Source organism: Phascolarctos cinereus, unplaced genomic scaffold (assembly GCF_003287225.1).
Source record: "Phascolarctos cinereus isolate Bilbo 61053 unplaced genomic scaffold, phaCin_HiC Scaffold_5;HRSCAF=322, whole genome shotgun sequence".
In the NCBI taxonomy this organism is placed as follows: domain Eukaryota; kingdom Metazoa; phylum Chordata; class Mammalia; order Diprotodontia; family Phascolarctidae; genus Phascolarctos; species Phascolarctos cinereus.
The window spans coordinates 3,087,984-3,375,213 of record NW_027555958.1 but is presented as its reverse complement, the minus strand read 5'-3'; the positions used below and the strand labels follow the sequence as shown (position 1 = coordinate 3,375,213).

The following is a 287,230-nucleotide window of genomic DNA, read 5'->3' as shown; positions in this document are numbered from 1 at the left end:
TTTGTGGGGTGAGTCCACTCCCCGGTACCAACCACAGCAGTATCAGCCGCCTCTCCTCCAAGTTTCCCTTAGACAACCACCCTTGGAGGTGGGTGCCATCGTGAGCTCCCTTGGGCCTATGGGCACATCCTCGATGCGTCCTCAAGGATGGAAATTCCAACGCCGATGACCAAGGACTAATAGCCCTGCTCCTGTTTCTACAGCCCTTCACAAGTTACAAGCATGTTTCTGAAAGTGACCCTGCAAGGTGGGGAGTCAGAGGGTCTAAGAGTCCCTGGTGGCCTCCTCTAATGTGTCCTCAAGCCACTCTCCATTGTCCCCCAAAAATGTATCCAAGCTCCATTTGAGGCCCTGGAGCAGAGAAGCTCCTTGGTGAGGGACACCCGTGGCCCCCACAGGCCTCCTATCCCACTTTGGGACGTCTTTCCCAACATCAAGCCTAGATTGGATCTTTGAAACATCTACCTACTGTTCTCGGTCCACCCTCCAAAGCAAAGTGGAACAAGTGTGAGCCTTGTCCTATATGCAGCCCTTCCAGTGCCAGTTCTTTGAGCTGATTCTCACGTGGCATGAAGTCGGGGCCTTTCATCACTCTGGTTGCTCTGCTCCAGATGGTCCCCAATTCATCAATGCCCCTCCCAACATGTGGTGCCCAGTGCTGAACAGCTCCAGCTGCCATCTGACCAGGGCAGCATCCATGAGGACTCGCCTCCTATGAGTTCAGCCCAAGATCACTGTACATTCACTTTCTTCAGCTCACAACTCACGCTGTTTATTCATGTTGTGTCTGTGGTCCACTGAAACCTGCTAATCCTTTTTAGACAAACTGTTGTCTATCTAGACCTCCATCCATGTGCTTGTAAAGTTAACTCCTTAAACCATGTGTGACTTTACATTTGTCCCTAATAAATGGCATCTCATTAAATTTGGCTCAGTATTGTAGTTCTTGGATCATGACTCTGTCTTCCAGCATGTTCACCATCCCTCCTACTCTGGCATCCTGTGACAGTTTGATCAGGATACCACCCAGGCCTTTATCCATGCCTTTATACCTGCACTTAACAGCAAAGAGTTATGAAGAAACCCCTAGGGCCCTCCGCTGAAGACCACTGACGAGCTAGTACAGATCCACCATGCTCAGTCTTTGGGCCAGTCCTACACCAGCCCAGCCAGCTGCGTTCTGGCATAGCCCACATCCATCCATCTTTCCATTAAAAATAACTTGGGAAACTTCCTCAGATTCATTGCCCCAGCCCAGGCAAACTACCGTTACAACCTCCCCTTGCTCCATGGACTATGCTTCTGCTCCTTTTGTACATGAGGAAGCTCATGTTAAAGGAACTGCTCACAGTCCCTTTGCCAGTAAGGCTCAAAACTGGGATAGCTGGGATGGGAGCCCAGCCTAAGCCAGGGCTCTACCAGGCTTCATGCCTGGAGATTATGGTGATGGAATCTTCCAACAATGGATGATGGTGATAGCGTCCCATGTCCAACTCTGTCCTCTACTCTTGTCAACATGGCTGATTATTTGGAGAGATCTAGATGGGGCGGGGGGGGGGGGGAAGAGACAACCCTCCCTGAAATACTTAGGAAACCCTGAGAAAGCTATGTCCTTCCCATTCTCCAAAGTAGGGCTCTGAAGAAGGGTGGTGAGGAGCAGAGCTCACAGGCCTTGAGCAGCTTCCTCAGACAGTTTGGAATAGCAGATCTGCTGCCCAGGGGGAATGTCCAGCTGCACGGGTCCATCATGAGGTGGGCCTGGTGAGGGTGCCAGTAACTCCAGGAGGAATAGAAAGCACACAAGGATGGGCAGCTTGCCCCACCATGGGCCACACCAAACCGGACCCTTGGAAAGAGGGTGACGGGAAAGGAGCTCAGTAATTAAATTACTCAAATGGAGTAATTAGGCCCATTATTATCTGATTTTATAGTCTGGAGGAAGCCACAATCTGCTCTACACACTGAATGTGGGGTTTTCCTACTGAGCACAAAAGGGTATTAATGATTTTCATTTTCTAATTAAATGTGTGTTTTTGCCTGGGCGACGTAGGAGGGCTAGGGAACAGACTTTCCATAAGTGGGACTCAAGGAGGCGAGATTTGCAACCTGGGTGTAGAGCAGGATGGGATGTATCACAGTTGGGAGTCAGAGGAGGGGAGTGAGTGGGATGTGAATACACACGGGACGTGATCCCCTGAGTCCCAGGAGGAATGAGCCAGAGTGATCAGAGCCCTTTCCAGGGTTGCCTCTTCCATGGCCTTAAAGAAATGAGTGAGAGCTAAGGAGGACACCTGCTCGCCTTGGCAAGGAAGGTAAGACGTCTAAGCGCATGTGGAAAGGAAGTCAGCTGAGTTGCATGCAGAGAAGAGGCAGGCCAACCCCCAAACGTGTGAAGCCAAGGGGTGCCATGTAGAAGGGTCAGACAGTGCCACACATAGGCCTCAGGAGAAGCTGTCTCATTGTGGGGGGGTGGTTACCGGAGAAGTCACACATAGGCACGCCATCCCCAAACCCATCACCTGTATATGTCAGCGAGGTTTGGGTGTTCTGGGAGATCTGAACAAAACTAATTCCCCAGTGCTTTTAAGTTTTAAATTTATAAATGTGACATTTATTTTTAATTTTATTTCAAATTGAAAGGAACTTAAAAGGCCCTCTAGTTCTGTATCCCACCCAATGCAGGAACCTCCTCTACAAAATCCCTGACAAGTCGTCCTATAGCTTTTGCTTGAACACTGCCGGTGACGAGGAACTCACCACCTACAAAGCAAGCTGGTCCATTCCTGGCCAGCTCCTGGGCATAGAGAATCTTTCTTGGGATCCTCAAAGCAAAGAGCTGGGGCTAGAAGGGGTAAACAAGTCCGTGCGCTCCTTTCAGAGATGAGGATACTGAGGCCGGTAGCAATGTCAGAGGCAGGAGCTGAATCCCGACCCTTTTCATTCTTCTTGCCTCCCTCTGGTCTCTCGTAGGCCCAGAGCTGCCTCCCTGTATCTCCCTCTGGTCTCCCTCCCTCCACATGTCGGACCTTCCAGTATGGAAGAAGGGACAGGGAAACGGTGGAGTTTGGGGAGTGGAGCAGGCTAAGTGGTGAGGTTACCTGGAGGAAGGATGGCCTGGTGAAGAGAGGCCACCCAGGAGCAGGGGAGCCCGATGCCTTTCTGCCCCTCCAGCCCTGGCTGTGATGCTGAGGGTACGAGTTTGCCTTCACTGGGCACAGTGACACTGCATCCCTGGAAGATTCAGAAGGCAGCATGGCCCACAGGTGAAAGAAGGTCCATCAGTGACCACAGGCACAACTACGCACCTACTGTGTGTCAGGTGCTGTGCTGGCAGCTGCTGCCTCAACAGTTCACATTCTACCTGATGCAGGTGAGGTTGGGGAGAAAGACTTTGTCATTGCCTGGACCTAGAGCACACCAAGCAAGAATCAGAGACCTGCCACAAAATCAGCCACGTGGAATGACCACTGTTTGTCACGGATGGAGGAGGGTCAGAGGACGCAGTGGAATGAGACCCAGCTTTGGGTCAGAGGAACAGCGTTAGGATCCTACCTCTTCCATTGACTTTGTTGGACATTGGCCACGTCCTGGAACCTCTCATGCCTCAGTTTCCCAATTATAAGAAAACACCTGTTGGCTTCTGGACTCGAGTTCCAGGCCCCACAGACCCAGACTCGGTGCTTCTCTCCTGGGGCTCCTCAAAGGCGTCCTCACAGACACCAGCCAAAGAACTCGTCTAAAGCCCATTCAAAGCCAGGTCCCTGGAGATTCTGTCCCTCCTCCTCCTGGGCTGCCAGGGAGCACGGGGTGGCTGGAACCCAACCTGCTACCTTCCTTTTCCACTCCACCTAGACCCTTGTATTGGGTGAGGGAAGGGGCCCGAATTCAGTGATGGACTCTGGCTGCAAATGAGGACAGCGCTTCCAGGCCGCAGCTGGCTAAGGGGTCCTCTGGGCCCCGGAGGAATCCTCCAAAAGTCACTCCAGCTTTGTTCCCTAAGTGAAATCGACCCTCAGGGATGCAGAAGGGCTGGAATTCCAGGGACTACTCAAGCCCCTCTCTTGTATTGTTATTATTGTTGCCCCAGACCACGCCCTTCTTAGTCCACGAGGCCCAGGAGCTGCCGTGGCCTCTCACTGTCTAGTCCACAGCAAGCTGCTAGCTTCAATTTAAAATGCGGCTACATTTCAGTGAAATTACTCGTCTGTGGCCTGGTGGGAGCAGATGGTCCATTTACAATCTCACGAATGATGCCAAGCCCCATCTTTTGGTTTGATTTAGGAAAAACAAAAAGAGAAAAGGAACGAAAGCTTGGAAGAACATGGTCTCTGGAGTCTGTCTGTCTGTCTGACCTTGGTGGACACCTTCCTTGAGCCCTCTCTGCATCCAGGAGTGAGGGGCCAGACAGCACAGGGACCTGGGTTCAATCCGGATTTCCCAGCTGTTCTTAAAGACCTTGGAAGGGGGTGATTGAGAACTGATCTCCCATTGTCCGGCCTGAGGAAGAGGAGGCCAAAAGATCCAGCCAAAGCAGCCTGGCCTGGCCAATGCCCAGAGCATTTCTGTCAGGCTCTGGAGAGACCTACATGCATCATCTCTTGCTCCTCTACGGACGTGGTCAGCCACTCTACAGACTCCAGTCCAGCTCTGGGATCTATCAGAGAGTCACAGGGGCAGGAAGGACACAGCAATTCCACAGTTCAGATCTCTGGCAGTTTTCTTGACTTTTCAGTCAGCACTTGCAGGAGGTCAGACCACATTGGAAGCACCATCCATCCTTTAGGATGGACGTTGACCAGATGGAGACCATCCAGAGACGGATGGCCAGGGGGGCTTTTGTGAAGTGAAGGTCAGTGGGAAGAACTGACGATGCTTAACATGGAGAAGAAAAGATTCGGGGAGAGCAGGATGGATGTGTTCAAGTCTCCTTGAAAGGCAGCCACATGGAAGATGGATTGGACTTATTTTACATGGCCCCAGAAGACAGAGGGTCTGGGGTGGAGATGAAAGGGATTACAAAGAAGCCCATCCTGGCTCAAAGTCAGAAACACTTTCTAACGCTTAGTTGTCCGACACTAGAATGGGCTGGCTGGATGGGGTCCCCCCCCTCCCTGGAGGTCTTCAGTCAGAGATCATTTGTGGGGAATTCTGTAGTGGGGATTCCCTCGTGTATGGGCTTGAAGACTCAGATGGATGGCCACTGAGGTCTCCCCCAATTCTTCACATTGTGATTCTGGGACCTTTCCCCAGCATCCACCCAGGCACTCCTGAACCATCCTTTCATGAGAGCAGATATCCCTGGCAGTGAAGTCTGGGTAGAGGTGGGGCACCTGGGAATTGGTAGTTTGAAAAGTGGACTTTCCCTTTCCTGATGCTTTTAACAGTGCTATCTTCATAAAAACCACTGGGGACAAGGTTTTCCCTCTGGCCTCTCTCTACCAATATGGAGTCAGATACTTGGCTTCCTACAAATGCAGACACTTCTCCAAGATTCAACTCTCCTGGAAGTCTAGAGGATTCCCCACAACAAGCCAGAGATTTCTCCCTGGAAATGCCGGATGGGGGGCGGCTGTGTCCAGAGCCTCTGGGCACCCTGGTGATCTGGCTTTGTGTCCCAGGCGGGCACCAGCCTCGAAAGGCCCCTCTCCCTGGTGCCACATTGTGGGGTCTGTAGTGAGTCTTTCTCCAGCACCTGTAAATCATGCTGACTTTCTCTAGCTTATGATGTTAGAGGATAAATGCAACCACATTGCCTTCTACATTTTAAGGGAGAAGGAAAAAAAGTGGAAACATCAGGCAGGAAAGCTCTGAAGCTTCCCCGAAGCACAAAGGAAGAAGAAGGCTGCGCCTTTGCTCACATCTGGACGGGAGCCTCTGCCAATCGGACCGTTCTCTGTGCCTCCTCACCCCCAACAAACACGCTGGCCTCCCCCCAGCCTCCCTCACCCCTCAGCTCAGCAGGCTCCAGGCAATCAGTTGGCCCATTCCCTCAAGCAAGGCTAGACAAAGCGCGAGTCAGCAACTTCATCAGAGTCTGTGCAGACAAACTCCCCGTGTCCACACAGCAAGTCACCAAGCAGTTTGGATAGAGGAGGAAACCTGTCCCCTACCCCCTACATGCACATGCATGCACAGGCACATAGATGCACATGCACACACACTCATGCACTGTATGCACATATGATGCACGCACACACACCCCGGCACCACACACATGCATGTACACACACACCTACATGCATGTCTACATATACATTCACACGCACACACACATCCCCGTATATTCCAGAAAAGCAGTGGAGCCACCTCATCGCGGGGTGGGGGTGGTTCTTGTATGGAGGCCATTGCCTGGGTCAGCTGCTCCCCATCTGGGCTGACAGTCTTAGGGAACTTTTCTGCAGCTATTCCCCAGGAAGCCCCTTTGCACTGAGAAGAGGAGGAGGAGTGAAAAGAAGAAAACAGAGAAGAAGAGAAGGAAGAGGAGGGTCTGCTTGTCTGCTCTGACTTGCTCCGGCGGATCCATCTTGTCCCTGTCTCCGATGTTCCCCTTTGGCCCCCACCCAAGCTAGGCAATAATGACCACCGTTCTCCAGAGCAGGGAGCAGCACTGATGAGATCGGACCTGACAAGATGAGGCCTGGGATTGATTTTTTGCTTCGTGTTTCCAAAAAGAAAGGGTTCTCATTTCTGTCTTGAATTACTGTGGCGCTCTGGCTAGATGAGCTCAGATGCTCGATAGAAACCCTCCTAGATGGGCCGCCCAGCCCATGAGAGCTCCCCAGGGCCCCACACGCTTCCTTCTCCCCTGCCCCCAGCTGGAGATCTCGCCATTCTGTGCGGAGAGCCTCAAATAGAATTCTGGGTCCTTCCACCTTAGCAGAGCGCTGCTGACAATGGGGGGACGTAGGGAAGAAGAGGCACCACATCGTGGGGGTCAAGTGCTGGATCTGGCATCAGGAAGACCCAGAGTCCGACTGTGCCCCTGACGCTTAGTAGTGGGGTGACCCTAGGCAAGTCACTGAACCCAGCTGAGACTCAGTTTCCTCATCTGTAAACAGATGGGGTTGGATGGGAGGCCCCTAAAACTCTTCTCAGCACTAAACCCATGATCCTATAAAGACCAAATAGAACAGGAATGTTATCTGCCATCTGGCAGCCAGAAGTGTTGGCCCGGGTGTCCTTCTAACAGAGGCTGCAGCTGCAGAGCCCCTCTCTCATTCAGTGAACCCAGTCCCAATAAAGAGCAGCAGGTCTTCTACACAGAATAATACCTCCCTGTGGTGCTGGTGGAGTTGTAAGTTCTCAAAAGCTATGTCCCTGGAACTCGGGCAGGTCTCCAAGAAAGAATGGGGTCAGGTCCAAAAACAGTCAGCAACAACTAAAAAGATGTCAGAGAGGTTATGGGAAGATAGGCATGCTGGTGCATTGTTGGTGGAGCTGAAAATCCATGCTGACACTCTGGAAAGCAATTTGGAAGTCTGCAAAAAAAGTGACAAAGCCCTCTATACCCCTTGACCAAGATCCCACAACTCAGTTCATTGATAAGAAAGTCCCCATTCAGTCCATTTTCTGTCGTGTCTGACTCTTCATGATCACATTTGGGGTTTTCTTGGCAGAGATACTGGAGTGGTTTGCCATTTTCTACTCCAGTTCATTTTGCAGATGAGGAAACTGAGGCAACCAGGGTTAAGTGGCTTGCCCAGGGTTGCACAGCTTGTGGGTATCTGAGGCTGGATTTGAAATCATGAGTCTTCCTGACCCCAGGTTCATCACTCTATCTCTGCACTACCTAGCTGCCCTGAAAGTCCTCATATCCACCAAAATGTTGATTGCAGCCCTTTTTGTGGCCACAAAGAACTGGAAACAAAGTACATGCTCATAGACTGGGGAATGGCCAAAGAATTGTGGTATGTGAATATAGTGGAACATTTCTGTGCTATAAGAAATGACCATGATGAAAGGATATGAACAGGCAGTTTTCAGATGAAGAAATTAAAGCCATCTATAGTCATATGAAAAAATGCTCTAAATCACTCTTGATTAGAGAAATGCAAATTAAAATAACTCTGAGGTACCACATCACACCTATCAGATTGGCTAACACGACAAAACAGGAAAATGATAAATGTCAGAGAAGATGTGGGAAAATCGGAACACTAATGCATTGTTGGTAGAGTTGTGAAATGATCCAACCATTTTGGAGAACAATTTGGAACTATATCCAAAGGGCTGTAAAAATGTGCATACCCTTTGAACCAGCAATACCACTTCTAGGTCTGTATCCCAAAGAGATCACGCAAATGGGAAAAGGACCCACAAGTACAAAACTATTCATAGCAGCTCTTTTTGTGGTCACAAAAAATTGGAAATTGAGAGGATGCCCATCAATTGAGGAATGGCTGAACAAGTTGTGGTATATGAATGTGATGGAATACTATCGTGCTATTAGAAAAGATGAACAGGCTGACTTCAGAAAAACCTGGAAAGACTTGTATGGTCTGATGCTAAGTGAAGTGAGCAGAACCAGGAGAATGTTGTACACAGTAACAGCAACATTGTGCAATGACTAATATTGATAAACTTAACCCTTCCCAGCAATACAAGTATCTAAGACATCTCCAGATGCCCCGTGATGAAAAATGCCTAATCCACAAAGAAGAAAGAACTATGGAGTTTGAATGCAGATCAAAGCAGACTATTTGCTATTTTTTTCTTCTGTTTTGTTTTATTTCCTCTTTCTTGTGGTTCCTCTTATTGGTTCTAATTCTTCCTTACAACATGACTAATGTGAAAATATGTTTAATAGGAATATATATGTAGAGCCTATTTCAGATTGCACACGACTTTGGGGAGGGAGGTAGGGAGAAAAATTTGAAACTCAAAAGCTTACGGAAGTGATTGCTGATAAAGCAAAATAAATTAAGAAAAAATAAGAAAAAGAAGTCATGATAAAAAAGAAGAAAAAAAGAGGCTTTGACCCCTCATTAGTGGAAGGACATGACCTCTCATAAGTAAAATCATGGGGTTTTTAAGTATGCACAAAATAGGTATTCTTGGAGAGATGGAGGAGGAAGCCAGAGAGGCAGGGCCCCCCAGGGGGCTTCCCCACACCTTTGGCAAGAAAGGATTCTGTGCCTTTGACACAGCTGTACTGAAGAAAGACTACAAAGGTGACTCTGAAAGAGGCCACAGGGTGACAGGGCCCCCCAATTCCACCAAGCCCTGAGATGCGGCCTATACAGGGCTATAGAATCCATGCTTCTTGAGGGCAGGAATGACTTCACTCTTGACACTGGCACATAGTAGTGTTTCAGTGATCAGCACATAGTAAGTGCTTAAAGTGCTCACTGAATTGTGAACTGAATTCTCTGGCTCTTCTCTGAGTCTGCTCACTAATACTGAGAGTAACTGGATAAGGAATCCAGAACTCCAGGTTCTAGTCCTGAACTTGCTAGTGCTCAGCTGTGTGACCTTGAGCAAATCACTTCTGTCTGGGTTTCTGAAAAGTGAAGGGATTAGACAGGCTGATCTCTCAAGCTCATGCCCACTCCAATATTCTGCCAGGCATCAAATGTCCAAAACAGGAAGCATCAAATGAGACACTGAAAAACAGCAAAAGAAAAAGACTGACCCTAAAGAATGGAAAAAAGGACTGTTGGCCCAATCATGACATCTCCCAGCACCTCTCTTTTGAACCAAAGGAAATCTGACTTTGGAAAAACCTTTTCAAAAAATAGTAGAAATTTTCTTGTGGGGGAAGACCTGGAGAATTCTCCTTGTGTTCTCTTCTTGCCTTTTGGGCTGTGTTTTATATTCCTGCTCTTTTACATTCCGGTCTTTAGACCAACTAAGGAAAAGGAGCAGCCATGATTAGAGGGAAGAGTTTGGTCACTCACTCACTCACTCATCTGTTCCACAGATATGCAGCTGAGCATCTACCAATCTGGTCAACAAGGTAGAGTGCGTGCCCTAAGCCCTAGAGAAGGTGAAACCAGGCACAGTCCCTACCCTTGGGAACTTAAAATCTGGTAAACGGTATTGTGTAGACAAATGATGATGACACCTAGGAGGGAGGGAGAGAAAGAAAGAAAGAAAGAAAGAAAGAAAGAAAGAAAGAAAGAAAGAAAGAAAGAAAGAAAGAAAGAAGAAAGAAAGAAAGAAAGAAAGAAAGAAAGAAAGAAAGAAGAAAGAAAGAGGGGGAGGGAGGGAGGGAGGGAAGAAAGAAAGAAAGAAAGAAAGAAAGAAAGAAAGAAAGAAAGAAAGAAAGAAAGAAAGAAAGAAAGAAAGAAGAAAGAAAGAAAGAAAGAAAGAAAGAAAGAAAGAAAGAAAGAAAGAAAGGGAAAAGGCCAGAAAAGTCTGTGAATGAAGCACTTTAAAAATCCTCTGAGGAAAGGAGGCAGCTCAGAAGAGGACCCAGACAAGGAGGGAAGTGCTCCTGTGTGAAACTTTATTCATACACTAAGCTGTGCACAATGGAGATCCAGGATTTCATCGATCAGTCTCTTTTTTCTCTTCTTTGATCATGGAAATGTTCATGCCTGTTGGTGCTTTTAGGTTTACTTTTTAAAAGAAGATGGAAATAAGTAAGGATGGGACAAAGGGAGGAAGCTCGGGCCTGAATGGAGGTGAGGTTGAGGTGCCCTGAAGGCCCAGAGGAGGATGCTGGGACAGAAAGTCAGGCACAAGGCAATAAACAAGTATTGATGAGGTGCCTACTATGTGCCAGGTGCCGAGTTTAGTGCTGGGAATACAAATACAAGCAGGAAGAAAGACTCATCTGCCCTTGAGGAGTTTCCAATCTAATGAGGAAGCCAGCACGTACAAGGGGGCTGGAAGTCTGGGGGGATGGGGGGTGACAAAGGCAGTAGAGTCTGGAGCTCGGCCAGGAGGGGACAGAAGCAGCCTCTGACTTAGGGCTGGAAGGATGGCTGGGAGGGTGGGAGGGAGGATATTACAAGCATAATTATTGTGACGGCTGATATTCACTTGGCCCTTTAAGGTGTAACACAGTGACTTGTCCTCCATTATTACATAGAGTCAAAAGGGCTCTTAGAGGTCAACTAATCAGCCCTCTAAGTTTACAGTAGAGGAAACTGAGGCCAAGGAGGTCAGGCAACTTAGACAGGGTCTCAGGCTATTAAGTGGCAGAGCTGGGGAGTAAACCCAGGTCTCCTGATGCAAAGCCAGTGTCATTTCCGCTAATCACACTGTCTCCCACTTGCATACGCAGGTACTGCTAGCATTCCCATTTTGGAGACTGAGGCAGGATGAGTGATTTGCCCATTGTCATACAGGTGGTATCTGAAGCAAGATTTGAACCCGGGTCTTCCAGCTCTCCAGCCGCTGTGGTACGCTGGGCATAAGTACCTGTCTGACCAAAGACATGGAGGCAGGAAATCAGTGGTGTGTGTTCCCGAGATGGTAAGTAGGTCAGTGTTGTCAAAGTATGGAGGAGGAGAGTGAGATGAGCTTGAAATGAGCCAAGGAAGACAGAGCAGGGTCAGGTTCTGCCTCGGGGGAGAGCTGGGGCTTCCTTCCACAGACAGCCGGGAGCCATTGAGAGCTTCGGAGCCGGAGCTCTGTGTGAGCTCAGGGGTGCTGGGGAAAGCGCGCCGTGCCCGGTGCCCAAGGACTGAGTTTGAGTGTCCCTCAGCACCCGTTCCCTGGGCTATACGAAGCAAGCCTTCACTTCCTTGGGTCTTGGTTCCCTCGGTCGGGAGCGGATGTCCTGCATGCCTCCTGCCAGCCCCAAGCCTGGGATCTCCACATGCTGTCATCCTGTGGGTTGCTCTGTTACTGTTCATCTGGACGGTGTCAAAAAACACATCGCTCCTCTGTGGGCCTCAGTCTCCTCACCGGCAAATGCAGAGTCAGGATTTGAACTCGGGTTCTAGGATTCCAAAGTCAGTATTTGCACCTTCTGCATGTGACAGCGGATCCCTTGCTCTCACAGCTGCTGCCCTTTCCGGGCCCACAGCTGCAGATCAACCCTTGAGCATTGTCAAGACACAGCAAAGACATCTGTTGGGAGCCTCCACCTCCCAGGCCCGGGCACATCTGCTCCCCACCAGCACCGCAGATGCCCATCAGCGGTATCCTCTAGTGACTGAAGCCAAGAACTTTTAAAGAGGTTCTCACAAGGAGCCAAAAGCGTGCAGAGAATGAAACTCAGGGAGAAGAAAAGACGTTGACAGAAGAGTGTCTTGGGAGCAGATGCTCCTCTGTCACGGAAGGAGCCAATTCCAAGGTTGTCTTCTGTAATGGTTCATCTGGGAGGTACCCCACCAAGCAGAGCAGCAGAGGGGCCACGGCAAACAGGGCTGAGCTTGAGCTCGCCACTCTCTGGGGCCTCTGTCAAGGCTCCTCCTCACAGCCTCATGGCGGCTCGTGGCCTCATGGGGTTTGTGGCCTCGTGGCAGTTCGTGGTCTATGGTGGTGGCCTCATGGTAGTTCATGGCTTCATGGAGGTCCCTGCTGAAGTAGAGAGGCTGGGTTATGAGTAGAGCCTCTGGACCAGCCAACGAGAGTTGGCTCTACCCAGCACAAGGTCAGCTAGAGAGGAGTGAATCTTCTAGGGACAATTCCCCAAAGGCAGTGGTCTGCATTGCCAGGGGCTGCCATCTTAGATTCAGAGCTAGAAGGGAGCCTAGGAGTCACTGGGGGCCAAAGAGGAAGCTGAGGCCACTTAGGACCACACTTAGAGCTGGGAGGGACCTCGGGGCCCATCTAGTCCAAGCCCCTCATTTTGTACAGGAAGAAAGTGAAGCCTGGCAAAGGCGAGTGATGTTCGAAGGTGGTCAAGGTTTCCAGAGGTATGATTTGCACCCAGACCCTCTGACTCAGAGCCAGGGCTCCTTCTGCTGTACCACACTGCCTCCTGATGGAAGGCCTAGACCCTCAGACTCACAGTTCCTTGGAGTATTTCATGGTGACCACATTCCATAAGCTTTAGTTGGGGACCCTGCGACAAATCATGCATGTCTTGCTGTAGTGGGAGGGCCTGAGTTCAAATACTATCTTTGCTACTTACTTGGGAAAGTCACTCCCCACTATTCCTAGGGCTCAGTTGTTTCATCTGTTCAATGAGAGGGTTGGACTCAAAGACCTGAAAAGTCCCTTCCAGCTCAAAGACCATGATCTATGATTCTTTCTATGAATCATGTAATTGGTTGTGGTAAGTTGGAACCTTCCCAGAGCCTTTGTCTAACTTCTGTGTGACACGGGGCAGCATCCTGTGGGGCCCCAAAGGCCCTTGGTTATCTAATACACTGACCCTTGCTCTTCTCTTCAGGGCCCGGCAAGGGGGACAGGCACTCCAGATGGCCCTGAGGATCAAGAGATTTGGAGCTGCAAGTTGCCTTGGAGATCATGTCCTCCAACCCCCTCACTTGCAGATAAGGAAAGCACAGAAGCAGCTGGGGCAGGGTCAGTGTGCTTTATCGTAGCAGAAATAAAGGATACTCCTATAAATAAATACTGAGTCTGCTGGCAGAACTTGCTGTACCTCTCAGTCAAGGTGGTTGGCAGATGGGCTGCTGGGATGTTGGTGCTCTGGGATTATCTCTAAGCCTCACAATCCTGCTAAAGGCAGGCAAATGGACTCCTTGTGCTGGCAATGAGGCGCTGCTCTGAAAAAGTTGCCTTAAGAAAGAAGAAAGGAATTAAGTTTCACATGGCCTGATTAGATAAGTGCAGCCCAGATTGCATATCTGTAATCAAAAATCAAAAAGGGTCTGGGGCAGACTTCAGTGTTCCTGAAGGGAAAGATTAAAGCTGTGTGGGTAACCTCTCCTTGTGAGGCAGAAGGGAAATGGAAAAGAAGAGGGGAGAAAAGTGAATTTCTTTGTCTAACTTATCATCTACTGGTTTTGTCAGGAAGCAAGGTGATGGTGCATTCCATTCAAAGATGAGATAGATGTGGTGGGAAAACTCTCAAACCCTTGGTGGGCGCTCTCTCTCTCTCTCTCTCTCTCTCTCTCTCTCTCTCTCTCTCTCTCTCTCTCTTTCTCTCTCTCTCTCCATTGCCCTGAGGTCTTACAGAGAAAGACTTCTTTCCTATTTCTGCTGAACTTATATCAACTACTTCCCTATCATGTCTTCTCAGTAAGGGCTGATTTCTCTTTTTTGATTTTATTTACACAAAACTAGATTATGAAGTGTTAATAGGCAGCTTGGGATGCCTCTTTTCTCGGTTGTGTAAAGTGTGAACACATGCCTGACTCTGACTAGGGCCTACTAGCCACTGTCACATTCATTACTAGCTATTATTATCACCTTCTTGCCATATCCCCTACACATGGACTGTTTTCCCTCCACGTCTCTACCTCTAAAGAATGTGCAGTGTGAAGAGTCAGCTCAAACACCCTCCACTACAGGAGGCCTTTCTTGGTGTCCCCAACTGCTCATGCTCCCCTGTAAAGTCACCTTCCATATATTGTGTATGTATTGTGTATATAACTAGTTATTGACATATGATCTCCCCCCATTAGAATGTAAGCTCCTTGACAGCAGACAATTATTTTGCTTTGTGTCCCCAGAACTCACCATAGTTCCTGGCACTTAGTAGGCTTGGAATATGTTCATTAATTAATTGATTAATTAGATCAGACATTTGAACAAAAAAACTTGTTGAGTTAGTCCTTCAGTGTAGATATCTCAGGTGGGTGCTTTGGGTGGATAATGGGTGGTTCTGGGCAGTTGTTAACAACACAGATGATCTTAGATCCAGAGCCAGAAGAAACATCAGAGGCTGTCTAGTTCAATCACTCTGTTTTATAGATGAGGAAGCTGAGGCCCAAGGGGGCAAGGTGATCGCTCAAAGTCTAGTGAACATTTTAGGAGGCACTTTTGGGGAAGGACAAGTAAACCATCTCATGTGCATCAATTCCTGTGTTTGCCCAGAATTGATGATGAGAAAAGCAGGCTGGCTCACATTTGGGCAACCATGGCGCCCTTCCAACGATCCTCCTTTTGGACAACCATGGCACCCTTCCAACAATCCTCCTTTGGGGCAACCATGGAGCCTTTCAATGATCCTTCTTGTTCGCTACCAAAATCCACCCTTTGCCGCTAGTGTTCTCCTAGTGACAACATAGGACTACAGATCATTGGAAAGCCTGGATCCTAGAAAACTGCCCACTCCTCTCTGTCCACCTCCATCCCCTCCTCTTGGAATACAAGAAGATTCCAGTATGTTCTCCTCATTCTAGTATTAATGGGAGAAGGTCCTGTTGGAAAAAAAAAAGCCCTGTGTGTTTATGACAGAGGGTGTTGAGAGTGAAGCACATGTAGAAAAGTGTGAGAGTCAGAGTCTCAGCATTGGTTTAGGGGTAGGGATGGGGAAAGGGGGAGGTTCCTAGTATGAACAAGGGAGAATGAAAAATGAATGAGTGGCATGCAAGGGGATAAGTGGAGAGAGGGATTGGGGAACGTGAGCAGGGACATAAGCAAGATAACTTGAAGGTATGTTTGGGGTCTTTAGGGCTTAGAAACATGGTTTGAGATCAAGGCTAGGCAGAGAATGACACACCACTGTTGCTTTGCACACTGAGATCAAGTGATTACTGGATCCTAAGGGATGATTCCCAAGGACTCATTCTCCCATTTGAGGGCTGAAGTGACCAAGCCATAGCAGACATAGAGCTCTGATTGGCACAGCCCTGAGATCGCACTGGTACATATGTGGGGAAAGGGTGCACCTGGGGTAAGGCCAATGGACCCAAAGTCTACCCAAGAGTGTAATTAGTTGTGGTCAGGTATAAGTGAGACTTCATTATCTGACTCTCATTCACATTTTATTTTTGTTCCGATTGGAGAGTCACCAGTTGTAGTGGGTGGAGCTCTGGGTTTGGCAGAAAGAAGGCCTGGGTTCAAATCCCATCTCTGAAACCAGCTGAGTGACCACGGGCCTCAGTTTCCTCATCAGTACAAGGAAAGTGTTGGTTGGATGCCCTCTGAATCCCCTTCCCATTCACAATTCCTGAACCTAGGCGCTATTAAGAATGCCCTGATGTGTGATCTTTGATGATTTTGAAAATTATCTGAGAGTTCATGTTTATCTTCTACATGTCCTTAGGACTATGACCTGTCATAGTGGGGCTCAGCACATGTCTGTCCAGTGAATGAATAAATAAGATTGACATGACCTATGATGCTAAGATGAAGGAAAGAACCAAGCCATCTGGCACTAGTTCTGTGGAGCCAGAGAGCCAAGACAAGAGAGAATCAACATGGAAGCTGCAGAAGGTTTGGGGTGCATGTGTTAATGTCACATTCTATGTCACTTTTCTGATAACAACCCTAGTACACGCATGGGTCCATTTTGTAAATGAGGTGACTGATGTTGGCAGAGAGGAAAAGTGATTGGCCTGTAGGCATTTAGATCCCATAAGTGGCAGAGCTGGAATTGGGACCCAGGTTTTCCTGATGCCAGCATCATCCCTTCCCCATTATCATCAGGGAGGTGGCATTTAGGGTTAGTGGACAGGATGCTGCCAGGGTTTAAATCCCCCTGTGATGCTTCCTGGCCATGTGATGATGAGTGACTCAGCCTGTCAGAACCTCCCATTCCTTATAACAAAATCAGGGTGGTGAGTTCTGTGATAGCCATCTCAAGTGGCGGGTGGGGACTCAAATTTTAAAATTAAGAACTTTACTGATTCTTTTGTTTCTACATCAGCTACATTCCCCAATACCCCTCCCAAAGTGCCACCCCTCACTACAAATAAAAGGTGGAGAGTTCAACAAAACCACCCAACACCTCAACAGAAATCTCTAGTTATGTGCCATGTTCCACACCCATAGGTATCCACCTGTGCACAAGGGTGAGGGAGGTGGCTTCTTGTATCTGTTTCTTTGGGTCCGAGCTTGGTCACTGTAATTTCAGAACATTCCATTTCAGTGATGTTTCCATTGGTGATGTTGATGTTGCTGACTTCCCTTTGCGACCATCCATGTGTTTTCCATACTTTTCTCAATTTTTCATATCCACTGTTTCTCACAGCCCGTGACATTCATGGACCCAAATTGTTTAGCCATTCCCCAAGTAATAAGCATCTACTGTTTCCAAGTTTTTGCTACTGCAAAAAAAAAAAATTCTATGACAAATATTTTGGTGTCTATGGGGTGGGGGGGGTGTCTTTCTTTTTGCCAGTAGGAGCTGAATAAATGTTTCTGAATTGTTGATTGACTTACCCTGACTGAAATGATCAAAACCCGGGCAAAGGTTTGTCTCCGGTGTACTTAGCAGGGACTCAGAAGTCCTTAGTGAGGACACACATGAGCCAATGCCCCAGCGAGACCAAGCCTACTCACAACAAACCATCCCAGAACATCCAGGCTCTGCCAAGAGCCAGAGAGCCCAGAACCAAAAGCAGTGGCAGTCCACGGGTGGGCAGGTGCTATTGGGAGGGGAAGCTCTCTCTCCCTTCCCTTTCCTAGTCTGATGAATGTTAACAGGTGCAAATGTGGGTCAGCACAATCTCTGCTCCCACCAACTATCTCCACTATCAGCCCAGTAGTTACCTTTATTAAAATGCCTCCCCCTGAAAGGAGACACTGAGAACAACACAAATTAATGTACATTTCCAAATGCAGTGAATTTCCAACAAATTAAGTTATTCCCTATATTCACCACTTTTCCTTTTAGAGTTTTTTTTTGAACCAGATGAAAATAGCCTCAGTTGCATAAATATCTCCTTCTTTGAGCACAAGAATGATGAGGAAACTTACTATTGTTTGTAAAGTGAGCCATTTGGTGAGCTACTCCCTGATCAGTCAGTCAGTCAATAAGCAGGTATGGGCTTACTATGGGCTAGTCCTGTTCCCTCAGAATTAAAACTCTTCTGTCTCCCCTCAGTCCCAAGTTGCCCACCAATAGCTCTGGAGTTCTTGTAGCACACTCAAGAAATGTGTATTCCTTTTCGAGAGTTTTGTTTGGAACCACCTGACAATGAATTCCTGCTGATAAAAACAACTCCATCTCCAATGGCCAGTAGTCAATAAGGTTGGATCCCAATATCAATCTCCATTCTGCCCTAAAATACTGAGCTCTATTTACTGACGTCAATTTTTAAAAATAGGAATGCATCTTCTCTTTCATGCTAACTCAAAGGCTAACTGGATTTGATCTATGAAATTCTCTTTGAATGTCTTTGGAGACACACCCCAGTCCATCAACAAACATGTTTTGAGCATAATGCAAGTAGAAACTTGGTGATACCAAGAGCCACACTGGCATGGGCTCCCCATTCCTGAAGGCTGGATCCACATCTTGGGGACCTCTAAAGAAGCTTCTTGCTCTGGTATGAATTGGAATTGAAGACCTCAGGGATCCCTTCCAGCTCTGAGGTTCTACTATCCTATGATCTTTTGATGTTGAAATAAAAATTACATCCTAATGCACAATATCATTCTGATGTCCATGACGCAAGCAAGGAGTTGACCTGAAAGGAAAGAGCACTCCTGGTGATAGAAGAAGCACCACTGAGTTTGGAATCAGAGACTGGTGGTAGTGTGACCTTACACAAGTCATTTAAGCTCCTGTAGTCTCCTGTAAGGTCAGTTTTTTCATCTGCTATATGGGAATGCTCACACACAGCTCACATTTGACTACTTTCTAAGCCATAGCACTTAGAGCTTCAGGGTCTTTGGAGAGCATCACGCCTTTGACTGAGGAGGGACCTACAGTCCAGAAAGAGAAGGCCCCACTGCAGATCAGCAAGCCAGGGTCAGAATCCTCCCCTTGATGGAAGGCTCTTCCCCTCACACCATGGCAGCCTGCGCACTTGGTCTGTGGTGATGCTGAATGCCAGCTCCTTTGGAGAAGCCACGCCATAGCCCTGTGGATGGTCCCTAGCCTGCCCTGCCCAGCTGGCCTCCAGGGAACCAGATGGGACTGGCTCCTAATGAACCCCTAGGCTACAGAACACTCTCCCCTGAGTGAGGGACTGAGGGAGGGTCCAGATGAAGGAAGGTTCTTCACAGTATGGGTGCCCAGCCTCTCCCAAATCGACTGCCTTCCAGGAAGGAGACATCAGGAAGCATTCCTGGTTGGGGTCAGCAGAGGGGTCTGAGGAGCCCTCGTGCTGAAGTCCAGCTTGATGTGGCTCATCCAGGTGCTCCAGACCCTGTGAGCCTCTGGCCCCTCCGAGCCAGGGTCCCTCCAGACCTCACCCAGCCCCCCTCCAGGGAGGCGCCTGAGGCCAGTAAATGACACAGGCTGGTTGAGAGACCATCTTGCTGCCTCATCATCCCTTCCTCTTGCCAGCAGATGCCCGAGATCCTTAGAGTCTGCTCTGAGGGAAATGGATAATGAAAATGACATCTACTCCAACTCTCCAGATCTTATCCAGAAGTCAAGCCAATGTAAAGTAATCACAGAAATTAATTGCCATAAGGAGACAAAAGAGCGAGCATTTGACTCACTTGTCAGATCAGGAGAGATGGCTTCCAAAGGCAGCTGCGGGCTAGAATGCAAACTTGTACAGAAAATCTTACCAAGGAGGGTGATGGACAGTTATGTGCAGAATGATCTCATAAAACAGAGAAGCGGGGGAGGGTAGGATTAGACGAGTAAACTTGTCAGGATACTCAACTAAGCATAGGCACCCCAAGGGCACCCAAGGAGGAAAAGGAAGCGAGGACCCAAACAGAAGAAAAGTGGAAAAGATAGGCAAAAATTGTGGCAACGATCCGTTTTCTCCATCAAGGACAGTGAACTCACCACACTTGGGTCCTAACGTCACAGTCCCTCAGATGATTACGGAGGAAGTAGAAAGGTCCCTAAAAGAAACAAGATGGAAAAGCCGTCAGAAGGACCCAGTATAGAGAGAGGGGTTCCTGCTGGAGGCAATATAAAGGTGAAGGAATCTAGGCGTCCAAAGGGAAGGAAGACATCAAAGCCTTGGGGAAAATCTTACAATTGAATGACTCCAAAATCCATAAGATATTGGAGAAAATGTCAGTTAACTATTGACCTACTATCTAATCTCCCATCTACACAAAGTCTTTACGTGAGAGTCATCTGTATACCTGTCCAGCGCCCTTTGATGATGGTGGGAGGATGGGGCCAGCCAACGTTTGACAGCGATCCTCACCCATGCACTGCGTCTTTGCCATCTCCCAACTTACTTTGAGAGCCGGTGGACCAAAGATCCCATTGGGCTTGCTGTTTGCCAACAACGGATGCAGCAGAACAAATGCCATTTTCCTGGTACATGTGCAATGAGGTATCTCTCGCTGACATGTTAAGATTGTCCAAGATTCCTTGGAAGACATGACGCCTGGCACTACCTGCTGTTCGGCGCCCCTTCCTGCCTCCAGGCCCAGTGCTATAGCCACTGTTCCACTGAGTTGCCTCCAACAAGGGGGAAGCCTCTCCCTCCTGGAGCAGCCCATTCTGTTTCTGGATTCCTCCAGTTTTCTCATTGCCCTGCCTCCGATCCCAGGAGAAAATCTTCTGGGAAATAAAAAAGAGGTGGGGGCCTCTGGGTAAGGAACATTGAATACCCTGTCAGATCCAGTGATGTGTCACTGGGCTTTTCTAGACCACTTTTTATTCTCCCTTTTTGTTCCTTGTTACAAAGGATGACACAGCACAGGAAAAGGGAGAGAGAGATTTGAAAATGCACTCAAAGTAGAAATAAAAGCCGTCAATGAAACCTGAAAAGAGAAAGGCACAAGAAATACTGGTATTATCACAATTTTCCATGACATCTCTCCTTCACCACCTGCCCCTATACAATGTCATGGAAAGAGGAACATTGAGCAGGAGGCTTGGCGTGATGCGTGATGGCATCACAGAAGCAGAGTTTGAAAGAGCCTCTGAGGTCACTTAACTGACGAATGAGGAAAGTGAAGAGGAAATGTGACCCAACCCTCTCATCTGGAGGCCCAAAGACATGGAATGCCTTACCCAAGCTCTCATGGATTATGAGCAATGAGGTCAGACTTTCATCACAGGCCTTCTAACCTCCCATGCTCTGTCCATTACACTCTCTACCATACCAACACAAGAGAAGACCAGAATTCTAATCCTGCCCCTGATACTTCTAGCTGGGCGATCCTGGCCAAGTCACTTAGCCTCTACTGCCTCAGTTTCTTCATATGTACAATGAGGATAAAAATAGCACCTGTTTCCCAGAGTTTTCATGAGGATCAAACGAGATACCATTTGTAAAGTGTTTTGCAAACCTTAATGGCTATAGAGATGCTAGATATCATTAGTATTATGGTTAAGTGATTTGCTCCCCCTTACACAACAAATCTTTGGGACAATGCCAAGCTGTCTAACTCCAGTCTGGAGCCTCTTTGCTCAGCTCTAGAATCAGAACAATTGAATGTTAGAACTCAAAGGGACTCGGAATCGTTGGATTATGAACTTTTAGAACAGGAGGGACCGGGGAGGTCATTTGGTTCAACTTCCTTACTTGACAAAGGAGGAAAGAGGGAATGTGACTTGGCCAAGGCCACACGACCAACTTCTGGTAGATCCCAGAATCTCCTGGCTGCCAGCACAGAGCCCTCCCATGCGCTTCCCCCAGATTTGGGGGTTCTTGACCTCTTCAGCGTGGTCTGGACCCCTTGGGTAGGGAGCATGGTGAAGTCTATGCACCTCCTCCCAGAATCAGGTTTGTCAGTGCATGAAATTAAGCACACAGGATTCCAAAAGAAAGCTATTACCTGTAAATGCAGTTATAAGAATATACAACAAGAGTAACAAAATGTCAGCCTGCCAGATCCCAGGTCCAGGACACCTGCCCCCCTTGACATGCAGATTTTTGTTCTCTGAGGATGGTGTGAGAGGGAAGCTGCTGGAGGATGGAGGTAGGTGTCCGAGGGTGGGAGGAGATGCTAAGACCACCTGGGGCTGCACCTCGGAGCCCTCAAAAAGCAAGGTGGCCAGCTGGTCCTTGAGGCCTTGGGCTGCAGTGGGAAGGGCCCTGAGCAGAAGACCCAGGCTCAAGTCCAGCTTCCTCATCATGGCCCATTTATGGGACTGGCCCCTGGTCCCTTAATTCTCTCAAACTCAGTTGCCTTCTCTGCCAAAGGAGGGAGCTCGTCCATGTGCTCTTTACCACCCCTGGCTGTGCTTCTATTGTAGACTGTCAGGGCCTGCTGAGACTGGAGGTGAAGACATCCCTCCTGGGGGGAAAGCCACCCACAGCTGTGATTCTGGGCTTGCAGGGATCCCTCTGCTCATGTCTGAGGGCCAGGCGTATGAATGGCCTGATTTCACAAGAAAAGAACTGAAGTTCAAGGCTCTGGGCTTCAAGCTCAAAGAGGCAGCCGTTCCTTCCCCTTCTAATGGGGAAAGGGCAGCATCTCTGCTGAGGACCCCAACTGATACCAAGGAGGGTCAGCAAATCTGTGCCCTGCCCAACAGTGACCTGGAAACAGATTGGCATCGGCAGGGGCTGCAGGTCCGGCCAGAAAAGTACCATCATTTCTCCTTAAGACCAACCCAACATGGCTTCCATGCTGCAGACACATTGCCTCCATGTGGGATCAGAGACGCAGAGCTGTCATGACCCCCAGGGCCATCACATGCAGCCTCCTTCCTGTCTCCTCCACATTGTTCCCACATGGCCACACGTTTCCTCCATGGGTGCCCTTCCATGAGTGGTGGCCTGGCCAAGTGGGCTGCCACCATGTGTCTCTCCACATATATCCCCTGGCTATGTTCACTCTCCCTATTGATGCAATATATTTGTGGGAGAGGATTGCCATGTTGGGGGGTGGAGGGCATTGGTATTTTTCTTACTATGCTTATGCATTAAGTACTTTTATTTTGAACCTATGGGGTCTTCTGGTCACCTATTAAAAGTAAGTAAGTACATTGGCAGAAGCTTGTAAGCTATGGTTTTGAGGGGCTGTGACCCACAAAGTGCCTTATATGCAGCATAATTCTTCTGAGGGGCCAATGTGTCAGAGGTAGGGGTACCCTAGATGCTACACAGAGACAAAGAAACCAAGGCTTAGAGGCCTGATCACAACACCCCATTAGTAATTATCACAGTTGGAATTCTAAATTAGGTTCTCCTCCCTCTGGGTCCAGGCCACTTTGTATCATGTCTCTTTTCATTATTATTGCAGCTGTTAGAGACAGGGACAGTGGAAACTTTGAACGTGGAAAGTGATGGCAACTTTGCCTCTTGGTTCATGAGTGAAGGTTGGCTAAAGCAGCCTGGGATTGCAAAGAAGCAAAGAAGCAAAAGGAAACTCCCTAACAATTAGAATTGCCCAGAAGCACAGGGGCCTACCACAGGACTTCAAGCACAGCTTAGATGGCCATTTACAAGGCAGATTACAATGGGTATTCCTTTGGAGTATGATTTGGACCAGATGGCCCTCAGCTCTAGAATTGTGATGACTCTGAGGCTGGACCAATGCCCCCCACCCCAGCTTGGTGACAGCGTTTGTCATTTATTCCTATACTCAAACCCTGGCTAAAAACACCTTACAATTCATAATCTCCCAAATAGCTACAGCAGAGAAGGCAGGTGATGTTTGACAGCAAGGCGGACTTGTTCAAGGGCAAGGCCGTCAAGAGGGTGGTTAACATGGGCAAAGAATGGCTGAGTCTCTAGGAAAAACATCAGAGCTGCCCCAGGAAAGAGCAACTGTAACAGCAAGCGCAGGTGCACTAGTGCACACACACACACACACACACACACACACACACACACACACACACATGCACACACACATACACACACACACCCCTCAATAATGAGGAAGAAAAAAGCAAACCCTGCCTGGTTTCCCTCCTCCCCATCTCCTCCTCCCCTCCTCCCCTCCTCCCCTGCCACCTCCACCCCTCCCCCACCAACCCAAACCATTCAAAAGATTAAGGAACAGAACAGGAACCGGGAATGAGCTCATGTGAAGAATGTCTAAGGGGACTGTGTGTGCCTTTTACATCCTGCTCTCCAAGGAAGGACAGAATGTTCCAGGTGTCTGGAAAAGCAGACGAGGAGAATCAGAAAAGCTAGGACATTCAGTCAGGCTTGGTGTGGATGGAGTGAGGCTGCAGCAGCCAGAAATCCCTGGACACAGGGGGAAGCATGGACCCCCACCACAGCCCTACCAGACAAGTGGGGAGCCCTAAAATCCTCTGGGAGTCCATAATCTGCTTGGCTTATTGCCCAGGGTGCGCTGGGGCCTGCTTCCACCTCCCGATGCCTCTCACTGCCTGGCTGGTTGTGGGGAGCAGGGAACGTAAGCCCACTCCTGGGCTCCTAAGTGTGCTTCTAAGCCAGGCATTCGTGGGTGGGGAGGGAAGCACTTTCTGTAAAGGAGCAGGGCCTTTCAAAGACCTTTCAAAACCGTTTGTGGGTTAACCATCATTTTTAATCAATCACCCTGGGCCAGCAGATGCATTGGAGCATTTATTAATCACCTACTGTTGTGCCGGGCACTGTGCTGGGTACCAGCGGGATCCTTCGAAAAGCCAGTCTTCTAGACTATCTTGTTTGGTGATCCCTTCAGCTCCTCTGGTTCCAGTGACCACTTCCATGCTGATCATTCTCAGATCCCCACTCCCAGCCTAACCGCTCTGCTGACCTCCAGGCTCATATCTCCATACGCCTCCATCTTCAATTCAATGTGTCCTTTCCCAGAGAAATCCTCCCCTCTTTGTGACTTCCCTGTTACCGTTGAGGGCACCGTCATCCTCCCAGGCATCCAGGCTCATACCGAGGGGTGTGTCATCCTCAGCTCCTCACCTGTACCCCCTATATCTTGCCAGCACCCATCCGTTCTGTCTTTGCAATATCTCTCACAGATGTCCCCTCTCCCCTCCAACACCATGCACCCCTCCCCCGACTAGGGGCAGGCCCTCATCACCTCCCACCTGGACTATTGGAGGGTCAGTCTCTCCCAATTGCAGTCCAGCCTTGACTCGGCTTTCAAAGGGACCTTCCTCAAGTACTGGTCTGACCAGGCTCCTCTCCCACTCAATAAACCCCAGGGGTTCCCATCACCTCCAGGACTAAACAGGAAGTCTTTGGTTCAATGTTCAAGGCCCCTTATAAGCTGGCCCATCCCAACCTTTCCAGCCTTCTCACACCATATTCCTCCTTGCTCCCCTTCCCCCCAGATCCAACACTTTTCTTTGCTCAGGGCCCTCCCTCCCCCAACTCCAGGCATTTTCAGGGCCTGTCCCTCAGTGCCTGGAATGCTCCTCATCTCTGGCCCCTGGTTTTCCTTCCTTCAGGTCCCAGCTAAAATCCCACCTTCTCCAGGAAGCCTTTCCTGATTCCCCTCAATTCTAATGCCTTCCCTCTTCCCTCCCTCCCTCCATTTATACCATATGCAACTTGTTTGCATGTTGTCCACACACACACACACACACACACACACACACACATGCACAAACACACATGCATGCACACACTTGGAATCTCCCAGAGAGCAGAGACTGCCTTGTCCCTTTCTTCATATACCCAGCCCTTAGCACAGTGCCTTGCACACAGTAGGAGCTTAATAAATGTTCATCATTGCCTGCCTGGGGGCAGTGGGAAGGTGACTACCTGGAGGTGCCCCGTAAGGCTCCTAACCTTAGGTCAGAAGTCGCATGGTCAGTGTCTTCGAGGACATCAGGGAAAGGAAGCATTTCCCCGTGCTCCCGAGGAATGGAGGGGCTGAGGTGGCCTTTGAACCCAGGGCCTCTCGTGCTTAGTTAAGATGCCCTCAGAGGTTTCTTCAGCTCCATGATTCTACAACAGACAAGTCACGTCCCAGCAAAGGGCATTTTTAAAGCACCCACTGTGTGTCAGAAACACTGCCAAGAAAACAACCCACAGCTGGGTGCTGAGTTACTTTCCACCTCCAGCTCATTTCCCTCACAATCACTTGAGGTCTGTGAAACATCTCAAAGCAGTAAACATCAGAGCTGTCTGTGTGGGCACTTTCCCTCTGTCTCCCTGCTTCCTCTCTGGGGCTTTGTCACTTCCATCAGGATGGCTAATTCAGAGCCAAACGTGCTTTTAAAGAAGCAGCTAGGTGGCACAATGGATAGAGTGCTGGACTTGGAATCAAGAAGACTCATCTTCCTGAGTCCAAATCCAGCCTCAGACACCATGACTCCACCCTGTTTGCCTCAGTTTCCTCATCTGTAAAAAAGGAAATGGCAACCCCTCCAATATCTTTGCCAAGGAAGCTGTAAATGCGGTCACCAAGAGTCACACATGATTAAAAATGAGGGGAAATGTTGGGTTTTTTTTTTAATTCAGCCAAGATCACCCTTATCACAAACCCAGAACAATTGGACTTGTTCTTTCCATGAGAATACACGTTCTTGGAAGGGCGGGAGGGGTACTGCTCTGTGAGACTGGCCAGCCTGCTACCCCCCATTGGTAGGATTAGGAGGACTGGAACGCCCTGTGGGGGCATTGATCTGGGGTCCAGCCTTAGTGACCTAATGCACTCACCTCGAGATATTTATAGCTTTGCTCCACGCCATGGCCCGGTGAGAGGCCCATGGGGCCGACAGCCGCATCCTGCTCCCCACCCTGTCCTCCCTTCCCAAGCCCCCCTCCCCTTTGGCTCCGGCAGACACCAGAAGATCAATCCTCAGCGACCTCATCCTTCCCCTGTTAAAATATAGATGATGACTTTTTACGCCTTCTAAGAACTCTCCAGTGGCCTGCTGTTCGTTGGAGACTCGCCTGCATCGGCAGAGCAGCAGTCCAGGGCAGATCGAGGATGGCTGTGGGGTTCTGTACAGGCTTTCAGAGGACCCTGCCCCCTCACCCACCCTCTTTGTCTCTGAACTCTTGTCCTCACAGGCTTCAGAGCTGGAAGTGGCTGCAGAAGCCTACTGGTCCCACTCTCGTATTTCACAGAAGAGGGACTTGGTCAAGGTCACACATTAGTAAGGAAGAAGTTTAGTTTAATGTCTGAAGGGAGGGAGCAGGCCTGTTGTTATTTCACTAACATAGGGGAGTCCCAAGTAAGGGAACTCTGTGCAGTGTAGACTAGTGCCTTCTCGGCAAACTCTAGTGTTGGGCACTCTCCAGGGACCTCCGAGGTTCACCGGCCCAGCTAGCATTGGTCAGCGATGGAACCTGGCTCTGAGGCTAACCACCACACCCCAGCTGCCGTCCTCACGTCCCAGAGGAAGGGACTTGTCCAAGGCCACAGAGTCTTAGAGTCCCAGGTTTACGGCTGTAGTCTAGTCCAGGTGAGGACACTACGTCCTGAAGGGCCGGAGTGACATAGCCAAAGCTGCGCAGGAACAGAGTCGCGATTCAAACAGACCCCAGCCCCGGCGTTCCACGGTCCAGCCTCTGCCTGGAGCAGCTGCCCTCCCCGAAAGGGTTTCTGTCGCCTTCCAGAAACAGCATGAATCTCACTGCGAGAGAGACCGTTAGCAATCCTGGGTTGTTCTAGCTTCTGGCCAAGCTCTGAGTCTATTTCATTCCTCTTCATTTACACATAATATCCAAAGGGCTCTCAGAAGACAGAACGCGTTCCTTGTCCAGAAGGACATTTTGGGGGTGGGGGGAGCCAAGCTGAAACAGCTGCTATATTTAACAAAAAATACATCCCGTTGCCATGGCAACCCGGCTCCTAAAATTAGAAACGGTGTATACCATGCAGTCCCAGCTACGAAAAGAGCCACCTCGAGCGCTTTAATAAACTCTCTGAAAATGGGACTGGTCTTTTTTCCTCTCCTCTCCTGCGGAATATTATCAAACAAATTACTCAGCCAGAGAAAATCTCTTCCCAATTTAGCCCGCCGTGCCATCGCTCGAGGCCTGCGAGCTGATCCTTCCGCCGACGGCGCCCCGGGCCCCAGAGAGACCTTGGGCGTTTGCCCCCTGGCACCTCCTCTCTCTCCTCCGGGACCCTCTGGTGTTCCGGGAAGAGTCAGACCGGAAGGCCGTGTCTTGTCCTTCCCAAATCGAATGACCAAGACCACAGGGAGGGTGGTCGCCTTCCATTCGACCAATCATCAAGCATCTATTAAGTGCCAGCTGTTTGCCAGGCACCTGCAATGTGCAGAGGACACAAAGATGGAAGTCTGTGCCCTCAAGAAGGATCCGTTCTAGTGGGGAGACACCTCGTTGTGATAGTCACTAGCAACCAGGACAGTCAGGAAAGGCCTCAGAGAGGAGGAAGGGCTTGAGGCAGCCTAGGGATTCTAAATGGCCAAGGTGAAGAGGGGAAGCATTCTGAGTAGGAGGCCAAACCCCTGTGAAGGCCCGGAGAGCGGAGATGGCATGCTGAAGGCAGAGCAGCAAATAGGCCCGTCTGGCTGAAGTGCGGGAGGGGAAGCCAGTGCAGGACCTATCTTCCCAGCTTTAACAGACCCAGGTCACTCATGTTTTTGGAAGAGACATCAACGTTTCAGTTTCCTCTTAGGCCCTGCTTGGTTATTATTATTTATATATTTTTCATATATTTTAATATATATTTATAATATTTTATTATTCATACATTATTATTCACATCCTATTTCTTGGAAGACAGAGAAGATGAGGGACAGGGAAGGGGGACATCAGCTGTGGGGTCAGAGGCTTGATCCACAGAAGGCCTCCTTTAGATGCTCTGGCGTGGAGGGGGGTAAGGAAGTTCCCAGTTGTATTGGACACAAAAGTCTCCCCTCAGAATCTTATCTTTGGGCTGCAAACAGATTACTGGTTAGCCCTGCCGCGGCTTGGACAGCTGGATCAGATGCACGGTGGGGACGTGAATGAGATCAGAGGAGAAGCACCAGCCCCAGAAGGTTGCCGGGAAGGAGAATTGCTTGTGGCTCAGCTGCGAAGGCCACGTAGATGAGCTGGGGGACCAGAAGTCCACAGCCACCGTCAGTTCTGGGGAGGACACCAGTCTCTGTCCCATAACAGCTAGCGTGTATATGATGGTCTAAGGTTTGCAGAGCACTTTCAACCTGAAATACATTTACACATTAAACTACCCCTGCCCCACCCCAGAACTTGTTGTTAAACATTTACCAGCATGCCTCTGAGTCTGCAACATCATCAACCCCCCCCCTTCCAGAATGCTTTCCTGGTTGCTGACTCGTCTCCTTCACCTACCTACATCAGTTCCCCCAAACTGCATAATTTGCCCTTCTTTCCTCTTTGGCTCCCACAGACACGCTCTATGACTGGAAACAGATCTTGGCTTCAGGAGTATTCCCACACAAAAAGGAACTTTGGTTCAAGGCTCATAGCTTGCTGGTCAACTGCCTGTCCTACCATGGGGCAGAAAGGAAGCAATTAAGGCAGCTAAGTGGCGCAGTATATAGCACACCGGCCCTGGAGTCAGGAGGATCTGAGTTCAAATCAACCTCAGACACTTGACACTTACTAGCTGTGTGACCCTGGGCAGGTCACTTAACCTTGATTGCCTCACAAAACAAACAAACAAAAACAGAAGTAATTGTCAAGGGTAGAATCTGGCTGATCTCACGGGCTTGGGGTGGGGGAGACATCTGACAGGGCCATCCTCTGTTGACATCCCCTGTGATAGTCCTGTCAGTCTCCTGATCAAGGGGAGAGGAGAGTTCAGAGCTCTCCCCGCATTCCAGAAGGGAAGGAGCAGGCATGTCAGTCACTGCCTTCGGGCTGGCGTCCCCCGGTCCACCCGGCCACACTTCTGTAAGCGTCCTGGTGAGGTGCGCAGGACAGAGGGAGAAGTAGACAAGGTCCAGCAAGTTCACTGAAGCTCCCTCGATGGTCCGGGCTCATCCCCATCCACTGACCGCAGAGCTGTTGTACGTGGCCCTGACCGCTGTGCCCCAGGGAAAGCCATCAGTCAGGAGCCGGGGGCCTGGTATATTTGTTGACTTTCTCATTTCCTACTTCAGATCCACCACAATCGGCACTATTCTTTGCCATCTTCAGACTCTGAGACTCGAACAGAAGTCTGACCATTCCGTGCCACTCATTCATGTCCTTCAGAAGTCCACTGGGGACTCCATTCAAGTTCCCAGAGGCTTCCTTCCCATTCTCCCGACATCACAAGGAGCCCCCCATCCACCAGTCATCCTTCCCCCTGCCATGTGAAAAGCTCATCCCCTATTTCCCATGCACGATTCACTGGTGACATCCTCCCCACCTGCTGGTTATGGGATGGTGCAGCCTGCTCACACCCACCCTGTGCCTTCCCTTTGCCCCTCTATGTGAGGCTCATCTTCAGCTTTTCAGAGGCAGTGGTACCCCAGGTCTCATGGCTACGTATCTAAGCCAGTAAAATGTTCTATGGAAAGACAGGCCTTTGATGTTATGGGAAACTTAGGGTTCATAAAAGAGCTTTGAAGCTTCTATTTTCATCCTCTTTTTTCTGCTCTGGGTTCAACTCTGTCAGGCTAGCCCGTCTGTCCCAAGTACTCATAGTATTGAACAAGCTCCAGAGGGCATGGTGCCCTCTACTCGGGAAATGGGCATTTGTCATCCACTTGTCTTTACTGTGTGGATGAGAATGTTAAGGGAAGACTAGCAGCACCTCTGATGTGAGGGCTTGCTGAGCCAACTTCAGGACCACTCATCTCCCTTTAGCTCTCACCTGTGTCTCCAAGAAGCTGGAGCATGCTCAGAGGTCACACCCTGGTAAAACCGTCTCAGCAGACAGGCTAAACCAGGATGAGGGTAGCTGACACTGGTGAGTGAGGGGCTGTGGAGACTTCTCCTGCAGAAATGGCTGAATGAGAACAATTTGTGCCAACAGCCACAAAGACAGCAGAAGCCCACTCTGTAGAGCGCTTAAGAGCTCAGTCAGACATCGAAGATGCCTGGTTGTCCGCTGCATCACAGGCCATCACTGTCATCCTGACTTCTGTCCTGCCACTGACTTCAATGACTCTGGAAGAGAGAGTGAGGCTGATGGCTCTGTGCAGCTCGGCCTCCCTTAAATCCCATTCACGAGGAAGTCGAGAGTCACCTTGTGATGTCATCGGTCCCCTTAGAACACAAAGGACAAACAAGGGTGCGGGTGGACGAGCCGAATTCCTTGTAATGGTTCTAGATCTCTCCCAGGAGGCTCTCCAGTGTCTTGGAGTATTTGGTTAAATAGAACAAAATGCCACCTCACAGACTTCTTTTTTACAACAGGGTGTGTCACATCCACATGTGAATAAAATTCAGGATTCCTTGGAAGATGTAACAACAGAAATAATCCTGTTCAATGACATCAATAATAAGAATAATAATAATAAACCAACAGATAAGGCATAAAACAGGGAGGTGTCTGCTTGATGGAGGGAGCGCCTCTCCCAGAAGTACCTCCAAGTCATTGCCCTTCCATGTAGCTGAAACAGCCTTCTTTCTTCTGGTTTCATTCATAGCCAAAATGGTGAGATGGCTGTGACTCAGTTCCTCTAGCAATGCTCCCACTCCTTGGTCATCGGACAAGGGTTTACTTCTAGAATACTAAAGTCACTTCAAAATGTGTTGAACGGAATGGAACAGGATTTCCCTGGGGTTTTTTGCATGGTCCGTTGTCTAGCCTGATGCTGCCTGGGAGCCAGGAGACAGAGGGAATCCAAGAGGGCCAAGATCTGAGCTATCACGATACTCCGTCGCCTTCCATCCCTAACTGACCTTCACCCCCCATAACAGGGGAGTGCAAGGGTGGAGGTGTGTGTTGAAGGTCTGAGGTAGATAGTGGCACCTTCACCCAAACTCCTCCCAGGACCTCAGGCAAGCTCTTCCCCACTCTGACTTTCAGTCTCATCTTTTAAATGAAGTGGCTCCAATTGGTGCTCAGTTGCAACAGTCTTTGAATCTAAGTGGCAGAGCCCTAGTTCTCTGACCCCGGTGCAGGTCTGCCATCACACAAGACTACCAGACACAACCCTCTCCCACTCAAAAGGAGAGACAACCATAGTGCTTGATTAGGACCACCTTGTGGGGACTTGAGTGTATGAGCAACAGGGTCATTCCGAGCATGGGACTATAGGCCCTGGGGCAGAGATTTTATCTGTTCTGTATTTTGTTTCAGGCTGTACAGATCCGTGAGGTCTGGGGATCCCTTCACCATACTGGAAGATCTGGAAGGGCAAGTGGGAGGTGGTTTAGGAGGTGGCTGGAAGACGATGGCTCTACCTCAGGATGCCTGAATCACTTCTTTTCAATTTTGTTATGTTCAATAAATTAGGTAATTTTAATATGCTTAGGCTTTGAATCTGTGAATATAGAGGTTTGTGAAGAAAGAAAAGAGCCCGGGGTTGGGGCTCTTGAGCTGTATACAAACTATTGATTTTATACTTCAATATTTTGAGCAACGTTCCATTTTTATCCTCTAAATTAATTCTGGACTTGGCCAGCAGGGTTGAACCAAACCACTGAGCACCCTCTGGTGGCTAGTGGAGATACCAATAATCTTTTAAGATTATCCCAAACATTCACCAAAGAGGAAGTAAGGTGGCTACTGGGCTGGAGTGCCACCTGGTGGGCAATTCAGATATTGCACTCCATCCTTGGATAATTTATACAGTGGGCATGCTGCCTTCTTGCAGGCTTAAGGCAGGTAGCACATACCCATTTAATGATTAGCATACCCATGAAGTCAGAGGGTAAACAGACAGAAAAACGAAGTGTTAACGCAACTCAGTGCCTCAGTGTCTTCATCTGTCAAATGAAGGAGGACTTTGGATTCGATCGTCTCTCATAATAATTATAGCCCACGCTGCTATAGAACGTAAAGGTTTGCAAATTGCTTTGCATAATAACTTTGTTTGATCCTTACAATGACTGTATCAGGTACTATGAATATCCACATCTTATAGATGTGGAAACATGCTGACTTTGAGAGGTGGATCATTTCTGCAGGATCACGCAGCTAATAAGTGTCTGAGGCAGGATCCAGTCCTTCCTGACTCCAAGGCTGGCACTTCCTCTTTTAAGCCATGTAATTCCCCCAGAGTCCTTCCATCTCTGTGACTTATGACCTTCCTACGTAAACTGCTTCCAGCCATCTCCTAGCCAAGTGCTAAATTCAGTTCTTTGGGGATGCCAGGTGGGGGTGGGGGAGACAGAAGCCCCAGGCACCCACAGATGCCAGAAAGGAATTTTAAAAGTGATGTGTCTAAATGACATCTCAGTATCACAGACTATACAAGGAAAGGGACATCAGTGGTAAGAGAAATCAGCTTTCCCCTGCAGCTTCCTAGCTAGCCCAAAGAGGTTGACAATCTTAGTCTTAAGCAAGCTTTGACTCCAAGGTCCAGGATAACCCAGCAGCACTGGGGCCCTGTACCCTGCCTGCTCACTTGTCAGTGGTGACCTTGGTTTTCCCATACAAAAGTATTAATGTATTATCAATTCTTAATAATTATATTAATTAATTATCAACAATTATATAATTATTCATATAAAGTATTCATCTGAGAGGTGGGGAGGCTCTGGCCCCCAGAAAGGATGCCTCCCCATGGATGTGGAAGACGCCCACCACCACAGGCTGAATGAATCCGGTCAGGACCTGGGCCTGGGGGCTGCGTCTCTTCTAGCCATGTCAGGAAGGAAAGAAAAGGTTCTTGGGACCAAGGCCAGTGCGTCTCTTTCCCCGGGCTCCTCTCAGAAATGCTGCTGCCCCAGCTTTCATCCCACAGCCCCCTTGCTTCACACTGGATTGTACCAGCGGGCTCTTAGTCAATCATGGCCAGGAACACGAGCCTCCTTCTGTGCGTCTCCTCCCTTCTGGAGCCTCTGTCTTAGGTCCTCGGGTAAAGTCAGGAGCCGTTTCTCTGATTCCAAATCCAGTGAGCCAGCCTCTCCTCTCTGAAGGAGGAAGGAGAGCCCCCGAGGGGAGGTTTCTTCTCTGTCCTCTGGTCTTTTGGGTGCCTTGCCTGGGGTGGGGGGGCTGGGGGGTCCTAGAGGGGAGGGCTCTCCCAGATCCCACCTCATGTGCTGCAAACCCGATCCTACACACCATATGCGCTGTTAAGCGTGGGTGCTTGAGAAGGGTGACTTCAGGCTGGCTTGGCAGCCTTGACTCAGAATAACGTTCCTTGGCTTCCTACTAATCCTGGCACTTATGTCTCCTTGAGGTGTGCAGTGACTTCAGTTGATTCACACAACTACTTTGAGAGGAAGGAATTGTTCTCTCCATTTTGCAGATGGGGAAACCAAGGCTCGGGCTATCTTTTGTGTCCCTGGTGCCAAGCTCGATGCCTGGAATGTGACAGGCATTTAATAGGTGCTTGCAGAGGGATGGCTTGATTTGCCTATGGTCACAGAATTAGTAAGCATATGGTTCAAAATCCAGTCATGGTTCACCAGTGTTCACCAGCCAGCACATGCTGACTCTGAGACTGCCCGTTCCCCAAAGACAAGGTTTGGGGCATCCTTTTGGCAGAAGACCCCCAAGGGGGACAAGGTGCTGGTGGCTCTGGTTCAGGGACAGCTCAGGGGGAGTAAAAAATCCCACATCTCCAAGTGAGACAGAAGCCAAGAGATGTCCTGCCTGACAGCAAGATGTTCTTGTGCCTGTCTATGATTCTGTCAGTGAGGCTTTCTGGGCCTCAGCTTCCTCATCTGTGAAATGGCCTCTGAGGTCCCTCCCAATCCTTGGTCTCTGACCCTCCTCCAAACACTGGGAGGCCATGACTGGGCCTCCCTCCTCCCTGTTCCATGGCCACAGTCCCTTCCACTGATCCTGTGCTTTCTGAGAGATGCCTCTGCCCTCCTTGGTTACCCTCCCCTGTCTAGATCTCACATGGCAGTAGCCTTCCCAAAAGGTAGCACCAGAACTGGACAAAAACTCCAATACGGCCTGACCTATGGAGAGAAGATTCTCACCTCCCTAGTTCTGACCAAAGTTAGGCCATAGAATCACAGAATGTCCGAGGCCTGACAGACCCAAAGGAGGCGGAGGGGGTTGGTGCCCAGTCCCAGCGGCTCGTCAGCTCTGACACTGAGCCAGGACTCTGAGCCTGCTTCTGATGGCAAGCTCAATCCTGTTTTCACTGACCGACCCCTAGCCTAAGATTGCCTTAGCTTCTGGTTCTTTCATGATTCTCCAGCGCCTAGAGCCCACTCTGGTATCCACCAAAATCCCAATGTCTTTCCCACATGAGTCACCGTAGCACCTCTACCTCCCTCATCTGTCTGGTATTTGGTGTTCGAGCTTTCCAACCTAAGGCATAGCTTGCATTTTGCCCCATTCATTCCACCTCGTTCAGTCCAGCTGCCACAGGCCCTGTGGATAGTAGGTACCCAATGAGGACACAAGTTCGGGGGTGTGGGAGGCACCCCTTGGTCTCCTCCACTTTCCCCACCCCCACTATGGCCAATGCTAAAATTCCACAGAGCAAAGCCCCCCCCCAACCCTGAGAAAATGCACATTCTCTGGAACAGCAGGGAGGAGGGGCTGGGCACTTGAAGCCCCCACTTCTGTTCTATCCCAAGGGGAGGAAAGGAGCCATTCACTGGTTTTGTGTGAAGGTCAGAAGAGCAATCAACAAACTATGCTTGTAGCACCACATGCCTGGAAGGAGAGGAGGTCTCTGCCAGGGGCTGGAGGCGGGGCCGGGGTGGGGGCCAGCACAAATTCCTTCTTCTTTACAGCTTGAGAGGCCCTAATGAGCAGCCATGAAGGAAGCAGGGCCCCCGCCTCTAAGGAGTCTGCGGTCACCTGGAAGACATTCGGTCACCTCTAGAACCAGAAATCTCCCCAGTTGAGTCAGCCCATTGGGTTTGGAGCCGGAGGCTATGGCTCAGATGGTGGCTCTGCTCCATCTGGCTTTGGGCAAGTCCTTCTGCAGCCTCAGTTTCCTCACCTGTAAAATGAGGATGTCCGACAACATGGCTTCCAGGGTCACACCTAGATCCAGTGAAGCCCCAGAGTCTGTCTTAGAAATTCCCAGGGTTCAGGACTTTGACCCAGTTCCTTCCTCTCCCTCCTTCTCAAGATCACTGTCAACACAATCGATCAGGAGGCAGACAATCTCAGCCTCAGCCTGGACCCCTATGTCTACACTCACAGCCTGCCAACATCAGTAAAGCCATTGATGCAGCTTCACCAAGCCCCACGGGAACATCTCAAACCTCTGCAGTAATGTCATTCAGCCAAATTCTGGAGGTGTGGATCATTGATCTACTGGTGGCATTAGCAACCCCTGGAGCAACCTTCCACCTAAAAGTGGTATTTTTGTGGCACTGAGTAGTGGGACTGCCTTCATGCCATGGGGTAAAGCCATCCTTGACTTATGGCCAAGAATCAAAATGAGACTGGGTGGGATCCAAAACATTCTGGGGCTGGAGAAATGGCCTGAGGCCAGATCCCATCTCTAGCACTTACTACCTCTGTGACCTGGGGAAAGTCACTTCCCCTTTCTAGGCCTCAGTTTCTTCATATGTAAAATGGGGGGGTGGACTAGAGGAGCTCTGGTGTCTTTCACACCCCAAGATCTGTGCTCCTGTTAAGTTTCCCAGATAGAGAAGAACCAGAGGACTTCAGACAGAGATTCTCTTCTCCCTTCACAGCACCTACACAGCACACATACAATCTAGAACCATAGGTCACAAGGTCTTTCCTACTTTGCCCCCCCCAGTCAAGATTCACCTTCCCACTCCATCTTTAATCTGACAGCTAGAATGAATGAGTCAAATGCACTCAAGAGGAGCTGGTTGTCATGGTTCTGACTCAAGGGGGACTCCTGGGTGCCACGGTGCCTTTAGATGCTGAAGGTAAGAGACCACCCCCCACCCCCTCGTGACCAAGGGGGCCTCTCCCCAGGCCTTCACACCCCCATCACACCTCAAAGTCAGTCCCTGTGGAAGGCGACAGACACTCTCCAGCCAACGTTGCATTCACCATCACTATTTCTTCCACCCAGAAAATGACTGGCTGCATGAAAAGGCATTTGGCAGAGTCTGGCTTCTCTGGCTGCTGGCTCCCTCACTCCTCTCTCCACCATCTGGCCCCTCCATGTCGCCTTTCCCCCATTCATTCTCCATCTCTGTCATTTGGCAGGTTTGCTCCTTGCCAGAGGGTCTCCTCTGAGTGCTGATTATTGTCCCATTTGGTGCCTCACCTCTGATCTTTCCTAATGACCCTCCTTTGGGGTTGGGATCAGCAACCCAGCATGTTCCAGCAAGCTGGCCTGCTTTCTTTCTTGAGAAAGCACAGACTTCCCTTCTTTCTAACACCTCCAACTGTCCTCTTTATCTCTGTTGTTTCTCTTTAGCCGTCCCTAGGATGGTCACCCGGACCTGGGCACAAGTCAAGACTTGTTGCTGTGGGCTAGACCACTCGCCTGCACTTTGAGTCTTCTGGGGTGGCAGGGCACCTTCTCTGGAGGAAAGGTTTCCCTTCTACCAGTGCCTGGTCAGACTCTGACCCATTGTATTATCTGTCAGCTTTTACTGGCTCCATTTTCTTTCATTTTCTCCTGGAAATCACCCAACCTAGAGGAAAGTGCTTTGCAAAAGTCTTTTTTTTTTGGCTAAATCTTTTTATCCAAAGAAAATAAAACCTATGTCAGAGGAGTCAAGGAAAAGATGTCTCTGAGATACACTCACCTAAAGGTCAGAGAAGACCCGGAATAAAGCAATGAGTTAGTCGGCAGAATGTCCACAGCTGGTGGAAGATGCCAGCACCTCTGGCCTGGAACAAAGGGGTCCCGACTGGTCAATTCAGGGATGAGCTAGTAGATTCCAAGGCAGATTTCTCCAGGCCCGGGTGGCCATGGACTTCTTGGAGTTCTGACATCATGCAATCCAAACCCAGGAGCTTGAAGCCTCTGGAAGTGGCTCAGGACGTGAGTCCAGGCAACATCTGATGGGCCCTACCTTCTCCTTCTCTTAGATTAGCTACCCACACACCCCGAATTGACCACTGTGCTCTTGCCATGAAGACCAAAGTTCTGGGGTCCTGTCCCTTTCTTAACTTTATCTTGTTCTCTACAGAGGTGTCAGGGAGACAAGTCTCCAGAAAACTGGCTGAGGTCATAAGATTGTAGATTTAGAACTGGAAGAGACTTTACGCCTCATCTGGTTCATCATTTTGCAGATGAAGAGACTGAGGCCCAGAAGTCACAGAGGGAGTAAATGAAGGAGCGGGGATTCAAACTCGGTTCTCTCCTTTAAATCCATTTCCCACTGCACGTCCAAATACAACAAAGAACATATGAGTGCGCCTACTGAAACTGCTATGTGGAGGAGGCGCCAGGACCCAGGGCTTACACTCACCCTTTGTCCATCACAGGGAAGGAAATTGCCCATGTTGGTCTGGCCCTAGACCTCTCTCTCCGTGAGCTCAAGAAGGAATCAACTCCAAGGCTCTTTGTGGGGAAGCCATCCTTCCCAACCATAGCACTGATACCCCCTAGAACTGTGGGTCTGAGAATCTGCACCCCACACAATGGTCAGCACCCACTCCAAAGACCCGCCACCGGTGACTCAAACATTCTACTCTCACTTTGGTGTCGCGTCTGACTCAGCCACCGCCAACACTGACTGCCCAGAACTGCCCCGAGGTGGCTCAGATGGCCTTCACCACCACTAATAATAGCTACTGTTATTATTATTAATTTCCTCAGATTCTTCTACCCTCTAAAAGAGTCTCTCTTCCATGTCAGAGCAGAAACCATCAACAATGGACTCATGTAATTGTTCCCACCTTTCTGTACCTCCGAGGAAATGCAGTCCAGTCCAACTCAACCCTACCAGCATTTATTTCATGCTTATTAGTACCAAGCCCTGTGTGTAGAGCCAGGGATACAAAGAAAAGCAGTGTCTGCCTTCAAAGAGCATACATTCACTGCATAAGGCATCGAGGGAGATACAATACAAAAACAGCCAAGTCTATAACATGAGAATCTGAGGATAAAGGAGAGAGAAGGGAGATCAGAAAAAGGTAAACCACAAGTAAAATCCAAGCAAAGCCTTGAAGGAAAACCAAGGATTCAAATAAGAAGCAGTGAATTCCAGGCATGGAGTCAGCCTGGGCAAAGGCACAGAGGTGGGAAATGAAAGGCGTTCTGACTCAGCTGCCCAGGCTGACTTTGGTCCATGGGGGATAGAGAATACACGTTCATCTAGTCATGGGGAGTTTTGACTAGCTCTTCATCTGCCACAGCATCACCTCATCCACTGGGACATAAACAAAGGGTGTGACTGGACTAAGCCTAGGGCCCTGTTGAGATGCCTTAGGGGCCCCTGCTGCTCCGCATCTCTGTGGCACTGACCAGTGTTGTCCAGAGGCTTGATCTTGAATCTGCCCCCATCCTGGGCCTGTGATTTCATTAGGGGGTAGTAGTTCATTCTATTCTCCAGTGTCTTCACTATACCAGCACCCCGCATTCCTGCCACCATTGAGGCTGCCCATCTGTCCTTCAAGACTCTCTTCTCCCTTCATAGCGCCTACACAGCACACATACAATCTAGAACCACAGGTCACAAGGTCTTTCCTACTTTGTCCCCCCCCCAGTCAAGATTCACCTTCCCACTCCATCTTTAATCTGACAACTAGAATGAATGAGTCAAATGCACTCAAGTACTTTCTCCAGAGACCACCTGTATCTTGTCTCCCTCCAATGGTCATAGACAAATGGCCCCGATGCACCTGGCTCTAAACTCTAAGCTCCCTTTTGAGCATCCTGTTTCCTATCAGAGGGACAAGGGCCTCCAACACTCTGCTCACCTGCGGAACCGAGCTACAATTCCATTCAATCTATGCATGACAAGGAGATTTAAGATGACAGACAGCTGCTGAGTTCCATGAACAATGAAGACTTTTCTAGCCTGAGCTGCTAGCCCCACCCACTTCCCTGGATTCTCTATTCAGTCGTTCATTCATTCATTTGTTCATCCACTACATTCATTTACTCATTCATTCATTCATTCATTCACTCACTCATTCATTCAACATGGAGCTATCAGAGAACCAGGCTCTGGGCTGGGTGATCCTTGGGGACTCTGTGGGTGCCATGAGGGACATGAGAAGTTCCAGAATCCAAGCAAGTTAGGGAGATTAAAATGATTTTGCTTGTGCAATAAAAATAGCAGCCGCATCTCCTTTGAGAGAAGGAGGCTGCTCTTGCACAGATCTCTCTTCCAAGGTAAAAGTGAATGTTTTTCTGTTTCATTTTTAACTTCTCCCCGAAGTCTGTGGTTACCAGCCTAATTGGCACAGCCTGGTATCGCTTTGTCTTTCATCTTCAGCTTGAGGTCTGATGTCTGCACAAGTTGGTTGTTCCTGAAACCCACACTCACAAGCTTCTCTAAAAGAAATTCCAGGCTGCCGACAGCAGCTCAGCCCAGGTGTGTGTGTCTGTGTGTCTGTGTGGCCCATAACATCATGCATCCACTTTAAGCACCTCCAAAGCATGGAGTCGGAGGACCTGGATTCAAATGCTGCCTCTGATGACTACTCCCTGGGTGACCTTAGGCAAATGGCTTCCCCTGCCTGTGCCTCAGTCTCCTCAGATTGGACAAGTTGCCTCTGAGGTCCCTTTCAGTGGTAAAACCATGATACTATGATCTGTCCAAGATCGCAGAGAGGGAGAGCATTTAACCACCGTAACTCTGCTTGCTTCTTCATTCTTCCTCAAGTTCTTCCAGTGGAAGGGAAGAGAATTTTTGACTATTGAGCCTTACTACAGCTGCTCCCCCTTCCAACTAGGAAGCCGTGCAGAAGCATCGTTGCGATGAGTGTCACATCTTTGGATGATGCATTGATGAAGCGCATAAGGGTCTCTCTGGGCTTTTCCGAGTGGACAAGCCAACAGGGCTGAGGTCCTCCAGCTCAAGGCCACCTCCCACCCCATTTTGGCCAATGTCCAAGGGTCATTAATGATGCTTCTCTGCTCAGTGCTCTGGCATGACTCCTAAGGACTGCTAAGCAGGATGCAGGCACTTCTTTATGGCATTCCCAGCCCCCCACAATTGGATGCTACCTAACCTTTCTGCCTCATCTCATGCTTGACCCTACCCCAGGATGACTAACCCTGCCCCATCCACCTGCACCTCACACCTCTGTCTGTCTCCGTCCCTCTCCTTTGGCCTCCACAAGTCATCAGGGACTCTCCCCTCCTCAGGATTCACACGGCACTGTGCTTCCACTTCATCTGATCTGCTTCTTCTTCATTTTGTACTAGAATAATGGACTGAGAGGCCTGAGGATGACCCCGATTCCAGTACTGCTCACCACACATACAGGCTGTGTGACCCCGGGCAGTCCCCCAGGGTCGTGTGACCTCATGGAACCATAAATCCTAGAGCTGGAAGAGACCCCAGAGGTCATCGCATCCAGGGCTCAGCAAACTGCTGCCCAAGGGACAAATACAGCCCACTGCAGGTTGCTGATCCCTCATCTAATCCAATTACTTCATTGATGAGGAGATGAGGAAACTGAGGCCCAGAGAGGTTAAATGACTTTCCCCAGATAAAATCACCCAAGTAGTATCAGAGGTGGGATTTTAACCCAGGTCCTCCAACTCTATGGGCGACATTCTCTCTAAAATAACCCCTTTCTGGCCTCTCCATTGCTTCCCTCTGCATTGGTAGAGGGAGCTCCCTCACTTGGAGTGTCCTATGCAGAGGCAATTCTAGGTCTGGTCCAGAAATAATAATCACCATTATTCATGCACATGTGCTGTATTCCTCCTACTAGAACCACAAGGACCAGGTATTGACTCACTCACTGGACCCCTAAATGGTATTGGTCACCAAGCATTGGCTACAATTCTCTGCACATGGTAAAGACTTGGTGGATATTGGCTTAATTGAATTGGCGATCAAGGCTCACATACTCATAAACTGAGGCCTGGAAGAGGCTTTAATAGCAAAGAGTAGAACTCCCTCACTGGAGAGTTGGAGGATGTGTTTTTGCTGGTTGGAAAGATGAGGCTCATGCCTTCCTCCACTGGGAGTGAGGGGGCTGCTCTCGTCAGAGCTGCTGGCCAATTCCAACTGACTGCACTGGATTGAAATTGGCTACCTTTTTACCTAGGGAAGACAACAGAATCTCAAGCTAGAAATTACGCCCTTATTGAATGATGGCCAAATTTCCAAACTTCTTAGATACGTAAGATTATAGTAATCATATGATATTCAAATATATACTGATATGTTATATATTAGTGTATAAGAATATAATACTCATATATTTATATGTAAATATCTGTATAAATATAAATAAATATAATACTTAAACATCTAACAATATAAGTAAATAACTGGAAGGGACACTGCAGAGATAGATTTAGCAAGACTCAGTGACTGCCTAAACATGGGGGATGGGCAAAAAGAAGAGTCAAGGAGAACATGGCAGCGAGAACTTCGATGGCAAGAGGGATGATGGCACCCCAAAAGAAAGAGAGGAATTTGGGGAAGGCGTGGCTTGGGGGAAATGCCACGAGTCTGTTTGGGATATGCTGAGCTTGAGAGTTTATGAGATACTCACATGTCAGTGTCCAGTGCAGTTGAAACGTGGAACTGGACTCTAGGAAAGATGCCAGGACTGTACTTAGAGATCTGCTAAGCATCCGCTTACGGATCACCGTGGAAGCCATGGAACTTGGTAACGGCATCCGGAAAGCTGGAGTCATGAGAGGAGGGAGCGTCCTTGAGGGATGCTCGCACAGAATGAGTTAGAGGAGACGCTGAACCCACGAAGGACAAAGGAATAAGACAGACAGGAAAGGAACCGGCAGAGCAAGGTCAGAGAAGTCGAGAGAGAAGAGACCAGCCAGAAAGACAGAGCAGGGGGCAGCGAGGTGGTGCAGTGGACAGAGCACTGGCCCTGAAGTCAGGAGGATCTGAGTTCAAATCGGGCCTCAGACGCTTGACATCAGCTGTGTGACCTCAGGCAAGTCACTTAACCCCAACTGTCTCACTAACAAACAATAAAAAAAAAAACAGGAAGACAGAGTAGAATCCAAAGTGACAGGAAAGCCGAGTAGAACGGGGAATGAGAAAGGGCTGATAAAGAGACTGCTGGTCCCTTTGGAGAGAGCAGCTTCTGCTGGTGGGTTTGGAAACCAAACTGCAAGGTGCTCAGAGGCAGTAGGAGGTGAGGAAGGAAAAGAAGTGAATGCAAATGACCCACCTACGAGGTTTACATCTAAGGGGAGGACAGTGGAAGGGGAGAAGGAAATGGCAAACCTTCCCCGGGTTTTTGCCCAGAAAAGCCCTAATGGGGTCACCGGGAGTCAGACGCAGCTGACATGACTGAGCCAGAACCACCAGAGGAGTGCAGGGAACAGACCCAATCACATTTGGAGGCAGTTGAGGAGGAGCCAGGGGATCGGGAGAGTTGGAAGATGAGAGTAAGGAAGGGAATTATGAAGGGGCTGCCTCCTAGAAGCACCAGCAGGGAATGGGCTCATAATCACAAGTAAAGGGCTTGTTACCAAGGAACAGGCCCTGCCCCCCCCCCAACAGAGGCCAAGCAACAGAGGATGCCACAGAGAATGCAGAGGAAGGCGGCTGAAGAGGGAGTGGTGGCCAAGAGGCTGCTGGACTGTTTTCTCGATCCAGTCTAAGGCAAATGAGGAAGTAAGCCTAGGACCTGGGCATCGCTGCTGCAGGCCTCTAGGGCACAGCAGTAATGCTAACCTGGACTTTTTCTCAGTCGCTTTAGAAACCCCCTTTGAGACTTGGTAAAAATCAATCTCCAAGCATCTTTAACCGAGTCACCCCCAGCCCAGGTTCCTCCTGGATGTACTAGGTCGGGCTCCTCTGCTCTTCCTAACTTCATCTTCTTAAAGGCCTTTTCCACTTCCTCACAGACAGGTGATGGAGTCCAAACGAGCCACTTCCATTTTCACCGATGGCAAGGATCTGTCGCCATGAATGCCTACACAGTCTGCCTTGTTCAGCTTCTGTTGGTCACCTCCCAGCAGTCTCACCTCTAACTGCTCCACAGACTAAAACCCAACTCGTGGCTTCTGCCTTCTTTGCCTTTCCTCCTGGCTCCTTGCTTGTTTGAGGAAATATGCTCTAATTAAGGCGATTCCTTTAAATGTCACCAGATGGCTTGATTTTTGTGAAAACCTCCAGTCATTCAGAAACCTGAGGCGATCTTGGACCAAGCTCCTCTTACCCTCCATCTTCCTCACTGCTTTGTGAGACAACTCCTCTTTCAGTCTTCCCCCTTCCTGCAATATTAAGCACTGTGTGTGGGTTTGTACTGGAGACTGGCATTGCCCATGGTTGCCATGACTCTTTGCTTGGCGAGGAGACAGAGAGTTTTCTGGTGAAAGAGGTTTCTGGAACCTTTTGGCCTCCTTGTGGGGAGGGTTAAACTTCCCTAAGAAACGGTTATGATCAGAATCAATGTCTTTGCTTCTTTCCATTTCCCATTGTTCAAAGTTATCAGTGTGTTTTCATTAAGCCATGTTGGGGGCTATAGGTGGTTCCTTCTTCTGACCTTTATCATTTCTTCCAGCTCAGCGTTGATCTTCTTATCTTCACTTTAACTCTTCAGGGAGCTGACCACACACAGACAACTGATTCCAAAATGACTCCAGTTGCTAGCTAATTGTTTCCTTTCTAATGAGGTATACTCAATTTCATTTGTGTGTGTGTGTGTGTGTGTGTGTGTGATGTTGTTCAGTACCTCCAATAAGTGTTTTATAGAACTGGATAAAATCATAGACAAAACTTAAATGAAAAGGAAATGGCCCAATAACAATAGACTTGCTCTTTCAGAGTTTAAAACATAAAAACAATGTTCATCAAAATTTATTAATATTGGCCCAAGAAAGAACAAGAAAAGAGAAACTAGGCCAGTGAAATAGAATAGGAATTCCAGAAATAGACCCATATATATGAAACATAAATTTTTTAAAAACTGACAGACAATAAAAAAACAGGGACATGATTCATTATTTAATACATGTTGTTGGGGAAACTGGCTAGCAAGCAATATGGTGAAAATTGAATTTAGATACTCACCTCACATCACATAACATAATGAATTCCAGCTGGGTCATAGAACAAAACACAAGAAACAAACTGTAAGAAAGTTCGAAGAAAGGGGAACAAAATATGATCTAAATTCTCCAAGACAGATAAAATTATGACGATTAAACACATGGAAGAATTTTAGGGGTATGCAGCGTATGAATTTGATTACATAAAAATTAGAAAGTACTGCAGGGAAAATACATTATCAAGATAAAAAGAAAATAATTGAATGGAAAAAATCTTTGGAGAAAATATGGAAGAAAAACATGACATCTAATATTTTTAAGGAATTGATATAAACACCTAAGGCAAACCTTAGCCACCACTGACTAGAGAGTCAAAGGCTCTGGACTATTAACCACAGAGAATACACTTATTGTCGAAACAAAAACAATACTTGGAAAATTGTTTAATCTCACTGAAGGTATGCAGAATTGAAATGATGACAACCTTGAGGTACCACTTCATGCCCATCAAACTAAGAAAATAAGGAAAATCTGGAAAACTCTTTGTTGGCTGGGTGATGGAGAAACAAATGTGTTCATACATTGCCAGGAGAATTGCAAATTGATAGAATGTTTGCAGGGCAATCTGGTAATGCTCTATGACAGTGACAAAAAAGTGTGCCCTTTGGCCCAATACACTTATTGGGCATATGTCTTGAGAGTGTTATCCTACCAAAAAAAATGTATCTATACATTCAACATTCCTCATGATTGCAAAGAGCTGGGGAAAAGATAAAGGCCAAAGAATTGGTCAATGGATGAATAAACTACTCTAAATGGATGTAGTAACAGACCACAGTGTCATGGAAATAACAAATCGGAGAAATAAAATGGAACGTCCTACAAAGTAACATGAAGTGAAGATGGCAAACCATTGGGAGAGGCAGACCCTAGATAGACCCACTGCCTAGGACGACAGTGAAGGCACAAACAGCAAGCTGAAGGGAGCAAGTGGAAACAGAAGGGATAAACAGAGGGAGTAGCTAGGAAGCTGTTCTGGACATATTGCATGTGGAGATTTGTCTTCGAGTGTAAACAGTTGTAAATGCATGCTTAATTGGCTTCAGTGTCATTTAAAGTGAAGTGAATAATCAATTCTTTTTTAAAAATGTAAGAGAATTAATTCAGGCAGTTCCCAGTCTCTGAAAGGGTTGTGTTCCCAAAAGTGTGTCTGAAAGTGAGTTGTATGGAACTCTGAGCAGTTGTGCTTTAAAGACATTATAAGCCAGTTTCAAGGCATCCCACGAAGCTCAACAAGTAGGTGTTGCATCCCTACTATGTGCAAGGTGCTAAAAGCCTAATTAACCCATGACATGGCCAAACCAGGGTCTGCAGAGTGCCCAAATACTTTCTAAGAGCAGAACCAGGGGGGACGGGAAGAGAAAGAGAGAGAAGAGGAGAGGAAGAAGAGAGATGAAGAGAACAGACGTAGAGTCGTGTGCGATCATGAGAATAGAGGGAAGCAGCCAAAAGGTTGTTTCACATAAAATCATATAGGAGTGCGTGTGTGTCACATCGAAATGATATTTTTCCAACAACAAAAGTCACTGAGAAGAGTCCCAGATTTGGAATCAGAAGAGTGGAGGCAGAATCCTCACTCTGACACCCAAGGGTGTGGGATCAGTGTGACCTTGAGTGAGTCATTCCACTTTTTGGAAGCTCAGTTTCTTCCCCTGTAAAATGAGGGGTTGGACCCCCCCTCAGGGCCCTTTCATCTTTAAGTTTCTGTCCATGTGGCCTTGTGACTCAGGAGGTGATCATTCTGGTCTGCTCTGCCCTGGCCAGATGCCATCTAGAATGTTGTGGTCACTCCTGGTCCATACTTTAGAAAGCACTTTGACCAGGCATGGGTTGGTGATGGTCCTAGAGGCCTTGGTCTAGGAACTGGACATGCTTGACTTGGAGGAGAGAGGACGAGGCGGAATGGAAGAGATTGTAAAGCTGCCATTTGGAAGAGGGCTTTGGTGGTGTTCTGATTGGGCAGAAGCAGGAGAAATGTGGGACGTTTGAGAAAAGCCACCATAGATGTGAGAAGATGTATGGGGACAACAGCCCCTCCTAACAATGGGAGCATAGAGGGGTAGCGATGGTCAGAGAACAAAGGTAAGGAATGCAGGCTTATTGGACCAGGCAGAGAGGGGAGGGAGGTGACACAATTGTGAGGACATTGGGAGATGGATATTCAAGGATAGGAAGGGGGGAAGATGCCAGAGGCATGGAAAAAGTCTCGAATCTTGCTAATACTGTAAAAGGTGGTCAATAGGCTGACACGCCTATACTCCCATGTCTGCAAAATATGTTTGTTTTGTTTTTAAACAGATTATTTTTCAATTAACAAGCATTTATTTTCTTTCTCTCCACCCCTCCCCCCAAATGAAAAAGGAAAGAAGAAAAACAAAACTCTTGTAAAAATATGCACAGGAAAGCAAACCAAATTCCCATCCTGGCCAGGTCCAAAAACACAAATTCAGCATATTCAGCCTGACCCCTCTGGCAGTGATCATTTTTACATTTCAGTTAAAGGTTTGCAAAGTGTTTTCACATGTCATCTCACAAAAAGGTAAAGTTGGTGACTTGTCCAAGATCATATAGCTAGTATGTGTCTCAGGCCACACTTGAACTCAGATCTTCCTGACTCCAGGTCTGGCCATGCAATTGCCTCATAATCCGTACATGGGACCCATACATGAATGAAAGCCCTCCTCCATGACAGTGTGACCAGGGAATAGGCAGGCTTCTCTGCCATTTTACAATTGACTGAAAAACAGAACAGGATTCCATTGGGCCTCTTGTCTGTTGATCTATGACAAAGCATTTGATTTGGTAGAATCAAGTGCTGGATTACAGTCTCTTTCTAACAAGGGGTCTCCTATCCATATGTCAAGATCACTCATGATTCCTTGGGAGAGGCGACGGCAGGAAAATCCTGTCAAACGCCCTCTGATAATTAACATCAGACCAGGCATCAAACGGGGAGATGGGAACTTGATGAAAGTCCACCATGATGGATGAGATGCAGCAAAGGGTCCAACAAGGAAGGACCATTTCACCATCGACAGTGTTCATCACATGCCATCAGATACCCTGCTTGAGGGCAGGGATTGTCTTTTTCTGCGGGGGGGGCGAGGGCGGGTTGAGGCAATTGGGGTTAAGTGACTTGCCCAGAGTCACATAGCTAGTAAGTGTTGTGTGTCTGAGGCTGGATTTGAACTCAGGTCCTCCTGACTCCAGGGCTGGTGCTCTATCTACTACACCATCTAGCTGCCCCAGGGACTGTCTTTTGCCTTTTTGTTTCTCCGGCACTTATCACAGGTGCCTGGCACATAGTAGGTGCTTAATAAATGGTTGCTTTATTGATACCAAGGTCCTCCAGATTCTCCTGTCTGAAGTTCGCATTCTGCTGGTTGGCAAGTCCCAGAGCACTACAGAGCCTCCAGCATCACTCGAAGCTGTTGGTACCATCCATCCACACAAGAAAGACCAAGTGGATAAAGGACACCTGTGGCCCACAATTCAGCCTACACCTGCAGGGACGCCCTCCAGACCTGGTCCAGGAGTGTGTGTAGCTGGGGCAGAGGGTACAGATGCACAGTAAGCTGGGCCCAGAGTTGGACAAGAAGGGGAGTGTGGCTGGACGGCCTTGGGGAACGTGAAACACTTCCCAGGAACTCAAAGACCCATCTTTCCCATGTCAAGTTCTGCTAGTTTGATGGTATGGTAGGAAAACATGGAAGACTGCTGCCTTGAAGAACCAAAGATGGGCATCCCTGGAGGGCAGTGGGTTGGTGCTTGGTGCGTGTGAGGAGGCTGCCCGAAGAACGGAATAAACAGCACTATTGAGGATCTGTGGGCACAAGAGGAGACGAGCCGGTCACTGCTGAGGGTGAGGAGGGTCGCGGCTCCCTGGCAATGTTCTGAGAAGGAAAGGAAGGCCTCCTGCACTTTGGGTGGACTTCTGGTGGCTGCCTTCTGGGAGGGCATGGAGGAGCAGGTGGGGAGGGGCTGTGACACGCAGCCTGAGGCCCCAGATCTAGAACAATGAGAACCGCAGGAGAAAGAGGCCAGCGGCCACAATAATCTCACCGACAGGGCTTGCTTACCAGGACAGGCCTCCACCCACAAAGTGCCTTCCTCAGGCACTAGACTGAGTAGTGCCCTCCTGCTTCGCCCCTCGGTGCCTCCGTGCCTCTGCTCACCCCTCGACCCTCCTTTCCCAGACGTCTGAACCAGGCCCACTGACCAGGAAGAAGCACTCCCAGACTTTCCTCCCAAAATGTCCTTTCCTTTGAAGGTGCTGTCACCTACGATAATTCCCCAGGCCAGCTAGGGATCTGGCCAAGATTTGAACTCAGGCCCTCAGGCGAGGCCAAAAGATAGGAGACCCGGCTTCCTCTGCTAGTCTGCCCATCTGAAGGTTGGATGGGGGGAAGGGGGGAGGAAGAGGAGGAGCCATCACCAGAGAAGCTTCCTTTGTTCCACCCCTCCTGTGTCCTTCATCCACAGATCCAGAGCAGAGGCTGAGCCTGGGGTCTGGAGGTGCTGACAATTGACCCTGCAGGAGGAATGTATTCCAATACCAGCTAACCAGGAGCTTTGTCCCCAGGGTCCTCTGAGGATCCCCCAGAGACCAGGGGCCTTTGGGCTCTCTGGGGGCCCAGAGCCCTGTGCAGTTGCCCAGCCCAGGGCCCTCCCACCCCCCTCCATCCTCATCCCTTCCCTAGGCCGCCTCGTGTGTGAGTCAGACTTCCCAGCCGAGACTGCCTCAAATTTCCATCTGCTCTAATAGGCTCATCGGCTGGGGGTAGGCAGATTCGGGGGGGGAAGAAAAGAAACAGCCCTTGGAGATGACACTTTCTTGGCAAGCCCTGAGTGAAGCCAGGAGCGAGGCCTCTCAGGAGAAGCCTTGTGCTGACAGAGTGTCTGCCTTTCCATTCATGAGTGGCTGAAGGTGGGGATCCCCCCTCTCCCAGGCAGGGAGGCCTGCAGGGCAGGGACCACGCTCCACCCTGGAGATCGTCTGGCTGCCCTTCCCTGGGCCAGAATGCCAGCTTCCACCCAGGGCTTGGGAAGTGGACGTGCAGGTCTCCATTCTTCATGGGTGGCTGGTCATAGAGGGTCTAGTGGTGCTTCTAAAAGAAGTAGACATCTGTGCACAGGGGGAGCTCGGCCATTAGGATGGAAAGATTGCACTCACCCATCTCACCCCAAGGAGATCCGTACAGAGGGATCATTGTGCTTGAAGGAGCGACATCGGTGCCCGAACCCATTCCCAATGCAGTTAGGGCTGAGCCTGGCACAAAGTAGGCATCTGTGGGAAGTTAGAGAAAGGGAGGAGGCAGTGATGACTTGGGGACACTGAGCAGCACCTGAAAGGCTCTCCAGGGCAAGCAATCGGGAAATGAAGGCCCAGAGAAATGAAGGGACAGGGCTGGAGGAGATGTCAGAGGTCATGTGGCCCACCCCTCTCCTTTTACATTGGGGTACAGGGTGGGGGAGGGGTCACATAGGCTGTAAGAGCCATAGATGGCATTCAAACCCAGGCCCAGTAAGTGCCAGAGACAGGATTGAAACCCAGGCCCTCTGAGTCCATAACCAATGTTCCTTCCCAGCGTCATGGGGCTTTTCCAAGGTAGCCCCCCCCCAGAAGTTTGGAGGATGGTGAGGCCCCCCCCCCCACATAAACAGGTCAGTCTGGAGCGGCAGCAGAACCAGCGAGAAGCAAGGGTTCTGTCTTAGCTATGTTGAATTTAAGACATAGTGGGGGTCACTGAGGCAGAGCTGTCCGCCAGGCCCAGGTGCTGAGCGACAGGAGCTCAGCTTTAATTTCCTGGTTGATTCTACCTAAAGAAAAAGGTATACCATGGTTGTGATGGCTATCCCACGCTCCTGGGACATCAAAGCCCCTTACGGCCGGGTGTTCTGGGGAAGCCACACCTGGAGCACACCTGTACCAGGTGAGCGGCTGATCAGCAATTTTCTGGGGCAGCTCTTCCCTGCACTGGAGAGGGATGAGGGTTTTCTGTGCTGGGGAAGAGACTTTCTCAGGGGCCCCAGATGGCGCAGGGCACCCTCTCACCCTGGCTGCAGCAGCAACTAATAATACAGCACCTACTATGTGCCAGGCACTGTGTCACACACATTATAAGTATTATCTCATTTGATCCCCACAACAACACCAGGAGGTGTTGCTCAGGGTGTTTTCAGTCATGTCCAACTTTCCATGACCCCATTTGGGGTTTTCTTGGCAAAGACACTGGAGTGGGTGCCATTTCCTTCTCCAGCTCATTTTATAGATGAGGAAACTGAGGCAAGCAGGGTGAAGTGACTTGTCCAGGGTCACACAGCTAGTCAGTGTCTGAGGCTGGATTTGAACTCAGGTCTTCCAGACTCCAGCCCCAGTGCCCTATCCACTTGCAGCACCACATAGTTGCCATGGGCACCAGGATTTCAGCCTCTGAATTACTAAAGGCACTGCCCAGGACCAAGAAAGAGCTTGGCTCCCTGGAAGGAGAAGCGCCATAGAGACCATCAAGTCCAACGCCATCATAGAAGAGGAGCAGGCCAGAGTGGACCAGTGAATTCTCCAAGGTCACATAGATGATTGTAGAACCTGGATCTGAACCCAGGTTCTCAGATCTCCCAGCTAGGCTACTTTCCCTTCTTCAATCCTACCCCACCTTCCTTTCCCACTTCTTCCCTCAAACTCCAGCTCTGCATACACAGCAGAAAGAATTGGGCCATTTCACTGAGCCAGGATTCGAATCTCAGCCTTCTTCTCAATGCCCACTTCCTGCCCCCCCAATACCCCTTTGCCTCCATCCCGCTAATCCTTCAGCTCTCCTGGGGATCTGCTCATCTTGTTTTCCTACCAAAGGGAACAGACATTTCCAGCTTCTCTCCAACTTTGCTTTCTCAGAAATAAGCACATAAGCTTTTATTAGATGCTTTACAAAGAAAATACATTTAGGAAGCTTCCAAATCTGCTTTCTCACTCTGGTGCAAAATGGTGGCCACAGATACCGAGAACTTCAACTCTGACGGGAGCTTCCGATGCAGCCAGTCCAAGCCCTGTCTAGCCTGGAATGCCATATTTGGGCTGGTAAATCGGCTAGTAGAAATGGCTGCCTCAACTCCTCTGAGTGCTTGAAGAAGACCCGGCCTGCCTGGCCCCAGAGAGCTTGTCCATAGCTGAGGGTCATCCCTCTTGATTTGAATCTGCCCCCTTTCCTCTGCCTGGGGGCTCCAGCCCTCCTCTGTCCTTTGAAGTCCAACCTGACCTGGAGACTAAAGCCCTAGGGCAGGGCCAGAGGGCCTTTGGCCCTGGGTGCCCCTACCTTTGGGGGTTCCCCTCTGCCTTACAGTCCATCAGCTCCATTCCTCTGCTCTACTGCCCATCTGCCTGTCCTACGCACCATTCTACCTGCCCTGAAAAAGTGACTGGCCCAGAGGAAGACAGTGCCATCCCCACTGATGATAAAAGGATGGTAAGATGGGGACCCTGGGGTCACAGGGGCCAGAGCCAAACCTCTACCTACAATATGAGCAGCAACTTGTATGTCCAGATGACGATAACAAACCCCAAGCCAAAGGGCAAGGGAGATGTGGAGCTGCTAGCTCTCTCTGGCCAGCTGATTAACTCAGTGAGGAAATTTGGCATCGCCCCATCCGCCAAACATAAGCACAGAGCCAGTTCCTCTAGAGCTCCGGAGCTCTGCCAGCCAGCATATAAATCACCCAGTGACAAAATCAACAAGAAGAGAAGGGGAAATGACCCCGCAGAGTGTGAGGGAGACCCTTTTTCCTGGAAAGCATAGCCGCTGACATCAGAAGCTGTAAAGGCCAAGATTTGGTGGCTCATCTATGCCCATGGCCATTGGACAGTGGAGGTCCTGGAGAGGTAACTACAAGATGGAGAGGTCCTCAAACCCATCAGGGCCAGAGGAGCAGCAGGAGACAGAGGCATGATGGGTCTGCCCTCATCTTGATCAGACCTGCTTCCCCAGCACCCAGTCATAGGGTGCCCAAGGGAATTTCTGGGAGGGAGCCTAAGTCAGAGAGGGATTTGAGAGTGATTTCCAGAACCTGGATCTGTTCTAACCCCAGTTCAGGGTTCAAGGCTGGAGTTAAAATGTTTACTGTTGTTATGCCACATTTGTATAGAGTTTTCTCCTTCCAAAGGGCTTTAATATTTATTATGACCTCTCTTTCCCTGCTCACACCTATTATCTTGTGTATGTTTGGCTTTTAAAGCCCCCTTCTCCCTTTCCAGTCCTCTTTTACCTTCCCACCTACTCTTTGAACCAGTGACTCTGGCTTCCTGGCTGTTTCCTGAACAAGACCCTCCATCTCCGGACTCCAGACATTTGCCCAACTGTGTCCTCTGCCTGGGATGCCCTTCCTCCTCATCTCTGCCTCTTCCTTAAGGCCTCAGTTAAAATCGCATCTTCTACAGGAAACCTTTCCTGATCTCCTTAAATCTATTGCCTTCCTTCTTGGTTATTTCCAATTTCTCCTGTCTCTCTCTCGTTACATGGCATGTTGTCTCCCCCCTTAGACTGAGACCTTCTTGAGGGCAGGCACTGGTTTTTGGTTTTTTGTTGTTGTTGGGAGGGTTGGGGGGTTGCTTTTCTTTGTGTCCTCAACACTAAGCCTTGGCACATAGTAGGTACTTAGGCAATATCTGGTGTGACATCACTTCACGTCTCTGGCTCGTTTCCCCTCTCAATGACATCCAGGCCCCTTTTCAGTGGAAAGGTCTTGTGGCAAACAACAGCAAGTAGAGCTCCCCGGCTAAAGGAAGCTTGGTTTCTTTTCATCATCTGATAAACACTGTTATGAAGCGAATACTGCAAATAGGCTCCATGGTCCAATGGAGACAAGGGTGGACTTGGAGTTCTAGGACCTGGGTTAAATCTTGCGTTTTCCTCTTAGTATCTATGTGACCCTGGGCAAGTCACTTCCACTCTCTGCACCTCAGTTTCCTCATCTGTAAAATAAGAGGGGTGGGCTACGAGCCCTAGAGCTCTAGGCCTTCTCGTGCTACTTTTCTGGATTGTTCTAGAGATCAGGATTTTTCGACAGTGTAGGTGTAACTCAAACATCACAAAAAGCTTCAGGAGGGCTGCTTATTTTTGGAGGGCGTTGGGGAGCCTCCAGATTTCCCTTCGGAGCTTCATGAGCTCCTGGAGCCAGGCTTCCTCCAACCCGGAAGCCAGAGCTCCCTGCCCAGGCATGGCCAAAGCCAGCTGGAAGCCCAGGCTCCCCAGAGTGCAGAGATGTGGCTGGCTCGGGGGGCCTGAGGAACGGGCCCTGGAGCTGCCCTCCAGACCCTGACCGTGTGGCCAAGTCTACGGGTGATCAACCATGGGCTGTGCTCAGCTCTGCAGATACAAAGGCAGGAGCCCCTGAAACCAATGTTTCCTTTTAGGGTGCCAGTGCCCCCCATAACCCAGAACCCTCCTTTGGCTCTCTCCCCTTCCTCCCAACACTGCTGGAGAGAAAGGGTCTGAGGAAGAGCTGGCAGGTTCTGACACCTGTCCTTCAGACTCCAGCTGATGTTCCATAGCATGGGGGAGGGGGGAGGGAAAGGGGGCCCAGAGTCTTCCTTAGAGCCAGAAGACCAAGCCTCAAATCCTGGCTTCACACCCTGCAAGCTTGCATACCCTGGGACTCAGTTTCCTCATCTGTAAAATGAGGAGGTCAGACTATATAATTCAATCACTCAGTAAGCATTGATTAATTGCTGTATACCAGGTATTGTGTCAGACCACGGTTAGGCCAGCAACCACAGTAAAAGAGACCCTACCTTCAGGGAGCTTCTATTCTCTCACTGACCACTCTGGCCTTTGGTGAGTGGGAGACCCTTGGAGAGCCTCCTTAGTGCTGCTGCAGGAGCTTGGTGAACTCCTTCATTTTGCCAAGGGTCCAGAAAAGGGGAGGGATTTGCCCATGTTCCCACAAGTCACAAGTGGCAGAGCAGGGATTTGAATCCAGAGCCTCTGACACAGTTCAAGGCATGGCTTTTGTATCAGATAAGGCCAGAAGGGACGCTAGTATTTTGCAGCAGATTCAGTCTAAGAATTCAGCAGAAGAAAACGTTGGCAGGCTCGATCAATGGGCATCATCTAACAAGGTGAAGTCAACATGGTTTCATAGCAAATCCGACCCTTGGGTTCAGGGCATCCAGTGCCGAGGCACAGGGAAGCCACCATTTCCACAGACAAGAAGACACTACCACCACAAAAACTTTGTGGAGTAAATGAATGCCATCCCCCATTCAACAGGAGAAGAGGAGAGCAACACACCTGGCCTCCTAAGAAGCCTCCTTGCTATTTCTCAGAGGGAGCGCCAGCCCCTCCCTCCACTCTTTTCACGGGACTCCCCCCCGTGCCTGGACATCTCCCCCCTCATCTCCTCCACTTCTTGGCTTCCTCCTAAACTCAGCTGCAATCCCGCCGTCTTTCTGCAGGAAGTCTGTCCGGGCTCCTACTGCCATCACTGCCGGTGCCCTCTCTCTGCTGCTACCCTCCTCTTCTCTGTGGGATACATGGATGTTTGTCCTCCTTGAGGGCATGGACTGGGTTCCAGCCTGTCTTTGTATTCCCAGCCTTTGGCACATAATAAGAGCTTGGTAAATGTTTGTTGACTGACTGTTCTTTCTGCTTCCTCAGCCTGCATCCCATTATGTGGAATGGAAGGCACTTGGATGAAGGCAGAGCCAGGCAGAGCTTCTGTCCCATAGCTGGGCTCTCCCCCCGGATCTGAGCTGGAAGGTGCATCCACTGCATGCCCTCCTGGAGAGCTGATCAGATGAACTTGCTTTGTGAGCTGGGAAGCCATGACATGTGGGAAGCCTAGCATCTGTTCCTGAAAGTAACCAAAGCCATCTCTTTGGGTTTTTTCTAAGAAACCTCTTCCTTAGAGGCTGCTGGCCCTGCTAATGAAGCTCATCTTTTATCCAACGCCCAAAGCACCTTCTTGGGGCAGGCTCCACCCCAAAGCCCTAAACGTGACAAACCTCCTGCAGCCTGTCAGCCTCCCCAAGACACTTCCACCCACTGACTTCCTTCTGCTCTCAGCATCTACTCACTCTGGGATCGCGTTATGGCCACATAAACCAACACAGAGCCGCTATTATCCTGTAATTGTTGCATAAAAAATAGCTACAGAGAGGAAGGATGTGTGTGTGGGAAACAGTAGCTTTCCAAAGTTGAAAACACAATCCTTGTTAATTTCTAAGAAATACATGAAGGTAAGAGCAGCTCCCATGGAGGGTGGCTGGCAGCAAGATAACCGAGCAGCTTTTAGACCTCAGGGTCAATGGGCACCAGTTAAAATCGGAAAGCTGCCCCCATCATCGCTGTCCGCTCCCAGCAGCCAGCAAGTTTGATAACAGCGGGAGGGACTGATGTGGTTTTTTTGTATTTGTTATTTTTAAAGGCACTGTGGTGGATGAGTTTCAGCTCTGGCTAATTTAAAAGGCCTGAGCAAAGGGGCTAAGAAATAAGATTTTTAATCAAAGCATTACCTAATCCCAAACCATAAGAAACATGCTTTTCCTGCAAGCAAGCATTCAGTGACCACTTATTAAGTGTTTGTATATAAGGATGTATACATGTAACATAGGTAATATTTTATTTAGTATACACAATATATGTAATGTGTATATATGTGTGTGTGTATACATATGCATTGCATGTATGTATCTACATACATGCATAATGACTGTATATATATGGCATTGTCCTAGGCCCTGGGCACAAAATTTAAAAATGAAACATACCTTTCCCTCGAAGAGCTTATATCTTTCAGGGCAAATCTGAATGTTAGGTGTGCCCAAATACCAGACCCATCAAGTAGCCTCCCTACCCACACTTGAAGATGTGCCAGGAGTGGGCACATGCCTGCCTCCCTCCAGCTAGCCCAGCCCACTTGTTGACCACTATCCTCCTTAGGATATCTTCCTGACCTCAGGATTGGCCAATTTGCACCTTTCCCCATTGCTCCTGGCTTTGCCCTCTGGGGCCAAGGACAAGGCTAATCCCCCTCCAGAGGACACCCCTTCACACACTTGAAGTCACTCTCATTGCCCTGCTACCCCAGCTCAGGCTTCTCCTCCCTAGGCTGAAGATGCCCAGCTCCTCCAACCAATGAAAGTGTCCAGAAAGAAGAGGAAGGAGCCCAGCAGAAAGCCTTGGAAGACGTTACAGGTGGGGTTGGTTGGGAAGAGCCATGATCGGGGGAGTCAGAGGCCATGGCTGCTGGTCCCAGCTGGGTCACTACCTGGGTATGGCTTTCTGTAAAATGGCCCCTGACTACTTCCCATAGTGGCTGTGTGATCAAAGAGAATAAGGTGGAATAAAGGCGCTTTTAACCTTTTTACATCCCCTAGGACGCCGCTGCCGCTGCCTCCACCGCTCTGCTGAGGGCTGCCGCCCAGGAGCCGCTGGTGGTCCCTTGGGCTCCTCCGGGCTTTGTCCTGACTTTGCTTCCCTCCTCTTCTTTTCACAGCATTCAAAGGAAGTTTTAAAAGTGGAGTCTCTCGTTGGCTCCACACTCTGCCCCTTTCCCCAGCTCCTTCAGATTTTGCTGAGGCTCACAGAAGTCTAATTTTATCTCTGCCAGCGGGCTTGCGGGCCTCCTTCTGCTATCTGTGCTGAGCACCGGAGCTTGGTCCTCCATCGGTTGTGCAGGGAGGGCCCCAGGAGCGAACAGAAGCTCGATTTTGGAGAGCCATCAGTCACAGCCCAGAAATAGTATACCATCTCCTTACCAGGCGGAGGCTGTGAGTTCCCATGAACCTGCTTGGAATGTGTCAGAGGTGGTGGTGCCAACCAGGGCAACATATAGGAGACCGAGGCCCTTTGGAGACATGGGTCTGGAAGGGAGGATGGTGCTCCTGGCGGAAGGTCTTGGCAGAGGTAGGAGAGATGGAAATCACACCAAAGGGATGAGCCTTAGAGGGGCATATGGTCACCTTGTACTCTATGAGGAACACGCAGGAGAAACGTGAGAGGTGAGGCTGAGACGAAGGGCTCTGCAGTGAGTGCAGCAGCAGGAGGGAGAGAGAAGAAAACGCTTGTCATGGTCACTCTGGGAAATGAGATAGGGCCTCCAGAAGAGCAGCAATGAGGAATGAATGAGAAACAGATGCAGGAATGAATGAGCTAACAGACAAAAGACAAACCAGTCACTAAACATATACTATTTACCTGACACTGGGGATGCAAACACAAGCAGACCAGATGGCTCCTGCCCACAAAAAGCGCACATTCTACCTGGCGAAGGCAACCGTAGATGCACGTGATTGGAGGTGAGAGCACAGGCACAGTTCTGAGAAAGATGAGAAAACACTCACCTGCCAGAGCCCAGCACCCCCCAGGAAGAGGTCACGTTTGGAGGGGAGGGGAGTTCCCACAAACTTGTGTTGAAATCAACATTCTCAATCACGGGATTTTCTACAGCAATACCAGGGATAGGAGGAGGGCCAGGTGGAGTTCAGCGCAGCTGTGAGGCTGGACCCAAAGATCAGCCTTCCTGAATCCACATGTGCCATTTCTGCTAAATGTCTTGGTCTGTCAGGGCAGTAACTGTGGTGTTTCTGTCAACGTTTAGCAACCAGCATCCTGAGAAAAAAGAAAAGACAAGCGTGCCCACAGCATACCTTTAAATTTAAACTACATTATTAACATTTTCTCCACCACTTCCTTAGGTCGAGACAATGGACAAAACCATAAATCAAGCCCTGATTTCTGTCATTTGACTTCTGAGGTCTAAGTACTCACATGGAAAATTTAACAAGGAGCTCTCAAGAGACAGCCAGCACACCCCTGGGGGCACCTGACGTACATACTCTCAGGGATCCCACGCTGTTTCCTAGCGATCACTGCTTCCCTCTCTAAGGGCGCAGCAGACCTCAGTTTCATGACATGCCCTATACTCTCACAAAGCACCCATGGCAAGGTAATTGGTCTAAAGTTCCCAGAAACCTTTCGATTCCTTAGGGATTTCTCATTTATCTCATTTGACATCACAGAGATCTCCAGCACCTCCATATTATGTCAACTACTCACTTGACCATCTTTGTCAGAAAGTACCAAGTGCCAAAGGGTGCTAAGAGTTTTGTGTCAGGCTGGACACTGGGAAGGACCTCTATCCTCTGCTGCTCATGATCTGAACCAATGACACAGGTGTGGGTCACCAGGGCAGGAATCTCGAGGGAATCTGTCTGGAGGTGCCTACCTGTGGGGTGTGACAATGGGAGAGGGCAGCAGAAAAGACCCCTAGCCCAAAACTACATCCCCGACCCCCCATCAGAGCCATTGACCTGCAAGGACTCCCTGTAAGGGGGAGATACTATCAGGTGGGCAATTTTATCCAGGCTGAGGCTGGAGCTCATTGCACACCAACTTCTCAGTGGTGTCATGCGCACCTGAGCCTTGGGGCAGCTGGACAATACTGCTGCAGGGACACACTTCAGGCCACCCACTTGGAGTGGCCTTCTAGGGATGAGGTCTTCAAGGAAAGGCTAGATGGCCCCTTGTTGGGGGATTGTAGAAGAAACTCTTATTTTGCTGTGTGTTGGACCCAATGGCCTGAGAGGTCATGATGATTCTATGAAAACACCTGAGAACCCATATACTAGAATGAATGGCCCCTCCTCCTCTCCTTTCCTCTCCCCTTTTCCCTCTCTCCAGCCCTCCCTCTTTCCCAGTCTCTCTGTCTCTGTCTGTGTCTCTGTCTCTCTCTGTTTTGCTGTCTTTCTCGAATCAGCCTAGAACAACAAATAGCTGCATTGCCCCTCTTTCCTTATATACAGGGCTGGGGTGCCAGTCGAACTCAGACCTGGTCCAGCAAGTAGATTCCCACACAAGCTATCTCTCACCCCTGGGACTCAACCCCATTGCCTCCCCAACAACGCTCATCATGGCGCCCATGGTCCTAACCATTAGACATTTATTTCTTTGTGCTGAGATGGATTTGCCAAAGGCTCCTCGGGGATGGACATGGTTTGATTTCTGCATTGTACCTTGTAAGTATTTAATAAATAATATTTCTGAAATGAATTGCATTAGCATCCACATGCACACACACTTTCTGAAAGTCTTTTCAGCAAAACATCGATACCTTCAGACTCGGTGGTGCAATCGGTGACTTCATAGAACTGGCACTGTTTTTGACAGACAGCGCCTTGGAGCCCATCAAGTCATGGATCTGATGATTCTCGGAGAGCTACAGAGCTATTAGGGACCATGAGAGGGTGTGTGGTTTAATAGATTGAGGGCTGGACTTGGAATCAGTAAGACCTAGGTTCGAATCCCACTCCTGATGGCTGACTACAATATTTCTATGGGTCCTCTCTAAATCAGGGATGGCTCACAATCTGAGTCAGTAGAGGGAGTTTTCCATGCTAGGATTTTCCCATGCAGCCACTGAATGGTGGCTGAAGGGAGATGGGAGATCATCTGTGAATTACAGAGTGTTAACAGCTGTAAGTGACCATCAATACCATCTAGCCATAGAAATAGAGAAAACTTGGCTGTAATTTGGCAACCCTGATCTTTAAAACATGGCACTGAGGCCCAGAGAGAAAGTGTCTGACTCAAGGCCGCCCATCCACCACTGGAGCATTCTAGACCTACGTCCCCCTGGCCTAAAACCCTCTCCCACTTCTCTGACGTATCCTGGCAGGTTAGTACCACCTCAAAACTCCAGTGAAGCTGCTGCAGTGGGTGTGCCAAAGAGACTGAAGAGACACAGCCCTTCATCTCTCTCCCACCACTCATTTAAAGTGGTGTCTCAGCAATAGATGCCTCTCTCCAGGGCTCGCCTGTGAGATTCTGCCTTTTCAGGGGCTCTACCCCAATTACCTTAAGTCAAATTCAAACAAGATGATCTGAAGGAAATGAATCTCATCCTCACCCTCATTTGTTTTGCTAGCATCCCAGCTTTCACCTGCATTGAGCTTTCTGATCTCCCTTCTGTCTGCCTTTGGGGGAGCTGATGCCAATGGCTTGGGTGAGTCACCAATGGCCAGCCGGCCAGTCTTCCTTGTGGTACAGAACATTCTTGGGAGATGCCATCTCCCCAGCCTGGCTGAGAACATCCCACTGGCATTGCCCTGCTGTCCAAAACCAGACAGCAGGAGGTGGGGGGAGTGGGAGGCTGCAACCTCCCTCCCACCCAAGACATAGCATTATCCCACGTGCAGAGCCCCCTCCCCCATCTGAACCTTGTCACAGGAGGAAAGCCGCTTGGCATCCTCACCTCTGCTCAGCACATCTCTGTGCTCTTCGTATGTGTGTCTGCTTGGACAGAAGAATTCGTGACAGGAAGTATAGGAAGTCAGGGTAACCTGGACAAGAGCTACCTTGCATGGTGTGCATGGGGCTGCAATCCATATCACCGAGTGGAGTAAACTCACAGATGAAATCATAGATTCATCAAAGGATCCATTCATTTGAGTATTCAGCAAACCAGGTCCCGAGGTCACCTGGCCCAAAGACCTTTGAGGTAAAGATAAAGTCTCTCAAAGGCTGGACTCCAGGATGGCCCAGAGCCCTTAGGGAGAATATTCATGGAATGCATCACACCAGGTCGGGGGAGGCCATTGGAGTTCAGTGACTGTCAGGCACTGATGAGAGAAAGAGGGTCAGAGGCTCCATGGAAAAGACCCCTTTGGAGGTGGGAGAGCAAGAGACTGGTTCCATTGAGAGCTCTTTTCACCTCTTCCCCAGGAAAAATCTGTCCCTGGGATCAAGGACAGGAAGAAATGTCAAGGACAAAATATCAGATTACTCAGAAATGCCAAGGCGAAGGCTCATTTTTCATGTGGGGAAGGGTATTTTAAGAACCGTAGCTAAAGCATCCCCAAGACCAAGGGGACCTGGAAAGAGGATTCTCTCTGCCCAGGCACTCTCACCCATCTGTCGGGGTGAATGCTCCATCCTATAGCCATGGGTTCAGGGTGCAGGCAAGCCAAGCTCCCCCTGCTGTTCTGGCTACGAGTGACCACCAGTTCCACCGGCCCAGAGCTGTCCCCAAACGACAAGAAGGGGTCTGTTTTTGAAAACGGCAGAGGAATGTAGATAAAGCAAACATACCTCACATAAACAAGTCAGCATCTTGTCTGGAAAGGTTTTCACCAGCAGCAAAACATCCCTGACCACACAGCACCCCAGGGACCTTGTGTTAACCCTTTCCTGAGTGTTTCCAGTTGCTCTTCTCCCCGCATCTTCACTGAGAAATTCTTGTGTGCATAGTTTGCAAGAGTGTCCTCAAATATGAAGAAGACAGGAGGTAAAGCTAAGAGCTGAAATGCCCAGTCCTTGCCTTCCCAGGTCCCTCAGCTAAGGTCACCTTGCACCTACTTTGTATGGAACATACCTCAGATGTACTGACGTACCTACACCGTATCTCCCCATTTGACTTTAAGCTCATCGAAGGCAGGGGCTGTTTTGCCCCTTTTTGTATGCCCAGGATGCAGCACAGTGCCTGGCACATCGTAGACACTTAATGAAATGCTCGTTGGTTGACTGGGTCATTGATTGCTTAGCAGCCATGAGACTCATCCAAGAAAACGCTAAGACGCAGAACTGCCTGACGTCAGAAGCCTGTTTATCAGATTATTACTGTTCTGCCCTCCTCATGAGCCACTCTGACTCAGCCTCCCAGGTCCCCCTCTAGAAGGATTTCCAGTTAGGATGTGGGCCTCAGGAAAGACTGCCCTGGGTTAGTTAATTAATTAATTAGCCTTCTCTGCCCCAGTGTCCCCCACACTGCCCTGTAGCAACAGCGTGGACAGAACATTTGACTCAGAACCAATACAAGACCCAAGCTCTCTGAGCTTCCATCTCCTCCACTAGAAAAGCAGAGAGATAAAGCAGACGTTGGCCAAGGTTCGTTCCAATTCCGCTTTAAATCTGTAACCTGGTGATGTTGTGATTCACCAGATCTTGTCAAAGAGGTCATGGCTGCTGGTTCAGAACATTCTGAGCCTTGGAAAAGCTTCAGAAATGGGAACTCCTGGGGGGGCCTCTAGGAGGCTCAGTGGATAGAGAGAGCACTGGCCCTGAAGTCAGGAGGACCTAAGTTCAAATCTGGCCTCAGACCGAACACTTACTAGATGTGACACCCTGGGCAAGTCACTTAGCCTCAACTGCCAAAAAAAAAAAAAAAAAAGAAAAGAAATGGGAACTCCCTGGCAGATGATGATTCTCTGTGACCTCGGTCTTTGCCCTTTCAGGAGGTCAATAACAGGACCCACTGGAGGGCCCCTGGAATTCTGTTTCCCCATATGACGTACCCATCTCCACGAGCAACCCCGAGGTCTGGGCCCAGCAAGGGCATCCCAGCGAACGCCAGGAGGGCTCAGTCCCCCTGTTTCTAGATTCCTGTTGCATCGGACCCTAGAGGTAATAGCGAGCCTTTGGGACGTTTAGAGGAGCAAAGGGCTGGCCACCCCAAAGCTGCAGAGTGGAGTGGGGCTGCTGAGTACCCAGGGGAGTCTCAGCCAAGAGTCACTGCAGATGTGCAGCAGAAATAGCACTTCCATGTGAGCCCAGCTCAGGGGACTGCTGAAGTGCTGATCTCCACCCCAACCCCAGATGGATTCCTTGGCCATGGAGCTGGCCAGGCTCTGCTGGTCCTGGCCCTGCTGTCCTCAAGGACCAGAAGCCAATCCTCTCCTCCTCCCCCACTTTGAGAGCATCAGGGAAAGGGGAAGAGTGCATGGAATGGGATGAAAGCACCCCCGCAAACCCAGCAGAGCCCAGACGTCCTCCCCAGCACTCACTGCTGCCACGAGAAAAAGGCCGCCTTGCCTCGGCTGTTTTCATTGGACTGGACAGACTGCAGGAGATCATCAGGCCCATCTCCCCACCTCCAGGCAGGGCCATTCCAGGCAGATGGGAATCTCTCCCAGGCCCTGCCTCTCCTGATCCTGCTCAGGGCCCTGGAGCCCAATGGCCAGATGTCCTTGCCCCCACCCACACTCCTAGGAGAGTTCATTCCACCAACAGGCTCCTTTTCAAATGCCTGTGGGATCTGAGAAATACTCTGGTCTTTATGAGAAGTACTCCAGAGACCACTGAGGGCCAGGCCTTCTGGACATGGTTCCGTATTTTAAGAATGAAAGAAATACTTTCTAGGGTCCAGAGTGAGAAAAGAAATAATCCCACTGTCCTGGTCAGTTTGCATCTGAAGAGCTGGGCTCAGGCAGAGCACGACATTTTAGGGAAAATGTTGATGTGCTGAATCCCCAGGCAGTGTGGCATGGTGGAAAGGGTCAGGAAAGCCTGGATTCAAGCCCTTCCTCAGGCACTTGCTAGCTGTGTGACTCTGTGCCAGGTACTAACCTCTGTGTGCCTCGGTTTCCTGATCTGTTCAATGAGAGAGCTGTGCTGGAGTCCATTCGAACTCTGAATCCATTATCCCGAGACCCAACACTTGCTGCCTATCTGACAGTGGGCAGGTCACAGGGCCTCAGTTTACTCATCTGTAAGATAAGGGTGTTGGACTCAATGCATTGAAGGTCACTCCCAGTTCTGCGAAGAAGGTAACCAGGAGGTACCAGGAGCCAAGACCGCAGCAGACAAGAAATTCCCCAAGGGGCCCGGCTGGTTAGCCTGGAGAGGGGAAGACTCAGGAGGAAGAAGGCGGCTGCCTCCAAGCATTGGCGTGGACTCCCAGACATGATCCAGAAGCGCAGACCTGGGAGTGTAGGGAGGAGAAATGGGTCACAAAGATGGAGGCAGATGTCAATGGTGTAAGGGAATGCTTGCTGCCACTTCACGCGGTCTCTGAGTGACTGCAGAGATCTCCCAGGTCAGTAGAAACCCTTTCCTTAGGCATTTAAATCTTCCTTTGTCCTTCCAGATGTCTCCCACATTCCCTCCTCCCACACAGTGCTCATCTCCCATCTCCATGTCTTTGCACTATAACTATCCTGCAGGCCTGGAGTCCTCCCATCCCCACTCCCCTCCCCTCTACCCTCGGAATCCCTGGTCACCTTTAAAACTCACCTCTTTTGGATGCTCTCTGCTTACTACCCCAGAGTAAGGCCAGGTGCATCTCACCTTCAGCGCTCCAGGGGCAGCCCCGAGGGGCTGGGATGGCCACTCCTCAGCTCCCCCCACCCTCGAATGACTAGCATCCCAGCTCCACGGAGCCAGTAGCATTTCCGAAGGAGTATTTATTTCAAAGACACAAAGAATGAAAGTGCCAGCATCTTTCCAGACACTCTATTTCCCCCAATACCACCTTGGTTTCTGGGGCAAGAGGGCTAAGACTGCACCGTTTGGGGCTCGCATTCAGAAGTGGCCTCATCTCGGCTCTGTCGGTCCCTGATCCTTGGGGCATCGATGATGGGCTCCCTGCCTGTGGGGTGATGGAGGGTTTGGACCTGGACAGTGGCCGCACAACTCCCTCTGCTGATGCTGAGCGCCGTCTTTGTGCAACTTCTAGCCTCAGAGAACTGCCCAGAGCCCGAGAAAGGGTCACACAGCTGCAAAGAGTCGAGGGAAGGACTCAAATCTGGGCCTCCGTAGCTTGGAGGCCAGCTGTCTACCCTCAGACTACACTTCCTCTCTACCCGGCACTTCCTAAATGTTCACCGATGGATCGGCAGGTGGCACATAGCTAATCTGTGCCTTTGACTCACAGAACGCCAAATCTTAGAGCTGGGAGGAGCCTCAGAGGCCTTCTCCTCCAAGCCATACCTGAATGGGAATCCCCCTGCAGTAGTGGACAAAATCCAGCCTTTTCTTGAATCCCCCCAAGGATGGGGAGCTCATTATCTTCTGAGGGAACCCATGCCACTTTGGGGTCATTTTTCATCTGCCTCCTCGACCACATTGCTCCTGGTTCTGCCACCTAGGCCCAGGAGAACAAGTGTACCCTCTCCCCTATTTGAAGATGCTAGTGTGTCCCCCCGCCAGCCTTCTCTGCTCCAGGGCAAACGTCCGCAGTTCCTTGGATAAGTCTTCCAATGACATGGACCTGGCTCTTTGCCCTCTCTGGACTCTTTCTAGCTTGTCACCATCCTTCCAAAAACATGGCGCCCATCCCTGAGCACAGTCCTTCCGACACAATGGGAGAGCGACAGAGGGATGAGCTGGGGAAGGCTGCGGCCATCTGACTGCTCCACCCCCGTTCACCTGATGGGATAAAACACAAGCCTCTGCTTTGTCTGCTGAGAAACGGGACTAAGGATCATACCACCGTGACTGCCTCAGTGGACCAAGAATGTACTGAGGGCTTGCTCTAGGCCCAGCACTATGCTAAAGGCTGTGTGGAGTCCAGCCAATCCCTGCCCTCAAGGAATCTTCATCCAACCAAGGAAGTAACATGGAAGCAAAGAGGTCATCCAAGAAGCCTGCAGAGGAGGTGGAAGGAGGGGAAGGCCCTGGCAGCCTGGGGACCAGGAAAGGCCTCCTGCAGAAGGGCAGATTTCAGCCAAGTAGAGAAGGAGTGAAGGGGGGAGGAAAAGCATGGCAGGCAGGGCGTACAGCCAGCGTGAAGGCACGCAGACGGGAGATGAAGAATCCTGTGTGAGGAGGAGCCCGTAGCCCTGGAAGGCTGGACCCTCTGTGAATGAAAGAATGAGGAAGGTTGTCCAGAGCCAGGGGATGCTGGGGAAGGGCTCTGCGGCACCAGAACACCTGAACGGCCTCTGACTCGCCGGCCCAGAGTGCTTGGCTTGGGCAGCCTGACCTTCTCCTCCTTCTGCTCCTCTCCTTTTCCTTCTGCCAAAGCCCTTGGCATCCCAGGAGAACTGCATACCCAGGGAGCCTCACCCCAAGATGAAAGGAGCCATATTTTTGAGCCACCCACCGAGATGGCAGAGGCTGCTGTTTGTATCAGGTCCGATCCCTGATGGTCCCAGAGGATGGCATTGGCAGCCCGGTTTTGGGCAGGAGGAAGGGAACTTAGGCTCAGAGGAGGTTAGTTTTTTCAGTAATTACAGCAGCTCAGGGTCCGAGGAAAATAACGGAGCTGTTCTTCTGCCTCTGTCATGGCTCCCTGGAAGCCAACCTCACTCTGGAAGACAGAAAAACAGGGACCAGAGAACCACAATGGAGCGGATCTCAAGGTCTCTGGGCATTCACCGGCCTCCTCTCTACGGGGCTTCTCCCAACCTTCTCCCAGGACCCCGAGACAAGGAGCAAGTAGATCCTTGGAAACTAACTCAGATCCTGCCCCAGGTGTGAGCCCCATCTCTGGCCCAGCTGGCGCAGACGCCATCGTCCCTGGGGAAGGGGATGCAGAGGACACGTGCCCTTGGAACAGCAGCAAAGATCTGATGGAAAGTCGAACCAACCTGGTGCCAAGTGGAGCCAAGTGGAACTGGCATCTGAGATGCTTGGAACCAGAATCAAGGAACTTTTGATGTTTGGAAAAATTGTGAAATGGCTTTAGAACATGGGAAGCCCAAGCAAGCTTTTGACTGGCTGCCAGTGACGTCGTGAGCCGATCAGTAATACCCAGGAAATGGCTGCACCTGCCCTTCCGCCTTCAAAAATCAAAATAAAGAGGCGACCCCTGGGTCCTACTGATCGAGCAGAAAATCGTAATGAGTGCTTAGCTAAAATTACTTTGTATAGAGTTTCCCTCAAGCCTCCTGCTTCCATGGTCTGAAACAGACCCAGGGAAATGTATTTTGGAGCTGCCGCGACTGTCTTGGGGCTGGCAAAGCACCCCTCGATGGCCACATTATAGGGGCCTTTCCAACCTTGCTCAGCCCCCCAGGGCAGCGGAGCTCTAAGATCGGCAGCTGAGACAAAGGCCAGGTCCCACTGCTGCTCTGCGCATTTACATGTGGAATTATAGGCCTGTCTGTTTCGCTCAGAGCTGTGATTTCAGCGGTATAGTTCATAAGTCTGGGAAATCAGAAGAGAAGAAAACTTTTGTCTACTGTGCGGTAGCATAGGCAGAGAAAGGGATCTGTCTAGCTCTCCCTGTCTCTGTCTCTATCTCTGTCTCTCTCCATATATGTGTGTAGAGATAGATGGATAGATAGATTGATAGATATACACACATACATATTTTACTCAGATTTATAATATATGTCATACATATATACATACATATATGCACATATTAGATTTGTGTGTGTGTGTATACATATATATATATATATATATATATATATATATATATATATAGAGAGAGAGACTGGGAGAGAGAGAAGATAAATGGGCCTGGTGGAACCTTGGACTGACAAGAGCTAGAAGCCTGGCACTCTGAGTGACCGAGCCCCTTGTGCGCAGGAGCCACCCGCCAGCGATAGTTGTCATGACGGCCACGTTTGGAGTCAGTCAAAGGGCCGCACTAGAGGACCTAGAGGGCCACATGTGGCCTTGAGGCTGCAGGTTCCCTGCCCCTGGATTAAACCGGTGAGCACAGGAGCGTTCCAGAGCTGGATGAGAATAGGCTCAAGTCTAAGGACACAAAGCCTGACAATGTGTTACTGTTGGTTAGTTGTTTCAGTCATGTCCGACTTTGTGACCCCATTTGAGGTTTTTCTTAGCAGAGACACTGGAGGGGTTTGCCACTGCCTTCTCCAGCTGTTTTAATAGAGGAGGAAACTGAGGCAAACAGGGTGAAGTGACTTGCCCAGGGTCACGCAGCTAGGAAGTGTCTGAGGCTGGATTAGAACTCAGGTCTTCCTGACTCCAGACCTGGAGCGCTATCCACTGTGCCACCCAACTGCCCCCGAGAATTGATGCCCTGTACAGCTTTTCCAGCCCTCTCATACCCTACTCCCCTCCACACGCTCCCTGCTGCAGGTTCACCGGCCTCCTTGACTTTCCTTACCCAGGACACCCCACCCGTCCCCTCAGTACCTTTTCACCTCCCTTCCCCTGTGCCCCTAAAGCTCTGCTTCTTGGATTCCCCAGCTTCCCACAACGCTCAGCTCTAATCTCCTCCTCTACAGGAGGCCTTTCCATCCCAACCCCTCCCCAGCCACTGCTTACCTCCAAATCTCCCGCGTCTGCTGTGCGTGAACACAGTTATGTGTGAGGGCTCCTTCACGAATTGTGAGCACCTTGGTGCCAGGACGGTTTCCGCCATGCTTTGTGACCCCAGCTCTGTGCTGAGCATGTAGGAGGTGCTTAATAAATGCTTATTGCATGACAGTCTGACTGTCTTTCATTACCACCTCCTTTCCTGGTCCCGCCTCCTTTCTCCCTTTATACAGTATGGTTGGGATCATTTCCTTGCTCACACCCACCATGCACTGCCACAGGTCTCTGGCCTCCTTCATCGTCTGTAAGGGAAGAACCAAAGCCACAAGGAGGTGCTGGTGCTGAGTGACTTGTGGTCTGCCATGCCATCCCGCTTCCAGCTCAGTGGGCCATCTCCTCCTTCTAGGACGTGACCTCTGCAGCTCTGCCGAAGCAACAGCCGGTCTCCATCTGGAGCTAGGAAGGGAGGGCGGCAGCCAGACCCACTGGTCATGGCGATTGAAGCTGAGGCAGCTCAGTCCAAGGGAAAACCTCAAGCTGACCACAGTCACTGCTGTCCAGGACAGACGGCTTCCTTGGGGCTGACCGACAGCCCACTAGTTCTGTGTCAGAGCTTTTAGCCAGACTCGTGTGTGGAGAGGTCAGCCCCATCACCACCATCCTTCATTGCATTCGAGGCCTCGGGGTCTGATGCATGGGGGCTCTCTCTCCACTGATGCAGACAGCAACTGTGCTCTAGGCCCCTGCGGGAAGGGCCAGGAAAATTGATTCCTTCCAGCCATGCCTGGGGAAACGAGCCACTTTGAGCTGGCCAGTGGTCATCCCCAGGCCTCCGGGTGAGCGTTAAGCATCACCAGCCTAGCTGTGCCCCCTGCAGCTTGTGTTCTGCTGGCCTGGCCCAGCTTTGGAGACAGGGGGTCATAGGTCATAGGAGCAGGGTGGGGAGGGTGAGGAGCTAGTATTTACATTTCACTTTAAGGTCTGCAAAGCACTTTACAAATATTATCTCAATCCATCCTCAAAACAGCCCTGAAAGGAACTGCCATCATCCCTGTTTCACAGGGGAAGGAACTGAGGTTCAGTGACTTGCCCGGGGTCACACATCTGGTCAAAGTCTGAGGTGGGCTTCAGCCACACGATTCTCCTGCTCTTAGCTTCCTGCTCTCTGTCGGACCAAGGCCTCCTCCCTGCTTCTGCAGCCCACCTCCGGGTCTCTTACACCTCACTTCCCTGCACGTGCTCTCCTCCACAGACCAGAGAGACTTTGCAACATTCTGCCTCTCCCCTCTCTCAGCCTTTGCTCAGGCTGTACCTCCTGCCTGGAGTGCACTCCCCATTCAGCTCCACTTCTCAGCATCCCCAGCTTCCTTCTGGGCCTTCCCTGATCCCTCCTCCCCAACACTGCCTTGCAGCATTCATTATGTGTGTGCACATATACGTGTATATATGCATTCAGTTATCCCTCAGCACCCCCTTGATCTGGAAAATCCACATAAAATTTTGGCTCTCCCTTCATACCAGAGAAGTCTGAACTTTTCTTTTCTTTTATGGCATGTTTACAGTACCTTCTAGTAAAATTTGGGTTAAGTAATTGGTCATAGGCTTGGTCCCCCTGTGGCTTCTGCAAAACTCCCTCAAAATTCCCATTTAATTTCTTAAGCTGACGCCAGATACATTGAAACCGCAATAGGGAAAGTTGCCATGTGAAAGGGATGACTGTATATACATCCATGAAATTATATTTATATGTGTGTGTACATATAGTACATATAACATACTCATATCTGACAATTAAACCCGTTTCTTAAGCACCACCCATGTGCTTTTACAAAGGCAAAGACAGCTCCTCTCCTCTAGGAGCTTAAAAATCCCTGAGGGAGACCACAGGTGCTTGAACAGGTGTAGACAGGATTTGGGCAGGAGCTGTTTCCCCTCCCCTTCCCCCGCCCCCAAACAGGAGAGAGCAAGCTTGCAGGGGGAAGGGCTTATTTTTGCCTTTTCTTTGCATCTCCAGGACAATGAGTCTGCTGCACAGTAAAAGTGCTTAGTAAATGGTTTTTTTATTTATTGATTAAGTCTGTCTCAAGGGAATGGGGGACCAGTTTTCAAAACCTCAAAGTTTAGGTGATGAAGAATCAGGGGCTTCCTGAAGGCTAAACCCAAGGCATCTCATCATCCCCTTCCCCACTCCTTCTGGACACTCTCAGGCTACCTTTGGGAAGTTGAGGCAGGCCTCTATCCAGCTTTCCTAAGAGCTGTGTTCACTCCTCTCACCTTCCCTCTTCATACAATGCCTGGCACATAGTAGGCACTCCATAGTGCTTATTTCCTCCCTGGTCAGAGGAGGCAGCAGTAATGTTTGTCTTTCCCAGCCTCCCATCAGGGCCAATGCCCTTCTTTGCCACACCTAGTTCCAGGTGGGTCACCAGGACCAAAGCAGGGGCAGGTCCTAAAATGAGCACACACACTCCCAAGCCTCCTAAAATGTACACCTCCCTTAGGGTGCCCCTTTCAGTCTGGATGGCCCAAGTATCACTGCTCGCCTCCTGTTTTCCTGAGCAGGTCTGGGCAGGGCAGCGAGGTCCAAGCTAATTCCGGTCAATGGGCATGATGAAAGAGCAGGGAGTAACAGCAGAAATGGAATGTCTGCAGATCAGTGGTGAGTGTCTCTAAAGCAGAGGGATGCAGGAAGGCAGCCCGTCTCCATGGAAACCAAACACTGCAAAACAAGCCAGTACCAGGCACATTTATTCCGTGAAGTGCTGAGCTCATACCAGCACGGGGCTGGGTTTTTCCACTTTCCTTTATAGTTGAGAAGCCCTCATTTAAAGGCATGGATAAAAGCACGCACATTGAGGCCGAGCCCTCCTGGAAGCAAACTCATGGACTCTCAGAATCCCATGTACCTCGTGGCCAGCTCCCTAGGCTCTGAGCTCACAGGCCCTGGGTTCAAACCTGGGGGAGTCCACTCCCCTTCACTCCCCCCAGACCACCCCTCTTCGACCTGTCTTGCCCACACAGAGTCTCTGCTGGGAAACTTCATGGTCTACAACTCATTCAACCAGAATTATTAATTATAGCCCATGGTTGTCTCCCCGATGTGAGTTAAAGGGTTCTCATCTCCCATGCAAGCACTCAGGGTAACAGTGCAAGTCAGGTAGACAGCCTTTGTCTCAGACTCAGAGCAGCACATCCTGCTCCAGTTCTCTTCTGCCCCGGCCCCCAACCTGAGGGCCTGGAGAGTTTTTCAGACTCCGTGGTTTGGCTCCCCACCCCCAAGTTAACTGAACATGGACTTTCTCGACAGGCCTCCATGTCAGGAAGACCCTCTTACTGATCGCTGCCCACACACACACACACACATGCTGGCCCCTAGCCTGCAGCTGATTGCACAGTCCGCCATTAGTCCATGAGCTCCTTGAGGGCAGAGCTTGGCACACAGCAAGCACTTAATAAATGCCTGTTGACTAATGACCCTAAGGATCTGGACTGTCCCTATAAGGAGATGACCTTGCGTAACTAGAAAGACCACTGCCTAACGTCCATGGAGCCACAGAATCAGCCCCAGTCTTGCATCCTCAGGGCGGCTAGACGGCGCTGTCGTGCCTGCAGTCAGAAGGACTCATCCTCAAGAGTCCAAATCTGGCCTCAGCCACTCCCTAGCTGCAGGACCCTGGGTAAGTCACTTCACCCTGTTTGCCTCAGTTTCCTCACCTGTTAAATGAGGTCACAAAGAGTCAGATGAGACTGAAACAATTCAACAACAACAACTCGTATCCTCGACTGCCCTTCCCAGCCCTCTCCCCTCACGTGCGTCCCATCTTAGCTCAGGAACTCATCATCTCTCACCTAAACCATTCCAGTGACCTCCTGCCTAGTCCCCCTGCCCCAGGTCTCCACCCTCCAATCCACCCACATCGCAGGCAAAGCATAGACCTGATGGTGCGACTTCCCTGCTCAACCAGCTCATGACTGACTTGCCTCTATGGCCAGCTCTCAGCTGCTCTGAAGCCCCTCACAGCCTAGCCCCCATCCATCTTTCGAGCCTTGTTGGACATTCGTTCTCTTCCCTGCATTTTGAGATAGAACCAAAGTAGCTCTCCCATGCTAGAATGCAAGTTCCTCAAGGTAACCCCATTTGGGGGGTTTTTCTTGGCAGAGATATTGGAGGGATTGTCATTTCCTTCTCCATCTCATTTTACAGATGAGGAAACTGAGGCTAACTGGGTGAAGTGACTTGCCCAGGGTCACACAACTAGTAAGTGTCTGAGGCCAGATTTGAACTTATGATGATGAGTCTTCCTGACCAGCACCCTATTATCCACTTTACCACCTAGCTGCCCTAGCACATAGTAGGAACTTTTAAATGCTCACTGATTATTGCCTTTTGTCATTTTGAATCTCTGTCAGTAAAATAAATTCCCCTTCTCCTGCCAGGGCAGTTTTGTATCCCTCCATTTCTGGAAGCTTTTGTGAAAAGTCTTTATGAATGAATTTCCCTTTGGGCCAAGGAACATGGTACATTAGGAGAAAGGACAGCATGCTTTCTACCTGTGTGACCTTGGGTAAACCCCTTCCCTTCCCTGGGCCTCACCTTCTTCATCTTCAAAGTGAGGGCATAGGACTCTGGGCATCTGAAGTCCCAGCATCACCCAGACGCTGCTGATTTTTAGTGCTGAATAGCCAAAAGCTTGCTTCTCTTTGGCCCTGGACTGCATCCAATGAGTTTTCTGCAGCTTAGCACTCTCCTCCCCAGGTTTTCCTTGGGGGAATATTAAGACAGGCCAGCATTTCCGGGCACGAACCTGCTGATGGCAGGAGAGTTCCCCAAGTACTGCAGAGGGCATCACCACAATGAAGGCGGTCAATTACCACCCTGCTGCCGCAGCTCCATTCACCAAGCGGCCCCCTCCATGTCCATTGATGCTTCTGCAATGAATCTGCAGAAGAAACCCACGCCTTCCTGCTCTCTTCTTCCATGCGGGACAGGGACAGGGTGCTAGAGAATGCTGAACAGGCCAGAGGGAAGTACAGCACAAGCCAGAACCTGTCTAGTCTGGATCACTCAGCAGCTGGGACCATTGAGGACAGACTGAGCGGCTTACAGGAGCTTAGATTTAGAGCTGGGAGGAATCTTGGAAGTCAGGCCATCCAAGCCCCTTATGTTACAGATGACCTACCCAAGGTCTCACAGGCAGTTTGTGGCTGAGCTGGGAATCAGTCCCATGTCTTCTAACTCCAAATCCCATGCCCTTTCCCCTAAACCACACTGACCCAGCCTTCCCTGCTCTGGGCTGGGCTAGGGTTAGCCCAGTCTTGACCAGCAAGCCAGTATCACCAGGTCTAGCGAAAGCCCATTGCTCATATCAGAGCCACAGCCAAAAAGACAGATCAACCTCAGGGAAGGTACAGAATGAGGACCAGAGAATCAAATGGGGCAAAAAAGATCTTGGGACCCTTGGCCCCAGGCTGGGGTAAAAGAGCCCAACACCCTTGTTTTATGATGAGGAAACTAAGGCAGGCAGCTAGAGTGTTGGGCTAGGAGTCAGGAAGGCCTGATCTAGAACTTGGAAGCCTTGAAAACCCAACAGAAACACCAGCTGTTTTTGGCATTGCCCACATCACCTTGGGCAAGCCACTTCTCTCCAGAGCTCAGTTTTTCTCCTTTGTAAAAATGACCCAGTTGGACAAAGCAACCTCAAATCCTCCACTTCTTCTTAGAGAGACACCTTGAATCAAAAGGTCTCATGACTCCTTGGTCACCAGTGCCTTTACCCATGGGCTTCCACTCCTTAGTGTTCAGCAAAAAAATAAAAAAAAACCCAAGAAGATCTGAATATGCAAAGGAGAGGTGTGTCTAAGACTTTATGCTCCCAAGAGCATAAAGAGCTAACTTACCTTGAGGTGGAAAGGAGGGATCAGTCACTTCAGCAAGGAGTGTGGGAGGAGAGGCTGCTTTCAAGAAGAGGAGGTCCTGCTTTACAAGGGTCATTGATTCAGAATGGGAAGATGTTTGAACCCAAGACCTCTGACTCCTAACCCAGCATTGTCTATATTATCTCTCTTTGAAGGTCTTGTCCCATTTCATTCCCATTTTTCCTAGGATGATCAGGAAAAGCTAAAGTTAAAAAAAAAATATTGAGACATGACATGACTGATTCCCACTCCCCAGTATGAAAGGGTCTCTCTTTCTCTTCATTCTTTCTTGTCCTCCTTTCCTCCTTCCTCTTGCCCACTTTCCCTTTCCCTTTATCCCCTGCCAGGCACCTCTGCGCCCCATTTGGTCCCACCATGGGATTGTACACGCTGCCTAGCTTAAGCGAAGTCCACAAAGATTCCCTGGATCCTAGAATCATGGAACCCAAAGGGATCACAGAGAAACAGCATGAGGTTACTGAACGGTGCTCACCCTATGAACTGAGAGCACCTATGGGTCACTTAAGTGCAGACATCTTAGAGGCAGCTGGAGATGTGGGCTTGAAGTGCCAGGAGAAGTCAGGACAGGAGATAGGGCTCTCTGACTCATCTACCTGGAGGCAGTAGATGAGATCCCAGGGTCCCTGATCTACAGGGAAAGGGGCTGCTCAGGAGTGACTCATATGGATGAGGACAGATTCAGAGGGAATAACAGAGCTTTGCTGGTGCCTGTTCAAATGGGGTCTGGAGTCGATTGCTAAATTTTCAGTGATGATCATTTACTCTTTGAAAATTATCAAATCCCACAAATCAGGGCTTGGTCATTGTTTTGCTAATTTCCAGACTTCAGAAAGTGATGAAAATACTAATAATGCAGATAAAACCCAAAAGTGCATTTTTTTTGAGAGCTTGTTGTTAAACATTTACCAACACAACCCTAGAGAATATTGATGTTAAGGAAAATGAAGGGGATCCAACAAAGGGGACAGAGAAGGAATAGTTAGAGAGGTAAGAAGAAGACTATTACTATTACTACTACTGCTGCTGCTGCTGCTGCTGCTGCTACTACTACTACTACTACTGCTACTACTACTGCTGCTGCTGCTGCTGCTGCTACTACTACTACTACTACTGCTACTACTACTACTGCTGCTACTACTACTACTGCTGCTGCTGCTGCTGCTACTACTACTACTACTACTGCTACTACTACTGCTGCTGCTGCTGCTGCTGCTACTACTACTACTACTACTGCTACTACTACTACTGCTGCTACTACTACTACTGCTGCTGCTGCTGCTGCTGCTGCTGCTACTACTACTACTACTGCTACTACTACTGCTGCTGCTGCTGCTGCTGCTACTACTACTACTACTACTGCTACTACTACTACTGCTACTACTACTACTACTACTGCTACTACTACTACTGCTACTACTACTGCTGCTGCTGCTGCTGCTGCTGCTGCTACTACTACTACTACTACTGCTACTACTACTGCTGCTGCTGCTGCTGCTGCTACTACTACTACTACTACTGCTACTACTACTACTGCTACTACTACTGCTGCTGCTGCTGCTGCTGCTGCTGCTGCTGCTGCTACTACTACTACTACTGCTGCTACTACTACTACTGCTGCTACTACTACTACTGCTGCTGCTGCTGCTGCTGCTACTACTACTACTACTACTACTGCTACTACTACTACTGCTGCTACTACTACTACTGCTGCTGCTGCTGCTGCTGCTACCATCACTACTATTACTACTACCACTACTGCTACTATCAACAGCAACAAGAAACATTTCCATCTGCTTTTTGGTTTACAAAGCATTTGGATGTATTATCTCATTTGAACCTCATAATAGTCACATGAGAGAAAAGATATTATTAGCCCCAATTCACAAATAAGGAAACTGAGTCAGAGAAAGACTATGACTTGTTATACATTAAGTGATGGGATAATATTTGAACCCAGGTCTGTCAACTCCAAAATCCAGGTCTCTTTTGAAACACCAGAATGTGCTGCCCCAGAAGTCAAGGGAGGAGAGAGTGTCCAACAGAAGGAAGTGGTCAGTGGCATCCCCCAAACTGCAAGAAGCCAAAGAGCATGAGACTGGAAGAAATCCATTGGGTCAGCGATAAGGAGGCCACTTAGGCAGGAGGACCTGTGAAAGGAAGGTTCAGGAGAATTATGGGGGCAGGAGACGAGTAGCAAGAGCTGCAGAGAAAGTAACTGATGAGAACGTGCAGTCCTGGGGGATTTGAATACAGCTAAGGCAGAAGAGAGAAGGCAGGAGGACTGAGGAAAGACTCTTTTTTTGTAATGGGGAGATCTAAGCATGTTTGTCCTCAGACGGGGAAGAGTCAGGCCAGAGGAAGAGCTAGATGCTAGGTAGGAGAGGAAGGTCCTGGAATGAGTGTGAAGAGGTGGGCTCAAGGGTGTGGGCAGAGATTAGCTTTAGTAAAAGGTGGGATACCTCTTCATCTGGGCCAGGAGAGAGAGGACAGTGATGATGTGAGGCTGGAGGAAGAGAAAAGGGAGAGCACTGATGGCCCAGCTCTCTCCCTGGCGCGGGGATACCTGGGCCGGGATGCTCTGACACCTCACTCCCTCCCTTTTCTAGATGCCTCTGGGAGCACCTCCAGTAAATCTGATCCACCCCTCCAAGCCACCCTGAGGAGGGAAGAGGATGAAGAGACAATCCGAGGGTGGCACACTTCCCTGGGACTCCTGGACCCCAGAGGAAGTGCTGACATTCCAAGGACACCACGGAGAGAGAGGGGCAAGATCATGAATCACCAAGATCTTCCACGGAGCTCCTGTGGGCCCTAGAAGGCCTCTTGTGGGAGGAAGGCTTGGACCAGCCAAGGGGTAGTTTGGGGCTGGGAACACACTTTGCACTTCTCTGCAAAAGGACCAGTTGTTTGGAGATCTAGAACCATGATGATCAGGCAATATGAGGAAGGTGGGGGAGGCAGGGGGTTAGCTCCAGTGAAGGCAGCTCCATTTGGAGACCTTCTCCCCTTAATGCTCTGCAGCCCAAGGGTGGAAGTAGAGAAGTCACCTTAGAGAAGGGGAGTGGGGGTCAGCGGGCCTTCAAGGGCAGAGCAACTCAGCCATGAGATCAAACAGGGAAAGACAGGCATAGTTAGAGGAACACTGAGGAGTAGGTAGGTCAGGCGTGTGGTTGAGGTTAAGCATGGAGACATGTGAAGCCAGAGCTGCCTGCACAGGCTGAAAGAGCGCTCTGGGTCCATCCACCGAAGGGCAGAGAAGAGAGAAAGCGGGAGGGAGAAGCAGAAGAGATGGACAGAGGGGACACAGCCCAAGGGGCAGGGAAGGTGCTCAATGCATACTTCCAATAGGGACACCAGGTGCATTTCTGCAAGATCGAGTAAGACCATGTAGATCTGTGGCTAAAGTGAGTGGAGAGAGGGGACTTTGGAGCTGAAGGAGCTAAGGAATTGGGCAGGGTGTAGAGGCAAGGATTCCAGAAGAAGAAGATCCCCATTCAAATCCTGCCTCTGACACCAGCTTGGAGACAAGGAGCAAGTTCATTACCTTCTAAGCCTCAGTTTCTTCATCTGCACAGGGGATGACAATACCTCAGCGTGGGTCCTTCCAGGGTTGCGGGGAGGCTCACATGAGAGGACATAAGTCAAAGTGGTCTAGAAGTATCAGTCATTGGCATCCTTATTGTTAAGAGGAGCCACCGTGAATATGAACGCTCCTGACCATGACGGCAGGAGATGGGTAAAAGGCTGGAGTTTGAATTCTCTCACAGAGTAGGAAGCAAAGTTCATGGCCAGTGTCACAGACCTCGCTTCCTCTTTGTGCTCGGGGATCCAGAGTCACCTCTCTTCTTTTGACCACTGAGCTGGACTCTAATCCAGAGGGTTTCTAGGAACCCAATGTCCCACTAATTCATCCTTCAAATCCTCATCTAAAAACCCAGAATATCTCTACCAACACTGCCTCTCACCCTCAAGGAGTTGCTGGAATTTACGAACAGAAATCACTTTCATGCAACAGAGGCTGAATCCGAATTCTCTTGTCATCACAGACTCACCCTCTGATGACCTGACCAGTGACTCTGGCACGAGCACCACACAGTCATCATGTATGTGAGCATTAGGAGAAGGAGGCGTCGAGATGCCCTACATGTCCCCCGGCTGCCTTCCCAAGAGGGAACCTCGGCAGAAAGCTTCCTGCACACCTGTAGAGTGCTGCCTTTCCGGGTGCTCCCAAAGAGTGCGCTTGGGTCAGCACTTCGTTCTGTTCTAAAGCCCTCCCAACCCAGAAGCAGCTACGAGGAGGCCAGGTGTACGTGCAAAGCAATAGGAAGTCTGTTCCTTCCCCCCAATTTCCCCAGCAGCTCCTGCCTCTGCCCGGTGAAGTGATGGCACAAGCTAGCTGTGATGCCTGTCAGCGTTCTCCTCATTTCTGTGGCTTCCCAAGGCCTCCCTGGTGACCGCATCCAAAGGCGAGTTTAATTAGAACTGGGAACTGTCCACATTTGTCATCTAAGGATGCCTTGGACTTTGACTTCCAGAGGGCCGGCCCTCTGGTACAAGCTTATCCAAGGAAAGAGGAGAGAGTTGGGGAGGGGTGGATCACCTCTGACCTTGTGACAAGCGTGTGGGAATTCTGAAGCGGCTGTTGAAAAAGAAGCTGGTGGTAGGACGTGTGGGGAGAGGGCCTGCCTGAGGTCAGGGCATCATGAAGCAGGAACCAAATGACCAGAAAGGGACAAAAAACTGGGAGGGGGGGGAGGCAGTGGAACCATCGCCGTCCCAATCCTTTAGGGCACAATGCATCCTAAGTCCTCCTACAGTGCAGGTAGCACCTGGCACACAAAATCTTCTCCAGGAACACCCCTCCCACCAGGAAACAGATACAGACACACAGGGTAAGCGTGCCAGGATCCAGACTCCCCAGAGGTGCCCCATTCGGCCCCTCCCATGTCTCACGGGCTCTCCTTCCTGACAACTCAGTCGGCTTAGCAGTGCTAGGACTTTCTAAGCTCCACGCAGAGCAGGCTGGTGTCCTCCTCTGGCTTCCTGCTCCTAGGACATTCGTCCTGCCTTCCTGACCCGTGCAGACCCTGGCTACGCCATCGGACAGCCTGAAGTCCAGAGTTTCCAGCACTACTCAGTGGGGAGGGCAGCACAGTCTCTGGGGATCATCTCATTGCTCTGGATCCCTTCAGACAGGACCCAGAGAATAGGACTGGAAAAATAAAGATCCAGGAATCCCGGAATCCTGGGGCCAGTCGGGGCCAATCTCCTCCCCAAGCGCATTGTTTCGCTTTCTGCCCTTCTCACCCTCAACTCAAGCTACGCTGGTTTTCTCTTCCCAAACTCACTCCAGTCTCCTCAAGTCCTGGGCTGAGCCTGCAGGGCGAACACACCCAGTGCCCACAGCCTGAGAGGAGATGGCTCGGAAGGCCCTGATCCCCTTCCGCCAGCCCTTCATCCATCCTCTCCTGGCATTTTTATACGTTAGTCAGACCAGAACCCACCTGGCAGGGACCGAAGGGTCTCGTAGGGGGCCCCGGGCGTGCTGAGCTCACACTGCCCAGAGCCAAGCAGCTGGCCAGCCCAAGAGCTGGGACCTGCAGGTTGCTGAGGCAGCCAGAACTGGAGGGCTCTCTCAAACCGATTGGCTCGGCACTCGGAGCAGCCGCTCGGTGCCCGGCCCTGCCTCGGCCGTCAGCTGATGCTTCTGAGCAGACCCTTCGTGGGCGCCAGGCTGCTGGCCTCATCAGGTCAGATCACAAAGAGCGGGGCTCCAGGCCCCCTGCTGATGCTGGGGCAGCAGCAGGGACTGTTTATCCAAGCTCGGCCGCCTCCAACTATTGTTTTAACGGAGCCTCGTTTCCAACTAATTTCCTCTTTTCCTGCTGATGCCACCAAAACAAAAAGGCTTTTCCGAAAGCCACTGAGCCCAGGAATGGCAGACATCTGTCCTGGAGCTCCAAGTGATCATTAGAGCGTCGATGGCCCACAGGAAAGCGCCATTCGGATTTCCACAGAGTGGCGGGCTCTGCTGACAATGTCACTGCCAGCGCGTCCATCCTCAAGGGCCACACCCCGTCCCGAGTCTGTTGAGCAGGAAGCCAAAGCGGTGAGAGGGCCCCCGCTGGCTGGCTGGCTGGCCGGGGCACAGCTCAGCCGAGGATTTTATCGGTGCCCCTGGGCCAGCGGTCAGAAGTTAAGAAACACTTAGGAAGTACCCAGGGCATACTGCTGGGTGGGGAGTATAAGGGGGTAGACACAGAGCTGTCCTCAGGGCCAGTGAGATCTGGGTGCAAGTCCTACCGATGACACATCCGCACTGGGCCACCTGGATTTCTCTCTCAGTGCCCTCAGACAGCTTTCTAAGACTATCGGTCACCGAAGAGTTACTGACCTGCATCCGGAGAGGAAGTGTCTTCATCGACATTTACCTGTACCAGTGAAATGACAGGTCTGGGACAAAAAGAAGAGGAAGAGAGAAGGCAGGGAAGGAGGGAGTGGGAGAGGGAGAGAGGGAGGGAGAGAGGGAGAGAGGGAGGGGAATCCAGATTCCCAAGTTACATCTTTAATACAGGCACTGAATTTGGATTTAGAATAAAATAAGAGCTGGATTTGAATCCTAGCTCCGCCCATAACCAGCTCTGTGCCTTTGGGCACCTCTGCTAACCTCTCTGGGACTCAGTTTCCTGTTCTGTAAGTTGATGGAGCAAGACTAGCTGCTCACTATCGTCCCCTCTAGCAATAAAACTCTGTGGTTCTCAGACAGTTATCTAAAGACTTAATGTGAAGTGATAACTTGACATGAAATCAAAAGGAAAAATAATCTTAAATCAGAATAAATGTGTCCATTAGCACCTCCACTCTGTCAGAATGGAGATTAAAAGAGAGAGAGAGAGATTTTGGCGCCCCTGGGTATACTTTCTACCCTTAGAGAGATTCCTAGGTGTCTGAAAGCAAACTGTCATGTTTGGCAGCGAGCATGATCCCCCAATTAACATTTTTATGCCAGAGAAACCAAAGACTTCTAAATTGAGCTATTATCTGATCAGATCTCTTCCTCCCCTTCCTCCCTCCCCACTCCCCTCTCTTTTTCTCTCCCTCTCACACACGTGTACATACACACACACACACACACACACACACACACATTCACACCAACTATTAGCTCTGGGATAGAACAATCCTTTAGCACTTTAGCACAGAAACCAACAGTCCGCTCTAAAGAGAAGTGGGAAGATTTAGACAAATGCAGCGCTCTCCCAACAAGCCATCCACCCACGTGTTTTTACAGACAGCTCGATACTTTGTAGAAATCTTTATAGCTGTGGAGTTCATAGTCCAGCTGGACAAGGAGCCCAGGGCTAGTCGCTGGTAGTCTCCCTGGAGGGTGACCACTGCATTTACTCAGCTCTTTATGGTTAAGAGGCCCTTCCACCATCTTTCTCCTCTCTCTCCACCTCTCTCCTCCCTTTTGTGGCTAAGGGAGAAGACCTCAAGAAGACGGTCTGAAGACCGCCTACACTTCTTTGCCTCTCAATCATTCTCTTCTAAGCTCTCTGCAGCCTGGCTTCTAGATAACAGCTGCCTCCAAAGGCACTGGCGGTCTCTTAACTGCCCTTTCCTCAGCCCTCCCCCCCTCAGCCTCGCTGCAGCCTTGGACGCTGTTGGCCACCCTCTCCCCCTCAATAGTCCCTTCTCTCTCAGTTTTTAGAACACAGCTCTCTCCTGGCTCTCCTCCCACCTGTCTGACCTCTCCTCTTCCAGACTTGCCAGCCAGCTGCTGGTGTCCCCCAAGGATGTGCCTGGGCCCTTTTCTCCCTCTACACTGTTTAACTTGGTGAGTTCATTGGCTCCCATGGATTCAGTTACCACCTCTACACAGATGGTTCTCAGACAGATTTAGGCAACCCTAACATGTCCCTTGACCTCCAAGCTCCTATCTCTAATGGCCTTTGGGCATCTCAAGCGCCTCATGGACATCCTAGGCACGCACTCCCACGGTCTCCTTTATATCTCTCACTTGTACAGTTTATTTGGACCCTTGAAATGGGAGCTCCTTGAGGGCAAGGCTGTCTTTTGCCTGTCTTTGTATTTCCAATGCTTAGCGCTACACGTGGCACATAAATGCCTCTTGACTAGACTCACAACAACCGTGGGGCAAGTATAAATTACAGCCCCATTTTGCACATAGAGCTGGGAGAAGATCCCAGGTCCTCTGAGGACAAGTGCCAGCCGTTCCCCTTCCCCTCGAGCTACCTTGACCCCACCTCAGCCCCTACTGGCACCTCCCTGGGGTCTTCAGAAAAGGCTGGACGACCCTTGTCTGGGACGTTGTGGTGTTGCGAGGGTTCTTGTTCATAGACCAGTTGGACTTGGTGCCTCTGAGGTCTTGCTGGCTCTCCCTCGGCATCTTTACTCCACCCGGGGAGCCCAACCAAAGCTGCTTATCAGAAAGTCATGTGGTGCAGCTTGGAGGACTGGGAACTGGAGAACCTTGAATCATAGCCTAGCCCTGTTCGAATCCATTCTTTCCACTTGACCACATGCACCCACTTGATGTCTCCAGGCCTCAGTTTCCTCTTCTGTAAATCATGGAGATGAGGCTTAGAGGGCGGTTAAAATCTTTTCTAGCCCTAGGCCTATAATTCTGTGATACTCCTCAGATGCAGCCTCCAGAAGTGAATCCTAGATTCCAATGGGGCCCCATGAGGACTGGGCACAGCAGGACTGCCCGCCTTTCCTGGGGGGCCATAGGGAGCCTATCACTGCAGCTTGAGATCCCAGTCATTATTTGAGGGCCACATCCCCCACTGGATCATATGAAGCTTGGGGGCCACTGAGACCTTGAGATTTCTTCACTGTCAGCTACTATCTAGTCATAAATGCCTTGTCCTGTGTGGGGCCAGTTGAGTGACATTTGGAACCTAAGCACAAGACTTGACATTTGTCTCTGTTAAGCTTCATCTTAACCAAGTCATTCCAACGATTGAACCAAAGGTGAGGAAAACTTTGGGGACCCCCCAGCCTAAGGGAGTCCAAGAGGGCCTCAGTATGAGGTAGATGCAGATATACCCGTGTGTGCACATGTGCGTGTGTGTGCTTATGCACATATGCATGTGCAACATGCCTGTTAGCCTGTGTGTTTGTGCACATGTGCATGCACGTGTGTTAGCCTGTGTATGTGCACATGGACAGTTACCACTAGAATCTTAGAGGGGGCACAGCGATATCAGGTGAGTAGGAAGAGCATGGAAAGGTCATCAGAGGATATGGGTTCTCATCCCAGCTCTGTACATCCTAGCTGTGTGACCTTGAATAAATCACTTAACCTCTAGGAGACCATATACAAAATGGGTGTGTATTATCAGCCCTACATCCTCACCAGGTCAGTGTGTTTGTGCATCTCCTACACATACATATCTATATATATGTCTGTGTGTGTGTGTGTGTGTGTGTGTGTGTGTGTGTGTGTGTATATATATATATATATATATATATATATATATATGAGATATATTCATATTCAAATGAGGGAGTCACATTTATGACAGTGGGGGGATAGTGATGACAATGGCAGCCACGTGATGACAATGGCAGCCACGTGCTGCCCCCCACAGTCTTCCTGGAACTATGTGGGGCAATGAGGAAGCAATCAGGCCCACCTGGGGTTCTCCCCTTCATCACCTATTTCTGTGCTTGGAAGGTGTCAAGGCTGACCTCTAGGTTCCTTCCCCGTCCCCTGGCCAGGGGCTGCATTTGCACCAAAAGCACCACCAGCCGGGGCTGCCAGGCCACCCAAGGTCCCACTTCAAGCCGGCCATCTTGGTATGCTGTGCTGCTGCCATCTGTATGGAAAACAAGCCCAGCCACGGATCAAGTGACCATGCGCTCTTGACAGACTGTCCCTTTGGGTTTGCTTTCCGGGGTGCTCTGATACTCAGCCGTCACCATGAGAACATGCCAAGCCATTGGTGCCCAGAGAGAGCCAGATCAGGAGGAGAATTCTTCTGGACAGGATGGGGGCAGGGTGAAGGATGCTTAGAAGAGGGACTAGAGAAGGGCTGGTGACAGATTCAGGGTGGTTTGGCCCCAGGTCACCTTTTTCCTGGGATGATGAAGCCTTTTACAAAGTGGAAATCATAGTCACAAAGTCACAAAATCTGAGCATAGGAAGGGACATGAGAGCAGGGTGGTCTTGTGCAAAGAGCAGCAAATGGAAGGTCAGGAGAGCTGGGAGTAGGGATCCCCTTCTCCACTGGGGAGAGGGGAGGCCGGCCATTGATACCGCCTGGCTCACAAGAAGGCCTGAAAGTGGGGGGTGGGGGGAGAAGGCCTGGGATGTCACTGGGGAGGAGCTCCCAGGGAAACTTCCTTCTTGGGTCAGGCAGGCAGCTGCTCTATGATTTAGGGTTCTCTAGGACAAGAACCCCCTTTTACAACAACAACAGCTTCTCCCCCTCAGGGCAGGGGACATTCAGGAAGCTCTCCAGGCCTGAGCAGAGAAGTCCATCTCTCTGTGGCTGCCAGGTGGAAGGAGAGGCACTGGCAAGGACCATGGCCCTAGAGACCCACTGCCATCTCCATGCCTTCGCACATGTCCTGCCCAGCCCCCCTCATTTTACAGACAAGAGAATGTAGTAAGGGTTACGTTCTTAGTATGGGGCAGTGTCAGCGTTTGAACTCAGATCCTGTACCTCTGAGTTCAGCACTCACTTCACTCCAATTTGTCTTTCATTCCCCACAGGAGCAGGAGCTTGGTACAGCAGATGGAGGGCAGGCCTTTGACCCAGGAAGGTGTGAGTTCAAATGCTCCCATTGACACCCGGGGCTGGGGGACTCTAAGCAAGTCTGTTTGGGCTCTGGGAAGCCCCTCCTTTCCCCCCTGCCCACCACGGCCCCACCCGGCCTCCAAAGCTCTGCTTCGGGGTCTGTTTTCAGCTCAGCTCCCCATCACTTCACCGCCTCCCCTGTGGTCCCGCTCTCTTCTGACCAGGCTTGCTGGTGGGAGGGGCTCTCCAAAGGTTCTTCAGGCAGTCCGGGTTGTCACTGAACCAGTGCATTGGATGTGAAATGAATGGATCCTGGAATCCCTTTCATGGTTGTTTTCATCTCCTATCCGTTCCCGTCTCCAGCATCTTCAACAAACATTTTAGGCAGCCAAGGAGCTGGGGGAAGCCGGAGCTTTTGCAGATTCCATCATCAGCAACCTTTAAAAACAAAAAAACAAAAACCCCCCACCTATTTCCTGCTCAGCCCTGCACTGCCTGCAAGCCCTGTCATTACACAGATGAGACAGACCGGCCAGTTTCCTGTTCTTGGATGACGTTCTAGCCCAGTCCCCGATCCTAGGGTCCTGGATCTAGAGCTCGGCACCCGCTAGACCAACTCCCTCATTTTACAGATGAGGAAACTGAGGCACAGAGCAGTGAAGGGACTTGCCCAAAGCGAGACCTGCAGTGTTAGAGGCAGGATTAGAACCCAGGTCAGCACTCTGACTCCAGACCCTTTTCATCTTGGCAGCCACATTTATTCATTCAACACCGGGGAGGTGAAGAGAAGTTTCCTAAGTGGGGCAGGGGGAGATGGTGGACAAAGAATTCTGTAGTCAGGAGCAGAACCTGAAGAGGCTGGCCTGGACAATGCCTTAAAATGGAGATGAGCTAACTAATCAGAGGAAGGGACTGTGAGGCGCTGGGATCTTCCGGACTGAGAAAACGGGAGTCACAAAACCGAATTCGACCTGAGGTCTGAGGGGGATGGTGCTTTCTGACCAGGGCAAGCAGGGGAGGCTTCCAGTATCTCGAAACGTGATAGCCAGCCGTCCCCTCCATTAAAGATTGATGACTGATCAATACCGACACGGCTCCTGTTAAGGCCGCGCCAGTCTGATGCCCCGTGGCTGCCCTCAGCATCCCAGTGACTCAGTCCCTGACTTCTCTTCCTTGACCCCCCTACCCATTCCTTCCCCTCCCTCACGTCTGCCCCTCTGGGTCAGCCCCGCCCCTCCCATGCCCCAGCCCTCATCTCGCCCCAGGCCTCTCCCCAAAAATCACCTTTGCCTATTTCGTATTTAATTTCGTTTCTCTCCAATAGAACCTAAGTACCTTGAGGGCAGGGGCTGTGGGGGCGGCGCCTAGCACAAGGTAGGTACTTAGCGAGTGTTGTTTTGTGCCCAGTCCCATCTCGGGCCTGAAGGAGGGTGAAGGGCAGCCTCTTGCCCTTGAGATAATCTTTGTTAAAACATCGCCCTCCCACGTGGCAGCCAGCGCCAGCCTCCGCGAGCAGCAGAGCCGCAGTGCGCCATCGATTTCCCCTGAACCTCGGCTCCCGCGCCTGCGGCTCGGATTCCTCCAGAGACACCCATTGGGGCTGCGGTTACATGATGTAAGCCTTCGTGAGCAACATGACCGCCTCGATCCTGGTGGGAGCTCTGACAGCCTGACTCCTGGGGCCCCCCAAAAGGAGCTGGGCTCATGACCTCGCCAGGCGCCTCACCCCAAGACGTCCTTTCATTTTCTCGCTGGTGTCGTTCTGTTTAGCGAACTCCATTTGTGCTTGCTTGAGATCGTGGCATGACCGCTACACCCTGGGAATCTTGTAACTGGGCAATGTCTTTCAGAGTCTAGATGGCCACTTGTTAGGGCCATTATGGGGGGGAGTGGGAGGGGCGGCTATTCAGGCGTGGGCTGGACTCACTGGCCTCTGAGATCTCTTCCTACCCTGGGACGCCGAGGTCTGGGAAGACTTATCTGTTTCCCCCCAGAGAACCAGCCTCTGCAAGAACACACCACAGGCCTCTCTCTGTTCCTTTGGTAAATCGGGGCTATTATTTCATCTTATAGAGAGACAGATAACAATTATTCTCTTCTGGGGTGGGGGAGAAAATCTCCCCACCTGCCCAAACTCACACTCCTGGCACAGTGCTGGGCACGGAGCAGGCACTCAAGAAAAACAGTTCATTGGATTCAGCTGAAGCCAATTAAGTCGAGGCTCTTGGCCAGTCCAAGCAAAAACTAGCCAAGTCCACCATGGCAGCCTAGAGCCGCCATGACCTCCAGCATTTCAGCGTGGTGTTCTGCCGGACTGCGAGCCCCAGAGTGGTGGGGTCTTCTGAGCAAAAGCAGGGCAGACGTTCAGGAAAGTCCCAGTGCCCCTGCCCGATGGCTTCCCCAGACCAGCTGAAACACGCCCAAACCTCTCCACCACGGACAGGAGAATGGGTTTGTTTTTTCTCTCATTACTCCTTTCCCTCCACCAAGCTTGACAGGCACATCCGTCATCTCCGCTTCTCCCAGCTGCCGAGGCCGAGTGGGCAGGGAGCCCTTAGCTTGCCAGCTAAGATTACAAGAGGCAGGGGGCACAAGGAGGAAAGAAAACCGATGGGGGGAAAGGCAGGAAGATGGTGTTAAGGGGTGAAGGGAAGGATGAAATGACATCATGGAGAATATCTACAAACAGGCAAGTAGAGGCAATGTTGTTCAGTGAAATCAGAGTCAAAAGACCCGGGTTCAAATCCTACAGCCAAGATGGCAAGGTGGTTGGTAAACAATCCAGACAAAGACAGTTGAAAGAGCTAGGGCTATTGAGCCTGAAAAAGAACATCAGAGGAAGCCTGGCAGCTTCTCCAAGCATTTGAAGGCCAGCCTCTGGAGGAGGAGCAGCCTTGGTCTGCTTGGCCCTCGAGGGCAGAGCCAGGAGGAAGGTGGGAAGCTTCCCAGTAGATTTGACCTCTTGACAATTCAAGCTACCTCAAGGAGGATGCTGGCTTGGATGGGGGAGGGGGCGAGAAGGACAGGATCCCCTCCCCCTCCCTGGGGGTCTCTAGAAGCAAAGAAAGATGACCACTGCCAGATCCATTGTAGATGGCTACCCTTTCATGGGTAGGCTGGACTCAATGTCCTCAAAGGCCCCTCCTGGCTCAAGATCACCAATTCTGCATGATCTGACCAGTCAGCCTCCTGACTGGGGACCCTGTCCCCAGGCCACTGTGTTTGGCCAGGACATACTTGAGAGGCCAAACTATTTTTTGCTTGAGGCCCAGAATGAGTTTTTCAAAATAATCATGTCAAAAACAACTAAACTCCCAGGGTAAATGGAGCCTCAGCATGAAGTCCCAAAGCCAGCCAGTAGCCAAGGGAGAATGCTAGAGGTAGTCAGCCAGAAAGAGCTCTGAATTTCAGGCTGCAGATAAGGTATTTGGGCTCTGAGCTGAATCTCTTCAAAGGCCAGCCATCCGGGTGTTTGGTTTCCATGACTTAGAGCTGATGGCCAGATAGGAGGAATTCCACAGTCGAGAAGTTGTGGCTTCATTGATTCCATCACTGATTCAATCTTGGTTGCTGGGAACACCAGGCCCATTTGGGGCTCAGTGATGCGGGCTGACTTGTCTGCCGGTCACTTGTAGGAGGATGTGCCCCTCTGGCCTCGAGCTGGTGGTTTTCCTGGTTTCTCATCTATGTAACGTGGGAACTATGGCACCCACTTGCCCCTCACCCCCCATAATGCCTGACATCTACTCCATAGAGACCCAGATGTTGGCAGGGGCCTCAGAGGATGCTAGATCACCCAGTCCAGTACCTGGAGAAGAGCCTTTCTGCAGCACCCGACAAGCACTCACTCAGCCTTTGTCTAAGGGATGCCCCTGCCCCAGATGGGGGCACTTCCTGCCAAAGCAGCCCGTTAGACTTTGAAATAGCTCTAATGGTTGGGAAGTCTTCCAGCATACTGACCCCAAATGTCCTTTCCTGTAACTTCAGTAAACATCTATCAAGCTCTCACTGAGCATAAGGCACTGGGCATACGAAGAGGGGACACAGAAGTCCCTGTGCCCAAAGAGCTTGTGTTCCTCTATGTAGATCCATCATGGGCACAAACATACGTGATGCAGGGGAGCGCTTCTGGGTTTGGCCCAAGGTGAACGTGCACACTTCCCCTTGTCTTCTCCCCTGTATGCATCCTATCAGTTAGGGCAGGAGAAAGGAAGCATGCCAGGGAAGCAGTGTGAGAAAGCCTGAGGAAGGAGGCCCACTATGACCCATCAAATGACCCCTAAGGCCTAGAACTTGGGACCCCAGGGTAAGGCAGGGTGGGGCCAGGAGGATGTCCCTCCATTGCTCCAAGTCCTGGGCTCTGAAGCCAAGCTAACCCTTCATGCACTCAAAGGCTGTGATGGGTCCCTCAGGGTTCTCTTCTCCCCCCTCCGCCGGCCCCCCAGTCCTTTCATCGGACACGGGGATGCATCACGCCCTGAGTCTTGACTGTCCTGGCTGCCCTCCAATGTCCTTCCTAAACTGTAACACAGTTACAGTTAACAGATGAGCTCTGACCAAGACGCGGTACTGGGGTCTTATCACCTCTCTAGTCCTGGACGCTAGGACTTGGCGTGTGCGATTCAAGCACGCATCGGTCCTCGCCAGGACCAGACCTCACTGTTGAGTCAGACCAAGCATGCTCAGGCCATGGAATGCCTAGATCTCTCTCATGTGAAATGTTGGCCACTCACATGTCCTCCATCTTGTGCCGGTGAAGTTGACTTTCTGAACTTGGATGTAATGTTTAATTTTATTCATCCCCATTAAATATCCATTTTGTTAGCATAAACCCCACATTTCAGCCAATAGAAATCCTTCTGGACCCTGACTTTGTCATCCACTGTATGGACTGTCCCTCCAGGTTTTGGCAATCTTTCCATGTGGACAGCCTTTCATTTATGTATTCAACCATGACATTGATAAAAGTGTGGAACAGAACAGGGTCAAGGACAAAGTTCTATGATGTGCCACTGAGGACATCCCACAAGGTCGGCACTGACATACCCCCTACCCCTCTTTGGGTCTGGTCTGTCAATCTCTAAAAAACTATATGACTCTACTCTTATTGGATTCTTCCCCCTCCATCTGGTCCACGGAGATCTCTTGAGAGACACTGTCAAGAGACTTGACAAAATAGAGTGATACTACATTTGGGGCATTTCCTTATGTACTAGTTTAGTAATCCTGAAAAAAAAAAAAAAGGAAAATATCATTAGTCTTTCATGACTCAACGACAAATAAGACAGAACTCGTCAGCCGGCCCTCCCCACACTGAAGTTGAGCTTGTACCACAAAAAAGCAGCACCTCCATGTGGGCTCTTTGGAAATGCCTTCCTTCTGTTAATTATTTCCTATTTCTCCTGCATACAGCTCACTTGCACGTATGTGTTTGGCATCTCCCCCCGTCAGATTGTGAGGCTGTTAAGAGAAGGAACTATCTTTGCCTCTTTTTATATCTCCAGTGCTCGGCAGGCATTAGTGCATCATAGACAGTTAATAGATGTTAATTGATTGATAAGAAAATGATATTTGGATTGTGGAGTAAAAAGAGTGCATCAAAAGTCCTAGGGGTGTAAAGAGAAACCTCTTATTGATTCAGAAATTGTTGAACAAGTCAGCCCAAAGCATATAACATTTATGTTGTTTTATTGAATGTGGAAAAACCTTTGACTCAATTCCTCACTCATGGCTAGTTTACACACTGCAAATATACAAAAAAAGGTTCCCTACTTAGCCTACACCACCACATAATGACATCCAAAACAACTGATGTAAAGCAGGACACTTTTCAGGGAAACTGCATGAGCCCCTTATAGTCCTGCCTTAACTCTATTTGCGCCTCTTAAATAAAATTAAGGCCAGCTTCCAGGCTGAAAAGGAGTCACCCCAAAACACTTTGTGCGTGCATTTCCTTAAGCCCCACAAAAACAAAGAAAACACCCGAGCACATGAAACAGCTGCTTTATCTCACAGAATGTCTTTAATGATCTCAAAATGTCGTATGGGCTCAAAGAAGTCTGAAATCATTGACATGAGCACAAAGGACGGTAAAGAACAAAGGCTTTGAGCTTGAATTTGGAAATGAAATTGAACCGAAGGGCAGAGATGATGTGAATTAAGACCTTGGGCTCTCCAAGAAGGGCAAATTAAAGATATCAAAGAGAAGGCTGTGGTGACCAAATTAAGAGGCTTAGCGACGTGCTGAAATCAAAGCCACCTGTGAGGGATGTAGTCGAAACGTTTGCTCCCTCAGTGATGCCTTAAAATAGGCTGTAAGGGATTGGGAAAGGACCTCAACCAAACCTACAAGATCTTAACCGTGCTCCGGGCCCATTCCCCTAAGCCAAGTGTGGCATGGTGCATCCAGTCACCCCCAAAGGAGGAAGATCTTTGATGAGCATTACCGGAACTCCCTGTGGATGGGGATCAGGACCAGGCAAACAAGTCAAAAACCTACCCAAATATCTGCCTCACCAACAAACAAATAGCAAAGGTTGTGGTGGTAGGAACATAATAAATGTGTCTAAGGTATCCCAAAGTGATTGGTTAACCCCAGACGGAGTCTGTGAAACAGCAAGGAGCCAAGAGTAGAATCAAAAGCCCCCACCCCCCATGGGTGACATCTGGATGAACTCAGATAATAATATGTGGGTAAAGAAACATGAGACAAATGTCTGAGCCGTGAAATTTGTTTGTGGTCAGGAAACCTGGGTTGGAATCCTGACTCTAACTGTGTGACCTGAGGCAAAGCCCTTATTAATGCCTCTGGGCCTCAGTTTTCTCATCGGTAAAATGGCACAATAATACCCACAGTGCCACACTCTGGAGCGGGTCATGAAGAACCCTCTGTATCAATTCTGATTGTCCCTGGTGCCTCTGAAATCGCAACCAATAGACACTGAGCTGCTGCGGGCAGCCGGGGAGAGCGGTCCTGCCTGACACTCGATCCAACTCGTTCTCAGTTCAGGCTCTGGGGGAGGAGGAAGCCCAGCAGCCAGCATGGGCTCACCGTCCCTGGAGGTCTTCAGGCCAAAGCTGGATCGTCACATGTTGGGAAGGTGGCAGAAAGCCAGGTTCTTATTCAGGTTTGGGTTGAGCCAGACCCCCCTGAAGCTCATTCCAGCTCTGAGGTTCTGCGATTTTGCAATCCGGAGACTCTAGGAATAATTCCTTCTCTTTGGAACCCATCCACCTGAATGGGATGGACTGTGGTGCTCAAGGCTGAAGGAAAGTGAGGCGAGGGTGATCTCCACATGCATGCAGGGGACTGTGACCTGGAGTCACCCTTACTGTGATGCTGGGAAGCTGCTCCCAGCATTGCTGGGAGGTCTCAGGGTCCAGATCTGCCCTTGACCCTGAAAGGTCGATTGTCCTGGAGCAGAATGTGCAGGAGAGCTTGGAGGAACCTTACGAAGTTGTGATCAGTCATGTATACTCCTGAGCAAGGGGCATTTCAGCAGGAATAGGCAATGAATTGAAGATTGCCTGCAGTAAGACATGGTCTGCAGGCTTCCAACATTCCAAGAACTCAATGACCAGAGAAACGGAGAAAAATGCCACGCTCAGGAATGAAACAAGCCTCTGGAATGGTGAGGACCCGACACCAGTTCACGCTCATCTTACTTCTTTCCCTACAGGGTCTCAGAGGACAACCTCCAGGACATGGTGGCACCTTTAAAAATCATCAAATTGTAGTCCTCAGAAAGGATCTGGTCCAGCTTCCCTCCGATGAAGTGCCTGCCTGGAATCAGGTTATGTGAGTGCCAGAACCTGAATTAGAATTGAGGTACAGAATGTCCTAGGTCATCCAGCACTCTGCCCAATGAACCACACTGTCTCCTCTGGATCCACCATCTTTGACCCATGTTTCTGGAAAGCTCTGGGGGTCCCACCAGTAACTACACCTCATGGTCTGAACAATAGGCATTTTCATCCACTTGGTTTGCCCTGTGTGGATGGTTAGCCCAAACTCATTACAGAATTCAAAGAAGCCCCCCACCACCACCAATGCTTTGGGTGGACAACCTGGTGGAGAATTTATGGGAAAACGTAGAAAGAACAGAGCAGGATGGGCCAATGTGGATGAATTGCAATCTGCACTGTTGGAGAGACAACTCACATCAGTGAAATTCATTTTTGTGGTTTAGTTTCATAGGGCCCTTTCCCTCCAACAACCTTGAGATGTCAGGACTATAGACATCATCATCCCCATCTCAGAGATGGGGAAACTGAGCCTTGTAAAGGTGAAGTAGCTTGCCCAAGGTCACTGTGGCCAAACTTGGATTCCAACCTGGGTCCTATGATTCTAAATCCAGGTCCTATAGAAGAGAGGTTGGCTTTGTCCTGCTCAGCCTGAAGGGGGCTGCAAAGAGGCAGCTTTGGGTTTGATGTAAGGAGAAACTTCCCACCAGACTGCCACAGAGCTGGGGGTGAGGAGAGAGGCTTCCTCCTCCTGGAAGATCTCCAAGGAGAGATGACTCCTTTTGGGGCGGGCTGGAGATGGGGTTCAACTAGATGGCCTCCGAGGTCCCTTCCAGCTCAGAGAGTCTAGGGCTGACGAGAGATCTCCCCACAAAACTGCTGTTGTGTCAGATGAAGAGAGGGCCTCCAAAAGTGTCAAGAGAATTATAAGGCATCACACACATACACACACACACACACACAAACCCTCCCGCTCCCCTGGAGGAGAATGAGCTTGAAGGAGACATGGAAAACCTCCTCAGGGAGTGAACAGCCCCCTGTGAGAAAGCACAGAGGGCCCACAGATGCCAAGTGGATTCAAGTGGTGACTGAGAATCCAAACATCCCCTCGGGTCTCTAGACACTGAAACGGGCCAGGTAGAAGCCAACGTTCTAAGCAGAATCTCTTCTCAGATTAAGGGATATTCTGTTGGCAGCGGAAAAGCCTTCAAAAAGCCTCCTTTCCAAAGGGCATCAATAGCAGTGTTTTCCCAGGCCCAACAGATTAACAGGATGGGGCTCAGCCCACTATCATCCCTCTGGAAAACAAACAAAACAATTGTCTCATCTGGTATTTCTTCACTGCTGAGAAAAACCAAGGTGGTTAAGAATGAGAAGGAAGGAACACGCAGACTCTAGCCCTGGCTCAGTCACCAGGAGGTAGGAAGTGAGGGTGGGGGAAAGGAATTCCCCAGGTAGCCAGGGCCCCATCGATGGTCCCCTGATAGTCGTGAAATTTCAAGATTCTTTAGCGCTGACAGGAAAGGAAAGGCTTGGCCGGACAACCAAACGAAGCAAAGAACCTTGCTTGCCTTCACTGCTCGCTGGAGAACTGGGCCTACCTGAAGTGGTATTCACAGTGGGGGTACATGAAAGGGGATCTTTGGCAGTTGCTAACTGACTCAATGGGCCTGCATGCAGTGCAAGGACAAAGGGCTGGAGGACACCCATTTTTCAGCCAGCCAGCTTTTCTTAATTACCTCCTTTGGGACAGGACGCAGAGGGTCTGACTCTGAAGTGGCCCTCTGGGGTCCATTGCAAGCTCCTCTGCCCTAGTCCAGTCTCTTGGTAATGGCCCAGAAGAGTCCAGACCAAGCCGAGGAAAACTAGATCTCTTCCAGTGGCTCCTTCTTCGTCCCAAGCCTTCGTGGGGATCCATTTCCTTCCACGGGGGGCCAAAAGGAATCATGCTTCATTTCACAACCCATCCGGCCTCCCCCCATCTTCCCAGACCTTCTTACCACCTACCCTTCCTCCCACCTTTCAGCTTCCCCAGAAAAAAACACCTCCCTGGTCACTGTTCCCCTAAACATCTTGTGTTCCCCTACCAGAATATAAGCTTCAGGAGTGATGGGACTATCTCAGATTTGGTCAGATTTTCTATCTCCAGCGTCTGGCACCAAGTAAATACTTAAGAAATTCTTTTTGATTCATGCAAGTCACTGCCTGGCTGGATCCCAAAGATTCCTCCCAGGGCTGTCCTAGCTCTAGAGTTGTTGGCAGACTCTGGTGTGGACTTCAGTCACTGGGCCTCTGACCTTGCAAATCTCTCAAGGGCATTCTGTCCTCAGTATTTCTTTACCTAACAATGGGGAAGCTAGACCCAACAGGAGGGATATAGGTGTCAACAGTCTTGGAGTCCCCTAGTGGCCCAGGGTGTCCCCCACCAGGAGCCTTGCAACGTTCTGTCCTCATTCAAATGCAGCCAGGCTTTCCTGATTAGTTTGCTTTTCTACACACACCCAGACTGGACCCAGCCACCAGCCAAAGGTCTTTTATTCACCATGCAAACGAGCAATGACAAAGGCCATAGAATGCTCACTCAGGTTCCGAATTGGAACCCAGGGCCTCTCCACGCACTTTCAGAAGCAGGCCCACCAAACCTCCACATTTGCACTCCCAGGATGGGGCCGTGATTGGCCAGTCCACTGAACCCACCTCCCAGAGCCCACTTGAGCTTCCTGAGAGATCACATACGTACAGCACATTGAGAGCCTCAAGAGCTTTATCAATGTCAGTTATTTTAATTTAGTGACCTGTGGGATCATGGGACTTGACTCAGTCTGCCTTGGAGACTGTCCAGCCCTATCAGGAGTGCCCACGGGCCCGTCCAGGCCCTCTCGGCCTGGAGGAGGCCCTGCCCTGAGCTTGCCGGGAAAGAGCAGGGCTTGTTCAAACAGAAGTCTGGTGACTGCTTGACTCTCCATTCTACTTTGTCAGGGATCCGGGCTTTTCTGCCTGGAAGTGGAAAGGTGATGAGGAAAGCCCTGACCTGACCTTTCATTGTGACCCTCTGGCTCCTGAACATGCTTCCAGACTTCAAGACACTCACACTCAGGAGTCAGTATTCACCTCACACCCACTTTGTCTACACTCGCAGGAGCCCATGTTGTCTCCCTTTGAAGAGCAGAATCTTCCCAAGGACAGGAGCCCTGGGAACTCCTCTGTTCTCTGCCTGACTCAGTTTCCTCATCTGTAAAAAAGGAGAATAACAACAACAGCCCCTCCCTCTAGGACAAACTGATCGTTTTGTTAGTGGGCTTTAAGACACACTATCAGTGCTCACGTCCATTATTATTTTGGCTTTGTTTTCACTTTGTTCCCCCGGTCTCTAGCACACAGTAGGTGCTTGGTAAGACAACATGGTGTGCACCCTGGAGGACCTTCCATTGAGTAACAGTAAAGGAGGGTGCGACGTGGGGGGTACGATGTCAGAAGATGAGACAAGGGATGGGATGAGGGTGAAGGAGAGGGCTCAGCACGGGACGCTCTACCACAGGGCCCCCAGAGCTCTGGGAGCCCCTGGGCGTGAGTACCCCTACCTGGGCTAGGGGAAAAGGTCCCTCTCCCTGTCCACATGCCTCTGCACCTGTAATGGAGAATTTTTTGGGGCAAATTTCTCCAGGCCCTTGCTAAGAGTCACGTGATTTGGTCCAAGTGATAGATGACAAATGTGGACCCCAAGAGGGGGCTTCCCCTGGTGGTCTCAGCAGTGGCTCGTGGGGGTGTGGAGGCGTCTGGGGCCCTGGGCAGGGCTGGGCTGGCTGTTGCAGAGTGAGCTCTGACATCCTATGAAACCGAGACTGCGTAGCACCCGTCCCCAGGACCAGCCCCACTGGTCCAGAGCCTCAGCACCAGGCCGGGCCCAGGGGGTGGAATTCTTCAGCCCTGCTGTTCACAGAGAGAGCTGATTAACCCCTGAGGTGTCCCTTACAATCTGCCCAGGAGACGTGTGGGAAGCACAGGTCAGCCCCTTCCTCCAGAGGCTCCGGAGGCTCCCCCTGACTCTAGGACCCAGGAGAGCCCCGCACCCCCTCCCCACCTGGCTTTTCTACCCTCTCCCAATCTGGCTCCCACCCACCTTGCCAGGCTCCTTCTCTCTTCCCCCTCCTGGCCTCACCAGCTTGCTCTGCCACAAGCTTCCTGTCTCCATCCTTCTGTGTGGCCGCTGCCCCCGTGCCCGGGATGCCCTCACTCCTCCCCTCCGCCTTCTGCTGGCTCCCTCCCACCAAGCTCAGCTCTGGGGCCTCAGCTTCTCCCTCCCCATCATTGCTGTTTGGAGTCTGGATTAGAGCACTGACCTCTGCTACCGTCTTCTCTTCACCCGCTGTTTCTTCCATAGAGGGTAGGGGGCGTTTCACTTTGGGGTTGCCCTGGCCTGCACCTCACCCGGTGTCTGGCCTTGGTCGAGCGAATTCTTGTAGAATTCCCTCGGATTACAGATGGAGAGAGAGCCTGCTGTTGGGGCCCCCATTATGGGGTCTCCACGCCAGGCTCAGGGTCACTTCATCAGGGCTCTGCCTCTGGCGTCACAGCAGGAATCCTCCCCCTTGGACCAGGGCTGCCAATCCCTGCCTCAAACCCCAGCCCAGAAGGCTGTAGGCCATTCTCCAGGCCTCTGAGGGCAGAGTGAGGAGCCAGGAGCTTCAGAGAGGCCCAGTTTGGACTCCGGCCCTCCCGGGCAGAGCAGGGCCAGAGCAGGGGGTGAGCTCCCCTTCCTTTGAGGTCCTCAGGCCCTGGCAGGGTGAGGCAGTGTCCGTAGGGACAATTACCTGTCAGTGGGCGTGGACTCACTGGTGGCCTCTGCGCCCACTCTGGGATGCCAGGCCACACTCCCTGTGACCCCAAATGGCCAGAGCCCAGCAGGGAAGCAGGAGGATTTGGGCCAAAATCTCCTTCAGGGCAGAGCTCCCGGGCAGCTTTTCCCAGGTGGAGTCAAAGCCTTCGCTGCCAAAGGTGCCAGAGCCCGGAGGACTGAGGACCCGGCAACACCGGCGTGCCACCCTGGGCAGGTCTCATTGGCCGTTCCGAGCCGTGGTTTCCTCATTTGTAAAGCGGGGACCAGCCTGGCACCCACATGGGAAGCTCCTTGGAGCCAGTGCATGCAGAGACTTGGTAACCTCAAAGTTATTGCTCCTGTGAGTAAGCATTGGCTACAAAGGCCTCAGGCTGGGGAAGGAGCCCTAGCTCTACAGTCACAGGACCCGGGTTCAAATCCTGTTTCTGATATGAACTCCCATGCAGTCTGGACCATGACCCTTCTTTCCCTCATCAGGGACATCTGGGGTTTGGACTCAGGACCTCTGAGGTCCTAGAAGGTTCTAGATGAAGAGAATGCAGATGGTGAGACCTAGAAGAAACCATGGAGCACAGCATCTGAAAAGGGGGTTCCTGCCCCTACCCGGTTCAAGGAGCCTTCCCTGGCAGCAGAGGGAAAAGACAAATGGTTCAGAAAACCTTGGTTAAAAATAAACAGCTCAGCGCGCCCACAACCCGCCTTGCGCACAGGCACACTCACTTCTACATAAACACACTCACACATGAGCACACACACATGCAAAGATGCACACACACTCACACACATACACTCACACACAATATACACGCACACACAAATGCACACATTTGCTGACTCACACGCACATGCACACACTCACGTGTACACTCACATGTGTGTATGCACTCAAACACACATACATACATGCAATACAAATACACTCACATTCATACACAAAAACATGCACACACATACACATATGCAAATGTTCTCACACACATTCACACCCTCACATATATATGCACACACACTTGTGTGTGCACATACTCACATATATGCATATGCATACACATGTGTGCATGCGCGCCCAAACGCGCGCGCACACACACGGCTTCCATCGAAGGAGCCAGGTGTGTTTTCTCATCTCTTCTCCAAGCTTGGGCTTGGTCATTATCAGGACACAACTTTCAGTCTGGTTTTAGGGTAGATCCCAGAATTGGAGCGAGAGGAGCCCCAGAGGGGCAGCGAGGTGGCGCAGTGGATGGAGCACCAGCCCTGAAGTCAGGAGGACCTGAGTTCAAATCCGACCTCAGACCAAACACTTGACACTTACTAGCTGTGTGACCCTGGGCAAGTCACTTAACCCCAACTGCCATAAAAAAAAAAAAGAGGAGCCCCAGAGCGCGGATTGGAGCCTCTGGCCCAGGAGAGGCCTGGCAGCTGTTTCTCAGGGCCACCGGCACGACCCGATGATCTTCAGTGACCAGCCCCTCTGTCCACAGGCTGCGTGGGCTCAGGACCGATTTTTCTCCAGCTGTCTCTGGCTAACTTTCTTCCTCTTAAGTCCAGTCGCCTCAGCAAACACAGCTAGGAGGAAGATCACACCTCTGTTTGTATCGGGAGACAGAATGTTCTCCTTCCCTGCTCGACCTTTTTCAGATTTCTGGGGCTTGTTTTTGACCCCTTGAGGTTCCCTGGGTTTGGGCCAAAAGCAGTAAGCCCAGGCGGGGCCCTCGCAGGGGGTGGAGGAGGGAAGCGGGAGGTTCCGCTCTTGGCTAAATTTAGATTCTCTTGGGCCGGTTCATCTGCGCTAAGAACGATCAAGTGCAGAGGCAGGGCACTGTCTCAGGTCCCCTCTCGCAGCCCAGCCCCCCCCCCCCGGATGACAGCCTTCCTCCAAGGGTGGGTTCTGGGCAGTGAGGCCGATATGCTCTCCCCAAAGTGCCGGAGAAACCACACCAAGCCAGCAGAGACAGGCGTGAATGCAAGGTGACGCAGTGGGACAGCTGCCCCAGCCCAGGAGGGGGCTCCAAGATCAGCCACATGCCATCGCCATCGGGGGAGGCTGGGACACAGAAGGAAATGCACTGGGCCGGCCTGCTTCAGGCCTGGCGCCCTCGGGACAATCGTCTTCTACTTCTGGGCCTCAGCTCCCCATTCTGTAAAAGGAAAGGGATGGGCCAGATGAGCTCGAGGTCCTCTGGCTCTAGCACATGGTAAACCTTTCTATGATAGATTCAGAGACTCCAGAGGCCTTTTTTTACTCAGTCCACCAAAGGCTTATTAAGCCCTACTGTGTGCCACCGTATGCTAGGTTCCTGGAAGGCCGAGACAAAAGTGGTTTCCATCTGTGTGGGCTGAGGAGGCCAGGCCTGGGAGGACAAGCTTTGGATCCAGGAAGCCAGCTAAGCAAATTGGGAAACTGAGGCCAAGCTGGGGACTGGTCATGGCAAGAGGGCTTCCCTGCAGGGTGGACTGGACTTTTCCCAGTCTTCATCTTCCTCTGCCTCCCTCCAACTGCTGACCCTGTCAATGACCCTCTTGTCCTGTTTCTGACCTTGCCGACCTCAATACCCTGGAGGGGCTCTTTGTCCGGGCCATGCCCACGGCTGTGGGCGTGTCTCAAGGCTCTGGCCTGGGCCTCCACTCTTCTCCCTCCCTGTTACACCTGGGGTCTGTTCTCATCTCTGCAGGCCATCCTCCACTCAGCCATCAAAAGGACCTTCCTAAAGTGTAGGTTGGACCAGGTTGCCCCTCCTCAGTAAAGCCTGGCAGCTCTCAGTCACCTCCAGAAAGTGCTGGCCTTCAAAGCCCTTCCTCACCCTCCCGCTCCCTCCACTCCAGGCTTCTTACATCTCCCCTGTGCTCTTGGATCCACCCCGGCCTCCTGGCTGCTCCCTCCCTCCCTGGGCTGGGTCCTGTGCTGGAAATGCTCTCCCTCTTCTGCTGTGACCGGGGGGCTCTCTGGCTTCCTTTAAGTCCCAGCTAAAATCCTCCCTTCTCCAGGAAGCCTTCCCTGACCCTCCTAATTCCAGGGTCTTCCCTCTGGTCACGATTTCCTATTTATCCCAAATACAGATTGCTTTGAATATGTCAGTTTGCATGTCGTCTCTCCAATTAGACTGTGAGCTCCTTGAGGGCAGAGGCCATCTTTTGCCTCTTTCTCATATTCCTAGAGTTTAGCACAGAGTATGGCACATAGGTGATTAATAAACGTTGTTCGTTGATTGACTGCTCCAGAATAGAAAAGAACAAAAGGGCCAAAGAAGGAGCTGGCATGAGGGGCACATGGCCTACAGGGAGAGGAAAGGAGATGGCCCTCAGGCCCTGCCCCCTTGCTGCCCCTCAGGCAGGGGCTCAGCCAAAGCTCCCACAGGGGCTGAGTCAGGCAGGTTTGAGCACAGCCCAACTACCGACCAAAGGGTAAGGGTCCTCCCCACCCTGGGCCAGTCCAGCACAAAACAGCCATACAATCCTCCAGTTTCCTAGACGCAGGTAGCCAGCACCTCCCACATGGATGACGCCATTGTAGGGAGTCTAGACACATGCCAAATCCTCCTTACACAAGCATTTACGGAATATATACAAATGAACCTAAGGTGATTAAGGAAGATCCTAGTGGGGGTGGGGATGGGGGAAAGGGTGAGGAAAGGTCTCCTCCAGCAGGCAGCTCTTGAGCTGTGTCCTGAAGGAAACCAGGAATTCCAAGAGGCAGAGATGAGGAGGAAGGGAACTGTGGCATGGGGGGCAGCCAGTGCAAAGACACAGAGATGGGAGATGGAGGGTCAGCTTGAGGAATAGGAAAGGCCAGTCAGCTTGAACCAAGGAGTGCATGGAGTGGGATCCATGATGCACGTATAAGAAGACACAAAGGGCCAGTAGGGGCTTGGCTGGGAAGGGCCTTAAATTCCAGAGATCTTATGTCTAAGCCTCGTGGGACAAGAGGGTCTCGACAGTTTTCTGATCTGGCCAGACTTGGGCTTTTGAATTTATTGAGGAGGAGGAGATGGCCCGCTCTGACCTTGGGTGGCCACACGTGGAGGATGGATTGGAGTGAGGAGAGAAGCATCAACTCCCCTCCTTGGTGTTGCAAGCCCTGCATGGCCTGGCCTCGCCAGTCTCGCCAGCCTAACTTCACAGGGCTCCTTCCCCTTCACTCACTGAGGTTCCAGTCAAACTATACTATTATTGGCTGTTTGCAGAATGCAGTCTGCCGGCCCTTGCCGCCAAAGCTTTGCACAAGCTGTACCTTGTGCAAAGATCTAGAATGTGATCCCCTCACCCCACCCTGCCCTTTCCAGTTTTTGGAATCTTAGTTGCCTAAAGGCTTATCTCAGGTGCCATTTCATTTAAGTAAAAAAAAAAAAAAGCTTTTATTGACTCCTCCCCCACCAGCCTCAATTGCTGGTCACCATTTTCAAATCGGCTTGTCTTGATGAATCTGTATAAACTCTGTGTCCCCCTGCCCTGCCCTCCCCAGCGCAGTGTAACTCCCCACGCCAGGTGCACGGCAAATATTTGTTGAATAAATTGTGCTGGCTTCTTTGTCTGGCCCCCTCAGTCCTTCATCTGCGATCCAAGGCTCCCCAGAACTCTAGGAACAGGCAAGACTGACTCACCTCACCCTTCTCTTGCTGTTTTCCCCGTGCAGAAATCAACAGAACCCTAGACATCATTTGACCCACCAACCACATACTGAGCTCAGAAGGGAACAGATGGAAAACTCTAGGATGTACAAGGAAGCCAGGGCTCTTCTCCTGACTCCACAAATGAGCTGCGTGACCTTTCTCGGGGCCTCAGTTTCCGTCTGTGTGAAACGTGGGCTCTCTGGCATTCCTTCTAGATATAAAGATGCCCTGATTTTAAGCCCGGCTCTTCAAGCTCCCCCTCCTCCTCCCGTCTTGGTAGCACTTGCCCTGAGATGACCTCAGCCCAATATCTGCTGCCATAGAAACAAGTACCATAGAAAAAGCCACCAGAGGAGAAGGATGAGCACAGGAGAGATAGAAGTCGGCTCCCCAGAGGAGAGTGTGCCAGCCGCCGCCCCCCCCCCACCATGAAGCCCTCCTCTCCCGGAGCGATCAGTAGATGGTCCTTGCGTGCACCCCTACCAATGACTAATGACTAGGTCACCACTGAGCTTGACTTTCCCCATGGCCCCCCAGCTAAGGCTGCACCTGTCAACGGCCAATGGCAGTCCTCTGCATTAGCCCCAGCAGCTGGTTCTGGGTCTGGGGGCCCAGAGAAGAGGCATTGACATGGATGCAAATCTTTCTAACCCCCCTGTGTGGTCCTACAGGCATTATCCCCCTTTGTCAGATGGGGAAACTGAGGCTCAGAGAAGCAGACTTTTCACAGTTAACCCTGCCTCTAAACAAAGAATGTATTTATTAGGATTTACTCTGGGCCAGGCATGAACCATTACCTGTGTTCACAGAACTCCCATCCTTTCAGGAGAGACACATACATACACACACTAGAAAAGACAAAATCTATACAGTCATTTCGGCGACAGGGGGCCATCAACAACCAATCAGCAAGCATTTATGAAGCCCCTCCCACGTAGCAGGTGCTATGCTGGAGGCAGCATGGTGCATTGAGAAGACGTTTGTACTTGGAGTCCAGTGACCTGGGTTCAAATCCCCCCTCGGGCTGGACTGCTCATGGAATCCCTAGCTACCTTCAAGGCTCAGTTCAAGCATCACCATCTGCAGGAGGCTTTGCTGGTCCCCTTCCCCCCAGGCACTAATACCTTCTCCACTACAGTTACCTCGTACTTTTGTATCCCCAGAGTGTGACAGAGTGCCTGGCACACAGTAGGTGCTTAATAAATGCTTGTTGACTGACCTGCTTTCCATTTGTTTTCTTCATACCCACCTACATGCATGTTGTTAGAATGTCATTTCCTTAACGACAAGCACCATCTCCTTTTGGCCTTTCTATCCCCAGGACCTAGCCCAATGCCTGGCATACAGTAGGTGTTTAATAAATATTGTCCACAGATTCATGAATTACCACTGGGAATCACCTGTGGCACCTTGGCTAAAACATCACCTATCTGGGTCTTGGTTCCCTCGTCTATAAAGTAAGAGTACTGGATTAGATCAGGGCTTCTTCACCTGGGCCATAGGTGGATTTTGAAGGTCTGCTGGATTTGTATGGTGGAAAACATACATCTTTATTTTCATTAGCTTCTAACTAAAATTTAGCATTTCCTTCAATTATTTAAAAAGATGATTCTGAGAAGTGGTGAAGGGTCCTCCACCGGCTTCCCCAGAAAGCCAGCCTGAGGGGTCCAGTACACACACACACACACACACACACACACACACACACACACACACACACACACACTTCTCGCTGCATTTCCAGTACCCAGCTGGTGTGGGCTTGGTGGTCCTTCTCTTCCCTTGCTCCCCCTGTGATTTTCCACACCTCCCACCCACCTGACCCATCTCTTTCTGGGAACCATCATCACAAACCTCCCAAGGACCAAACACAAAAGCTAAAGAACTCTGGGTTCAAAGACTCACAATTGGATTTCTCAGTGATTCAAACCTCAGGCTTCTATTAAAAAAGCATTGAGTACCAGTCCAGGAGAGATCTTCCTTTCATTAAAATTTCTCTTGACCTCGCTTCCGTCAGTAAAATGATTTGTTATAAATCAATTCCTCTGAAAGAAAAAGCGGAAGGCAGGCCTTTGGAGAAAGCTCTCATCATCCTTCTCCTTTAAAAACGCAAACAGCACAAAAGATTCAGACACAGAATAGCAAGCTGGGCCAGGTGACAGAAGAACAAGCCAGGGAAGACAATGGACTCTTCCCTAGAGAAAGAGAAGAGACAAAAGCTGGGGGCACGAGAGTCTAAAGCCCTGGCCCAGGACAGGGCACTCACTACCTGTGTGGCCACTACCTTGGGCAGCTCCTGGAGGCTCCATCTCATCCGTAGCATCATCATCTTAATCACAGTCATAGTATTTATAAAGCACCTACTATGTACCAGGCCCAGTAGCTAAGCACTTTACAAATATTACCTCACTGGATCCTCACAACCACCCTGTAAGGTAGGTGCTATTATTATCCCTGTTTTACAGATGGAGAAACTGAGGCAAACCGCGGTTAAGTAACTTGTCCAGGGTTACACAGCTAGGAAGCGTCTGAGGCTGGATTTGAACTCAGATCTTCCTAACTCCAAGTCCAGCATTCTGGGCACTGTAGACTCTACTAGCTGCCACCAGGTGGGTGTTGGGTTCAATGGCCTTTGAGGTCCCTTCTAGCTCAAGATCAGGAATCCAAAGACTTTTTAGGTGATACTCAAGAGCAGGCAGCGCCATGCATGTTGCACTGAATTGAACTGCTGGGTTGAGAATTGCCTTGGAAGATATGAGTGCCATTCCTGCTTTGGCACGGACTTCCTGCAAGATCTTTGACATTCCCCCTCAAGCCTCGGTTTCCCCAGCTCTAAGATTTAACAGGCGATCCAGGACAAAGGACCAACAAGGCTAACTTCAGAGAATTCCAGGATTTTGGAGTTGGAGAGGATATTCAAGGCATCTGGTCCAACCCATGTCCCCTGGACAACCTTTCTGATGAGCAGTCAGCTCCCGTCGGAGACCTCCAAGGCGGGGGGAGCTCCCCACCTCCTGACGCAGTCTGCTCCACCCAGGATAGCACCGAGCGGCAGCAGCTGTCCCCTTAAATCGAGTCTAAATCTGCCTTCTCGTCGAGAAGGGTTGTGTTCCCATTTCCAGATATAACCATGTTCCCTAAACCAGGCATGGAAAAATTCTCTACTAGGTCAAATGGATCAACACTGAGACCTGGTGCATGCTACATATGAGCAAGAAGGAAAAAACCGCCATCCCTGACCAAAGAAGGGGTGGGGGAGAGGCTTTCCCTAAAGCCAGTCTTTAGAACTCCAAATGTTTATGTTGCCGATTCCCATAGGAAAAGCATGGTCCCAAAATCATGGCCCTAGGCTTCCCAATGGGACATTGGCTGATGAGGAAGTGCCGCCCACCAGAGCCAATCCAACGTTATCAAACGTCTGCTATACGCAAGACGAGGCCAGGTGTGGAAAATACCAGGACAAAATGAAAACCATCCACTTCTGTGTTGCCTAAATATTGCTACTGACACAACCATGAGCCCCCATCGGTGTGGTTCAGTGAAAAGAACATCAGACTGGGAGTCAGAGAATCTGATTGCTCATTATGACCAGCGGCACCTTGGGAGAGTCACTCTACATCTGTGGGCTTCTGTTTCCTCTTCCATAAGATGAGGGTGTTGGACTAGATCAATCTGAAGTCCTTCCGGCTCTGGAGCCAAGATCCTACACCACAGAAATACTCAGTTCAGAGACATTGGACCTCAGGCTCACATACATCAAGCCAAGAAGAGAATCTCATTGTACAGAAGAAATCTGGGCCATGACACCCCACCCCTCCCCTGCCACCAGAAAAGCCTAGAGAATGAAACGCTGGCAGTGGGAAAATGGCATTCCACTGATAAAACACACCTCAGGACTACAATGGACTTGGTCCAATGACCAAAATCAGTCAGTAAGTCAATGAACATTTATTAATCATGCATTTCCATGCAGATGATTCTCAGATCCACCCTTCCTGCCCTAACCTCTCCACTGACCCCAATCTTGCATCTCCAACCTTTCAGCCACCTTGAACGAGACGTCCAAACTCAACGTGTTTCAGATAGAACTCATTCTCCTTCCCCCTCAGCCTCCCCCTCCTACCTTCCCTATTCCTGCAGAGGACAACACCCTCCTCTCAGTCCCGCAGGCTCCCGACCTAGAAGTCAGCCTGGACTCCTCACTGTCTCTCGCTTCCCGCATCCAAACTATTGCCAGGGCCTGACATTTCACCTTTTGCAACGTCTCTTGGATATACCCTCTTCTCTCTTCTGACACCGTCCCTACCTTGGTGCAGGTGATGGGGCAGACCCTCCTCACTTCACACCTGAATAGTGGCTGCCTGGAGTCTCTCCCCACTCCGACCCATCCACCAAGCAGCCACTAGAGTGATTTTCCTAAAGCTGGGGTCTGATTACGTCTGCGAGCGCCCACAAGCGCACCCGCATGCACACACTCAGTAAACTCTAGTGCTTCCTTCTCCCCTCCAGGATCAAACAGAACCCTCCATTCGGACTTCCAAGCCTTCGCGACCCAGCCCCCTTCTTACCCTGCCAATCTCCTCACACTTTACTCTCTACCACGCATGCTTGGATCCAGCGACCTGGCCCCTGGCTGTGCCACGGAGGAGACTCTCCGTCTCTTGGCTCTGGGCGTTTTCTCTGTCTGTCCTCCACGCATAGAATGCACCTGCTCTTCCACTCTGACCACCAAGCTCCCTGGCTTCCTTCAAGTCCCAACTAAAAATTTTGCCTCCTCCAAGCCTTCCCCCAGCCCTCCTAGTTCCAGGGCCTTCCCGCGGTCCCTCATCTCCCATTCATCCCGCGTATACCTTGCTTTGTAAGTGTTGGCTTGCACGGGGCGTCCTGCCCTTTTTGTATCCCAGGCATGTAGCACAGTGCCTGGCACATAGTAGGTGTTTGTGGATTGATTGAGTATCTATTATGCACCAGGCACTTTACTGAGCATCGAGATATAAAGAAGGACAAAGAAACCGGCGCTGCCCTCAAGGAGCTCCCAGTCTAACTGGGACAGCACATACAGCAATGAGGTTCGGACGAGGCACAGGCAGGATAAATCAGGATCCGGTCAGAGGGAAAGCGCCGAGATCGAGGGCCAGGAAAAGAGACCTGTCACTCACCGGCTCACAGGAGGAGCTCTGCAGGATCCCAGAAGGGAATCTGTGTGGTATTCAGAACTGTAACCCAAGGACCTAAAAACCCTTCCAGTGCCTGGCACAGAGGACGCATGTCAATAATCCAATTCAACGACATTTATTAAGCACCTACTGTGTGCCAGGCCCGTGTTAGCTGCTGGGCATACCAAGACAAAAAAGAAACATGCCCTGCCCTCAAGAAGCTTACATTCTCATGGGGAGGAGACCACAGGCATGAAGATAACTGCAAACAACTGAGTTAATGCTGAAAAATGGCCTGAAGACCACTAATTCTTAAGACTCTCCGCCCCCTTTCTTCCCATTATGCCCTAGTCACCACAGAGGTGGAAGAGACTCACATAGGCCTGGGGCCATTTCCTGTTTTTCATTTGTTTGCCAAAAAGGTAAATTTAAGTTTGACATAAGGCGGAAAGGCCTTGATTTCCCTTCTACTGCAGGAAACGACATGGACGATTATACTACGTTCCACCATACGTTCAAAATGGATGTGAGAATCAGTATTAAATATTTTAAAAATCAAATATTAAAGATCTTACTGAAAAAATTAAAAGAGAAGTCATGTCTATACCTCTCACAAGAGGCAATTAAAAAAGGTAAAATAGGCAACTTTAATTTCATGAAATTGAACAACTTCGGCACAAACAAAATTAGTGTGTCTAGAATAAGAATGAAAGTGTTTTGTTAAGGGAGGAGAAACGTTGTATCAGATTTCTTAGATAAGGATTTGGTGTTCAAGGTAGACAACTAATATGGTAAACTGCTAAATACTTAAGACCAAAAGTCATTCCCCCAAAAATAATGTGATTAAATGATATGAGCAAATAGTTCCCAGGAGAACTGCAAACTATAAACAACAGTATGAAAGAATGCTGTGAATCACTAACAGTAAGATTGCCTGTGGTCCTGACTTAGCCGATTGTTGAACACACTTCTGTCTGTGTTTCCGTGTTTCACAAAATGTTGTATGATCTTAATGTTTGCCCAGGAGATGCCTTGTTGGACCAGAGCCTTTCAGAGGGCATTTTGATTCACTGGAACAAATGTTTGTTTGGTTGTTTTTATTGTCTACAGTCAGCCCAGTGAGACTTTGTATCCTCTGCAATTAAGCAACTGAGGGACTACTTCTGTAGAAAATCATCCATGGAAGTATGCCCGTGCCCTTTTCAGATTTTCATTAAGGTACCTTCTATGAAGGAACAGAACATTCTCATAAAAATTCTGGAGAATACATGCATATACACATACATACACAATATGTATATATATATATATATATACACATACACATACACACTATACGTAGATAGATAGTGTGTGTGTGTGCGCGTGTGTGTGTGTGTATCTGCTCATGCCTTTTTCAATCATCTTTTTTGGAAGGGAAATGACACCATATACAATCTTTGTCCCTTCTTTGGGAATCTTCCTCTCTTTGAGATAATTTGAAAACCAGAATTGGGCACCTTTGAATTGTGTCACCTCCAGCATTTATTTTCCTGTCAGGTTCAGTTGTTATACCCGAGAAATGAGCGAGTTGATGACCCAAGCTAATTTTAAATTGTGGACTTTATTAGCGCGGCTGCCAGGGATATTCACATCCAAATCAAGCAGCCCCCATCAGGGGTTGAGCTAGGGTTTATATAGGGAGTATACAGGACAGGGAGGGGGATGGATCTTTGAAGTCTGGCAAGAGGAAGAGGTTTTTTTGGGGGGGGCTGGTCAAGGACACCCTTCTCCCTCTGTGTAGATATGATAATGCTCTGCAAACTTTCTCACAATGGAGGCTTCCAGAGATATGATCTGAGGGCTGTGGCCTGAGCAGCCAGATAAGGGTCTTGCTAAGGAATTTGGAGGTTTCCAGAGACATGATCTGAGGGCTGGAGCCTGAGCAGCCAGATAAGGGTCTTGCTAAGGAATTTGGAGTTTTCCATGGCCTAAAGGGTTCTACTACCCAAATAGTAAAATAATGTTCTGCATTACACAGTGACTCTTCCCAATGTCATCTTGCCCAGGCTAATTGCTACTCCTTAATAGGATGCCAGAAACTGAGGTCCACAGTGGTGGTCTCGCTTGTTACCTGAAGAATCATGGGATATCAGGTCTGGAAGAGACCTCAGTGACCAGCTGGTCAACCCATATCTGAACAAGTGTTCTCGTCCTGCTACAGCCCAACAAGGATGGTCAGCCATTGTCTGCTTGGAGATCTCCAGTGATTGGGAGCTCACTTTTGGACAAGTCTTATTGTCAGGAAGCCTTTCCTGACTTTGAAACTAAATCTGCCTCTTTGGGACTTCTACCCCATGGCTCCTGGATCCTCCTTCTGTGCCTGAGCAGTTCACATGACAGCCCTTTAAACACTTGAAGGCAATTCCCAGGATGCCCCTGGATTTTCTCTTCCCAGACTATGATCTCTTGATCCTTAAAACTATTCTCATTGAGAGACAGTGTGACATCATGGCAAGAGAACTGACCTTTGATTGACAAAAGGCACAAATTCATATCCCTCAGCATCTCAGGCTGGCCGTGTGACCTTGGCAAATGACTTTTCTCTGAGTCTCACCTCTCTCATCTATGAGCATCCGGGCTCCCTGCCTCACAGGGTGAGTTTGAGGATTCCATTCAATTCAACAAGGCTTTTAAAGCCCTTCATTAATGAGAGCTGCCCCGAGGGCTGGCTTGGTGGGTGGGCGTTTTGGTGATCGCTGTGACCCACATCACAACTGACATTGACTAAGTGGCTCGAGGTCCCTTTTGGGAGAGTAAGAGGAAGGTCACCCTTTGGGATGACTGTCACCAGTATGATTATCCCCATTTGTTTGTTAAGACCAGACCAGCGAGTTTATAGATATAGAGAACTCCCAGTAAGGAAACCCTCTCTACTGGCGCAGGTAGTCCCTCCCCCCCCATAGCTTCCAGGCTTAGTGAGCCACCTGGGGAACTGAAAAGGGAAATGACGTGAGTCTCACAGCCCACAGTGCCTCCAAGGTGCAACCCGAACCCAGGTCTTCCACGCTGCTTCTCATCCCCACCTAATAGATTAGAAGACTGAGGCTAAATGACCTGGCAAGCTGTGGAAGCAGGGCACTCATGGACAATGCACTTGGAATAGCAGCATCCCCTGGACAGACCCAGGCAGGCTCTTCCTGATCTTCAAGACTTCTTATCCAGCCCATTCCCCCACCCCACCCCAAACTATGCACAATTGCCCCCCTTTGATTTTAAGGAAGTACAAGGAGAAGGTAAGCTCCCTGAGGGCAGGGACCATCCTGCTTTTGTACTGTACTTAGCAGCACTTAGCTCCATGCCTGGCACTGGGGAAGCACTTACTGCATTTTCTCATTTGGGCATGCACAGGGCCCCACTGGGGAATGTTCAGAGGGCACTTTCCTCCATGGCCTTTCCTCCTCACTGCTTCCTACCCTAAAAGAAGCAAGCTGAGGCCCCACGAGGACACCCATGATGTCTTCTTCACCGGGGATGGGGGGGTGGCCTGGCCTGACTGAATCCTATCACCCGGGGAAGGCCCCACGGTCCCTGTGGGAGACACAGAATAAGCCTTTATTAAGCACCTACTATGTGCCAGGACTCTACTAAGCGCTTTAGAAATATCTCATACCACGCTAGCCAATGCCTGGAGGCTTGAGAGAAGACTACAAGCAGATGCCAGCCCTGGTGGGGCTCCCAAAGAGCAGGCCTCTTGGGAAGCTCGAAGGGTTCCCAGCCGCTCCAAGGCAGTGACGCCATCACTTCAAGGAGATGACGCAGGCCCAGATATTGGGGGCACAATCGGGCTAGGCTTCATGGCAGCTTCGGGGAGGGACAAGAGCCCTCACAATGGGCCCAGAGGGCACTGCCAGTTCTTGGCCCTCTCCAGGCAGCTGCTGACACAGGGTTTTCATAGTCTGGGGGGTCCCACTTAGCAGCTTCGTGGCCCTGGCCCAGCGCCCTGGGAGGCCTCTTTCTCCTTCCCCAAACTGAAAGCATTGAGGGCATCTCAAAGGGACATTTGTTTTATTCCTTAGTTGAATTTCCCTGGTCTCAGCCAGATCCTCCAAGATTCTCCTGAAGCACTTTCCCACGTTCCTTTTGCTCTCTGGGGGTTTTCAAGTCCTCCCTTCCCCAGGTCTAGGGGAATGCGGTCCTTGACTGAAATGCATCATCCACTAGCCTCCATTTTTTCAGCCTTAGAAAAGATAATATTGTCTGCAAAGGGAATAATGACCTAGGGAAGTGCTGGGCCTGGGGGGAGGGGGCACTGCCCCTCTGGCGCCTTGGCCCAGCTAGATCTCCACCGACTCAAGGCACCTCCAGGGAGTCACTGAACAAATATTCCCCTTTACTGTTCTCATAATGGAATTCTCAAATGTGGATTAGAAACAACTCCAGCAGTCTAGTAAATGTCAGAGACAGGATTTGAACCCAAGCCTTCCTGGCTCTGTGTTACTAGTAACACCAATCGTCATCCCAACTTACACCAGTATGGGCTTTAACAAACATCTGCAAAGTATTTTAAAGGCATCATCTTATTGGACTCTGGCAACAGTCCTTAGGGTTCCAGCTGGAATGAATCTCAGAAGCCATTAAGGCTACCTCCCCCATTTTACAGATGAAGAAACTGAGGCCCAGGAAATTAAGGGACTTGGATCATAGGACCCTAGCTCTGGAGCTGGAAGAGGCCTTGGAGGCCACCTAGGCTAAATATCTCACTTCACAGATAAGGAAACTGAGGCACAAAGAGGGGAGTGACTTGTGCAAGGTCATCTAGGTATTAAGTAGCAGAGTCAGGATTTGAATCTAGGTCCTCTGACTGGCATCCATGCTCAACTTATTAGCCCTGTTTTACAAATGAGGAAGCTGAGACTCAGAAAGAGGGGAAGAATTGGCTGAGGTCCCACTGCTAGGAAGCATCGGGCCAGGCTCTACCCACTGGGCCACCCTCCCTAAGGAAGGCTCAGAATCCAGAGGAGCTAGGCTGGCCTCACTGAAAGACAGATGGTCTTCCCTCAGAAGAGGAGCTACCTGCCCAGGATCCCCACTTGTCCACTGCGCACTTCAGAGATGTCTGGGGCATTAAAGCTCACATTCCTGCCCCTGGACATGTCCCTGCCAGGTAGCCTGGCTTCATCTCCCTCAGGCAGACCCTCCTCTCTTCTGACCCTGTCACAGGGCTCAAGAGCTGGAGGAAGCATTTCAGAGCTTCTGGAGTGAGTGCCATGGGGCTGGGGGGGGGTGGAGGTGGAGACCAAGAGGAGTTCTGTCTTTCCTGCTCCCTGACCCTGACATTGGCCTGAGCCCCTGCACCGCCCAGATCACTTTAGATGAGCTCTGAGTCATCTGCAGCAGGTGGTGCAGAGGAGCCAGGGGCCAGGGCAGTGCTCAGTGTCTGTCAATCCTCTTCTCTAAGCCTCAGAAGACTTTTGTGGGATAAGATAGGATGGGATGGGATGGGATAGGATGGGATGGGGTGGGGTGGGGTGGGATGGGGTGGGGTGGGGTGGGATGGGGTGGGGTGGGATGGGGTGGGATGGGGTGGGGTGGGATGGGATGGGGGGGTGGGGTGGGGTGGGATGGGATGGGGTGGGGTGTGCTGTTTACAAGGTTCCAGCATTTAGAGGCAATGTGGTTAGAGAGCTGGCCTTAGAGCCAAGAAGACCTGGGGTTAAGCCCTGCCTTTGACCCAGCCTGGCTGTGTGACTCAGGACAAGTCACCGGACCCTCGGGGCCCTAGGCTAACAAGTCACAGAGAAGATGCTGACCTGCATTGGTAAGTGTTTCTTCACTTGCACTGCTCTACGTGAATGGAATCACCCAGGTCCAGACCTTCATTCTCTCCCTCACCCCAATCCAAGGTGAAGTAATGGGAAGAAGGGTGGCCTCTGGATTCTCAATGGAAGGCTTGTCCAAGCCTGAAGTGACCAAGTCAGCTGTCATTTCAACAGCTCCATGTGGGCATATGCAGGCTTACAGCTGAAGCTGGGGTTCTCAAGCCTGCCTCTTATTATTTTGAGTGGCTTAAGACATAAAAACAATACTTTCACACATTCCTATAGTTCTTTAAGGTTTGCAAAGCACTTTACATTAATTATCTCATCTGACTTACACAACTATGTGTTGACACCCCCACTTTACAGAGAAGGAAATTGAGGCTCAGACCCCTGTGCCCAGGGTCACGCAGCTAGTAAGTATCTGAGGCAAGAATGAAAAGCAGTTCTTCCTGACTCCAAAGCCAATGCTCTTTACACTCAGCTAGGCTGCCTCTGTATCCTGTAGTGGACTTGAGATTTTAATGTGAGCAGAGGAGGGAAGGGAGAATGCTTAAAGTAAACTTTCTGTGATGTTTGCTTTCTTTATCACTAGGCTTTACCATAAGGCAGCTTCTCCTCTGGGTTCAGGTAAGTTAATGGCAGTAATCTTAACAGTCCTTTCTCTGACACATTGTCAGTTGCCTCATCATCTCTTCTGCTGAGCAAACAGAGCCCTTCACTCCTCTGAAGCTGTTTCAACTTGGGCAGACTTCAGTCAGGCTGCTGTATCAGCACTTGGCCTCCTGCTTATTACAATTTGCTATACCTTGAGAGCACTTCTCCATGGAAAGGTAAGTTTCAGTGAAGGTAGAAGTGATGGGGCAGGGGAGCCAGAGGTTTGGAAGCCCTGTGAGGTCACCTGCTCAGTGCTCTTGCCTTCGGAGAGACCCATCCCCAACAGAAATGAAGGCATTTTCCCCTAGAAGGTCTTGCTGCCAGGGAAGGAGCCTCCTTAGCTCAAGAGCTAGCAATTCTTGTCTGAGGTCACACAGGCAGGATTAGAACCTTGATCCTCTGCCTCCAAGTCTAGTACCCTTCTCTACACATTGGACTTGGGGGCCTCAAAGGTTCAGTCTAATTCTGAGCTTCTGCCAGTCTGTGAAACCTGCCTCCCCTCAGTTCCCCCTGGTTCTGATGGGGATGGGATCTGAATCCCTAAAAGGAAAAGATCATGTCTTTGGGATCTGGACCCCCTAAAAGGAAAAGCCCCTGGACTTCTCCATGTGGCCCAGGTCCCTGGTGCTCTCCTGGGGCACCCAGCCCTTCTGGGTCCTTCTCTGTTACCTCCCAGTCACCCCAGACTACTTGGCCACTCCTAGATTCTACCCATAGTCTTACTGTATATAAGGTCCATCTTGCCCCCTATTAAATCACTCAGATTCCTCAAGAGCCTTCTAGTGGCAAAACAATAAACCTGGTCTCTGACTGAGTCTGCTGACTGAGTCTCATTAGGCTTGAGTCTAATTCACTCAAGGCAGGACCCGTGTCTTTCACCCTGTATTTCAGGGTTCCCAGCACCTCTCTACCTCAACAGTTCTACCCTCCAGAGCTGAGCAGAACCTGGCTCATGGGCAGCCCAGCTGAAGGTACTCACTCCCCTTAAATGAGCTGGCATGGAGTGAAGTCAGCAGGACCAGGAAAATAGCATTCACAACAACTATGACAATATAAAAAGAAAAACTAATAGCAATCCCAAGCTTGGCCCCAAGGGAGAATTAGGAGAAGGCACCTCTTGACCTTCTTTACAGAGGTGGGGGGCTATGGATGTAGAGTACTATATATAATGTCAGTTAGTTTTGCTAAAAATAATACAACACGTTTCTTTTATCTATTTTTATTTAAGTTTTTTTAGGGTTAAATTTTTATTATATACTTATTTTTAGTTTTCAACATTCACTTTTACAAGATTTTGAGTTCTAAATTCCCCCCCCACCTCCAAGATGGCATCTAACCCAACAGAAGCTGTACATGTAGAATCATATTAAACATATTTCCACATTAGTCATGTTGTAAAGAAGAATCAGAACCAAAGGGAAAACCCCAAGAAAGAAAAAGAGAGACAGAGCACACAGTCTGCTTCCGTCTGCATTCAGACTCTGCAGTCCTTTCTCTGGATATGGATAGCATTCTCCATCTTTAGTCTCAGAATTATCTTAGATCCTTGCCTTGCTGAGAAGAGCTAAGTCTCACAAAGTCGGTCATTGCACAACGTGGCTGTGACTGTGTGCAGGGTTCTCCTGGTTCTGCTCACTTCACTCAGCATCAGTTCATGTCAGTCTTTCCAGGTTTTTTTGAAGTCTGCCTGCTCATCATTTCTTATGGATCAAAAGTATTCCATTCCATTCATATACTACAACTTGTTCAGCCATTCCCCAGTGGATGGACATTATCTCCATTTCTGATTCTTGGCCACAACAGGAAGAGCCGCTGTAAGTATTTTTGTACACGTGGGTCCTTTTCCCTTTTTTATCATCTCTTTGGGACACAGCCCTAGAAGGGGTATTGCTGGGTCATAGGGTATGCACAGTATTATAGCCCTTAGGGCATAGTGCATTGAATGTTTTTGTCAGTGATCTGCTGCTTACAAAATACAAAGATGATAAAGCTGGAAGGGAGAAATATTGGACTGCAGGACAGCTTCATGGAGCAAAAAGATCTTGAAAGGCTGGAGCATTTGTCTCACAAATAGCCACTGCTGCATCTTTAATCACCACCTCTATACACCTCGCGTCCAGCCCTGTGCTTACTGTGAGCTGACGCTCAGTCCTCTCCCTGTATCTCTACCTGACCCTGGATAGCTCCACCTGGACACCATTTCCTCCACCTCCGTCCCACCCCAGGTGCCTCAAGCCCAACGTGTCAAAATGAAACTGTCCATCTTCCCGCTAAAAGCAGCTCTATTCAGCTCTTCCTACCCACCCCCCAAAGCTTGAAGGCTCAGAATCACAGTCCCCCCTTCCAGTATTAGACAAACAACAATCCCTCCACAATTAGCCTTTTCTGGCAAACCTCCTGAGGCGGGGAACCATGACTTCCTGAGGCAGCCCCTCCCAGTCTGGGACAGCTCTCATCTCCACCTACACTTGCCCCCACTCAGCTAGCCAGACATCGTTACAAATTGCAGGGCCCCCAAAAGGTGCTTTGTCAGTGCTACAAGATAATCGTTGGTGCCACAGATCTAAAGAAGGGCACATGTTCCGGTGGTATTCAAAGAGAAAAACAAACCGAAGGGCAGAGTCTGCCTTCATCCCTAACACATTCTACAGATGTTTATTAAAGGGATGAGTAGCAGACATATAGAAAAGGAAGCAGTGACTGCAAAGAAACCGCCTGGCTTCCCCAATGAATGAAAAAGCACTTATTAAGCTCTCACCACGTGACAAGAACTGGGCTACACTGTGGGGATAAAAGCAGAAAAAGCCAGATGGGTCCCTGCTCCGATGAGAGGAGGCGCCATATCAAAGAAAGTTCAGCTGGAGGATAGATAGAAGTCCAATGGGTGTTAGCACAGGCTCCACCACAGCCCTGGGTTCTTAGGTGGCATCGGTCTATCAAATGCCAGCTCCGAGGAACTGGAGGACACAGGGTGAGGTAGGACAGATGGTGTGGCCTGGGGATCCTCCATCTCCCCCAAAGAACAGGGTCAGTGATTCCCTTCTCATTCCAGGCATGTGCAGTGGAGCAATCCACATGGGCTCTGGGGCAGCCCAATCCACATGGGTCACTGGGGCAGGGGCAAGAGGAGGGGGAGTCTCCTCCAGGGCCAGCCCCCTCCATTCCCTCTATCCCACGGCCTCCACTAGAATGCGGACACCAAAGCTAACGGCTCTATTTCAAAGGACACAAATTTCCCTCCTGATGGTCCTTTGTCATTTACTTTTTTCCTCTTAAAACTGTAGAGCTTTTGTGTATGTGTGTGATTTCGTAAAGCACATGATGTAAGCCACAGTGAGGGCCTCAGGTCTTGGCTTTTAGCAGGTGCTCAATCAGACGCGGTGCTTGCCAGCATCCCAACTTGTGATTGCCGTCCACGGATAGATCACGCTAAATGAAGGCCATTTTTTTACAGTGTCAGCAGATGCAGTAGAGCAAGAAAATGCCTTCTGCCATGTCCCCCATCCCATCCCTGCCTCCCCTCTCCTCGCCATAGATCTTGTATGTGCATAGTTGTCTGTATGTTGTCTTCCCTCCTTAGAGTATGAGCTCCTGGAGGGCAAGGACTCGCTTTGCTTTTCTTTGTGTTCTCAGCCTCTGGCACATAGTAAGCACATAGTGAATGTTTACTGGCCAACTTACTGAACCAGCAATAGTTTACCTAAAACATTAGACAAAATGGAGCGATTAGGACTCCAATAAAGTGTGGATACGGATTGAGAACTGAGTGAATGGCCAAACCCCTCCCCACCTCTTGGCCAAAAGAAAAAAAAAGGTTTTTAATGACTTGATGTCAACTTAAAAGGAGGTCTCCAAGGGTGTAGATCTCCATTGGATCCATTGGGTCCCCAGTGGATCTCCAGGGATCTGTGGCCAGCCCAGGCTAGCTAACATTATCAGTGATTTGGCTAAAACAATCATGGCGTGCTGGTCAGATTTGCAGATAACACAAAGTACGCTGTTGGAGGTAGGGTGTGGGGTGGGCAGGAATAGGCGACATACTGGATAACGGAGTCAGGATCTAAACAGACTTTAATAGGCCGGAATATAGGACTGGATAAAACTTAGTACGGAGAAATGTGAAGTTTTCTAGTTGGGCTCAAAAACTCAACTTCACAAGGACGTGATGGAGAGGGTGGTATACAGGGGGCACCTTATCCAAAAAAGATTTAGAAGTGTCAGTGAGCGACAAGTTCAATAGGAATCAATAGTGTGATCATTCGATCCCATTCAATAAGCATTTATTAAGGGCCTACTATGTGCCAGGCTCCAGAGATCCAGAGATGAAAAGGAAACAGCCTTTGTCTCTAAAGAGTTTATATTCTACTGAAAGGAAGTGAGATGGACAATTATCAGTCAATATGAAATAAATACAAGGCGATTTGGGGGTGGGATGTCACAACTGACAGCAGAGGGGAGGGATGTTTGAGGGGAGCCTTGGAGGGAGCTGGGGACTCCCAAAGCATAGCATTCTGGCCATTGGCCACAGCCTGGCAAAGACCTGGAGGTGGGGCTTGGAATATGTCAGATGAGGACCAGCAGAAAGGCCAGATTGGCCAGATTGGTGAGCATTTGAAGGCAAGCGATGGTGCAGCGTGCCTGGGAAGGTGCCTTGGACCAGACAGAGGAGGCCTTTCCAAGTCCCTCTGGCCACTCGCTCCTTCCCCGCTCAGAATGCCTTCTGTCTCCTTGCTGGAGAACCGCTGGCTACCAGTTGGTGACATGTTGGAGTGTAAGCTCCTGGAGGGCAAGGCCTGGTTTGGAGAGTTCTAGAACAGGAGGGGGCCTCAGCAGCCAGGGGGTCCAATCATCTTCCTCTGGCTTCATATCCATCCCCCTTCTGGACATGGCACGGTGCCACTTCTCTGGGATTGGAGACACCTCTAGTGCCCTGTGCCAGCCACCTCTGTCCTCTTCTCTCTCTCTCTCAAGAACCTTCCTTGTTCAAAGAGGTCCAGGGAACATTCCTGGTTCTGATCATCCCCAAAGGAATGCTGTGAGAATCAAGGCTTTGGGGAAGGGGGCCAGAGACATGGAAGATTGCTTTGGGGCTTTATTGTTTTAAAAAAAAGAGGCAGTATCTTGTGAAGTAAAGATGGACCAGAGAGGTCTGGTCCGGAGGAAAGAGCTTTGACTTTGGGATCAGAGGAGCTGGGTGCAAATCCTGGTTCTGGCACATTAGCTGTGTGAGCTTGGCTAAGTCCTTTCACTTGTCTGATCCTCTCGTGTTCTTCGTCTATAAACAAGAGCATTGGATCTTGATGGTCCCTGTCAATTCTAAGGTTCTGGGACCCTACACATAGTAGGTCTTACGGTCCAAAGCTCAACTTCAGACTGAGGGGCTCCCTCCTCTAGGGTGCCCTCTCTTTCCAGGGGTCACCACTGCCACTGAGTCACTGGTCCCAAGCGCCATCTCTGACAGGCAACTCCTTCCACTTGACTCTGAACTGGGGAAAACAGACCTGGCCTCTTCCTCCTTTTCCGAGAGGAAGAGAACCTTCCAACGCGACTGAAAGCAAGCCCTGCACCCCACCTCAGGCATCTCACAGTATTCCTTTGGTTCAGCAGACACTTTTCCCCAAAGGTCGGCTTCACCCTGTCCAGAGCAACAGGCTCTGAATTAATGAGTTCAGTTCAGTCATAAAGTATCTATAGAGACTGCCTTATCTCATGCATTTTCCCTGGAACAGAGCATGCCCCAGGATCTGATGCAGCCATCCCCCCAACTTCGTAGTGGGTATGCTTCCCGACCATCCCCTCCTCACCCCACCTGCACCATGCCTCAGCTTCCTGACAGGAATGCTCTCTAGAAAGAAATCATTCAATCGGTCAGGAAGGAAGCACCTACTGTGTGCCAGGCACACAGAGTCCCGACCCCCCGAGGAACTTGTATTCCACCATTAAGACAAAGAAGGTGACAGGCTCCCATCTCCTCAGACCACATGGGCAATAAGGTCCAATTTCCATTCCAATTTGGGTAGGTATCTCTGAAAGGAGATGCTGGCTGACTCCCTCTCATCACATGCTCCCTACCTTTGGCTGCCACTCTTTCTCACTTTGGAACCAGCCTCTCCAGCTGCCCCATCAAACCCAATGACTTCCTGTTAGAGGAGGCCTGAAGACATGGCAGATGTAGAGACAAGCACCCACGTACAGGCCGGGCCTCTCTGGAGCCTTTGGAGGGAGGTCAATGTGTCCGGTTCCATGGCTCCCAGCAGACCCTCAGCACCGCCATGCAAAGGAGGGGCCCCAAAGGGCTTGGCCTTGGATAAGGGAGAAGAGGAAGATGCTGGTGATGCTGGTCTGCCAGCCGCTGCTCTCCCCAGGGACACTGACTCAGGCCTGAGACCCGTCCCTGCCAGAAGCCTAGCGGCAGCTGTGCACACACTCCTGGAGTCTCAGGGCCAGGAGAGGAGCCTCACAGGCCCAAGGCCATTCTGTCCCCAGCCGAGAGCCTCTCTCCACTGCCCCAAGTGGACACATTGCCTCTGGGCCTTGGAGGAAGAGAGGCTGTCACAGGGTCAGGGAAGGGTGAGGAATGAGTGCGGAAGGAGAGCTGGCTTCCAGGCACTCGGAGGGAAAGTGAGAACAGCAGAGCCCAGAGAGAGCCCCCCAGGAGCCCTCCAGGCTCAGCTCAGGCTCCCTTCCTTCAAGAGGCCTTTCCTGACTCCCCCAGCCTCCCCAATCACTGCGTGTTTATTTTGGATATGTCTACGCTGACTTACCTGTGAACACGTCATCTTCTCTAACAGAATGGAAGCTCCTTGAGGGCAGGGACTGCTTTACAGAATCAGAGAAGGAACCTCAGAGACTTAGGGCTGAGAAGTCAAGAGCTGGGAGGGCCTCAGGGGCCTAGTCAAACCCCAACCGCCTCCCACCAGAATGTGTCTGGCAGCCTCTGCCTGAAGACCTCCGGGGAAGGAGACAAAGCCTCTTGGAGCCTGCCTCTCCATCTGAAAATCAAGAAAATCGTGCCCACCTTACAGTTTGCTGCACCACTCAGACAAGCCAAGCCAGCGTAGACCAAGGGCTGAGACGTTGGTACTGGCGTGGCCCCTCCTCCCCACTCCTCCTGCCTTACACACAGTAGGCTCTTCCTAAACATATGAGAATTGAATGGCAGGGGCACTGGTGAGCACTCAGGGGCTAGGGGCTGTTTCCTCCAGCTCCACCAAGGTGGTCTCCAAGGACCTGAAACAAGTCCACCCTGTGAGGAAAGAGTGATTCTGGCATTGTCTCAGACAGCCAGAGGAGGGAATGCTCCAGGGATCGCTGTCATTTTACAGATGAGGACACTCATGCTCAATCCAGAAATTCGTCTCCTCTGGTCGACTATGTGTCCAGCCCCTCATGTCCTGCAAGGCCATCCTTGGGGACCGTTTGTCCATCCATCACTGGCTTATTTCTTTAGCACCGGCTAAATGCCAGGCACAGTGCAAAATACAAATGAAAAGGAGATGATCTCTGCCCTTAGGAGGCTCCCATTCTAATGAGGCCAAGAGAGGTTAAGTGGCCTGCCCACAAACACACAGGGAGCAAGAGCAGGATTCGAACCCAGGTCCTCTAGTCCCAGGCTTACTGCACCAGTGCTGGCTGGACAGCATCAGCAGTGAGACTGGAATCCAGGCCCAGTGTTCTACCCACTGCCTTCCCCTGCTTTTCACATGTGCTTGTGGACCAGCTGTGGATCGTCCAGGCTGAGGGAGAGCAGCAGACTGGTACTAGGGCCGGAGCCTCTCCCAAGCTTCCACTCTCAGCCAAGTGTCAGCAAACGGCAGGGACAGCCTCCCAAGGTCATTGGAACCAAAGTGAGCTCTGGACAAGCCCAGCACTTTGGAGCCTGAGCTCAGGGCACCAGGTGTGGGCACAGAGGCACTGTATCTATTCAATGATGGGAAAGAGAAGAATCAGGCTCCTTCTTGATCTCTCTCTGTCTCTCTGTCTCTGTCTCTGTCTCTTTGTCTCTGCCTGTCTCTGTCTCTCTTTTTCTCTTTCTGTCTCTCTCTGTGTCTGTCTCTGTCTGTCTCTCTCTTTTTCTCTGTCTCTCTGTATCTGTTGCTCTTTGTTTCTGTCTCTCTGTCTCTATATCTCTTTGTTTCTGTCTCTTTCTCCCTCCTTTCTCTCTCTCTGTCTCTGTCTTTCTGTCTCTGTTCCTCTTTCTGTTTCTCTCTCTCTCTCTCTCTCTCTCTCTCTCTCTCTCTCTCTCTCTCTCTCTCTCTCTCTCTTCTCTCTCTCTGTCTCTGTCTCTCTGTATCTGTTTCTCTTTGTTTCTGTCTCTGTCTGTATCTCTTTGTTTCTGTCTCTTTCTCCCTCCTTTCTCTCTCTGTCTCTGTCTCTCTGTCTCTGTCCCTCTTTCTCTTTCTCTCTCTCTTTCTCTCTCTCTCTGTCTCTCTCTCTCTGTCTCTGTCCCTCTTTCTCTTTCTCTCTCTCTCTGTCTCTCTCTCTTTCTCTCTGCTCTTTCTCTCTCTGTCTCTCTCTCTGTCTCTCTGTCTCTCTGTCTCTCTCTCTCCTCTCTGTCTCTCTCTGTCTCTCTGTCTCTCTCTGTCTCTCTCTGTCTCTCTCTGTCTCTCTCTCTGTCTCTCTCTCTGTCTCTCTGTCTCTCTCTGTCTCTCTCTCTCTCTTCTCTCTCTCTCTCTCTCTCTCTCTCTCTCTCTCTCTTTCTCTCTCTGTCTTTTTCTGTCTCTCCCCCCCCAACCATCGTGTAAGGGGAGCAGTGACATATCTCCTCCATTGATCATAAAGTCTTTGAGGACAGAATTCATTGAACTCCTTGTTTCATGATTGTCTCTGAGTCCATAGCACCCAGCACAATGCCTTGTAAATATTAGGTGCTTAATAAGCACGTGTTTATTAAATGTTGGCATTAACATCTTAGGATATGGGTTTGAAGGCCGTTCCTGCTATGAGCAGCAGTATGTATGTGACCCTGGTCCAGTCCCTTCACCTTCCTGGGCATCAGTTTCCTCATCTGTTGAATGGGGGCGGATGAGATCTCAGGGCCCTTCAGGCGGCAGCTCGTTGGCTCCATCGGCTGGGGCTGGAATCTCTCGGAGAAGTCAGAATGAGGTGATCAGAGAAATCAGAAGCCCCCAGAAGTAGCCTTGGGCACACAGTAGGTGCTCGGTAAGCCTCCAGTCTGGCTCCTGGTGCCCTCCCCTGCCCCCAAACCTCCTTGTCTCATTTTCTCTGTGTTACGGCTGCACTTTGCTCCGTACACGTGGTCTCCCAGACAGCAAGTAAGCTCCCTGAGGCCAGGTGCTGAGTCCTTTCTGTTCTTGGATCCCCAGCACTTGGCACGGTGGCTGCCATTCAGTAAGTGCTTAATAAATGCTTGTGGATTGACTGATGTGTGTTGCTTCCCCATTAGAATGGGAGCCTCCTAAGGGCAGAGATCATCTCCTTTTCATTTGTATTTTGCACTGTGCCTGGCATTTAGCCGGTGCTAAAGAAATAAGCCAGTGATGGATGGACAAACGGTCCCCAAGGATGGCCTTGCAGGACATGAGGGGCTGGACACATAGTCGACCAGAGGAGACGAATTTCTGGATTGAGCATGAGTCCCATGAGGATACTACTCATCCAAGAAATGGGTACAAGTTTGTCCTCCAAAATACTCTGGTGCTGAAAAGCTCTGCCAGGCACAGGGTGGCTTCTCTCGGGTGCTAGAAGAAGGGGGTAGATGTCTGAAAGCCTCGGGCAACTGCTTGGTCTTAGTGGCACACCCTGCCCCTGCCATTTGGCATGGCAGAAATGGCCTCAGTCTCTTCTGGACGCCACCATCTCCAGGTCACGCCCAGAGGAGCAGGTTTGCTCTCTGCTGTTCTGCCAGGGATGGCGGGAGGCCCTCAGAGCAAATTCGGGAAAGGACAAAGCTAACTCAATTGTTTGAATCTCATTAAGTCCCACAAGGCGCCATTGTAATTCGATTGGCATTTGCTCTGGAGAGCCAGAGTAGAGCAGCTCTGCCCCCTGAGCTCCAGGCAGTCCAGGACAGGCCCCAGAGCTCATCTCAGCTGGACAGGCCAGACACCCAGAGCTGGCAGAGACCTCAGAGACAGCCAGTCCAACCCACACAGGAACAGAGTCCCCTTGACAGCATCCCCGAGTGGGTCCTCTGGCCTCTGCTTAAGGAGTCTAGTAACAGGCAGCTCACTACCTCCCCAAACAGCCTGGTTACCCTTTGGAACAGTTTTCCTGTGGCACAGTGGTAAGAATACCAGACTTGGAATAAGGAAAACCTGGATTCAAATCTCTCCTCAGATGCCTACTCCTGTAATCCTGGACAACTCACTCGCTACCTGGGTGGCACTTTAATCTCCCTGGGTCTCAGTTTCCCCAGCTATAAAATGAGGGGTTCTACTAACAGACTTTTGAGGCCCTTCCAGTTCTCTTGTTAACCCACAGCTGTGTGATCCTTCCTTCCAGTGCAACAGGGTGGGCCTGGAGACAGGGGACCTGGGTTTGAATCATAGCTTGGCCCCTAAAGATCTGTTGAGAGCCTGGACATGTGACTTCATCTTTGTGTATTTCAAAAATAATAAACTTGTCATAATAAAAAACTTGTCATAAAAGAGCATATGCAAGACCTTGGCAGCAGGGCCCACTGCCTTTGTGCCCACAGTGCAAGGGAGGCAGTGCCAGCACCTGCGAGACTCAGTTTCCCCACTTATGGATTGTGCTCTCCTCTCACCAAGCCTCTTCCACTCCCTGACTTAGCCAAGCCTAAGCATCGTTTGGATTTTCTCCAGCCACCTGGGATTATGAGGCACTTCTCTCCTTGCCTTACTGACCAGTCCCGCCGCTTCCCCTGTGCCCAGGTGGTCAGCGTAAGCCGTGAATGTCTATCACCAAGCTTCAACGAGTGCCTCTTGTTTACAGCAGGAACAGGAAAGAAGTTCAAAGGAGGGCCCCTTGCACCAGAGCTCAGAGGGCACCTAGAGTCCCGAGGAGGCATTAGTCAGTCTGGGCGGCTCTCTCTAATGGAAGGTTAGGAAAATGCTCCACCTTGGCAGAGTGGGATACATTACATCAGCCCCATTCTGTACCAAGCTGACGATTTACTCCATCCTCAAATACTGTAATTCCGTGTTCCTCAGAGGCTGCTAAATAAATGTCCTTTAGTTTTGCTAAGTATCAGATAGCTTACCCAGACCCTAGAGAGTGGCTACCACAGAGCTTACTTTTATCATTCAAGCTAGAATGGCCTCTCAGCCATGAAATGAGCAATTTTGGTCTCTATGTAACATTACAAAAACCCTCACCACTCCCTACTCCACCCCCCACCCTCAGAAAACCATAGCTCTTAAAAGGCAGGTGGGCTGGCAGGCAGGCAGGCATCCAGCTTTCTTGAGCTCTCTTGCCTTCCATTTTCTTACAGCCCTTTGTCTGAAGGGCTGCTTTGTCCTAAAGTTAATCCATCCTTAACTTCTCCACCTTCATCTGTAGGGTCTCAAGTCCCTCCTGACTTCTGAGATTGCCGCTGCTGTGCTCCCCTTTCTCTCTCTCATCTTCAGGCTCCTATGTCTACTGACTGCCTCCCCATTGCCTACAAACACACCATGCCTCCTTTATCCTTGTGTCAGCTCGGCTCACTATCACCTGATAGCTCTCCTCCCTTTCATGGCTAAGTGCCTTGAGAAGGCCATCTACACTCAGTGCCTCCACTTCCTTCTCTCATGCTCTTAACTCTCTACAATCTTCTTCTGACCTCATTATTCAACCAAAACTGCTCTTTCCAAAGTTACCAGAGCATCTCTTAATTGCCAACTCTCCTGTCCTTTTCTCAGTCTTCATCCTCCTCCACCATCCTCTGCCATGTCAAGTGCTCTCTCCTTTGGAATTCACTCTCCTCTCTAAGCCTTCATGACACTTCTCCCATTTATCTGATCACTCCTTCTTAGACTCTTTTGCTGAGTCTTCACCCAGGTCATGCCCACTAATTGTGGATATCTCCACGGGTCTGTCCTGCACCCTCCTCTCTCTTCTCACTTAGTGTTCTCGTCAGCTCTCCAGGGTTCAATTAATATCTGCATACAGATGATTCCCAGATCTATTTAACCAGCCCTAGTCTCTCTCTTGAGAGTCCAGACTTACATCACTGTCTTTGGAAGATCTCAAACTGGAAGACCAGTGGGCACCTCAAACTCAACATGTCTAAAATAGAACTCATTATCTTTCTCTCTAAACCCTTCTTTGAAACATCCCTATAAATATAGCACTTGGGAGCCCTAGCAATTCAGATATTTGTGAGTTCTCTCCATCTCTCTCTCTCTCTCTCTCTCTCTCTCTCTCTCTCTCTCTCTCTTCTCTCTCTTCTCTCTCTCTCCTCTCTCTCTCTCTCCTCTCTACCCCCCTTCTCTCTACCCCCTTCTCTCTCTCTTCTCTCTCTCTCTGTGTTTTTCTCTCTCTCTCTGTCTCTCTCTCTGTCTCTGTCCCTCTTTCTCTCTCTCTCTTTCTCTCTGTCTGTCTCTCTGTCTGTCTCTCTGTCTCTCTCTCTCTTTCTCTCTCTCTCTCTCTCCCTCTCTCTCCCTCTTTCTCTCTCTGTTTGTCTCTGTCCCTCTCTGTCCCTTTCTGTCTTTCTCTTTTTTCTCTCTTTCTTTCTCTCTCTCTCCCCTCCTTCTCTTCTCTTCCTCTTTCCCTCACTTCCTTTCCTCCCTCTCTGAACACTGTGCTGGTCACTGCTTCTAGGGCTGAGGTGATAAAGGCCTGAACTTAACATCTTCTATCATCTTTCCCTCAGAAGAAGACAAGCTTCCCAAACCAAAATACTCTTGCCTGTTTCTGCACAGCTTAGGGTGATATGTATTTATTGTGCACAAAGTGAAACATGTTGTGGTTTGAATAATGATGTCTTTTAAAAGACTTTTAAATGTGGGGAATTGTGGTGGCAGAAAGAGGAGAGAAAGGCTATAGAATCTTGAAGTTGGAATCATAGAACCCAGGAGTTCCCAAGTTAGGTTTTCTTGATCAAGACAATCCCTAAAACACTAACTCTTTCTACCCACGGGCATCCTATCTCTACTTGATGACCTCTAAAGATGGGAAACTCTCTACTTCCAGAAGCAGCCCATTGTAGCTCAGGGCAGTTCTAAGTGCTGATCTGTTTCTCCAACACCTATTCATTGCTTCTGGTTTTCTCCACAAGAGCCATTTAGCCCAAGCTGAATCTCTCTTCCACCTCCCAGTTCTCACACACACACACACACACACACACACATACCCTGCCCCTGCCCACCCAGGCTTCCTTTTCTCCAGGCTAAACACTTCCTGTTTCTTCAACTAAAATGATCTGATTTGAAGCCCCCTCACCCCTGTGATGGCTCTTCTATGATCATATGCCAGCTTATTTATCCATGTCCTTACCCAAATTTGTTGCCTAGGACTGAACAAGTCTAACCAAGGGGTCTGATGAAAGAAGAGCACCATGAGCTGGGATCTCCTTGTGCTGAACAGTTCCTCTCTCCCCTGGGAGCCCAAGATTCCCATGAGCTTTTCTGGCTGCCTCGAATTTGCATTCCCTCTCAGCTCCAAGGGAAGAAGCTGCTGGGTACCCATTCTCCAGGCCTTCCTGGCATAGATGATTCTTTTAATCAAAAGGCAGGACTTCATATTTACCCTCATTACATTTCACCCAGTTAGATTCAGTCCAGGGCTCTAGCCTGCCAAAGTATTTGTAGTTCCTGATTTTCCCATCCATTCCCCACCCCCAACTTTGTGTCATCTGAAAGTTTGATGAGCGTGCCATCTGCACCTTCATCCAAGTCGTGGCAAAACCTTGCACCATCCTACAGATGGGGACAAGGTCAAGGAAAGATGTCCAGACAGTGGAAGTGCCCCAGGGCAGGAGCATGATCTGTTTCCTGAACTCCTAATCTTGTTCATTTACTCAATTATTCATTCACCGAACATGGATTCAGCACCTCCTATAAACTGGCACTCTGCTACAGGATGAGGCACAGACCAAGACCATCCTTGCCCTCAGGGAGCATACATTCAACTGTGTAAACCAAAGTCACCACTCTACTGCACAGTATCCCCTTTTCTTCCTAATTGACATCAGTCATATGTAGCCCATAGTGCCTCAGGGGGACTTTATCCCAAACCCCACCTGCACTGCCCATGCAGGTCTGCAGAGACAGGCTGACCAGTCCCTCCCATGTGCATAGATGCCCAGACCTGGCAGGAGCCCCAGAGGTCATATGGTCCCAGCTACCTCTGAACCTTCCAACCGTGGTCCCGAGGACATCCCCAGGTGACCTCCCAATCTTGGTCCAATGCCTCCAAGGCAGTCCACTCTGCTCCAACTCTCGGCCTGTGTTTCCTTCCCTCCAGCTGATCACCGCTCCCTTCTTCCCTTCCACACATTGTTCCCTCTCAGCCATCAGAGGCCATGCAAAAAACCAAGTCTGACCCTTCTTCCAAATGACCTTCTGGCTTAATAGTCCCCTTAAGCCCTCTCTTCTCCAGGTTCAGCTGGCCTGTTTTATTCAATGGCAAGTACGAGAGCACACGTCTAAGTCCCCTCCCAAGCCTGGTCCTCTCTCCAGTGCTGGACAGAGCCAACAGGGAGTCATCCACAAGAAGGTGAGGACAGCCGAGGCACTCCAGATGAGTCCCAGGTCACCCTGGGCCTTCTCTCCGCATTGCAGGCCCATTCCTCCATGCCTCCTGTGCCCTGGCACAGGCAGGGAGAATGTCCTCAGGAGCCCAGCCACAGCCTTCACTGCCATGCCACAGTGCAAAGTGCAGCAATAAGTGAAGCCTCACCACCATACCCCCCCGGGGAGGAGCTGGTGTCCATCATCTCCTGGGTTCAGAGTGCAGCAGTATCTTAGCCAAGTGCCTGGGGGCACAGGTAAAGGGATAGTGCACCCCCACCCCATGTATGTGAGCAGGAACTGAACTCTTGGCATATCTTCACGGTCAGGAAGGATAGAGTTCACTGGCCACCTAGCTCCTGAAAGAAAAACACACCGACCCTCAGGGACCCCTGCTCGAGGCGGCAAGCAGGGAACAGGTCTATGCCCATTTAACAGATGAGAAAGATGGCAAGATGAGGATCTTGACTCTTCCAAGAACTTGCCAGCCCCAGTCAGGCAGGGCCAGACGCTGATGACAAATGCCTCCTGTCTCTGGAGACATTGTGGAGAGGGACATCCCATCTATGACTTCATGAAACAGTCGGGTGAAAATTAGCAAGGTAATGGCCATGACATATTTAGAGCTCCTGAGAAAAAGGTGCCAGAACGCTCTCACCATTATCAAATAAAAAGCTGCCTCTCCCCTTTTCTTTCGGCATGCAGACGATGGTTTATATGCTTCTAAATAATTATTTTATTGCTCTGTGGGGGTGCATTGTTGGGACCCAATGTTGCTTCCAGAGCTGTCTTCTCTTTGAATCTATCCTGAGATGAGGGAGTGGGGAGGGAGGCTGGCAGCGGGGCCACTGACCATGCAGTAAAGCCTCAGGCCATGATGACGAAGGACCCACAGTAGAGTATTGGGCTTGGAAAAGAGTCATGAGAGGGATGCCTGTCCTTCATTTTTCATAGGTTATTCTGGAGAGACCTAACTCAGTAGCACTGAGGACATTGTGACTTCCTCCAAGGTGGTGGTGAGAGCACGGAGGACTGCCCAGGCAAAGGCATAGTGGTGGGAGATTGAAGCTTGTAAAATAGAGCCAAGCACAAGGCCAATTTGTCTGGAATATAGCACACATGGGAGGAACCAAGGTGGTGAAGGGAGTGAGAGGGCGAACGAGAGCTGGCATTTTAGGCTGGAGGCACCAGGGAGCTGTGGAAGCTGCTTGAGGTAGGGAAGGGCAGGGCCAGATCTGTTCTCCAAAGGGATTCTTCACCATCTTTCCAGCACCATTCTTGGAACGCGAGGATGTGGGATGAACATGGAGATTTTAAGGCAGCACGGGTTGTGCTGAGCACAGACTCACCACAAGGGGCAGTCGACATTTCCAGGTGCAAAGGAGGTAAGAATCCCCGAGTAAGAATGTGGAGAGTGCAAGAGGAAATCCAGGGCCAGACAGGGAGGCCAGGCCTCAGGAGGCTGAGAGGACAATGAAGGGAAAGCCATGAGGACACTGCAGAGACCAAGGAAGGCTCTGAACCTATGTCCACTGAGGCCAGAATGGCACCTTCCTCACTGTGCCACATTGCAGCTAGATCTCTGATCCCATTTTACAGAGAAGGAAACAGAGGCCCAGAGAGGAGACCCCTTCAAGATGGACCTCAGGCCCAGGCCCTGGGCCTTCAGCCCCCAAGCTCTCCCCACCCACGTTTGATTCTGATTGATGTTCATGATTGCTCCTGAATGTTTTGTCCAGTTAGGCCCATCCCCACTGACATCCTCCTGGTGATTGCTCACTGGGCAGAGGTGGGCCTGGGGCCTGGGGGTAGCAGGAGCTGGAAAGGCTTGGGATGAGGGTGATGGACACTAGCTCCTCCCCAGGGGGCTACGGTAGTGGGGCTTCACTTAAAAACTGCTATCAGAAGGACTGAGATCTGCTTTGGGGAAGGGACCACCCACTTCACTGAAATCAGAGCTTGTTTTTGCGGGGGGGAAGGCAATTGAGTTAAGTGACTTGCCCAGGTTCACACAGCTAGTAAGTGTCAAGTGTCTGAAGCCAGATTTGAGAGCCTGACTCCAAAGCTGATGCTTGAAATCAGAGCTTTTTGAAATATCAAGCTCCACCCCAAAGGTATCAATGGTCTTTGGGGTCAGAAGCAGCATGGCTTGTAGATAGGACTCTGAATGTAGAATCCCAAAGACCTGAGTTTGAATCCTGACTTAGTTACTTGCTAGCTATGGGACCCAGGGAAAGTCTCCTCCTCTGTAAAATGGAAGTAATCATATTTGCAACGGCTGTCTCCCAAGGTCACCATGAGACCCAAATGGACCAATGTCTGTCAAGCACTTTGCAAGCCCCTTTAAGCATTACATTGTTATTGGTGCATTCCTCCAAGCCAAGGCCTTGCACACAGTAGGTGCTCAGTTAACTGACTTGGCTTGAAAATGACCTTGAGATTCCCAGAATCCTCAGGCTTGATATCCTCTTATAGTATGTGGGGTCCAGAGAAGTTGGTGGAAAGGGCCAGTCACGGAGGTCAGAGAGCCAGGGTATGGCAGCCCTGGAGAGGCAAAGGAGTCCATGCCATTTCTCTGGAAAGAGGAACACAACCAACCTTCAGTTATTAGTCACCTTCTGTACACAAGCCTTTGCACTGGGTCCTGAGGAAAGGGGGATTCCAAATGATTCCATCCCTGCCCTCCAGGAGTTTATGCTCTTCTGGATCTTGGCACCAAAGAGCCAGGGCCTCCTGAGAGTTACTCCCACCCGTTGCCTTCACTTCCGTGTTACTTGTCTCCCAGTGGTATATGTTGGAAAGAAGGCACCTCCCCCTGAAATTTGGCCTCACATCCTATATTACTCATGCATGCAGAAAGGGCTTGGACTAACCCACAGAAAGCAACACTCTCCATGGCTGGGTCCAAGATCCATCGCCAGGGAGAAGAAAAAGCTTGCTACTTCAAAGCAAGACTGGAAAGCAATGGGCCCTATAGTGGGGTGGTATGACCAGAGAGGTCAAGGATCTTCATGGCGCTGGAGCTGGAAGGACCATTAGAGACTATTGACAAATGAAGAAACAGGCTGAGAGAGAAGTCAAGCGTCCAAGGCCATACATGCCATCAGTGGCAAGGTCAGGATTTGAACCCAGGTCCTCTGAAGCTAAATTCAACACTTGCCACTTTGCCTTGATGCCCAGCATATTCACTTTACGATTGGGGAAACTGAGGCCCAGAGAGATTAGCTGATTCACCCAAAGCCACATAGGTGGTAAATGACTGAAGTAGGATTTGAAACCCAGCCTCCAGATTCACTATCTCCATGACAGGAACTGTATTTTTTTCTCTCTTCCCATCATGCCTAGTACAAGCGCCTAAATTTCAATGATCGCCTGCTGACTCAGTACCCCAAGTATTTACAGGCTCTTCTTCAGCCACTTGCTAGCAGGGGCTCAGCTGCCTAGTATTCGGGGTCTTACTCAGATCGTCCCAGAGCCTTTGGTTCCTCAGCACCACCTCAGGACGCCCCACCAGCGCCCCCTCCCCGTGGTCTGGCCTCTGACGGGGCAGGGACAGGCTGCGTCGCTGACCGACAGAGGAGGGCTGGAGAGGAGCGAGTCCAAAGTCAAACGCCCGGGCGAGTGCCTCTGAGGGCAGATTCACTTGGGTTGCCCTCCAAATGCAAGTCTCCTTCTTTGGGCCCATTTGCCTCAGCCTGCAAGCAGGTGTTCATTATGCAGAAATGTAATTCTGCAGGCTGAGGCTTTCCTGCTTCTGAGAGCTCCCTTTGGACAAGTTGCCATGGTGTACTATTCTCTCCTCGAGCTCCAGATCCCAACGTGGCCTGATTGCCAGAGAAAGTCCTAATTAAAGAGGGAGGGGCTGGCAAGGCAGGCAGTCTTCAGGCTGCTTGCGTGCAGCCTGTGAGAAGGGGGAGGGGCTGCTGAATCAGGCAGGATGGAGCAGAGAAAGGACGCGACGGACGGTCAACGCGCTCACTATAAGAAAGAGCGCAGTGTAAGAAATAGGCTCGGATCTCCTTCTGAAGACTGGGTTTCTGCTCTGCCATCCAGTGGGAGGAAAAAAAAGGCAGAATGGAAAATGTGTGACTAACCCGGGATTCATGTCAGGGAGCTCTCCTGGAGCTGCAAGATGGCGACTCCAGTGACCAGATGTGAGGAAAATTGGTGGGGCCTTCCAGAAGTCTGCTTCTCAGCTGGCAGACTTTCGGCTGCCCTGGGAGAAGTGTTTGACTTTCTTCAGTTCTTAAGTAAATGGAATGAGAGAGAGCGGGGAGAGGAAAGGAGAGGAGAGGAGAGAGAGAGAGAGAGAGAGAGAGAGAGAGAGAGAGAGAGAGAGAGAGAGAGAGAGAGAGAGAGAGAGAGAGAGAGAGAAGGTAAAGAGAGAAGAGAAAAGAGAGAGGAGGAGAAGAGAGGTACATAGATACATATATAAATACATAGGGAGAGAGAAAGAAAGAGCAACAGACAGGGACAGAGACACAGACACAGACACAGAAAGATCCCAACAGGCTTTACAGCCTTTCAGGTGCACCTGAATTTCAACAACTCTGAAGGCCAGACAGGCCGGGCCAGAGCTTCCTGGTGAGCTCCCAATGGAGGGGAGTTGCCCCCACAATGCTGGAGGAATCTGTGATTTTGCTAAGGAGAAAACAAGCAGTTAGAGAGTGTGAACAAGGTACGGATGATGAGATTCCTTCTCTGCAAATATTGCTGCTTCCAATAGATTGGACGCTCCCTGAGGACAGGGGCTGTCTCATTTTTGTATTTTATATTCCAGGGACTGATGAAATATCTGGTCATAATAAGTATTATTAAATAAATAAACATTTAATTAAATAATTAAATAAATGTTTGTTGATTGACTAATTTAAAATAACAACTCAATTTTTTTTTAAATAAATGGACCAAGATTTATATCTTGGCTTGTCTATTGGTACTTCCAGTGCTCTGTATATAGTAGGCACTTAAAACATGCCATTTCACTCATTCATTCTTTGTTGCCCCCACAGGTGTTCAAAAGCAATTGCCCCCAGTAATTCACACAAAGAAATCCAAGGGGATGAAGCTCACTGTCCAAATGATGACATGTGGTGGGATGGAAAGGAGGACCCCTGTTTGCCCATCAATATTTTTTTCCTAGGGGGTTTTATTTTTTATTTTTTTTCCTTAACAGTCTTTTTTCCTCAATTACATGTAAAGAGTTTTCAATATTCATTTTTGTAAAATTTTAGTTCCAAATTTTTCTCCCTCTTGCCTTCCCCTCCTTCTTCCCCAAGACAGGAAGCAATCTGATATAAGTTATACATGTGCAATCATGTTAAACATATTTCCACATTAGTCATGTTGTGAAGGAAGAATCAGAACAAAAGGGAACACCATGAGAAAGAAAAAGCAAAAAAAAACAAGCGAAGACAGTCTGCTTCAGTCTGCATTCAGACTCCATAGTTCTTTCTCTGGATGTGGATAGCATTTTCCATCATGAGACTTTGGGAGATGTCTTAGATCCTTGCACTGATGAGAAGGGTTAAGTCTATCAATATTAATCATTGTACAACATGGCTGTTACTGTGTACAACATTCTCCTGGTTCTGCTCACTTCACTCAACATCAGACCATACAAGTTTTCCCAGGTTTTTCTGAAGTCCGCCTGCTTCTCATTTCTTATAGCACAATAGTATTCCATTCCATTCATATACCACAGCTTGTTCAGCCATTCCCCAATGGATGGGCATCCCTTCAATGTCCAATTCTTGGCCACCACAAAGAGTAGCTATGAATATTTTTGTATGTGTGGGTCATTTTCCTTTTTATGATATCTTTTGCCCATCAGTATTTAGAGCTTGAAGAGACTGTGGACAGATAATGAGCTAGTCCCAAATCAAAGAGGAGGAGGAGTGGGGGAGGAAGAGGAGGAAAAGGAAGAGGAGGGGGGTGAGGAGAGCAAGCTGGACGGAATTTAGGGAGCTGTGCAGTGCTATCATTGATGCCAATCTGCTCCTGGACACAACCACCGCCCTTTTTTTGCACTATTTATCACCCATTGACCTTATACAGCTGTGAATGGTGGAATATTACAGTCTCAGAAGAATCTGAATTGTGAATGACCCAAAGGGTCCTGGAGAAAGAGTTGGTATATGCCAGGGGAACCATATTTCCAATGATGTCATCCTACTTGTGGCCTTGAATGTTACAAGAATTGGTGTAAAAGATATCAAAGGAATATATGGTCAGAAAAGGAGGGGGACAGGCCATGGAGTGAGAGGGATGGGTTCCAGATGGAGAGCCCACAGAATGCTCAAAGTCCCAGAGGACCCCTCTCTACTGGGAAGATCCTCTCTGGATCTAGAGAATGAAATGGAGAGGGCTGTCCCAGGGGGAGGAATCCCACATGGGCTGAAAAGGGCACACTATGGCCCCTTTTCAGTGGTTGTCTTGGGGAGAGTCAATGAGAACTCAGACTCTGCTCCTGTCTCTTGGAACATTTGGAGATTCCCCCCAAAGTCTGAAGCATACCTTCGTGAGGTACCTTAGAGAAGGCAAAACTACTTCCCTTGAAATCAGATGGGTTATGCAGAGATGGCCGAGGGCCATTCTGATCATCGAGCAGGAGATTAGGTGAGTAATGCAATCTGGAGGCAAAGAGGTATCTTCTGAGAACAAAGGAGAAACAGTGTGGCTTAGTGGAGAAAGCATTGGGCTTGGAGTCTGTAAGACCTGGGTTCAAATCTCATCTCTGATGTGTTACCTCGTGCATCCCTAGACAGTTTACTTCATCTTTCTCTGCCTCAGCCACCACACTGGCTTGGACTTAATGAGAGGCGGGGTGTTGCAGGAGAAAGACTGCTTGACTTAGCACCAGAGAGACAGGCAAAGTCTTGGGCTAGGCCATGGGCTCAAGGAGAGGTGGGCTTTCACATGGGCCCTGTCATGGGCTCCATGACTCAGTCTACCCACAAAATGAAAGGGAACCATTAGTTCCAGCTCCATCATCAACCACTGAAGAGCAACATGTAGCCCTCCTTTGGCTATGCTTGTAAACTATTTTTCCCTCCTCACCCACAATTTTACAAACAAAGAAACTGAGGCCTAGAGTCTCTGGTCACATGGCAGGCTATTGGCTGAGATCGATTGGGGACTAGACCCAAGCACCGAGAGGCCCTGGCCATGCACTTCCCTCTGCCTCTTACTGCCCTTGCTCCCCAAGGTCCTGAAACCCTAGGTTTCCCCTCGATTTTTCAAACAGATTTGTGGACAAGATGCAGCATTTCCAGCAAGTCACTCAGAGTTTCCCTATCTCAAAGGAGAGAGAATTTTCTGTGTATCTTTAAATAATAACAGTAACAACAACAGCAAATGTAGCACTTCAAAGTTTATACATTATCTCATTGTATCCTCACCCAGCCCTCTAGCTTCCAACTTGCCACCCAAAAGTCATGCTCCTCTGCTGACTCCTGAGCTCCCTGCCTTTGTGGCGATTGAGCAAGCATCCCAGATCTCATCTCCTCAGCCTCCCTGGCATTCCCCTTCACATTTCTCCTTCTGCCTTTCCAATTGCTCCTCAGTCCTTCACTGGCTCTTCCTCAGTCTGTCCTGGTCCATCCCCCAGCCACAACTGTCCCCAACCCTCCATCTCTTCTCATGCTACAATCTTTCCCTTGGACATCTCCTGCTCTCTGAGGTCCAATGTTCAGCTTCAGGCAGGTAATGCTAGCTCTGATTTCTCTTGAGCTGCATTTCTGCATCATCAGTTAGCTATTGGAAATTCCCCACTGGATGTCCTGTAAGCACTGGAAGTTAATACATCCAGAGCAAACTCCATTCTCTCTCTCCCAAACCCTCCTGTCCTCTATGCTCCCTATGTCTGCAGAGGCACTGCATCCTTCCAGGGCCCCTGCTAGGCCATCTTGAGCAATCCTTGACTCTCCCTTCCTTGGAGACTCAATCCCATCAGTTGCCAGGTCTTGCCTAGTTACCTCTACAGCCTCTCTAGCACCTGCCTTTTCACTGTTCACACAGCGACTCTCCTAGCTCAGAAATGTACAGCTTCTTGCCTAGACTATGTAAAAGGCTTCTAATTGGTTTTCAAACCTCGTCTTCTTCAGATGTGGCCCCTGGGAAAGGGACAAGGGTGAGAACCCTTATTTTTTGGAGGGGAAAATGGACATGTAAAGGGATTGACCCCTGGCCAGTGGCCACCCCATAGGTCTGATGATGGGCTGCCATGCCCTACATATAGGGCATTCTACTTCTCTTTATAGGAAGAGGCTGTGCTCATCCAGAGGGTGGCTGATCTTCAAGGATGCCCTTTCTTGCCTGTCCGCAAAGAATGATAAGATTAGAGCACGTGGAGAAAACCCAGAGTCCCACCCAATTGTCATGAAGGAGTGTTCTTTCTAATCACATTTGCAATTTTACAAATTGCCTTTGCTTGGAGATTGCCTTCAGAACTAGAAATCTTAAGAGAAAATCCAGATTCAGTCAAGGCTAAGGCTTGGCAGACTCCTACTAGGAAAAGAGCCTGACCCACCACTGCCCCCCAGCCTGTGCTTATATCACGAGTGGGGAGGGGAGCTTCTTGGAGACAGCCCCAAAAGCTCAGTGCCCTTAGAGAGGTCCTCATCTAATAGCCTTCATTTTCAGAGGGGTTAAAAGAGGCCCCAGAGAGAGAAAGAGACCTGCCCAAGGTCCAGGCAGTGTCGTCTTATGACCAGAGCTTTTCCTCTGGTTTCTTTTCCTCTGAGCACAAGGAAACTTTGTGTTCATAAGTTAAAAGGCAAAATAAAATTAAAACAATTTAGTGAAACACAAAAGAACACGTCTGGAAGAAATTGATGAACATGCTCAGTTGAAAGGTTGGTCCTCCTTTGCAAAATAAGGGTGTTGGACTATATGATCTCTGCGGTACCACACAGCTCTATGTCCCACGAGCCCAGGAAATCTTGGAGAGCTGCTGAGCCATGTGGGGACTGGGATGACAGCAGGGGGAAATGAGCGAGGAGCTTGCACTCTGCCCCAGAAGCCCCAGAAGCCTGGGCTTCTCTTTCCAAAGAGCCTTGTAACCCAGGAATGGCTGGTCTTATTCCTGCTCAGCCTCATCAGGTCCAAGAGCTTCTAGGAATAAATTTGTTTTCCTTGTTCTCTTTAGGGTGTAGTCCTAGTAGTGACACCACTGATTCCAGGATATGAACAGTTCGGTGATTTTTTAAAGCATGTTTCCAAATTGCTTTACAGAATTGATGGGCCAACACACAGGTCCACCAATGATGCATTAGTGTGCCTGTTTTCACCCAGCCCCACCAACATTTGCCATTTTCCTCTTTGGTCATCTTTGCCAATGTGATGAGCGTGAGGTTGAATCCCAGAGTTGTTTTAATTGACATTTATCTAATTATTAGTGATTTGGAGCATTTTTTTTCATATAGCTATCAATAACTTGGATTTCCTCCTTTGAAGACTATCTGTTCATATGCTTTGATTATTTACCTATTGGGGAATGGCTTAGTCTTACAAATCTGAATCCATTTCTCATAGAGCTTGGATCTGAGCTTTTTCAGAGAAACTCGCTACAAGGATTTATCCCCCGTTACCTATTGCCATTCCGACTTAGCTGCATCTGTTTAGTTTGTGCAAATCTCTTTTTTAAATACATACTCAAGCTTCTCCATTTATTCTTCTGTGTCCCTGGCTGTCCTTTGGCTAGGAGTTCTTCCCCTTTCCATAGATGTGAAAGGTAATTTCTCTATTATTCTTCACCTCTGTTTATGGCATCATCTTTTATGTTTAGGTCCTTTAACCATTTGGAGTTTATCTTGTTATGTGGTAGGAGATGTTAGTCTACAAATAATTTCTGCTGGACTGCTGTCCAGTTTTTGCAGAAATTTTTGTCAGGGAGCCTTTACTCCAGCAACTGGGGTCTTTGGGTTTGTTGAACACTTGGCTATCATGTTCTTTTACTTCTGTATGCTGTGTGCCCAACCTATTCCATTGATCAATCTCTCTATTCTTTAACCAGTAGCAAATCATTTTAATGACTAGTTTATGGCATAGTTTCTGATACTATAAGGCTCTTTCCCCTCCTATTTTCTTTCATTATTTCTTTCTTTTTGTCTGTTTGTTTGTTTGTTTTTGGCTAAGCAATGGGATTAGTGACTTGCCCAGGGTTCCACAGCTAGTGAATGTTATGTGTCAGAGGCCAGATTTGAACTCAGGTCCTCCTGACTTCAAGGCCAGTGCTCTATCCACTGCACCAACTAGCTGCCCCTTCTTTCATTATTTCCCCTGAGATTCTTGACCTTTTATTCCTCCAGAAGAATGTCATTTTTTTTGTTGTTGTTTTTATAAAATAATCCTTTGGTATAGTATTGAATAAGTAAGTTAATTTAGGTAGTATTATCATTTTTATCATATTGACTCAACCTACCCATGAGTAATTAGCATTTCTTTATTTAGTTATGCCTATCTTTATTTCTGTTGAGTATTTTGTAGTTGAATTCATGTTGTTTTTGGCTATATCTTGACAGACCTATAGGTCTTTTAATAGAATTTAAATTAGTGAGTTCCCAGGACATTGAAGTGTATTCATCTCCAAGTTTTTGGACACGTTTCTTACTGTTTAATGTGTGTGGTGGCATATCCAAGATTGTGTTGCAATATTCTCTTTCCAATGGGCATTTTCTATAATTCTGAAACAATTCTGCTGCTCAGTATATTCATATATTTATCAGAGCATCTTTCTTTCAGTAGGGGCAAGACTCATGCCCAGTGGAAGTAAATAATTCTCAAAATATTTTTGGACTGAATTTCTTCAGATGAAGACACCCAGCTTTTATAAGCTGACTTAAGATTGGTTTTGGTATATCCTTGAATGAAAAAAACGGCTTCCATCAGCATAAATTACCTTATTCTAGTCTTTGCCTTGTCTTGCCCATGACAAGGACTTTTTCTTCATAGCAATGGTTAGTAGTTGTTGTTGTAGTTGTTACTGGATTTCTCACTATTTTTCCAACTTCAGGAAATCTATGTCACATTGCAGAGCAATCCCTAACAACCCCTCTAGTGGCCAGGTCCCTTCAAAGGCATTCATTCATTTTCTGAGGATCAATTTGGCTATTTTGCTGTAATCATTTAGCTGTTCTTGGCATCATGTTTTTCAACCAGACTTTCTTTTTTTACTTCAGTGACACTGATCTAGTTCCACTGTGAGCTCAAATGATCTTTGAAATGCTTGACTTCCTCACACCAACAGCCCCTGCAATATTCCTAAAGGTTGCTGAGGTGTGCTCTTTAAGAGTGACACCTTTGGCTTATTTCCTTGGTGGAATATTGTTCTCAAAAACAACAGAATTTGAAACACAGCAAAAGAGATCAATCTGTCTAAGGCCCCAAATGCATCACTCAACTAACAGAATTAACTAAAGGGAGCAGGAGAATCTGACTTCATCTGAATTCATCTGGTTCAGGGCAAATGTTGAGTCAGCCTACTGCCAACAGAAGCCCAATAACGCTATCACCAAATAAAACCATATCAAAGTTATTTTTTGTCTCAAGCAATCTTAACCCCCACTGTATCAGTGTCTTTCATGGAGGCTCAAAATTGGAAGAGACGTCAACGGCCCACCAGTCTAGTCCATGCCTTAGCAGGGACCTCCGTCGCATTGTGCTGGACAAGTTTGCTTCTCCTTTTGAAGACCTCCCATTGTACTTTGCTTGCCACTGTTAGGAAGTCTTCCCCGGAATTCTGTTTACTGCCTCCACAACCTTACAGACTGTTCCCCATGCCTGCAATGCCCCTACTTCTTCATCTCCATCTCTTTGAATCCCTCACTTCATTGAAAGCTCAACTCCTCTGCTGACTCCTACAGGAAACCTTTCCTGATTCTCCCAGGTGCTAATCTCTCTCCTAGTTCAAATTAGCATGTACAACCATATCCATTTAGCTGGGTTTTTTTCCTCTCCCGTCTCCCCCAATATAAGCTCCTTTTTCATTTTGCCTTTGTATTCTTAGCCCTTAGCACAATTCCTAGTGCATAGGGGCTTACTGAATGCTGTTGGATTGGACTGGCCTGGGACCAGATCTAGAGATGCCTCTTCACTGCTTTTGCTTCAGCCCCCAGGGACCCACACAGAACTAACCACACTTAGACTGCCCTTCAAATACTTGCAGACAGCCATCATCTTCCCAAATCTTCTCCAGGACAAGTGTGTCCAGTTCCATCCACCAACCTGGCTGCCCTCCTCTGTAGACTTTCAGTTTGTCAAAGTCTGAGCACAGTCCTCCAGATGAGATCTGACCAGGGCTCAGGGAAGGCAGTGGGACTTTCACCTCCCCATTCCTGGAAGCTCTGCCCTTCTTCATAAGCCCCCAAGTGCCATAGTGTTCTCTTTCTGCCAGATCACACTCTTGGCTCACATGGAGCTTGCAGTCCACAAACCCTTCCCCTACCCCAGATCTTTCTTAGGCCACCTAATGCCTAGATGTCTTCTGGGGTCCCTTCCAGTTCTGAGGCATCAGAGTCATGAGTGCTGCCAGGACTGAGAATCAGAAGCCTGCATTCCAGTCCAGCTCTTGTGTTAAATGGGTGGGGGAGACCTTGGGCAAATCACTGAACATCCCTCCCCCTGATTCCTCCTCTGTCAGATAGGGATAACAGCTCCTCACGGGACTGAAAGGATGGAAATCTGGTGCAAAGGGAGGAATGGGAGCTTGGAGCCAGAGAACTCCAACACTTACTCCTTGTGGGACCAAACTGCTCCCTGGGCCCCTCTGGAAAATGGGGGTAAGGGAGAGTCATCTCTAAGGTATGGAAAGGCTGGTGGGAGCCTGCCTGTAGAAGCCCTTCACGGCCAGGTTAAGGAATTCCTACTTTTCTGAGAATCCAATTCAATCCAACCAGCACTGGTTAAAGGCTGGACACCAGTGATCCGCAGAGGAACACGAGCCCCTAGGACAAGTCTTCCCTGCTCGTCTGCCCCCATTGAGAGGTTTGCTCACTCCCCAGCTTTGGCCAGAGCCCTTTTCAGCATCTTCTGTCTCCATCACATCCAGAAACTAGAAAAGCATCTGCTCTTCAGCAGCATTTATTGGATGAATGCCGCCAGCCTAGATTTTGGTCATTCTGACGTACGAGTTTGCTGTGGTCCACAGGACAGGACACCAAAGGAATAGTGACAAAGGGCCCAGCTTCACTGGTGACTGACTCCCACTCAAACCCACTTTTTCATCTATCTGGCCAATCGAGAGGAAGGTGAGGCAATCCCTACCCAAGCACTGTGCCCAAAACAGCCCATTCCACCACAGCAAAAAGTAATAAGCCTCCTACTAGTTGGAAGAGACCTTAATGACCATCTACTTCTTCTTTGCCAGTGGGGAAACTGAGGCACAGAGGAAGGTGACCCATCAAGGTCACTCAGTTCTCATGATCGCCAGGCCTGAGCCCTCTGCCACCCCAGGGTGCATCCAGTCAAGTCTTTCATCTGTGTCCTCCTTAGGCAGGAGCCCTGGGTTCGAGTGCTACGTCACCCTTTATGACATCTCACCTCAGGACAGAAGACAGACAAAAAGCAGGATTCCCATCCTTCCAGGCTGCGGGTGCTTTTCCCAGAGGGCACAGTCTCCAACTGCTCTGACACCAGCCCCTCCCTCCTCAAGCACAGAGATGCCACCTCTTTGGTGAGGGCTTTCTGGCTCTCCCACCCCCGTACTCTTGCTTGAAGCCACTCTCCATAGAGACTTCTCTACATACGTGTCAGTGTCCAGTAGAATGGCAGCTCCTTGAGGGCAGGGGACTGGTCCCCCTCCTCAAGCCCATTAAATACCCAGCATCTAGAATGGGGTGGGGAAGCTGCGGCCTCAAGCCACATGTGGCCCTCCAGATCCTCAACTGTGGCCTTTTGACTGAATCCAAACTTCACGGAACAATTTGGAGTTTGGATTCAGTCAAAGGGCTGCACAGGCTTGAGGACCTAGAGGGCCACATGTGGCCTCGAGGCTGCAGGCTCCCCACCTCGACCTAGACCAAGAATCTGTATGTAGCAGGAGCTTAATAAATGAAACTGAAGCAAATTTGACCCACCGATTGTCCAGAGCTGCCTCTGGCCTCTGTCTCAGGGCTAAGGACCAGGACCAGCTCTTCACACACCCTCTCCATCACCGCCCAAGGGCCAGTTCTTTGGGCAGCAGACGGCTGTCTCCCTGGGCCATGCCTGCTTTCTGCCCCCACTCAGCCACCAGGCCAGGCCCCAGGCGCACCAAGGGGATTCACGGCCCCCCAGATGCCCAGGCCCGGTCCAGGTCAGCTTAGTAGCATTAGCAGGAGGGGTCTGCAGGAATGTGGTATGAGCACCACCTGCTGGGAGCCGGGGAACACTTCCCCTTTCAACAGGAGGGATCTGGTAAACTGGGCCCCTCAGTGCGCAGCTTTCTTGTGGCAAGCATCCCTGAAGTTCAGTGCAGCCTGCCCAAGCCCACCTGTTACGTGGAGCAAAAGAAGCTGTCAAAAGCAGTGCACATTCCCTGCAGGGAACTTGGGGGGGGGGGCGGTCCTTGGACCAGGGTTTGTCTGGGCTCCAAGCCTTTTCTGTTACTTAGAGCCGTGTGGCCTAGCCTCCCTGGGGCTCTGTTTCTCATCCTGTAAAGCAGGGGCTGGACAAAACTTCCAATCTGAGATTAGCTCTGGCCCTGTGATTTTCTAGTTCCCAAGGTGGGGCGTGCTTATTTAACAAACAAGCAGAAGGCAAGGTTTCGATCCTTGGAATTCTAGGCTCCCAGGAGGGCAGGACTCAAGAGAAGACCTCTCAGCAGGGGTTGGGAGGGGTGCCACCCACTTCCCATTTAGCCACAGGGATTGGGAACAGTATCATGGATGAACCGCCCTCACCCAGGACCATCTGCCTTTCTAGCCCTTTCCATCAGTCCCAATCCCAACTCCACCACCAGTTTGTGTAACCTTGGCCGAAAGCCGGGAGGGTGAGAAAAAGGGAAGGGCCTTGCCCAGTGTCACACACGTCATGTCAGAGGCCCCTCATCTGTAAATTGAAGAGTATGGTACCTACCTCCCAGAGCTGTGAGACACCCCTTACATGAGCATTATTATGAAGTCGCTTCCCCCTACCACAAAGGGGCTGCCCTGGATGGTCTCTGAGGTCCCTCCCAGGCTGCTACAAAGGGTCTGGCTGTGGTGCCTGGTCCCATGATTACTGGCTCCCTGGAGCAGGAAGGAGCTCTGGCAATCAATCCCTCACCTCATTCCCACCAGCCCCTCATAGGACAGACAAGGAGGTGGAAGCACAGAGACATGGCCTGCACCAGAAAGCCAGCTGCCTTAGTGATTGCGCAGGACTCTTTTCTGGACACGGTCTCTCTTCCAAACACTAATACAATGTGGATTGGACAGTCTTGTTCCACACAAAGTGGAACATGGTGATAAGCCACATGGAAGTCTCAAAAGAGGGGTGAGACCAGATTGGAAAGGGAAGCTTCAATACCAGGCTAGAAATTCTGGACATTGTGCAGTAGGGGATTGGAGCTCCCCAAAGAATTTTTAGCAGGAAAGTGACGTGATTGAGCCTGTGAGCTAGTGCTGAATTTGGCAGGAGTGGGTGGGACACATTTGTAACCAGAGCATGTGTGCCCAGCCAGGAGTGATCACAGGCTTTTTGGGACTTTGTCCCCGGGTCTCTGTAGATTATGACATCACAGGGCATCCTGTGGGAGGATCACAGATGTAACAGGGAGTTTTGGATTGATTGGGTATGAATTGATGGAGAAATGCTACAGACCTAGAACTGTCTCCTGGGCTGACTCCTCCTCCGGGGCTGGCAGACCTTGAGGCACACCCCTCCTGGAGGGCAGAAGAGGTCTTTTGTCTTTCTTTACATCCTCATATTTAGCACAGCGCCCAGCATAGGGTAGTAGGTGCTCAATAAATGTTAACTGATTGATTAGAGACAAAGTGATTTTCATGCTTTGTGGTCCTTATGAGACTCAGCCCCTTCTGTGTTGGGCTGTAAAAGTCAACGGGTTCAGTGCAAGAGACAATGGAATTCCAGCCACCTTCAGTGTTTATCTGAGTGGCAAGAGGCTAACCCCCTTCTGCGGTTCCCCCAGATTAAGACAATGAGGGATGAGCTGGCCTTGAAAGCATCCCTAGCACTCACGAAGAGCCGTGCAGGATTGGGGGAAGAGAGGGATGAGCCAATGGAATGAACTGGGTAGTGAGAAGGTTTGCTATTTATTGGGATTTTATCTTTCATTTTTAAGTTGTGTCCCCTTGAGGTCACTACGATGTCATACTGTGTCACTTGGGTCATCTGGGATTCTGAGAGAAATTGGGAGCTGGTCAACAGGAGAACACTGACCCAAATAGGCTCCACATGGTGCTGGTGGCCTTCAGGGCTGCTACATGTTAGAGAAGGGAAGGTGCAGGGAGCAGAGTGGGAGCCATTCCAATCATTAGCAGGGGTACAACAGCGGCAGAGAAGCCACAGCAGCTGGGTTCTAATTGTGGCGCCACTATTCACTACTCCCTGGGACCCTAAACAACTCACCCTTGCTGGGCCTCAGTTTCACCATGTTGCATAGGACTCAGCAGCCAGCTCCAAAACTATGATTCTGTAGGATGAGCCTGAGCTAAGACGGTGGTAGTGGGGGGCGGGGAGAGATGGATGCAGACAAGGATACTACAGAAACAGGACTGGCAAGACTAGGTAGATGAGGAAAAGGGACAGAGCGTCCTGCATGAGGGGAGGGCAGAGAGTGACTTCATACCGCTGTGCTCCGGGGGCTCCGTCCACACCACAGCCAAATCTATAAGCACTGCTGCCTCTCCTGTGAGCCAGGCAGGAAGCTCTTCTTCAAAGGAAACCTCCCCAGACCCACCAAGTAGCCTCTTCCCAGAATTGAGCTGCGAGGCATTGTTCGTGCCCTAGGGCCAACGCCAAGGCTGGGTCGACTTCCTAGCCCGGCTCCCAGCCCTGGTTTCCAGGAAGGGCACATTCTTTCTGGTTTATGGTTTTGTTTGGTGTGTGCCGGGTGCCAGAACACCCCAAGGCTGCCTCTGTACCCGCTGTATCTTTGCAAAACCATCACTCGAGGGCCCTCTAAGCCCTAAGGCAAGGAAAAGAACTCTTCCAGCTCTGCTCTGGTCAAGCCCGTGGGATGAGCTGAGCTGAGCTGAGCTGGGCTGAGCCCCTCACCTTAACACCCAAAGCCTGTTCTTGGCATCCGCCTGGGGCACAGAGTGGACTTAGTGGCCAGCCCTCAGAGAAGCCACAAATTTGCCACCCATGAAGACTTGTCCACAGACTGAAGCCCCGACTGCCTTCCCAGAAGCCTTGGTTGACCTGCCCTTTGGGCAATCTCTAACATTCTGCTCTTTTTTCTTTTGTGGTTCCAGAGACCAACTGTCTGCTTACTGCAGTTTTTCACTGGGATAACTGTATTCAATATAATTGGTAATCTTCTCTATTTTATGTATTTAAAAACATGATTCTAAGAAGGGGCTTCACCACCCTGCCAGAGGGATCTAGGACGCAAGAAAGGTGAGGACCGTAGTCTAGGGCATCCACTCCTGCAGAATGATGGCTCAGAAACTGTTATTCAACACGTGATTACTCCTCACGAATGGGGGGGGTAGCCGCTCCCCATCTGAGGTGCCATCGGCCCCACCCAATGGCAAGTCTTCCCTGGAAAGCTTCTGAAGGTGCGAGGGCCTGAGGGGGGGGCCTGGGAAGTGGACATGGTGTAGGGGTGCACAAACTTCAGGATTAGATGGAGAAGAGGAAGCCAAAATGGCATCCATAGGAAGGTGCCCACTTCCAGCCCTGCACCCTTGTTTGAGGCTGGAGACAGGGAGGAGCAGAGCAAGCTGCACTGAGGGCGGAGGCCAGAGTGGGGGAGATGCGCAACCTGGCAGTCGGCAGTTACCCCGAGGATGGGCCAAAAATGCACTGGGGCTCCCTCAACTCACTTCACACAGAGCCTCCCAGAACAACAGGAGAAGGGACGAGGTGCTCTGTCCTGCTGGGAGCAGCCAAGGGGCTGGCTGGGTTGGGGCACCAGAACAGTATCTCTGAATGCCCGGGGCAGGGGTCACGGGCCAGGCTACAACTCGGGTACTGCTCCAATCCCTCATGACCCATTCATGAGCTGACAGTCACTGAGCCCCAAACAGAGCAGCTCACGTGGGAGCTGGGCTTTCTTCTGCTTCCTTTATCGTGGATCAAGAAACCCTGTAAGATCAAACCACAGTGGGGGCTGACTCCATCACCCCACCCTCGAGTGTGGGCCCAACCTAAATAAAACATGGGGGGCGCAGAGGGGCCGGGGCTCAGACCAGGAGCCCATTGGATGAATCCATCCAGACCCCTGACCTAGACTGAGGAGCCCAAGACCTAGAGACATAGACTCAAAAACCTTGGAGGGAAAACACTTTTTTGGAAGTTCCATTTTCCATTATTTCCCATTCAAATGCTTTAACACTTTCGAAGACAGCCTTGCTCCTGGGCTTCAAACCCCCGGCTCTGAAGTGGGTGCCTTCCTTCCCCTCCTCCGCACTTCAGTTCCCTTTGGGGCTTTCTTCCTTAGAGTGTTAGCTCTGTGAGGGCAGGAACTAGCTTTCCTTCTGCTTGTATTGTGCCCCTAGGGCTTAGCACAGTGCCTGGAAGACACTAAGGACTTGATAAAATGCTCCCGCCCTCCCTCCCTCTATTCAGCTCACACACACCTGCAATTCTCACCAGGCCAGGGCCTGCCGAGGTCATCAGCATTGGTGCTGGTGCCACTGGCCTGGGAGACCTTGGGCAAGTCACACTGATTTCCTTGTGCCTCAGTCTCCACCTCTGTAAAATGAGGGGAGGTAGACTGCATGGCCCCTGTCAACTGGGGAGTGCAGCAGATAGAGGGCTGGGCCCGGAGTCAGAAAGACCCAGGTTTGAATCCTGCCTCTGACACTGACTAGCTCCGGGCCCTCACCAAGTCACTTGACTGCTCTTAGCCTCAGTTTCCTCATCTGTAACAGCACCTATCTCACAGGGTCACTGTGAGGTCAGACGAGATGACACAAGTGCTTAGCCCATACATCATCATCATCATTTTTACATCTGTGATTTAATCCCTCTCTAAAACACAAGGCAGCCCTTCAAAGACAAGCAAGCAATCAAGTCCCCCCCTTTTCTCCTCTCGGGTCCTTCAGGTTTCCTGAGCCAGTATGCTCTCCAGGCCCCTCCCCAGCCTGGCATCCACTCCTCAAATGAGGGACCCCCAGAACTGAGCTCTGGCCTCCAGATAGGGGCTGACCAGGGCCAGATACTCAGAATAATCCCCTCAGCTTCGGGCCCGCGGCCAGTGTTAGGTCTCCAAAGCTCCCTTCGGAGCAGCGAGCAGGCCTGTCAGATGTGGGCACACAGCAGGAAGCGATCGGCTTTTCCTACTTCCAAACTGCGTCAGAGGCCCTCTCCCCCCGGAGGATGAAGCGCATGTGGCCTGAGAGACACATGTTTGTCCAGGGAATAATGAGTACCTCTCCTCCAGCTGAGCCAGGAGGCTTCAGATGGTCCTACCAAGACCCCGGGGCTTAACTGTGGATATTAAGCCTGGAGAAGAAAAAAAAATGACATGGGAATGAGTCTGTCTGCCTGTGACAGGAAGAGGGATTCACATTGTCCCGTGTGGTGAGAGGGCGGAACCAGGAACCACGGGGAGGCCGAGAAGAGGAAAAGCCAGGCTTGGTGTCAGCAACAAGCCTTGCTCACAGTGACAGCCAGCCGCTGGAGGCCCCTCCTTGGGAGGCCATGGAAAGCTCTTTGTCCACGGCCCTTGTCACCTGTGGGAGAGATGCTTGCACAAACGTCGGTTGGGCTGGAGCGTCCTTCGAGTCAGCCCCCTCGTTGGCTCCAAGTCTGACTGTGGCAGAGGGGACGTGCTGGGAGGTAGCCAAAGACAAGAATTCAGACCGCGCTCCACTCTCGGGGAATTCTGTCATGTGGTGAGCAGGTGGCCGGGTTCGCAGCTCAGTTGTTACCTGTCCTGACCAGAGGTCACAGAAGGTCACAGTGGGAAGGGGTTTTCAAGGGCATTGAGAAGGAAGGAAGCTCAGGGAGGGTGAGCGATTTGTCCCAGGTCCCAGTGTGTTCTATGGCTGTGGCCTTTGTTGTTGAAGAGAAAACAGCCAGGTTACCACCACCTTAGAGAAGAACTCCTCCTTTACATAAAAGGCTTCCGATACCTGCTTGGGGTGACTGTTATGCTCCCAATGAAGGCTCCACCAAGGCTCTTGGCTAACCCTTGAGAAAACATCAAAAACGCCTACTTCATCTAGCTTTGGGAAACAGACTGTGGTAGTCTTTCGGAGGTGGCGGCAAAATGAGCCTGGATGTCCAATGAACTAATCGTTAACTAACCATTCTGCAGCCACATCTTCCCATCGAGCACCTGGGAGGACCACGCTCAGAGGTTACCTCTGAAAGGCCCTTTGGAGGGTGACAAGTCGCCGCCTGGCCTGGCGGCTGGGCGATCACCACTCCATATGGCACCTTCTGGGATGGTCCCAAACCACTGGAGCTAATGGGACTCAGAGACCTCTTACACTCCCTGGGGGCAAACCCTCTGGACACTGGACCCTTTCCCACCCAACAGTGCCTGTTACACACTAGTCCCTTAACACATGTTCGTCAATTAGCGCCCCACTCATTTTCTGGATGTTCCCAAGGCCCAGGCTCATACCCTTCTCCGTCCCACTTTACCCTCCCTCCCAAACCTTAGTGTGCACATACCTGTGATATCAGAACATGTCAGATGGAAGGGAGCTCAGAGGGAGTAGACTGAAAAGGATGCCCTGTCCAACATACCTGATGGGAGTCATGCAGATGGCTCTGGTCACGAGACCCCCTTGGGCAGCTCATTCCACTCCGGGTTAAGGAGATTCTCTGGACATCAAACCTAAATTACTTTCTTTGGGACCTCCCCTGTGTTGTCCTGGCCCTGCCCTCCAAGGGCAAGCACAAAGACTCTAACCCCTATCCCAGGCAGGGTCTTTTCCTGCTAGAGGCCATCTGAGGATAAAGACTGGCTGTAAAAGGGGCGGGAGAAGCCACCAGGATAACAGAGTCGAATGGCATTAGTGCTTCTGATTGAAGTGCTGATGGGGAGGACTTTCTTTTCAGTCCTTGTGTTCTTGACTGGATGCCTCTCCAATGAGCTCTCGGAGCAGTGCATGTTGGAGAGAAGCCATCCACCAGGATGGGGAAGGGTCCTGCGGGGCAGTGAGGGAGCTCAGGATGTGCAGCCTGCAGCTGGGCAGACCTGGTTGTCTCCAAGCATCTGAAGGGAAATGAGACTTGGACCGTCTGGCCCCAGAGGGCAGAGGCAGGCATGACTGCGGAGGGTGGGAGTCACAAAGAAGCCAACTCTGACTTGATCTGAGAAAACTACAAACAAGGCTCTAAGAACACTACCAGAGTGGGCCGAGCTCTCTTCCTAGGGCCCCTTGAGCACTGGCTGGATGGCCGCTGGCCAAGGACGTCAGGAAGGCGGCTGCTTCTCAGGCACAAACTGAACCAGGCTCTACAAGGCTGTCTTTGGTCTCACACAGCTTGTGCTCTATGCAGGATCTTGCAGTGATGTCTGGAGGCTGCTCCGGTCAAGGCTGCCAAGCCTCCATGAAGAGACTGAGGGAAGTTCACCTGTCACTGCCCATTTCCACTTTCTGAGTCCCAATGTGCTCTGCTCTCCTCATTAAAATAAGCATTACCACCCCACCAGTGACACGAGCATGGAAACATTCATGCCAATGGGGCGCTCTCAGCTGTTCCAAACCACTTCTGTTCAGGTTAAAAACTCGAGCTGAGAGCCACTGGATCTAGCCAGACCAAGTGCCTCAGAGCAAAGCTGTTAGCGGGTCATGACTAATTAACGTTGGGAGGCTCCAACGCCTGCCATCCCACTGCACCCTGCACCAGTGATGGCCTGCGCATTCATCTGAGAGGAAGCCTCTCCCTCCCCGACACAGAGCAGGGGCATTCTCCTTTGGCCAAGGGTCACATGCAACACATTTCTCAATTCTGCTTCTTCGTCTTCTGATGGGATTAGAGTCACACGTTTAATATCATGCTAGCAGGAAGCTTCAAAAGCCACAGAGAGCACAAGGAAGAAGAAATCCAAGCTGACGCTTCTTTGTTTTAGAACCAAAGCTGCGATTCCTTCAACAGAAGACAGAACCTGGGTGAGGCAAAATAGGAGGGCCAAATGTAATCACACCAGCCTGTGCTACGGCCAGCGTCCATCTATCTACCGAGTCCAAGATGGAGTTCTTCTTCTGCCCCCTTCACAAATGTCACAGCCCAAGATAATTTCAGGAAGGCCCTAGACTGAATTGACCTGGAGCTCAGAACCACAGCCTCCCTCCTGAAGAGGATTCCTTAAAAGGGCTCTATGGGGAAATCAGACAGGAACCCAGAGGACCAGCTGCTGCCCTTCATTGGGAAGGTCAAACACGTGGGGTCAGGTTTCTATGCCTTGGATCAACAAGAGTCAACCACCAAAGTACCGAGTGAGAGTATGGATTACCAACAGCGTACCCTAAGGTGACAAAATTTAAATAAGTGTAAATTGAGGCCCCTCCAGCTTTACTGAGACCAGAAGATCTTTCTTCAAATAAACGACTCACCTGGACATGCAGGGTGTTAACATTTGCTATTTGCCCCCTAAAGCTGTAACAGTCAGTGCATGGGGATGAAGAACTGTATTCCCAACTGATCTAAACTCCCTCTCCGTGAGAACAGCAGCCTTACTCAAGAGGTGTCAGGTCCCAAAATGAGGTGCCCCAATCCTCCAACCCTCACCACACTAACTAGCTATCTTCAAAGAAACCAACATCACAGGAGTTAATTAAGTCTCCTTCAGGCCACCAGATTTTTACCAAGGGATTTGTACCATCTTCTATATTGTAAGGGAAAACATTTCTTTTCCAAGCTTGTCAGGGATCTTGAAGGAAGCAGCCTGACATACCTCTGGGAAGGACAGAGGGGCAAAGGATGCCCTTCCATACTCATATTCTCGTGGTCTTTACCAAACACCACACTGTACCAACCCCCCTCAACCCATTCATGCAACCATTTCAGGGTCCCTAGAGCATGACACATAAGGACAACACACCCTGGTCCTAGATTACTATGAGGGAAGTGAGGAGTGGGGCATTAACACCTTTTCTTATGAAAAAAAAAATCCACTATTTAAGATGGGTACGGGGGCCTCATGTCTTCCACACCTTTCCATGGAAAACAGCAGACACGGCACTTCTGGGACCCTCAGCCACCAGCCTGCGCTGACCAAGCAGATGAAGACTATTTCACTGAGCAGAAATCTAGCCCTGTTCTATTTTTAAATGTGATTTTTACACTGTCTTCATTCCACAGAGCTGGTTTTGTAAAGTTATGGAATCACAAACTCTAAGAATTCTATGCAATGCATAAAATTGTTTCAAGGTTGGAGAGAAAATCTGAATTTTTATCAAGATGGATTCACTGAGTTAATTCCTTTTTCTGTCCTAGTATATGCAGAGTTGAGATCCTCTCCAACAGGACATGTGGGAAACAGGAATTGGCCACTATTGGTACCTTCATCCCTACTGTGCTCCCCTGGCTCCAGAATGGAAGGTCTGTTCAACCTTCACAGCCCATCACACTTTTCACAGAGAAGCTGTCTTGTAGAATCTCATGAGAAGGCCCAGTTCTATGAAATGAATTTGTCGCCATGTCCTGGCCACTGGGGCGAATGTTAGCTACGCTCTGCTGACATGGATACTGCAGGTCCTGTTGAACAAGAAATCCCATAGAGCAGACACCAGGGCTACGTCTGTACTTTAAATATGGCCTTGGGAGGCAGCATTTACAAGTAGCCTCCTCAAACTGTGTGATGTTTGACACTCCCATGTCATCCCAGGTGGAACTACTCAGGCTGGGGCCAGATTATTTTGAAGACAGCACTTGCTCCCTAAATCTAAAAGGAGGGTTTTCTGAATGGCCAAAGGAAGAATGCTTGGGAACAACCGAGCCTGTCACCCTGTTCAGGAGGGGAGGCAGGAAGGAGTCTGTAGTCTTGTGTTCAGGCTGTGGCAGGGGCCATGTTCCTGAGAGGAAGCAGAAGGAAGCCTGTGATTTCGTCGGGTAAGGAAGACTCAGCCAGGAGACTTGTCCTACAGGTAAAGGGTCTATCTGGCCTTCAGCTTCTCATCTTTGCACTGCTTTGGGCCCTGAGAGGCAGTGACCTCCCAAGGTCACACAGCTGGTGCATGTCAGAGAGGACTGAAATCCATATCATCTGTGCCATCCGGACTTCTGCCACTGATATTTGTAGAGATTTACAACATTTGGGAAAGTATTTGTTTTAAATGTTACATTTTTGGTCTTAAGATAAAATAGTTTTATTGAATTGAATTATCTTCATTCTGTGCCAGAGACAGAGAGAGAGGGAGAAAAGAATTAAGGGATCCGGGGAAAGCCTAGCTAGAAAGCAGTTTATCTGAAAGAGATCTGAGGGAGCCAGAGGATCACCAGTTCCGCTGCAGTCCACACTGTCACTAGGCAGCCGAGACACAAATGCACGCTTGGGCTGAGGAGAGAAGATGATGGAGAAATAAGGAAGGCATGGTCCACGCAGGAAGGACTGTGGCCAGTCCCGGGCACAGCATTCTGGAAAGTGTTCAGAGGAAAGCAGCCAGGGTGGGGAAGGGACTCAAGTTTAGGCTACTGAAGGGAGGGGGGTTGTTCCACTGGGAGAAGACTCTGGGGGAAGGAGAATGGATTTACATCTGACACCAGAAAAATATTTGCCTTATTCTACATGGCCCCCACAAGGAGAACAAAGCAAAATGGAGGCAACGCTAGATTTGGTGTAAGAAGCATTTCCCAGGGGCAGCTAGGTGGTGCAGTGGATAGAGTCAGGAGGACCTGAGTTTAAATCCGGCCTCAGACCAAACACTTGACACTTACTGGCTGTGTGACCGTGGGCAAGTCACTTAACCCCAATTGCCTACACATGAAAAAAAAAATTAAGAAGCATTTCCCGGTACTCAAAGCTTCCCAAAATGGAGTGGACCCAACCTCTCTGGAGGTCTTCCTGAGCTGAGGATCCTTGGGTGCAGACGGCTACAGGTCCTTTCCACCTCTGATGGGCCGTGATTCTTCTCCAGCATTTCAACAGGAAGGAAAAACATTAAAGGATCTTTCCTGTCTCTGCCCAACAACCGTGTAAAAGAAAATACTGGAAAATGAAACAGTACAATTCCAAATTCACATTCTTTCTCTCAGTAGCCTCCAGCACAAAGGCTTGGATGCAAATCCCCATGAAAAACCAATGTTTACAGTGGCTGGCGGTCATTCAGACCTGAAACCACATGCAAAGGGGTCAGGGTGGGGGGGACAGGGGATCTCACCAGTCACCCCGCCTGCATGGTCGTCATTTCCCAGACTGCAGAGTGGTCAGGGTTTAGGAAGACCGAGGACCCTGTAGAGGAGGTGGCAGCCCTCACGAGGCACACCCTGAAGATAATTAAAAAGATTTTTCTTTCTTTCTCCTCTGCTCATAATGGGTTTGTGTGGGGGACGTCAGAGCCCTAACGGAGGTGGTTGGCACCAAAGGCCCTGCGTGACTGGCCCGATGCCCGGCAGCACTTTCATTTAATTATTAAAGCGCTCAGTTCCCTGTCGGAAATACAAAATTACAACCACTTAAATATGGTCTGTGTCTCAACAATGGCCAGGAAGCTGCATTTTCACTTCTTGTAAGCTAACATGGAAATGGATTCTGCATCCTTCGCAGGCCCATTGTTCTCAAATTTGCTTCAGCGTCACCCTCTGGATCCTCCACCAGCTTAGCGCCAGCTCTGCCCACATTTCGGCTGACATTACAGAGCAGGAAGGAGAGGCCAGGCCGACTGAGACCACAAACAGGGGTCTTGTCTGGTGGGACTCAAAGTTACTAATTACAACTTTTTCCCTGCATTTTACTTCCTCGACACTGAGCTGGTAATGGCCCATCAGAGGGAGAATTAGGGAGAACGAATGATGATGGCTTTCAGGCAAGCCTCCACCACAATGCCCATTAAGACAAATGCACTGCTGGGCCAATCTGCGGTCACTTTCCTTCCCTCCTTCAGTCTGTCCTCTTTGGGCTTTAGTTTAATACAGCAGTCAGACTGTAGGAGTGAGAGGCAGGACACACCCATCCATGAGGGGAATAAGAACACGCGCGTGCGTGCACACACACACACACGCACACACACACACACACACGCTCTTCAGGGAATTCCACAGAAAAGCTTTTATTTCTTGGAAGTCAGAGGAAGCAAAATACAGACCCTACAGAGGCCAGAGCCCAAGGCAATGGAATAAAGGTATTTCTAGTCCTACCGACCAGTTTGGGGAACTTCTGGCTTTAAACGATACTGCTAGGGATCCGAGGACAAAGCTCGCCTCCTTGGCCCTGCTGATGGGGGGTGCCACAAGCAGACCGTTCTCGGTGACACCATTCCCTTCTTCTATCCCATAACTGGAGGCTCCTTTCTGAGGTGACTGGCTCTTGCACTGTCAGGGCCTGTAACTGCTCCAAGAGAGAAAAGCTTCATTTCAGCCAGATCCACTTGTCTCCCATGTCTGCATTGTAGCCTGTATTACATTTGTGACCTTTCAGCTGAAAAGAAAAAACAAAATCAGTCCCAAGGACTATTTCACAAAGGAACACGACTACTGTCTCATGACGGATTCAGCTACCCCCAGCATGTCTACACACTCTGGAGACCCGGATGACCTACGCTCAGAAATCCCTCTAGTCAAACTCTGATGTCACAGAGTTCCAAGGAAGCACCTTCTCCTGAGGCCCCTTGGGCCCAATTTTCTACAGCCCTATATGTGTCCTGAGGGAAGAAGAGCATCCCAAGGAAATAATCCATGTTGGAGGGATAGACCAATATCAATGCACTGTCGTTATGGAAATAATTCTGCAACAATGAGAGAAATATCAACAAACCTTCTGACCTAGTGATCCCACAAATGGGTCAGAAAAAGACAGCAGTCACACTGAGGCCAGAATGTTCACAACAGCACTTTCTGTGACACCAAAAATGCTGGAGACAAAGAGGATGTCCGTCAATGAGGGAATGACGGGTCAAAGCACCAAACATAACGAGGAATTTCAGAGAAGCCTAGTTAGATGTGACTGAGCTACCGTGGAGTGAAGTAAACAGAACCCAAAGCACTTACAGTGATGTAAATGAAGAGAGCAGGAAAGTAAAACCTAATCCTGGTGCAACTATAATGACCACTCCTGGCTTGGGAGAAAGGTTTAGCAAATACAGCTCCTTCTTCCTTGGAGAGGTGGGGGGCTCTGGCGCAGAATGGTGTGTACACTGTCAGGGATGACGGAGGCTTTGGTTAAAGGTCACTGCTTCACCTTGCTACAAGAGAAGGCACCTAAGGGGGAGTGGCCCAAGGGGCTCTATCTGGAATGCAAGGAACACACTAACAAACAGCATTGGATGAGAACCCAAGCCTCACGCCATTTTGTCCTGGGAACCAAAGGCTCAGTGGCTGCTGTTTCTCTGCCAAGCACTGAGATACGTGGGAACACGGAGAGCAGTTGTCATGAATCACCAGAAAGGGAAGAAGCCGCTTCTACAAGCCCTCGGCGCCCTCTATCTTGGCACCCTAGCAACTTCAAGTCCCCAGACGGGCTTCTCTTCAGAAAAGGGGGACAGCCACAAATGAAAGCCTGTCTGCACCAAGTCACGTGAAATAGTCAGAAGTATAGGTTGTCGGAGCTGACGGGGCCTGAGTGACCTTAGTCTATCCTACTTGACTTATGAATGGAGGAACTGAGGCCAAAGGCCCAGAGAAGGGAGAGACCCAAAGCAAGGCAGTTAGATAGGGGATAAACCAGAACTCATAACTAAACCTACCAGTTAACGACAAATTCAATTTCTCTCCACAAGTGTTCACTGATACTCTACTATGTCTCAGCATGGTCCCAGTCTGCCTGGTGCAAACAGAAAAAAGCAGCATACCTGCCCTCACACAGCTTACAGCTTTACTGGAGGAGATAAGATGCAGGCAGCAGAAATGGTGAAATCTGAACCCCTGTCAAAGAGGTACCAATAACCAGGCGAAAAAGAGGGAGGTGAACACGGGCAGGGAAGGCTTCCCACAAGGGAGGACCCAGAAAGGGTCAAAGTACGGATTCAGGGAGGCTGCCTAAATGAGAAAGGCACGGAGACAGTCAATTCATGGCCCACCCATGGGCCAGGGGAGCCAAAGCTCTCCTTTGTGGAGTCATGAGTGGGAGGCTCAGGGAAGCCCCGTGGCCCACCGTCTCTGGGCAGCCGCTGTCTCCCCTGGCCTCCCCTGGCCTCCCAGGGGGCGAGTCCTTGTGCTCACATACGTCTCTTTCAATTTCACGTGACTCACTTGACTTGTCTTCTCTTCTGCGTCACCGCTACCCTGCCTGCCACCAGAGCAAGGGAAGGCATAACCTGGTACTCTTCTCATTTTTCTTAGCAGGCCCCTCTCCATCTTGAGCACTTTGTGCTGTAAGATGCTGCTCGCACCTAATTACTGCCAGCAGCCTTGTCACGCAGGGAGTCGCCCCTTCTGTTCCCCCGTCAGCACCCCAGTGCAGGACCTCGCCGCTCCGCCCCAATATTGGGTGGCGAGTCTCACCTGGTATCTCCGCCCACACTCGGAGGCTGGTGTTCTTAAAACTCCACATGTTCGCTCTCCCATCTGAAGAGTCTTTGTGTGGCTCCCTGTTGCCTGAATGATTTCGTTTGGCCTTCCCAGGCCCCCACAGTCCCACCCCGACCTGCCTGGGCTGAATGGCCTTCCCAGCCCCCACAGTCCCACCCCGACCTGCCTGGGCTGAATCACCTTCCACCTCCTTTTACCCGAACCCTGCCGTCAGCCGGTGTGGACACCTTGCTCATCCATGAGCTCTCCTGCCTCTGTCCACTCCCCTCAACTGGAAGGTGCTTTCTTTCCTGTCCTTGATTAGTAAAATACTAACCTGCCTTTCCCGACAACATCGGCCAGAAGTCATCCCTCCCTCCTCTCTGCACTTCTTCCACACTTGGCTGGCACTGCCCATAGGGCTGGCATCCTCACCACACCCACACCCTGTACTACAGATAGTCACGTCCAACTCTTCTCTCCTTGAGGGCAGAGACCAGACCTCCTGGGGGCAGCTTTGCAGACTGTTTGAAGATTTCCTCCATGTCACCAAAACAAAACAAAGCCAGTTTTTATCAGCCCTCTCATCTTTGCAGGACTCAAAAGTCAACAAGGTCAAGGTTCTACGCCAGCCAAAGCTTTGTCGAAGTACTTAGCTGCCCTTTCCTCTTCACAGTAAATGGGCCGCTGCATTCTCCTCCAGATCAGACTGCGACAGAGAGGCACCAGCTCTCATGTCCCAAAGACCCAGGGGGAGAGGAATCCCAAAGGGTTAATGCCCATGGATGCGGGGGAGACATCGCAAATGAGTGGAAACTGAAGGTCAGTCACTTAGAAGGCTCCTCCATCTCCCATTTAACAAGACTGATTAGCAAGGATTCACTGGCCATTGTTGGCAATGACCAACGAAAAGGGGCTGAGCTGTTAGTCACAGAACCTGAGTTCAAATCTCAGTGACACCACTTACTCCCTAGGTAACCGTGGGCAGCTGAGGTAGCCTCTGGGGAGACAGTGGTTGGACCAGACTAGAGTAGTTGAGGACCCCCCCAGCTTTCTATCTATGGTCCTGCCCCTGAGGATGAAAGGAGATGCCACCATGAGGCAGAGCATTAAGGCGACAGGACCCTATGGCTACCAGCTCTCAGGGGCCGAGGGGGAAACATGATTACCTTAGTCACTAATAAGCAGCGACACACAGGCACATGACTGCTCTTCCCCTGAGGCGCCACATGTGCAGCTCAATCGTCCTTCCTCATCCCATGCCTGGCCAGCCCTGCCACGATCCTCGATTCTGGATCCCTGTCGCCGGTGCGGCCTGCCCATACGCGCTGAGGAAGCCACCCAGCTGCGTACAAGGGCCCCACAGAACACACAGAGCTGGCAATGCTGGCACGGCTTCTGGCCAAGCTGTTCCCAGCCTGTCTTCTAACCTTTGAGGCACAGGACCAAGCTCGGGGCGGTCCTTACAGAAGGATCTCACCTCCCTCAGACACCACCCAACACCCAAACTCCAAGAGAAGACTTCGGCCTCCATTTTCTTTTGATTAATTTCTTTTGATTTATCAACAATCACTTCCAGAAGCTTTTGAGTTTTAAATTTTTCTCCCCCTCCCTTCCTGCCTCCCTCCCCGACACAGTGCGCAATCTGATATAGGCTCTACACATACATTCCTATTAAACAAGTTTCCACATTAGTGATGTTGTAAGGAAGAATTAGAACCAATAGGAGTAACCACCAGAAAGAGGAAACAAAACAAAACAGAAGAAGAAAAAACCCAGCAAATAGTCTGCTCCCATCTGCATTCAAACTCCATGGTTCTTTCTTTGGATGTGGATAGCATTTTCCATCATGAGTCCTCTGGGATTGTCTTAGATCTTTGAACTGCTGAGAAAGGCTAAATCTATCAACGTTAGTCATCGCACAATGTTGCTGTTACTGTGTACAACGTTCTCCTGGTTCTGCTCACTTCACTCAGCATCACACCATATGAGTCTTTCCAGGTTTTTCTGAAGTCTGCCTGCTCATCATTTCTTATAGCACAATAGTATTCCATCACATTCATATACCACAACTTGCTCAGCCATTCCCCAACTGATGGGCATCCTCTCCATTTCCAATTCTTTGCTACCACAGAAAGAGCTGCTATGAATATTTTTGTACATGTGGGTCCTTTTCCCATTTGTTTGATCTCTTTGGGATACAGCCCTAGAAGTGCTATTACTGGATCAAAGGGTATGCACATTTTTGTAGCCCTTTGGGCATGGTTCCGTGGCCGCCATTTTCTTAAGGTTTTGGGTTAAGCACAGAAGAAACGCTTCCATCTTGCTCTGTTCCTCTTCTCACTGCAAACATTCATTCGAGAGATAATCTAGCAATTGTCCTTTTAACTTGTATTCCAGTTAGAATCAACAGCTATTAAGTGCTTACTGTATGCCAGGCAATATACAAAGCGATGGAGAAACAAAGAAAAAACAAAAAAATGATCCTTGGTCTCAAGGGCCTCACAATGGGAGACAATAGGTGCATAATTCAAAGCTGGGAAAACAGAGTTAGCAGAGAGACTTTTTATTTGCTCCAATTCCTGGCATCAGAGCCACACTGAGATGACGCCCTTAGGGCGAAGATTCTAGAAGTGCGTGCGTCAGGTCATGCATTTACAGAATCCCAAGCACAGCCTTCCTCTCTGGTGAAGACAAGAGTGGTCATTGTACACAGCCTGCTTCATTACCTCAAAATTCTAATTAACAACTAATTTCCTTAAAGTCTTTCCATCTTCTGGGCCACCTCATCCACAACCCTAGCTACTGCAGCTGCTGACTAAAGCACTAGACTTCATTCATAATTCAGGATGTTTTCATGTGCTCTTTTCCAATCTAAGAAGTAAAAATGAACTCAAGCGAAAGCACAGTTTAACCACAGCTGCATGTGGCCTATGAGAAACCACTGAAAATGGAACACTTGGGCGGCTCCATCACTTCCCTCCTGGGGCTGATATTCCCTCCACCAACGCAGACTGCCGTCCCTCCATGCCTTCTCGGGCTGGGTAACTTCTGTCCATCAGGGGCCCAGAGGCCCCTCCCACAAAGCGCACGAGCCACACGGGCCATCTGCGCGCTGGCTCTCTGGCCTCCTGTGTGTGTTTCCTGGATCATCCCATGAGCAAGTCTCCTTTATGGCATGCTGTGGTCGCCAACCTGTGCTGACCACACAGGTGCCACATGACCCGGGGGCTGTCATTCCTCTTCACAAAATCGGGCTCCGGGATCTGCAGCCCTGTAGCATCACTGAGAAGATCTCAGCGTTCAGGGGACAGGTGTTTGCAGCAGCGAGGACTATGAAAGCTCAGTGCCATTTCCCAAATGCAATCCTGGCGTATTTCTTTCTTCTACGTTTATTACCTATTATTACTTGTTGTCTATTACTATTCTGTGTTTATCATGTTTATTATCCACCTCCAGAATGTCTCCAAAAGTCACCTAATTGAATGGGCTGCCCCAGCAGGGTCAAAGCAACGTACGTTTTTCATCCACTTTGTTTATCCATGGTGGATGACCCAGGGCGCACCGCTACAAAGTTTTTAGCTCTAAGGTACGCCACGGCTAGACACAATCAGTACGACAGCATCAGCTCACAGGCTCCTTTGGAGAATCTCAATGTTAGCAGGAAACGCTCTAATTTGGATCTCATGGGAGTCATTTTTATATGACATCTCTGATTTGCTTACAGCTCCCTGGATCAAATCAATCACCTGCTTTCTTTCCGGAAAGGTCACAATACCTTAACTGGACAAGTCCTGCCAGTTGGCTGAAGCCTGGTTCAGGAAGAGTGAAGATGCTAAGGTAAGGAATTAGGGTACAGACCCCAGAGCTGAAAGGCCAGTGGTGGAAAGCAGTGCCTGAAGTAGGATCAGGGATAAAAGACAGGGTGCAGGAAATCAACGGCAAGACGGGCAATGGGGTGGGAAGGAGGTCAAGGCCTCAAGACGCCAAAGGCTGTTTTCATGTTCGTCGGTCTGCAGCCTGCCCTGCACCCACCTCCAAGTCTGCCCCCCGCCATCCCCTGCCACCAGATACTGTCACTTTTACAGTTCCTGCAGCCCCATCATCTCAGGGATTCTGTTGTACAGGTGGGAGGTGACTCTGACAAGGTGACATTTGGCTCCTCTAGGCCCTCGAGTGTGACCCTTTGATTGAGTCCCCTTCATAAAAGGGTTTGTTCTGTAAAATTTGGACTCAGTCAAAGGGCCGCACCTGAGGACCTAGAGGGCCACATGAGGCCTCGAGGTCACAGGCTCCCCACATCCCTGCTTTAAACCAATAAACCAGAAAAATGATGGGATCTAATATTCTACATGCATCTTAGTAAGTTCACAAGCACAAACCTGTGGACCTGGACAGGAAACAGTCTGGAAAAGCCTGCCTATTCCTTCTTCACGTTTCCATCCAGGACATGACTTAAGGAACTTGGACAGATCATTCTCATAAAGACTTTATGTCAGCGTAAAGGCAGCACGAGGTCAGTAGCTGCATCTGCCTCCTCACCTGCTGCCCTTCTGCTAAGGAAGTACCATCTGTGGTCACTGTCTGACGCTTTGAGCATCCACCAATTAGTGCTGTCAAAATTCAATTGCTGAGGCCTTGCATGTATGAGTCTGGTCAGGTCCAGGGGCTATTCCCAAATGCATGTAGGTCTAGGATGCTGTGTGACCCCAGAACATCGTGTACTCTGTGTTCAGTTCTGGGAGCCACACCAAACAAAGCTTTCAGGACAGCGAGGGACCTCACCTTCTGCTCTGGGAGAGGAAGAGATGACAGCTGTCTTCAAGTACCTGAAGACATATCATGTGACTCATTCTGCTCAGCCCCAAAGGGCGAACAAGGGGCGATGGGTAGACCGAGGTTCAATGTAAAGCTCTAACTTTCTGAGTGTAAGCAAGATGCCAAAGGAGAACGGGCCGTTTTGGAAAGGACTGGGCTCTCCTTTATTGGAGAATTTCAAGCACACGCTGGATGACCACCTGCTGGGGATACTGCGATGTGTTTACCCCAGAGATGTCAAACAAACACTGAGCTGCTGACCCAGATTAAAAAGGAACTGGGAAATACTTGATAAATAACAATGCGAAGGGATACAAATAATACCACTCTGTCATTTTCTGAGTCAACACGCAGCCCCCAGGGATCCTCCGGCACAGTGTAATGGCCTCACTTTTATCCTTGCCGGACACTACTTCCAACTCAGGGCCTGCGACTTTTAGGGTAAATCCAGCACCTGAACTTTGCATAACTGACAGTAGTGACAAAGTGAAGTCAGCGCGGATGAAGTCCCTTTGCTCATGACTCTGGGGACCCCAAAACAAATGAGGAGCTCCAACGCTACTCCTGACTGGGGGCTACAAAGGTGCAGCAGGCGCAGCTTCCCCCACATGTGGCTCCCCTTCCAGGTTCCTTCGACAGGCGCTGGTTCAGAAGCCAAGCTGCAGCCTGGCCCCGAGCTCCCTGGCCTGGCAGGCCCTGTAGCCACCCCAACCCCGAGGCTGGGCTGCAAAGAGATCCTTTGTATCTCCACTACAAAGCTAGAAAAAGGTTCTCCGGCCTCCTTACAGCCAGCAGTCTGTTTGCAGCTTCATTACGCTGGATTGGCTTTACGAAGGTTTTTAATTTAAAGGTATCATTTAGTACTTCAGCTAAACACTGGAGCAGCCAGGCGTATCCATGAACAGCAGCACCTCCTGAGGAGGAAGGGGCCAAGCGACAGCTGGGCTGTTTGTTTCCATCTCGGCAAAACAAAATTTCAGCCACAAACCAGAGGATAAAAAACCAGGAGAGCAAACCTGCTGTGTCCAGCCAGCGTCTATTAATTGTGTCCCCAATGTGCTCTCTTTGGCATTCTCAAGACAACATGGAATTGGCCCTCTGATATTCAGAGAGAGTCTCAGATGATCAGGATAATCAGTTATTAGCACATCAGACCCACCGAGGCCCGTAGGGAAGCGTTTCATTTCTAGCGCTTCAGGCTGGGAGGAGGCAGAGAGGGCTTTGTCTTTCATATGATTACTACAAGTCTGCATCTCCTCATTTAAAAGAGAACTTCATACCTTCCAGACCCGATTCACATTCATCACCTTGGACAGCATCACTGCAGAGCTCTGGTAAAGAGATCAGCATTATTTGGATGAACTTTTAAGGGTCCTTCCCAAACAGAGCAGAATTTCAGTCATTCAGACGGCCTGACATTTCTAGCACAGGGGCAAGGCTCTTCTGGTTTGGGTTACATGTCATCAGATCAAGTTTGTGAAAGTGTTTATACACGTTCAAAGGGAAGATGGGCCCCATCAAAGAACTTCCTTGTTTGTAGGAAGACTGCCCCCCCCCAACACACACACTTCAGAACAGACGAGGCTGCAGCGCCATGAATTTCTCTAACGCCTACTGCATCCAGGGTAAATAAGCCTCATGTTCCAAGGCATAACCTGGATAAAAGCACCTGAAAAAGCCAAAGGATGACGGGAACTTTTAGAGTAGTCATTTGCCTTGAACCTTTTATCTGAATTAAGCTAAAAACAAACAGAGCTTTGCTCAACCTGGCAAAGACAAGCTCAGTGGATTCTAAGCATTTGCTCAGCTGTTTCCTGCTGCTCTACGCTCCTCCCAAAGCCTTCGTTATAAAGAGAACACCAGTTACTGAGTAAGAAACTTTCTACTCAACAGCGGATCATATACTACTTTCCAACAGACTGTGCCACAACTGCCTAAGGTAAGGGGGGGGGGGAAGATATAAGATTCTGAGTCCACTAAGGGTGTGGCAGATGAAGAGGAAGGGACGAAAACAAGCATTTATCGAGCATCTACTACATGTGGACAGCCAGAGGGCGCCATAGTGTGCTGAACGTCTGGCACGGAGTCTGGAAAACTCGTCTTCCTGAGTTTGCTCTCACCAGTCAGCCACCTTGACAAAACTCTTGACTAATGGTCTCTGCCCTGCATCTTCTGGTGCTCTGAGGCCAAACTCTCCTGTTACCCCAATTCTCCTTTGATTCCCCACTTTAGTGTGCCAGTCCCCTCTGGTGAATGTGGCATCTTTTGGGGTGTTATTTGCAGACCTGATTGACTTTGGCCTCTCTGGCATCGTGACTCTACACGTGGACTTCGGGTAATCAGAATGATTATGTACTCTGCAGCCAAAGGTGGGGAAGCTCTACACAGTCAGTTAAACCAAGATCTGGAGCTGACTGTGGATCAGATCATGGGCTTCTTATTGCTAAATACAGGCCTCAATTGAAGCAAGCAGGGAAAACTATCAGATCAGGTAAGTATGACCTAAATAACATCGCTTATGAATACAAAGTGGAAGTGATGAATAAATTCAAGGCATCAGATCTGGTAGACAGAGGGCCTGAAGAACTAGGGACAGAGGTTTGCAACACTGTACAGGAGGCAGCAACAAGAAACATCCCAAATAAAAAGAAGTGGATGAAAGCAAAATGGCGGTCTGATGAGGCTTTTAGAAATAGCTGAGGAAAGAAGGAAAGGGAAAGGGAAAGGAGAAAGGAAAGATATACCCAACTAAATGCAGAATTCCAGAGAACAGGAAGAAAAGATACGGCTTTCTTAAATGAGCAATGCAAAAAAGCAGAAGAAAAGAAAAGAATGGGAAAGACAAGAGATCTATTCAAGAAAATTAGAGATATCAAAGGAATGTTTCATGTGAAAACGGGCATGATAAAAGACGAAAATGGTAGGCCCTTAACAGAAGAAGAAGAAATTAAGAAGAGGTGGCAAGAACACACAAAGAACTATTTAAGAAAGAACATGATGTTGCCGATAACCATGATGGTGTGGTTACTGATCTAGGGGAAGATATGCCAGAGAATGAAGTCTGGTGGGCCTCAGAAAGCATTGCTAACAATAGGGCTGGTGGAGGGGATGGAATTCCAGCTGAGCTGTTTAAAACCCTAAAAGATGATGTTGTTACAGTGCTACACTCAATATACTTGGAAAACTCAACAGTGACCACTGGATTGGAAAAGATCCGCTTAACGTCCCCAATCCTAAAGAAGGGTAATGCCAAGGAATATTCAAATCACTAAACAACTCTACTCATTTCACACACCAGCAAGGTTATACTTAAGATTCTGCAAGGTAGGCTTCAGCAGTAGGTGAACCAAGAACTACCAGAAGGGCAGTCTGGTTTTCAAAGAGGCAGAGGAACTAGAGAACAAATTGCCAACATTGGCTGGAGTTCCAGAAAAACATCTGCTTCTGCTTCATCGACTATGTGGGCCACACGGAAATGTGGCGAGTCTTCAAAGAGACAGGAGGACCAGATCATCTTGTCTCCTGAGGAACCTGTACTCTGGTCAACAGCCAACAGCAGAACCAAACGTGGAACCGACTGGCTCAGGATTGGAAAAGGACTACGACAAAGCTGCGTGCTGTCACTTTATTTAATTTAGATGCAGAGCACGTCATGTGAAATGCCAGGCTGGACAAATCAAAAGCCAGACTTGAGGCTGCTAGGAGAAACAGCGATACTCTCAGACATGCAAATGGTATCACTTTGATGGCAGAAAGGGAAGAGGAATTAAGAAGACTCTTGATGAAGGTGAAAGAGGAGAAGTAAAAGCTGTCTTGAAGCTTAACATTAAAAAACCTAAGATGCCAGCAATTAGTCCCATCACTGCCTGGCAAAGAGAGGAGGAAGAAATGGAAGCAGGGTCCGATTTTAGATTCTCGGGCTCCAAGATCACTGCAGATGGTGACAGCAGCATGAAATTAAAAGACGCTTGCTCCTTGGAATAAAAACTATGGCAAATCTGGACAGTATGCAAAAAAACAGAGACATCAATCATTCTGCCAACAAAGGTCAAAGCTATGGTTTTTACTGTAGCCATGCATGGCTCTGAGAGTTGGACTACGAGGAAAGCTGAGTGCCAGAGAATCAATGCTTCTGAACTGTGGTGATGGAGAAAATTTTTGAGTCTAACAGTCTCTTAGACAGCAAGAAGATCAAATCAGTCAATACTTAAAGAAATTAATTCAGACTATTCACTGGCAAGTTAAATACTGAAGCTGAAATCTAAATGCTTTGGCTACATCATAAGACAGGATTCATTGGGGAAAACCCTGATGTTGGGAAAGATTGAAGGCAAAAGGAGATGCCAGAGGAGGACCCCAAACAGATGCCCACACCTGCCACGCCACTGGTCACCAGCCTTTGCTGGACGGACTCTGAGAAGACCACGATGTTAGCTGGAGTTCTAACATGGCAGCTTCTGTGGTCACTTATGGGAATGAGAGAGCTTTCCCACCTTTTCTCTGGTCCTTACAGTGTCAGGCTTAGATGTTGTGAGAGTGTTCTTGGTCTCTCAAGATTTCCACGGGTCCCCACGCCCCACCCCTCCACTGCTGCTCAGTGTTCTATGAAACAGTAATGCTCACAATCTTCCACAAGACAGTCAAACAAGTCTATGCTCTAGTCGCCACCAAACCTCTACAATTGTCAAGGAGATCAAACCTTTGCTAGCTAGAGAGATTTCTAGTTTCCTCTGGCCTCCTCACTGTAGGAGCTGGTTTACATTGATTAAAACCCCCTTGAGTCTGCATTTTGAGTGGGAACAAGGAAGATCTGGGTTGAAGTCCTGTTTCAGGCACTCTAGTTGTCTAAATACAGACAAGTTATTTAATCCCTTGGGGCCCAGACAACATATTCCCAACAAGTTACCAACCTGCACTGGTGTTCCCTACCCCCGAAACCCATAAACTTGGGAAAAGTCTGTTTTTTTGTCTACTTCCAATTTTTCAGAACTAACAGCTTGTTTAAATATGTCGGAGTGAAGTTACATGCCACATCTACTTCACATTTTTCATTCTGTCTTACAATTTGTTATTGATTTTGGTCTTTGCTTTAGATAAGTTGGTGGTCTGATTATACATCAACAACTGCTTTGGAAATGTTTCCCGAATCAGCAGTCAGACATTTCCTATCTAAAATTGTCTGGGTTGCTATTCAGTGCTCACAAAATCCAGCACCCCCTAACTCTCTTCTGAATTCATAGACTTATCTCAAGAAGCTCACATTCTACTAGAATTTAACACTTTTTCTAGGACAGTCTTCCTGATATTGAGACTTCTCTGCAGTCTATAAGCCTTTGTCCTCTTTCATGTCCTAATTCTAGCCGTATCGTCCAAATACTATTCCAAGTCTTCCCCTCCCTATGAACAATTTGTATTGAAGCTACAGAATATTAAAGTATATTGCTGGTTTAACTGGAAGGAATTATGAGTTCTTTGTGGGATTTCATTTGTGGTTCCTTCATCTTCTGCAATAGATATCGTTGTTCCACACACTACAATCATCTTTACGAGGCTTTTTTGTTTGTCACCAGCACATAAGATGACCGGCACCCCTTGAAGGGCATCCCTTACTTCTTCTTGCCTTTGGATGATGAATGAGGCAACTCTGCCATCTCCTCCACGTGCCTTCCAGAAAGGACCTGGGAGGCCTCTCCTCCCTTGCCAGAGAAAGTGCCGTCCTGCTGCTCTCCCACGCTTGCGTTCTCAGCATCGTACATACGCACCGTAACACCTTCCATCACCCCACAGCCCTCTGCTCCACTCACACAGAGGCCCTCTTTATCTTTCACTCTGATTATATAACAGCTGTCTAAATGGTTTCTCTGCCTCAACCTTTCCCCACTCTTGTTCATCCTACAAACTACCACAAGTTAATTTTCCTTCAGCATAGATCTGGCTATCAGACGCTCTACTCAACTCCTACTGAGGCTCCCTATTGCCTCTGGAACCCAACACCTCCAGGCCCTATCCTTCCTTGCTCAGTGGACATTACTCTCCCTGGCATACTTGCCATCCAATCAAAGTGACCTTCTGTCAGTTCCTCACACACAACACTCCCCCTCCTCCAGCCTCGGTGCCTCTGCAGCGGGCATTCTTCATGCCTGCCATGATCATCTTCTTACCCTAACTCAGAAAGCCCCTGCCTTCTTTAAGATATAGTTTGAGCACCAATTTCTACATGGAAACTTTGCTGGTACCCTCCTCCCAACGACACACATCCACATACTTGCTGACTCCTACAAGGAAAATTAATGATGTGCTGCATCACTTAGTACCCAATATTCTCATGATCCATCCTTTTTCTCATTTTGACAGACCTCCCTTCTGAAGGGCATGATAGAGTAAGGCAATGACTCTCAGCTTGGGCTGGGACCCTCACCTCTGTTCATCCCCTAAACACAGAAGCCAGCTTGAGCCAGGCCCTCCCCAGGGGGTAGTTCCTGTGTCCCTGATTTTCCTAATCAAAGTTAGGGGTCAGCAGAGAGAACTTGACTGAGATGGCTTATGCTTCTCTAGCCAAGACCACTAGAGGCAGCCAGGTCTCCTAAAGCAACCAGCGTCCCTGAAAAGGAACGAAGGGTCTAATCAGCCACAAGTGAAGGCTGGCCGACTTTCCCTAGCTTCAGATTAACCCTTCCACCTGAGGATTAGTCCTGGTCGATGAAGTGATACGGAGAACCCACCTCCTCATGTCTGACAGTTGGGACTGCCTTGGCCAAGGAGGTCCAAGTGACGTATATCAGGCTGATGAGAAGAGAGACAGGCCCTCCCTCGGGGTATTCTGGCACAGATGACAGCGGGCCTGTTCACAAGCTGTCATGCCCCTCAGAGAACGGCCTCAATTTACCCATTTGTTCACTTCCCGACACCTCTGAGAACCTGAGCTCCTTGTCCAGCACGTGGTGGGCAGTAAAAGCTCGTGGACCGATGGCTAAGTGATCCTCGCCATCCTCACTGCTTCTTTGACTCTCACTTCCCCTAAATTTCTACCACTATAAAAGCCAACCCTCTCTTAACCTTAAAACGTGACCTTCAGGAGAGATTTTAAAATAAGAATTTACCTGGAGATTTGACATGAATGGTGTGGAATAAAACCAAGTTAACTTCAAAGAGCCTTTTCTTATACACCAAAATGAAACATCTAAAACTCTACACTTCACACCCCACTATGAATATATCTTTACTTGGCTGTCCTACTCAGTGTCATAAATGTTAGAAGATGAAAACAATCCTACAAGCTAGGAAAAAAGACAGAAAAATACTATTTGGTTCACAGGTCTAACCCTGACATTTGTTCAAATGGCTGCAATTTTCCCCAATTCGTTCCAACCCATCAGAGTAGTTCCCAAGTGGCAAGTACTTCAGAGTGCTGAGTGTAAAGCTACAGGACAGCCGGTCAGGAGTGCCCAAGGGAATCAGAAAAGAAATGCAGAAACACTTCAGTGGTTAAGTTAACCTCTGCTTTTTATCCCAAATGTTTGTTTCTTAAGAATGCTGAGCCATTTAGGATTTTTATTTTATCTAAGGAAAAGAGAAAGAGCTTCCGACACAAAGACTTAGTGGTAAATTTCCGTTCCTGATCCTCCCTCCAAGCCTGCAGAAGAATGAAAAACAAGCCAAGCCCCAACCTTTTTCCACCCCTGTCTCACCTTGCAGAAAACGGTAAAATGATTTCACTGCAATCATAATGAAATGGAACATAATATTTAACACGAACATTTGTATTTTACTATACATTAAAAGCCAGCTACCTAACAATGAATTCTTTTGGATGGTCAGAAAAAGCAGTCACATTGCCTTGTTTTTTAATCCAGAAGAAAAGGACTCTTCTCACCTCAAGTCATTTTTTCCATGGTTTTAGGTAAGTTATATTCCAGCACTTTTCTTGTTTGTTCCTAGTCTGTCTTTATTAAGATGCTTTTTGTAAGCCAAGAACAGACAGTACTATGCATTAAAGCTGTCAAACAGCTCCGTTAAAAAAAACGGGAAGGGAGACCTTGATACTGGAAATGAAAACAACTTGAGATAGTAAAGAAATAAAAATTGCAGGCAAGAGAAAACAGGAGATGCTGTTACCATAGCAACTGTCTTGGACACAATCAGCTACATGATGGAAACACCACAGCTTAATAGCATTTTGCCTCCTTATATTTGGAAAAGACTGACTCTCTAAAGTGGAAACCAATTTACGGCTTAATTAAGGGAAGGGCAGCACTATCATAGAAGTAGCCACATCCAGCTTGTGCAAAAGGGCTTTCAAACAGCAGTCGCTTCCACACACACAAGGTCTGGGATGAGCCTCGTGCACAGGACCCCGGCCAAGTGGACAAACGGCGACCTTCAAATAAAGGCGCGTGGGCTTGGCCTCTAGACGTACGCCCCAGTGAAAGTATCATGGGAACAAACGTTCTGCTCCCCGACACTTCCGCTTCACCCTGGGCTCTAAGAGGCATCTGCAAACAAGCAGCATGACTCCTGCCAGGCTAATAATAAGACTGAACAAGAACACGAAAATGGTACTGAATCAACAAAGTCCTCTATTCCACAGGAAACTTCAGAGCTTTCCACAGCATCGGTTCCAAGCTCAGGCTGTGCTGATACCATGTATCGGGAAAAAACTGAAAACCATCAGTGAATCGCCTCAGGGCGTAAGCGCAGGCTGACACACGTTCTGGGTGCGTGTCCCTCGTATCAGACATTGCACTGGGCTCTGGGCACACAAAGGCAGAAAGGACCAGTCCCTGCTCTCACGACCACAAGGTAACCGGGGGCGGGAGCTGGCGCCGCCCGCCGAGGGGATCGGCAGAGGCAGCAGCTGCACTCTGAAGGCAGTCAGGGATCCCGGGGAGCAGAGCTGAGGGAAGAGCGCAGTTATGGACACGAGTCAAGAGATGGCGTGTGCCACATGAAGGACGGCAAGAAAGCCAACCTCACCCAAGGTCCCACAGCCAGTAAGTATCTGAGGCCAGACTGGATGAAGATGAGTCTTCCTGACTCAGGCCCTGCGGCGCCCCCAGTGGCCCTAACTGATCTCCCAGTCTCAAGCATCTCAGCTTTCAGGTCCATTTTCTAGCTCTGCTCTTGTCACGCCCTCATGCGCAACGTGGGAAGCCCTGAGCTAGACAAGAGAAACTGAAGATGTCTGGGGGGGCCCCGGAGCATTTGGCCATGGCCCCAGGGCTTTACACTTTCAACACATTCCCTTTCCTGCAGGTTCAACATTCTTGGACAAAGTGAAGCAAGGATGGCAACACCACAGTTAAGAAAAATGCTCGGGGGCTTTCAGTGGGCTCAGCAGACAGAGGAGCTATGGTCAAGCCTGGGCTGCCTCAGAAGTGGCACAGGGCCCGTGCACTCGGCCTTTGTCCCGGGGGTCCCTTTGAGGAAGGACTCCTTGGTCTGGCACTCCCAGCCCCTCTGATGGGCCACAACTGTGCTCTCCAGGCCCGACCAAACCAAACGGCTCCCAGGCCGAGGAGCCACTTCCTCCGGCAGCTGTTTCCCAGAATCCCTCACTCCCTTCAAAGCTCAGCATCTGTGTGTGCGTGCTGCTCTCCAAGGGGAAGGCAAGCCTCCCCCAGTGTCCAAGTACCTGGCACACACCGTAAACACTGGTGATGCCTCTGGATCGCTGACTGACGAGAGCATCTACAGGAAGGCGATGAGGCTGTTTCCCCAGCAGGACCAAAGGACAGCGCCAGACTAGCGGGGAGCATAAGGGAGCTGCCTTCAAGGCTCAGATATCAGAGGAAGAGGCAATCAAGGCCGCAAGGAGGAAACACCAGAATAACTACAGTGATTCATGGAGGGTTCCCACAAAGGCTGTCACCTGGGGAGGTTCCAGAGGGGACTCCTGAGCACCGTCCAGTGCCAGACATCTTCTCTAGCTTGAGATTCTTCAGCATTACCGTGTAAGGAGACACCACTGAGAATGCCATAATTCCACGTTCAAAGCAGCCGTACAAGGGGGACTGGATAGGGACACCGAGGCTGTAGCGGGCAGACCCGTCCGGTTCAGAGATCTGAGTCTCTTCCTCTTGGGCCAAGCAGAACCAGCCTCACTCTTCTTATGTGGGCCGGGCTGTCAGCAACATGAGGACAACTCTCACGGAAGCTCCTCCAGGCCCTCGGAGATGGTCAAGGTCCTTCCAAAACTGTGGCTCTCAGCGCTCCATCGGGGGTCTCGCTTCCCTTCTCCTGAATACCTCCCTCTCTCAAGGCCGTCCAGGATAAGAGCAGCTCTCTTGCATGCCCACAGCACACAGTTACTCAGACTGAACTCTGTGTCGGCTCGGGTCTTCTGTTCCATTTTTATATCCTGTACCTGGAATCCTCTGGGCCCATGACTTCATAACTCTGGGTCTAAAGCAAATGACCAATGTTTCTTTGCTTTGTTCTCCGCCAAAGCTCCACTCCTTGCCATGAGGAATAGGAAGGCTTTGTTACAATCGGGTTTAAGTCACCGAATTCTCAATTTCTGGCTTGGTGACTATTTTAGAACCAGAAAAACTACTTAAGAAACAGAGCTTCAGGTAGTACATAGGAAGGGGAAGCGCACACACACACACACACCCCTGCTTTGCCTCTCCCTAGTTTAGGTATTAAAACCCATAATGGTTTTATATCTATCCCTAGAGAGAGACACACACACAGCAGAGAAAGAAAACTATAGACCGATACCCTAAGTGAACCCTGCTATGTAAATTTTAAATAAAACACTGGTAAATAGGATAAGACAACATATTAGAAAGATCATGCACCATGACAAGGCTAGGTTTACCCCAGCAAGGCAGAGCTGGTTTAATATGAGAAAAATGATAAATGTAAATCATGTTAATAGCATAAATAACAAACACACAGGATTATATCAATAAGTGCTAAAAAGGTTTCTGATAAAACCCAACACTTAGTTCTTTTAAAGAAAGGCTAAAAAGCATAGAAATGACTAGATCTTTCCTTAGCACGATAAAGAACAGCCCTTTGAAATGAAGGAAGAACATGATAGGTAATGGGGAGACAAGTCTAATAAGACCAAGGGCAGAGCGAGGACACTGTTATCACCACTACGTACGAAGACACTCCTGAAAAAGTGATCTGTACACATCAAGAGAATAAGCACAGCCAAAGGAGAAACAAAATCACTGCTTTTTGCAAATGGTGTAACCTTGACTTAGAAAATCTTAAAGACACAACTAAAAATTAACTAAACAATCAGTTCATTCAGTAAAGTTGCAGGACATTTTCATACCCATGAAAATCATCAAAACAACTCATTATCAATAAAACACAGCAGGGAGAGAAAGAGAAACTCTACTCAAAATAACTACACAATGTATAAAATATTTAGGACTCTATCTACCAAGACATATCAAGGAGCTATATGAATTCATCTATAAAATACTCTTTGCAGAAATACAGAAAACAATAAAATAACTGAAGAAATATTAGTTGCTCATAGGTAGTCTGAGTTGATAGAATAAAAATTACAATACTACCTAAGTTAATTTACTTTTTCAGCACCATATGAAATGACTGGGATTTTTTAAAAATAAAGCTAGAAAAAAATGAAATTCATATGGAATAAAGAAAGGTGAAGAATCACAAAGGAAGTAGTAAGAAAAAAAGTGGGAAAGAAAGGAGCTAGCAACAAAAGATCTCAAACTGTCGATCATCCCAACAACTGACTCTGGCTGAAAAAAGAGAGAAGAGACTGGGTACACAACCTACCAAAACAAAGGAAAGTATCAGCATGAAACCCTCAGTGTAGTGTGACCCTCGTTACTAAGGTAGCGACTCATTCACTAGTGGACAAAAACCACAGGAAAAACTGGAAAGCTGTCTGGCAGAAATGAGACCTAGACAAACATTTCACACTGCATACCAAGAAAGACTCTAAGTGGATACAACACCTTGGATGTAAAAGGTGAAATCAGAAGGAAACTGGAAGAGCCTGGAAGAAAAGACTTTTCAGTCACGAGTAGGGGAAGAGTTTATTACCAAACAACAGATAGGCAAGGTCACATAAGATAATAGACAACTTCGATTATATAAAATTAAAACATGCACAAAACAAAGCTAATGAAATTAAAATCAGAAGGGAAGAGTTAGCTGAGAAAAAATCTTTGCAGCAATTTTCTCTGGTAAAGGTTATTATATCCAAGAAACATAAGGAATTGATTCAGATGCATGACTAAAAGCCATTCTCTAGTAGATGAACAGTCAAAGTCTAGAACAGGAAGTTCTCAAAGGAAGAAATCCAAGTTATCAAATTGGTTTTTTTCTTTTTCTTTTCTTTTTAATTTATAGAATAAGGAAGCATTTCATAACACAGTATGATAAAAAAAGATGATTGTACATGAAACTGCAAATCTACTTGCTTTTCCTTTCAAATATACAACAAAATCATCATGTAATTTTTTTCTTCCTTCACCTCCCCACTGCCCGAGAGGTGGCTGCCATTAGACATAGATACAGAAACAGACACACACACATGTGTGTGTGTGTGTGTGTGTGTATGTATTTATAATTATATTTATACTTCTATTTATCAGTTCTTTCTCCGGATGCAAATACTAGTCCTTTATAGTTAATTTGAGCATTTATAATATTCAAAATAACTTTTTTACTCAAAGTCATTCTTTTCTTTTTCTTTTTTTAATATGAATTTATTTATTTTTAGTTTTCAATATTCACTTGCACAAGTTTTTGAGTTCCAAATTTCTCACCCCTCCCCCCACCCCAAGATGGCATGCATTCTGAATACCCCTTCCCCGGTCTGCCTTCTCTTCTATCTTTCCCCCCTCCCTTCTCTTATCCCCTTCCCCTTCTATTTTCCTGTAGAGCAGGATAGACTTCTGTACCCCATTTCCCGTATTTCTTATTTCCCAGTAGTATGTGAAAACATTTTTTTCTACATATGTTTTTACAACTTTAGGTTTCAAATTTTCTCTCTTTCTCCCTCCCCACCCACCCTCATTGAAAAGGCAAGCAACTCAATATAGGTAGTACATGTGCAGTTATGCAAAACACTTCCTTAGTAGACATGTTGTGAAAAACTAACTCTATTTCCCTTAATCCTATCCTGACCTCCCATTTATTCTATTCTTTCTTTTGACCCTGTCCCTCCTCAGAAGTATTTGCTTCTGATTACCCTCTTTCCCAATCTGCCCTCCTCTCTATCACCCCCCTGCTCTCTTGTCCCCTTCTCCCCCTATTTTCCTGTAGGGTAAGACAGATTTCCATACCCAATTGAATGTGTATGTTATTCTCTCCTTAAGCCAAATCCTATGAGAATAAGATTCCCTCATTCCCTCTCACCTTCCCCTGTTTCCCCTCCACTGTGAGAAACTTTTTTTTTTTTTTTTTGTGAGATAATTTACCCCATTCTACCTCTCCCTTTCTTCTCTGAGTATCATCCTCTCTCATCCCTTAATTTTATTCTCCAGATATGACCCCTTAATCTTCAACTCACCCTGTGCCCTCTATCTATCTTATTATACATACATACATTTTTTTCCTTCAACTACCCTAATACTGACAAAGGTCTCATGAGTTACAAATATCATCTTTCCATGCAGGAATGTAAACAGTTCAATCTTAATAAGTCTCTTATGATTTCTCTTTCCTGTTTACCTCTTCATGTTCCACTGAGTCCTGTATTTGAAAGTCAAATTTTCTGTTTAGCTCTGGTCTTTTCATCAGGAATGCTTGAAAGTCCTCTATTTCACTGAATGACCATTTTTTCCCCTGAAGGATTATACTCAGTTTTGCTGGGTAGGTGATTCTTGGTTGTAATCCTATCTCCTTTGCCCTCCAGAATATTATATTCCATGCCCTGGTCCTTTAATGTAGAAGCTGCTAAATCTTGTGTTATCCTGATTGTGTTTCCACAGTACTTGAACTGTTTTCTTCTGGCAGCTTGTAATATTTTCTCCTTGACCTGGGAATTCTGGAATTTGGCTACAATATTCCTAGGAGTTTTCCTTTGGGGATCTCTTTCAGGAGGAGATCTGTGGATTCTTTCAATTTCTATTTTGCCCTCTGGTTCTAATATCAGGGCAGTTTTCCTTGATAATTTCTTGAAAGATGATGTCTAGGCTCTTTTTTTGATCATGGCTTTCAGATAGTCCAATAATTTTTAAATTCTCTCTCCTGGATCTATTTTCCAGGTCAGTTGTTTTTCCAATGAGATATTTCACATTGTTTTCTAATTTTTCATTCTTTTGGATTTGTTGTGATTTCTCATAAAGTCACTCTCTTCCAATTGCTCTATTCTACTTTTTAAGGAAGTATTTTCTTCAGTAATCTTTTGGACTTCCTTTTCCATTTGGCCAATTTTTCTTTTTAGGGCATTTTTCTCCTCATTGGCTTTTTGGACCTCTTTTGCCATTTGGGTTAGGCTGTTTTTTAAGGTGTTATTTTCTTCAGTATTTTTTGGGTCTCCTTTAGCAAGCTGTTGACTTGTTTTTCATGATTTTCTTGCATCACTCTCATTTCTCTTCCAGTTTTTCCTCTACTTCCCTTACTTGCTTCTCAAAATCCCTTTTGAGCTCTTCCAAGGCCTGGGACTGATTCATATTTTTCTTGGAGGCTTTGGATGTAGGAGCTTTGACTTTGTTGTCTTCTTCTGGTTGTATATTTTGATCTTCTTTTTCACCAAAGTAAGATAATATAGTCTGACTCTTTTTTGCACTGCTTGCTCATGATCCCAGCCAATTACTTGAGTTTTAAACTCTTTGTTAAGGTAAGAGTCTGCTTCCAATGTGGAGAGTGTACTGTCCCAAGCTTCAGGGGTTTGTGTAGCTGTTTTCAGAGATACTTGTAGGGACCTGTAAATTTTCAGTTCTTCCAAGGTGGTATGATAAGGGGCGAGTGTTTACTCCTTTCCTGGCCTGTGACCACAAATATTCCTTTCTGTCCTGTAACTGTGAGGAGGGGTTCCTCTCCACAGCCACTACAAGCTCCACCACACCAGCGCTCCTCCTCACCCCAGCACCACCGCCCAGAACTGTGACCCAGATCCACACACGGGCAAAGCAAGAGATTCCTGCCTCAGCACTGGCAAAGATATCCCTGCAGTCCCTCTCTGATCAGCCACTGGATTCTCCCTCAGTCTGTGGGCCAGAAGCTCGGGAAGCAGCTGCCCCCCCCCGGGCCAGGCTCTTGGGGAATGGAGCTGAGACCCCACCTTCCTCTCTGACCACCGACAGAAACAGATGTTTCCCACTGACCTTCTAAGCTGTCTTTGGCATTCGTGGATTGAGGAGTCTGGAAACCTCCACAGCTGCCCGATTCAGTCCTCTGAGGCCTGCTCCAGGTTTGCTGCGGCCTGCACGCCCACACCGCGCTGCGCTGCGCTCCCAGCCCGGCACGATACACCTTTCTGATCAATCATCCAGGTTGTACTGGGCTGTAAATTTGTTTCACTCTGTGTCTTTTTGTGGGTTCTGCTGCTTCAGAATTTGTTTAGAGCCATTTTTTATGAGTATTTGGAGAGGTTTGGGGGAGAGCTCAAGCAAGTCACTGCCTTCACTCCACCATCTTGGCTCCACCCCCTCCAGAAAAGGGCAAATTAAAGCAACTCTGAGGCTCCATGTCACACTCATCAGATTAGCAAAGATAACAAAAGAGGAAAAAGATGAGCATTGGAGGGGCTCTGGGAAATCAGGTACTTCAAGGCATTGTTGGTGGAGCCATAAGCTGGCCCAGCCATTCTAGAAAGCAATCTGGAACGATTTCTAAAGAGTCACTTAATTGTCCACACCCTTTGGGATTCAATGATCCTAGGCCCATATGCCAAAGAAATAAGAGCAAAGGGCTAAAGTCTACAACACTATTTATAGCAGCTCATTTTGCAACGGCAAAGAATTATGGGGGTGCCACCCACCTACTGGCTTAGATACATTACAGTACAGGAAGGTTAAAGGAATATTGCTGCGCCACAATGATAAGAGAAAACTGGCAAGACCTCTATGAACTGATGCAGCCTGAATTGAATACAACTACACAGTGACCAAATGATGAGGAAAAACAACTTTGAAAGCCTCTAGAACTCTGACTGATGAAATGATAAAACCATGATCCCACCAGACCAAAGAGGGAGAGCAGCACCAGAACTGGCAGACTCAGAATGCAGAACGAGGTGGACATTTCTGGACACGGCCGGGGGGCAAATTCAGTTGACTGGCTTGCATATATCTAATAGGAGGTTTGCTTTTTTCTTCTGTTATTATTCAGTGGGGGTGAGGTGGAAGGGAGAGAGAATGAATGCTTGTAAAAAATTTTTTGAAATACTTTGACACGGTAAGCTGCCTGGCATAGTAGATACAGCTGGTCTGTGGACCCAGAATGCTCTGGGTTCAAATTCCCCTTCGCATAAAACACTGAATGTGTGAACCCGGGTGAGCTCCCCAAACTCCAGGCGCTCCTGCTCACTCGAGGAACAGAAGTCACAGAGAATGTGGCCCTTTCACTCCTAGAGGAAATCTACTCACGCCGAGTATTCTGGTGCCTTCGGAGGCATCTCAGGTCCCACCCTTTTCTCTATCCCAAACCTTTACTGGATATGTGGGAGAGGGGCAAGAAGAACAGGGAAGGGGAGCCCAGGAGGGCAAAAGGAGGGAAGAGGTCTAGGCTCAGAGCTGGAGGGGACTCAAGGAGGCCAAGGGCCTGACCCAAGGTCACGGAGCAATTATGGGCAGAGCTAGGATGTCCAAGGCCAAACTCAGCCTACTCTGCACCAGGTCCCACTGCCTCCCCCATGTCACTTCCCCCCCACCTGAATTGCCACTGGAATCCCTGATCTGTGTGGTCTCCAGCCGTTAGACTGGGAGCTCCTTGAGGTCAGGGGCTGTATCCCCAGAGCCTGGCACACAGTAAGCACTTAATAAATGCCTTTCCATTCACTTGCAGAAATGAAAGACTGTTGAGAAGGGCAGCGCTGTGCCCGGCCTGAGTCTGCAAAGTGAGTTCAGACTGACCTCAAGTTTCTTGGATGACAAGTGGTTCACCGCCTCTTCTCCTCTCTCCTAGAAAGACTTTGCTCTATTGCAGAGAGAGCCGGGTGGCACAGTGGAACAGCGTGCTGGGCCTGGAGTCAAGAAGCCTTGAGTTCAAATCCAGACTCAGACACTTACTAGCCGTGTGACCCTGGTCACTTATTTATCTCAGATTTATTCAATTGTAAAATAGGGACAATACTAGCACATACCTCGCAGGGATGCTGCAAGGACCTGATGAGATACTAAAGTGCTCAGCACAATGCCTGGCATACAGTAGGTGCTTAATAAGCATTTGTTTCACTCTGCAGAATATCCCAGTAGAGCTGAAAGACAGAGCTCGCTGTATTTTGTGGTAAGGAATCAGCTGGTGAGAAAGACCTTTGTTCAAGTGATTCCCTTCACCCAGCTCTTCTTGGGGGAGGGGGTGGCACTTACCCCTGGGGCCACTGGGGGGAGGGTGGATACCCCCCTGCACATTTCTAAATTTTATTTTTCATTTCAGTTTATTATTAACTGAACAGAGGTACTATGGGAATCTATTCAGCCTTGCCTCTATGAAAAGATCGTTCTCTTCAGAGGAGGTGTTGAAGAGATTGGATTCCCAGTGGTTTCTGTTCTAGAAGCTGATTTTGTCTTTTTTGTCTGCTTTTAATGGTCACACTAAATAAAAAGCCATACACTGCTATCGTGCAGTTTCAGAGCTCACAATTTCCCAGGTTTCTCCAAGAAAAGACAGTAAATAACAAAATCCAAATCTCACAGGATCATCAGCATTACTGAAGAAGGCAGCACTGTGGCCCTTCAAGCACAAAGCACAATTTCCAGATTTGAGAGAAACTCTAAGAATGCCCCAGTGCCCTGGAGGACCTTCCTTTTCATTTGACAAGACTGTTCCAACAAGTGGCAACATAGCCCTGTTATTTCTGAGCCATTCTGCCCAGACAGTGTAAAAGAATGCATCACCTCCGAAACGTGGGCAGGCCAAATCTGCCCCCGAATCCCCAAGGCCAAGTTATGCCGGGGAAGTATCCCTACTCTGGACAAGACTACTTCTAGCTACCTTCCCTGCACTCCCTGAGTGGATTAGAGCGCGTGAAGAATTACTGTTATTATCTACTCAAAGGAAAAAGTTAGAAAATGAGTAACAAGATGAAAACAATCCTGAAGAGTCCATTCAATAAGCCTTTGCTACATGGCTCTGGGTTCTGGGAAGCCAAAGACAGAGAGGACACCGAGGAAGAGGAAGCAGAAAGGACACTGCCCATGGGAAGAGTGCAAGGGAAAGGGCCAGGAAAAACCCAAGGAGAAGCTTCTGCCTAGGAGCAGGTCAAGTGAGGCTTCCTCCAAACTGGGCCAGGACAGAGGAAGGAGCTCCAAGAGAAGAGAACAGGGGTGGGGGGAAAGTCCGTGAGAACGAGGAGGTTCTTCCCCAAAGGCAGAGAGAAGAGACAGAATACTCAGAGGCACCAAGGGCAGTGGGACATGAAGACCAAGGGATAAGCCTAGACAGGAAGTCTACATGCAGAGCATCAGCCGGCTAGCAATGGGCTCTGCGGGGAGCAGGGAGACAAGGAGATCAAGAGGGAGTCCCACGGAGGAAGGATCAGCGAGGAGAGAGAATGGTCACCTGGGAGGTGGGGATTAGAACTGTAGGGAGGATTCAGAAGATTAAGAGGACAGGCACAGAACCCGACAGCTGGGAGATGGGCCGCATGTGGGGAGCAGCAAGAAACCTAGATGACCAAAAGGTTGCTGGGCCGGGGACGCTGGGAGGACAGAAGTGTCAGGAGACAGGGTGCGACCAGAAGAGGACTTCTGGTCCTTGACGCATTGCAGAAGAGTGCTGGGCAGGGACACGGACATGGGGCCTGAGCTCCAAGGGAGAGGAGGGCTGGAAACAGAAATCTGTCAACACAACTGACCCTTCTAACAACAAAACAACAAAAGGCACATGATCAAACAGATGCAGATAAAGCTTTTGACAAAACAGGACTATTTCTGTTTTTAAAAAACCCCCAACAAACCAAACCTAACTCTAAACCCTAGAAAACACAGGAGGAAGGGAACCCTTTCTTCCCTCACACAGAACGCGTCTAAGCTCAAACCAAGTGCCAGCATTCTGTGTCCCGGGCAGAGGCCTTTCCAATGAGCCAAGGGGTGAAGCTACGATGTCCATTATCACTATTACTGTTCCACAGAGTGCAAAATGCTAGCAGCACCAATAAGATGAGAAAAAGAAATTGTGAGAATAAGCACAGACAAAGAAAAAACTGATGGCTTTTTGCAAACGATATGAAGTTTCCTTAGAGAACCCTAGAAGAGTCAACTAACTTCAGCAAAGTTGCTAAATGTAAACTAAATGCACATAAATAATATCTGTCTACTAGCCACAAAACTCAGCAGGAAAACATAGAAAGAGATATTCCATTTAAAATAACTACAGAGTGTACAAACTAACCTGGGGAATTACCTACGAAGACATAACTCAGCGACTATATGAATACAGCTATAAAACGTCTATGTGAAGACCTGACTAACTGGAGAAACATTGATTGCTCACAGGTAGGTCAAGTCATATAACAATACGACCAAAATTAATTTAACTGCAGCCCAATCCAACTGCCAAAGGACTGCTTTACAGAAGTGGAGGAACAAAAGGTCAAGAATCTCTGGGGGGAAAAAGGTAAGAAAGAAGAGGGCCTCCAGCTACCAGGTCTCCAACTGTACTATAAGGCAGGAGTCATCAGACAGCCTGGGGCTAGTCAGAAAGCCACGAAGTGGATCAGTGAAATCGAGGGGGTACATGCACAAGCAAATGAAGCTACCAGGCTGGGGTATGCCCACGGCCGCAGAAGGACCTGAAGGCAGACCCTGGGACGCAGAAGCCAGGGAGGACTCGGGGCTCAGTGCCCTCTTGGGTCCTTCCTAGAGAGTTTCAGGAATGAGTGGCCACGTGAAGGAAGGGAGGAGGATGTGCTGCCTGGGCCCGCCGTGTGGCCATTAAAGAGAGGTCGAGGAGGAGCGCTGGGCAAGGGAGAGGGGTCAATGAAGCGCCATGTTGTTTCTGGGCAGAGGCAAAGATCATTTTAAAGCCTCCCTTGATCTAAAAGGAAAAAACTTTAGCCTGGGCAGCTCTAAGTGTTCCTTCATCAGATCTGTTACACAATTTAAATGTTTTATCTACCAATACCTTGTTGTAATTCTTAGGCAATGAGGCCAAGTCTTTTAATCACACAAAATTTAGAGTCCCAGGGACTTTCATATCATAAGGCCTCTCAAATCCCTAGGGGGAAGGAGAACTTTGCTCATTCTTTAGTATGGAATCCGATTTCTCCTGCAGATTCAGGATGAAGCTTTCTTCTAAACGTAAGGCCCTGGAGCCTCTGGGAAGGCCTCTCTCTGCGGTCAGTGTCATGCCAACCTATCCCAGGACAAGGCCTCTGAGACAGAGCAGCCAGGCCAAGAGACCAGAGCACTCCAGAATGGAAGGCAAAGGGCATGGTAAGGACCCACTAAGTAGGATAATGAACTGTAGATACTTTTAACGGAAGAGACGTTAGCTGTTAATGGAATTCAATCTCCTCTCTTCAAGGTGGAGAAACCTGTCTAAGGCCACTTGGCAAACTCTGCAAGCCCTGAGTAAGATCCCAAGGGCTCTGACTCCTGATTACGCTCTCCTGCTCTTGTGCACACCCCACCCCTCAGACTCGTGACTTGGGAGACAGCTTCCAACCCTGTGCATGTGATCGCAGAAAACAGGCTGTGCGAGGCAGTTATTATTCCAATGACGCTGGCCCAGGCTCTTTCCCTCCTACTCGCCAGGTCAGTACTTCTTGTAACTGTGAAAAATCAGGGTCTGGAATTCTCAGGCTCTCCCTCCAACCCAAGGGTCAGCTATCCAAGCCAGGCAGGTGACCACAGGCTCCTCAAGGCCTTCTCGCCCACCTGCAGCCTGGACCTCGGCGGTCATCGCGTCCAGCTCCCCCCCCCACAAACACAAAGAATCCCATCCACCGCACTCCTGATCGAACAGTCATTGCATGCCACTTGAAGGTTTCCAGGAAGCAGCTGAAGTCCCAGCCTTCCCAGGCAATCCATCCCACCTTCAAGCCATTTTCCTTGTGAAAAGTTGTTTTCTTCTTAAATCAATTTATCGTGTGCTTGCCTGTACCCGGTCCTGCTTGTGGAGCATGCTCCACTGCTCTGGAGCATCTCAGGACCCCTCCGCCATGCCCTGCTTCCCCGGCACTTAGCTCTCCCAGCACAGGGCTACTGAGCGGGATGAGGCCACTCCCCCCTCCTCCTGAGACTGAAAGCTACCCTGCTTTCCTCACGCCTTCTGTCCTTGAGGCCCCCCACTGCCGGCAGCTTTGGCCCGTCTGTGTGGGACCCCGGGCTGTGCTGGCCATTGTCTCCTGGATGTCTGGCAGCCTCATCGATACTCCCCCTGCACACAGCACTGCAGGTATCCCGTTACTGCTCTCGAGGTACAGACAGGGACAACACAAGCCTTTGGTGCCGTCGGGCCAGGCTCCTTCAGCTCCTCTTGAACCAACGGCCGTCAGAGTCCCCACCCTGCTCAGACTTTTCCCCAACTTGTACTAGAGATGCTGAGCCTCCAGAATGTGGGGTCCTCTGCTCCCACCATTTCAATCCCTTGGGTCGGGCAGATGGCTGAACTCTCTGATCTGCCAGGCCTCCCCTTCGACCACTCAGAGGTGAGGGGCCATCACAGGGACTCTGTGACTGACCCAGGGTCACAGTGGTGAAGCAGCCAATTAAACAAAGATCACAGAATGTCTGACTTGGTGACTGTTTTGGAAAGAGACAGCAGGGAGAACCAGCTGGGAAATGGGGCTGCAGGGAGCATGAGGAAAAGAGAACAGACTGTTTGTTTTTTAAAAAACAAATTACCACTAAAGCTTTATGCCCTTTACCAGAATCCTAGAGCAATGAAATACTTTCCCTAACAGTCAATTTTCCTGAATCCATGCTGACAGAATTGATGTCACCTGAAATGCCCAGGGCAGGATTGGACCAATCACCTCTCCTCCTGTCATACGGGTGGATGCAGGCCCAGAACACCCTCTGGTGCCCTACAGCTGCCCAGCACGGCATGGTCTAGCTTAGGTGCCCATAGATGACAGGACCCCTAATTACTTCTGTCTCTTAGCCACGCTCCTCACCTGAACCCTTTCCTACTAACCTCATTTTTAGAGCTTTACTTAAAAAACAAAACCATTTAAAAAGTTACTTCCATTTCATCACAGGGTGCCAATCACAGCAACCCCAAGGCCACACAGGTAGGGACAGCACGGTGGATCATTCCAAGGCGGGCCTGGGGGAGACCCTGCCCCCCCCCCGGCTCTGGCGGCACCAAAGCACAGCTGGCCTCTAGGGAGCCCGAGCAACTTATACCGCGATGCCGCTAACATGACACAGTGGATTTTCTAAGCTTACTTTAAGGAGGGAAGCACACCCACTTCACATCACTTGTCCTTTCCTCCCCCTACACAAACTTCATCAGGCCCCTGCTCAGCTGCAGACAGGAACAGGTGACCAGCTATTTCCGAAGGTGGATGCCCTTCCAGATTACCCACTACAGTGTTAGGAGGAGGAAGGAGGAGCGCCTGAGACCGCCACTCAGTGAGTGTCAAGCGCTGCTCTCTCTCCCTCGATTTACAGAAGAAATGAGGCCCAGACAGGTGACGTGAACTGACCACCGTGACGCCGGAGCCCGGCCAGGCAGAGCCAAGACTCGACGGCGGGTGCTCAGGCTCTGGGTCCTGTGCTCTCTCCTCCCACTGCCAGGCTCTCGGCAAAGGCAAAGCAACTCTTCTGTTGTTTTTTCCTTCATCAATCCAGTCTCAGAGCTGGGTGGCACTAGGGAAGTCATGTAACCACTATCTGCCTCAGTTTCCTCATCTGTAAAGTGAGAATAACAGCAGCGACCTCCTATGTTGAGAACATAAAGCAGCCAAGATAACTTGCTGTTACCATTAGTGTTGTATACTGTATGCCCTCAGCAGACACTTGGCATGAGTTAATGAAGGAAGAGGGAATGAGAAATTCCAAGTGAACTGGGCCCTGAGACAGGGGGATAGGCTTTCTGACTTCTCCTGTCCTCCAGAGGTTTGCATCCAATGTCTCACCCACCTGGCATTTGGGGAAATAGGGAGTTAGGGCAGGCTGTGACAGCCAGGCTGCAGAGTGAAGTCCCTTCTGGCCATGCCTCCCCCTACTCTGCTTCCCCGACCAAAGCTCCATGAAGGTGAGGAAGGCCTTCACAGGGGCAGAACATCGCTTGGCCCAAGCAGGCTTCCTCCTGCTAGCAGGGTGGCCAGCCTTGTTTTTGTCGGCAGGACACCCAGAGCACGACCCATCTCCTTCCACGCTCTGAGCTGAGCTGTCTCTTTTACTCTCTTAAAAGGGTGGCTCTCTGGGAGGGCAGAAAATGTACGTGACACAAAACCAAAAGTGAACAAAAAGCAGTGCATTCAAGCCCATCAGTGATGTGACTGACCTCCGGGAGGGGAAGGGATCTTACTCTTCCCAGAGGACACCGCCTCCCCCAAGGGAGTCCAGCCCCAGATAACCAGGAGAAGATATAAAGAAGGGAATGAGAGACCCCAGAACCGCTCTCTGTCTGATAATCACTCCCAACAACCAGGAGTCAGGAACCCGAGCCCAGAACCAAAGGGATGGGGGAGCCTCAAGCTGGAGCAGGCCTAGGAGAGCCGAACTCTGCGTTTCACAGAGGGCGAACCCCGGGAACATCCACCCTAGAAGCTGGTGCTTCTGACTCTTGGCTGGCCCTAGACTTAGGGCCTACGAAAGCACGAAGGCTTTTGGGAGAGGCTGGACTGATTCCTTCACTTACAATTATTTCAGGCCTATTAAAAAAACAAGAAATGAATCAAGGTCTTATACAAGGAATTCTAGGGTTTCTAAATGAATCAATCTGATTAACATTTGTAAGCCTTCAAACTGAGAACTTTGCTGAATAGTCTACCAACATTCTAGAATTCCCACAATCTTCTGTAAATTACAGCTGATAAAGCAGTGAAACTAAGTTAGGGATGATTCTATGCAGTCCAAGGATTGATCCCCATCCACTCCCAACCGACGGTCACATCTCAACACAGTCCAGGAAGCTACACATGACCTATAGAGGGGGCAGGGGGGTGAGGGATGTCCATATGTCAGGATGCTGGAAAGAAGGCTAATAAAAGCAGCAGGCGGGCCCAGCCTCTCCAGGCCACCGAGGCCAGCCTGCGCCAGATCTAGGTCCGGTATGTGCAATACAAGAATATGCCCACTGTACATTTGGGTAAATGGAGTAACGAAAGGGTGGAAAGCCTTGTAAACTACTCCACAGAACAATGCAGCTCCACAAATCAAGACCAGAATAGAAGAATCTAATAAACCACCAGCTTAGAGTTTTAATAACTAACTTGGTGTGGGGGGGTGAGGACAAACGTTTGGAAGGAAAATCACCTTAATGAAAATTAATTATTTTTGCTTTATTGAAACAAGAAATGCTAGCTGCAGCATTCCACATAGCCCAAACACATCAGGCTGCAGAACACTGCGCTCTCAGACCACACCAAAGCCTTACCTCTCTGAACTGGTGGTAGAGGCGATCACACTGGTGAGCTCCGATGGTGATCTCCGGGAGGTAGATGGGAACGGTTGTGTAATTCACTACCTCATACTTATTCTGGACCCTGAACAGAAAGAAAAAACATGCAGATCACTGCCCAGACTCTAGGACAGAACAAAGACGCCCCTCCCCCCTGACCCAGAAATGATGCCCCTCGCCCCCCTCACAGCCCTGCCTCAGGCCCCCGTGCCCAGGATGTGGATGACTGACCCACAAGGTCTTTGCTGCAAATGCCCCCTCACCCCCGCACCTGTCTGAAGGCCGGCATCTTGGAAGGAAGCCTGGAGATGACAGGACCCGACCTCCCTGCCTAGGCCAGACTGCTCGACACAGAGATCTCCTTACCTCACGATGCACTGTGTTTCCTAAGCCTCCCTGGGGTCCTGATTGTGCTCGCTGGAGTCACCCAATCACCCCCCTGTGGTTCCCTATCACCTCCAGGATCCAACAGAAATGTGTGGCTCAGCTTTCAAAGCCCTTCCTTGCCTGGGCCCTTTCTGCCTTTCTGGTCTTTCCACACCTTGCACCCCCAGCGTCTCTGGAGTGCCTTTGGGGTCCTATCCCCCGCAAGAATGTGAGGTCCTGGGGAGCAGACCGCCCCGGCACTCAGAACCCAGCAGGTGCTCCGTCAATGCTTTTTCCTGCACACATCCACTCGGGAGGTGTTCTTCCTAACACTTATTTATACAAACTTCTGGATAGTCGCTTCCATTTTTTTTTTTAACACCAACTACTTAGGCCTTAGCAAGGTAATATCCCACTATCCTGAACTTTGGCAAATGACATTTTAAATTTATGGGTAGCACTTCACCTTGACCTCGCACCACATCCTCTCCAATTTGGGCTCTGAAGTGTCTCGGGGTTCTGTCTGCCCACCCATTTACCCATCAGGCTGCCTTCCCATGCACGCTCACAGACCTTCTTTGGATGGAGTAGGTGATGAAGGGATGGCTGATGAACATGGGATGGGAGAATAACTGACTGCCTCTGAGAGGGCTGCCCCCAGTGCTCACCTTGGGTACAAGGCCACACGCGTGCCCGGCATACCAGACTCCCTCCCTCCCCAAGGGAAGGCCCTCACCCCTCCTTCCTGGCCCCATCGTCCCCTCAGGCATCTTTCTTTCGGTTCAAAATGAAGTATCAGAAGACCCTTTTGGTGTCCATTAGCGCCCTTCAGGGGCCTGAGTCTTCCCAGCCCTCATTCCGGGCTGCGCCGCTTGCTGGAATTTAACCCTGCCGAGGTGAACAGCCAGCGTGCTAAAACTCCAATGACAAGCCTGTGAGTCCTTCCTCATCAGGAGGATCTGTGACTCTCTCACCACAAAGTTTTGGGACCTTTCCCTGAAATGGTGGCACCGAATGGAGGAGATGCCAGGCTTGGCTTCCTTCAGACAAAGGCTCCGCTTCCCTCACACCAACGCTCAGCTTCCCTCTAAGCAGCGTGACTCTGGGCCCGCCCTGGGCCTCCCTCTCCTCTGTAGAACAGGGCCCCTCACAAGGAAGGTTCAAATTAGAGCGTGGATATGAGAGGGATATGGAACCTGTCAAGTGTTCAGTTACCATAAGGAGGGATCCCTGAGAAGCTGAGACCAGGGGCAGCCACGCACGTGTGTGACACCTGCTTTCCCAGTCTGGCACCACCCACCCACACAAACCACACTTCCCCTTGAGCCCTGCACCCCGGAATGACCTCACTAGCCCTCGTCGTGCCGGGAGAGGACACCGTCAACAAAACAATCCAGCACTTGTTGGCAGCTCTGTGCTGAGCAGCCACACAGAGAGGCCATGGCTTCCATCGCTAGCGGACGTCACTGTGGCCATCTGGCGCTGGGGCCAGGGAAGCGATGACAGAACCGAGGGCTCCAAAGACCCTGGCGTCCCTGGAGAGCCCCGGGACACTCGTTAGGGCCTCAGCCCAGAGGCGACCCCATGAAGATGCGTGTGGACGAGCTGCTCCAGGCCTCCTGTGCCCAGCGGGCACAAACACAGGGCTCTGCTCCCAGAATGCTCAGCGGACTTGGCGCTGCCTCCACAGTGAAGCCTACCAAGACCCCAGCTTCCTAAGTCGGGAGGACGGGTGCAGCCTTCACGGCACTGCCTACGGGGGGGAGAAGTTGGCCCCCTCGTGGTCCTGGCACGGGGGTCGCTCCTCTAGCACACCCCAGATCAGGAGACGCACGGAGGCTACAGATTCTGGGGAGGGAAGCACCTCAGGGTCAGTCCCGGGTGTCCTCGTCTCAGCGCAGACAGACAGCACCGTGGCGTCCCTGCTGGTAGTCAGGAAGAGCACTACGGTTTGAGGTTTGCCCACGTGGCAGAGGAAAGCAGACAGGGACAGACTGTCAAGTTTGCCTTGCACATCAGCCAGGCCCAAAGAAGAACCTCCCCAGCTCAAAAAGAAAAGCAGAAACAGTGACTGAGGGGCAACTCGCGGGGAGGCCTCCACATTTACCCACAAGCCATCAACTACAGGAACGATGCTGAACAGCAGTGAGCTGGGCAAGCCTGGCCACGGAGGCTCCTGCTAACAGCCACACTTCCTCTGAGCTCGAGTCCAGCCAGCAAGCGTCTGCCACCCAGCACTGGGCTAACCAGCAGAAAGCAAGTCGGTCCTGGCCCTCGAGACTCCTGCAGAAAGGGCGAAAGCAGAAACAAGTGCAGGGGCCACAGAGAGGAGGGAACCCGGCTGGCTGGCCTGAGGGAGCTGACCCATGCCAGGAAGGGGATGAAGAGGCCCTGGGCTGAGGGTGGACACAGAAATCCAGGGACAGTCTGAGGAGCCTGCCCCACCCCAAACCAGACCTCTGTGACCCCAGCCCCCTCTGAAGGCTTGACTCTCCCTGCTCCAATACTGGGGCAGCCCTCCCCTGTGGTCTGTACACTGAAACAAGCCTGAATGAAAGTGCCCCCAGGAGAGGCCCCCATCTCCTTGTGCATGGGCCACGTCTCAACCCCCAATCTGTCCTCTGCACAGACACCAAAGTGTGGATCCGACCGCGTCACCCCCCCATCGTCTCCAGGATAAAACACAACTCTTTGGTTTGGCTTTTAGAGCCCTTCTCGACCTGGCCCCAGCCTCTCTCCCCAGGCTCGTTTTACTTAGGCACCACAGAAAGGCTTATGCCCTTCCTTTCCCTAACTTCACAATCTAGCCAAAGTAGATTTTTGGTTTTTCCCCAGCTGCTCCTGCCTCTGTACTGGCCACACCCGGCAGTTCCAGCAGGCCTCTACTCCCTTCAGGACCCTGCTTGAGCAGCGGACTAGACCCCTCTCCCGAGCACACATGCTCATCGAGCACACGGTGCCTCCCTGGCTAGAGACAGGCATGCTTGGCTTTCTACGCCCCAATGGGGAGGCCACATGGCTCAGTGGATAGAGTCGGGAAGATGACTTCAATCCAGCTGACTGACTGGCCGCGTGACGCTGGGCAAGTTACCACTGGAGAGGTAAACAGCATGCCACTCCTGAATCTTTGCCAAGAAAACCCCACAGACGATAATGGCGGGTGACAGTCCCCAAGGTCACAAAGAGTCAGGCCCGACGAAATGCCTGCAGAGCAGCAAAGATCCCCCCTACCCGGCCCAGGGCTTGGCATGGAGTAGGAACCCAACAAATGCTTGTTAGCAGATCAACGTCTGAAGACTTGGGGGGAAAATACAACAATTACAGGGTTTTTTCCCTTCTCCCGGGAGTTCAAACCCAAGGAAATGCACCAGATCAGGGTCCAGAAGGAGAGTGGGTATAATTCTTTGAGATGGAGCTCTTCACTACGTGTCTGCATCTGGGCCCCAGGCAGGTTTTACAAGGAGTGGCAGAGGAAGCCTAGTCCTGCTCCCTGCCCCCCCCACTTCCCCCTTGTCCTCCTCTCCTGGAGCACAGCATCTTTCTTTATGCTGGTCCCCTCTGCCCCAGGGGGCTCTGCAGAAACGGCAGCTTTCCAAACCCTAAGGTAAGAAGGCAGGCCTGGGAGGTCTGGGACAGGCCGGGCGGCAAGCTGAATTCAGGCAGACAAAAAGCTGATGCTCCCTCTCTGGGAATCACTTCCCTCATACTGAAGAGGCTCTTCTCATAACAACACCAGCCCTAGCAAAGACTCTGCCTGGGTGATTTAACAGGCGGCACCACGGCGATCTGCACTGAAAATGCAGGAACCGTCTCCATCATTCAACAAAGAAGCCCACAGGAACACCTAGAAAACGTGGGGATCCGGGGAATCGTAGGCAGGCCCACAGCTCCATCTACATGGAGACTGAGGTGAATGCGGCCCAGAAGTCCCTGAAGCCAACTAGAGGATTTAACCGCTCACGGCTCCCTCCTGCCTAACAGGGACCCTAGTCCCACAAAACCCCAGGGCACCCTTGCCCAAAGCTGCCTGGGCTGGGCAGCCGCGGGGTACAGTGACGGCTAGAGCAGGCACCTGCCTAGAAGGGCAGTGTCCTTACCCGAGACCCGCCAGCAAACTCCAGTTGGAAGCCAGGCCCCAAAATGCCACCCAAAGGCCTGGGAAAAGCTCAGCTGCATCGCCTTACTGAGCATAGTCTAAGAATCAGAGTGAAGCCGGAGAACACAGCATGATACTCTGGGGTCAGAGGGGCTGCTCCCTCATGGACAGAGACTTTGTTTTACAAATAGGAGCGACTGCCCACGGGTAAAAAGGAAGGCCAAATCCCTGTCCTCATGGCCTGGCCAGTCACCCCAAGGCCAATAAAGTCCCAGGCGGTGGGAAGGAACACGTGGCTCAGGGGGCAGCGGCGAGACACATGACCACAGAGGCCGCATAGGCACAGGGAGCCCGGCCGGCCGGGGAGCAGGCCCATGAAAAGCAGTCTCCATGCTGGATGCCCCCATCGACGCCAGAAGTCACAACAGAAATAGGGGCAGAGAGGACAAGTTCATCCTCAGTGCTGGGCTTGTATCAGGGGTGCAGAATCGTGAGGAAAAGGACCTGCTGGACATCAACATCTGTTGTCACTGGAAGCTGGCCACAAAGAGATGCCCATGCAGGAGAATGAAGCAAAAGCAAAAAGCAGAGCAGAGAAGAGTTTCAGGCCAGTGAAGAAACCAGATGGCAAGGGCTTACAAAGTGAGGGGTGAAGGGTCAAGCAAAGGGCAGGAGACCCCTTCTAGGGGCCTGGCAGCAAAAGGAGGGGGCCAGAGGCCGGGAGGACCCCAGGGCTTTTGTTTGGTTTGAGTACGTTGGAGGTGCAGGGCACTAAGGTGAAAAGAACAGACAGGGAGTGACCAGCAGGCACCACTGCCAAGGGCTGGCCTCAGCAAGGAGAAGGCCTCTTCCTCAGAGACAGAACAGGATGGGCAAAGATGTCAAGGCCAGGAAGGGAAAGAAATGACACTCCCAGGTCAGTCCTGCAGGAGGCCAAGAGGCTGAGAGTATTCCAGGCCCAGGAGACAGAGGCTGTGCTAGAGAACAGAGAAGAGGCCTCTGTGGCTGCATGGGAGAACAACTGGCAAGGTGGGGTATAAAAAGAGGGGCCTGCTGTGAAGGACCTTAAGGGCCAAAGAAAAGAGTCTAGTGACGGGGAGCCGCTGCAGTTTGAGGGGTCAGGCCCCAGCAGCCAAGAAGAGGATGAGGTTGTGGTGAGAGGCAGCAGGACAGAGCTCAGGAGGGGAGAAGGGGGCGTGTGGCTGAGAGAAGTTGGGAAGAAGGAAGCCAGCTGGAAGGGAGGACATCAAGCATGAGAACCTAAGCCAACAGGAGGAAGGCAGCACCCCAGACCACCCGGGCCAGTGTCTCTGCGAGGAGGGATCATCGAGTCTGTCTGGGACATCCCACCTGATGGAGAGGAGGGCCAGTGATCCAGATGGAGGAAGCATTTCTGAGCCTAGGAGGTAGATGGCTGAACTCTGGTAAGAGCATCGGATTGCACCATACTCAGCTGAACCAGCTTGCTCCATTAAGGAAGTCTGGCTGTATTCTGACAGACCGCACGGCCGAGGTGCAGATGGGAGGGGGAAAGCTCGCTCCCACACCATCAGAAGCCAATACCAAATAGAAGATGCCACAGAGGACATCTCATCTGCAGCTGACGCCTCCCAGATGTTCAGCCAACAGCCTTCCAAGCAGCAGCGGAGTGTTCTCCAAGGCTCTCTGCCTGCCATTTTCAGCGTCTTCATGGTAGGAAGGTCCTGCAGACCACCCACTGGGGGTGTTGACCCTGGGATGACTGCCCCCGTCTGACAACACCGCAGGGCCTTCTCAAGGATAATAAGGTCAGCTAAGCGATCTGCTCACCATGAACAGAGGACAAAGAAAACAGGTGAACACGTCTTGTACAAAATATGGCACACACCCGGATGGACGACCCACCGAGGGAGTCTAGCTCATCCTGGCCCCGGGTCAATTCTACCGAATGTTTAAAGAACATTTGAGAGGAAGCGGGCAGAGAGCTGCCAGTCAGAGGCAGTGAAGAAGAAATGGGCCTATAAGCACAGAGAGAACTCCTTGGTTCTCTGTGCCACTGGAAGAGTTGGGAGATTCTGGGGGGCCGAATGGGGTCAGGAGGACATAAAAGAAGACAAGCCCTGCCTCCTTTGCAGAAGCTCTCCCTGCTTGCCTCCACCTGAGAAAGAACTTATGTCAGCTTGGAAAAGGGACACCGAACACCGTTCTCTCCCCTCCCCAATCCATACTGCAGAAGCACACATCTACCTCCGTTCCCCTGCTCTAGAAACCCCAATGGCACCCTGCTGTTTCTGTTTCACAGGTAAAGCTTGGCTGGCCTTCCGCCTCCCATTTGGGAAGGCCACAGTCCAGCTAAAGTAGCCTCCCCCTTTGCCCAACTTTTCCCAGGCTCTCCGCCATGCTGGAACACAATGCTTGCACACCTCCTTGTCCTCCAGGGCTCCCTACAACCGCTTTGGTGTGCGCTTGTGGGGACGGACACCACTTCCCCTAATACACTGTAACATTCTTAAAGGGAAGGCCCGCTGCCTTCGTGCCTCAGTATCCCTAGCACCTAGCCTGGCCCAGGGCACACGGGAGAGGCCTGACAAATGGTTTTTTTATTTACTGCTGTTCACAATACCACTTCCAATCAATGATGCTTCATTTAACCACTAGAGAACAAGGTTTAGCAAATGTTCGTCTTCTGCACAATTTCATTCTATTTCTAGAACATTTATTCCATGACACTAATTCATTTTCTATTTTTTGTTGATCACAAGTCAGTCTCAACAATGCTCCCTCGCACGTTTTTCCAAGGTCTGGCAGGGCAAGCCTTCATGGCGCAGCATTCCAGCTCGGTTCTCTTTCCCCACACATGTTCAAAGACCATCTGACGCCATTTCCACCCAGGGCCTCGTTGGCACTGGAACTGGGACTGCCGAGACTATGAATTGAGCCTGTGCTGCCATGGCTCCCACACTGGAGCCTCCCGCGTGCACAGGCCGTCCCCCCCTCCCCGGTCAATCCCTGGTCATCAAACCTGATGATGTCCACAGAGCCTGTAGCCTCAAGCTCCTCTCCTTTCCTCTTTCCAGGGCCTTCTCTTCTCTCTGGCGGTGGAAGGAGCTTCACAGAAGCTACCTCACCCAATGCCTGCTTCTCTCCATCTGAGCACAGGAAACCCCAGACAGGAAGGGATTTGCTCAAGGCCACACCCGTAGCTCTCAGGAGAGACAAGATCCCTCTGGCGGCCCTCTTCTCTTCTCCCACATTCACCTCTCTCTGCCTCTTAGCCCTTGCTTCTCTCAGATGCTTCCAGCACATAAGCATCTCCTGAGAGCCCAAGGACAGGAAGCGTTACTCACCCTGAGTCCTCATGTCCCCAATTAAAGGCCCTTTCCGGGGGGTGGAAGGAGAGAAGGCCCCTGCCTTGATATTTTAGCTGCTTATGTGACATGCAATTCTCTAGGTGTATTTAAAGCAGCCCCTTGTCAGTCTGCCCTGGCTAGCACGGGTCACTAGCTCTGGAGCTTCATACAACAGGAAGGAGCCCTGAAGAGAACGCCAGTTTTATCCCAAAGACGATGATAGTTTTTGTGAGATACGAGTCTAACAAAGGCTGCCTTCATTTTACCAGATCAGCCTGATCTCCAGTGAGTGTGGATTCCGCCCCCCCGCCCAATGCTTACCCATTACCCCCTCTGCTCGCTCCCAGAAGCCTTCATGCGCACCAGTGCAGGAGCCGTCACCAGGGCCTCATCTGTCCCCGCCCCCTCACCTCCTGACCAGCTTCGCCACCCTCTGCCTTTGGCCAACAGCCACCGACAGTGACAGCAACATGGTGGCCTCCTAGCTGCAAAGGACCAAGGTGCCCCCAGCTTCGAGGCTGACATGGGCCGGGATCCCAAAGGGTAAAACAAGTGAGGCTAGCAGGTACTGGTCCTTGTCTCCGTTTCCTCGTCTAGCAGCAGGCTGCATGCCAACTTACAGGTACTACAGCCGATTTCCAGAGGGCCACTCTAAACAGCAGGTTGGAACATTTGTGGATTCAAAGAAACGTTTACCACAGAAACCCCGCGTAAACAAAGGAGCAGCCTGGAACCGAAACGTTACGACAGGTGATGGAACCAATTCAGGTAAACCCGGCTACTCTGTGCTCTGCCGAGACATCTCAAATTGCTGCCTCCCGACTCCATGCGACACTTTCAGGCACGGGGGCAGGGCACACACCTGACAGTGCGCCCTCCAAAGAACTCACTGGGCTACCTGGCCATTCCCACAAGGACAAGAAGAGACTCACAGCTTCCTCAAAAGGTGGAGAGAACGATCATCTTGCTCCAGCCAAGGGCCTTTATCAAACTTGATATAGTTGAAATCTTCCAAAACCTAAAAAGAACACCACACGTTAAACTGGGTTCAACTCATCAAATACATATTAAAGAGCCTACTAAGGAGGTGGCACTGGGCCACCCACACCCCAAGCACACTGCCTGCCTTCAGACTTTCTGAGGAGGAGCCCCTGAGCTGGGCCTTGGAGGAAAGGAGGGGCTCATTTAGGAGGGAGGAAACCAACCATGAACCACCAGAGAAAGTGAGTTTCCCTATTGCAGACAGCTCCATTACTCATCAGTTGGACAGAATGAGTAGCTGACAGCTTTGTCAACCCAGGCATGTCTTCACCTGATGACAAGCCCTGCTGGCATCAGGTCCAGATCCCTTCCTCAATTCTTGTGCCCACAATCTTCCTCCTAAGAGCGCCTCTGGTGAAGAGGCCAGCCACGCCAGCCTGGCTGAAGCAGCAAAACACGGGAGGGAGAGACAGCGCACGCAGACGAGGCCGATCCTCTCGGGTCCCACTGGAGACGGCCCAGGACCCTCAGGAGGAGCTCCCAGCATCCTCCAGCAGAGGCCAGTCAACAGCTCCCGTATTTACTGAAGCCCCAGAAAACTCTCGCCGCCAAAGTCCCCGGCCCTGCCAGACAGTTCATTTTCCCGGTGGAAATGATGTGAAAGAAGAGGCCCGGCCGCCTCCTGTGCCCTGCACCCTAAGGACCTTCCCAGCGGACTCTCCTGGAGAGCTGGACCCGGCCTGTATTCTCAGTGCTCTGCACACAGTGAGTGCTTATGAAACCCTTTAGTCATCCCCATGACTCAGCCTATCTCCCAAGAAGGCAGAGGCCAGCGCATGGCCACACCTCTATTCTGCACCCACTCTCTCCTACTTACAGCCAGCCAAAGACGAGGACAAAGCCTTCGCCCTCGTCCCCACCTCTCCTCCTCAGCGAGCCCATTTCCCTAAACACACCTGGGTCTCCATCTTCTCACTTTCGGTGTCAAACCTCTGGAAAAAGTAAGACACCTTCCACCGAGCGCCATCTCCATTAGCTCCAGTCCCTTGTGATGCAGCACCCATCTGCACCTCTCTCCTAAAACCATGACCTCAAAGGTCACCAGTAACTTCCTGAATGACCAAATCCCTAGGAAGCATAACCTCAGTGACCACTCACATCTTCCAGACCACGTTCTCCCCGTCCCACTCCCCAGAGCGCCCGAGAAGAGGGGGGTGACAGGGTCCCTGGCCTCTACCCCAACTATACTCAGGGTTAGCCCCTCCAGGAAGACACCAAGTAGCAGTAAGTGGACTTCCCAATTCCTGTGTAATAAAAAACAATGCATCAGTGCCTAAATGAACTAGGAATTCTGTACAATGATACAGTTCCAGTCCCCAGTTCTAGTGAGGGTGGCCCAGGACCGGCAATCACAGTGTCTAGGCCACTGGCTGAGAGTCTGACCTGGGCCAGGTCACTTACCTCTGGACCTCAGGTTTCTTATCTCTAAAAATAAAGCAAGAGGAATTATCCAATCCAAGCCACCTGGATTAAGTACTAGAGATACAATTAAGAAAAAGGAAACCAGTCCCTGCCCTCAAAGAGCTCACAATCTAAAGGAGCAGAGGGGGCCAAAGGCTAGTTTCCCTCTCCATGGAGGAAGGTATTGGGAGGAGCTCAGTGGTCCACCCCCCAGCCCTCTAATCAGAGGCGGATCAGTCAAGGATCAAGTCTGCCTTTGGGTGGGGAGTTCAGAGGTGACAAGCCTAACCTGGGAGGGGACAGGCCCCAGGCAGGCCACCAAGGGGTGGAAGGAGAGAGAGGGAGAGAGAATGCGCGCGTGCGCACACACACGCGCCTATACATGCACCGGCCCTCCCAACCACTCGGTGAGGGAGGCACTATTTACTATTAACCCCATTCTGAGGATGAGGAAATGGAATTATCTGACATCCAAGCATTTAAAATGTGAACTCATAAGTTGACAACAACAGGCAAAATTAAAAGTTTTCAAGGATAAGACTGAAAACAAAAATTTCTCCATCTATTTTAACCCTTACCTTGTCCACATCCTTTGCTTCCCTTGCTGTATATTGTAAAATCTCACAATCTTTACTATAAAAAAAATAAAATAAAATAAGACAAATTCAATTCAATTCAAATCCTTTCCAATCTCCCATGAAAGTGCTGACGATGCGCATCCTGACAAGGTCCCACCACCAGGAGACTCCCCCTCCTCCTTTGACTCAGGAGTGAGCCCAGTGCCAGGCCCAGAAGCCAAGTCCCCCACCTGGCAGAACAGGAAAGCCTCCCAGACCCTGACACTGAGCTCTCTCCTCCCTCAATTTCTTGGCTCTGTGTCTACGCCCTCTGCTGGTCCTCAGCCTTCCGGTCTGTGACCAGACTCTCCCCTGGACACTGACTCCTCCCTAGGGCTGTCCAGGCAAGCCCTCGTCCAGGCATGGGCTGCAGCACAGTGAGGCCCACACCTCTGCTTTCCTCCCCTGGTGCCTGTCAGCACCCATGGGCTCCCCCAGCATCTCCATGCAGATAACACTAAATGCACGGCCTTCATCTCCCCACTGAATTCCAATCTCACATCCCAACCTGCATATCCCATAGACACCTCAAACTCAGCAGGTCCAAAGCAGATCTCATGACCTTCCCCCAAATCCACCCTTCCTCATCACACTGCTGTTTCTGTCAAAGGCAACACCCAGGTTCGTGACCTAGGAGTCACCCTTCACTGCCCGCTCGGGTCCACGCACCACCTCCCATCCAAATGCGAGTCAGAAGGAGGGGAGAAAGGAAAGCTACTCAGAGCAGGTGAGGGCTGTGCCGTCATCGAGGAAGGGCAGGCACAGCTGTGTCCCATGAGAGGCCATCTCATCACCTCACCCTCCCACTCAGCAATTCCGGAGCCCAAGACCATGCGTGGCAGCCGCTTTGGAAAGACGAGCTCTAGCCTACTCCCCAGACCCAGAGTTACAGAGGACAGCTGATGGACTCGAACGACCTGAGATCAAATTTCCACTCTGATGCTTGCTCCCTACCACAAGTCCTTGGGTGAGTCCCTCCACACCTTCTCTCTCTGGGCCTCAGTTTGCTTAATGGTAAAATGTGGGGATCACATCAGATGGCCTCTGAGAAGCCCATCCTGCTCTAGGGCTCAGACCCGATGAGCTACATTAGCAAATTCCACACCAGGAGTTCCCCGGGTTGATGAAATAACAGGTTTAAACCCAAATCCGACCCCCCAAATGATCTTAATTAAAGCAGCAGATATACTAGTATGAAGCATGCAGAAGCCACACATTTTTAAATCTTTCAGCCCACTTACAGGCAGCGTCTTCTACCTCTAAGGTCCTGCCAGGGGCCCAGAACCCCAGCTCAGAATACCCACAAACTCCCATCTTCAAATTAAAATTACTTTTCTCAAGAACCAGCATTCACAAGAAAAAGATGCATTTGTATATTTGTGGCTGCTACCACTCTGTCTTATTACCAACACTAACAGTACTGCAGAGGACACATACCCAGGGTTTTGGCTGGCCCTCGAAGACACTACCAGGGCACCAAACGTCATCTTGGGAAGAAGACTCTGAGTTCCAAACACTGGATTAATAACTCAAACCATCTGCACACTGGGAATAGGCTACAGGGACTCCCTAAATCCATTCATTTACTCCCACATCCCTGGCTTCCTCTCCAGCCACATGCAAAGCTCAAAGAACATTGAGGTTCTTGCCAAACCGTCTTGCCAGGACTTCCCTACATAGGTCTGTGCCCACATTGGGAGGCCCTAACCCAGGCTGTTTTAGCAATCACCCTCTTGGGCATCACACCCAGACAGTAATTACATCATGGCCACACCTTATTGCAAGGCTACAAAGCTGCTGGCACCTGGAAGACTGTCAGTTGTGACCTTGCCTGTTAAAAGCAGTCCTCCAAGCCCTAGGGCACATGGCAACCCCTGACTCAAGGTGGAGCTTACAGAAAATCCACCCTTGCAGCTCCACCCCAGAGCTTATCAAAATGTCCAAGAACACCAGCAGAGCAACTTGAATGTGTGCACCTAAAATGCCAAGCCAATCAGCCTGGCCTCATACCTTCAGCCCAAAAGAAATCGGGGAGTCCTCCCCAGGGCCATTCAGGCCAACAGACAGAAGGCTAAGTGGGACAAAGCTGGGCCTGTCTGCAAGGCTGGCTTAAGTAAGAGAGGAGGGCGCTTTCCAGGGCGGGCAGGTGGGCAAGAGAGTCAAGCTGCTTGACTGACCTCATTTCTGGAAGGAAGGTTTTCTTGTAGGCATCTTCAATGTCCTGTAGGTAGGCGGCTGTGATCTTCTTTTCATGGGCCTAAACAAACAACAGTGAGACATGGTGACAGTGGATGAAGCAGGAGAGCCAGTCCATCACACATCAACCCATCTGGTCTCTGCTCAACGAGCAGACATACCAGACTGATCTAACCCCACCTGTCCTGGTCACTACAAAGCATATCATGAAGGAAAGATGCAAAGAATCTGAATTCTGAATTAACTGCTTCTCTCCCTCCCTTTGTCTTCCGGCACTGGCTGGGTGGCTTGGAATCAGTCTATTACAGCCAGAAGGAACCAGAGAAATGCTCTAGCCCCACTCTGCTCCTAAAGTGGGGCAGTGGGCCCTGCAGAACTCTGCCTCCACTTCTGCAGCACCAGCCCTGCCACCTCTTGGCTCCACATTTAAAGAGGCCAGCTGAGGGGCCGCTGAAGCTCCCCAGGCCCGCTCCCAGCAGGATGCCCGGTGAGCCTTTTCACTGGCCACACACAGCCCGCTACCACAAATACACAAAGGCAGGCTGGCGGTCCTAGGAATGGTCACAGAAAGTGGGTCGAGTCTCCCCAGAGGACCAATGTATAACTGGGAGCTTGTTTTCTTGCCCAAGGACAAGGCATCCAATAAAGAAAACCTATCACCAACTAGGTGGTGCGCTGGTATGTCAGTAAAGGACAGAAGGGATGAGGAAAAGGACCATGAAGGAGAGTAGAGAAGCCCGCTAGGTCCCAGCCACTGACTGGCATGGTAAAATTCCAAGTCATTATTGGGGACCTGCCTTCAAGGTCAATCCAAAGTACGCCTCTGCCACACCAAGTGGAAAGGAGGGACATGGAGCCCCAGAGACAGACGCTGTTCGTGGCTTTGCGCCAGAGCTCCCCTGAGACCCAGAGAGCCCTTCCCAGAATCCAAAAGGCCACCAGACTACTTGTTATGTCTGCCTTCCAACAGAAGGGAAAAGGAAGAGATGCTTGGCCACCTCACAGACCAGGAGGAAGAAAGGAGAAAACTACAAAAATGATGCAGTTGTAACTGTCCCTCCTAGCTCTCCACAAGATGGCCATCTCTCAAAGTTTCACCTCTCTGGGACTCAGTCCTTTGAGACAAAATGAGAGGGTGGGGATAAAGGGTCTCTGTTGATTCTCCTAAATCTGATATCCTGGGATTCTTTAGAAATAAAAGGAGGAGGGACCACCCACTCATCCTCTTCTAAGTTACCAAGCCCTAAGGGACAGCAGGGAAATAGCTCAAAGCCACCCAGCCTCACATACCCCCCACACCATGAAGACAACTCCCAGCACCTTCCCCCAGGAGGGATCCCCTCCCCCAGTGCTGGTGGCCGCTTCTCCAGCCCCCCTGTGCCAAGTGGGCACTTCTCAAGAGCGGGCGCGAATGTACGCAAAGGAACACGATGGTGCTGAAAGGCTTTCTAAATGGCCAGGGATGGACACAGAGTAAGATGGGGCTGGACAGAAAGGATGGATTACGTTTCCTTTCTCCTGAATCTTCTTCAGGATCTCGGGAACAGGCATGTCAATGTATATAACCAGGTGAGGCGGCAAATACTCCGGGGCGGTGAAACGTTTGATTTCCTCGTAGTGTTCCATGCCTGGAGAATGGGGAGAAAAGTCAGCCTAAGAGAAGGAGACCCGGCCAGCACAGGCAGCTGGGAACACACAGAGGTCACAGAGAGTGCTGCGCTCAGTCACCACCTTGCCACGTTCTGCTGACAGGGGGGATCTAAGTCACATCCCCACAGGTGAGCAGACTTCAGTCAATGTACTCTTCTGGTCACACAAACATACAGTGACTCAAAAAGCTAAAGGTTTCTTAAAAAGGAAATCAGGCTCCCTCGAATTACTAAGGGGTGCTTTATGGCAAGCACTCAAATACATGCCTCAGAAGCAAACATTTTGTGTTTCCATTTTGGTTTGTTGGATTTTTTTTTTAATTCACATGAAAGGCATACTTTAGAGCTGTGGTTCACAGTCTTTTGACGCAACCCACAGGAGGCAGCATTCTGGGAAGAGGGTGAGGCAAATTGCTCAACCTCTTGGGGCCTCAGTCTCCTCACCTATAAAATGAGGTGGTCACACCTGGCCCAGGAATCAGGACTGATCAGCCTCGAGTCCTGCTTCTGGTTTCTGGGACTCTCGGAGACTCAGGTTCTCATGTACAAAAAGCTAGAGCAGTGGTGGGATACCTGAGGCCTCAGGGCCACATGTGGCCTTCAAAGTCCTCGGGTGCGGCCTTTTGACAGAGTCCAAGTTTTATAGAACAAATCCTTTTACGAAGGGCACAGAGACACCCAAGAAGTAAAACCGCTCAGAAGTCTGGATTCAGTCAAAGGGCCACACTTGAGGACCTAGAGGGCCACACGTGGCCTCAAAGCTACAGGTTCCCCACCTCGGGGCTAGGGAAAGGTCAGCCAGGATGGTTGCGCAGATCCCAGCACTGACATGGAAAGGTGGCACTCACTGCTCTTCATTCCGTGGCCTGTGACCATGGGCCAATACCAAAGAGCTGTTCCAGGCTCACAGAAAATGGCCTTCCCCAGTCAGAAAGAGGAGCTGAGGCTGAGAACAGAACATGGATACGGCTAGGACAGGGAGCCAAGGGAGCAAAGGAGGGTTCCAGAGGCAGAAGGGAGAACTCTGAGCCTGGAAGGAAAAGCAGGATCCAGGAAGGCAGGAATAACAATAAGGAGAAAAGGGCCGGGCTGGAAGAGAGCGCGCGATAAGGTGGGGAAGAGCTCTCCACTGGCGCAGAGACTCTTGGGACTTGGCCAGCCTGACCAGGCCCCACCTCACAGCCCGGTCTCCTCCAGCTCCCAAAGCACCCCAGCCCTGCCCTTTCTGACCCCTCACAAAAGAAACAGAGCTGTCAGAACAGCTGCTACTGAACCAAACAGTCCTTCCTCTTCCTCTGGTTCCTACTGGGACTGTGCCAGACGTTCCACGTAAACCTGAGAGCGCGAGGCTCTAGTCTGGGGCTCCTGACATTCTAGGGCTGGTGAAGCGGAAGGCCCGCTTCTCAGGGTCCAAGCCCCTGAGAGCGCGAGGCTCTAGTCGGGGGCTCCTGACGTTCTAGGGCTGGTGAAGCGGAAGGCCCACTTCTCAGGGTCCAAGCCCCTTCAAATGACAACCTGTGACTAAAGACATCCTGGAACCCTGGCAACAAGAAAGAAACAGGAGACTGAAGCACCCAAGAAGTAAAACTGCTCAGAGTGCCCGATCCCAAAGCTCCTGCAATGATTCTGCTGCTGGGCCTCTCCCAGAAGCGCTGCGAGCGTGCCCGCGGGGGTGTGGGGACGAGGAAGGTTTCCGAGGACGGTGCCCACTTACACTGTTTTCGGATGAATCCTTGCTTGAACATGGCCTCCATGAAGACAAAGTCGCTGAAGATCGAGCGCTCCAGAACTACGCCTTGTCCTGTCATCACAAAGAGAGTAGCGCTGTTAGGGTCACTGACCAAGGACAGCCAGCGAGGGTCCCCAGACATCCCAGCAGGACATCTTCAGCCGCCTTGGACTGCCAGACTAGGAGCCCAGAGAAGGCGCTCTGAATCCTGGCCCTGACACCCCAGCTGGCACGCTCCAGTTTCTTAGTTGGCAAAACGGTGGCAATGACTCTTACCCTAACCCAACCTCCCTCAAAAGGTCGGGTGCAGAAAAAAAGGGGAGGGTTTTGTCAGCCCAAAAACACCACATGCACAAGAATGGCCTGGCTGGCTTCAGACCCATGATTTCACCAGGGGAAGAAATGTCTCCCACTAGTGCAGCTCAGCACCTTCTCTGCAACGTTAAGAGTTTTGGGGAAGGCGGGGGGGGTGGGGATGACAGGCCAAGGTCACACACGCAGGACTTGGACCCAAGTCAGCCTGGCTCAGAAGCCCTGTCCATTCTTTAAGCCACAGAGCCCCTCTTAACTATAATTACAGAATGACCTCCTCTCAGCCACTGACTCTAGCATTCACCAATATGGTGACTGTCCCCAAAAACCATCCAGCTGCCACTAAGGGAGGGGAACCATGCCCACCCCCTTCAGGTGTGCAACCCGACACAACAGGAGGAGTGGATTTACAAAATGAAACGCCCTTCCGGATAAAAAGAAGCAGGGCTGCTCCCAGGATCCCGCCCACCCACAGAGGCCCCAGATGAAGGCCTTCCACAGCGGGTCCACACCCCTGGAAGCCTCCCCTCTGGCCTTCTCTTTGGCCCCTGCGGTTCCTCCACCTGTGCTCAGCAAGTGGTCCAGGGCGTCAGAATACTGCAGAAGGCGGTTAGCGTAGAGCCAGGACTGCAGGCGATAAGCATTGCCGTCGCTGCTCCTGGGATCATCATAAAACTTCTCCAAACTGCAGTTGCCGCCCAGCTCTGAACTCAGGATCATTCCACTGCCTGAGTTTTTCTCCGCATAATGTATGTCGGCTTCAGGAAAGTGTTTCAGACCTGGAGATAGAAGAAATGAAGGCACACTTGGCATACCATAGTCTGGCTAAGTTGCACCTACATGTCCTTTATTTACGGAAAGAAGGGCTTATAGAGCGTCTGGTGAGTTCACCAAATACAGCAACATTCTTGGCAATGAGACCTGTTACACCTCTAGATCAGCAGTGGAGGGCCTGCCCTGCAGACCCAATGATACCCGATGCAGGAAGGATTCTGCTGGGATAGGGAGGGGAGGGGCTTGGTTCAGAGACAGGTAAGTCCTGGGGATTCGCTCATCAATGGAAAGAGTCAGGACAATTGTCCCTAGAAGACAAGGGAGCGCATACCTAGTTCTCTTGCTAAGTGTTTTGCGAGCTCGCCTTTTCCAGAACGTATGTTGCCATCCACGGTCACCACTTTGCTTTTCTCAGTGAGTTTCTTGGTGGTTCTCTCCCCAAGGACGTAAGACAAGAAGCCATAGCGGTGCTTGCATTGCGAACTGTATGAATTCCTGCCTGAAAAAAACAGCATCCAACAATGAGAAGACAAATATTCCAGGAAGGAATCTCAAATTGTGACATTCCTCAACTCAGCTTACTGCATTTCAAATCAGCATTTATTAAGCCCCTACTACATACATGGTACTATAAAGGACGTCCTTTACCTTCACAGAGGTTTTACACTCCAATGATCGACCTACGCGAGTGCGTGTGAGCGTATGTGTGTGTGCATGTGCACATGTATGCATAATCCTAATTACAATAAGAATCAATACATGAAAAGTAGGTTAGAGGTAGGAAAGAAAGCACTTTGTGAGGGCTGAGAGAAAACAGTCTTACTGACTCAATGGAGGGACTGGCATTGGAGTTGGTCTCTTACATACAGATGAGAATGCAGCTGGTAAATCAACTGCCAAATATCTATTAAGCACTGACTATGTGCCAGGAATTGTGTTCCGCGCTAGAGACAGAAGGAAAACATGAAACATTCCCTGACTTGCACTCAACTTGAGGAGAAAGCATGTAGACAAACTGGTCCACACCAGAGACATAAAAAGCGGACAGCTACTAAGCTGGTGGGGGTGGCTTGGTGGCACCAGAGTGCACAAAGAGCCAAGCTTGGAGTCAGGAAGACCTGAGTTCAAATTCAGCCTCAAACACTTACTAGCTGTGTGACCCTGGGCAAGTCACTTCACCCTGTTAGCCTCAGTTTCCTCATCTGTAAAATGAGCTGGAGAAGGAAATAGTAAACCACTCCAGTACCTCTGCCAAGAAAACCCTAAATGGGGTCACGAGAGTTGGACATGACAGAAATGACAGAGCAACACCAAGGTGGTGGCATGGAGAGAAAGACCTCTGGCAAAGGCTGTCACTGGGGGGAGTCTTGAAGAAAGCCAGATATTCTCTGGAGCAGAGGTGAGGAAGAAGAGTATTCCAGGCAGGAGAAAGCACAAAGACACACAGATGGAAAAGGGAGTGTCAACGAAAAAGGAACCCAGCAGAGTCAAGAGTGGAAGGAAACACAAACGCGGGGCAGCCAGGTGGCCCAGCACAGAGCATCGGCCCTGCAGTCAGGAGGACCTGAGCTCGAATCCCGCCTCAGACCAGGAGAATGGGTAAACAGCGACGCCCAGAAGAGCAACAGCCGAGCGCTCCACACAGGCAGCAGCTCAGTTCCCTGAGGGAAGGCCTTTGTCTTCCCTGTGTCCTCGGCATCTAGTCGGGGGCCTTAGCACACAAGAGGTCCTGCACAGAATCGGAAAGATGAGGCCTGGGGAAGATCAGGAGCCTTGCCCCGCACAGGCTGGCCCAGGGTTTGGGTGGCGATGCCCTGCAGGGAGGCAGAGCTGAGGCTCCCTCCGGAGTGCTGGAGAATTCGGGGGTAAAGCCTGGGCGCCTCCCCGCCAGAGGAGTCCCAGGTACAGTAAGCGCACCAAAGGGTAGAACGCGGAGGAAAAGCCGGCGGGATGGAGCCCGGGGAAGCCTCCATCTGGGGCAAGGGGAAGGGTCTCGGGTAGAAAGGCCGGTCAGCGCTGCGGGAAAAAGCCCCGGGCACCGTCCACTGAGGGGCACAAAGACCTCCGGGAGAGAAGGGGCGGCAGGCACCGAGTCGGGCTCCTGAGAGCCGGGGCCGCCGCCACAAACCCCTCTCAAACTAACTTTCACAAGCATCGCCGCCCCTCCTCCCCCGCCCCCCACAAAACGCTTTTCCAGCCCTCTCACAAAAAGCGCAGCGTCCGGCAAAGCCGCCCCAGCATGGCTCCGGCTCCGGCCACGTCCGCCGACGTCTCCCCTCCGACCGAGCCGCCCCTGCCTTTACGCTTACGAAGGGGGAGCCTTTCTCAGCGGTCACCCCCATTTTAGGGCCGAAGAAACTGAGGCAGGCGGCGACCGCCCGCCGCGGGGCTGCTGTCTGCGCCCCCCGCTCCTGAATGGGACCGCGCCGAGGCGGGAAGCTCATTCTGCTCCAGAGACCCCCGACCCCGACGCCACAAGAGCCGGGGGAGGGGCGGGCGCCTCCTGGCCCGCTGCCCCCGCCGCTGAGGCCGGACGGCGCCCCAAAGCCCTGGGTCCCTCCCGCCTCTCAATCCCCGGCCCCGCCCGGCGCCCCGCTCCGGCTCAGGGCAATCAGAGAAAATGGGGCAGGGTCCAAGGTCACCGGGGACCCGGCCTGCACCCGCCCACTCACCGCGCGTGGGGCGCCCACGGCCCCGAGCCCGCGCGCCGACACCGACAGGGACACGGCCCAGGCCGCGCGGGGTCTCAGGAGAACAGCAGCCATCGCGTCCTCACGGAGGGAGAGCGACTCGTCCGGGCAGCGACCTCCCCTGTCCTAGGAAGGCAGAGACCTCCGTGTCTTCCGGTGTCGCCCGGAAGTGACGTAACGAAAGCGCCGCAGGAGGCGGAGGCATGAAGGGAAGGAAGGGCGGGGCTGGGAGGAGTGAAGAGGGGAGGGGAGAGGCGGGGCTGGGAGCAGGGAGGAAGAGGAGAGACGCTGGGAGCAGGGAAAGGGGCGGGGCTGGGAGCGGGGCGAATAAGAGAGGGGAGGGGCTGAGAGCTTGGTGGGGAGGGGAGGGGCAGGGCTGGGAGCAGAGGGGAAGAGGAGAGGGGAGGGGCTGAGAGCAAGGGGACCCAGCCCCACCTGACAGCCCTCCCAATTCCTGAAGCTGGCCAGCCAGCCCTCCAGAGGGGGGCTCCTGACCCCCCTCATGCCACGCACTCTCGCCTTGCCTATCCTGCGCCCCCCACCTTATTGAGGGGCCTGGGGCTGGGCAGAGTTCGGAGGGCAGGGAAGGTCCCCGATTGTCTTAGCTTTTGGGGGGAAGCCCAAGCCTGCCACCCCCAAACACCTTCCCATCCTTTTCCCCAGTAACTTACCTCTACCTGCCTCCTCACCTCACCATGCAGTCCTCTCTAATGATGTCATCTTTTTGAAATGCCACGGTGAGCCCCTTTCCTCCCACCACAGCAACATGCCTAGTTGTGCTCAGTGCCAAAGGGCACCTTTGTTAAGCACTGTGTGCCGGGGATGCTACCTGGCTGCAGCAAGGGCTGGTCTGTGGCAAACAAAGCCCATATCAGAGACAAGACAGACAGAAAAGTTGGACCAATGATGGGGGAGAGAACGAGAGGGCACAGATGGGTCACCCGAAGACAGAAGGGGCAGCCTGGGAGCCTCATTCCTGGAGGAAGTGAGCTGACTGACCACACCACAGACCCACCTGCCTCATCCTAGAATGCCCACCGATGACTGGCCTCCACAGGCTTTCCTGGAAAGATACAGGGAGATGGGGAGAAGCAGCAGGCCGGAGACCACCCTCCGCATCAGGGCTGCAGAGGGCTGTGGCTCTCTAAGCTGCAGGAGGGATGCAGGGTTTGGTCAGAGTTGCGGAACCCACCTCCTTGGGAAGGGTTATGACTTAAAGAAGGTCGAGGGTCAAAGGGGCTTTGGCCCAGTGCAGTCTGCTCCTCCCTGGGATTCCCGGGCCTGGCCCCTTTCACAGCCAAAGCCCAACCCTTCTGAACTTGCGCCAAAAATACAGACACAGCATTTCATCACGTAAGCCATTTTTATTTAGTTTCCAAAGTACATTTGGGGTGGGGGTGGGGGAATCATAAAGCTTCCTTCCCTCCAGTAAATGGGTCATTGGAAAACCAAGGGCACAGATTTTCAAGTGCTCTATTTCCCCTTGAAAAGCAACATTTTTTTGGTTCTTCCATGATGATTTTTCAGAAAAGGAAAGTCACCCATGACACACCACTCACTGCCCCAAAAGAAAACCAGCTCCAACGAGTCAGGGCAGCAACTGCTACCTTACACCTTGAAGGCACCTCCTAAATCCCGATCTTGGCACGTGGCGGGAAGAAAAAGGTGGCAAGATCTCTGGCTTCTCATCAGCAGATCATAGCACACAAGGAAGACACGGCTGGCATTTCAGGAGACAGCTAGAATACGGCACTGGACATAAAAGCTAGACAATGCAAAGGGGCTTTGTCATTCCCGAGGCTTCCAGAATGCTTGACGTCCGTCCTTCCAGCCAAAGGGACCACACGTGGTTTGATGGCAAGATGGAGAGCTGAGCCAGCCTCTTACAGAGCACTTGCTGCAAGCACAAAGGGACGGGCAATCCCGATCTTCATGGGGTTGAGGGATGGGCAGGCAGGGAAGGAGGGGGCTCCTCTCCGGTTCCATACAGGAGAAGACAAGGGACTCGTCCGTCCATGGCTCCTGTGCTGCTAGCTGATCAACAGTGCTTCCCCTCAGAGTCAAGCACGTCATTCCCATCCCCTATTTTTTGCGATTTAGATCCTCTCCAAAAAGAAGCCCCGCAAGGCATCTATGAAGCAGACAAGGCTGAGAATTCCACGGTTTTGCTCCCGAGAATCCTGCCGCCATGCCACTGGTTTTACAAGCGTGATCACGGATGCCAAGGGTAATATGCCTGGGATCGGCATCATCCCGGGAAAGGGTCTACACCTTGTGGTTTATAGGGCCATTGACTTTATCCAGCTCAATGGCTGCCAGCAGTCTTTGCAATACCAAGAAAACAACAGGCTTATTTCATACACTCTTTATTTCCTGGTCTTCAGCACAGAAGAATGTCAAAACTCAGCCAAGGAGAATAGTGAATGTCAAACTCCTACTTGCTGAGAGAATGAACCAAACAACAGGCTTATCTGAATTTTCCAAAAGGGCAAGAATGGAGGATAACCAGGGAGACTGAGGCATTTAGAATATCAAAAAAGTGGGAACCATTTCTTCCAAATCCTACCCCCAGAGTGCTCCTGGAAAGCCCCACGATGGATCATGGGGGTGTCACATCCAGCCTCTACTGCATTCTCCACGTGATGACTCTATCTTTATGTGTCAGGGACCACAGTATCATGACTCTAAGACAATGGATTAAACCAAGTTCAAAAGGAAACCATTTGATGTATAAAAGAAGTATTACAGGAAAAATGGACCAAGGGACAGTAGGAAGTACAGAAGAAATCCGGGTTTGGCAGCAGCTGGTCAGGGCTGCTGCTGCTGCTGCTCTCTGTGCTGGAACCGCGCTTAAGGGAGTGGCCCAGAAAGTCTGGAGAGACCCCGGGAACAGGACCAAGCAGCCTTGGAGATGAAGGAGTTAAAGCCGATCCAGCGAGCGGTCAGGCGACGGGTCTCTAGCAGCCGCCAGCCTTCACGCCAGAAGTGAAGAACGCCAACATCCCAAACGTGCTCCGCGAGGTCTCACTTGCCTCACAGGCCCTCAGAGAGAAGGTCACCAAATGGGACGTTTGCATACAGGGGGTATAAAGTGCATTCACCTTTCCTGAGGCAGAGAAGGATCTCACCCCTGGGGGCCAAGATCAGCTTTAGGGGCTTGGGTCTGTCTACACTGATGGCCAACTTCCCTGATGGCCAGTTCTATCCTCGGCGGGAAAAAGCCATGCCACTGTTTCCCTGAATGGACTGATCATTTCTGTGCCCAGAGCTGACTCAGTTAGGAGCCCTGGGTGGATGAACACAGGGCGGGGGTCCTGTGCCAGGCTTCCCACGATGCCTCCTGGTCCCACACTCACAAGCCCTCCCTCCCTCCCTACTTCCCACTAGGACCGAACACCGAATCACGGGAGTCAGTCGGTGGGTCGGTGGGTGGGTCACAGCTGGCCTCTTGCATAGCCCTGGTCCAGTGCTATCTGAAAACGCCCACGTTGATGGAAAGCCCCGCTTCTGGTCTGTGCGGCTTCTCAGGCATATGTGCTTCTACCTCAGTTTCACTTCTCTGCAGCTGGACAGCTTGGCGCCTGGGAGAGAAACAGAAAACGCCTTTTTGGACACTGATATCTGCGTGGCTCCCAGAGGTATCTGCCTGGGATCCGGCTTCCCTAAGCAGAGGAGCCACCCCCTTGATCCTCTCCCGGCTCCCTCCCCAAGACCTCCAGGGCCCTTGCAGCAGCCCCTAACCTCACTGCCCATGCTTCCCTTCCCTCAGACTGTGCTGAGAGAAAACTTGAATTTTAAAGGGCTTCTCTTCCCATAACCTGGTAGGAGTTTATAAAAACTAAGCTTAATTAAGCCTCACGATGACCATTACATGAACTAAACGTGAAGAATTCTGACGCCTCCTCAACAATCCCTCCCAAGTGGGACATCCACCCTCCAAAGAAGCGGAGAGCTCCCTCAGAGCTGTCTTCCAGACACATGCTTGATCCCCACGTATTCCCTGTGGCGAACCCCGCCTTCCCACCACACACGTCATCGCGCCCCCGGGCTGGCCCTTCCTGGGACAGAGCCCCGCTGGGAAGAGCCCTGTTACCTTCTCCTCTTTCCCCCAAACAGCCTGGTCTGCTTCTCTCTGCCCACATCATCTCTCGGGGTACTGAAGTCTCGGTTGCCATCCACCAGGAGGTTCTGTTGATGAAAGCAATGAAGAGGGATCATCTTCCAGGAGCCGACTGGGGCAACAGGCCCCGTATAGGTAGGAGCAGCAGCTGGGTGGAGCAGTGGATAGAGCACTGGCCCTGGAGTCAGGAGGACCTGAGTTCAAATCTAGCCTAAGACACTTGACACTTACTAGTTGTGTGACCCTGGGCAAGTCACTTAACCCCATTGCCTAGCAAAAACAAAAGAGTAATTACTTTAACCACAGGAATTACTAAATCTGAAGGGCTGAATTCTAAAGACAGATGGAATCTGTTGCTGTTCAGTAGTTTCAGTCATGTCCGACTCCCCGTGACCCCATGTGGGGTGTTCTTGACCAAGGTACTGGAGTGGCTGGCCATTTCCTTCTCCAGCTCATTTGACAGATGAGGAAACTGAGGCAGACAGGGTGAAGTGATGTGCCCAGGGTCACACAGCTCATAAGTGTCTGAGGCCCGACTCAAACTCTGGAAGATGAATCTTCTTGACTCTAGCCACCTAGTGGCCCAAAATGGAATTTAGATAACACGAAAGATAGTAGGGAAGTGTCTTTTAGGGTCTTTAGTATCAACAGGGAAAAAAAGTTTTTGGTACTAAAGAACCCAAAAGCCCCTGCCCACTTATGTCCAGGATGAGCTCAGCCCTTTTGGGTTCCGTCCTTTCCAGTCCAAGGACAGAAAGCAGGAAGAGAAGGGCAGCATCGCAGACAGACAGCCCAGACAGCCAGCCAGAACTTCCAAACTGGAAGGTACTCACACACCCCGTGTTGGCCTTAGCAGAGCCCCAGAGCCCACCTCCCTCCGCTCCTTGCCAGAGCAGGTGCAGCTCTGCCATGCGCACTAGGGCTAAGTCACCTGGACTCTCTCTCCTAACCCTGCTTCTCACTCTCTCACCCATAGGCCTCTGGGCAGCATCCCCCCTTCTCAGCATCCCAGAGGGGAAACAGCCTCAGGTGTTTCCGACCACCCCCCTTCCTCCTCCTCCTCTGGTTCTCACCCACATTTTATTTATCTATTCCTTGTTGCAGAAGTCCTGGGGAGAAAGCTCTATCTCAGAGGTGCTGGGGGCCTTGTCCAGGGTCCAAAGTCAGGACTAGAACCCGGGTCTTCCTGACTCCAAGAGCAGCTCTCCAGGCCTCTGCGGCCCTGCCCGAGCTAACCCTCAACTGTGGCCGAGCCTGCTGGAATCCCCCGGACCCACTCCTTCTTTCAGACATGTTCATGAACAAGAGCAAATTCTGAAAACACTTAGGCTACATGCTAAAAATGAACCTGTAAAGTACCCACCTTCACACCAATAATATCTCCATCTTTCAGGTAATAAGGTGCCATCTGCAAATTCTCCTGCTTTTTCTTCTTTTTCCTCTTGGAAACCTGCTGGTCCTATTAAGAAGGAAAGCCAGCCGAATTGGTGATGCCAGAGGGGGCCCAGGGGGAGACTCTTCCCACCCCGTCTCAGCCGCGGAGGGTCCCCCGATGTGGCCTGGCCGCTAAGATGACACAAAAGGTGGGCATTACCCAGCTAGAGATGGGTATCCACTCAAACTTCTCAGGAAAGTACTTGGCAATCTCAATGCCATCCACAGGGAGGCAGTAGTGGGCAGCCACACCCTGCCGCAGGGATGCCGCCGTGCAGTCGTTCAGGATGTCCCACACAAAGTCTACAGTGGGGTAGTAGGCCCTCTCCCCAGGGATGCCCATCTGGGTCCGCAGCAGCATGTCCTTGGAGCTGCGAGAGAAAAGAAGCAGAGAGCATATTCAGAACCAATTCAGGAATGATAAATAGGGCAACCGAGCCACGGACCGAGCGCTAGACTCAAAGTAAGGCCGCCCTGAGCTGGGATCCCACTTCTGACACATAGGTGCCTCGGTTTTCTTCTCTGCTAAATGGGGATAATGCTAACCCCCATCTCCCAGGGTGGCAGTGAGGCTCAAATACCCGCGCCAAAGGGGGTCCAAATCTAGCAAGAAGGCCCTCCCTAGCCAGGCCCACAGCCAAGGCCCGAGAACACACCCTTCCCCCAGCATACCCAGCAACACCAGCCCTCCTCCACAACGCCGCGGGCCATGCTGCAGAGCTGGCCCACTGTGGGGCTCGGCCCCCTGGGGTACAGCCCTGCCTCCTCTCCACCCTCCTCCAATGAGGCAGCCCCTTGCTGCCAGTGCCGCTGCTGGCGCCTGGATTCTCACGCCCTCCCCTCCCTGCCGTGTCCCCAGGACCACAACAACCCTCACTGGACCTTGCCTCCTCAAGCCCTCCTCCCTTCACCACCAGCCTTCCACGGACAGAGAGAAGGCCTACCAAACTGGCCACCTCCCCGTACAACCCCCTGCATCCTCCCAGCCAGGTGGTCAGTAGCGTGCACCCGGCCGCTCGGCCTCGGCCAGCCTGCCTCTGTCCACTCCCCACCCAGCTGCTGCTCTCAGTGCGGGCTCTCCTCCTCTCGAGCCTGGAGCCCCAGGACGGCTTCCTGCTCAGCCTCCCCCACCCCAGGTCCTGTCTTCTGTCATAGGCCCTGCACGAGAGAGTAGCCCCAGGACACAGGACTCCTCATCCCCTGTTCTTCCTGGCACTCGATGCCCTCCGCAGGCTGGTCCCCAGCCAAGCCAGCTTACTGGACGGTGTCTGAACTCAACGTTCCACCTCCGAGAAGTCTCCTCTCTCCTCTCAGGCTCCTTTCCTCACGTGTCAGCCCATACGCTTCATCCGACAGGAAGCCGACCTCTGCGGGGCCCACGGCGGGCACTCCTGCACTCCCCATTGCCTGTCGCTCACAATGCTTGTATTTCCAGGGCCCAGCAGAGCAAGCACTGAATCAAATAGTGGCACTTGTGCTCCATCACCCCTCCCCCCTTCTCTGGCCTCTCCACCACCCACATGAGCAGAGACCACGTGTCCACTGTAGAAGACCACAGAGGGGCCCACATATGAGTTGCACGATCCTCAGTCCGGAGCAGGGGGAGCCCAGGGGCCATCAAGAGGGTCACCTGAGGCCTCTGCCTCGCCCGTCCTGCACTACTCTTCCCTGTCCGTAATTCCATTAGGAAGACCCTCAACGCGTGTGCCAATCCATGGTTCTTGGGGTTGGCAGGCATGGAGCCTTCCTGTCTCCACGTCCGGCCGGCAGGAGAGCTCAGGCCTTTCCATCCTCCTCCTCCAGCTGTCCGGCTGACATCGGCCTGACGTGGGCTTGCGTTTCTGCTTGGGCAGTCACATCTTCTCTGAAGCGATCGGTATCTGCCGCAGCCAGGGGTTGCCCCCCTCTTCCTCAACAAGAAAGCAGGAGTGTATGAGGCCGCCGGTCCCCAATCAGCCTTGGGGCCCGCCGTTTCTCCCTCGGGATCCACGGGCTTCGCTCTCTGCCCCAGTTCGCCAGCCTGTGCTGCACACACACTGGGCGCTGGGCCGGTCCACAAGAGGGTCTGAGGGCCTCATTTCCCGGCGTCCTCTGTGACATGCCCCGTTCACGCCGTGCCGCTCGCCGAGACCTCTCGGGCATGCTGAGAAGCCCGGCACCACAGCGGGGAGGGGTTCCAGGAGGAAGGAGGCTTCCATCAGTGTTACCGTGGACAGCCCGGGTTCGAATTCCGCCTCCTATGCTGACTAGCTCTCTGGCTGTCACTTTGAATGAGGCCTGACTCCCACTCCCCGACATAAGAGTCCCTGCCACAGCCAACAGGAGGTCAGATCAAGCACTGGGACCCTCGGGGCTTCTCACAGCAGGATGTGACTAACTCCTGAGCTGCACCCAAAGATCGCTCACCTACACGGTTTCATTGCTTCTGAAGGCGGGGGGGGGCGCGGGGACACACCTTTTGGATTTCACAGCGCCTGACTCAGAAAGGAACAGAGAGGGCAAAACCTGCTCTTGGACTGGGGAATGACCATGGGACTATTGCTATCCACTCAGTGAGGGAGTCGTCTGTCCCACTAAAGTGAATCCAAGTGAACAACGTGGGGAAAAAATGTTAGCACGTGCTAAGGGTGCTTGCATGCGTGTGCATGGGCGCAAGAGTGCTCGTGTGTATGCATGCGTCACACATGTAGGAATCATGCAGCACACAATGCATCGTATGCACGTGTGTGCGTGCACCGCTATGCATGTGTGTGTGCACTGTGCGGTAAGCCTGTGTGCATGCATCACTGTGCATATGTGTGTATATCACTGTGTGCGTGCACCGCTATGCATGTGTGTGCATATGTGTGCATGTTTTCATCGTGCCGTGCACAGTGCATTGTCTGAGCATGTGTGTGCATCACTGTGCATGTGTGTGCATCACTGTGTGGTGTGTGTGCACTGTGTGGTGTGCACACGTGTGTATGCACTTGGTGGTGTGCATGTGCCTCCCTCTGCACATGTATGCACTGTGTGTGTATGTGTGTGTGAGTACGCGCACGCACAGCACTGTGCTTGTGTGTACATGGGTACGCATGTGTAAAGGCAGTGGAAATTCTTACCCCAAGGTCTCTCGTTTCTGAAGAGGCTCTATGCATATCTGAGTTCTCCCTCCCACTTTATACTCCCTGGTAAAAAAAAAAAAGAGAGAGAGAGAGAGAGAAGTCATGTGATTTACTGTCCTCCCATTTCAGTGTTTCATTTTGCTGACTTTAAACACATAAAAGCTGCCTGGCCCGGTCAGGCCAGTAAGCATTTCCCAGCGGGCTTCGGACCAGGCACAGAGCCGCACACGGCCCCGGTGGTCTGGGCCTACAGTCTGGCGAAGCTCGGCTGTACCAAGCAACGTTTGCCGTGCAACTCACGATGTAACCTGGCCAGTGAGGGCTCCCTCTCACTAGCTGCCTGAACTGACTGATCCCGCCATCAATCCATCTCACAAGCCAGCTTTGCAGGGTGGTAACAGACTGAAGTGGAGGGGGCAACTAGAAACCTACTTGAGTTGTTGCTGGTTGTTTCGTAAAAGCCTGCCTGGACGCTTACTTTCCATGGTCCAGGCTCTGAGGAAGTCAGCAGACGGGAAACCAAAGTCCAGGAGAGACGGCAAGCTCATGGCCTGGAAAAGGAGACAACATTTCCCCCAGATGTTAAGAAGCAGCCCTCTTTAAAAAGCTCTTACGTCCCAGTGATGACGCATCACAGGGGGAGGAGTCTGCCTCACGGGGCAGAAGGAACTTTCTTTTGGTGAATCTGAATCCACTCCACCATGCTTGTTTCAGAAAATGAGTTTTTGAAAGTGGTGTATGTGTGTACGAAGTGGGTCACCCCCCCCCCACAACCAGAAGAAGAGGGAGGGAAGCCTGTTTCCAAACCATATCAGTGAAGATTCTAGGCTGCAGGGGCTGCCCCCCTCTCGGGGGCCCAAGTCCTACTATGTGCCCCTTCCACCACCTGCTTAGCTCTTTCAAGGTACAGGAATAAAAGGAAGAAGCCCTGTCTTTGCCATATGCTTCTCTGTCTTGTTGTGAGACCACCAGCCTGGGCGCCTGCTTGCCTTGATAAAGACCACCATCTGGCCCAGGAGACCACATTTTCTTCTGCAGAGAATGGTCAGATGCTTAGTTCTTCAAGCTGCCCACCTGGCCTAGGACGTGGTCCGGCCTGACGGAAGGGACTGCTGTCTGACAATGACCAGGCCTTCTGGATGAGGAGACCACGCACAGCAGGGATTAAGGTGCAATCTTACACCTGGACCCGAAACCTCAATTCCACAAAAGGACAGGATGGGACCAAAAGAGCTAACGCTGTCCCAGGCACTGCAGTGACCGAGAGGCCAGGCCGGGCCCAAGGGAGGAAGGTGCTCCTCCTGTCCTAGGCACCCCGTTTCAGGAAGGACACAGAGAAACCAGAGCCCCCAATGGGATGGCCAGATGCCGACCAGATCCGAGATTCTGCTGTGAGCCTTCCAGACAGAACACTGAGGGAGGACCCGGCAGGGAGCTTCACATCTCAGAAGGGCTGCCCCATGGGGGGGGGACACTTAAACTCTGCTCAGCCACTAGGGCAGTGACACAGATCTGAGCTTAACGTAAGGCAAGACTTCCTGGCCATCAGAACTGAGAACCCCCAGGAGGGGCCGGGCTGTGAGGAGAGGCGGGATGGCCACACGCTCCTGGTAAAGCCGTGGAGGGGATCTGCAGTCAGGCACAGGTGGCACCTGGGGCTGATCTACCTGTGTCACCCAGGTAAAAACGGTTACCATCAGCCTTTGTCTGGAACCACGTGTCTGAAAGGAAAGGGGATGGCCTCCAAATGCCCCTTGGAGAACACTGGGCTTGCCTGGCATCTGCTGACAATGACCAGAGTGACTCTGGCTCAGACTCTGGCCTCTGGGTCACAGGCTGGCAGCTGAAGGAACCCCACACCAGGAAAATGCCCACGCCCTGTGCTCGGGCCCCATCTTGGTGGTCACCCTGATCTCAGGGAAAAGGCAAGGCAAGGCCAGCTGAACCTTGCGCTGGCCAGAAACCACAGCACCCTTAAAATACGCTGAGAAAAACCCTGACCTGACTCTTGAGATCCGCCACGGACGCCTCTTCGGAGATCTCCACGTCCCCCACAAAAGTGAAGGGCACTTCGGACTGGATGTCTGGAACATCTCTGTGCAGATCTGGACACATGGTAAATCAAACGCAAGTCACCTACAGGCCAAAGCATTTCTGCCTGCAGGCTGTGAGGCTGACTCCTACATTAGCTGGACTGGAAAACAGCCATACAGTGGGAGACAGAGACGGGAAAACCATGACAGACAAGAAGAGGGAATGCAGATGAGACTATCGCTAAGGAACCAAAAGTCCGTCATAAGTGGGGAAAGGAAGAGCCGCTGCCCCACTGCAGGGATACGTCTCCATAAAAGACAGATGGGGCTGCCTTTGCCATCAATCTGCCCAGGAATGCAAAAGGAAACCTATAGTCGGCGCCCTGGCCCCCAGTAACACACAGGAGGAAGGCGCACTCCCCCACAGGCCTCCTCATCTGCCCTCGGAAGACAATGAGGCATCCGAGAAGAGCCCTGAGCACTCACACAGGAATACAGGACCGGCTTCTGGCCCAGCCCTGCTCGCTGCCTGGCTGATGTGACTTTGAGCAAGATGGTGCCTGACAAGGTGGCACACGCCTTAGGGAGTAGGGGCCCGGAGGCCCTACCCTAAAAGGGAGGAGCACCAGAAGCGGGGAGGCTTAGCCTCATGGAGGATGTGACAGAATCCCTTTTCAGAGAGGTGGGGAGGGAGCCCCTTCTAGCTCTGGGGCCCAGAACACAATGCTTATGAGCCCTCACTGTGTGGGTCCATTAAATCACCCCAATGACCCATCTTCAGGACCGATCTCAAAGGTTCTGCTGGTACCAAATGTGAAGGCACTTAGAAAACATAACTACATAAATATCATTTATTATTAACACTAACTAGAACCCCTGCCCACCCACCAAAAAAAGGATTGCATACGTGGTTTACAACTTCCAGGCCCATGGGCCCTTCCCAAATGTTGCTAATTAACCTTCCTGCTAACTTTTTAAAACCAGAAACGAGCATGCTGGCCTTCCAAATCCATCTGCCGGTATGTGTAGCGCTGCAACCACACTGCAGACTTACCACCTCCTTCAGGGGTGGTTCTCAAAGCCTCCACCTGGTGGGTGATGTGGCCCACGTGGTCCTGAGGGTCGTCTTGCCGTCCAGAGGGCACTGATGGATGGAACCACCAGACAGGCACTTTTAGGAAACCCTATTATGATCGAAATGAAAACCGATGAGTGCTGACAGAGCCAATAAAATAATTACAGGCACCGTCCGCCAATGGCCCCCGCCAGGGCCATCCCAGAATCCTTCTGTGCCATCCACAGCCCACCCAAGCTGTTCTAGCTCAAACGGCCCAGAAGGGTTGGGGTCACCAACTCGAGGGAGGCCCGCCACTCCGGCCTCCTCTGCCTCAGCCTCAGCACTTCCATTTCTGCGCTGTCAACCCCACAGAGCGCATGAGGGGGCCCTTGAACACAGGCCTGCCTGGCAGTTTAGATCCGTGTCACCAGCACTTGGCACACACAGTCAGCTTGCAGAGGAAGGCCTGCAGATTCACACTTTCACGCATTCCTTTTAGGTCTAGGAACCGACCTAATGGGCTCGCCATTTTAAATCACAAAACTTACGCGTTAAGGAAGCATGAAAAGGCAGCGCAAGTACTAAAGAATACTTAGTTTTTAACAGCAAACTAAACATGCCAAGCATAAGCAAGATTTGGGGAAGAATGCTAAAATACTTAAGTGAGCAACTTGTTTTTAAGCACACGCAAATACCTTGGAAAAACCATTCCTAATGTAAAAACGGGTTCATGACAGAGAACGACTTCTTAATCCATTCCAACAATTTCTTTGAGGGTTTATAAAAGGAGCACACTCGTTAGCCTTGTCTGAATTACTGGGGAACTGAAATGTACACGGACAGCGCCTGAGGGCCGAGCCTCCCGCTGTTTCCTACCAACAAACGTTAGTGCCCTGGAGGGACACCAGTCGTAGCATCTGGCAGGGCAGAGGTGCTCGCAGTGATGATGCCCTGCCCTTCCCAAGCAAGCGCCAACCTCCATCACTCGCGCCTTCCTTTCTTCTCTCGCTCCCTCCCTCAGCCTACCCTGCCTCCTTCCCTCCCGCTTTTCTTCCATCACTCCTTCACTCACTTCTTCACCCCTTCGCTCACTCATTCCTTCCCTCACTCCCTCCCTCATTCAATCAAATCAATCTCTTCAGCATTATCATCTTACCTTGGGTGGAAGCTTCCCTTCAGATAAGACCAAGGTATCCCCACTGCTGATCATAAGCTCGCTCAGGGAAGCATGCTAGGGGCAGAGAACAGATTCTGTTTAGGTGTCTGGGTTAGCAGGACCTTTTCAGCAGAACACTGACAAGGATTAAGCGACATTCAATCAGCGAACTTATGGTGGTGCTTTCAGAATCTACTGTGTCCCTGGGAATAGAGAGGGAAAAACTTAAGAAAGGGACCCTGCCCTCAAGGAGCTTACACTCTGGCTAAGGAGACAAGATTCACAGAATGAGAGAGCAGCATGGAACCAGGAGCCCAGTGTTGTTGGTCCGAGCTGCAAAGATGAAGAGGAAAGGGAGATCCATGACAGCTGGAGCAGTCAGGGTGGCTTAAAGAAAGGGAATGGAGGAGGGGCTGGGGGTAAGCTGGGATCTGTCTGCGCTGGCATGGTGACAGTGGTCATGGCCAAACGGAGGAAGGTATGGCAAGCAGGAATATTTATAGGAAAAAATAAAAAGGAACTGATGGGAAGGCAGGTACAGGGGAAGAGAAAAGAAGGAAGAGTCTCCAGTGACTGGAACGCTCGAGCAGGGTCTCTCGTGGAAAGATGAGAAAAGAAGTCAGGTGTCGGGTTCAGTTTTTGTTTGTTTAGAGGTGGGTGCTAAGGCATAAAGAAGTCCAACTTAAAAAAAAAAGTCCAACTTTACACAGCCCGAGCTTCAGGTGACCCCAAGACATTTAAGGAGGAATTTCCAATAGACAGCTGGACATTTGGGTCAAAAGCTCAGGGGAGAAGACAGGACAGGAGACAGACACAGGCGTCATCAACATGGAGGCGATAATCAAGCACATGGACACGTCCAAGACCTTGTTGTTTTCAACACCCCTGAGTCAGATAAAGTATCCCTATAATAGAGGCTGCGGGGTCCTGGCTGGGCAGCCTCAGAACAAGGTCCCTTTGCTCCTCTCAAGAATGGGGGTCAACGCAGCTCTCCCTCAGAGGGAACTCTGGGCTCTTATCCAACAATGCTGGAGCAAGGCGCTTGGGCACTGGCTATCTCAAGAAGTGATTTCCCTCTCAGTGGGTCATCTTCAGTGGACTAGACTAATAGTAAGCATGAGCAAAGCAGAAGGTAGACAGGGGCAGGTTCGGGAGAATGGAAACCCTCAGAGTTCTTGCTGTTAGAGCATCCCATTGTGAATGGCAGTGTAGGGTTGTGGGCCCTAATGGTGTTTAGAATTACCTTCAATTTAGCGCATCCTCAGCCTAAGGACCCCAAAGAAACAAGGTAATTTCTCAAGATGCGCTAAGGAGTCTGAGAAGACCCACGTGGCCAGCGTGGCCAGCGTGGCCAGCCACAGCCTCTGTGGCCTGCTAGGGGAGAGGAACACTCCTGGAAGGCCCCAGAGGACGCTTCCCATGCTTGAGGACTGAGGACTTGGGCTTCGGATACTGACGACTCATTCACTCTGCCAGCTCATCGATGATCAAAGGGGATATTCTGTAAAGTGCTCACCAGAGTGCCTGACACACAGGAGGGGCTTAATAAATGCTTGGTCCGTCACCCCACCCCTCCCTCCGCGGCCCAAGCACCTCCTGCCTTTCTGGGCCTAAGACCAAGACGTGCCCTCCATGTCAAAAGGAAGATGAGGAGGGCTGACTGAGGTTCTCGCTGAGCTAACTGCCATCATGAAGGCAGCCCTCTGCCATTTCTAGAATACTCCAAAGTTTCTCTAAAACAATGAACCACCAAATCTGGGAGACAGGAGGAGCCATAGAGGTTAGCTTCGGAAACGTAAAGTACTGTAGCAATCAGTTAGTCTGATTGGTATCATTAAATCCAAAATACAATTTTACGGGTGAGAAAATGGGCTAGGAGACATTAAGGGACATGTCCAAGGTCACCTGGTTAGTGACAGGCAGAGCCACGAGGACCACTCCTGCCTGCTGATGGCCACCCAAAGCCCATGGAATGGCCCTGTTCACAGGGAGGGAAAGTCTACATCACTGAATCCGAGACAGATTTCGCCACTTGGGGAGATCAAAAGTAAGTAGAAAAACATCTTACTTCCTCATTTAAAGGTTCTCCAGCTTCAAAGCACCAATCCGCTTTGCGCAAATGCCACACGTCACCTATGACAAAATAAAAATCTGCATGAAGGCCTTCTCGTAAGGACACCCGTCCACAGGCCACCTTTCTTTGGATCCAATGCGGCGCCAACAGGGTGACGCGCGAGGGAGGCGGGGGCCAAGGTGCGCTGACGGACAGATGCGCCCTGGCGAAACTGCCAAGTGCATCCCCCTTCTTCCAGCATGAATGAGGGAGTGCCAAGAGGCTGGGCACCTCCTCTCAGTACTTAACTCACCCCCTTCCACAGGGACTTTCAGGCCTCTGACCAAATGCCACACGAGAGGCTGCATGCTATAAAAATTAAGGAATTACAGGCGAATGGACATCAATAACGAGGATGTATAAAATCACTGGCGACAGACAAGGGGCAAGACAGGAGGGACAACAAAGAGGTGGGGGAGGGGGCAGAGTGACTGAGGCCAGGAGAGGCTGTGCGGGCACCGGGATCTTTAAGCAATCTGCTCACGGCCGATAAAAGGCAGTAAGCTCAACTCCGTGCCAGGACAGAAGGAGGAAAGCCATGCCAAAGTGGAAGGCGGGTTAAGACGGGCTGGGCACAAGATTTGGATTTCTGGACTGCATTTAAAAATAAACTGATGGTAGGCTCTTGGCCAGGGATGAACTCTGTGCAGCAAGGACCAGGAGGAGCACGCGCATCTGTCTTATGAACACGGCCATGGAGGATTTAAAATGAAAATGGAAGATGAGGGGAGAACTGCCGGTGTGGGCCACGCCAAACACCAAGGAGAGACGTGGATCTAGCACTGAGGTAAGAATGCTGATCGAAAGGGGACGGGCATTTCCAGGAGACAAGACCCCAACCAAAACCCTGGTCTCAGAGACCAACACTCAAACGGAAGACAAGGTAAGCCGGATCTCCTGGTGTGAGAAGGGAGTTCAAGTTCAGAGATGACATGAAGACATGGAGGGGTGGACTCAAAGAGGACCAGATGCATCACCGGGCAGCCTGCTACAGGAAAGAGTCCAGGGCTCTGGGTCCATCAACAAGCACTTAGCAACCAACCAGAACCGACGCCTGCCCTCGAGGAGCTTCCATCTGGCCAGAGCCCGCCCTGCCGGATCGAGCCTCCCACACTTAGCGGCTGTGTCACCAGCAACAAGCCCCAGCTTCAGAGCGTCACTTTCCTTACTTGTAAAATGGGGATAAAGTATGTCCCAGAGAACTCACCTCGCAGGCTGGCTGTGAAAAACAAGAGCAGGTCTGGGAAGCACTAGAGAGACATCAGCCACCGGATCATTAACATGTGAAAAATCCAGAGGCCAGTCAGGGAAAAGAAGAACATTTGCTGAGGATCAGCAGACCCTCAGACAGGGAATCTGGGGACCCTTCAGCACCAGCACTGAGCCCAGATGCAGAGTGGCGCCTCTCCCAACTCAGCAGAGCAGACCCTCAATCCCGAACCTGCCTTCACAACAATTTCATTCTTCAAAAGACGGTGGGAGTGACGCTGGCCACCGCCCCTCTGGACCTGACTGTGACCACTGAGGACGGCCTGGCTGTGGCAGCAGGAATAGTGGGGTCTTGGAAGGAGATGGCCATGCCACCCACGGACAGCTCGGCCAGCACTCCGGATCAGGAAAGAGTGGAGAGTGGAATTCCCAGAGGGGTACCGCTCCCTGCCCCTTCCTCCCAGTTGATGCCGTCCCCACCCACTCTGTCCACAGGCCACTCCACTCTCCCCTTCCTCTGGGCTACTGCCGACCTACTCCCCATCCAACTACACTGGGCCACCAGCAAGCTAGTGACATCCAACCCCTCCTGGCCCCCTTGCCTGCTCAGTGGCATCTCACCCTTGGGAAGTCTCCACAGCATCTGAACCTGCTCACCACCCCCGCCTCCTGCTCAGCACTCCCCATCCCCATGGGCTCTTGATCTTTTTTAAAAAGATAAATAAAATAGCTTGTTTCTCAATATAACTGGTTTCCTCTGTAATCTCGTGTACCTTGCACATTTAAAAAGATTCTGAGAAAAAAGGAGTCCATAAACTCCCCCAGATCTGCTACCCAAGGTGCAGCCTGGACATACAAAAAGGCAAAGTCCTGTCCTAACTTGCGTGGCTCTTCCTCTGGTTCTCCTCAAACCTTCTGGCCGCCCCTTCTTCTGCATCTCAGCTCTTGTGAGTGTACCCCAAAGGTCTGTCCTGGGTCCTCATCTCTCTTGGTGATCTCAGGATGTCCCATGAGTTCAGCTACCACCTATGAAACTCTCCTGTTTATAAACGCAACCCAAGTTCTTCTCTCGCATTCCACTGCCACATCACCAGCTGGCTACTGGATATCTCCACATGGATGCCCTCAAAGAACCAAACTCCTGTCCAAAACAAAACTCTGGTCCCTTCCCCTTGTCCTCACTTCTTGTTCTGTTGGGGACACCCTCATTTAATCCCATCAGTCAGGTTCAACAAGAATTCTCTATTGTACAGACCCTTCCTTCCCCCTCACACCTCCCATCCAATCAGATTCTCCTGCATCCATCACCTTCTCTCCACTTATGGAGCCAACACCCCCCTGCAGGCCCGTATCACCTTCTACCTGGACAACAGAGTCCTAACTGGTCACCCTGACTCAAGTCTTGGCCCTTTCCAATACACCCACCAGAGTTGCCCAAGTGACAGTCCTAAAGCGAGGGCTCAAAACCCGCAGGGGCCCCTTCCTTCTTGCCTTTAGGACAGACTACAAACTCTGCTGCTGGACACTTCCCAATTGGTCTCCAGTCTAACACTGCAGGCTCACTACACGCTCCTCCCCGAATGTACTCTACGGTCCAGCCGATATTCTCCCATCTCGTAACGTTCCTGCTCCCCCCCAACACCTCGTCCCCTCGGAAGGCAGATAAAGGCCGACCCTGACCCTCAGCTCTAGCACTCCCCAATTACTCTGGACACATTTACATTCACTCTTCTGTGGCGCACCAGCTCCCTGCCAGTTGGCTCCTCTGTATCTCCAGCATCTGGAACAGATGCACATGCCTGAGAAATGTTTGCTGAATGGAAGGCGGGGGAAGGGACCATGACTAAAAGTCCCACAGGACAAGTCAACCCACGCAAAACCTAATGACAAAAACCTAGAAACTCAAGTGGATGCACGAGGAATTCCCGGACAAAGAGAGATTTGTAACGCCTTGAAGTGTGGTTGAGGACAAATCCCCAAGAGAGACGGTGGTCTTGTAAAGGCATCCGTCAGACCCACCCAAGGTCCAAATAAACTGAGGCTGAAGAAAGGAGTGAAAGGGACAAGACAATGACGACCCACAATGGAGAAAGGTCAGAAGGACTCAACTCTACCTCTACCGATCTGGACCTGACAAGACGCGTCAAGCCAGGACTCTGAAGGACTGGCAGACAGGACAATGGGAAGGCCAACAACCGGAGATGGGCAAACCCTGCCTTCGTTTTTTAGGGGAATGGAGAGTCTCTGGACTACTGCAGACAGGTGATCTTGCCTTTACTTCTGGCAATGCCTCTGGCAACCAGACTGCTCGACTCCAGCGACTTCCTTCCCTCCCAACCTCAGCCACCCACTAATATAGCCACACTTCCAGCTCTGCCATTTCAACTTCCACAAAACTCCACTCTGACTCTATTTTCTCCCTAAACATATTTTTTTGCCTGAATCGTGACCTTTGGGTCCTCAACCGTCCCTACTGTCCCAACGCATCTACCTCAGTTCACCTTCATACCTGTACTGACCCCATGGTCTCCTACCTTCATGCGCCACTAGCTACTAACCTGAAATTCTTGGTCCCCGCTCAGCCACTTCTCATGGCAGATGCCTTCTGTTCAAGTAGAGATGAAGGGCCGTAAAGATCTTGTATAGACAAGAAAGTAGGCATATGGATCAAAGCCATGTGTTCTCTTGGTCACTTATCTGAGATATTACTATAGTCACGGAGACACGCATGTTCCTTGGGCACTAATCCTCCCTCTCCTGTTCTAGAACTAAGGACCGTGAATGGGATAAAATCACACCACCCAACGGATCCACCGCCTACAAATGATGGTGCCCAACCTGAGCACCATCAAGGGACGACAGAACCGCTACACTCAGCCTTCAATCTCACAGTTCCAAGAAGTGCTTACAGAGACAGAAACGGCAATAAGAAGAACAAAGATGGGAAGAGAGAGCCATGGCGGACCCAGCGTATTTAGAAATCAGGGCCGGAGATGACACAATGGGTGGTCACTGAGGGGCTGACATAACAGAGAACATGGAGGAAAGGGAAGATACCAAAGAGATAGCCAACATATGAGGAAGAGAACACCAGTGACTTCGCACCAGAGGCCTACGTTCTTACATGGACAAAACTCTTCATGAGGCTTATTGCTAGGGAGGAAGAAGGCTTTCACAAGTGACATTCAACAATGGGCCAGCATCCTGAGCACCCCCTATTAAATTAAAGATGCAGAGAACATCAAATTTCACTGGGCTTATTGGTGGATTATGAAAAAGCATCTAATTTGGCAGGAATCAAATACAGGTTAAAGGCCGTTTTCCAACAAGAAGATCACAGTGAGGTCAGGATGCCCGTCATCACCGCCATCACTCAATATGGTGCTAGAAATGCTGGTTATAGCAATGAGAGAAGAAAAAGAAATGGAAGCAATTAGAAGAGGTAATGAGGAAACAAAGCTATCCCTCTTTGCAGATGATATGAGGGTATACTTAGAGAATCCTAGAGAATCAACTAAAAAAACTAGTTAAAACAATTAACAACTTCAGCAAAGTTGGGGGATATAAATAAACCAGCAGCATCTCTACAGGCTACCAACAATACCCAGCAGGAGGAGAGCTAGAAAGGAAATTCCATTTAAATAACTACCACAGAGGATACAAAATACCTGGGAGTCTCCCTGCCAAGACAAACCCAGGAACTATATGAATACAATTATAAAACACTTTTCACACAAATAAAGTCAGATCTAAACAATAAGAAAAATATTAATTGCCAATATAGTGACAATTTTAGCTAAATTAATTTACTTATTCAGTGCCATACCCATCAAACTACCAAAGAATTATTTCATAGAGCTAGAAAAATAGTAACAAAATTTATCTGGAAAAACAAAAGATCCAGAATATCAAGGGAATCACTGAAAAAAAGGTTAAGGAAATGGCCTAACCATAGCAGATCTCAACCCTTACTATAAATCATCAAAACAATCTGGCATTGGCTAAGGAATAGAATGGAGACTCAGTGCAATAGATCAGGCACACAAGACACAGAAGTAAATGACCACTTTGGCTGATGCACTGGATACAGCACTAGGCCTGGAGTCAGGAAGACAACATCCTGAGTTCAAATCTGGCCTCAGATACTTAGTAACCATGTGACCCTGGACAAGTCATTTAACCCTGTTTGACTCAGTTTCCTCATCTGTCAAATGAGCTGGAGAAGGACATGGCAAACCACTCCAGTATCTTGGCCAAGAAGACCCCAAATGAGATCACAGCAAATTATCATATTAATCCAGAGTTTGAAAAACCCCAAAATTCAAGCTTTTGCAGTAAGAACTCAACCATTTAATAGAAACTGCTGGGAAAGCTGGAAAGCAGTTTGGCACAAACTAGACATAGAGCAGCATCTCACACCACACACCAAGATAAGGTCCAAATGGATCACTGATTTAGTCATAAAAGGTCACATCACAGTCGATTAGGAGAACATGGGAAAATGTGCTTTTCAGATCTATGGATAAGGGAAGAGTTATTGACCAGGCAAAATAAAGGAGATTATAGGAAGCAAAACAGATCATTGGATTACATGAAATTAAAATTTCGCACAAACAAAACTAGATGGAAAACAGAAAACTGGGGGAAATTTTTCAATAAGTTTCATTTCTCAAACATATAGAGAAGTGAATCAAATTTATAAAAAAAAAGAGTCACTCCCCAATTGATAAGTGGTCATAGGATATGAACAGGAAGTTTTTCAAAAAACTATCAATAGTCACATGAAAATTGCTCTAAATCAGTACTACTGATTAGAGAAATGCAGAGTTGTTTACTCTGAGACAGCACCTCACACTTACCAGATAGGCTAACATGACAGGAAAGGAAAATGACAAATGCTAGAGGGGATGCAGAAAAACAGGGACAGTAATATACTGCTGATGAAGCCATAAACTCGTCCAGCCATTCTGGAGAACAGTTTGGAACCATGCCCAAAGGGCTTATAAGATTGTACATACCCTGTGACCCAGCAGTAGCACTTCTAGGGCTGCACCCCAAAGAGATCATACAAATGAGAAAAGGACCCATGTGTACAAAAATATTTACAGCAGCTCTTTCTGTGGTGGCCAAGAATTGGAAATTGAGGGAATTTCCAACTAATTAATTGGGGAACAGCTGATATGATTGTGACGGAATGATAAGCAGGATGGTTTCAGAAAAACCTGGGAAGACTTCTACGAACCGACGCAAAGTGAAGTGAGCAGAACCAGGAAAACATTGTACACAGTCTCAGTAATATCATAAGGATGATCAACCATGAAAGACTTAGCTACTCTGATCAAGACAACGATCTAAGACAATTCCAAATGAGCCATGATGGAAAATGCCATCCATCTCCAAAGAGAGAACTAAGGAACTCTGAGTGAAGATTGAAACATAATTTTTTTGAAGTATAACTCTTCATCTTTGTCATTTTGTTTGTGTTTTCTTTTGCAACATGACTATATGGAAATCTGCCATACAACCAACAGGGAGCTTTGAGGAACAAGACATGAGCTGGTCACAGGAGGCTGCCAGAAGCCTCCACTACTGGGCCCCTCGCACACTGGGTGGGTCCTCCATGACAAAGCCATGGTAAGAAGCAGACAAGGGATGCACGGGATGTGCGGACACGGACAACAGAGACGTCTCCCAAATGAGGAGGTCACCACTTCCCTGGGCCCTCCTGCCCTTCCCGCATCCCGAGCCCCCTGGCTGTCGCCCCTAACCCTGCCTTCAACTCTCACACTGGAAGCACCAGGCCCCGTTTTGTGGTGGGGTCCTCAGACCAGGACTCGGACCGCCAGCTCTGCTCTTCCCACTTCACGGCCATCATCTCACCCCACGGACAGGCAGAAAGGAGTTGTCCACCCTCCTTCTTTTTCCTCTTTGGGTTGATTCTAAAGAGCCTTCATTTCCCCCCAAATACCGTCTATCTACTGGATGCCTTCAGTTTTCAAAGAGTCCAAAGAAGGTGTAGTGGCACTGCCCGCCAAGAGTGCAGGAAAGGGGCCCAAAGGTCCCGGAGGTTTATCGTGTGGGAACGACGGTGAGGAAAGGCAGCAAACCACGCCGCACATCCTCCCACATCACTGACCTTGCAGACCAGCTTTCTCCAGCATCTTCTTCAAACACTAGGGGAAAAAAAGCACAGAGAAGTTATGCTTCAGGTTAGTGGGGTCCTTGGAAGATGGGCCAGCCTCCTCAGCAGGCCCGCCTACACAAAAGGGCAAAGTCCATGCTCAGGAGGCCCGGGCAGCCGCCCCTCAGCCCTGGCCAGGCCTCTGGCCCAGGCACCTCCCCGCTGGGAAGGCCAGGGCATCCCCCCTCCCCCCACCGACTCAGGGCACAGAGTGCCCGGGCTCTCCTCGGGGCAGGGCGCTCACTTACTTCGCTCACAGAGATCGTCGACTCCACAATGATCTCCATCGTCAGGCCGGACTCGAAGTCACTGCCCACGGTGAAAAACAGGAAGAGCTGGGAAAGGCCAACATGCTCAGGTGAGGGGGACCTCAGCACGTCCCCCTCCCAGGAGCGATCAGTTTATAACGTGCCCTCCCCCCACCCCTGGACCTCCTAGGAAAGTAGACTGGCAGTGATGGTCCTGCCCCACCTCTCACCTCTCACGGGCCCTGGGGGGGGGGGCCCACCTCCTGACAATCCCCCAAAGAGGCTGAGTCCTAAGGATGAGCATGAGCCTTGGGAGCCTGGGGTGGGTAGAGTACGGGGACACTAACAAGCCCCTGCTTGAGCTGAGAAAAACGGAGCTCAGACAGACGCAGAGCAACTGAGGGGCAGCTGTGAGGTCAGACCACCAGGGCAGGGTGGACACGCTCCCAAAAAGGCCCACGGTGTCCACAGGGTTGGCCACAGGAGTGCCTCCCCAACCCCCCCACCCATACACACCACACACACACATGCACACACGCACACATTGCCCAGAAACACATGCACACAGATATGTGCACATGCACACACATGCAGAAGCACACACCTGCACCCACACATAAGCACACCTGCACATACATACATGCAAGCACCCACACATACACATGTATGCATATAGTTGCACAAGCATACATACACACATGCACCACGTGTGCATGCATGTACATATAGAAACACACATGCACAAGAACGCCCCACACTTGCACATACATGCATGATCACGTGCATACACAGTACACATGTGCACAACACGCACACACTCACAGATGCACAGACATGCACACACGTGTGCACACACTTGCACAGTGTACTTACAGATGTGCACATGCATGCTGGCACACACATACACACACATGCACACACCCCAATGCCGCAGGTCAGGACCTCTGGGCGATGCCATGTTACCTGGGAGGAGGTCGGAGCTCTGCCACGACACAGTCCCAACAAACTGCCCATTCCATCTCTGCTTCGGCCACAGTGTAATGCTCCGGCGCTGTCAAGGACACCGAGGGATCGAGTGAGCACCAGGGGCCCGGCCTTGGGCCCTGCTCAGGATGGAAGGGGCCCCACCCAGCCTCAAGGACGGAGGCCCAGGGCCTTCGCCTAAAGAACGGTCCCAAGGACAAAAGGAAATGCAGCGCCCCAGGCTGCAGCATGAAAGTATGAGGAAGGAGCTCCCTGGTGCCAGGCACCAGACTCAGGCTGGGCCCAGGCCTGCCTTCAGGAGGCTGCCCCTCTCATCAGACTGGAAGGCACAGGCGTGGCCGCCCGACGGCCTAGGGCAGGAAGGAGGACGATCAGACAGTCCGAGGACTGGGGACCACGCCTCCTGCACCCCACAAGTCCAAGGGGTGTCCATTCAAGAAGGACCGGCCTGTTCAGCTTGGGCCCAGAGCCTCAGGAAGTGGTACGGCCTGCCCGTCTTTGGGAGGTGAAGAGGCAGAGGCCGGACGCATCTCGGTCCAGAATGGCCTCCATGAGGGGCAGTGCCATGAAGCTGGAGAAAAAGCAGCCATGGGCACGAAGCCAGAAAGGCTCAGAAGGTGTGGCGCTCGAGCAGGGCCTGAGAGAAAGGAGTGTGCATGCATGTTTGCAAGTGTGTGTGCAGGGGTGCACTCAGCCTCTCACTCTAGGGAATGGCCTAGGGGAGGCCCAGAGGCAGGAGATGGCCAGCTGGGGCAGAGGTCCACTTAACAGAGGGGGCAACAGGGTTAGGCTCAGGCCCTAAATCCCAGGCCGGCGGAGCCTGGGCTTTCTTCCATCAGGACAGACTTTGGGCCAAGAGAGGTCAGCAAAAGCTGGCCAAGAAGAGCGTACACAAATGAGCCAGACGGCCCCCTCAGGGCCCGGCTCTTCTGTGCAGCCTTCCGGAGGCTGGTCCCTGCAGTGACAGGGAAGCTTTTGGCAGACTGCTTATGGATCTTAGCGGCACTTCGCGAAGACCTCTCTGGAAGTCAAACGAGGCCAACCTACTCGGGGACTCTTCCCTCGCTCTCATGGGAGGTCTTTGAGGAAAACAGTTACCTTAAGGTCTCATTCATCCCCACAAAGAAAGGGCTGACAACGAAGGAGACAGGACCCAAGTGCAGCCGGCCTGTCCCCTGGGCCCTGAGGACGCCAGGGAGGACCACGGCAATAAAGCTCAGGAAAATCAAGTGAGCCCAGCGCACAGTGTGCTGGATCTGAATTCAGCAAGAGACAAGTTCAAATCCTACTTCAGAAACTTCACAGCTGGGGCCCCTTCTCCTCATCTATAAAAGGGGCTGGACTTCACAGCCTGTGGAGTGGCCCAGAAGTTACCAAAGACACAGCCAAACCACCCTCCACCCTCACGTCCAGCTCACCACCAAGGCAGCCTCCCGCGACCCTCCACGAGGGCAGCCACGGGGCCAGGCCACGGCAGGGAGACCTCACCTACCTGGAGAAAGCAGCTGCCCATTTCGATCAATCAGCCTCAGGCAGCTGTTATTAACTGGAGGCAAAGAGAGCACAGAACGGCAGGTCAGTGCGGGAGTCAGAGAAGCCCCAACCTCCGCCCCCGCCCTCTGCCTCCTGACATTGCCTGGGCCCCCAGGTCTTCCAGGAGAGCTCCCCGCCATTCACCGTTCTGAGCACTCCCCTTTCCCACACCCGGGGATTCCAATCATTTATTTAAAGCTTAGGCCACCCCCTCCCCTCCAAGACACTGGCTGGTTTTGCTTTCATCTGTACATCTGCCAAAGCCCTGCCTCCTTCCTGAAACACACACTTGGCTTTACCTGAACATGCACCTACCCAGCTCCTCCTGCAACCCCAGCTCCTTGATAGCTTTGATTCGAATGTCCAACAGCATCTGAAATGGAAAAGCACGCTAAGAACATATTGGGCATAACCTGGCACCCCAGTACCCAAAAAACACATGAATGGTTGGGCATAACCTGGCACCCTTGGTACCTAGAAGACAACCAAATGACTCTCCCTCATGAAGCACCCTGGACCACCCAGGGCTGCCAGGAGTACACGTGAAGGAAGCACCCAGTCACGGCTCTCTGCCCATTTTTACAGAGCGTTATACTCCTGGCCACTACAAAAATGATCCCACCCCAAAGAGCTTTTTCTTTGAAATCTGGCCTTCACACAGCCAACACTCCCCCCAACCCAGGCCACTAAGAAACTCCCTGGAAGCAAGGACTGAGGAATTAACGTTGACCCAAAAGGCAACAAACGAATAAAAACTGTTCAAAGTTTTGACGATCGCAAATGAAAAGAAACAGGCTTATAAACTGGGGGGTTTCTAAGACTGATTTTTAGGTGGCGAGAGAGACTAAAGACTCACATCAACTCAAGAGAATCTTCCAGAGGCCAAAGAAGCCAGCTTGTCCACACTCCCTTCCCCACCCAACCCCCATTTCACAGACTAGGAAATAAAGGCTGGAAGATGGGGAAACTGAGGCTCGGAGAAGTTGGCTTAGAAACCTGTTCCGCCCTTCCCTCCCGGCAGCCTCCACAGAGGGTCCTGCCATGGAGCTCTCTCCTGGACAGCCCTCCCATTGCACGGAAAGGACAGTGAAGGAAACAAATCCTAAGAAGATGGGGCCTGGCTATTCGACACAAGTCCTGAACAAACCAAAGGTTTCCCTGGAGACACTGCATCCAAGAAGGACTGGCTTCACACGGATTTGGGGGAACACGTGCCAGAGGATCAATAGGAAAAGGAACCCCAAAACAGTCCACTTCAACGGGTCCCAAAGTCTAAACTGGCTTTTCCCCATAAATCCAAGAAGTCATGAAATATCGCACGATTCATGAAGCAGAGATGACTCCTTGAAATTCATAACTTCAATACCCCCACCTCCCTTTAATCTCCCCTCTCCACTCTCACCACCCCGTCCCCAGCCATTCCCCGGGGGGCCCCATACCAGCACTCTCCCTGCTGTCGCTCACATTCTGGCCCCAAACTCTTCTTTACTCACTGTTTCAACAGTCGCCGAAACTTTCACCAGCTCCTCCTCAGAATCTGCTTGACACAGATTCTTAACCTGCATCCAGCTGAAGTTGCTCAGAGAACTCTCCCTTCTGCCTCCGGCCAATAGCAAGCTGCAGGCAAGGGACAGATTCACAAGGTGATGCCTTCATGTCCCCTGCGACCGGGGTGACCAACATTTCTCAAACTCTACACACGTAACCTTAAACGTCCTCATAAAACAAGCCCCCCACATTCCCGGGAGCACTGCTTTCAGCCAAAAGAAAACAAGGCTGCTCGCCCTTCAAAGGGAAACCGGCTCCCTACAGAGAGTGCGTGCCCAGGCTTCCATGACTCAGTGGCTCTGTGAGCACCTCCCCCGCTGCGCATCACAACGATGCGCAGTCTCTGGGAGAGGGGACGGCTGAGTGCCTTGTGAAATGGCGTCTCCTTCTGCCTTTCTGTCCACCACGAAGCAAACCAGAATCCTGCTCAAGAGAACTCTGCCTTCGGACTCCTTCAAGCTGCCAGCCACCACGCCCATGCTTCTGTCCCCTATTAGCGAGAGCCCCGCGGCTGTCTTCCCCTTCAAAGTCAAACTCCTAGGAAGGGCCTTTCCCTCATTCCCCAATGTCACCTCAAACTGCTCTGCGAGGTGGCCAAGCGTTGCCTCTCAGCCCTCATCCTTCTCGCCACCCCTCGGTCCCCAGCATCTGACACTGCTGACCACCGCACTCAGGGAGGCTTTCCTGAAACGGCTTTCTGCTGGCTCCCCTGCTTCTTCGGCATCAGCTCATCACCCACGTCTCACCCCAAGGCTCTGCTCTGGCCCTCTCAGCTCATCTCGTGAGCTCCCAAGGCCTTGCCAATGAGCACTGTGGAGGCGACGCTCAGACAGGTGCATGAAGGCCCAGGCTCTCCCTGATCTGCAGTTCCACAACACCAACTGTCAGCACATCCAAAGGACGAGTCTTTATGTCTGCAGACACAGACCGGCTCCTCGTCCAACGTCCTTGCCGCTGCAGCAGCTCCCTCAATTCCGTCACCCAGCCAGGAAGCCACCTCAGGTCTTCTGACACCCCCTTCAGCCCCCTCCCCCTCTAAATCCGATCCGCTGCCAGCTTTCTGTCAATGCCCCCCAGGATTACCCCAGCAGCCTCGGCCACTGAGCAGACATTCTTCAAGTCTCACCGGCCATTCCCCAAGCCAACAAGCCCCTTCCCCGGCTCCTAAAGCCCTTCTCCATCTGGCTCCCACTGCCCCGAACCCGTGCCTGCACTCTGTTTGAGACAAGCCAGCCTCTGCTGTTCCTCGCAGCACAAACGTCCATCTCCCTCCTCCGCGCCAGGAACACTCCCCCTCCTCACCTCTGACCCTCGGGAATACCATCTTCCCTCAAGGGTCAGCTCAAGTTCCACCTTCTGCAGGAAGTATGCCCTGATCCTCCTACACGTGAGTGTCTTCTTCACCCCCCCGGAACCTACTCCTCCTTACTCACTTGGTCTCGTGTCTTCTCTGCCCAGTGCCTGGCCTAATGCTGGGGGAATCACCAGCTGAATAAGCCACCCTACCAGTTAGCTGCAGCATCCTCCTGTTACCTGGTTTCATTAGCTGTGAGAATTTCAATGCTGGGAACTTCCAAGTTAGATTATCAGTGGGATGGAAGGATGGGATGAGTCCCCGTCAACTTTCAAAAACTCCCCAGAAGAATGATGTGCCTGTCTCCACAGACCAACATGCCAAGAACCTTTACAAGAACTCGGCAGCAGACCATGCAGACCCAAACCCGCCCAGCCCCCCGGTGAGGAAGGAGGAGGTAGAGGAAGGTGAGCCCACACCGTGCCTCAGGCAGCTCTGCTTAGGCAGAAAACCAGAGAATAAGGGAAATGAGACAGGGGTCACACCAGCATGTGGAACTCCATTTCCAGGCCTGAAGAAAAGGGGACTGGCAGCCAGCTGGGGTCAGGTCAGTCATCTTCCACAGACTGAGGCCCATGAAAAGTGAATCCCCCATGAGGAAAGAGGCTGAGGTGTAGCTTTGAGGCCTAGCCCCCAAGAGCCCACCATCAAAAGGAAAAGTCAGAAAGTAGGCAGCCACTAATGAATGAAGAAGGAAGAAAACTCATTTAAAAACCCAGAGCACAAGTAGATAAATCAACAGTAAAGGGGAGGTGGCCACCAAGGCATCACAACCACTGCAAATGTCCTTTAATAATTGAGACCCAGCCCTTGGTGGCACAGAGGACAGTGAGGATCCCAAAGGAATGTCAAACCACAATCAGGTGCTCCCAGACGGCTCGAGAGAAAAATCTGAATCTTGAAAACCACTCCAAGGGAACAAACTGGCAGAACTTCCGTGCTCCAAGGCAGAAATCCTGACCCACGGGTGGTGGGTCTCTTCGAAGACACGGACCAGGGAGAGAATGGGAAATGCGGCTCTACGAAAGGGGAGGACCCACTAGAGGGCCCCGGCCTCCCTGCAGGAGAAAGAGATGCTAGAGTCAGGCCGCAGAGAGCCGCTAGGCTCGTGGGCCTTCTGGAAGAACGTGACAAGTCAAAAACCTCACCGCCATAAGAAAGAAGGCCCCCAAGGAAACATCCCTGACTCGTGAACACCGAAAACAAAGGCCAGCCAAGGAATACACAGGGGGCCTCCAGGAAAAAACCCTGTGCTGCAACGCTAAGACATTGGGGGGGGGAGGACGTAATAACTCCCACTGCAAACAATAAATTCTACAGGGGAGCAGGAAGAGGCCTTCCAAACGGAACAAAGATAAAAACCAGTAACACAAAACCTGCAGCCACCAAAAGCTGCCACAGCGAACAGAACACGTTCACCAAAGTAAAAGGGCCTGAGTCCCAAGCCCAAGTGGCATGCCATGCCCGCCTGCAGTTCATTATCAGTGATAGAAAGACAGACGCACCAGAAGCACCCCCCATAAAGAATCCAGGCGGGAGCAGACTACTGCGCCTGCAGTCACCCACACAACCGGAACACAGAAAGGGCAAGCAAATACAGCCAAGAAAACACAAGCGAGGGAATAAATTCACCCTTCTTTATCAAAAGGAAAAGAGCAAAATATAGAATGAAACAAATTCTTGGAGAAACCAGAGCTAAAAGACTTCGGGCATCTTCTAAATGAGACTGAAGAACGTGTGCGCTTCTCAGCATCCCGTGGAACTTTCACAAAACTTCACCACTTCAGGGCACAGGAACCTTGCAAACAATGGGGAAAAAAAGCAGAAAAAGTAGACACGTCTTTTACAGACCACCTTGTAATGAAAAGAGTATGTGGTTCAGGGAGTGCAAACGAAAGACAGAGATCTGAATGGAGACTTAACAAAGAAATCCTGAGTAACAAGTGGGTCAAAGAAGAAATCACAGAAACAATTAGTAATTATGTAAAAGACAATGATGATGATGAAAGCACATAAAATTTCTAGGATGTGGCTAAAGGAGTCTGGGGTAGGAGTGGGGTGAACAACATCCCTAAAAACATACATTAACAAAACAAAAAACTTTTAGTCAGCCCAATTAAAAACAAGGATAGAAAAATCAAATCAATAAAATAGCAAATGATCAAGCTAAAATCATAACTAAACCTGAAGAAAAACAGAACTATCAGAACTCACTAAATAGAATTATATACTACCAAAACTGAGAACACCAAAGACACAGAGGAATACATTTAAAAAAAATACCCAATCGAACAGAAAACCAGAGACCCTAAAAAATCCAATTTCACTAAGGAAATAGAACTTAGCTCCAAGGAACTGCCAAAGGAAAAGATTCCCAGTACTAATGAACGCACAGGAAAATTAATACCAATGACAGACAGAAAAAAATGAGAAAGAAAGGGCTCTACCCAACTTCTCTTTAATCATATATAGCGCTAATGCCTAAACCACAGGAGAATAAAGCAAAGCCAGGAAGGAGAACTACAGCCCAGAATCAGGAACATATGAGGATTCAAAAATTGTAAATAAAATCCCATTAAACAGAATACAGAAACTTGCTGAAGAAATTGCTCAGCAACACCAAGTGGACGTCAGACCCAGGACACAGGGATAGCGCGTTAGAAAAACAATCAGCAAAATTAATCTCATTAAAACCGAGACATGCCAAACCTCAAGACCACCTCAAGAGTTTCAGAAAAAGCTTAGGACAAAGTACAACATTCTTTTTTGCTAAAAAACAAACAGACAAACCTCAAAGTATACACCTAAAGAAACGTTTTGGTTTTTTAATGTAAAGAATATCTATGTAAAACCAAAGCTTCTCATAGGTGACTGGAAACCACAAAGAAGCTTTCCAGTGAATACGGGAGCACGACAAGGATGTCCACTGTCCCTGCTATTATTTCACACATAACTAGAAACTCCAGCAACGCCAATAAGAAAAGAGAAAAGAATTAAAGGTATAAAGATAGGCAAAGAGCAGACAAAACTATCCCTATACACGGATAACATGATGCTTTACTTAGAAAATCCTAAGGAATCAGCAGACTTACTGAGACAGCGGGTTCTGCAAAGTTACAGGCTAAAAGAAAAAATCCACAAAAATCAGCAGCATTAAACCCAAGAGGCAAGAAAGGGCAATCCCATTCAACACAGCTTCAAAATGTGTAAAGTCTTTGGGAAGCATTTCACCAAAGCACATTCAGTACTAGTTTCAATTATAAAGTGTTCCTTAAGGAGATAAAGAATAATTTAAATAGCTAGAGGAATATTCAATGTGCATGCCTGGGCCATACCAATATAATAAAAATGAAAACTACCAAAGTTAATTTACAGTTTTAATGCTATGATAATCAAACTATCAAAGGGATACTTCACAGAACTCAATAAAGTAGTAACAAAATTCACTTGGAAAAATAAACGATTTAGATTATCAAGGGAAATTATGAAAAGTGGGAGGGATAAGGGGAACAGCACTTCCAGATGTCAAAGATTATAAAGCAGCAACCATTTGGTTAAAAAATAGAGAAACAAATCAATGGAGCAAACTAGATAATGCCTAGAGATGGAGGGTCTTGTTCATGAAACAGCCAGGAGGCCAGTGTTAGTGGATTGAAGAGGACATGGGGGAGAGTAAGGTATCAGAAGACAGGAAAGGAAGGAGGAAGATGGGTGATGAAGGGCCTTGAAGACCAAACAGAGGATTCTGTATTTGATCCTGGAGAAAACAGGGGAGTCGTTGGAGCTTCCTGAGTAGGGGTCGGACCTGCACTTTAGGAAAATCACTTTGGTGGCTGAATGAAGGACAGAGTGGGGAGAGCCACGAGGCAGGCACTCTGAGCACCCACGCCACCCCCACCCCTATCCCTTGCCCAGCAGCTATTGCAATAATCCAGGTGTGAGGAGATAAGGGCCTGCACCCAGGTAAGGGCAGTGTCAAGGAGAGAAGGGAGTGGTGTGTTCCAGAGATGCTGCAGAAGTGAAATCAACAAGAGGTGCCGCAGAGGCGAAATTCACAAGAGATGCTACCGGAGATGAAATCTACAGGCCTTGGCACCATATTGGATATGGGGAGTGAGAGCGAGTGAAGAGTCCAGGATGAGTCCTAAGCTGGGAGCCTGAGAAGCTAGGAGGATGAGGGTGCTCTCTGCGATAATAAGGAAGAGAAGAGCAGAGAGAGTTTAGGAGGAAAGATAATGAGTTCTGTTTTGGACATATTGAGGTTAAGGTGCTTACTGGACACCTGGTTCAAGACGTCTGAAAGGCAACTGGAGACGCAAGACTGGAGCTCAGCAGAGATTCTGGGGCAGGAAGGGTAGGTTTGAGAATCTTCTGAACAGAGGTGGTCATTAAATTCACAGAACTGATGAGATCCCCAAGTGAAATAGCATAGAGGAGAAGAGGTCCAGGAGAGAACCCTGAGGGACACCTGTGGTTAGAGGGTGTGACCTGGAGGAGGACCCAGCAAAAGAGACCGAGAAGGAGTGGTCAGAGAGTAAGGAGAACATGGAGAGACTAGTGACCCAAAAACCTAGAGAGAAGAGAGTATCCAGGAGGAGAGAGTGAGCCACAGCGTCCAAGGCTGCAGTGGGGTCAGGTAGAACGAGGACTGAGAAAAGGCCATGGACTTGGCCACTAAGAGATCACTGGTTAGTCTGGAGAGGGCAGCTTCAGTGCAATGATGGGGTCAGAAGCTAGACTGTGTAAAGGGGTTAAGAAGAGTGAGAGGAGACAAAGTGGAGGTACTTGTAGGTGGTCTTTTCAGCCACCTGTTTCTGCCACAAAGGGCAGGAGAAATATAGGAAGATAGCAGGGACAGAGGGGTCAAATGAGGGCTTTTTTCAGGATAGGGGAGACTCAGGCATGTTTGTAGGCAGTAGGGAAAGAGCCAGGAGAGAAGGAAAGATTGAAAATAAGGAGAGAGTGGGAATGACAGAGAGGGGGGACGAGGTACAATGGGATCACCTGAGCAGATGGAGGGGTTAACCTGAGTAAGGAGTGAAGCCACCTCATCACATGAAACAAGGCTGAAGGAGGGGCAGAAGGAACTTGAGTGATATGAGATGAGGAAGGGAAGAAGTGGGCAATTCATGACGAATAGCCTCAGCTTTTCTGTAAAATATAAGGTAAGGTTCTTGACCGAGAGAGAGAGGAAAGAGGGAGGAGAATTGAAGAGGGATCAGAGGGTTTGGGAGAGCTGCAGTGGAAAGTGGGGCAGGGAGCTGATAAGGGAGGTAGATAGAGTAGGATTGCCTGGCAGCAGTGAGGACCCAGCTGAGGTTGTAGAACATAAATCTGTAGTGGATCCAAGCTGAATGGGGGCAGGTGTGTAGGCGCAAAGGCAATGAATGATAGGAATGATCTAAGGCTGAGGTTTGGGTGGACATAATCAGTGATATGAGGGGGCCAGGGATTCAAGAGAGAAGGACAGGGTAGAGTTAAATTGGCTCACCAAAAAGACAAGATGGGGAGAAGAGGAGATAGGGGCCAGTGCAGGGAAGACAGCCTGGGAGAGAATCAGGGGCTCAAGGAATTGGAGAGGTCATAGTGAGGATGATGAGTACGGTTGTGTAAGAGAAAGCAGAAGGAGAGGTGGAAAGCCAATGGATTCTGGTCAAAAATGGGGATTTTGGAAATCTTGAACATGGAGGTGGTACATTTGTGGGTGATGACAAGATCAAAGGGATGACCATTTTGTTTGTGCTAGGGTGGGGTGGAGGAGTGGCACTTTGGAAGTAGGCAGGCTGAAGAACGGAGCAGCTAGGGAGTTTGAAGGAGAATAGTACGTATCCTGAAGTCTCCAAGCACGAGGGCAGGAGTTGAGAAGGGGACAAAAACTCCAAACCAGGTCGGTAATGAACTCATTGAGGAAGGAAGGGGAGTGACCTGGATGGGAGGAGGGGGGAAGAGTGTCCTGTAGACAATGGCCACCAAGCTTTTCACGGTGGAGATGAGTAGCATGAACTTCAAAGGAAGAGGTGTGACAAAAAGAGATATGAAAAGGCACTTCCCCCAACTCCTAGGGTGTCAGGTGTTCACATTTTATTAATTGGCCAGCTCTGCTCATTGCTTTTCCCTTCCTTTTTTTCATCTAAAAAAAATTCCTGTTCTATGGGATGGCTCTCTGGGAAAGAAGGGGAAGGATTCAGGGGGAAACTGAGGTGACGGAAAAACAAAAGATCAATATTCTTTAAAAAAAAGAACATCAGTATTAGAGTGAGTGACTTCTTCAGAAATTCTGGTCAGACAATGCTGGTCTTCAAACAAAGCATTCACATTTGGAGTCCCTATAGCTAATATTTATTATTTATAGATGGTCTCAAAACAATGATTCTTAATCTCCTCTGCCTCCTTCTCCCCCCATCAATGTGGAAATAGAAGGACTCACACAGGCCCAAGGGCCAACCCTGAATCTGTCTTTGCTTCGTGGACGGTGGCCAGTGGATGGCTACACCCTCGAAGTGCCCAGAGACAAATGACGCACATCTGTCACCATGCTCCCTCAAATGCCATACTAAGGGCAGGCAGTGTAAGTGAACGCTCCTGAAGCGCCGCGAGTCCACTGGACTAAAGCTTCTGAGAAGGAACACAGACATCTGTACTGACAAAGGCTGGAAAGAACGCATTTCGCAGAACCTGACGTTAGAGAACTGAAGTACCATTCAGGGAAGAGCACACCCCTTGTTTTATGGGGGACCTAGGAGTCAAGAATTCCATCACAGACCCAAAAGTACAAGCAGAAGGACGGGGAGGGAAGGGAAGGAGAGTTGACCAGGGTGGGACCAGAATGAGCCACAAGGCAACAGGCCCCAAGGGACCTCGCCAGTGAGCACTGCTGTCCCAGGAGACATCATACCTGCCTCAGCCAGTTTTCCACTCATTCTACTGAGTGACTGGTTTCTATGGGAACACATCTCCAATTTGTAACAGAAAAACAGATCTATCATTACAGAAACCTGCTTCTTGGTCCACTGCACCCTAACACTGTGTCCTTCACTCAACACACCATGTGCCTCAGAGCCACTCAGACCCAATCCCTTACAATCTACCTACTGTGTCAATGATAAGCATGGTCATTCACAAGAAAGCGTGCAGATCGAAGGCCTGGTGGTCAAATCCACTTTATACAGCATGAGCAGCAGCTCACCTGTTCCCTCAGTCAGTTACCTTTGGTCATAGCTGCTGGAGCTTAATATCCACACGGAGCTGCCATCTTGAAGGCCCTGCTCTCTGAATGTCTTTCCAAAGTTCTCCCTGGGAATGACTGACCAGTTCTCTAACTCGAGAATGTGAGAGCCTGTAATGTTCACCAGGAGGATGCCAACAGGGGATGCTAAGGCTGTGAATATGGAGCCAACTTCAGCATTTGAGGGAAACACATGGTGGAGTTCTACAAATGGCTGCCCCTTTTCTCCGTCACTGCTACTTGTCAGCTGAAGGATATTCAAAAGGATGGGAAGAGCGTCCTCACCAACTGGAATCCTGACCCCACCAACCTGTGGAGCAATGTCGAGATGAAGGAGAGTCAGACCCTAACTGACTAAAACAAAGTCTAATACAGTGAAAGTTTACGAATGTAACAGCCTCAAATGATTCCTAAGCAATGAAAATGTTATTCTATTGTCCCTGGGATAGCAAGTCAACAGATCACGCCTTAAAAATCTCCTGGCACTCCTTTCCTGTTCGTCTTCATCTGACCCCTCTGTGAAGATGGAAGCAATGAGTACCCTCCTCCTCGCTCTCCATGCAGCCAATCTCTCCCTTCAGTTCATCCTGGATGCCCCTGGCCATTGCTTACTCTTCCTGAAATTCCATCTTGCTCTCACACCCCCATCTCTGCCCAGACGCTTTCAGAGCCTGCCCTCTTTGCTGCCAGACTGAGCCCAAACTCATCAACCTATAACTTAAGGCTCTTCTCAACTGGCATTTCCGACGTTCCTTTGGTTAGGTCCCAATACCAAACTGGCCCCTCTAGTGGAATCAGCCTCCTGAACCTTTTCCTCTGACAGCCTCTGGTCAGGCTCTGGCCCCAGCTCAAACACATTCAATTCCTTGCTACTTAAACTCATCCCACATGTGAGGGCCCAGTCCAATCACACCTCTTCTAAGGAGCCTTACCCTAGATAGCTAATTACATCCACTTATTGCCTGTACAGTCACTTTGGCATGCAAGGCTGTGTCTTATACTTCTCTGGGGGCCCTCACATACCCTAACACAGCGCTAGGAACAAAGCAGGTGCTCCAGAAAGCCCTAATGAATGAATTGGCATTTCAAGCTCAACAAATGAAAAGCCATCTTCACAAAACAATATTTTTCAGTCAAATCATTTTCAAATTGCAGCTCTGAAAGATGAACTAGAAGTAGGGCACTCAATGCAAGCAGACAGCAGCAGTGCGGCCAAGATTCCTTAAATCTTTTCCCAGTTTCCTAACTTCTAATTCTTCTTGCATAATAGAACAATTCTTTAAACTGTTAGCAGGTTATCTTATTGCAATGATGTTAAAGTTTTAAAATTATAATAAAGATTTCCTGAAGTATGTTTTACCTCTATCCCATTCCACACAAAGATGTCTTCCCCATCGGTCATTTCAATTTCATGCAATGTCAGTTCATCTCCTACAAAGATGGGATCACCAGTGAAACCACTTGTCACCACCATGGAAAAGAGTGTTCGCCTCCTCTCAGCACCCGGCCCTTTTCAGAGCATTGGTAACACAAGGGGTACTTTGGAGAGACAAAGGCAATTGATAACCCTATTTACTTCTCAGCCAGCCGACTGATAACCCTGTCTCTGTCTCAGAATGATGCTGGCTGCCGAGGCTTCCCCCAGCGGCAGGAGGTGTCCAAGAAGTCGAGGGCTGAGATCCCCCCAGGACACACTTCTAGCAGAGAAAGAGAGTGCCTGTCCCAAATGGGCACGGCAGCACTGGGGAGCTGGACAGGTCAGTTACACCCATGCTCCTTCTACCTTAGAATCGCTGGAAATGCCATTAAGTGGACTTACTGCTGGATTCCACAGTGAGCAGGGCTTGAGGAGAGTGCAGATAGATGGAAAACAACGAATGAAGATGACAGGCAGCATGAAGCTTTGACATAATGTGGGGCTCCCCTCCCAACTCCCCAGCTCGCGGGAGGCCCCTCTGCACACTGAGGGCCAGAGGCAGGGAGGGAAGGGCCCAGGGCGCCTCTGTCCAAGGTGCAGCAGATGGAAGGAAGCACATATGGGAATTCTATGTCTTGCTCTCAGCTCTGCCGTGAGCTGAGGGCCACACTGAGCCAGAAATGAGGGTGTTGAGCACATGGACCAAAAAGGCACAGGCCACATGACCAATGCAAAGTACTGCTCGTGCAAGGTGGCAGGAATTAAGCCCGTCTCCTCACTCAGGCAAAGACTCAACGTCCATTTCCCTAACCCCCCACCCCAGCAAGGTGGAAGGGAGGGCGCTGGAGGTCTCCCAGCTCTCAGAGCTCTCGCGTCTCAGAGGGCATGTTAAGGCAGAGCCTTTCAGACCCCAGAAGCCCTTTCTGGGCTCGGGCTGCCTCCAGTCCCCCGCAGCAGGCTCCATCTAAGGGGTGAGGGCAGACAGGGATAGGCTGGACAGCCAACTCAAGTCCCGGGGGTGCCGAGGACAAGGGGCCTACCTTCGAGGGCCTGGCAAACATGGAGTCCCGCAGGCACAAGCTTGGCAAGGCTGAGCACCAGATCCCCTTCCCAGAATTCCAGGAGCTGGAGATGAAAGAAGAGAGAGATGCACAAAGTCAGAGACCAGAAACAACTCCAGGCTGACCTGAGGGAGCCTCCCTCACAGAGTCCTGAGATGGTGGGGGAACCCACCACCTGCTCAGATACTGTCAGAAGGCCTGCTTCCGTAAGCCCCTGGAAATCCTGGGGAAGACGCAGTCTAGGCCTGAGGTGCCAGGCTCTCATGCAGCCATGGTGCCCATGCTCACGGTGCCCACAACAAAACAGGCCCTGAGACCACCTAGAAGTGGAGGACAGCTTGCCAAGGAGCGCTACGTTCAAAAGGTAACACCTCGGGGGTCATTCTTCAAAGGAGCTCAGCTAGCACCCGACTGTCAAACGGCATCTGACCTCGAAAAATACTTTTTCCTTCTCCCTAAAAATGACCCAAGCCTGGATACAGGGGAAAATACACGTCGCTGGAGGCGGAGGCCCTGGGCTTAAACTCCTGGCTCTACCCATGTGACTAGAGGCAAGTCACTGCTCATCTCTGGGACTCAGTTTCCTCACTTGTAAACTGAAGGGGGTGGACCCAATAAAATTCTGGCACTGTTATTAAAAACACTGACAGATGGTCCAGACCCATGACTCTACTGGCCTGGCTAATTCCCAGTGAGGAAACACACTCAGCCAACACAGATCAGCCCTTTCTCTGCTACGTGCAATCTCTAAGAGCTCCTGAGGCACGAAGAGGTTCATGGAGTCGTCACACGGCTCACTCAAACACGTCAGAGGCGAGATCTGAACCCAGCGCTTCCTGCCTCCAAGGCTGCCCCTCAATGGACACCTTGAAGAAATGATTAAAGCAAAGGCCCATGAAAGCTGTCTCAAGTCTAACACTTCTGCTGAATCACCACCTGCTTCTGGCAACGTCACCCTCACCAATGAAATAACCTTAAGGAACAACATGGCACCAGGCTGATCTTCACCTCAGTTAACGAACCGCCCACCGGGCCAGCAGGCACAGCGGGGCCCGGAAAGGGGAGCCACGCCAGGGCTCAGGGAGGGCCGAGGGGCTCTGGCACGTCCACTTCCACTCTCCCCACACAGGCGACAGCCCTCCCCACGCCTCGGGCTGAAACAGGAGAAGCAGTCACCAGCATCTGGGCCTTGACGTGCAAGCAGGCTGAAGGCCACGCCAATGTACGTTACCTGAAATACCAACTGCCGAAGATCACCTACAGTTTTCCGTTTATCAATGGTCAAGTCCAACATGCAATCTTCTGTTACGGAAGAAGAGGGGTGCAGGGCACCATCATAAAACTCGTAGCAAGGGCCCAGGTGGAGATGTAGGTCTAGAGTGTTGACCACAGAGTCATAGTCTGCCCTAGAAAGCATCACAGCCAAAGAAGGGATCAGTACTCGAAGACTCTCCAAGTCGCTCGAACGCTAAGAGTCTCCTCCCCCAAAACTCTACAACCATGAGTTTAACTGGCTTCCACAGACCTTCAGGAGATGCCCCACGAAGGCCCCTCCTCAAGGCCCACCAGCCTGGAGCTGAGCAGAATCCAGCCCGGCCAGTCCAGCTTGACTCTGGGGAGGCCCACGGCCTGCCCCAGGCCAGGGCAGACTCACCTCTTCTTCTGCAGCTCCCTGTTGGCCTCACGCACCTCCCTCAGCAAGTGACCTGGAACCTTGTACTGCGGGTTGGACTGAGCTGCGAACAAATGCCCTCGTCAATCTGAGGTCAGCCAAAGGACAGCAGATCCAGAACATCAGTCCCAGCCTACGCCCCGAGGGCCACTTCCCGGAGCTGGACCTGCGTCGTTGGGGATCACCCTCATCACTCTGCTCCTTGGCCACGAGGCCTCAATGGGCCAGTCTGTGGGGCCATCATGAACCACGGGCTAGGCTGCTCAGTGGCCACATCTGGCTCCACCATGCCCCTCGGGCCCCTGGGGCATGCCCACTGTCTGCCACCGAGTCTTCCTCTGCGAAGACCCGTCACTCAACAGGGATCGACAGCCCCTCCCGGAGGTATCCAGCCACGCGCACAAGTACCACTCCCTACTGACCCAGTTCTCAGCCTGTCCCTTCACTGATCAACCGGCACACATGGACTAAGCTCCTACTACATGCCTAACACTCTGCTAGGCAGAGGGCACAAAAGGAAAAAAATAGCCCCTGCCTTCAGGAAGCTTCCATTCTACAGGGGAGACCACACGAATGCTTAAGATATAATTACCTCCGTACCCCAGAGGTTCCCTTAGAGGGCCAATGAGCTCAAACGAGATAGCCAAGGGCTTTGGAAGCCTCCAGGGTTAGTCTGGGCTGTGTCTCTCTCCTTGAGAGAGAAGGGTGGAATGCCACGCTACCCCACCAGCTCACCGGGCAGCAAATCCCTACTTTCATGCAAGAGGGGAGGAGGGAGGAAGACCGACAGGCCAGGGATGCCTGAAAATTCATCCCGCGACAAAGTTGGGCCATGCCTACAAAGGCCCATCATGCTTAGCCCTCACGGGCTCCTCCAATAAAAACCACTCCCTGACCAGACCATACACGCCCGGCATCCCAAGGGGAAAGGCGGCGGGCAGAGCCTGTCTCCATCAGCCCACAGGATGGAGACGCCCAAGATCTGCCTACGCCCTCATCTAACAAACTTTTGGCATTGAACTCCCCCTCCCCTAATACAGGCTAACAGCTCCTGTGTGGACTGTAGTCTTAATGAGAGGCACTGGGGAAAGACTGGACCCAACACTGGCCTCAAAGCCAGAACACGAGGGGTCAGGCCCCACCTCTGACCCAGGCCGTTCGCGTGTGTCCGGAGCCATCATTCACTCTCCCAGGAACCCCAGCAGCTCCCTCAGCTGCAAAAGAGGGCACCCAGGAATAATGACAGCCACAAGTGCACCTACTGTGTGCCGGGCCCTGTGCCTCTACGTGCTTTACAATGCTTACAACTTGGGGCAGCTAGGTGGCACAGTGGATACAGCACGGGCCCTGAAGTCAGGAGGACCTGAGTTCAAATCTGGCCTCAGACCAAACACTTGACACTTACTAGCTGGGTGACCCTGGGCAAGTCACTTAACCCCAACTGCCTAAAAAAAAAAATTCTTACAACTGATCCTCACAACCACGCTGGGAGGGAGGCACAATGGGGATCATCGCTTTACAGAGGAGGAAACTAAGGCAGAGAGAGGTTTAGCGACTTGCCCAAGGTCTCCCAGCTAGTCAGTGTGTGAGGCCACATTTGAACTTGGGTCTTCCTGAGCCCAGGCTCAGTGCACTGGGCACTCCTACACCTCGCTGCACTGGCAGGTAGAGTCTCACCAGGGACTTCTCTGATCAGCTGAAGGACTGGCCTGGTGTAACCACCCTGACATGACCGCGCCCCGATCTGTGGGGACTGACCTAGACACCAGTAGAGACTGTGCCCTGTTTGCCTCTAGAACCCCCTGGCCTACCCCAGTGCCTGGCCCACAGCAGGGTGCCGAGGACCTCTCACTCTCCAGCCCTCCTGCGAGCCCTTCCTCAAAGAAAGGAAATCACCCTTTGTGCCTCACGCTCCCCACGACCAAAGCTTGGTTCTTCCTGTTCCGGAGAGAAACTAAGAGCAAGAAGCCCGTGCCCCGTACCTTCTCGAGGCCTCTGCAGCTGCGTCTTTCGGTAAAACAACATGTAGGCACTCTCTTTTCCCTGGAATTGCTTCTCAATGTCTGCTTCCCAGATGGGTTCCACTTGAGAATCATTTATGTCAAACCAATGAGGGCCTTCAGGGCTGACCTCTGGCCACAGACCCCCAGCAGGCTCTGTTCCAGAAGCTGCAGGGCCCTTGCCGTAGGAAGGGGCCTCGAGGCCAGGCTGCTCATGCTCAGCCAAGGGCGGCTGGGGAGGGCTGGCATCCCTCCTGAGACAGACCTTGCTGGGATTGGAGCTGAGCAGAAACACATCAGAATGGGCGTGCAAAAACTGAATGGGAAGAAAGAAATAAGGACACCAATTAGCCATGACCTTGGACGATGACCTCATGGCCACCTGAGGAGTCAGGGACCCCAGAGAGGACCACGCCCAGAGATGGCAGGGCCGGGAGGGCCTGGATGGACCAGGAAGCTGGGAAGGAAGGGCCCCGAGATGTTCAGCCTCATTTTACACATGAGGAGACAGAGTCTGGTGAGGAGGCAGATTCAGACCCCCTCCTCCAGACTGTGGGCTGGGGGCCACAGGTCCATCGTACTCCCTTTGGGGCAAAGGGCGTGATGACCCTGGTGTCCTCTGCTCTACCCACTTGAGGTCCATCTTCTCCATCCGCAAAGAGGACAATGATAGAGACAGTCAGAGCAGGGTCCTGAGCAAGAGGGTGCCCACAAGCCCTCTGGGAACACAGGAGAGAGAAGAAGAAAAGACCACGTGCCCTGCTCTGGGCACTCGGATTAAATGCTAACCAGAATCTGCCCCAGGGCCCCCTCACAGCCACAACGGGAAGCGGGAACGCCCACCCCACCCCCCAACCCCAGCAAGAGCCTGCTGAAGCAGGACAACAGCCCCTGGCCTCACTTGTGCCCCAAAGTGACTCAAACGTGTTGGAGCAAGAGCCATTTGCCAACATACAAACGGGAAAAGGAAGCGCACGGGCAGTTTCCAAAGGAGGAAATCCAAGCCATCCCCAACCCTAGGAAAGAACGTGCCAAAAAAATAAGAGCAAGGCACACTGAAAGCCCCTCTGAGGAGCGGCGGCCTTGGGCCTGCTGGGGAGCCTCGGAGGCTCAGAGCCCAAAGAAGAGGCAGCGGAGACTCCGGCCACCTCAAGCTACACGTGGAACGCTGCTGAAAAAATGACCTCACTTATACTGGCATTTCTAAAACTTCAAAGACAAGCCTGCTTCCCTCTGCCCATCTCTGGCCATCTTCGAGGACCTGGCCAACTGGCCTATCCTGCCCCCAGCCCAGCACTAGGCCCACTGCCCGGTGCCAACACCCCCCCCGACAGGGTGCACCCCACCCACACGCTCCAAGTTTGTCCTCTCTAGCTCTGAGCACAAGAATCAAAGCAAGCCCAACTGCTATCGCTTCCAGCAGGGAGGGTCCCACAGCCACCCTACGGCCACAAGTCCCCTCCCCGACTCATGACCTTCCCACGTTCGGCCAGTAGGCCTGGGGGAGCGGGGACAGTGAGAGTTTGCTGCCCCAGGGGGTAGCCCTAAAACCCAGCCGCAGGCCTCCTGGGGGAGGCTAACTGTCCCCTCCAGTCCATCCTCCACCTCGTGGTGTAAGTGTTTTTCCTGAAGTGCAGATTTGATCACGTCACCTCCTCGGAACTCCTGTGGCTCCCTATTACCTCCAAGATAAATACAAACCCGTTTGGCTTTTAAAGCTCCCTCCTCCCTTTCCAGTCCTCTTATGCTCTCCCACCTACTCTTTGAACCAGTGACTCTGGCCTCCTGGCTGTTTCCTGAACAAGACACCCTCCACCTCCAGCCTCTGGGCATTTTCTTTGGCTGTGCTCCCTGCCTGGGACACTGTTCCTCCTCATCTGCCACCTCCTCCAGGAAGCTTTCCCTGACTTCCCCATATGACAAGTGCCTTTCCTGATTGTCTCCAGTGCATTCTTTCTACGTATGTCTGTACACAGTAGCAGGCATGTTGTCTCAGTCATTAGACTGTAAGCTCCTTGAGGGCAAGGTTTGCCTCTCTTTGCATCCCACAGTGCCCAGCACACAGTACGCACTTAATCAATGTTTATTGACTGGCTGACCTCCTACTAAGTGCACAGCTGGTGGCAATCTGACTCAGCAGGAAGGTGGTAAGCAGTCTGGACAATTCACACTGATGACCATGCCAGCTCGGGACCTCAAGGGAGGCTGAATTTAAGATGGCAGAAGCTGATTCATCTTGTCTAATGGGCCACAGAGTGCTGGAATAAGATGCAACCAAAGCCACCCATGCAGGCCCCTGAAGTCCCGGATATGGAAGGGAGCCGGTGCTGCCCGGTCTGCCGGGTGAAAGTGAGCATCCCTTCCAGAACAGGAAGGAAGGCCGGCTGTTCCGCTGGCGGAGGGAGGAACCGGGCTCGGCCAGAGGCGACCCTAGCTCCGGTTCCAATGTTCCTGAGGTTACCTGGGAGGGCGGGGCTGCTGTTACCTTCAGGAGGGGACCATGCTGCTTCCTATACTTCTTGTTCCAGGATATTTCTATGCTAGCCAAGAGCTTCTGACCCAGCTGGTCCACAGGAATCAGCTTATTTTCCTCCTTCAGAAAGAAAGATTAAAACGCATGAGAACAAATGTGCACAAATGAAACCCAGGAGTACAAAGGGGGAAGACGCACGCTGAGAATCGGGGAGGTGCCCACGTCCAATTCGCTCATCACCACTCACAGAAAATGTGCCAGGAGGGGAGGTGCCCAGGCAGCAAGCCAAAGGACTCCTGCCCTCAAGGAGGCTACATCCCAGGACCGCAACGAAAGCTCAACCACCCACTTTCCCCCCGCAATTCAAAGTCTCCAGGAGAAAGCCAGGGTCATGGGGCCGAGCCAACTACACACTCCATGTCTGGGGCATCTTGTGAGTGTCCTCACTGTGCCCCACCCGGAGGTGACAAGGCAGACAGAACGGGGCCCTGAGAGGACACGACCACCAGGCCCCTGACTCAATGTGTCCCTACTGGCTCCGTCTCCCCAGCCTGGTTTCTGGGGAGAACAGAACCCATAAGCCATCCAGGGCATCCAGCCGACAGCACCGCCACCATCCCCTGGCTAACACGCCATCTCGCCTTGTCCCTCCTTCCTCCTGCCAGCTCTGAGTGGCCCGGGAGCAGGGGAAGCTAGTATTAGTTAACTTTGCTCCTCCAAACATCTCTGCTTGGCAGCCCCTGAGGGCTTCCCAGCTCTGAATCATCACAGGCTCTTCTCTCATCCAGTAAGTTGTAACTATCATTCCCTGAGGCAGGGTGAGTTTAACTGCTTCCCAAATCCTCTCCCTGGCTCCCCTGTCTGGCTCACCTGCTCTCATCTCTCTACCCATCAAAATTCTTCCCATTCCCCAAGGTCTATGCTCCAAAAGGTGAGCCTTGCAGGCCCTCCAATTCCTTTCTGGACCCTGCTCGCCCTCACTCTCCTCTGTGCATGGAGCCATCCCGGCTGAGGGGCCCTGGGCTCCTCTCTGACCCTCTCTGAGCCTCCACGTCCTCATTACACAGCACCGACTCACCCACCTCCCAGGGTTGTGGAGAAAACCAAATGAGAGCCTGTCTGACAGCCGACCTCAAAGCACTTTACGAATCTGGCTAGTACAGTCAGTCCAGCACCCTACTATCCAGCACCCTACTATCTAAGTGCCAGGTACCATGCTGGGTGCCAAGATGCCAAAAGAAAGGCAGTCGCCGCCTCCAGTTGGAGCAAAGGTGCCACCTCCTCCATGAGGCCTGCTCAAACCCCCCAGCTGAAGGAGCCCTTGCCCCTGCCCCCTCCTCCAAGGTGGTACAAAGACCTCGCACACTCCCACACAAGCTGATGGAGCGCTCCTGGAGGGCAGGGCCACGTCTGGCCCTCCTCGCCACACTGGCACCCAGCGTGGCACCAGGCACACAGGAAGCCTCTCCTTCTCTAGTGGAGTTTCCCTGATGGGAACTTGACCCTGGAGCAATACCAGGTGTCTGCTAATTGAACATGACATGAAGGCAAACTCCAGGGCTGGCTTCCCTGAGGCCCACGTGCCTGCTGTCCAGACACGGACCTGGCACAGCATGAGAGGCTGGGGGAGGGGGACCCACCCTCCTGAAGCCCCACCCCCAGGGGAGAGAAGGAAGAGTCTGAGGCACAACATACCTGGGACAAGATATTTTTGAGGACTGTCAACGGATTGTCAGTTTCTTGAACATGTGGAAGGTCCTTCAAACTCTTGGCCTTTGCAATTGACTCAGACTCGTCTTCCTGGTGAAAACAAAGATATCCCAGTCAATGGCACCAATACAGCCACAAGACTAGGATGGCCATGAACGAAGGCCCTGGTGGACTGGACGAGGGGCTTCCCAAGGTCTCAAAGCCACCTGACCAGCCAGGACATTGGACTCAACTGTTCCATCAAAGCCCAAAGACTTTTCACTTTCTTGATAAATATGTCATCCTCCAAGCGGGGAGAACTGAGAGCACATCTTAACTGAGAGGCTCGAAGCTGTTCTTCAAGGCCAATGAGAATCACAAGAAAGAACACTGGCCCAGCACAGTGTATTTGCCACTGCGTCTAAGCCAGCCGCTCTCATGGGCACTTCTGAACTGGGAAAAGGCACCGGCCCAGGTCCTGTAGACATCAAATGTAAGGGGTACAAGACAAGAGGGGCAGGAAAACGGGCCCACAGACTTCACAGGGTAGGCCACGCGACCCCTCTCAACCCCAAAGCCTCCCCTCTGGTGATGATTTCTTATTTGGCCTCCTGGTACCTACTGGCTTATGGCTTGTCTCCCCCTTGAGACCGGTAGCTCCCCAAAGGCAGGATCTGTTTTTTGCCTTTCTCCGCATCCCCAACAATCAGCACAATGCGCAGCAGCATGCTATCTTCTCACACATGTTGGCCATCCCTTCCCTCTTACAAGTAGCCTGGAGTGGCTATGGGTGCTCGTGTGGGCCATAAGAGCTCAGTTTGGATTTCAAGTGATGAATCTGCAGGTTAGCTTCCAAAAGAGACCAATGCTCATACACATTCTACTGTCTCAGGAAGAGTCCCAGACACAATGGAATGACCTTGCCCCCTCCCACACCCCGCCTCCCCCCCCCAATCTCTAGGGGCCTTGGTCCATGAGGTCTGGCCAGGCAAGCAGAGAAGGAGCAGCCAGGCCAGAAGGGTTCTCTCATGCCCAGCACTGAGGTCCACGTGACTGTGAGGCCCGTCCAATCGGTCCATCCCTCTGCGGTGACTAGGCAGGTGGTGAATCACAAAGTGACCAGTTTGAGGCAGAAGTACTTGGAAAGGCCCTGCAGGTCTGTCTCCAGCCAGACGGCAGGCAGGCAGATACCACATCATCGCGGGAGGCAGCAGGGAGAGGGCTTCCCTTGGAGCCACCTTGAGAGCTCCATAAGATGAGGGGGTGGGCTCACTGGCCAGTGAGGCCCTTCCAGCTCTGACTCTACCTAGGAACTCAGGGCCAGCTGTGTGATTAGGATTAAGTCACTGAACCTCTGTGTCCTCATCCAGAAAATGCAAAAACAATCTTTGCAGGGCTGGGATAAGAGCCCCTTGCAAATCCACAAAGCTGCCCAAGCATGCTGAAACTGGCCAAGTGCAAAGACAGAGGTTCAGACCAAATCCATCAAGTCACAGACGTCTTAACCTGCCACGTCTGTAGTCTGGACCCAGACCCACCTTTCTAGCTATCTCCACAACACCAGCCTCTCCTGTCACAGGCTTCGGACATTTTACACTCACTCCCTTCCTCCTACCCACTTTCCAGGAGTCATCAGGCAGGGTCATCCTCATCAGTCTCATCCTCAGCGGTCACGGTCATCCTGATTGGTTGAGGTCGCTGTTCTCACAGGCTGATGTCACCATCCTCATCAGGGCCCTTCCTGCCCCCCACCCACCCCAGTTTCCTAGCCTGGCTCTGAACATACAAATCAAATCAGTCCTGCCAGGACACTCATCCCTGGCTACCACTCTTTTAGAATAGAAACATCACGCAGGCAAGAACCATCTCCCATCCCTGTATCTGTCTCTTCAGCACTGGGTTGAGATCAAGGACTCTGACTGCTTTTCCGCCCCCCACCCCCGTTACCTTTGCACCTGAGAGGGCAGACACGAAGGCCCCACAGCCTGACAGCACTGACCACCAAAGTGGGCAACCTCCTCAGTGCCCGTATGAAGAGAAGAGAGTATCTCATTTCTGTTAACACTACAAAGCACAAGAAACAATGGCGCTTTCTCTAAAACGGCCAGAAGTATTTACCTAAAGCTACCAGTGAGTACTATCTGGAATGGGGACAAGCTCGAAGCCTTCCCAATAAGAACAAGCATGAAACAAAGCTGCCTATTATCACCAATACTGCTCAGTATTGTATTAGAAATGACACGGAGGCAGAGCCAAGATGGCGGAGTAAAAGCAGGGCTTGCTTGAGCTCTCCCCCAAACCCCTCCAAATACCTATAAAAAATGGCTCTGAACAAATTCTAGAGCAGCAAAACCCACAAAAAGACAGAGTGAAACAAAATCCCAGCCCAAGACAGATACAGGGATGGTTGATTGGAAAGGTATATCGCGCCAGGGTGATGGAGGAGCGCAGCGCGGTGTGGGTGCACAGGCAAACCAGGCCTCAGAACCAGGAGCGGGCCTCAGAGGACTGAATCGTGGTCAGCTGTGGCAGTTTCCAGACGTCTCAACCCACGAACACCAAAGACAACTTAGAAGGTCAGTGGGAAAAGTCTGTGACTGCAGTAAGAGAGAGAAGCTTAGTCCTAGGCCCAGTACCTAAGCTTGGCCCTGGGGCAGCATCTGCTTCCAGAGCTTCTGGCCCACAGACTAGGGAATCAAGTGGCTGATCAGAGGGGGACTGCAGGGATCTCTCTGCCAGTGCTGGGGCAGGAATCTCTTGCTTTGTCTGTGCTTGGATCTGGGTCACAGTTCTGGGTGGCAGCCCTGGGGCAAGGAAGAGGACTGGCATGGTGGAGCTTGTAGTGGTGGTACAGAGCAAATCCTCCTCACAGTTCCAAGGCAGAAAAGAGTACTTGTGGTCCCTCATAGACCAGAGCACAGGCCAGGAAAGGAGTAAACACCTCGCCCCCTTATCATACTACCTTGGAACAGCTGAAAATTTACGGGTCCCTAGAAGTACCTCTGAAAACAGCTACACAAAACCCCCAAAGCTTGGGACAATACATTCTCCACACGGGAAGCAGACTCCTACCTTAATAAAGAGTTTAAAATTCAAGTAACTGGCTAGGAACATGAGCAAACAAAGGCGCAAAAAAAGTCAGACCACAGAATCCTTCTTTCGTAACAAAGAAGATCAAAACATGCAACCAAAAGAAGACAACAAAATCAAAGTTCCTACATCCAAAGCCTCCAAGAAAAATATGAATCAGTTCCAGGCCACGGAAGAGCTCAAAAAGGAGTCTGAGGAACAAGTAAGAGAAGTAGAGGAAAAACTGGGAAGAGAAATGAGAGTGATGCAAGAAAATCATGAAAAACAAAGCAATAGCTTGCTAAAGGAGACCCCCCAAAAAAAATACTGAAGAAAATAACACCTTAAAAAATAGCCTAACCCAAATGGCAAAAAAGGTCCAAAAAGCCAGTGAGGAGAAGAATGCCTTAAAAAGCAAAATTGGCCAAATGGAAAAGAAGTCCAAAAGCTTAGTGAAGAAAATTAGAATGGAGCAATTGGAAGCTAGTGACTTTATGAGAAATCAAGACACTGTAAAACAAATCCAAAAGAATGAAAAAAAAATAGAAAACAATGTGAAATATCTTATTGGAAAAACAACTGACCTGGAAAACAGATTCAGGAGAGAGAATTTAAAAATTATTGACTATCTGAAAGCCATGATCAAAAAAAGAGCCTAGACATCATCTTTCAAGAAATCATCAAGGAAAACTGCCTGATATTTTAGAACCAGAGGGAAAAGAATTGAAAGAATCCACCCATCACCTCCTGAAAAGAGATCCCTAAAGGAAAACTCTAGAATATTGTAGCCAAATTCCGAGTTCCCAGGTCAAGGAGAAAATATTGCAAGCGGTCAGAAAGAAACAATTCAAGTTTGTAGAAACACAATCAGGATAACACAAGAGTTAGCAGCTTCTACATTACAGGACCAGAGAAAATTGGATATAATATTCCAGAAGGCAAAGGAGATAGGATTACAACCAAAAATCACCTACCCAACAAAACTGAGTATAATCCTTCAGGGGAAAAAATGGTCATTCAGTGAAATAGAGGACTTTCAAGCATTCTTGCTGAAAAGACCAGAGCTGAATAGAAAATTTGACTTTCAAATACAAGACTCAAGTGAAACATGAAGAGGTAAACAGGAAAGAGAAATCATAAGAGACTTATTAAGGCTGAACTGTTTACATTCCTGCATGGAAAGATATTTGTAACTCATGAGACCTCTGTCAGTATTAGGGTAGTGGGAGGGAAATAATTATATGTATGTAGATAGATAGAGGGCACAGGGTGAGTTGAAGATGAAGGGGTGATATCTGGAGAATAAAATTAAGGGGTGAGAGAGAATTATACTGGGAGAAAGAGAAAGGGAGAGGTAGAATGGGGTAAATTATCTCACATAAAAGACAAGAAAAGGCTTTTACAGTGGAGGGTAAGTAGGGGAAGGTGAGAAGGAATGATTGAATCTTATTCTCATAGCATTTGGTTTAAGGAGGGAATAGCATACACATTCAATTGGGTGTGGAAATCTATCTTACCCTACAGGAAAATGGGTGGAAGGAGATAAGAAAGCAAGGGGATGTTAAAGGGGAGGGCAGACTGCGGGAGGACATAATCAGAAGTAAACACTTCTGAGGAGGGACCGAGACAAAAGAGAATAGAATAAATGGGGGGCGGGATAGGGTGAAAGGAAATATACTTAGTTTTTCACAACATGACTACTCTGGAAGTGTTTTGCATGACTACACGTGTATAACTGCATTGAGCTGCTTGCCTCTTCAATGAGGGTGGGTGGAGAGGGAGGAAAGGAGAAAATTTGGAACCCGAAATTTTAAAAACACATGTTAAAAACTGTTTTCATACGCAACTGGGAATTAAGAAATACAGGAAATAAGGTACAGAAATCTATCCTCCCCTACAGGAAAATAGAAGGGGAAGGGGATAAAAGAAGGGGGGAAGAGATAGAAGGGAGGGCAGACTAGGGGAAGGGGTATCCAGAATGTACACCATCATTGGGTGGGGGGAGGGAGAGATGGGGAGAAAATGTGGAACTCGAAATCTTGTGGAAGTGAATGTTGAAAACCAAAAATAAATAAATTTTTAAAAAAAGAAAAAGAAATGATAGCAATAGCAATAAGAGAAGAAATTGAAGAAATCAGAAGGGTCAATGAACCAATAAAACCATCTCTTTTGCTGACGCTATAATGATATACTTGGAAAGGCCTAGAGATTCAACTTAAAGACCAGCTGAAACAATCAATTTTAGCAAAGCAGCAGAAGATAAAATAAACCCTCATAAATCATCAGCAATTACACGTATGTTACCAAAAAAACACTCCACGGACAGATGTTGAGAAATACCTGGACAGTGTAACATTCCTAGGAGCACACCTACCAGGATAAACCCAGGAACTACACAAACATAATCATAAGACACTTTTTCCACAAATAAAGTCAGACTTAAATAACTGGAGAAAGATTAATTGTTCATGGGTGGGCAGAGCCAATAATATAATAAAAATGATAACTCTACCTAAACTAATTTACTTATTCAATACCATCCCAATTAAATTACCAAAAAATTATTTTATTGAGCTAGAAAAAAATAACAAAAAGTCAAGAATATCAAAGGAATTAATGAAAAAAAAATGTAAAGGATCCTTAACAGTACCAAATCTTAAACTACATTATAAAATAGTAATTATCAAAAATATCTGGTACTGGCTAAGAAACAGAATGGTGGATCAGTGGAACAGAGTAGACGTACAATACACAACAGTAAATGATTGTAGTAACCTTGTGTTTGACAAATGTAAAAATTTAAGCTTTTGGAATAAGAATTCACTATCTGGGAAAGCTGGAAAATAGACTGGCAGAAATTGAGTGTCGACCAATATCTTACACCATCTACCAAGATAAGGCCAAAATGGACACATGACCCAGATATAAAGGGAGATATCATAAGCAAATTAGGAGGACATGGAACATATTACTTATCAGACTTATGGATAGGAGAAGAATTTATAGAGAGCATTGTAAGATATAAAATGGGCAATTTTTATCACATTAAATTAAAAAGGGTTTGTATAAACAAAACTCACGTAGCCAACAGAGAAGGAAATCAGAAAATTGGGGAAAAAATTTTAAAGTTAGTTTCTCAGATAAAGGTCTCATATCTCAAATATATAAGGACCTTTGTCAAATCTATAAGAATATGAGTCATTCACCAACTGATAAATGGTCAAAGGATATGAACAAGCAATTTTTCAATAAATGAATCAAAGATATATAGAAATAAATACAGATATAGATATAGATATACACATACACATATATAATCAAATGAAAAAGTTCTCTAAATCATTATTGATTAGAAAAATGCAACAACTCTGAGATATCATCTCATACCTATCAGGTTGACTAAGATGATAGAAGAAAACAACAAATATTGGAGGGGATATGGAAAAATTGGGTCACTAATACACCATTGCTGGAACTGTGAACTGATCCAACCATTTTGGAGAACAATCCAGAATGATGCCCAAAGAGCTATAAAACAGCACATACCTTTGACCTGGCAATGTTGTTATTAGGTTTGTTTCCCAAAAAGATAAAAAGGAAAAAAGAAAAGAACCTATATGTTCTAAAATGTTTACAGCAGCTCTCTTTGGAGTGGCAAAGAACTAGAAACTGCAGGGATGCCTGTTACCTAGGGAATGGCTGAACCAGTTGTGGTACATAATTGTGATGGAATATTACTGTGCTGTGGGAAATGATGGGCAGGTTGATTTTAGAAAAACACGGAAAAATTCACATGAAATAATAAAGAGTGAAATGAGCAGAACCAAGAGAATGTTGAATACACTAACAGCAATACTGATGAAAGAATAACTGTGAACAATCATGTTATTCTGAGTATTATAAATACTCAAATCAACTACAAAGGACCTATGAAGGAAGATGCTATCCATCTCCAGAGAAAGAACTGTTAAACAGAAGTACACATAGTATGGTTTTATGCGTGTGTGTAAATATATAAACATATTTATATTTAATACATAAATACCTATATATAAATATCTGTGTCAAATGGTAGCCTTCTATAATGTGGGATGGGGAGGGAGGGAGACAGTTTGGAACTTAAAAAGAATGTAACAAAAATCACAATTAAAAAAAGAGAGAGTCCCAAGAGTGTGTGTGGGCAACAAGGGCGATGGCAGAAAAGACAAAAACAGCCCCCCAAAGATGGCAGGCAGCAGCGCAAAGAGAAACATGAGAGCTGCCACATCATGCAGCCAACCTTGGGCATAGCCCCTGCGTTTGGCCCAAGGCTAACTAGATGAAGCAACAGGGACAGAGCCCGGCGAGGGCCGGAGAAGAGGAGCCTGGCCAGGGCAAGAAAGGGGATGCTCAGCCTTGCCTCAGCAATGTCTGGTGTCCTACAAGAGAACCCTGACTATGCAGGAGCCTTCTGGTCCTTGGGGGCAGCCTTTCCCATCACCCTGCTCACCTTGCACCATTCCCTGCCCTTTCTTCCTTCTCATTACTCGAGGGACGATTACAGGACACCGTGAAGGGTAAAATTGTCTCTTGGGTGTTGCAGGTACCAATCTGGCCTGCCTCCTCAGTTACCTTGCCAAGAACTGAGCTCTGTTTCTTCCCACGGCCCCAAGTGCCTACAGACAGTCTACACACAGCAAAGGCTCACTGCCTCCCCCCAAGAGGTGACTTTTGGAAACAACCGAGCAGATCGTCAGTGGCCCATGTCCACACTCACCTCAAACTGCCAGTTTCCCAACTGGTCCACATCTTTAATATACACGTGGTAATGTCCTCCATAGCAGCCGCCTTTGTGTATAATAACAGAGAAGAGGTCGTACACATACTCTGAGTCATCCAACTCGGTCTGAAAGGAAAAGAAGGAAACTGCGTCAGTTGTCATTGGTGAGGAAGGACCTGAGCAGAGGAGATGACAGGGAATCCCAGGGTCCCATGAGGAGCTGCTGGCCATTTAAAAACAGACTTCAATTACAAAACTGTCTGTCAGTGGCTTGATTGGGCACAGATGGCAGCGCGCCAGCCAATACCTCGTCTAGGCCACTAGCGGGCGCCACCGCGCACAGAGCGCTGAGTCTAGAGTCAGGAAGACAAGTTCAAATCCAGCCTCTGGCACTTATGAGCAGGGTGACCGCGGCCAAGTGACTCCACCTATCTGCCTCAGCTGCCTCAATGGTAAAATAGGGCAACAATAGCAGACCCCTCCCAGGGCTGCTGAGGATAAAACGAGACCCTGTTTGTACAGTGCTTTGCACGCCTCAAACGGCAGCTGTTTAGTGTGGCCCTTACTCCCTTGGAGAAGGTCTATCCAAACACAGGCCCTAAACTATGCCAAGATCTGATTTTGATACCCAAGGCTGAGTTCTGATGAGATGCTCACACCCCCTCAAGAGTCCTGCTACGCCTCCTTTTCTGGAGACTTCTGAGAAAGGGGAGAAGTCCTCACATGCTCCCGGGGAAAGCATGAGGGAGGGAGCTCTGCTCGTCCTTTGCCTTCCCCGGCTCGGAGCCTACAGTCAGGTGCTCAGCGGTCTGGCCCTAGGTTCACAGGATGGACTCCGGAGCTCCCCAACGGGAGGATGAGCGCACTTCACAAAGTTCTTCCTTTGCTGGATGAGGAGGTGGGGTGAGACTCACTGGGAGGTGACAGCTACTCTCTAACAGCAAGGGGCCTCAGAGGCCAACGAGCCCGGCCTGAGCCTGAGCCAGAACAGCTCCTCGCCTTCTTTGGGCCATGGTCCCCTTAGCCATCGGGTGCAGTCTGTGGACACCTTCCCAGAATCACACTGTAAACTAATTGAGAGAAGGGCTATACTTCAGTAGAGATGAGGACTAACTCAGCTGTCACCCTGACAAGTCCACGGAACCCCAGGGTGAGCACCCCTTATCTGGATCACCTCCACCAAGTGCTCGTCCTGCCTTCACTCACAGACCGTGGACCCTTGAAAGTTACCCCATCCCTGCAGGGCAGGCAGGCCCTTCAGTTTGCTTCTCCTTATTTTTTTAAAGTATTTACCCAAATGAAGAAATTAAAGCTACCTATAATCATATGAAAAAACGCTATGAATCACTACAAATTAGAGAAATGCAAATGAAAACAACTCTGAGGTACTACCTCACACCTATCAGATTAGCTAATATGACAGAAAAGGAAAATGATAAATGTTGGAGAAGATGTGGGAAAATTAGAACACTAATTCATTGTTGGTGGAGTTGTAAACTAATCCAACCATTCTGGAGAGCAATTTGGAACTATGCCCAAAGGGGTATAAAACTATGCATAATCTTTGATTCAGCAATACCACTACTAGGTCCATATTCCAAAGAGAGCAAAAGAAAAGGACCCACATGTACAGCAATATTTATAGCAGCTCTCTCTGTGGTGGCAAAGAGAGGGGATGCCCATCCATTGGAGATGGTTAAAGAAGTTCTGCTTTAAGATTGTAACAGAATACCATTGTTCCATAAGAAGTGAGGGGCAGGGAAACGAGTATGGCAGAAACTAGGCATAGACCCAAATCTCACACCATATACCAAAATAAAGTCAAAATGGGTTCAGGACTTAGATATAAAGGCTGATACCATAAGTAAACTGGGAGAACAAGGAACAGTTTACCTATCAGATCTATGGAGAACAGAAGAATTCATGACCAAACAGGAGACAGAGAACATTATGAAAAGCAAAATGGATAATTTCGATTACATTAAATTGAAAAGTTTTTGCACAAACAAAGCCAATGTAACTAAGATTAGAAGGAAGGTAGAAAATTGGGAAAGAATTTTTACAACCAGTCTCTCTGATAAAGGCCTCATTTCTAAAACATATAGAGAATTTGACAAATTTATAAGAACACAAGCCATTCCCCAATTGATAAATGGTCAAAGGATATGAACAGACAGTTCTCAGAAGAAGAAGTTAAAGCCATCTATAGTCACATGAAAAAGTGTTCTAAATCGTTATTGATTAGAGGTACCACATCACACCTATCAGAGTGGCCAACATGACAAAACAGGAAAATGATCAATGTTGGAGAAGATGTGGGAAAACTGGAACACTAATACATTGTTGGTGGAATTGTGAAATGATCCAACCATTTTGGAGAACAATTTGGAACTATGCTCAAAGGGCTACAAAAATGTGCATACCCTTTGATCCAGCAATAGCACTTCCAGGGCTATATCCCAAAGAGATCAAACAAGTGGGAAAAGGACCCACATGAACAAAAAATTCATAGCAGCTCTTTTTGTGGTGGCAATGAATTGGAAATTGAGAGGATGCCCATCAACTGGGGAATGGCTGAGCAAGTTGTGGTGTATCAATGTAATGGAATAGTATTGTGCTACAAGAAATGATGAGCAGGCAGACTTCAGAAAAACCTGGAAAGACTTGTGTGGTCTGATGCTGAGTGAAGTGAGCAGAACCACGAGGACTTTGTACACAATAACAGCCACGTGATGCGATGACTAAGATTGTTAAACTGAACCCTTCTCAGCATTATGAGGATCTAAGACATCTCCAGAGGCCTTGGGGATGGAAAAAGCTGTCCACATCCAAAGAAAGAACTATGGAAGTCGAATCGCTCTCACGTATTTTTACCTTCTGTTGAGTTTTGTTTCCTCTTTCTGATGGTTCCTCCTATCGGTTTTAATTTTTACTTACAACTTCACTAATGTGAAAATATGTTTAACAGGAATGTAAATGTAAAGCCTATATCAGATTGTGCGCCGTCTTGGGGAGGGTGGGGGGGGAGGAAGGGGGAGAAAATTTTTAAACTCAAAAGCATATGGAAGCGATTGTTGATAAATCAAAATAAATTAATAAAATTTAAAGAAAGAAAAAAAGAAAGAAAGAAATGAGGGGCAGGCGGATTTCAGAAAAACCTGGAAAGACTTGCACGAACTGATGCTGAGTGAAGTGAGCAGAACCCGGAGAACACTGTACACAGTCACAGCCACATCATGCAGTGACCCCCCTACAAATGACTTGGCTCTTCTCAGCAGTACAAGGATCCAAGACAGTGCCAAAAGACTCAGGATGGAAAATGCCCTCCACAGCCAGAGAAAGAACTGTGCGTGTCCATGCAGATGGAAGCAGGCTGCTGTCACTTTTCATTCTTCATTTCTTCTTTTTCATGGTTTTCCCATTTTGTTCTGATTCTTCTTTCACAAATGACTAATGTAGAAATGTTTAACATGATTGGACGTGTGTAGCCCATATCAGACTACCTGCTGTCTTGGGAAGGGACAAAAATCTGGAACTCAAAATCTTACAAAAATGAATGTTGAGAACTATCTTTACATGTAATTGGAAAAAAAAAGATGCTATTAAAGGAAAAAAAGTATTTGCCCAAGTTTAGAGAAAGATTTCATTTCAAGTGGAAAGTACTTTTCCAAATGAATTTGGCTCAACATGAAAAGAAGGTGTAGAAACAATTCAGGCAGAATGCGGATGGCTGAGGCTGGAGAATTCAGAATCTGAAGGACAAGGACAGCAGGCAGTTTCCTCCACTAAGCAAAGTTCCCTGATCCTTCCCAAATCCCAAAGTCAAGGGGCCAGGGGGCGTCTCTGCAACAACTGATGGCCTACTTCCTGAGATGAAGGCAGAGATGTAGACACGATGAGAGCCAAATCTCACGCCCGGACGTGGGAAAGCATGGAAGCCAGCACACCAATAAGAACATAAAGATTACTGACCTTCATCTAGCTCTTTAAGACTGGGAATGCACTTCTAGGGTCTCTCCCTGGATCCTCACATTATCACTGTGGGTAAGGTGCATTTGCAATGCCCATTTTACAGATAAGGCAGCTGAAGCAGATCCAGGTGAAGGAATCTGCCTAGGGTCACCCAACTAGGATATGCGGTCTGATGCAAACTCCAGGCCTCCCCCAATCCAAGTTCAGCGTTCTCTCCATGGTACCACTTATCTGCCTAGACTTGAAGGGAAGAAGACTGCAGCTCCCCAAGGGACATTTTGGGGCTGCTAAGGGGTCTCTGAAGTAAATGCTGCACAACCCCCGCTACGTCCTGCAAACCCTCCTAACCCAGCACCTGACTGGACTAATGTGCAATGGTGGAGGGTGGGGGGGACCTTGACTGAGGGCCCTGAATGCCGATTTAAGTGGGTTGGGCCCCATCAGGACAACAAGCACGCTGACCACAGAATGAGACGTCACCCACTCAACCACCCCAGAAGCGCACACTCGGTCACGTCCCGCCCAGAGGAGCGACAACGAAGGAACTAGCCAACACAAAGGCGCCGACCTGCTCACAGAAGGGCTTCAGGTCCATCTGCAGAGGGAATGTGTAGCAGCCTGTCTCCTTGTAGCGCTCACATTTGGCAAAATCAAAATTAAACCTCAGCAACGAAATCGTCAGAAAAGGAGGCAGCTTCCGCAGCCGGGCCGACTGTGGAGACAAGACCGGCGCTGTGAGGACGGGCGAGGAGTGGCGCATGTCTGTACACACCCATACACACGTGCACGTACACGTGCTCACGGCAGGTACCCACGAGGGCTGCAGACAACTTCCAAGGCCCTGGGAAAGCCACAGGCCGAAAGTACACGTGACTGACACAAAGTGACCCCAGAAGAGCCTCCGTACCCTGTCTATCCACTGGCCCCCTCCACACACCCCCCACCAGCCTCTGCCCTTGTTCCTTTGGGGGATCCAGGACCACAGGCCAGCCACCCTCCTCCACACTGCCCTGTCCACATCCTGGCCAGAGATGGGCAACTGCCCACTCACGGTCCCCGAGGGTCCTGCACATCCACGGATGGCTTCTCCACGGTCTCTCTCAGACACAAGGGTGCCCCATGGTTTATGGGCATATGGGAGGAGGATAATCCCAGAGCTATAGATGGTCCCACCCTCCCATTATTCAGAGGAGGGCTGAGGACCAGAGCAAAGGCCCAGACTCAAACCTAGCTGGGTATTCAGCTGTGGCGAGGGAGGGAAGGGGAGTCTTAGGGGTGGTCAGCAGACCAACCTGTCACATTCTCCTTGAGGAGCCTGGGCGCCATGTCAGAGAGCTAAGGACATCGCCCGGACAGCCTGTCCTCCCTGGGCAGAGAGGAAATGCACTGGGGCGGGAAAAGGAAGCCTCCTGTGGCAGGGAAAGCAGAAGAAACCAAGAGCCCATTTCCCCAAACCAGGCCTGTTTCCTCAATTCAGCCAGACAAGCACTGGGGTCCTGCCGCCCCTGAATCAACGTGTGACCTGGCCAGGTCACTTTGCCCCACCTGCCTCGTTTTCCTACTCTGTAAAATGGGACAATACCCACACAGCCTTCCTTAGCCCAGTGCCCGGCACACAGCAGGTGCTCAATCAATGCTCCCTCCCTCACCTTGGTGGCGCTGACGAGCTTGTTGCACGTTCCACAGTGATACAGGTTCTCCGCATCGAAGAATTCCTCTTCCACATACATGCTCCAAAGAGCTTCCTCAAGGCCGGACAGGTTTTTGACGGCCACTGTCAAGTCCAAGAAATCCTCCTGTCGCTCAGGGAAGGACAAAAGTCCGTGAGGGGCGCTGGACCAGGAGGCCTGCAGCCTGCACCACGAGAGCCAGAGCCAAATGACGTGGCTGTAGGCAGCCTGCCATCTCTGAGGTGGCCTAGAAAGAACTCCTCATTGGACAGGGGAGGAAGTCAAGGCTCAGAGTGGAAAGAGACTGGCCCCGGGTCACACAGACCGATAAGTGCCTGAGGTGAGATCAGAACCCAGGTCCTCCTGACTTTGACGCCCGGGGCCACGTGGCCTCTCTTACACACCTCACCCAGGGCTACAAACCAGACACATCACCCATCACTCCATCCCCAGGAGGCCCGGTCCACCTGCCACCCTATTCTGCACCTGTGCCCCACTCCCTCTACCCCACCCACCTGAGAGGAGGACAGAAGGCTTCCCGAGAAATTCACCAGGACCAAGATGGTTGGTCACCTCCTCCTGGGATGAAGGGGGGTCAGCATTCTGACTCCCAGAAGCCCTAACAGGCCAGCCCCTCCATCAGGACCCCCACCTTCCTTCTCCCCGGGCCTGCAGCCCCTCTACAAGGAATGATTCCTGACCCTTTGCCCAGCCCTGCCCAAAGAGACTCCTCTCGGTGTCCTCAGGTGCCAGGGCCTCGGCCAGGACCCACCTGTCGCTCACTGATGTTCTCACACTCCTTGCACGTGATGTGGTTCACAATGGTGCCGTGGTAGAGGCGGTTAATGAGGTCATGGCCAGAGGTGCCCACCAGGGAGCTTTCCAGCGCGCTGAAGAGAATCCGGTTCAGCTCCTGGACATCGTGCTGCCTCATCTCCTGCAACACAGGGACAGTCACGAAGTCACATGCCCGCTCATTTCCACCACCAATGAAACCATGGAGAGCTGCCCATGCACCCACAACACCCACCTCTCACGCTGGGGTTTCTCTAATGGAGACAGTAGAACTAGAAAACGCTTGTCACAAATCAGACGATGGAGGAGAAATCCCAGGAAAACGGGAAAGAATTCTGATTTTCCTTTATACCAACCAGCAGGAGGCTAGCAAAGTGCATGCAGGAGAGGGCGCTAGGGAACCTGCTTTAATGAATCAGTCACCTGGTAACAGAGTGCATGTGGGAGAGGGCCCTAGGGAACCTGCTTTAATGAACCAGTCACCTGGTAACAGAGCGCATGTGGGAGAGGGCCCTAGGGAACCTGCTTTAATGAACCAGTCACCTGGTAACAGAGCGCATGTGGGAGAGGGCCCTAGGGAACCTGCTTTAATGAACCAGTCACCTGGTAACAGAGCACATGTGGGAGAGGACTCTAGCCTTAGGGAACCTGCTTTAATGAACCAGTCACCTGGTAACAGAGCGCATGTGGGAGAGGGCCTTAGGGAACCTGCTTTAATGAACCAGTCACCTGGTAACAGAGCGCATGTGGGAGAGGACTCTAGCCTTAGGGAACCTGCTTTAATGAACCAGTCACCTGGTAACAGAGTACATGTGGGAGAGGACCCTAGGGAACCTGCTTTAATGAACCAGTCACCTGGTAACAGAGCACGTGTGGCAGAGGGCCTTGCAACCTGCTTTAATGAACTAGTCATCTGGTAACAGAGTACATGTGGGACACGACCCTAGCCTCAGGGAACCTGCTTCAGTGAACCAGTCATACGGGACGGGCAGGACAACAGAGAGCAAAACAGGATGCCGCACAAGGGCCTTTACAAGTAAACATTTCCTGGCACAGGCAAAGAACAAAAGGCAGAGGAGGCTCAAGGGTGCCAAAGAGCTGGTGTCTGGAGTGACCGAACAAGTGTGGAGGTCATGCCCCACTGGCTCATGGGAGAAAAGGGACCTTCTGGGCCTAGACAGAGGGCTGGGGAAGGCCACATGCAAGAAAGGCAGGTCTGTCTCTGAGGCAGAGACAGAAAAGCTCACACCAGGGACTCTGAGGAAAGAACTGTCTGAGTTTCTCTGCTGCTGTCATTAAGGCAATGAAATAGAATGGCTAGAGAGCTGGCCACCAAGCCACAAAGATCTGGATGGGCTTTGACGGGGCTCAAGTCCCACCTGCCATTCAGGCCCTGGGCAACTCTCTAAGACCCTACCTTGCTGACAGGGTGCCCACCTGTACTGGCAGAGGGAGTTTCCTCATCCAGGAGATCCCAGGCCTGGCCGGCCTCTCACCCCCTTCCCTCAGTCTCAGCAGAATGGGTAGAATGTACCAAAGTTTTCTAGGCTTCCTGAATAAGCAGTTTAAAAAGACAGAAATCCCCCAAAGTGTGCATAGGCCATCAGCAGAAAGTGTCTCTGAAAGGAGGGCCGCATGTTTTGTGCTGCTAATACGTCTGGCTAGCCCTCTCATCTCCCAGATGAGGAAATGGAAGCCAGAGAAGGGAAGGGCCTTTCCCAAGGTCAACCAAAAAGCTCGGGACAAGCCATGGCTCCCCAGCTGCTGCTCTCTCCAGAGACCAATGAAGGCTGGCACCTTCTTGGCAACACTGAGAGGTCCAGAGCCTTGCCCCGAGTCTCTCAGCCACTATGTATCCACCGCAGAACTGAAACCCAGCTCGAAAGTGGCTTCAAACTGCTTCTCCACCTTATACTCTTTCCCCCAGCCCCTTCAAGGCCACCTTCTAAGAGCTGGGGCAGAGCTCCAGCCCTGAGACCCTGTGAAGCCTCACCCCACCGGCCTGGCCTGGCCATTATTTCTTCGCTCTTCCCTTTCCTCCTCGCATCCATGCCTGCGCCTGCCCAGGCAAGGTGCAAGGAGGCGCCCCCAGGCTAACCTGGGACACCCAAATAACATCCCGCCACCCGAGGAAGCCCCGTGGCATGCAGACATCGTCCCCTCTGCTCTTTCCGGACGCACTGCACCTGCAGCGCCCAGAGCGGGCTGCGGAGTGGTGCCCCACATGCCCTGCACTAGCCTACCTCGCTGTTGTTCCAGCCAAAGCTGTCGGTGAGGTCCGTGGTGGATGCCGCCTGCCGGTCTGAGAGGAGGAGCTGAGCAAACAACCGTTGTAACTGCAGAGGGATGACCCGCACCTGCAGGGACGGCACACACATTCCTCACGTTAGGCCCCCTCCCCCGCCAGAATCACCCAAGGGCTCCTCCACCAGGTGCACAGGAAAAGCTATGAGGGTACACGGGTGGAAATCAAATCCGAGCTCCAAAAATCAATGGGGAACTTCATCGGTCTGGCTGAGACCTCAGGCCAATGGGCCACTTAACCTGCCCTGGGCTCAGCTTCCTCATCTATAAAATGGGCGGCCCAGACTCAACGGCTCCAGCCCTTCCCTAGAGAAGCAATGAGAACCTCTGGGCCCAGGCCAAGCCCAGAGAGACGATGCAAACGGGCGATGGGGAGGCAGGGGCTGGCACTGGCTGCTCCCGAGACCCGAGACCCAGTCACCGTAGCACTCCACTGAAGGCACCAGGCGGGGGACGCTGCTCCTTCCCCATGGCCGGAGGGGCTGTGGCGGCCCTCTGCTCCCTGCGCCCTCTCTGGGCCTCTGGAGATGAGACCTCAGATAAGCGTGCGAAGCAGCACCAGAGAGCCGGCCACAGGCAGTGACTTCTTCAGCTACATCAGCTTACAAAGACGGTAACCCGGGGGCAGCTGTGGGGGCGTGAGCGCAGAGCCCAGTGAAATCACAGCTGACAAGCACAGTGAATGACCACCTCTGCGTCACTAAACCCCCTTTCATCAGGTCCTGTGTAACTAGGCAGCCCTTCCCCAAAGCATTCTGGAGAGGCCCCACAGCTACCACTAGGTTAGAAAGCAGGCTCCCTCTGAGTTCCCACTGAGTCGGTAACCACAATGCCTCGCCACAGACTTAGTTATAATAGGGAGTCAGTGATGGTGCTGCAGCAGGCCGTCGTGGCCCTATGCTGTCCCCGGAACGAGGCCTACGATGGGTAGGCCGAAGGGATGGCCGGTCAGAAAGAGCTGGGGTCCAGCAATGCCTACGATACCTGCAGGCAGCTCACGTGACATCTCACGGCTGTGGGCAGCTTTCTAAGTCTATGATTTATAGAGAGGGTGCCCATTTGCATTGTGAGGGAGTGCCCTTTACCAATGGAAGGCGAAGGCCCAGGCCAGCCCTTACCCCCATCTCTACAATGCACAAACCATGTGCTCGGCTGGCCTCAAAGACGCAAATGTCATTAAGATGTGGCCTTGGCCCATTAGGGCAGGGTGAGGGCTTACATAACATGAGACGCCTTCTATTGCTTTTCATGAACAAGATGAATTTTCATGCCCATAAAGGCTACTCCTCCTGGCCCAGGGTTCTCCCTTCCGCGCAATGAACCAAGACCCACGTTGCAGGGAAGGCCCAAAGCTGCGGGTGCATGCCACATGTGGAGGGACTGGGTGTCAACCGAGCAGCAGCCGCACCCAGGGCACACAAGCCCCTCCTCAGCCCCACGCACTCGCTCGTGAGCTGACATCTCAACTGTTTTTGTTTGTTTTTCTTTTAGGCAGTTGGGGTTAAGTGACTTGCCCAGGGTCAAAAGCTGGTGTCAAGTGTTTGGTCTGAGGCTGGATTTGAACTCGTGTCCTCCTGACTTCAGGGTCAGTGCTCCATCCGCTGCGCCACCTAGCTGCCCCTCTCATACCTCAATTGTATTCGCCTGCTAAGTTCCACACGAGACACTCAGACGCTCAGAAGCAGCATTCACATCCTTCCTGACAATGCTCCAATCTGTCAGCATCCTTCCTCAATGTGAATCTATCTAACCACAGCTGGGTATGGTCAACTGTCACCTCCTAAAGCCTGGATGCTGCTGACAACGACAGCAGCTTTGGGGCTGCCACGTCCCACGCTGATTCCGGGGACCCGCAGCAGTCCTTAGACCCCCTGGGAAGTTTTCATATGACCTGCTCTCTAAATGGGCCTCCCTCCTCTCACCAGCCGACGCGTGTGTCAAAGAGGGGCTTCTCTGGGGGACCCAGGCTGGACTGGGTGACCAAGGTCCCCTCCAGCTTTAAAATTCTGTGCTGCTGGATCAGGCCTTCTATGCTGGGCTATTTAATCCTGAGTCCCTTCTGGGTCTGCGCTAACTAAGCCCTTGGGAGAAGTCTAGAAGGAGCCTGCTTTTACAAAGCAAACAGGGTCCAGGTTGCTCATCGGCAAGGAGCACTAAGTCTTCAGGAAACGTCAGGCTGTCGGAACCAACCCTGGCTGTTAAGCGACATCAAGCTTTCTCTTTTAACTGCTCTGAATGTCAGCTCTGGGGAAGCAGCCACCAGTGCAGCACTGGTCAGGCCTCCCACACCCAATGAGGCCTTTCATTCTGACACCTTCAGTGATGTCACTTTGCTCCCCTCAGATTAAGGCTTCAGAGTCTGTCTCAGATCCACTGCCAACCCACTGAGAGTTAATACAAAAGCAAGAGGACGCAACCGTCTACCTCTGTGCCTTCGACACCCTGACAGGCAGCGAGGCCAAACCCAGACACGTCTATTTTTCCTACTTGGGAGACACAGGCTCTGAAGATACCGTGCTTAGGACAAGAAAGGAGGACAGGGCCTGTGTGGCCAGATTAAATTGAGAACAGTAGTCTAGGGATGCTCAGTCTAGTGTGGCGATAGCTCTCGCAAAGAGCAGACACTGGGGAAATCAGTTCAGCTGCTCAGAAAAGGAGCGGCCTGTCCTCTACTTGGATGAGGACCTTCTTTCCTTCAAAGTGCTCTGTTTGGCAGACTCAGGGAATCAAGGGCAGACTCTGGTACCTTCGCATTGGGGTCATCCTTGTCCTCTAAGGATCCGAGCTCTTCTGGGTCCAGAGCAAACAAAGCTTCTGCAAAGAAAAGGCAAAGGAGAACCTCAGGTCACCTTCGAGCCCCAGGCGTTCTATCTATCGGTCTGCAGGGGTTGGAGGGTCGGGGGGAGAAGAGAGATCTCCTCAGCCACAGCCTCCATGTGGCAAGGAGACACAATTTCAAAAATAAAACACTCTCAAAAGACAGTGAGGACACACATGGAGGAAATAAGAGAGTGACGTGGCTATTCAGACAATCTCCAAGGGGAGCAGCAGATCCAGGGATGAAGAGCTCTCTTTCAGGAGCCTGAGGGGCTAAGTTCTCATATGTCACCCCCAAATCTCTTTGTGGAAGAGCATCTCCCGGCAGAGGGAGGTCCCAAGACTCAAGTGAGAATCCCGACCTGCAGTCCCTGCCCCTCTTTGGCCCTCAGTTTTGTCCTCTGTAAAACGGGGGCTGGACAAGATGGCCGGAGATCTAGGAGGCTATGGACCTTCACCTTCCATGGCTAGTCCCACAAGAGCTGAGCGGCAGCGACACTACCCCTGAAACAGCAGACTCTGACAGTGAGACTTGAGTCTCTCCTACCAGGTTATTCTGCCTGGCCCTGAGCCCCCAGGATAGAGCCCATGCCTGCCCCTGACGTGGCTGGACCTGTCAGAACAAACACCGCTACTCATGGGAGCGTCACAGCGGGCTTCCCTTTTCGGAAGAACGGTGATGTTAACCGCTAGCACGTGTGTAGTGTTTCGACGCTTGTAAAGGGCACTCTCAATATCTCATCCTCATCTGATCCTCACAACCACCCTGGGAGCTAGGCATGATCATTATCTTCAGGGTCACACAGCCAGGAACTGTCTGAGGCTGGATTTGAACTCAGGTCTTCCTGACTCCAGGGCCAACACCGTATCCACTGGGGCACCCAGCTGCCTTTGGGATTAATGGGGCTGAGGAGGAAGAGAAAAGAAGGCTCAGGAAAACGGATTCAATCTTCTATCCTAGAAAGCCCCAGGAACTGAAAATTGTTTTCCCTCCCAGAGTCTAACCCAACAAGGAGATTCCCATCACGCTGAGGCCCCACTGGCCCATATGCGAACAGAGCAGTCCCCCAGCATCAACGAAGCTCTCCAATGAGGAGCATTCCCTCCCACAGCAAGCAGCCTTCAGGACCACGGACAGCGCCGGGCCCGCCTCTGGAGACCTTCCTGAGCACAGCTGCAGCCCTGCTCCTGCCATTCAAAGGGCAACAGGATGTTCACTGCCCTCCTCGCTGCACTGGGAGAAACCAAGGAGAAAAGGTAGGCTTTGTAACCGTAAAGCTCTGAGTGTGTGTGTGCATGCAGGCACCTGCATATGTGTGTGTACAAGTGCGTGTGAGTGTGTGTCCACACATGTGCACACGTGTCTGTGTGCAAGTGTGTGCGAGTATGTATGCACTGTGTGCAAGTGTGTCCATGCATGCATGTGTCTGTGTCCAAGTGTATCCACATCGTGTGCATCAGTGTGCACGTGTGAGTGAACAAGTGCATGTGTGTCTGTGTGTGCATGCATGTGTGTGCAAGTATGGATGTGTGTGCAAGTACACGTGCAAGTGTGCATGTGTGAGTGTATGAGTGTGTTTGTGAGCAAGTGTCTGAGTGTGTGACTGTGAGTACCACTGTGTGTGCGCGCATGTGTGTGTAATGTGTGTGCAAGTTCCCACAGCACTGGTATGGCAGCATCTGGAGGGAAAGTGGAGAGAGAGGCATGAAGGCCCACCAAGGATTTAGGGACAGCTGCCCTGGCTGTGCCCTGTGGGGTACAGCAGGGAGCCCCAGAGGGCTCCAAAGAAGAAGAGAGGGGCCCCCAAAGCCCAGGAGTCCTGAACTGGGCTGGGGGTAAGCAGGTCAATTCCAGGGACAGGGAAAACAATCCCTTCTTGATTTCTGCCCATCTTTGGGCATCCTCTTGCCATCCGCTGTACTCTGCTTTATTGCATTTATCATTTAAAACATGATGCTGAGAAGGGGACTGGAGAAGAGCCCCCGCGCTCTCCCCAGGAAAGCCTCTCGGTGACAGCAGCTTCAGCATACACACTCCAGGGGCATGGCTGCTCTTTTAGGCTCTCCCTGAGTTTACTTCAGAGCCAGTGAGAGCAAACCAGCAGCCAGGAGGGCACGGCCGGACTCTTAACAAGGAGGCCTTTCACCATCCAGATCAGGCTCGTTCTGGTAATCTGGTGACGACCCTAAACTCCAAACCCTCTTCCTGCTGGCTCTGACTTCTCTTCATCCGCTGACGTTGCCCTGATGCCCATGTGGGGCTCTCAGGGCAGCGGCCAATCCAGCAGCCGTGTGGGGAGTTCGAGCCAGGAGACACCTGGCTACAACTACAGCCTGGACAGTTCCTAGCTCTGGGACCCCTCCCACCCGAGACCGTGGACAGCTCATGAGAGGCAGCCTCAACTGTTATAATAGTTGACCTATGTTTACAGGGAAGGCCCTGTCTGATTTACTCAACAACGAGATGTGATAGTTATTCCGCCCCAGCAGAGACCACCAAAGATGTAGGCATGGTCCCTGGGAACAGGGTCCAGGATGGAAAGACGGCAGGGGCCTCAGAGGCGGCCGTACCCACCCCCTCGCTTTACAGGTGAGGGAACCGAGGCCGAGGGCGATGAGAGGCCTTCCCTAAGGCAGCTGGGCAGGACTGGCAGCCAGGTCCTCTGAGGGCAGCGTCCTTGACGGGACGCTCGTCTTATTTTCCATGGGGCGGAATGACACGAACAAACGTGTTTGTAAGGTGCCTACCTCGGAATTCTGGGGTGAAATGGAGAGTCTGCAGCAATGAGTTGAGGTAGCATGTCCCGGCCTGGTTCTGGATGCCACTCAGGTTGGTGATGCCCCGGGGGGGCGGCGGCTCAGGCTCTGCCCACTTGGATTTCCTTCCTTTCTCGAGGTGATTCTCTGGGATGTAGGGAAAGTCCTCTTCAAACAGGTCCCCAAACATTATGAAGGCACCAGGCTACCCTTCAAAAAACAGGCCTGTTTAGCCCTCATTTCTGCAAAGGCCTTGCCCCAAGACACCCCTAGCCTCAATGGAGGAGGACATGCAGACTCAAGTCTTCCTTTAGAAAAGAGAATTTCTGCCGTTTTCTCAGGGGCAAAGTGAGGCAGCTGGAGCCCTCGGCCCCAAAGCCCCCTAGCCTCTCTAATCCCATTAAGGTCACCCTCACAAAGTCCTGGAGGATGCTCAGGCAATGCTCCTTTACCCCCTCGTCGGCTAGGGGAGCCCATGTCTTCTGGTGCCCCTCACTTCTGAGAGAAGAGTGCACCAGGCGGGCATCAGGGCACCAGGCTTCCAGAGCTGGGCTGGCAGAGAAAGCCGGAAGGGACCAGAACTGCTCTAATGGTGACCCTGGCTTGGAACCTCATGTGTGGGGCAGAACAGAGAGCCTGGGGATTACGGGACACAGGAAGGACAGGCAAGGATTCAAGAAGTCGAATCCTGGGGGTGGGAAGTACACAAGGAGATGCCGAGGCATGACAAAGGCCAGGAGTGGTGCGGGGGGGGAGGGGGAGAAGGGCCCCAAAGGTGCTGTGCCAGTGGCATCAGCATCTTCTACCTGCAAATTGATGACACTGGCCCAGATGTCTCCAAGCTTCCTTCCCACCCAACATCCTACAGACGGCCCACCTGCCACCTTGCTCTGCTAATGAACGATGGGCCGAAAGTCCCCCTTCACCTACATCTCCAAGGTGATCAGACTTGGACACCGAGTCCAAACTCTCCCTGTTTCGAATGAGACCCGGGGGCGCTGGGCTCACTGGCCCTTCTCAGATCCCTCTGCTGGGTCACTGTGCTCCCTAGACATGGGTGTCCCCCAAGCTCCCTTCTGGGCTCTCTGCTGCCTGCAGACCACCTCACTCGATCTTATCAGCTCTCACGGCACGTTTTCATCTCAGTGCAGGGAGCCCATCTCGGCTCAGCCCGAATCTCTCTCCTGATTTTTGGCCTCACCTCTCAAATGCCTCCCGGACGTCTCAGAGCAGACATCTCCTTGGCATCCCACACTCAACTTGTCCAGAGAACTCACTGGCTTTTCCACAAAACCCTCCCCTGCTCCCAATTTCTCCATCACTGTCAAGGGGCCCACAATGTTCCCAGTGGGCCACGCTTGGAATCTTATCATCCTCAGCTCTTCATTCACCCCATACCCAAAGAGCCAATCTGCAGTCGACACTTGTCTCTCCAGGAAAAGCCCCCTCCTCTCCTCTGCCCCTGCCCCCCCACCCTGGCTCAGGCCCCCTCCTCTCCTCTGCCCCTGCCCTCGTTCAAGCCCCCTCCTCTCCTCTGCCCTGCCCCCCACCCTGGCTCAGGCCCCCTCCTCTCCTCTGCCCCTGCCCTCATTCAAGCCCCCTCCTCTCCTCTGCCCCTGTCCCCCCATTCATGCCTCCTTCTCTCCTCTGCCCCTGCCCCCCCACCCTGGCTCATGCCTCCTCCTCTCCTCTGCCCTGCCCCCCCCACCCTGCTTCAGGCCCCCTCCTCTCCTCTGCCCCTGCCCCCCACCCTGGCTCAGGCCCCCTCCTCTCCTCTGCCCCTGCCCCCCCATTCATGCCCCCTCCTCTCCTCTGCCCCTGCCCCCACTTCAGGCCCCCTCCTCTCATCAAGCCTGACTGTCTCAGGTTTCTTCCCACACAATCCTTCCTCCATTCAGCCACCAAAAGGTTCGTCCTAAAAGGGGCAGGTGCGGCCGTGTCAGCCCCTATTCCATAGTCCGCACTGGCTCCAACTGGATCCCAGGATCCAATATACAGTCTTCCCTTCTCAGAGTCCACTTGCCCATCTCTCCCCATGGGCCACTCTTGTCCCTGGCTGCCCTCGGGCCAGGAATTCTCTCCCTCTTCTTCTTCCTCCTCCTCCTCCAAATGCTCCCAGCTGCTGATGCCTTCCCCTTACAGACTGCCGCCCCTCTCTGGCCTTGGTCTCCCCGATTAGAGGGCAAGGGCTGGTCAATGCCCCCACAGTAAGGCTGAATAAACGCTTACTGCCTGATTGGGGCCTGGGTTCTAGTCCTGTTTCTGCCTCTAAGCCGCTTCCTGATCCTCACCCAGCCTCACTGTGCTGCTTCATAGCGTGGGGATGACGGCCCTGGCGGGGGCTGGGGGACTTCAGGGGAGGGGGAGCCCCGAAGGGGCTGCCCAACCACAGACTGGCAACAATGTTTCAATATCATTGCAACGTTCGGTGTCTGACCCTTGCCCTGGGGGAGGGGGTGATCTCCACGTGACCCACAGTCGGTCCCGCCCCCAGCCCTCCCACTCTCCCCCCCCCCCGCCCGCCCCTCCACACACACAAACCACGAGCCCAGAGACGTCCCCACCCCTCATCCCCCTCCTCCCTCGGGGTGAGAGCCACGGCTGTGGGTTCCAATCCCCCCCAGAACGCCGGCCTCTAAGGAAGGGCCCTGCCCGCTCTGAGGTGGGGAACCTGAGTCCAGACCCGGGGCTCGCATCGGCGTCAGTTGGTGACCCTGGACCAGGAGCTTCCCCACTCTGGGCCTCAGTTTCCCCATCTGAAGAATGGGGGCGGAGATGCCCAGGCCCTGTCTCGGTCCGGCCCCTGCCCTCCCAGAGTGGCCGCCCCACTGCCTCCGACCCCCGGGCCCCAGGCCCCGGGCCCCGCTCACCGCTAACGCCCTGCCCCCTGGCCCCACGACCCCAACGGGAAGCGATCGAGGAGGGTGCGGCGGAGAGCCGCCATTTTGGTGCGGGGGCGCCCGTCGCCTCGGCGTCCCATGCGCCTACGCACGAACTACACCTCCCACAGCGCACCGCTTTGCGCGTCCGCGCCTGACGCCAGGAGCATGAGCTCGTTTCGCAAAGCCTTGTGGGGGTTGTAGTTTGGAGGCCTCCTTGCCGCCCCCTGCCGGGTTAGAAGAGGAAAGTGAAGCCTTACTTAGAGCAGCAGAATAGCGGATCCAGAAGCATCCGAGCCTTCTTCGTCTTCCAGATAAGAAAGCTGACACCCAGGGGCGTTCCTAGAGGAAAGGACTTGAGCAGTGCAGCCCAGAGAAAAGAGCCCTGGCTCTGGAATTCTTGGGGGCTCACCGTCTGGGGATCTGGTGCAATGCACAAAAAGTGCCCTCATTTCCCCTTCTGTAAAGTGAGGGGTGGGAAGGCTCTGGGTCCATGGCTCTCTATAAGATCAGACATTTGAGGGGGGCCATCCAAATAAGCCTTCTCATTTTCCAAATGGGGAAAGTGAGGTCCAGGCAGGTTCAGGGACGGACCATAGGTTAGAGGTCATCTCCTCTTACCCTCCCCCCCACACACAGAGGAGGAGACTGAGGTTCAGAGAAGGGAAGACATTTGTCCCAGGCAATAAGTAGAAGATACAGGATTTGAACCCAGGCCCTCTGAACCAAAACTAGCCTTTCTGAAATGTAAGCTTCTTGGGGACAAAGGTTGTGTTGTTTTTCTTTGCAATCACAGTGTCCTGCACATACTAGAACAGGTACTTAATACATGCTTTTTGAATAGAACTGAATTAATCAACCCCTTCTTTTAAATATGAGGAAACTGGGGAGGCCAAGGAAGGCTCAAAAAAATGGCTTCTCAGTGGGGTCACAGGAGGCATGCAGGCCTGGAATCTGGCCCCTTCTTTCTGCCTTGGCCTCAGCAATCCCCCCAAGAAAACTTGGGCCACACTGGGTTTTCCTTCACTTATTCATTCGCACTCCCTTTGGCTCCATGGCTTCATTCGTGCTCATCCCACAGGTAGCAAGCGCCCCGTCGGCTTCAAGGGAAGGATGAAGTACTGGGCACACTCTTGTTCCCAAACTGGGGGCAAGGAGCAGAGGAGCGGAAGGATTCCTAATAAAGAGATCTCCAGATGATGCAGCTGGGAGCTCTCTCCTAAATCCCAGAGCAGGGTTTCTTAACCCTGGGCCCTGGATTTGTTTTCAAAACTACTTTGGTAACTGTCTTTCACTATACTTGGTTTCTTTGTAATTCTATGTCTCCTCTTCTGCATCCAAAAATATGATCCTGAGACGGGGCCCATGGGCTTCACCAGGCTGCTGGAAGGAAGGGTCCAAGACACACACCAAAAGGTTCCAAAGCCCAGCCCTGGAAGAAGGTGTCATTGGAGTGGGGAAGAACAGAGGCTTCAAGGTTCAGGAATCATAAAACCTCAGACTTCAGAGGGGCCTCAGAGGTCATAGAGTCTATCGTCTCCCTGAACTGTCAAGCAGTCAGTTATCAACGAGCACATATTAAGCAACAGACAGTTTGCTAAGGTTTTGTTTTTGTTTTTTTGACAAAAGGTGGTCCACTGGCAAACGAAATGGCCAACCTCTCCAGTCTCTTGGCCAAGAAAACCCCATGACCAGTACTAAAGTGGTAAAAGAGATAACATTGGAAGATGAACCTGTCAAGTTGGAAGGGCCCAAAGTGCTTTGGGCCACTGGGTCACAAAGAAGTGGCCACGACTGAACGACTGAATGACAACCACTTTGCTCAGGGCTGGAGAGCAGCAATCATCTCTCTGATCTTTGGGACAAGTGGGGCTCCATGCTAGGCTTGACATGCTCAGGGCTGGAGAAGCCAGCAGCTCCCTAGGCTGCACTCAGGGACAGCCCTCATTGGCAGGAAGTCTTTCCTGACCTCCATCCTCAACCTACTTCCCTGCAGTTTCCACCTGGGGCTCCTAGTGCTGGGGTCAAGAGCAAGGTCCATCTTCTTTTGGACAGTTGTGAAAAGATGTGAACGCCGCTATCATCTCTCCCCTACGCCTGCTTTTCTCCAGGGAAGAGTAGAGCACAAGTGTTATTGCCTCCTGATTTCTGGAAGCATCACCTCCTGTGTGTGAGGGTTCTTGGCTGGTTGCCACGTCCAGCTGCTGACTCTCATGGAGCCCCCAGCCCCTCCCTCTCCCCAGCCCCAGCCCTGCCCTCCCCCCAGCCCCACCCCTATCACCCCACCCCCTACCTCCCAGCCCCAGCCCTGCCCTTCCCCCAGCCCTAGCCCTGCCACCCCCACCACCCTCCCTCCTACCCCACCCCCCCAGCCCCAGCCCCACCCCTATCACCCCCACCACCCTACCTCCCAGCCCCAGCCCTGCCCTTCCCCCAGCCCTAGCCCTGTCACCCCCACCCCCCCACCCCCAGCCCCAGGGCTTCTTTAGGTGACCTGCTATCTGCCCCATCTGCCTCACCTGCCCCTGCCCATATGATTTCGGGGTCCAAGTAAGAGGTGACTTTGGTCCTTATCATCTTAATTATTTCCTGCCTGGCCTAGCCAAGAGGAGCAAAGGATTCCTGACTCTTGTTATCCAGAGTGTCCATCATCTCTCCTAGCATCCTGTCACCTTCGAGCATCTAAGAGTTGCTGTTGATACCTTAATCCAAGTGGCTGGTAAAACTGTTGTAAAGTCCCCAGCCAAGCACAGAGCCCTGGAGCGCTCTCCTAAAGACCTTTCTCTAATTAGCACTGACCCAGCAATGCCCACTCTTTGGGCGCTGCTGTTCTCAATTCAGTGGCCCTAAATCTACCTGATTAATTTCCCCATCCTTGCCCTCCAGGACAGCCTAAAAGGCTCAGTCCAGAGCTTTGCTCTAGTTTAAGGAAGCTGAAGCTCAAGCATCCCCACATTTCAGTATTTCAAGCAAATGGGGTTGGAGGCGGAGCCAAGATGGCAGAGTGAAAGCAGGGACTCCCCTGAGCTCCCCTGCAGATCCCTTCAAGCAAATGGGCCCAATGCCTACTTGTGGTGAGGGTGAGCATCACCTCTGGTGTGTAGGGGGAGTGCAGCTCAGTGAGCTTTTGGCCAGACAGGTTGAACTGGACTTTTTATCTGGAGGGAGGCCTATGCGTTCAGGGCTAAGCTGGAGGGATTTCTGAAAATGGGCCACAGAGAAAAAGAAAGGAGCAGTGGCCAGACGCCGGGCTTGTGCACCCCCTTTCTGAAGGGCTGGGCAGGAGAGAAGTGTGGCTTGGCTCTCTGGCCCCAAAACTTAGTAGTGTTGAGGTAGAGACAAAGGTGATCTGTATTTGGGTCCTGGAGCAGGAGAGTGGACTTCACTGATTCCCAGAGCTGGGCTGTATCACCCATGTACCCCTGCGGGCCAAGCCTCCAGCATCTCGAATGTCCAGAACACTAGTATATCCTTGAATCTATCCTTGCAAAGTGGGGCAAAACCTGGGAAGCTCTGCCCTGAGCTTAGGCTGTCTGAGTCAAGGGGGCAGCTCTTGGCAGAGGAACTGAGGGCTCTGGCTTGGCAGAGCAGGCATGGACTTATGGCATGTGGCAGTGGGTGAAAAGGGTTAAAAAAAACAAGAAAGAAAGAGGGAGAGAGAGAGAGAAAGAGAAAGAAAGAAAGAAAAAGAAAGAAAGAAAGAAAGAAAGAAAGAAAGAAAGAAAGAAAGAAAGAGAAGGAAGGAAAGACGTACAGTCCTGCTCCCCAGGCATCTGTGAAATGCCTCCTGAGAACAAGACAGATAGGGAGACCCCCTCGACCCACTAGCTGCCTCTGTGGGCAAACTCCTGGGATTGACATTGAAGGCCCTGCCCAGGCTGGCTCCAAGCCCTCTTTCCAGGCCTCTCCACCTTGGGCTCTGCCTTCCAGCCAAGCGTCTCCTCACTGTTCCTTGGGTGGACTGTCCATCAGCCACCACTGGGCCTCTGCTCACGCTGTCCCTACATGTGCACATGTGTGTGCATTCCTTCTACCTGTGGGAATCCCTTGCTCCCTCTGAGGCCCAGCTCAGGGATCACTTCCTATATGAGGTCCTTCTTCATCCCCATCATTGGTGCTTCCTCTCAGCCCAAAAGACAACTCTGCCTCCATTTTGTTTCCTTCTGTATATTTGTACATGTATGTGTGTGTGTGTGCATGCACATGTATACATACATGGATTTATACATCCTATACATAGGGAGTCCCAAATGTTTCGACGCAATTTTAAGCTTTAGTTGTATTTAATAGGATGTGTTATCGTAGATAGATATACATATATACAATACACATATATGTATATACACACACATACACAGGTGTGGAGTCAGGAAGACCTGAGTTCAAATCCCACCCAGACCCGTACTAGCTGTGTGACTATGGGTAAGCCACTTGACCTCTGTCTACCTCAGTTTCCTCATCTGTAAAATGGGGTTGACAATTGCACCTACTAGACAAGGTTGTTGTAAAGATAAACAGAGATAATACCGCTAGCACTGTTTGGCCGTGTTTTCTGTGTCCTACCTGTCACTTGCAAGGCAGTGGAGTAGAGTGGAAGCTGGCCAGCTCAGCAGGCAGGAAGGCCAGAACCATGGTGGGCCGGGAGCAGCTCAGTGCATGAGGCATCAGGGAATCCTGAAGCCTTTAGGCCCCTTTTGCAGTTTCCTAACTGACCAGATCCTCCTCCTCCTTCCCCTCCTTCTCTTCCCTGGGGGCTTTGGAGGAGAAGCGTTCTTCACTCGTCCTCTGAGAAAGGGCTCATCCAAGTGGAGCTTCTTCTAAGCCTAAGACAACGGTAATAAGAGCCAACACATATATCACCTACTATGAGCCAGGCACTGTGATAAGCGCTTTACAACTATCATTTCATTTCTTCCTTGTAACAACCCTGCAAAGTAAGTATATTCTTATCCTTACTTTTTTTTTACAGATGAGGAAACTGAGGCAAGCAGAGGTTAAGTGACCTGACCAGGATCACACAGCTACTAAGTGTCTGAGGCTGGATTTGAACCCAGGACTTCCTGCCTCCGGGCCAGTGCACTATCCACTGGGCCACCAAGCTGCCTCAAGACCCATGGTGGTCATTCAGTCTTGCAGTCATGTCCAACTCTGTGCCACTCCATTTGGGGTTTCTTGACAAAGGTGCTGGAGTGGTTTTGCCATTTCCTTCTCCAGCTCATTTTGCATATGGGGAAACTGAGGCAAGCAGGGTTAGTGACTTGCGCAGGGTCACAGCTAGAAAGTGTCTGAGGCTGGATTTGAACTCCAGAAAGTGAGGCTTTCTGACTCCAGGCCCTGCATTCTATCCCCTGTGCCTGTGGAGGACAAAGAAAGACTTTGCCAGACAGGCATGCAGGGGAAAGCTAGCTCCTCCATGTTGAGGGCCAGAGCTGAGGAGTCTAATATGGGACAAGGAATTTAGGTCACAGCTTGACTCTTTCCCTTTCCTACCCTTAAGGGCTCACTTACTCAGAATGTTTGGCTCACCAATCTCCCTTGCCTGGGAGCTGTTAGAACACTCTGACAGCTCCTTGAACCTTGATAACAAGCTGGTGTGTATAATTGCATTAGGGTTGGGGTTAGTCACTGTAAGACCCCTGGGAACGCCTTGGGGGGGGATTGTTAGCTTTCACTATTTAAACTGGACCCTCAGAATAATAAACGGTTCAGTCCTCACTGACCCAAGTCTCTTCATTTCACGCTCCTCCATGAGGTGCCTCACTTAGTTGACACTCCACATCTCCCTGATTTCCAGCTGGCATCACAATGATTCTGCAGAATTCTGCCTGGGGTGAGCTAGAGAGCTCTTCATCATGGGAGAGCCAGTGGAGGCCTCATTCAGGCTCATTCCATTGACCATACACGACGGCACTGCCCATTTTCCCAGAGCCAAATAAAGGCCAAGCTGGCAATGCTGGCTGGGTAAAGAGGCTTGCCAGAGCTCCTGTGTGTGTGTAATAACCAAGGCCCCCCTGCTCATCCATCTCCAGGCCTCCCTGATTGCTGCAGGTGCCAAATGAACCTGAAACAGGGGAGCGTCCTTGGGCTAGATCCCAGTTCCTGGGTGTTCCTTCCCCTGAGGGCACCAGGGGACAAGCCTTATCTGGCTGGTCTTCCTTTGTTGCTGAGAGCTCAGTCACGCAAAGAGTTAGTCACGCAAAGAGTTAGTCACGCTAAGAGTTAGTCACGCTCAGCTTCTTACTGGCCAAGGAAAACAGCCTGCATAATTCAATCTAGTTTAAGGATGAAGCAGGTACAGGAGGGAGCAGCCTGGGGCAGCTGGGGCAGGGCAGCTTGGCCACCAACGGCTTCCAGGCTGGCTTCCGCTGCCCAGTAGGGCTTGGCATTCTTCCAATCCTAGTGGAAAGGCTGCATTTTCACTTGCCTTCTCCCTTTCTCCCTTCATATTCACCTGTTGTACCAAATGAGTTGGTCACTAGATGGGACTGATTACTCACTCTCTGGTGTGAATAAATTAGGATTTGATTAGGTTAGATTAGATTAGAGCCCCAGCTAAAAGACACCTTGGAAGCCACTCCCTCATTTTACAGATGAGGAGACTGAGGCCCAGAGAAGGCCATGGGGTCATCAATGTAGAACTGTATTCTAGAGAGAGGTAGGGCCTTGCCAACCTAGGCCAACACTCCCATTTTACAGATGAGGAGACTGAGGCCAAGAAAGAGGAAACAGCTTGTCCAGGGTCACGCTGGCAGATCCTGGGATTCAGAGTGGCCCAGGGGCCATTCACCGCAGGCAGCCTCTTCTCTCCAACCCTGGTCATGCCCAGACCAGCCACAGCCTTGGCTTGCTCCCACCATTCATTACTCCACACCCCTGCCACAGAGCAAAGCTGGAGAAAATCGTGGGATCCTGCTGCCTAAGGCCACCACACACTTAGGGGGACATCCTCTCAACTGCCCTGGTCCCCCCACAAGGCAATCCTCATACATCTCCCTAACTGACCACTCACTCTCCCATTCTCCACAGCAGTTCTTCCAGACCTTTCCAGGCTTCCTCAGACCTCCCATGGTGATCACTTCCTCACCATAGCATTTCACTGAACATATGGAGGCCATTGGCCCTGAGCTTCCTTTTCTCCCCTCTGCCTCACCCCCCATCACCCAAAAGCCTTTGGCCACTCCCTCCTCCTTCGATGCACTCTCATGAAGAGGGGGGCCCTTCTTGCCAAAGCAGACCCCACTCCTGACACACCCAAACAATCCTGCTCCATCCCATCTTCTCCAATGGACTGTCCTACTGTCCCTGCTCTCTCACTGGTCTGCTCTTTCCCTGCCTCCTGGCTGCTTCCAGCTGCCACAAACAAGTCCATCCTTGAGACAAAAAAACAAAAGCAGAAAACCTCTTAGATTATCTATCCCTCCATTGTATGGGTAAGTCCTTGAGAAGCCTACTTACAACAGGGGCCTCCTCCTTTCCTCTCACTCTTTTCTTAACCCTTTACGATCCAGCTTCAGCCGTCGTCATTCCACTGAATGTATTCTCTCTCCAAAGTTACTCATGATATCTTGGTGGCCCAACGCAATGGCCTTCTCTCACTCCTCATTCTCCTTGACCACTTGGCACCCTCGGACACTGGGGATCACTCTTGTCTCCTTCACCCCCTCTTTTCTTGGGGTTTTCAGGGCGCTCTGCTTTCCTGTTCTCCCTCCTACCTCTCTGAGCTCTCCTCTGTCTCCTTTGCTGGCTTTTCCTCCAGGTGACATCTGCGACTGTCCCCCAGGGGACAGCCCTCTGCTTTTTTTCCTCTATACTGTTTCATCGGCTCCACTGGATTCAATTATTATCTCTCTGCCGATGATGGTCTGATCTACTTCTCCAGCTGGAATGCTGTAAAGGGCATCGCCATTCTCACAGTCAGCCACCCAGGCTCAAAACCTAATACCATCCCCAGACTCCCAACCTTCTCCAACTGCACCTCCCCCCCCACCCAGCCCCCAATCTAATAAGGTGCTGAGTCCTACCACTTCTGCCTTTGCGTCATCTCCCCAGTACACTCCCTTCTCTCCTCTGAGCCTGTCCCCATCCTGGTGCAGACCCTCCTCCCCTCACTCCTGGACTGTTCCAATAGTTGCTGGGGGGGGGTCTGCCTGCCTCAGTTTCCCTCCCACTCTAGCCAATCCTCCACCCAGCTACAAAGTGTAGATTTAACCCCTAATCGCCTGATACCTCCAGGTTCAAATAGAGAACAGTCTGTTTGACTTTTAAAGCTCTTCACAACCTGGCCCCCTCCTAACTTTCTAGTTTCTAGAATACTTTTCTCCTCTCCACATATATCAGTTCTGCCATAACATTATGTAATGTTCCTAAAAATCACCACCCATGATGCAAAAAATGGGCAATAAAAACCAAGGGGAAAATGGGGCTTCAAAACTTCATTCATAATACATTAAAAAAAAAAAGATAAAGGCCCCAAATACAATCAGTAGCACAGTTTCATTGCACATTGAATGGTTAAGAAACTGTAAAGACTGCAATAAATAGCGGTGACATCGGGCTGCTGCTCGGCTGCCCTGGCTTCCCACAGGGCCCAAGTGGCAAAGTCAAGTCCCTCGGGGCAGGGGGAAGGGAGGACCTTTGGGAGTCACAACTCCATGGGGAGAAGGCCGGGCAGGTGAGGGAGGAGGGGATCTGTCCAGAGCTCCCACTGCGGCAGAAGACATACAGTAAACATGGCGGAACTTGACCTTGAAAAAGGCCTGTAGTGTGCTCATAGAAGCGGGCTGCAGGTGGGTTGCAGCTTGTGAGTCACTGTAAAGTACAGTTGGGTTTTTTTTCTGTTTTCTGGATGTTTTTAGCAGATGAAATCGTACAAAAGCAAACACAAAATGTGTGCTGAGCTCACATCCTTCCCTAATAGGCCCATTGTGCTGGGACACATTCGCATTTTCCAAACGAGTGTATCGGCAGGACTAGCCATCTTGTATGATCCCGGACGCATTTCCACATGAGATGTTCCCTCTCGTTCCCCACCTGCCTGCCGTGCCTAGAACATTGTCTCTCCTCACCTGTAACTCCTCCGCTCCCTGGCTCCCTCCCAGACTCAGCTTAAATGTTCTTTTCTGCCAGAAGCCTCCGATGGGGGCCCTTCCTTTGGGATCATCTCCAATTCCACCTGCCTTTAGCTCAGCTGGACCCGGGTGTTTGTCTATT

The 287,230-nt window shown here is 50.5% G+C and overlaps 2 protein-coding genes and 2 long non-coding RNA genes across 4 annotated transcripts; 1 reads left to right on the top strand and 3 right to left on the bottom strand.

Moving 5' to 3' along the window:
- Positions 1–21,403: 21,403 nt before the first annotated feature.
- On the top strand, positions 21,404–32,116 carry LOC144457882 (uncharacterized). Its single transcript, XR_013487475.1, has 2 exons — positions 21,404–21,825; positions 31,951–32,116. It is a non-coding gene; the product is annotated as an uncharacterized LOC144457882 (long non-coding RNA).
- Positions 32,117–70,876: 38,760 nt separating this feature from the next.
- Positions 70,877–80,990, bottom strand: LOC110198822 (uncharacterized). Its single transcript, XR_002321841.2, has 3 exons — positions 80,277–80,990; positions 74,734–74,934; positions 70,877–71,554 (listed from the first exon to the last, which is right to left on the bottom strand). It is a non-coding gene; the product is annotated as an uncharacterized LOC110198822 (long non-coding RNA).
- Positions 80,991–155,268: 74,278 nt separating this feature from the next.
- Positions 155,269–207,556, bottom strand: NDUFA10 (NADH:ubiquinone oxidoreductase subunit A10). The gene is made up of 10 exons (XM_078154601.1): positions 207,347–207,556; positions 205,029–205,180; positions 204,487–204,702; positions 203,597–203,683; positions 201,740–201,861; positions 200,215–200,294; positions 197,999–198,053; positions 195,911–195,996; positions 187,164–187,272; positions 155,269–155,661 (listed from the first exon to the last, which is right to left on the bottom strand). Exons 1-10 carry the CDS (start codon positions 207,460–207,462, stop codon positions 155,593–155,595), a joined length of 1,092 nt encoding a protein of 363 aa, XP_078010727.1. The 5' UTR covers positions 207,463–207,556; the 3' UTR covers positions 155,269–155,592.
- A 1,175-nt stretch (positions 207,557–208,731) lies between these two features.
- USP40 (ubiquitin specific peptidase 40) lies at positions 208,732–278,124 on the bottom strand. The gene is given in 33 exon segments (XM_020973354.2): positions 208,732–210,968; positions 211,481–211,575; positions 212,871–212,966; positions 213,102–213,312; positions 216,043–216,108; positions 216,478–216,596; positions 218,047–218,150; positions 219,133–219,262; positions 220,292–220,366; positions 222,360–222,424; positions 229,750–229,786; positions 230,043–230,129; positions 231,006–231,058; positions 231,061–231,093; positions 232,519–232,572; positions 232,875–232,932; positions 234,053–234,176; positions 242,668–242,996; positions 244,047–244,117; positions 245,144–245,228; positions 246,396–246,570; positions 246,819–246,900; positions 248,819–249,152; positions 251,322–251,429; positions 253,005–253,109; positions 260,824–260,952; positions 265,367–265,510; positions 266,448–266,594; positions 267,241–267,405; positions 269,507–269,620; positions 272,314–272,381; positions 275,133–275,346; positions 278,012–278,124. Coding segments are annotated over 32 exon segments (3,774 nt in total). The 5' UTR covers positions 275,332–275,346; positions 278,012–278,124; the 3' UTR covers positions 208,732–210,856.
- Between the last annotated feature and the right edge of the window lie 9,106 nt (positions 278,125–287,230).

Excerpts from the sequence above, each read along its gene's own strand:
- NDUFA10 (XM_078154601.1), bottom strand. The coding sequence starts at position 207,462 with ATGGCTGCTGTTCTCCTGAGACCCCGCGCGGCCTGGGCCGTGTCCCTG. Across the intron at positions 203,684-204,486 it reads GGACCACTTGCTGAGCACAG|GACAAGGCGTAGTTCTGGAG; the intron begins GTGGAGGAACCG and ends TTGTGATGACAG. Across the intron at positions 198,054-200,214 it reads ACCTTCCTTCCAGAAATGAG|TAAAGATTGTGAGATTTTAC; the intron begins GTCAGTCAAGCA and ends TTTTTTTTATAG.